Genomic DNA, 283,622 nt, shown 5'->3' on the forward strand with positions numbered 1-283,622 from the left:
TTGAAATTTTCACTGTTCCTCAGTTACAAGCGCTGTCGTACCTCCCAGCCTTGACATATGCCGCTCTAACCACACTGCATTTTCCACTGCTCCTCGGTCATAAGCTCTGGCCTACTTGCCTGCCTTGACATATGCCTCTGCTTTTGCTTTCCTTTTCACCTGATAGACCCCCATCCAGTGTTCAAAGTAACTCCACTGTGAAACCCTCCCTGACTCACCCACTAGGGACGCAATAGTGAATAAATAATTACACGGGAGTGCTGCAGTTCACTGACATGAATTCAGCCATATACTGTACTGGGTCCCAGGGTATCAAATAAGCAGTAACATGACCAAGCTTGAAACTGGGACTGGAGAAGTGGAAGGGGTGAATGTGTGGAGTGAAACACATTGTCCGGTAACCAGGCAAGAAGATACTAAGGACTTGGTCTAATACTTAAAGAAGACATTTAATTAAGAACCACAGAGCCTCAATGGGTATTGGAGAAGCAGAGAAATTGAGGCTTTCTCAATTTGATACGGGGGCTTCCCAGGTGGTGCAGTGATAAAGAATCTGCCTGCAAATGAAAGAGACACAAGAGACGTGGGTTTGATCCCTGGGTCGGGAAGATCCCCTGGAGGAGGAAATTGCAACCGTCTCCAGTATTGTTGCCTGGAAAGTCCCATGATAGAGGAGCCCAGCAGGCTACAGTCCATGGGGTCGCAAGGAGTCAGACATGACTGAGCGACTGAGCACAGGGATGATACACAGAGACGGGAGAACTGACACCTCGCTCCAGTTTGAACAAGGGAGAGGCAGGGTCAAAGTTCCCTGTGTCCAGGCAGCCCTCCCTGACCATTTTTAGATGGTTCCTCCTTGTTGCACAAGTATAGCAACAGCAACTTCCTGTTCAGTTCAGTGGAAAATTCTGAAAAAGTGCAATACCGGACCACGTGACCAGCCTCTTGAGAAACCTATATGCAGGTCAGGAAACAACAGTTAGAACTGGACATGGAACAACAGACTGGTTCCAAATAAGAAAAGGAGTACGTCAAGGCTGTATCTTGTCACCCTGCTTATTTAACTTATATGCAGAGTACATCATGAGAAACGCTGGGCTCAAAGAAGCACAAGCTGGAATCAAGACTGCTAGAAGAAATATCAATAACTTCCTGTTCAGTTCAGTTCAGTCTCTCAGTCATGTCCAACTCTTGGCGACCCCATGAATAACAGCACGCCAGGCCTCCCTGTCCATCACCAACTCCCGGAGTTCACTCAGATTCATGTCCATCGAGTCAGTGATGCCATCCAGCCATCTCATCCTCTGTCGTCCCCTTCTCCTCCTGCCCCCAGTCCCTCCCAGCATCAAAGTCTTTTCCAATGAGTCAACTCTTCGCATGAGGTGGCCAAAGTACTGGAATTTCAGCTTTAGCATCATTCCTTCCAAAGAAATCCCAGGGCTGATCTCCTTCAGAATGGACTGGTTGGATCTCCTTGCAGTCCAAGGGACTCTCAAGAGTCTTCTCCAACACCACAGTTCAAAAGCATCAATTCTTCGGCACTCAGCCTTCTTCACAGTCCAACTCTCACATCCATACATGACTACTAGAAAAACCATAGCCTTGACTAGACGGACCTTAGCCAGCAAAGTAATGTCTCTGCTTTGGAATATGCTATCTAGGATGGTCATAACTTTTCTTTTAAGGAGTAAGCGTCTTTTAATTTCATGGCTGCAGTCACCATCTGCAGTGATTTTGGAGCCCAAAACAATAAAGTCCAACACTGTTTCCACTGTTTCCCCATCTATTTCCTATGATCTGATGGGACCGAATGCCATGATCTTCGTTTTCTGAATGTTGAGCTTTAAGCCAACTTTTTCACTCTACTCTTTCACTTTCATCAAGAGGCGTTTTAGTTCCTCTTGACTTTCTGCCATGAGGGTGGTGTCATCTACATCTCTGAGGTTACTGTGTGCCTAACAGGAGGCAGTGGGCAGTAGAACTGGAGGTGGTGCTGTCAGTTCCTGCTGAAGCAATATGATCACGGCTTCTGGAAAATGAGAGCTTAGAAGGTGCGGAACCAATCTGAGGGGAGAGGTGAGAGTAGCAGAGAAAGATCCAGGAGGAAGGAGGAATTAGCCAGTTTGGAGAACAGGAGCTGGAAATGAGAGTTCAAGGCAGAAGGAACTTGTACAAAAGTTCAAGGCCAGGAAGGGAGCCACAAAGAGCTCAGGATGCAGAGCTTAAGGGGGAAATGCCAAGAGAGAAAGAGGGACCATACTGGAGAAGTTGGTAGGGGACAGATCATGAAAGGCTTCGCAAGCTCTGTTTGAACATCTCCTGAGGCCAACAGGTAGGCACTGAAGGCTTCCTTCCAGCAGAGGAGTGAGAGGACAGGCCTTGCTTATCAAACCCTGAGCTCTACTTCAAACCCAAAAGAGCAACAGAAGAGCAACGAGCTGCTAAGGCAAGGCCCAGGAGAGCCCTCCCACATTAGCCAGCTCTGAACCGGTGAAAACCATGGATGGCATCTCTGCCTGGGTGCCCACCCTCTTTTCCAGCTCCCTCCCTGCAGGTACTTTCCCCCCTGGACTGCCCACAAGCTGCCCAGGACTCCCATGGTACTACCTCACCTAGGATTCTGTTTCCTGAACTTGTAACAAGCTTCTAGCCCCTCACTCTACTCCCTACAACTCATTCACTCAACAGGGATTTAGTAAGTACCCACCAGTGTAAGGTGTGGGGCTTCCCAGGTGGTGCTAGTTGTAAAGAATCCATTTGCCAGTGCAGGAAACTGGATCCCTGGGTTGGGAAGATCCCCTGGAGGAGGGCATGGCAACCAATTCCAGTATTCTTGCCTGAAGAATCCCCATGAACAGAGCAGCCTGGTGGGCTATAGTCCATGGGGTCACAAAGAGTCAGACACAACTGAAGTGACTGAGCATTTGAGTCTAAGGTGCTGTACTAGGTCCTGTGGAGATAAAGAAGCAAATATCCAATGGTTTCTGCCCTATAAGATAGTGTCACTTTTTTTTTTTTTTAGCCAGATTCCTCAAGGCCCTGTTTGCTGCTAAGGAATGCTAACAAAGGGACAAGCCCAAACATTGGACTATCTTAGATACTTATCAGGCTTCTCTAGTAGCTCAGATGGTAAAGCATCTGCCTGCAATGCACGAGACCCGTGTTCGATACCTGGGTTGGGAAGATCTCCTGGAGAAGGAAATGGCAACCCACTCCAGTATTCTTGCCTGGAGAATTCCATGGACAGAGGAGCCTGGCAGGCTGTAGTCCATGGGGTTGCAAAGAGTTGGACACGACTGCAAGATATTTACCACACAAGCAAGATACTTACCACACAAGCAAGATACTTACCAGTAATCAGGCTTTGGTTCCATTACTTAACTTCCCTGGGCCTCAGTTTCTTCATACAAAAAGTAAAGGAGTTGGGCTAACTATTTTCCAGAAGGGGTTCCTTGAACTCTGGAGTCCTCAGATGCAGCACCCAAGAACCATTCTCAGTATTATGGTCTAATAGAAATCAGTCCATTTGAAAGTGGTATGGCTTCACACCATCACTCTGTAACAAAAGTATTTATGTTGATCTTTGTTAGCTTCTGACAGAAACTATTCAGTGTAATAACAGAGGTATTTCCTGCTAACAAGAAAATCCTAATTGGCAGCCATACATGGCTGATTATCAAGGGAAAATGAATCATTTTTTAAAAATCATGTTAGACAAAAATATTTGAAAACACGGGGGAGAGGGGGATGAAAAGATTACAACTAGGCTAGTAAATCAGTGAAAGTGAAAGTGAAGTCGCTCTGTTGTGTCCGACTCTTTGTGACCCTGTGGGCTGTAGCCCACCAATCACCTCTGTCCACGGAATTCTCCAGGCAAGAATACTGGAGTGGGTTGTCATTTCCTTCTCCAGGGTATCTTCCCGACCCAGGGATCGAACCCGCATCTCCTGCCTTGCAGGAAGATGCTTTATCCTCTGAGCCACCAGGGAAGCCCGTAAATAAAGTCATCTCCAATTCTAAAAATCCTGTGATTCTAAGCTGATAAATGAAATATCCTATTAATTTATTACACTTAACAGGTAGCATGAGCATTTTAAAGGGAGATGTCAGTAAGGATTTGGGAATAGACATACTGTTCCTCAACCTTCCACTTTAGATGTCTGTAATCTAACAATAAAACTAAAGGTGAAAATTCCTAAGGAAATTCGGAGACATCAGAATTTTAAGGCCAGCCTTCCAATTACATTGACGACCTCCTTAAAGTGTTACCTCAGTGACCTTCATCCGCTCAGCCTGGGCCCCTGAAGCCTCAGGAACACCCGTCACTGTTTGGAAGCTTAGCAAACAATACACTTTGGCACTGCCTTCACTGACAGGAAAGCAGTCAGCTCCCATCAAAGACTTGCCCTCAGAAGATTTCAGGGAGCCCAGCCCTTTGAGGACAGTCTTCTTACACACTTTCTTCAGTGACTGTAGCTCCCAACACTTCCTTTACACTGGTTTTAAATCTAACATCCTGGGGCCAAACCCAGACAAAGGCGTTTCTCTTAAGTCTCCCCCGAGTCTCTACTAGTCAGCTCCACCACTGGTATTAGCCATGTCCTACACCTCAGAGTTGGCTTGGCAGAGCTTTGCTGGGGCAAGAACAGCAATGCCATACCCTCCTGACAGGTGCACAAGCAAATGGCGTAAGACCAAGGTCTTAGCACAGTTAGCTTTGCGACACTGAGGGTGGGACTCTCAACTCTTGGTAAAGTGGGAAGGATGTGGGAAAGTATGTGTGCATTCGTGCTAAGTCTTCAGTCATGTCTGACTCTTTGAGATACTATGGACTGTAGCCTGCAAGAGTCCTCTGCCCATGGGATTCTCCAGGCAAGAATACTGAAGTGGGTTGCCATACCCTCCTCCAGGGGATTGTCCAGACCCAGGGATGGAACCAGGATCTCTTACATCTCCTACATTGGCAGGTGGGTTCTTTACCACTAGCACCACCTGGAAGCCCATTCCCAAATCCTTCAAATAAAGCTCTTGTTACCAGGGAAATTTTTGGATAACTTTGGCTCCACTCATCAACCAGAATACTTCACTGTAAAGGCCTGAATGTTATAAAATTAAAATATGATGAAATCTGTGTTCTAGAAATTTTCACATAGATGCAAGACATGAGTTCAATATCTTAAACTGCCTTCAAATCTCCTATTTTCCCCTTGGAAAAGTCTCTTCAAGTGTCTCTCTGAAAGACTTCAATCCCACTCCTCCTACCCCAAGATCTGAAGCATTGCAAAAGAGACAGTTTGGTGTACTCAATAATCAGATTAAGAAAGGTATCCTAACTCATGTAGGAGAGGAGGAATTTTGAATTGAAGTAATCTAGGGATTAAAACGTTTTGCCACTCTCTTGACTCAAGATGGAGAAAAGAGTAGAGGTTCAGAGAGAGGGTCCAGTCTTAGGACTTGTAAGTCTTAGAAGCTTGTAAGGTGGAAACTGGAATCTACTGGAGGCCCCAGCTTCCAAGCCAGTGATTATACTGACAGGCCTTGTCTTAGATATGCCCTTTAATACGAGGAGGAAACAGGCACTCATGTCTCTTCCATGGGACAATTAGAGCCCCTACAGAAGCAGGCAGGGCTGGAAAGAAAGCACTGCTGCTGCTGCTGCTAAGTCGCTTCAGTTGCATCCGACTCTGTGCGACCCCATAGATGGCAGCCCACCAGGCTCCCCAGTCCCTGGGATTCTCCAGGCAGGAACACTGGAGTGGGTTGCCATTTCCTTCTCTAATGCATGAAAGTGAAAGTGAAATCGCTCAGTCCTGTCCGACTCTTAGCGACCCCATGGACTGCAGCCTACCAGGCTTCTCTGTAGGGGATTTTCCAGGCAAGAGTACTGGAGCTGGGTGCCATTGAAAGAAAGCACAGCAGCAGCTAAAACCCGCTCAAGAGCGGGACTTAAACACACCCCAGGGGGCCCACGCCCACCCAACCGCGGACCCGCTTCCGCTACAGCCGCTTCCGGTCCAGAGGTGGGGCGTCCCCATGCTTCCGCCGCGCCTACGCAGGAAGGGCGGATAAGTGCGCCGGTGCAGTGCGGCGGTCACAGGCTGACTGCTGTGGGACGAACCTCACTTCCCTTAGTGTTGACCCGGGAGAAGGAACGATGGTGCTGGATCTGGATTTGTTTCGGGTGGATAAAGGGGGGGACCCAGCGCTCATCCGAGAGTCGCAGGAGAAGCGCTTCAAGGACCCGGCACTGGTGGACCAGCTGGTGAATGCAGACAGCGAGTGGCGACGATGTAAGTACCGGGACGTGCGGAGTAGCCCCGGACCCTATCCCCAACTCCATCTCTCGGATCTCCTGAACTTCCACCCTTCGTTAAGACTCTCTCCCAGGTTGCGATGGCTCCGAAGCGCTCTCTGTCCCCTCAAAACGCATCCGGCACCCTAAAGTCGGATTATTCCTCTTTCCCCCTCCGCCGGGCTGTGCCACCTCCCTTCTCGGTGGGCTGAGTGCCGATCGCTACTTCTAAGTCTAGGAAAGGAGCGTGGCGCAGGCGCATCAAGAGCTGTCAAGTCTTCCGGCTGCAAGGGTAGCCAGAGGAAAGCCTGGGTGGGAGGTTTGGAGAGTTCCCCTTTCCGAACACGTGTCTTTGGTCGCCTTCTGTCTTTTTCTCATCTTTAGCGAGGTCATAGTGATCTTTTTCTCTCTCGACAGAATCAAAGGTTTCAACCTGAGTCATATCTACAGCGCAGTAGATTCACTCCGTCCATATTGAAAGCATTTTGGGACTGAGGCGGCCGCTCCTGGCTAAAAACAGTGATCCCGGAGCCTTGGGGAACTGAGCCTCCCCCTGAACTGTGGGCAAACCTTTAAGAACCGAGAATAATCTTCCTTGGTAGATCAGACATGGGCATAGGGATGTGAAGCAAGGAAACGCTTTTAATTATTGAGGCTGTTTAGTTGTGATTTGTGGAAGTTTTCCGGGAAGGACATTGGTAGAGTTGGGCTAGAACCTGGAACTGGACCGGGCATCCTTCATGATGCTAAATAACACCGTAGAACCCTCTGCCTATCAATCTGCCTAGACTAGGCGGAGTAGTCACCAGTTGGCCGGATACTGTCAAACACGTGATTTACTCTGTCTGATGCAATAGGTCTGCAACCAGCTAGAGAGCCAGGTTTATGACAGCTCACTGCATAGGCGGTCGCTGTCCAAAAATATGTTGGATTTCTGTTAGGAAAGTTGATTTTCCTACATTTTAGTGTCACCCGTGTAGGGAAGGAGTTGAAGGAAGAGTTGGTAATATAAGGGTATTGGGTACCAGGAGAATATTAGTTTAGCTCAGGTATTCTACTGATTCTGGTGGTTTGTTTGACTGAAATCCCACCACCTGAATCCACATGTGAAGTTTTGAGTTGCAATTGAATTAAATGGGAGGGGGGAAAAAACTAGTTTGGACACTGTTTACTGAGTCAGATGTCAGAAGTATCAGATTTTATATCAGTCTAGCCATTGTAGCTCAGACTGTAAAGAATCTGCCTGCAGTGCAGGAGACCCAAGTTGGATCCCTGGAGAAGGGAATGGCAACCCACTCCAGCATTCTTGCCTGGAGAATCCCATGGACAGAGGACCCTGGCAGGCTACAGTCCATAGGGTCGCAAAGAGTTGAATGTGACTGAGCTACTAACACTACCACTAGCCATTGTCCAGTTGCGAATGACTTCAAATGTGTTACCTAATCTCTTGGGTATAATGTAGAAGTTCTGTCTTGTACCTGAGGAGTGGGTATGTGGTGAGGGGATGGATTCTTCAGGGACAAGGTTGTGTTTTGATCATCTGTGTGTCAGTACCCAGGATGTACGTAGACATGTGTGTGCTAAGTCACTTCTGTTGTGTCTGACCCTTTGGAACCTCATGAACTGTAGCCTGCCAGGCTCCTCTGTCCATGGGATTCTCCAGGCAAGAATACTGGAGTGAGTTGCCATGCCCTTCTCCGGAGGATCTTCCTGACCCAGGGATCCATCTGGGGTCTCTTGTGTCTCCCTCATTGGCAGGCAGGTTCTTTACCACTAGTGTCACCTGGGAAGCCCCTGCATATACATATAAGATATACATATACACAAGTGTACATATAATCCCAGTACCCCTCACTGTACCTGGTCCTTAGTAAGGACTTGACAAAGGTTTGTTGAAGTCTGTGTTCAGGGCACTTATCCATATGAAAAGTAGTTCACGTAGTTTATTTTCTACATATCTATTGATTTGATTCTTTTCTATTTGACATCCCTAGAAATATCACTAACCTCAGATATGCAGATGACACCACCCTTATGGCAGAAAGTGAAGAGGAGCTAAAAAGCCTCTTGATGAAAGTGAAAGAGGAGAGTGAAAAAGTTGGCTTAAAGCTCAACATTCAGAAAATGAAGATCATGGCATCTGGTCCCATCACTTCTTGGGAAATAGATGCAGAAACAGTGGAAACAGTGTCAGACTTTATTGTTTTGGGCTCCAAAATCACTGCAGATGGTGATTGCAGCCATGAAATTAAAAGACGCTTACTCCTTGGAAGGAAAATTATGACCAACCTAGATAGCATATTAAAAAGCAGAGACATTACTTTGCCAACAAAAGTCCATCTAGTCAAGGCTATGGTTTTTCCAGTGATCATGTATGGATGTGAGAGTTGGACTGTGAAGAAAGCTGAGCACCAAAAAATTGATGCTTTTGAACTGTGGTGTTGGAGAAGACTCTTGAGAGTCCCTTGGACTGCAAGGAGATCCAACCAGTCCATTCTACAGGAGATCAGTCCTGGGTGTTCTTTGGAAAGAATAACGCTAAAGCTGAAACTCCAGTACTTTGGCCACCTCATGTGAAGAGTTGACTCATTGGAAAAGACTCTGACGCTGGGAGGGATTGGGGGCAGGAGAAAAAGGGGACGACAGAGGATGAACTGGCTGGATGGCATCACCGACTCGATGGACTTGGGTTTGGGTGAACTCTGGGAGTTGGTGATGGACAGGGAGGCCTGGCGTGCTGCAATTCATGGGGTCACAGAGTCGGACACAACTGAGCAACTGAACTGAACTGAACCAATAGTCTCTATAGCTATGATTTTTCTCATTTCTGGCTGCTTGAGGTGGGCATTGAGGGATCTTGATTCAAGATTCTTTTACATCTGAACCTCTGATCAGAAATTAGGGTTCTATCATTAACTGCAACAAGGAGTTGCAACCCAGAGCCACATTAAGAACTCATATCATGTTCCCTGACTGAGGACACAGCAAGCTTCATTAGGCCCTCCATTACGACTGTATGTCTGCCTGAAGACCGCCGAGGTCGAGGGCTCTGTGTAGGACATAAAGCTGCTATGACTTTGAGTCAGAGCACCATATTGGAGTTTACTACATCTCTTCTAACTTCAAGGATTTGAACTGTGATTTCTGCCTTTATTTCAGAGTAATATAATGAGGACACATTTGAGCATATATAATAGGCATTTGTCTCAACTACTTCCAAAGTCACTAAATTTCCATGTATCTTGAAATTATCTGCCACTAACTGCAGGAATTATCAGTCGAAGTTGTATTTCTTCTTAACCCTGTTGCACTGCCTTAAACCAGGCCCTTACCACTGGAGTAACTTTCTGTTTCTCTTTCACCCCAGTCTCAGTTTGTTCAGGCCTGCACCTGGGACATGTGATCCATATACGATATTTCTGTTGTGGCATTTATGTTATTTTTTATATACAGCCTTTTAAAACTAGGAATGGAATTGCTAGGTTGTAGGGTAGGCACTGTACAATCTTGCCCTTGATATTGGCAGTCCTTTTAATTTTAGCCATTCTGGTGGATATATAATGGTATTTTGTGGTTTTAATTTACCTTTTCTTGATAACTAAAAATATTGAGCACCTTTTCATATAGTACATGTTAGCATTTGGACAGCCTGTTTTGGGAGGTATCTGTTCAAGCCAGTTGACTAGTTTTTATTTGAGTGTCTTTATTGTGTTCAGTTCAGTTCAGTTCAGTTCAGTCGCTCAGTCGTGTCCAACTCTTTGCAACCCCATGAATCGCAGCATGCCAGGCCTCCCTGTCCAATCACCATCTCCCAGAGTTCACTCAGACTCACGTCCATTGAGTCAGTGATGCCATCCAGCCATCTCATCCTCTGTCGTCCCCTTCTCCTCCTGCCTCCAATCCCTCCCAGCATCAGAGTCTTTTCCAATGAGTCAACTCTTCGCATGAGGTGACCAAAGTACTAGAGTTTCAGCTTTAGCATCATTTTTTTTTACTTTATTTATTTTTTTTATCATTTTTTACTTTATTGTGTAGGAATTTATTCTGTATACAAGACCTTGTAGATTACATACAATGCAGATATTGTCTCCCAATCTATGACTTGTCTTTTCACTTTCTTTTAATGAGTAGAAATTCTTGATTTTAATAATGTCTAATTTATTGATTTTTTTTCTTTTATAATTTGTGCTGCTTATGCTCTGTTTAGGAAATCTTTCCATATCCCAAAGTACTAAAAAGATTCTCCTTTTTTTTTTTTCTAGAAGTTTTATCACTTTACATTTCACATTTAGGTAGATTTATCTCATTGATTTTGGTATATAATGTGAGATAGGGATCAAAGCTCATTTTTTTATGTGGAAATCTAATTGCTCATAATAAAATGCAGCCAGGTAGGAAAAGAAGGGCACTTCCTTAATCTGATAGTAGATATTTATCAAAAATCCATAACATTATTCTTAATTATGAAGTATTGAATACTTTACTTCTGAGGTTGGGAACAAGATGAGGATGTCTGTTGTCCTCACTTTTCATCAACATCATGTTAGAGGTTCTGAACAGTATGAAATAAGGCAAGAAAAAGAAAGAAAAGATTGGAACAGAAGTAAAACTGCCATCTGTCCTTATTTGCAGATGACTTGTTTGTATATGCAAAACTTGAACTACTAATATTAAATAAATTTAGTGAGATCACTGTATACAATGTATAGAATGAATAATGCTGTTTATATATACAAGGAACAATTAAAAAGCATATGATACCTACAAGTATATTTAATTAATGACATTCAAGATCCCTATGCTGAAAACTACAGAACATTTCTAGGAGAGATTAAAGATAGTGAAGGAACATGCTATATTCATTGATTGAAACATTCTGTATTGTTACTGTTTTTTAATTGTCATATTTTTCTTTTATTTCCCAGCATCTCGTACAGTGTTTTCTTTTGTATTCCCAACACTTAGCACAGGGCCTTGCCAATAAATGGGATTAAATCATTAAAAAAAAATTATAAGTAGATATAGATTTACAGAAAGTTACAAAAATAGTTGAAGAAATCCTTCACCATTTGCCCCACTGTTAACATCTAATGTAACAGATACATTATCAAAACCAAGAACTTGACATTGCTAGCATCCATAGACCTTATTCAGATTTCACCAGTTTTACATGTACTTGTTTGTGTGTGCCTGTAGTTCTGTGTGAATTTATTGTATATATGTGTAGATATGTATAACCACTGACACACTCAAGATACACAACTGTTCCATCATCACAGAGATCCCTTTTGTTAGCATCCCTCTGTACTCCATTCCCTTCCCCTGCCCTGTCTAACCCGTGACAACCCTTAATCTGTTCTCCATCTCTGTAATCAGTGTGAATAAGTGGATGAGAAAGTAGTTATATAGTTTGTACTGAAGTTTAAATTTAGGTAAAGTTTGGCACAACTTTAAAAGAATAGCCATGTCTAGGTGCTGTCTCATCTCTTTGTTGTTCAGTCACTCAAGTCATGTCCGACTCTTTGCAACCCCATGGACTGCAGCACACCAGGCTTCCCTGTCCTTCACCATCTCCCGGAGCTTGCTCAAATTCATGTCCGTTGAATCAGAGATGCCATTCAACCATTGCATCCTCTGTCGTCCCCTTAAGTTGGCTCTTCACATCAGGTGGCCAAAGTATTGGAGCTTCAATTTCAGCATCGGTCCTTCTAATGAATATTCAGAATTGATTTCCTTTAGGATTGACTGGTGTGATCTTCTTGTAGTCCAAGGCACTCTAAAGGGTCTTCTCCAACACAGTTCAGAAGCATCAATTCTTCAGCGTTCAGCCTTGTTTATGGTCCAGCTTTTACAACCATACATGACTATTGGAAAAACCATAGCTTTGACTATACGGACCCTTGTCAGGAAAGTAATGTCTCTGCTTTTTAATATACTGTCTAGGTTGATTATAGCTTTTCTTCCAAGGGGCAGGCGTCTTTTAACTTCATGGCTGCAGTCACCATCTGAGGTGATTTTGAAGCCCAAGAAAATAGTCTGTCACTGTTTCCACTGTTTCCCCATCTGTTTCCCATGAAGTGGTGGGACCAGATGCCATAAGCTTTGTTTTTTGAATGTTGAGCTTTAAGCCAGCTTTTTCATTCTCTTTCACTTTCATCAAGAGGCTATTTAGTTCTTCTTCGCTTTCTGCCATAAGGGTGGTGTCATCTGCATATCTGAGGTTATTGATATTTCTCCTGGCAATATTGATTCCAGCTTGTGCTTCATCCAGCCCAGCATTTCACATGATGTACTCTGCATATAAGTTAAATAAGCAGGGTGACAATATACAACCTTGATGTACTTCTTTCCCAATTTGGAACCAGTCCATTGTCCCATGTCTGGTTCTAACTGTGGCTTCTTGACCTGCACACAGGTTCCTCAGGAGGCAGGTAATGTGGTCTGGTATTCCCATCTCTTTAAGAATTTTCCGGTTTGTTGTGATCCACAGAGTAAAAGGTTTTGGCATAGTCAATAAAGCAGAAGTAGATGTTTTTCTGGAACTCTCTTGCTTTTTTGATGGTCCAACAGTTGTTGGTAATTTGATCTCTAGTTCCTCTGCCTTTTCTAGATCCAGCTTGACCATCTGGGAGCTGTCGGTTCACATACTGTTGCAGCCTGGCTTGGAGAATTTTTAGCATTACTTTGTTAGCATGTGAGATGAGTGCAATTATGCGGTAGTTTGAATGTTCTTTGGCGTTGCTCTTCTTTGGGATTGGAATGAAAACTGACCTTTTCCAGTCCTGTGGCCACTGCTAAGTTTTCCAAATTTGCTGGCATATTGAATGCAGCACTTTAGCAGCAGCATCTTTAAGGATTTGAAATAGCTCAGCTGGAATTCCATCACCATCACTTTGTTCATAGTGATATATACTACGTTATACTACGTAGTGATGTATACTACTAAGGCCCGCTTGACTTTGCACTCCAACATGTCTGGCTCTAGGTGAGTGATCACACCATCATGATTATCTGGGTCATGAAGATCTTTTTTGTATAGTCTTCTGTGTATTCGTGCCACCTCTTCTTAATATCTCCTGCTTCTGTTAGGTCCATACCTTTATTGAGTCCATCTTTGCAAGAAATGTTCCCTTGATATCTCTAGTTTTCTTGAAGAGATCCCTAGTCTTTCCCATTCTATTGTTTTCCTCTATTTCTATGCATTGTTCACTTAGGAAGGCTTTCTTATTGCTGTTGTTGGAACGCTGCATTCAGATAGGTATATCTTTCCTTTTCTCCTTTCCCTTTCACTTCTCTTCTTGTCTCAGCTATGTGTAAGGCCTTCTCAGTCAGCCATTTTGCCTTTTTTTGCATTTCTTTTTCTAGGGGATGATCTTGATCACTGCCTCCTAAACAGTGTCACAAACCTCTGTCCGTAGTTCTTCAGGCACTCTTATCAGATCTAATTCCTTGACTCTATTTGTCACTTTCTCTGTATAATCGTAAAGGGTTTGATTTAGGTCATTCCTGAATGGTCTAGTGGTTTTCCGTACTGTCTTCAATTTAAGTCTGAATTTGGCAATAAGGAGTTCATGATCTCATCTCTGGCCATCATTTTACCTGTCCAAAGCTAAAGGACATATTGTTGCTAAAACTTAGATTCAGGAGGTCCAACTTCTGCTAATCAGAGTTAGACTGATGAATTGCAATACCATGATGTTAATTTGGGCCAGAGTACCTATGCAGGCTGATTAATGCACAAAAGAAAACAAAATGTAAGAAATTGAATTCTTCTCAAGGCTGCCAGATGAGCATCGCATCAAAGCTAGGGAAGTTAACCATTTTCGGCATAGAGATGTAGCATCCAAGTTTTTGAGAATAGAAACTTGACTGCCTTTTTTCTAGATCCTGGTGCATACCACATAGTTTTCCTTAAATGAATTTAAGATAATTGAACAGGTTATAGTTACATAAGTCATTTCCAGGTTTCTCAGATTTGTTACTTTGTTTACAGTGGTATCATCCAAGTTATGATACTTTTTAATTTTAGTCCCAGAATGGCCTTTTCATTCACCAAATGCTGGGGAATCCTATTGTAATCACAATATAAGCTGTCTATATTCGGGGCTCTAAAGCTCTAAGATTTCACAACTTCATGAGGCACATCATTTTGTTCTGCCTGCAATTTGACCTTGGGCTGAGATCAGTCCAAAGGAACCATAATTAGGAATGAGGTGTGTTAATTATGTGCCTGTCTTTAGTACATTCTTGGGTTCTTTATTCTTCAGGCAGATTTCGGGCAGACAACTTGAACAAGCTGAAGAACCTATGCAGCAAGACAATTGGAGAGAAAATGAAGGTAAGAGAACTCAGTAAGAGACTGGAGAAGAGGCATTTTCAAGAATCGGTGACTCCATCTTCTGTCTGCAAGTATGCTTTAGTCCGTTCTGGCTGCTGTAACAGAGTTCCACAGACTGGATGGCTTATAAACAACAGAAATTTATTTCTTACAGTTCTGGGGGCTGGAAATCCAAGATTAAGGCACCAGCGGATTGGCAAGGGCTCACTTCCGGGTTCACTGACAGTCTTCTTGCCATGTCCTCATAGCGGAAGGAGCAATGGAGCTCTCTGGAGCCTCTTTCATAAAGGCACTGATCCCATGACCTAATCACCTCTGAAGGACCCCACTTCCAAATACTGTCACATTAGGTATTGGGTTTCAACATGTGAATTTTGGAGGACACAGATATTCAGTCTTGTAAAACAAGATTCTTGCCACACAAGTCATTGTCTCTTCTGTTCTTAATAATGTGAATTCCGCCAGTAATCCCTCCCAGTTATTTCCTGAGCTCAACCTACACTGCCAGAAAGGTTTTCCTGTGGTAGATTTCAGAGTCTTTATCCCAGTGTCGTCATACTCTTTAAAAGAACACACTGATATTGAGTCCAAATCCTAGACTTTGGTTTATGTGACTTCAAGCATGTTAACTTCTGAGCCTCAGTGTTCTTGTCTGTGAAATGGCAGTTCTAACACTTAGCCTTTAGAATACAATTGTGAGAACTAAAACTTTTTAATACAGAAAACCTGGCACAGTGCCTAGACCATGGTAGTTATTTAGCAATTGAGAGTAGCAGTGGTTGGCAAGTAGTTACTGGCCTTCATCCAAGAAAAAATTCTTCCTGTCCTGAAGAATGTTACATTTCAGCTCAACTTTGTTTTGGCAACCAGATCAGTTCATGTTTTTAATCTTTCTTCAAAAATGCCCTGTTAGCTCTTTAATCATTTTTCAAAAAACATGTTAAATGTAAGCCACAATCTGTCTTGGTTTTAAGTTGTAAACCTCTAAAATAAACCAAAAAATTGTGAAATGTAGGAACCTGAACCAAGAAAGATCATAACAAAAAGATTCCCTTGGAATCCAACACCTTATCCTTCATGATATTCTGCAGCCTTCTCTTTAACACTGTTTTGTTACACTTTCAGCATGTGACAGGCTATAGAAATTGACATGGATGATAATGGTACAGTTTTCTTCCTGTGGTGAAACCCTTGACACTAAATCAGTTGCATGTCAGGGACACCATACTAATGTTAATTTTCATATATACTTCTGCCTGAATGTTTTTGGGGCATATATACAGACAGTGCCAGCCAAGTATTTTTCTTAGCAAGAAGATGGGAGTATTTTCATTTGCATTAACATTCTTAGATCCCTAGCTGCTGGTCCTACAAGGAGTGTTCTCTCTCGCTGTCCTTTGAAACAATACTAGCGGTGCTTTAATTTGTATAGCACCTGAAAGCAGTCAGAATCCTTTCACAAACATCTCATTTTGGTTTTGATCTTTGCTGTAAACCAGGAGTATAGGTAGTACATTTGTTAGCCCTATTGAAAGGGTAGGAAATACCTACCTAAGGTATTGAAAGGGTAGGAAATGCCCAAGACAGGTATTTCCTAAATAGGCTTAGGAAATATAGGAGCTTGTCTAAAATCATGCCGTAAGTTAGTTGCAGAGCCAGAACTTGAATTTGCTCCCCTGAGGGATTATCAGAGAGCAAGAGGGCCTCAGCTATCTTAGCTACCAAATGGAATATCTTGAATATCTTGAGGTTTAGGCCATTTTTTTTTTCTACCTTGGTAGTCTATGCTTGTTCTTATCAAGACTCATGTTCTGATACTGTCAGACTTTCCCAAATTTAAAGATGATTTTTCTTGAATCACTGAAGGGTGGTGAGTTGGGTTTTGATAGAATCTTGACTTCTTACTTCGGTGTATGGAATGTCTAATGAAAGTGAAAAGTAAAAACTGCTCAGTTCAGTTCAGTTCAGTTCAGTCGCTCAGTTGTGTCTGACTCTTTGCGACCCCGTGGACCCCTTGGACACCATGCTTCCCTGTCCATCACCAACTGCTGGAGCCTACTCAAACCATAGCCCATCAGGCTCCTCTTTCCATGTAATTCTCCAGGCAAGAATGGGTTGCCATTCCCTTCTCCAGGGGATATTTCTGACCCAGTAATCAAACCTGGGTCTCCTTTATTCTTTACTGTCTGAGCCACCACAGAACCCTAAATCTTTAGAAAAACATGATTTTGTATATTATTTTATTTTTACTTACAAAGCAGACCCTAATTCTTCTCAACTTATTTTTACATGTGTTTTCCTGAGGTCTTACAGGTCTTGTTATAGTGGGCTTTGATAATCTTTATCTCCGTTTAACTTAGGAAGAATTTGACTCTTCAAATTATCTTCTCCTTAGCTCTGGGTAAAGTTTAAAAATGATGATTTGATAGAATATTGTGAGGAAGGGTGAGGAGAGAAATCAGAAGGGAAAAATATCTAGTCATGGGTACACCCTTGCCATTTTGCTAAGGCACATTGATTAAACTTAGTTTTGAATTCTGTGGCTTTTTTCCTCAAAAATTGTGTTTCTTTGGCTTCCTAATACTTCATCATCCCATCCATTTTTATCCTGAGCCTCAGGCCTAAGGGCTGGGTTTGTTCTCAGCAGGTAGACGGGGATTCACAAATTGATACAGAGGCATCTGCCCACCGCTGGCTCCTGACCAGCACTGAGCATTTTCACATGATCCTGGAACCATAACATTCTGTGTCCACGTCAGACATTTTCTTTTTGAGTTCCTGATACTGTCAACACTCTGACCCCAATAGGTTAATCCATCTGTCCAGGATCAGAAAGCTAGGAAGTGGTGAGATGAGGACTTGAAATCTTGACTTCTTACTTCTAATTTACTGATGTTTCTCCCATCTGTTGCCTCTTTTAGAGACTCTAGGTTATGTAGAATTCTGTGATTAGTTTATATGATGCATGAGTGTGCTGTGCACTTTATAAAACTATGTCAGAAATGTTCTAATTAATTTTTTTCCTTTCCCATAGAAAAAAGAGCCAGTGGAAAATGATGAGTCCATTCCAGAAGATGTATTAAATCTCGATGATCTCACTGTAGACACTTTAACTGTAAGTTATTGTCCTTTCCTGGACTGGGATTGTGTTCTTTTATCTTGACCTTGTTCCTGGACGAGCAAGTCCTGACTATGCTTCATCCAGCATTGCTGCATTCTTGAATTTCTGCAGCTGGGATGTAGCCTCATCTACCTTGTTAACTTGATACTTGAGTATTAGAGATGAGACAGGTGGAGTGGAAAAGTCAAGATTAGGAAGATAAAAAAAAAAGAGTAGAAAGAAGAAAACAAGAGCTGAGTTATATTTGATTTATATAACTCCATTTCCACAGAGTCAGGAATTTTTCAATTTATCATAATTCAGTAAATATTCACTACACTGGGCCTAAAGCAGTAATTTTCAAGTTTTTAGTCACTGAACACAAAACCTGCAACGCAGAAGCGTGACAAGAGCATAAACACAAAAAAACAAGCCCTTTGCTGTGCTTAAAGGGCTCCTGCCCTACCTGCTAAGGGTCTCCCCAAGAAATCAGAGGACACTTTGAAACCCCTGCAGTAAGGAATACAAAATAAGTTTAAGAGAAGTTCTCTTGCTTCTAATAAATATATATTGCACTTTTTCTAGAGAGCAATTAAATGTGTAGTATGTTGGTTTAATCAGGACACTGAGAGGTGCCCTCAGAAAATGCATGGCTGCTTCTTGTTGTGTGGCAGAAACTAACAACGATATGAAGTAGTCATCCTCCAATTAAAAATAATAAAATTTAAAGAAAGAAAAAGGAAGGTACAAGTTAAGAGAAAGGCTCTTAAAGAGTTATGGTATTAACACTCCTGAGATACATGGGAATAAAAGGAGTGGCTGGAATTTATCCATCTCTGCCTTAGGCACCCTGAAAGAAAATGCCAGTGGATTTGCCAGGCAAGACTATATATATATCCCTGTGTGAAATGACTCTCAGTTCTTTGAAAGCCTCCAGTGTCAATTTTGAAAATGCTATCACAAGAGTTGTCACTAGAGTGCAACAGGGTTGAGGCAACAGAATTTGTTCCCCACCCGGTCCTTGACTTACTGTGGCCTGGGGCGGGCGTGGCCTTGTTCACCTACAGAACCTGAAAGTCTCACAGATCAAAAAAGTCCGCCTCCTCCTCGACGAAGCCATCCTGAAGTGTGATGCCGAGCGGATAAAACTGGAAGCTGAGCGGTTTGAGAACCTTCGCGAGATCGGGAACCTCCTGCACCCGTCGGTGCCCATCAGCAATGATGAGGTAGGTGTCAGCGCCACAGCTAGCGGCTGCCTTGTGTTGCCCCTCTCCGCTGGGAAAGGGGGCGGGGTGGGAGGGGGACGGTGAAAGCTGGCACTCTCGGTCTAAGAAAAGCAGGCTCTTTGTGTGTTTGCCCTGCCCACCAATTGAGAACTGTGAAAGAGTCAGATCCCCGCCTGATTGGGAAATGGCAGAGACAGCAGGTAGGTGGAGACTCCTGGCACAGAAACCGCTCCTAAATCGGGCTGCTGCCCCATCCACTGCGTGTTGCCCCTGGTAGCAGCTCGCCTTGTGGGAGGGATCTGCAGAATCAACCTCACCCCTCACCCACACCCTGCTGGGAAGCCGCAGGTTGAAGGGAAATCTGCATGATAAAAGTTTCCTGCTGAGTGGGAGCTTCCCCAGCACAAAGCGGCTCAGAGCCCAGCCTTTGTTCCCTGACACCCCAGCAGTGGCAGGGCCCATCTGTGCCTCTTTCATTCATTCCCTGGAGAACTGAACATTAAACTCATTGAGGGCTGGGGTGGCAGACTCAGGAGGTCAGGGCCCCGAGCCCGCCCTCATGTGGCCCCAGAACCAAGGAGAGCCTGGAAAAAAAGAACTCTACATTCTCCTCTGTACCCCAGGCAGTGAGGATTGTCCAGGAGAGGGTTTTCCCTGTAAAGGATTTTCCAGGGAAATCCCATGGATGGAGGAGCCTGGTAGGCTACAGTCCATGGGGCCGCTAAGAGTCGGACACGACTGAGCGACTTCACTTTCACTTTTCACTCTCATGCTTTGGAGAAGGAAATGGCAACCCACTCCAGTGTTCTTGCCTGGAGAATCCCAGGGACAGAGGAGCCTGGTGGGCTTCCATCTATGGGGTCGCACAGAGTCGGACATGACTGAAGCGACTTAGCAGCAGCAGCAGCAGCAGGAGTCATTTGAAAGGGTTAAAAAAAGAGAGCGAATACTGCAGATCTTTTGGAAAATCATGATTTCAGTTCCATGGCTAGAATTGCTTCTAGGAATTTATAAATTACTATTTTTCTGTTGAAGGCAAATTTTGTACCGAATTCCCTTCTCTAGTCCCTGTACACAAGGGCCAAAACCTAGTGTTTGAGTTAAGTGGAGACATCACAGATTGTTCTTGGAGATTAAGGTTTGGAAAAATGGAGGCTTGTAGACTTAAGAGCTCATGCATCTCTCTCTCCTGCTCTTACTTCCTTAGGATGCCGACAACAAAGTAGAGAGGATTTGGGGTGATTGTACGGTCAGGAAGAAGTACTCTCACGTGGACCTGGTGGTGATGGTAGATGGCTTTGAAGGCGAAAAGGGGGCCGTGGTGGCTGGGAGTCGAGGGTACTTCCTGAAGGTAAGAGTGCGAGGTTGGTTATAACCAGTGAGGTTGGTTATAAAGAAAGAACTGCAAAAAAGAAGTGCAGAGGACGTAACCCACTTAAAGAGGCCAAACATCTGCCTTTCTATCACAAACTTACTGGCAATTAGATGCAATTCTGTTTCTAAAGCAGGAGAGTGCTTATTGGGATTCCCTGGAACAAAAGCCACTAAGTGATCCTCCACAATGAATATATGTTTTGTTGACTGAATTAGAACAGTCTCTGCCTTTAAGGAGCTCAGTGTAATTGGACAGTCAGACAAGTAGCATAAGTGCTGTGGTGTGAGAAGCCCTGGGTGCGAATGGATGGGCAGAGGCAGCAAACCCAGATCGGCTGGGACAGAGGGAGGATGCCTTCAGGAAAGCCTTCCAAAAAGCACATGGTAAAGTCATTTGGAAAATACTGTCCTGATAGGTTTATTGTGCATTTACAAATAAGTCCAGTGTTTTAAGACTTCGCACAAGGAAACTCTCCCATGTGCCTTGGGTACATAATCCTTTTCCTTTGCTTTGTATCTTAAGAGGGAATGCTTTTCAGATGATAAGCTGAGCTCTGGCGTTAAGAAAGAGTCTAGAGTCCATTGTTGTTGGGTCTGCAGTCTTTGCGGCCTCCCGTGTGCCCCCAGCTGCCTCTGGGTGTAAACACCAGCAGATGAGCACGATGGTGGTGGCCCCCAGTCACACGGTGCTCTGTCTCTGCTCCTCAGGGGCCCCTGGTATTCCTGGAACAAGCACTCATCCAGTTTGCCCTTCGGACCTTGGAAAGTCGGGGCTACACTCCCATTTATACCCCCTTCTTCATGAGGAAGGAAGTCATGCAGGAAGTGGCACAGCTCAGCCAGTTTGATGAAGAACTTTATAAGGTGAGTAGCCTGTGGCAGTGTAGCAGAATCTCCTTAAGGTAAGAAGTTTAATTTCGAAGACACAGCACTGCTCTCCAGCAAGACTTCCTTGGAGGACGGAAATGTTATATACAGCGGCTGTTGAGCACTTCGGTGGCTAGTGCAACTGAGGAAGTAAAATTTTAATCTTAATGTAAATGACCACGTGTGACTAGTGGCTACCGTTTGGACAGTCCAGATGTAAAGCCTATTTTTTCTTTCCCTACATGGTTTATGTGATGCACTGAAATTGATCTTTAGCACCGTGAGCTTAGAAAAGAAGCTCGTAGATTATTATTAAGTTTGGACAGAAGGAAATTGCCAAAGTGGCTGATCATCCCACTCCTGACCCCAGACAGGAAGCTTCCTCGGAGGAGATATACTTTCCTTTGGATGGATGTAGCTTCCAGTTAATGGCACTTTTTCAACCATGAGGCATCTCAGGGTGAGCCAGAGGATTTGAGTTGAGGTACAGAAGGTCATTCTGAATCAGTCAGCTTTAACATCCGCCATCGCTCCCGTCTGTGCCAGAATTTCTGGTGTCTCTACTGACGGCTGCCCGTCACAGCTGAGTTCACTGCTCACTTGTCCCCCTCCTTCAACACCGTCCCATCAGGGGTGGAGGGTTGGGAGAGGGACTGTGTTCCTGTTGGCTGTTTCCTTCTTAAATTCATGTAGGAAGTAGTTAGACAAGTGCTCCTGGCCTCATCTGATTTATCTATTTAGAGAGATAAGTTTACTACCCAGAACCTTCTTCCCACTAGGTCCTGTTGGTGAGGTCAGAGTTATGTTTTCTTTCAAGATGCCGTGGGAAACAAAATGCTCTCTCCAAACATTAATACAACCTTGGGACCCTCCTCTTCTTCCTTTTAATGAGAGGAACATGTGTATTATCAGACGGGACCTCTTTTTATCTTTTCTCTTTTTTTTCTTTCCTCCCATCTCAACCCCCAAGATTGGATAAGTGATCACTGACAGAACTTTGGAAGTAGATGCCCTGTAGGTAACACCAGGGAGAAGCTTATATGAAGGATTATGAGAAACACTACGTAGCAGGTGCTCCCTGCGTTCCCTGCATTCTCTGTCTCTCATCCAGATGCTTCTTGGATCCATAGGCAGGGAGAATCACAGATCTCCATATAGAGGAATTTGGGCTGGCACTTCTTAGCTCATAACCTCAGTTCATTAATTCTCTAGAGCAGTGCTGTCCAACAGAACACTCTGTAGTAGTAGAAATGTTCTCCGTGTCTGTCCTATCCAGTGTGGCAGCCACCAGCCACAAGTGGCTGTTGAACACTTGAAATGGGGTTCATGCAAACCCAGGAATTAATTTTTAATTAAAATAGCCATATATGGCTACTGGCTGTACCATATTAGACCACAAGCTCTATTATTTTTATGTTGCCTATGAACAGCCTCACACGGGGCTAAGTTCCCACTGTTAGTTAGCAAGGTAGTTTCCCAGATTTCCAAACGCTGGCCCAGGAGAAGTTTGCTCTCCTTTTTAAAAAAATTTTAATTAAATACCACATGACAGAATTTGTAAGCAGTGGTGGGAAATCATCTTCTTTCCCATTACCTAATACAGTTGTCACTTTTAGTATTCTTTTGGTGCCTTTTTTCATACATATATTATTTTCTCATACTTCTAATCACACTGTATAGATTGTCTTTTTACTTCACACTGTTTCAGAAGCGTTTTTCAGTGTAACTGCATGGTCTTCATAGCCATCACTTCTTAATGGTTACATAATATTACCTGGCATGGATATAGGCTACCTGATTTCTTCCCCTGTTGAATATTTAGGGAGCTTCTGGGCTTCCCTGGTGGCTCAGTGGTAAAGAACCCTCCTGCCAATACAGGGGACAAGGGTTCAATGCTTGGGTTGGAAAGATCCCCTGGAGTAGGAAGTGCATATTTATGGGGCTTCCTTTTTTTGCTATCAGTAAGTTACAGTAAACTCTGTTCTGTATAGCTTTTTTTTCTCTTTTGCATTACTTTCTTCCACTAAGTACCAAAGTGATTCTTCAAGGATTATAACCCTAGATTAACCCACAAGTATCACGAGAGCAGAGACTATGTCCTTTTGCCAAGCATTGGCAAAAAGAATTTGGCTTTTACTAAATGCCTCACAAACATTTGTCAAGTGGATTAATTCATATTGCTACCAGCTCAGGTTTTATTGGATACCTGCCATCATTGGCCATTATACATCATTTGTAAGTGTTTCATTTATTAGGTAAAGTAAAAACAGTATCACAGGGAATTCCCTGGTGGCCCATTGATTAGGGCTGCCTGCTTCCACTGCAGGGGGGCATGGGTATGAACCCTGGTTGGGGACATGAGATTTCACATGTCACATGTTACACCCAAGAGAAAAAACATAGTGTCAGAATATTTTATCTTTTGCATTACTTGATCTCTAGTAGGGACTACACTTTGGACTGACCCATTCACTCCCTTATCTTTTTAGCATCTCCTGCTCACTCTCGGGCAGGGACTGAGGAAAATTCATCCTCCCATCACGCAGATCTCTGTGGCTTCTTGCTGGAGCTGAGGTTGTCCTCCCTGAGTCTTAACTAGTAAACATTACCCTCCTCCCACAGGTGATTGGTAAAGGCAGTGAAAGGTCTGATGATAACTCCTTTGAGGAGAAATATCTGATTGCTACCTCTGAACAACCCATTGCTGCTCTCCACCGGGACGAGTGGCTTCGGCCAGAGGACTTGCCAATCAAGTATGCCGGCCTGTCCACCTGCTTTCGCCAGGAGGTGGGCTCCCATGGCCGTGACACCCGCGGCATCTTTAGAGTCCATCAGTTTGAGAAGGTGAGTAGACAGGTCAGGGCGAGGAATGGGACTCTTCTGTCTGTCTCTCCAGGGTGGTTAGTGGGGAGACAAAATCTGTGCCGTTCAGCCCCGTCCCAGCTCCAGTCTTTCCTCTCGTTGCCCCCATCTGTGTTTGTAGGGAAGAGTGGAGAGGCTGGAGGACAGACTCAGGAAGCAGGCAGCCTGAGTCCAAAGGCCCACTCCACCACCTGCTGCTGCATAACCTTGAACTAGCTGCTTAAACTCTCAGTGCTGTATCCTCCTCTGTAAAAGGAAGACAGTAGTAGTTCCTGCCTCATTAGGCTACTGTGAGGATGAGACCAGTCATCACATGGCAAGTGCTCAGCACAGTACCCAGCACATTCGTGGCGCGCTGTTGACAGCAGCAGTCGTTGTTGCTGCGGCCCCATCCAGCCCAGTGCACCCCCTATCGCTCCCCAGGGGCCCCAGCCCTGCCTGACCCCCAGTGGAGCAGGAATAGGTCTTTGTTGCAAGGATAGCTCCCACCTCAGCATTCGGTTTATTCACCCTACCCCGTCGTCCCCGTCTGCTCGGGTCTGTCCTTGCAGATAGAGCAGTTTGTCTACTCCTCGCCACACGACAACAAGTCCTGGGAGATGTTTGAGGAGATGATCGCCACCGCGGAGGAGTTCTACCAATCTCTGGGGATCCCTTACCACATCGTGAATATCGTCTCAGGTATCCGCCTCCCTCTCCTGCATCCCACAGACACCACCCGGGCCAGTGGGGCTGCCCTACAAAGAAATAGCCCGCAATCCAGTTAATTGCCCACGTTAATTAAAATATCACACTCTTCTCCCTTGGGAGCTTTTGGTGATAAGAATATCTGGGCATGATTTTTCTTCTGAGGATAGGATGTGAATTAAAGAATTCTTCAGGCTTGCTAAAGGTTAGCCTTCTGAAATAGCAAACCTCCTTCATGAATTCTAGGGGTTTTTCCTTGCAGGTTCTTTGAATCATGCTGCCAGTAAGAAGCTTGACCTGGAGGCCTGGTTTCCGGGCTCGGGGGCCTTCCGTGAGTTAGTCTCCTGTTCTAACTGCACAGACTATCAGGCTCGCCGGCTTCGAATCCGATACGGGCAGACCAAGAAGATGATGGACAAGGTTAGACTGTCCCTGAGGAGGCAGGCGGCGGGGCCTTTTAGCACAGAGCGGAGCCACCTTATTTTGGCTTTTGGGGGACATCATGTCCCAGCATCATGGGGAAACCTGAGCTGCTCACTCTAGGCCAAAGAGGGAATCTGAAAATGACTTTCACTGAATCAGGACTGAGTCCTTCTAGATGGAAACCTGAACCTAGCTCTGTTCTACAAAATAATTCTATTTTTTTCTCCTCTTGGTTTTGTTCTCTGTAACTCCAGATAAAGAGATATCCCCATTTATCCACACAGAACAAGGTGGAGGCAAGGTCTTCCTTCTCGTGCAAGAAGGTCTGGGTTGTAGGCTTATCTTTCCAAACCCAGTTTGCAGGCCCTCATCTTTTCCAGGTCGGGCTTGAAAGGGGTTGAAAGAAGGAGGCCGTTGGGTAGTCTGTCCCTTCCCTCAGAGGGCCAGGAAGGGCTTGAGTATAACTGCTCCGTCTGGGGACCATCTCCTCGCAGGTGGAGTTTGTCCACATGCTCAATGCCACCATGTGCGCCACAACCCGCACCATCTGTGCCATCCTGGAGAACTACCAGACAGAGAAGGGCATCCTCGTGCCCGAGAAATTGAAGGAATTCATGCCGCCAGGTGAGGCTCCCTGCCTTCCTCCTCTCGTGCATCTTCCCACCCCACACCAAGTTTTCTTGTTGATTCACGGGCCCCCAAACTCTGCCTTGTCCTCTGGTGCCAGACACTGCAAGGGGCACGGTTGAAAGTAGCCAGTACAGGTATGTTAGTCTGTTTAAATGCAGCTAAAATTCAGGCTGCGAAAGGAAAGGAACAGAGGAAAGCGGTGCCCACCGTTGTCTTGTGGAACTTTTCCCAGAGGTCCCTGGGCTTTGACCCTTGAAGAATGGCAGGTTATCTGGTTGACGCTTCCCTTTCAGGTCTCCAAGAACTGATCCCCTTTGTGAAGGCTGCGCCCATCGACCAGGAGCCCTCCAAGAAGCAGAAGAAGCAGCATGAGGGCAGCAAGAAGAAAGGGGCAGAGAGAGATGTTGCCCTGGAGAGCCAGCTGCAGAACATGGAGGTCACCGACGCCTGAACATTCCTTTGTCCCCTCCACCGGGCTTCCGCTGCCATCTGCTGCAATCTCAGAGCCTGCCCACAGGCAGGGAAGCCTAGCACGCATGCCTCGCCCACCCCGTCTGACTGCATTACTCAAAGGGGAGCCATCTGCCACGCACAGTGTGACTTTCTCTTTTCTCATTTGGGCATAGGGTTCATCACCAGTGACTGATGAAACCAAGTAATAAAGCATCTCTGAGGGAGGCCAGGACTCTTCCTCAGTCTTCTGCCTGGGGCCTGAACCCTGTTTCTGACAGTTCTCCCTGGAACCATATTCATCCCTGCTTGTCCTGCTATATATAAGGTTGTCCATGTAGCAAAGAGAGCCTTTGAGGAGGTAGGGGAAGGCAGGAATAGCTTTCCTAAGGGCTCAAGGGGAAAGTGAAAGCTTTGAGTCTTATACACACAGGCTTGCAGGGCAAGGGCAGGATCCTCCTTTGTAAATGCGCTCCTGCTTTGTTAAAGCAGTTAGGTAGGACCAGCTTAGAGACCTGAGTTGATATGAAAAGCTGCATAGCACATCTGTTCCCTGGGAAGGGCTTCACAGAGAGGGAGGGAGGCGGCGAGACATCACAGTGGATGAGACTATATTTAATCTCAAAAAAGCCCTTAGATTCGAGACACACGGAACAGGGAGGGCCTTATTCACAGCTGCCTCTCTCCAGTCATCCCCAAATGGGAGACTAACTGCCTGGCAGCTTGTTGCTACAGCTCTAGAGAATCGATAGCGCCCACAGGATGGGGCTAGTGGGAATGATGTCTTCCTTTCTCTGGAGCTTCCACCGTTGGCCTAATGGCCAGTTCACCCTTTCCCTTGGGGAGGATGCTGTTTAGGCTCTTAATTTACCTGCTGCCTTTCATCTGCAATCTGCAAACACTTCACTTTAATAACACCTCTGTTAGTTTAGTGCTTCTCCCCTAGGAGCCTCAAATACCTCCTGTAGGTGATCTCTTTTATCTCTGTGGCAGTCCCAGACAGGAGGGCGGGGACATGATTATATCTTTCCCATCACAGGGAAGACAGTACAAGGTGGGGAGGGGTGACGAGAAAACACGGCCTCCTGGAAGCCAGGAGTCCTGACTCCTCAGCAGGGCTTGATGCTTGCTGTGTTTCTTCGGCAGGATGAGAACAGGACTCTGGCCTGCCACGTGGGAGCTTTATTTCATTTTCCCTAGTCCCTAAGCAGCAACTTCCCTGGGCCTGCTGGAGCTTGCTTAGCACCCAGGAAAGAGGCCATATGCTTGCGTTTCCACTGGGGGCTTGGGCTGATCCTGTGGATCTTGCTGCTGGGAAACCCCATCAAGCCTGGGGCACCTGAAAGGGTGACTGCAGTGGCCCTCTTACCACAGGCAGGCTCACAGCCTGCCTCTACTCTAACCAGTGCCCCCACTTGGACAGAGCCAGGGCAAGAGAACAAAAGAGCAAGCTAGTCCCATGTACTTGGAAGGATGAGGTATTCACATTCCTGTAGCCTCAACTATTTGATTTGAAGAAAGGCAGTTTACACAGTGAGCAGAAGGCCGGTTTTGGTCATCACCACACACCGCTCTTGCTTGTTTGAAAAGCTCATTGTACTTTGGGGTTAGAGGCTCCAGTGCTCCTGAACACCCCTGCCTGGCCTGAGAGGTCACTGTAGGTTCCTCCTCTTCTCCCCACTCCCACCTTCCTGGCTGCTGGTGCTGGAAACCTTCCACCAGGAGGCACCACTTTTCTCTGTGACCCTGAAAGCACTCTGGGAGGGCCGAAGCTGGGGCTCTGAGCCCCTGGGGGCCCAGGCCCAGCTCCTGCATCACACCCCCTGGCCCCTAGCTGACCTACTTCCTTACCTGACTAGTTTTTTGGACTTGGTTGCCCGTGGGGCCTAGACCCCCTGCCCAGCCTTCCCTACCTGCCCTGCGGCTGAGCAGTGTGTGGGCTGGCCTGGGAGCCTGCCTAGTGAGTGGAGGCCTGGAAAAACAGGTGCTGTGTGGACCAACTGCTCTGTTAGCTGAAAGTGTAAACCCTCTTCCTGAAGCCACAGGACAGAAATGTAGTCATTGTGAGGGAAAGGACGATCCCATGGTTGAGGTCCCTCCCCAAGGGGTCGAGTACACGCAGGAGACATACATCGGCACACACACCCAGGTACTGCCCTGTGCCAGGTGCAGTAAGGAGCAAGGGTTACGGAAAGAATGGGACACAGCCCTTGCTCTCAAGGAACTCCCAGTCCTTGGGAAAGGTGTGGCTTACCTTCCAGCAAGCTGAAGACCAAGCTCCTTCCCTCCCCGGAGCGGTGGGATGGGGCTGATGTAAGTCTTGTTTAGGACAGGCCAGCCAGCCTGCAAGCTGAGGGCTGGGAGTGGGCCCAGATAACCTCGACTCCACCCTGACTGTTGCCTCTGCAACCCACGGCTGATGCCCTCATCCCTGGCACCTTGACCTGCCCCATCTCCAACCTAAGCTACCCAGGTTACCTCAGCAAACCCCCACAGGCATAGGGGAGTGAGTCAGAGCTCTGGGTCTCTCATCAACCCTTGGTTCCCACACCCAGGGACCAAGATGCAGGTTGAGTGCTTCAGTTGAAAGAGGAGCCACCAGGCCTCTCTAGCAAGAGAAAGACAGCTAGAAGCCAGACCTCCAGAGAGAAATTTTCATCTAAAGAGTTAGGCAATTGTGAGGCCAACAGACCAGGCTGCTTGCCCTGAACTCAGTCTGCTGGGAAGGTCACTTTATCCGCCAAGCCAAACAGGGTCAGTGAAGAAACCGCTCCTGGGAACTGATACTTTCCTTGTGAAGGGTCCTGCTTTTCCTTTTCTGAAGCGGTTCGTTTACCCAGGGTCTTGAGAACGGCCCTCCCTGCCACCTCCCCATACTTCCCACTGGGGGCCTGGGGCGGCCCTGGCTGCACTCCCAGGGTGAGTCTGGCAGAGCTGGGACAGGCCCCAGAGAAATGTACTGCAAGTCAGAGCCTGTGCCAGGATGAGGGGGCCTGCCCACTCCCCCAGTCACCTCCCAGCAAGGGGTTCCCCCAAAGCTCCTCCCAGATATGCACAAAAGGGGCCGCTACCCTGTGTCTCCAGTGGGGGCCATCCTAGTGGTGCCGAGACGGCCGCCTCTGACGTTGCCCTTTTAAGAGCTCACCACCACCCCCCAACGAGGGCGGGGGTGCGGCAGGCAGGTTCCTGTTGCAGAACCCCAGCAAGTGCGGCTCCCCATCTGCGGAAAGGAGACGGAAAGCCAACCTTGCCAGTTCTCAATCTCTAAGTCCCCGGACCTGCGGGCAGAGGTAGGGGGTCCCAGCGACCTCTGATTCTGAGAAAACCCCGTTTTCTTCTAGAGGGGAAGTTCCTCATTTGCGCTGTTCTCATTGGTTGGCGGGTGAGCCCTGCATTTTGGAGAGCGATAGGGCCCCTCCACGACAGAACCAGGGCGTCCCTCCCCTGCACAAACCTGCTGTTAGAAATGGTCTGGAAAATTATTTTCAATGAGGTGTAAATTACTGATAAGGTGGTGTGACCCTTCTGGGAGACTTCTTTTTTTAACCCTAAAAAAGGGAAGAATTGAGCTGCCATTTAGAATGTCTTCTCTTCCTTCCATCTTGTCTTAGAGAGGGAAAAAAAAAGAATTTTTTCCTACTCCTCCAAAACCAGTGCTTGTGTACTTATGCCCCAGATTTGGCCCCTGTTCAGAATGCCTGAGCCCCTCTTCTACAGCCAGCTCTCTCTTCAACCTGCCTCTCCTGAGCCTCCCCTCCCCACCCATTCCCCTCAACCACCAACCTGCTCACACTTCCCATCCAGGCTTTGCTATTGAATTATGATCCCAGTCGGCTCCTTTCCCTCAAAGAAAAATAAGCCCTGGACACTTGTAGGATCTGTGACCTCATCAATCTCCTAGTACCCACCTCCTCAAAAGGAAGGTGGAATGTTCCATACAGTGGGAACAGCATAAGGGAGTAGGAGGAAGGCCTGAATAGTTGGAGTAGAGGGTGAGGAGGGTTGGGTTGGGGCTAGAGAAGTGGTCTGGATAAGGAGACAAGGCTGCCCCTAAAGGCTGGGTCCGTGGGGCTCTTGCCTCTCACCTGCATGCTCTCTCTGCGTGTGCTCTCCTGCTGTACATCCCAAATCTGTGATCTCTCACCACATAACTCTGGCTCTGACCCACCTACCCCTAATACACAGTGAGCATCTCCACCACGATCCAAACTGTTAGGTCTAACCCTCTATCCGATCCTCTGCCTCCACCCTCCTCTGGATAGTCAGGCACCCAAAACACATACCTGGAAGTCTCGCCCTGGACCACTCCCTCCTCTTCTCCAGCAGCCAGCTTCTCACAGTCCCACTCTCTTCATTACCCAGATCTGGCTGCTTGGCAGCCTGCTCCTCAGCTGCAGTGCAGACTCCCCTCCTCCTGGACTGTTAAAGCCACCTCCTGCCAGTCTGCTTGACCCCAGCCCCTTTTTCAGATACAGCCTTCCCACTGTGACAGATGGTGCAGACACTCCTGCTCCCACTCCACCCCCAACCCCGCCCAAACACTTCAGATGGCTCCCTCCACCTATGAAATAAAGTCCAGACTTCTCAGCCAGATCCAGATTCCTCAAACTGTGGCCACAGTTCAGAATAGCAGGCTTCTCTGCCCACTCCAGTACTCTTGCCTGGAAAATCCCATGGATGGAGGAGGCTTGTGGGCTGCCGTCTGTGGGGTCGCACAGAGTTGGACACGACTGAAACGACTTAGCAGCAGCAGCAGCTGCTCTTCTTTTCTCTTGCTCTAGCCCCAGGGAACTTCTCACCTCTCCCAGGACTGACATGCATTACACCCTCCTTATCTGCTCCTGCTGTTCCCACTGCCCCATGCCTTTCCTCTGGCCTGTCCCTGGAACTCTTCCTTCTCCTTCAGTTCAGTTCAGTTCAATCGCTCAGTCGTGTCCAACTCTTTGTGACCTCATGAATCGCAGCACGCCAGGCCTCCCTGTTCATCACCAACTCCTGGAGTCCACCCAAACTCATGTCCATTGAGTTGGTGATGCCATCCAGCCATCTCATCCTCTGTCGTCCCCTTCTCCTCCTGTCTTCAATATTTCCCAGCATCAGGGTCTTTTCCAATGAGTCAGCTCTTCGCATCAGGTGGCCATAGTACTGGAGTTTCAGCTTCAACATCAGTCCTTTCAATGAACACCCAGGACTGATCTCCTTTAGGATGGACTGGTTGGATCTCCTTGCAGTCCAAGGGACTCTCAAGAGTCTTCTCCAACACCACAGTTCAAAAGCATCAATTCTTCGGCACTCAGCTTTCTTTATAGTCCAACTCTCACATCCACACATGACCACTGAAAAAACCATGCCTTGAATACACAGACTTTTGTTGGCAAAGTAATGTCTCTGCTTTTTAATATGCTATCTAGGTTGGTCATAACTTTCCTTCCAAGGAGTAAGCATCTTTTAATTTCGTGGCTGCAATCACCATCTGCAGTGATTTTGGAGCCCAGAAAAATAAAGTCAGCCACTGTTTCCACTGTTTCCCCATCTCTTTGCCATGAAGTGCTGGGACTGGATGCCATGATCTCAAGTTTTCTGAATGTTGAGCTTTAAGCCAACTTTTTCACTCTCCTCTTTCACTTTCATCAAGAGGCTCTTTAGTTCTTCACTTTCTGCCATAAGGGTGGTGTCATCTGCATATCTGAGGTTATTGATATTTCTCCTGGCAATCTTGATTCCAGCTTGTGCTTCCTCCAGCCCAGCATATCTCATGATGTGCTCTGCCTATAAGTTAAATAAGTAGGGTGACAATATACAGCCTTGACGTCCTCCTTTTCCTATTTGGAACCAGTCTGTTGTTCCTTGTCCTTCCCTTTCAAGGTGGTTCAAGTGCTGCCTTCTCTACAAAGCCTTCCCTAACTTCTTGCACCCTCACACAGATATTAATGAATAGGGCACTTGTCTCTGTCTACATTGGACTGGTTGCTCCTTGGGGCCAGAGCTGGAGTCTTGTCCATCTGTGTACTTCTCAGACTTAGCCCAGTGCCTGGAGCATGGCTAGGGCTGGAGAGGGCTCTCTCTTCAGCCTACTCCAATTTATTAATAACTAAGTTATTGCAGATGTTGCTTTGGGACTTGCTGGGCACAGCTCAGCCCCAGGCTCCGTCTCTTCCCTTCTGTGCTCAGGAGCCAAACGTGATCTCAACTGGATCTTAGACAGACTATACATCTGTATGGAATCTGCAAACAGCACCAGCACTGTTGACTGAAGCTATCATGGGTTAAGGCATCCAGTGCCATCTTTTGAGTCCCCAAGAAAATCTATCTAACTTGTCTGGGACATCAGGCTTGCAGCTCCTGACTGCAGCTAGCATTGGGAATACATTTTTGTGATTAACGTGAATGGGTTCAGGGCTGTGCAAAAGGAAACCTAGAGACTCAACTGGCTTCCCAGATGATGGCTCCAGGAATGACACCTGGTCACCCCTCTGTTCCATTCACCAGTTCCTCCATCCACCCATCCATTCACTCATTTGACTACTATTTACTGAATGCCTGCTACATATCAGCTGACATGCTAGATCCTAACTAGGTGTTTAAGGCAAACATGTTCTCGTTGCTCCTGGAGCTCACAGCTAGTAGGTAAGACAGACGTTAACCAAGTAAATTAATAAATAAATACGTACTTGTACTACAAATTTCAATATGTGCCATAAAGGAGGGGACATTCAATACCACCATATTCAATAGCTAGAAGGAAGCCAGGGTGCCCAGAACAGAGTGAAGGGGAAGAAATAAGAAGAGCCTGGGGCATTCCATCCCAAGCTTTGTGGACCCCTGTGAAGCTGGGTTTTATTCAAGGCACAACCAAAAGGTCGTGCCAGGTGTTTAGGAAGGGAGCCACACGCTCAGATTCAGACTTTGCAGTGTTACTCTGAGAAGGACACCATGAGGAGTCCTTTCATCAGAACAGTCCAGAAAGTGGCACACTCAACAAGAAAACTAGCCTGAACTTTTCAGTCAATACCACAAAAAAAGAAGGAAGGAAGGAAGCTAGCGAGGACGGATAGAGAGAAGGAAGGAAACTAAGGCAAGGTGTGGCTAGACGTGATGCGTAAACTTCTGGTTTAAAAGCACAGCCATCAGAGTTCTGTGAGGGAGTCTGAATTGGACTGGACACGAGATGACACAGGCATCATCCTGTTCCTGGGCGTGGCAGCGGTCCCCGTCCCACAGGGCTCTGACTCAGGCACTGGAGGGTGGGAGTCCATGATGTCTCACTTTCACTTCGTTCTCCAAACACTGAGAGAAAGCACAGTGTCAATGATTATTGAAACTGAGTGGAGAGTGTCTAGGGGTATGTTGTACCATTTCAGCCATTTTTCTGAATGCTAGACATTTGCCAAGACAAAAAATTGGGGGAGATGTTTTTCAATCTAAAAAAACAATTGTATTAATTTAAAAAATTTAAAAGATTACTTAGGCAACTGAGTGGTGACTGGTTTGGAGGGGGAACAACCTCAGGAAGATTCCATACAACCTGAGCCGAGCGCCCCCTGAGTGCCAGGCATGCAGTGGGGATGCTCAGAAATAGCCCACCCTGGGGGGGCACAGTTCTTGAGGCGCTAGCCTACTGTGTTCCCTCTTTGCCTGGCAAAGAAATAAAGCCACTCTTTGCTTCTCCTCTTTAAAAAATATAAAGAGCCCACCCTCAAGGCACACATCCTCTAGTTTTGAAGAAAAGTGCAGGGCAGCCAGCTGGGCACACGGGCAAGTGTGGACCGGAGAACATGCAGATCCCAGCCCGCCGGAGGCTGCCGCCCGTGGTCCCTGAGCAGCAGTGTCCGGAGCTCCCTGAGGCCAGGCTCTCCCCTCCCCATTTCTGTGCACTTTGTAGAGCAACAGCCAGGGCTTCTCCCCACCTCTCTCCTGACAGTGCAACTGTCCTGCCCACCCACCTCTGCCATTGGCAGCCTCCCTCCCCACCACTCCTCCCAAGCAGGCCATTGCGCCCAGATTTAAGCCCATGAGTTCACCAGGTTCTTCCCAGTCTGGCCCTGTCTGCCCTAGTATGCTGGGCCACAACACCCACCCCGATCTTATTAAATTTTTTGGCCATACAGTGTGGCTAGCGGGTGGGATCATTGAACCCAGCCCAGTAGTGAAAGCACAGAATCCTAACCACAAGACCAGCAGGCAGTTCCCACACCCAGCCCAGTCTTGGCTTCAGCCAAGGTGACCCTCATTTCATTCATTCGTGGCTTATACTGCTTAATCTGGAGCCGTATTGCCTGGGTTCCAGTCCCAGGTCTGCCCAGGTCTAGCTGGGTCACCTCAGAGAAGACCCTTAACCTGTAGGTTAAAGGAAGTTGCTGATGAATTTCTCTGGCCAGGAATGCAATTACTGATTCTTTAAGAGGCAACCAAGTCCTACCTCCTCCAAGAGGCCGTCTGAGATTTCTTCAACCCTCCCTGCTCTCTCTTCTGAATTCCTTTAGCCTTCTTTGTCTCGTCTGCTCTTGGACCACTTCACCCATGCTACCTTGTTCAGTTGAGAACCACATCCTATGCACGTGTGTATTTTCCAGGCTCTCCCTGCAGGTCACTTTCCCTCCTGAAGGCTGGCCTAGATGAGCAGTAATTTCCCTTTGAACCGACTCCAAGATCTTGCTGCACCTTGGATTTCTCCCATGTGGGAGGGAGATCTAAAGGTTCCTTAAGCTGGAAAGTTCTATGAAATAGGCAGGCCTTCCCTTAGGGGTCAAGGAGGACACCACCAGGACAAGCCCTAGTTTGAGACTCCGTAATGCTTAGACAAGGTTTCCCAGGTGGCTCAGTGGTAAAGTACTTGCTTGCCAATGCAGGAGACATGAGTTCGATCCCTGGGTAAGGATGATCTCTGGAAGAGGAAATGGCTAACCCACTCCAGTATTCTTTCCTGGAGAATCCCATGGACAGAAAAGCCTGGTGGGCTGCAGTCCATGGGATCGCACAACCACAAGGCTGCACAGAAGACACTGAAGTTTCCTTCCTGCTTTGGGGAGGGGGAAGCTGCTGAGGGCGTAAGAGCAGGTTGGGGGGACAGCTCTGTCCTGTGTCCCTGGGAGCAGGGTGGGAAGACTATTTGCCAAACTTGCCTGGAGATGAAGGAAGGGGTTCCTCACATCCCCAACTGGTCTGTCCTTGGGCAGAAAGGCTGTTTGCAACGAAGAGGGCTTCCTAAGCCCATGTTGCCTCAGCTCTAGGCTCCAGAATCAAGTTCCTCAGCCAAGGCTGCCATGCTCTCCCATCCAGCAAGCTTATTTTAGTACAGAGGGAGAGAGATGAATGGAGGGCTGCAGTTTCTCCGCGTGTTGGCTTGGGCCTTCAGCAGAAATGAGTCTCATTACCCAACCCCAATTCAAGGGATAATTAACAGATGGTATAATTTACGAGCATTCTCCGCACCACATGGCTATTAGGTGAAGAGCAAGATGCCCACGCAGCCCCTAGATCCTCCCAAACCACAGAGTCAAAGGGAGCCTGGAGAGGCGGAGCCCCGCAGAGGCCACTTAAGCCACCTTTTCTCTCTGGAGCCTTCCTTGGACTTGTTCATCTTCCGTCAGAGAAGAGGGCACTTCCCTGAGCTGGGGGTTCCCCTGCCCACTTCCTTCTCCTCCTCCCATCCACCACCATGGCCAGGAGTGTAGGCTCACCCTGATGCCTCTTGCTGTCACCAAAGCTCATCGCCTTTCCTCTTCCCCAGGGAGAAAGAAGGAAGCTGATTTCTCATTCTTGGCATTACCCTGTGGTCACATGGAGGTTGCTTGGGCCTAGAGGCCCGGAGAGGCGATACCCGGGTCTCCTGCCGTGATGCACGGAGAGTGACACTGATGTGGGCAGAGTGCCTTGTTGGAAAAGAGCGAGCATCTGACCCAATGCTTTTCAACTGGGTTCCTCCAGACCCTCAAGCTCCACAGGGGGCTCAGTGGGGATGGGCAAGACCCTGACTCCTACTTCAACCCCACAGCATATATTTTTTTTCAGATTACTATTTTTGAAACTTATTCTTAGTTGGAGGATGATTGCTTTACAGTGTTGTGTTGCTGTACAACCATGTGAACCAGCTATATCCCCTCCTTCGTGACCCTCCTTCCCAGCCCTGCCAGTCCACCCTCTAGGTCATCACAGAGCGTGAAGATGAGCTCTGTGCTATGCATCTGTTCCCTGTGCTAGCTATCCATTTTACACATGGATATATGTGATATATGTCTATGCTGCTTTCTCCATTTTTCAGCACCCCCCTTCTCTTACTGTGTCCAGAAGTCTGTTCTCTATGTCTGAGTCTCTATCCTGGCTCTGGAAAAATGTTCACCAGTACCATCTTTCTAGAGTCCTTATGTATGTGTTAATATATGGTATTTGTTTTTCTCTTTCTGACTTACTTCACTCTGTATAACAGGCTCTAGGTTCATCTGCTTCACTAGAACTGACTCAAATGTGTTCCTTTTTACGGCTGAGTAATATTCCATTTTATATATGTACCACAACTTCTTTATCCGTTCGTCTGTCATCTAGGTTTTTTCCATGTCCTAGCTATTGTAAATAGTAGCAGGACTATTTTTATCTTGCTTATCATCTGGGCTTCACTTTATATTTCAGTTAAAAAGGGATTCTACTGTTAAATAAAAATTTGAAGTTATTGAGCTTATTCTAGCCCATCATCTTACAAAAGGGAATTGGCACAAGCATTTGACCAAAGTCACACAGCTAGATGGTGGTGAGTTGGACCTCCTCCCCAGGCCAACCTTCATACCACTGGCCCCAGCCCCTCGCTGCTCACACAGTTGGCCCTGGGCCTCTGGATGGGGTATGAGAGAGGGAAGTCTCTTTGGATCACCCTCCACCTCCCAGTGCCTGGACCTACTTCAAGGTCTGGCTTCCATGCCTGGCCAGGAGTCCCGGAATCTCCCACGCCCCTTCAAGTGGCAGATCCAGTCTAAAGTCTGCAAATGGAGAGGTTCCGGAGCCCTGTGCTCTGGGCAGGATTGTTTGCAGTCACAAAGCTGAGGGTGGAAGGAGGGGAGTGGCAGCTGGATGTGGATGGGGAAGTGGAGAGGGGGCAAGAGGTCATCTCTCTGGACAAGAGGCCCTATGGGGCAGTGAAAACCACTGGTCTAGGACCCAGGAAGCTTGAATTAAAACTTGGTCCCACCTGTCTCCAGCCTTGTGACCCTGTACAAGGTTCACCCTCTGTGAGGCTCAGAACCTGCTAATATTAGCATGTTTATACCCACTGGCTTTTGCTCTGACATTCCCAGCCTACCTCCCCCTGACAAGCCTGGGTGGCATCCAGGTGGAGGTTGGGGTCATTCTGCAGCGCATTCTGCAGCTGGACTCCAAGGGGCAGCCTGATTAGATCACAACTTTGCTGAGGGGCAAGAAGAGCTAAGAAAGCCTTCCTCAGCAATCAATGCAAAGAAACAGAGGAAAACAACAGAATGGGAAAGACTAGAGATCTCTTCAAGAAAATTAGAGATTCCAAGGGAACATTTCATGCAAAGAAATTTCTGTCCTCGATAAAGGACAGAAATGGTATGGACCTAACAGAAGCAGAAGATATTAAGAAGAGGTGACAAGAATACACAGAAGAACTGTACAAAAAAGAGCTTCACGACCCAGATAGTCATGATGGTGTGATCACTCACTTAGAGCCAGACATCCTGGAATGTGAAGTCAAGTGGGCCTTAGAAAGCATCACTATGAACAAAGCTAGTGGAGGTGATGGAATTCCAGTGGAGCTATTTCAAATCCTAAAAGATGATGCTGTGAAAGTGCTGCACTCAATATGCCAGCAAATTTGGAAAACTCAGCAGTGGCCACAGGACTAGAAAAGGTCAGTTTTCATTCCAATCCCAAAGAAAGGCAATGCCAAAGAATGCTCAAACTACTGCACAATTGCACTCATCTCACATGCTAGTAAAGTAATGCTCAAAATTCTCCAAGCCAGGCTTCAGCAATACGTGAACTGTGAACTTTCAGATGTTCAAGCCGGTTTTAGAGAAGGCAGATGAACCAGAGATCAAATTGCCAACATGCGCTGGATCATGGAAAAAGCAAGAGAGTTCCAGAAAAACATCTCTTTCTCCTTTATTGACTGTGCCAACGCCTTTGACTGTGTGGATCACAATAAACTGTGGAAAATTCTGAAAGAAATGGGAATACCAGACCACCTGACCTGCCTCTTGAGAAATCTGTATGCAGGTCAGGAAGCAACAGTTAGAACTGGACATGGAACAACAGACTGGTTCCAAATAGGAAAAGGAGTAAGTCAAGGCTGTATATTGTCACCTGCTTATTTAACTTATATGCAGAGTACATCATGAGAAATGCTGGGCTGGAAGAAGCACAAGCTGGAATCAAGATTGCCCAGAGAAATATCAATAACCTCAGATATGCAGATGACACCACCCTTATGGCAGAAAGTGAAGAGGAACTAAAGAGCCTCTTGATGAAAGTGAAAGAGGAGAGTGAAAAAGTTGGCTTAAAGCTAAGCATTCAGGAAAGTAAGATCATGGCATCCAGTCCCATCACTTCATGGGAAATAGATGGGGAAACAGGGGAAGACTTTATTTGGGGGGGGCTCCAAAATCACTGCAGATGGTGACTGCAGCCATAAAATTAAAAGACTTTTACTCCTTGGAAGGAAAGTCATGACCAACCTAGACAGCATATTGCAAAACAGAGACATTACTTTGCCAACAAAGGTCTGTCTAGTCAAGGCTATGGTTTTTCCAGTGATCATGTATGTATGCGAGAGTTGGACTGAAGAAAGCTGAGCACCAAAGGATTGATGCTTTTGAACTGTGGTGTTGGAGAAGACACTTGAGAGTCCCTTGGACTGCAAGGAGATCCAACCAGTCCATTCTGAAGGAGATCAGCCCTGGGATTTCTTTGGAAGGACTGATGCTGAGGCTGAAACTCCAATACTTTGGCCACCTCATGCGAGGAGCTGACTCATTGGAAAAGACTCTGATGCTGGGAGGGACTGGGGGCAGGAGGAGAAGGGGACGACAGAGGATGAGATGGCTGGATGGCATCACTGACTCGATGGACGTAAGTCTGAGTGAGCTCCGGGAGTTGGTGATGGGCAGGGAGGCCTGGCATGCTGCTATTCATGGGGTCGCCAAGAGCTGGACACGACTGAGCGACTGAGCTGAACTGAACTGAACGGGGGTGGGGGCTCAGGATGGTCACTGTGTGTTCCTGAGGAAGTGGAGTGTCTCTTTGGCACAAGGGGGAGGATTTATACTCTTGAGCAGGGCCATTTTAGCTCAGTCTGACCCAGACCAGTGGCGGGGAAGCAACAAGGACTCTTATCAGCATCCAGCCTTTTGGAGGGAGGTGCATCAGGGTGGGCACTTGTCCTCTGAAAGTCCTTCAAAAGGTTTTGGAAACCTCTAAACATACTTAGGATTTGCCACCATTATTATCATTTGCTGTCTGGCTTCTGATTATTAATTTCCTTTGTAGACTGTCGTGGGAATCTGGCCCAGGGGCAGGCCTGGCGTGGGATTGGGATGGGCGAAGAAGGTCAGTAATGCGCGAATTCTGTATCACTGGTGCGGAGGAGGGCGCTAGGTGGGGCCCACCTCCTTCGGTGCGGCTGGCGTCGCCACTTTAAGGCAGTGGCGGCGCGAGCAGGTCTATGGTAATGAGGCGCCGCCGCCGCCGCGGCCGCTCTGCAGAGCTCGCCCGCCCGCCAGGGAAGCGAGGGAGCGTGGGGCTGGGCTCGGGGCCGCGGCGATAGCAGCTGCGGCGGCGGGGACGCGGGGCACGAGCGGCCGGTGGGGGGGGGCCGTCGGAAGCTCCCGGGGCCGGGCCGTGGTCCGGGTGCTCAGCTCCGGGAGAGCAGGTGGGCTATCCCGCGGGGGCGAGGGGCACTCAGAGGATCTCGGCGCGGCAGGGCCAAGGGCGCGCGGGCCCCGCGGGCGCCGCGGGCGCAGGTGGCGAGAGCCGGGTGTGCCAGTGGAAGCGCGGCGCCAGCCCGTGGTGGTCTGGGTGACCTGGCGTGGGCCCGACTTAGGGATCGGTGGGAGCCGGGGCGCGTGGGAGCGGGCAGCGCCGGGCTCCGGTGAGGCATCAAGGAGCAGGCCCCTCGGGGCGCAAAAGTAGCCCCCGGGGACTGGCGCCCCAGCCCGGGCATGAGGCGCGGCGGGGTCCGCAAGAGCGGGAGGAGGAGCCGCGGCCGCCGTTGACCCGGCCGGCCGGGAAGGGGGAGAGATGCGGAGCCCGGCGGCCCGTGCCCCACTTCCAACACCGCTGCCGCCGCTGCTGCTACTGCTGCTGCTGCCGCCACTACTGGGAGACCAAGTGGGGCCCTGTCGCTCCCTGGGGCCCGGCGGACGCGGCTCCTCGGGGGCCTGCTCTCCCGTGGGCTGGCTCTGTCCAGCTTCATCCTCGAACCTCTGGCTCTACACCAGCCGCTGCAGGGATGCGGGGACGGAACTGACTGGTCACCTGGTCCCTCACCATGATGGTCTGAGGGTCTGGTGTCCAGAATCCGGGGCCCACATCCCCCTGCCACCAGCGCCAGAAGGCTGCCCCTGGAGCTGTCGTCTTCTGGGCATAGGAGGCCACCTTTCCCCGCAGGGCAAGCTCACCCTGCCCCATGAGCACCTGTGCTTAAAAGCCCCACGGCTGAGATGCCAGTCCTGTAAGCTGGTGCAGGCCCCAGGTTTCAGGGCAGGGGACAGCTTAGCAGAAGAGTCCATGGGTGGACGTCGGAAGAGGAACGTGAATACCGCCCCCCAGTTTCAGCCCCCCAGCTACCAGGCCACAGTGCCGGAGAACCAGCCAGCAGGTACTCCTGTGGCATCTCTGCGGGCCATCGACCCAGATGAGGGTGAGGCAGGTCGACTGGAGTACACTATGGATGCCCTCTTCGATAGCCGCTCCAACCACTTCTTCTCTCTGGACCCGATCACTGGTGCAGTCACCACAGCCGAGGAGCTGGATCGTGAGACCAAGAGCACGCACGTCTTCAGGGTCACGGCGCAGGACCACGGCATGCCCCGACGCAGTGCCCTGGCCACGCTCACCATCTTGGTGACTGACACCAATGATCACGACCCTGTGTTTGAGCAGCAGGAGTACAAGGAGAGCCTCAGGGAAAACCTGGAAGTCGGCTATGAGGTGCTTACCGTCAGAGCCACAGATGGTGACGCCCCTCCCAATGCCAATATTCTATACCGCCTGGTGGAAGGGTCTGGGGGCAGCCCCTCTGAAGTCTTTGAGATTGACCCTCGCTCTGGTGTCATCCGAACCCGAGGCCCCGTGGATCGGGAAGAGGTGGAATCCTACCAGTTGACGGTGGAAGCGAGTGACCAGGGTCGGGACCCTGGTCCACGGACTGCCACAGCTGCCATTTTCCTGTCGGTGGAGGATGATAATGACAATGCCCCCCAGTTTAGTGAGAAGCGCTACGTGGTCCAGGTGCGGGAGGATGTGGCCCCAGGAGCCCCGGTCCTCCGGGTCACAGCCTCAGATAGAGACAAGGGCAGCAATGCTCTGGTGCACTACAGCATCATGAGTGGCAACGCACGGGGACAGTTTTACTTAGATGCCCAGACTGGGGCTCTGGACGTGGTGAGCCCTCTTGACTATGAGACGACCAAGGAATATACCCTACGGGTTCGGGCACAGGATGGTGGCCGGCCCCCTCTCTCCAACGTCTCCGGCTTGGTGACAGTGCAGGTTTTGGATATCAATGACAATGCTCCCATCTTCGTCAGCACCCCCTTCCAGGCTACTGTCCTGGAGAGTGTCCCCTTAGGCTACCTGGTCCTCCATGTCCAGGCCATTGATGCTGATGCGGGTGACAATGCCCGCCTAGAATACCGCCTTGCAGGGGTTGGACACGACTTTCCCTTCACCATCAACAATGGCACAGGCTGGATCTCTGTGGCAGCTGAGCTGGACCGGGAAGAGGTTGATTTCTACAGCTTTGGAGTAGAAGCCCGCGACCATGGCACCCCAGCACTCACTGCCTCGGCCAGTGTCAGTGTGACCATCCTGGATGTCAACGACAACAACCCAACCTTCACCCAACCCGAGTACACGGTGCGGCTCAACGAGGATGCAGCTGTGGGCACCAGCGTGGTGACGGTGTCGGCCGTGGACCGAGATGCCCACAGTGTCATCACCTACCAGATCACCAGTGGCAATACCCGAAACCGCTTCTCCATCACCAGCCAGAGCGGTGGGGGGCTGGTGTCCCTCGCCCTGCCATTGGACTACAAACTTGAGCGGCAGTATGTGCTGGCTGTTACTGCCTCCGATGGCACGAGGCAGGACACGGCACAAGTGGTCGTGAACGTCACTGATGCCAATACCCACCGCCCTGTCTTTCAGAGCTCCCACTACACGGTGAATATTAATGAGGACCGGCCAGCAGGCACCACAGTGGTGCTCATCAGCGCCACAGATGAGGACACGGGTGAGAATGCCCGCATCACCTACTTTATGGAGGATAGCATCCCCCAGTTCCGCATTGATGCGGACACAGGGGCCGTCACCACCCAGGCTGAGCTGGACTATGAGGACCAGGTGTCCTACACCCTGGCCATCACTGCCCGGGACAATGGCATTCCCCAGAAGTCCGACACCACCTACCTGGAGATCCTGGTGAATGACGTGAATGACAATGCCCCTCAGTTTCTGCGGGACTCCTACCAGGGCAGTGTCTACGAGGACGTGCCCCCTTTCACCAGCGTTCTGCAGATCTCAGCCACTGATCGTGACTCCGGCCTTAACGGCAGGGTCTTCTACACCTTCCAAGGGGGCGATGATGGAGACGGGGACTTTATCGTAGAGTCCACATCAGGCATTGTGAGAACACTGCGGAGGCTGGATCGTGAGAATGTGGCCCAGTACGTCCTGCGGGCATACGCAGTGGACAAGGGGATGCCTCCAGCCCGCACGCCCATGGACGTGACAGTCACAGTGTTGGATGTAAATGATAACCCACCTGTGTTTGAGCAGGATGAGTTTGATGTGTTTGTGGAAGAGAACAGTCCCATTGGGCTGGCGGTGGCCCGGGTCACAGCCACTGACCCTGATGAAGGCACCAATGCTCAGATCATGTACCAGATCGTGGAGGGCAACATCCCTGAGGTCTTCCAACTGGACATCTTCTCCGGAGAGTTGACCGCTCTGGTGGACTTGGATTATGAGGACCGGCCTGAATATGTCCTGGTCATCCAGGCCACGTCAGCTCCACTGGTGAGCCGAGCTACAGTGCACGTCCGCCTGCTTGACCGCAACGACAACCCACCAGTGCTGGGCAACTTCGAGATCCTTTTCAACAACTATGTCACCAACCGATCAAGCAGCTTTCCAGGGGGTGCCATTGGCCGGGTGCCTGCCCACGACCCTGACATCTCAGACAGCCTGACTTACAGCTTTGAGCGGGGGAATGAACTCAGCCTGGTCCTCCTCAACGCGTCCACGGGCGAGCTGAGGCTGAGTCGGGCACTGGACAACAACCGACCTCTGGAGGCTGTCATGAGCGTGCTGGTGTCGGGTAAGGAAGGGCCCAGGCAACACTGGGATGGAGTTGGCCCTTGGGGGAGGGCCTGGGTGGCCTTCTGAGGAGGAACTGCTGACCCATCTCTACCTGGGACTGGCCTAGTGTTTGAGGGGTGCAAAGCAGCTGGGGACAGAGCCCGAGGAATCCTGGCAGCTGTGTGGGCCCTGCCTGCCACCTCAGGCTGGGCCGGGCTGCTTCAGTCAGCTGCCCTCTGCCTACCAGCCTGTGACGTGGTGGGGAAATGTCGTGAGGCTGTCTTCTCTGTGGCTGCTGAGAATTGTGGAACAAGGCTCTGGGGTCTAAGAGAGCTGGGGCGGGATGGAGGGGATTGTGGCCCAGAGCAGCGAGCCACCCCTTCACACCCGCCAGCCGCCCGCCCGCCGGCACGTCCCTGTGATCTCACACAGCCTCGGACAGAGCCGAGGCTGTCGGGGCACAGAGTTGCCCCCACGGGGTCAGGACCCTGCGGTTGGGCCCCTTCTGGTTCCCGGCTGAGCCACAGACCAGCTGAGGGGGACTTTGTCTAGGACATTCTTTTCCCTCCAGGCAGAAAGAGCCTGGCCTGGCTTCCCCCTTCAGAGCTCCCACAGGAAGTGAGGCCGGAGCTCATTGTCTCTGTCCAAACAGACCCCACTGTCAGAGGTGGTGGTTCGGGGTCCGGCTTGGGGGAGGGGCCGCAGCGGAGCCCGGGGCAGGCCACAGCACTCCTGGGCCCCCTGCCTCCCCGCGGCTGTTCTTAGACGCCAGGCCTTCCCACGGCCCATGAGAGCCTGGGCTCAGGGGATGGGCTGTGGGGACCATGATGAGCCAGGGCGCTAGTGGCCTCTGAAGGCAGAGCCCTCAGATCCAGCGGCAGGGGAACAGAATCCTGGGGCGTGGGAGCCTGGCCAGGACCCAGGCCGGGCATTCCAGCTGCTTGGCCAAGCGCTCAGCCTGCAGACTCCTGGACAGAAGGGCTGGGGGAGGAGAGTCGGGGGGTGGGGGGGAGGGTGGGCAGCATTCTGTCTCTTCTGTCAGGAGCAGGGAGTGGACAACAGCGGCAGCAAGGAGCCGAGCCCCTTCCCTGGGCCTGGGAACAGCTGCGGCCCTCGTGAGCACTAACTGTTAGCTGTGCCTGGGGATGGGTGGGTCAGGGCACCCTCACTTAGACACATCAGAGAGGGGAGAAGAGCCGCCTGGCGAGCCTCACTTCCACCCCAAGGAGTCCGGGGCAGGAGAGGAGTGAGGCGTGCAAGACACAGGGCGTGGCTTCAGCCCCCTCCTCATTCATAGTCCTTTTGGGACAGACAACCCCCCTCCCCAATCCTCAGGTGGCCATTGGAGCCAGGGCACGTGAGCTTTTAGAGGTCATGGACAGGCTCTGTGCCTCTGGAAGCTTCAGTTCCTCTCTAGGGGGAGGTGGTGGGGGCTGGAGCTCTGCTATCTCGTGTCCTTCTCTGTGCTGGGAAGCAGTGGGGAGGGCTGGAGGGGAAGGGCCTCTCCCTCCTGCCTCCCCCAGTCCACCCTAGGTGACCGAGGGACGTGGGCAGAGGAGGCCCCACCCAGCCTTCACGCTCCTACCCATGCAGAGCCCCAGACTTCGGCTCCCCTAGAATAGATGGGGAGGCCTTGGCTGGCCCTCCAGCCCAACCCCACCCTTTCCCCTCAGCCCTGACCCTTGGAGGCAGTCACCACGGCAACCCCAAAGTCCGGGGCGGCTGGGGCGAGGGGGATCAGCTCCTGCTGCCCTTTGTTTCCCTCTCTTGCTCTTTGTCTCTTCTTTCTTTCCCGTGTCTGCCCTTGGGGGCCTTTCTGCACTGTCTCCTCTGTGGTCCTCTCCCCATCTCCTGTGTGACTCTCCTCCTTCCCCACTTTCTCCACTGCTGGCTCTTTTCCTGGGCCTTTGTCTTCCCCTGTTTGGTCTCTGTGTTTTTGCCTCTCCGATTTCCCCCTCTCTTGTTCCCTGGGACTTCAGCTGCCTTAGCATGGGCCGGGGGGCTCTCCTGAGGCCCAAATTCTCCTAACTCTGCCTCTTCCGAACCCTGCCTGGACACACAGCAGTGCCCGCTCATGGCCCACGACTCCCACTAGTGCATCTGCCAGGGCAAGGGCGGCTTGGCCTCTAATTCTGCCCCAGTCTGGGACTTGGCACTTTCCTAGGTGTGGCAGGCGAGGTTCTTGTCACAGAGGGTGTTTCCTGGGGTCAGGGCCCATCCCCACCCTCTTCTGCCCAGGAGGATGGCTCAGGCTGTGCACCCCCCACCCCGGTTCCCACCGTTGCCTTTGCACCTGAAGGGTGACCCAGGTCAAGGCAGGAGAAAGGAACAAAGAGGAAGGAGAGAGCGGTCCATTGACTGCTGGGATGGGGACAATAGCAGAAGGGGCAGGTGGCCACAGATGGTGGGCCAGATGGGAAGCAGCGGACACCCTGGGTGAGGGGTGCAGGCGGGGCCTGGGCCGGCAGGGGGGCAACACCGGGAGGGGTGCGTGTTCCTAGGGCTGACGGTGGAGAGGTTTCTCTTGCTTGCTCCGCCCCTCCCTGGTCAGTTAGGAGGACTCTGTGGGCTCTGGGCTCCTTCCTGTCCAGAGGGACTCTCACACCAAGGAATCACTGGGCACCAGGTACACAAGGGCCCTGGGCTGGCTCCAGAACTAAGTGCAGGGGGCTCTGAAAGAGAGAGGAAAGTAGAGCCTGAGGTCATAAATCTGGGCAGGCTCCCTGGAAAAGGTGAGTTTAGGGCGGGCTAGGAAACTAGGAGGAGTGTGGGCTGGTGGCTGGATAGTCCAGGTAGGAAGGAACAGTTTGTTCAGCAGCAGTCAAGAAAAGGAGGAGCAGAGGTGAGTGATGACAACAGGCTTGCTGGTGAGAGCAGGCAGGCCTCACATTCTCAAGCAGTGAGGCTGGAGGGCAGGTGGGCAGGGGGCCGAGGACACGGCTCAGATGTATGTCTGGCTTCAGCCTTCCTAGTTGCTGGCGCAGTCAGCCACCTCAAGGTGCTATGACATAGAAGCAGAAGAATCTATTCCCAGATCCCTTTCGTACACCCAGGAGTGTGCGCGTGCGTGCTTAGTTGCTAATCATGTCCAAATCTTTTCGACCCTGTGGACTGTAGCCTGCCAGGCTCCTCTGTCCATGGGATTCTCCAGGCAAGAATCCTGGAGTGGGTTGACATGCTCTTCTCCAGAGGATCTTCCCAACCCAGGGATCAAACCCTCATTTTGTGCATTACAGGTGAATTCTTCACCAACTGAGCCACTATGGAAGCCCTGTCCTACCTCTGTCCCACCCGAGAAACACTACCTCCTGCCTCATTCCTGCTAGGATGTCCTTTTAAATAACTACTTGGGCCTCCCTGCAGTGTTTTAAAGACCATTTCTTCATTATGGAGATCAAATAGATTCTCATGACCATCTGACTGAACACTTACTATGCGCAGAACATTGTCGTAACTAAACAATAAGAATATCGCTTATAGCCCAGCCAGGCCATTTCCCTCACCGCTTGGCCTCCAGCTTTCATTTTGAGCTGAATACAATCCATTGCCATGTGTTTGTGCACTCAGGTGCGCCCAGTATTTCTGGGCTTAGTGTGTGTGGGTGGGGTGAGACACCAGAGTGTTAGTACTTAGCTGTTTATAAGTGAGTGTGTGGCCCGGGGGTGTGGCAGGCACTGGATTTAATGCCATGAGCCAAGTGGGTGATGAGTAGCTGGAGGTCTAGGCCAGGAGACGTCAGCTCAGTGGGGCTCTGTCTGGGGCTCAGGGTGGAGAGCTACCCAGGCCTTTCTATCTCTGGCCCCCAGAACCCCACAACATCAGGGCAGTGGGTGGTGCTGCCACTGGTAAGGTGGCTCAGCTAGATTTCCTGGGGTAGGGCCCCCCAGGCTACCCTCAGCAACTCAGAGAGTTGGGCGGGAAGAATGCTTTGTGTGGGACGTTGCCATGGGGATAGCAGGCCTGTGCCCAAGCAGCCATGGGGCTTAGTGGGAGGGGGACTGGGTGGCCCACTGACCCAGTTCACCCTCCATTCTCTACTGCAATGGGGGAGGGGGAACACAGCCAGAGTCAGGTTTGTAGAGGTGTTGAGATATAGAGGCTGAGGGGGCAGGAGGATTATATTTGTGGGTCTCTCATGGTGCTCTGGGCCCTCTACGGAGGTAAGAAAAAGGCAAAATAAGATTCTCGTGCCGGGAAGCACCTGGTCTGGTATTGATACAAGGGAGCAGACCCATCCGTGGCTTGGGGCAGGGAAAGATGCGCAAACATTAAAAGATGTGTCCATGCTTTCCAACGGGCTTCCCTGATGGCTCAGACCACCAAGAATCCACCTGCAATGCAGTAGTCCTGGGTTCAATCCCTGGGTGGGGAAGATCCTCTGGGGAAGATCCTCTGGAAAAAAGAAGGGCAACCCACTCCAGTATTCTTGCCTAGGAAATCCCACGGACAGGGGAGCCTGGTGGGCTACAGTCTATGGAGTTGCAAAGAGTTGACAGGACCCAGCAATTAATGCACACACACGCTTTGCAGCAGAAGGTTTCTGGAAAGTATGCAAACAGAACTTCTGGAAATCAATCCCCCTGAGTGCTGCTGGGGTCTGAGCCCTCCTGGAGTGACTCTCTCTCAGGTGAGGCACACAGTGTCCTAAGGGCTCTTTTATGCCAGTTAGAAAAGAGCCTTTCTTGGCAACTGGGCAGTGCAGGAGTGTGCGAGCAGGGTTCCAGCCCACACTCATGCCCTCCTCCGGGTGCTCATACCCGGAGCCAGATTTATGGCTTGGGATCCCTGCCTTCCTGGGTGCTGACCATCTGGCCTCCCCACAGACGGCGTGCACAGCGTGACCGCTCAGTGCTCCCTGCGCGTCACCATCATCACCGACGAGATGCTCACGCACAGCATCACGCTGCGACTGGAAGACATGTCGCCCGAGCGCTTCCTGTCGCCCCTACTGGGTCTCTTCATCCAGGCTGTGGCCGCCACGCTGGCCACACCCCCAGACCACGTGGTGATCTTCAACGTGCAGCGGGACACCGATACCCCTGGCAGCCACATCCTCAACGTGAGCCTGTCGGTGGGCCAGCCGCCGGGGCCCGGGGGCGGGCCACCCTTCCTACCCTCCGAGGACCTGCAGGAGCGCCTGTATCTCAACCGCAGCCTGCTCACTGCCATCTCGGCACAGCGCGTACTGCCCTTCGACGACAATATCTGCCTGCGTGAGCCCTGCGAGAACTACATGCGCTGCGTGTCCGTGCTCCGCTTTGACTCCTCCGCGCCCTTCATCGCTTCCTCCTCCGTGCTCTTCCGGCCCATCCACCCGGTGGGGGGACTGCGCTGCCGCTGCCCGCCTGGCTTCACCGGCGACTACTGCGAGACCGAGGTGGACCTCTGCTACTCACGGCCCTGCGGCCCCCACGGACGCTGCCGCAGCCGCGAGGGCGGCTACACCTGCCTCTGCCGCGACGGCTACACCGGTGAGCCCTCGCGGAGGGAGGAGAAGGCCTGAGGGCGGTCCTGGGGGTGGTGAAGCCTGCCGGGCCAGCACAATCAAGGGAGAACCGGGTAACCTCTTTCTCCTGAGGGAATGTACAGGGTGCAATGGCCATTCACAAGTCCCACTTGCTCTTTCACAATCACCTGTTGAGGAAGGAAGAGGGGACCCTTGTTTCTCAGTCCCCAACCCGCCCCCACCCCCAGATGGTGTAACTGAGGTCAGGGCTGGCACTGGGGCCAGTCGACTTGCATTTGTATCCCAGCTTTGTCAAGAGCGGCTGGGTGACCTTGGGCAAGTTACTTAACCGCTCTGTGGGGTAGAATTTTTAAATGGGTGATGAATCTACTCCCATGACAAGGTGGTTGTGAGGATTAATTAAATTTAATACGGGTAAGAGAGCTGGCCTGTGGGAAGTGCTGGCTGTGATTTAGGGAAATACTGAGTGAGATCAGGTGGCTTGCCCCAGGTCTCACCTGGATTAGAGGTGAGGCTGGGCCTAGTACATGCACTCTCCGAACTGATGAGTGAGTTGCCTTTCAGAGCCGCAGCGGGTGCTTTTCTCCCCAGGTGTTGAGGGGAGGCACAGAAGAGCTGGGGAGACTGGTGGGGTTCAGGTGTGGGGATGGGGACTTTCAGATCATCTGCGTGACGTGGAGTCCACCCTTGCTCAGGTGTGTAAAGCAGGGCCTGACCAAAAGTCCTGTTGGCCTATCTCCAGGGGTCTTTACACATCCTGTCCCCAGACTCTCCCTGGGATCTCGCTGCCTCTGCTTCGTGCTCCGGACCCCTCCCTGCAGCCTCCTGCTTTCCCTCAGGAAATCCCCTGCTCTCCATGCCTTTCCTTCCCAGGGGCCGTAGGCCTTGCTCCCTCTCCCCCAGAGCCATGCCCACGCTCTTCGCCAGCCGTGGTAGGCCAGCCTTGCTGCCTCCCCTGCTGCATCTTCCTGCCCAGAACTTGCCAGACTTGACTCCTCTCAGCTGCTGCTGTGGGTAGGGGGGAGCAGAGGGGTGGGCTTGGGGGAGGGGAGGGAAGTCTTTGTCCAAGAGGATGGGGTAGGGGGGTGCTTAGAGTAGGCGAACAACAGTTTCCATGGAAACTAGAGCCAGTCACTAGGCACTGGAGCTGAGAACCTATCTCTAGAATCTGGGAATGGGGAGGGAGAGAAAAGGGTGGATTTTGCCATCTGATGTTGGAATTTTCAGCTCCTCCGTTTCAGCTCCCAAGGCTCAGTTCCCTACTGTCTCAGCATCTCTCAAGTGCACAGAGGTCCTCAGTCTGAACACAAGGGCTTGGGGCGGGAGTCCCTTGGCCCATTTCTGGAGAGTCCCCAGCTTCCCACCCACACCATCCCATAACTCCGACAAATCCAAGTGGAAGCCTGGTCTCATCTCCAGGGAGGGAAGCTGATCTTGGTGCCTGTGAGGGACAAAAGTGCCAGTGTGGGGTGGGGGTTGGCACCACCCCTTGTGCTGTCCTGCAGGCCCTCTCCTCCACAGGCATGCCCCCTGATGGGGCCAGAACACCCCCATACTTGCTGGGTAACCCTCACACCAAAGGCCACTAGGACTTAGACCTTGTGATCAGGGACCTCACAGGCCTGTGCTCTTAAGGCCCAAACAGGGGCATGGAAGGGACTGGGAGCCTCTGGGAACTTGCAGGACAGCGATATATGGGACTGTGGTGAGGATGCCCAGTGCGCCAAGCAGGGCATCAGAGGAGCCAGGGTTTCACAGAGCTCAGAGGGATGAGCACGTGAGAGGAGGTGGGGATGCTGGAGGGATGCGGAGTGTCATAGCAGTCATGGGAGACCACAGAGGGATCACTGGGCGTGAAGGAGTCCCAGTTTCCCAGGCACCTGGTGCTCACCTGCCTGACTTCTTGTCCAGGTGAGCACTGCGAAGTGAGTGCCCGCTCGGGCCGCTGCACCCCAGGTGTCTGCAAGAACGGGGGCACCTGTGTCAACCTGCTGGTGGGCGGCTTCAAGTGCGACTGCCCCTCCGGAGACTTTGAGAAGCCCTTCTGCCAGGTGACCACGCGCAGCTTCCCTGCCCGCTCCTTCATCACCTTCCGGGGCCTGCGCCAGCGCTTCCACTTCACCCTGGCCCTCTCGTGAGTGCCTGGGCACTTGGAATAGGGGCCAGGGACAGCCTGGGGGGCCTCCTGTTCTGTGGACGAGGTGGGAAGTCAGGCGGTGATGCTGTGTGGCAGGGCGGGGGAGGGGGAGGGAGTTGTTGGCAGAGCCAGGCCTGTACTTTGAGTTGCCCTGTACCCTTGCCTGGCAGGCCCCTCACCCACCAGAGCCACCTACACTCCTCCCAACCCACCCTCAAGGGTGGGAGCCAGGATGCCAGGGTCGTGCCGCTAGTCCTGGTTTGTGCTCATCTTCCACGCTCTAGCCATGTGGCCCATAGCCTCCACCCAGGAGTCAGCCCTCAGGAGATTTCTGAGTAGGACCAGGGCTGGTTAGGTGGCTGGGGTGCTGGCATCCAGGTGGGTGCCCCATTCCCTGCCGCCTCCCTTACTCCCACTCAGGTTTGCCACCAAGGAGCGTGACGGGCTGCTGCTGTACAACGGGCGCTTCAATGAGAAGCATGACTTCGTGGCCCTCGAGGTGATCCAGGAGCAGGTCCAGCTCACCTTCTCTGCAGGTGATCCCGCGGCCCCGCATCCTCGCCCGTCTCCCGGAGTCCCTGTGCCTCTCCGTCCGTGACCCCGAGTCACACACTCTCCCAGCCAAACCTGGGTGCAGCCCAACAACGAGTGCCCTGTCCCCATTCCCAGCCCTCAGCTGGTGTCTCAGCTCACCTGGGTCCTTTCCTCAGGGGAGTCGACCACCACCGTGTCCCCCTTCGTGCCCGGAGGGGTCAGTGACGGCCAGTGGCACACGGTGCATCTGAAGTACTACAATAAGGTGGGTGTGGGAGGGGTCACGGGGGGAGAGGGTCCTGTCCTGGGCTCAGATGCTCTCCCAGACCTGGGTGGCACTGCCTTGCTGGGGGCTGGTCGTGGTATGTTTGGCTGAACAGGGAGGAAGGGAGGGGTGGAACTTGCTGCCTCGCTGGGCATTCCCATCCTGCTAGGTGGTACAGACACTTCCTATTCTGCTAGGTACAAATGCAAGTGGACACTGAGGAAGGTAAATGGTCATGTGAGCACACATCTGTGTGCATGTGTCCATGTGTATACCACACGTGTATGCGTGTATAGCAGTACACAAACGGAGTGTGTATGTGCTGGGGTTTTCCTGCCTGCTGGCCCATGAGTGGCCCTGGCCCACTCTTTCCGCTCTCTGCCCTTCCCTGTCCACAGCCACTCTTGGGTCAGACGGGGCTCCCGCAGGGCCCATCCGAGCAGAAGGTGGCTGTGGTGACCGTGGATGGCTGTGACACAGGAGTAGCCCTGCGCTTTGGAGCTATGCTGGGCAACTACTCCTGCGCTGCCCAGGGCACTCAGGGTGGCAGCAAGAAGTAAGGAGGGGAGAGGGCTGGGGGTGCAGCGAGGTGTGGAGCCACACAGGGAGGGAGGGCTGTAAGGGGGGACTTTGGGAGCCCTGAAATGGGAACCAATTCCTTTCCCTCATCTGGCTTCCCTTTGCCCCTGCTCAGCCTTCTGCACGGGGGCTGGGTGGGGGCAGAGCCGGCAAGTCTGGGGGATTCGAGCTAGCCTTGGGCAGCAGTCTGATAGAGCAGCTCCAGGGTGGGGCTTCCCTTCCCCTGGCTGCTCAGCAGGGCCCCTAGGAGAAGGAAGAGCTGGAAGCACCCCACTTACCCTCATGTCTTGGCTGTTTCCCCGCCCCCCCCCACCCCGCCTGCCAGGTCCCTGGACCTGACAGGGCCCCTGCTGCTGGGCGGGGTGCCTGACCTGCCCGAGAGCTTCCCTGTCCGCACCCGGCAGTTTGTGGGCTGCATGAAGGACCTGCAGGTGGACAGCCGCCACGTCGACATGGCTGACTTCATTGCCAACAACGGCACCATGCCTGGTATGGGAGGCGGGGCAGGCTGAATGCAGAGAGGTGGGGTGTGCCTGGTGTGGGGGCTCCTGGGAGTGGGGGGCTCAGAGCCCCCTCTAGCCACTGCCACAGGTCTTCTGTCGGGAGCCTCTGCCTGAGCACCCTTCTCTCCACTCTAGGGTGCCCTGCCAAGAAGAACGTGTGTGACAGCAACACTTGCCACAACGGGGGCACCTGTGTGAACCAGTGGGATGCGTTCAGCTGCGAGTGCCCTCTGGGCTTTGGGGGCAAGAGCTGTGCCCAGGGTAGGTATGGGGGCAGCTGTCAGAGGTTGGGGCCTGGGAGCTGTCAGCAGTGCTCGGAACCCCAGCAGGGTCGGGCCAGGCCCTGGGCGGGGCCCAGCTGAGCTTGGCTGTGGGTGGAAAAGCATGTCTGGGCAGCGCCCTGAGAGGGTTAGCACGGGAGACAAAGGGCCCAGTCACAGGCAGGCCTGGGCACAGAGTGGGGTGGACCCGGAGCAGGTAGATGCTCTGGAGGGCGGGGCAGCTGGGGAGCCTGGGCACTAGGAAGGGCAGTACCCTGCCTCCTACTGCGCTACCCCCGCTGAACATCATACCCCCTGGGGCACTCGGCCACTCGGCCACTCCGCCCCTCACAGTCTGCCTCTATCTGCCTGCCCAGAGATGGCCAACCCGCAGCGCTTCCTGGGCAGCAGCCTGCTGGCCTGGCATGGCCTCTCACTGCCCATCTCCCAGCCCTGGCACCTCAGCCTCATGTTTCGCACACGCCAGGCCGACGGCGTCCTGCTCCAGGCTGTCACCAGGGGGCGCAGCACCATCACTCTGCAGGTGATGCAGGGAAGGGTGGGGCCGGCGGGCCCTGGCATGGGTTATTGGTCAGAGCTGGCTGGGCGGGGTCTTTCCCAGGAGAGAAAAGGCAGCTGGGTTCCTTTGGTGGATCACTGCTGCCATCTCTCGGGCCCACAGGAAATAATGCCTTTTCCTCCCTGGCCTCAGCTGGGCAGCAGGATGGGTTTGGTGGTCCAGGAAGGACAGTGGGCTGGAAGATGAGTTGATCAAGGCAGTCTGCTGACCCTCTTTTCTTCTGGTGCCAGCTTCGGGAGGGCCGCTTGGTGCTGAGCGTGGAGGGCACAGGGCTCCAGGCCTCGTCTCTCCAGCTGGAGCCAGGCCGGGCCAATGATGGTGACTGGCACCATGCACAGCTGGCATTGGGAGCCAGTGGAGGCCCTGGCCACGCCATCCTGTCCTTTGACTATGGGCAGCAGTGGGCAGAGGGCAACCTGGGCCCCCGGCTGCACGGGCTACACCTGAGCAACATTACCGTCGGGGGTGTTCCAGGGCCGGCCAGTGGTGTGGCCCGAGGCTTCCGGGGCTGTTTGCAGGTAAGCCTCCTGCTCTGCTTTCTCACCGCCAACACTGAGAAGCCCATTCCACAAAGGGCCAACACCACTATCCTCTCCCTCCCAGGGTGTTCGGGTCAGTGAGACGCCTGAGGGCGTCAGCAGTCTGGATCCCAGCCGTGGGGAGAGCATCAACGTGGAGCCAGGCTGCAGCCTGCCAGACCCCTGTGACTCGAACCCATGTCCTGCCAATAGCTACTGCAGTGACGACTGGGACAGCTATTCCTGCAGCTGTGATCCAGGTAGGCCAGGGGTCCAGGGAAATGGGACAGGTCAGCAGGTGTGGAGCGGGGGCGGGGGCTCATTCTGGCTTTGCCATGTGACCTGGGGCTAGTCACCTCACCCCTCTGAGCCTCTCATCCTGCACTGCAGAGCCACAGCCAACTGGTATAGCTGCTCAGAACAGAAGGAGGCGAATGAAGGCAGCTTTGAAGAAAATGCCAGGGGAAGGTGGGGACTGAGCCTCTCTTGTCCTTCTGGTTGGTCCCAGGTTACTATGGTGACAACTGCACTAATGTGTGTGACCTGAACCCATGCGAGCATCAGTCCATGTGTACCCGGAAGCCTAGTGCTCCCCATGGCTATACCTGCGAGTGTCCCCCCAGTTACCTTGGGCCATACTGTGAAACCAGGTAATGTGGATCCGTGCAGGCAGCTGGGGCCACTGCCGATGCCCACTGTGTCCCTCAGAGCCCTGGGAGCCTGGCTGGGCCACGGCTGGGGTAGGAAGGGCCACACATGGCTACAGCGTGGCTGAAGGAGCTCATTCCTCCCTGGTCCCTTCTCTGCAGGATTGACCAACCTTGTCCCCGAGGCTGGTGGGGACACCCCACATGCGGCCCGTGCAACTGCGATGTCAGCAAAGGCTTCGATCCAGACTGCAACAAGACAAGTGGCGAGTGTCGCTGCAAGGTGACTGCCCCGACCCAAGCCTGCACAGCGCTGCCTCGGCTGCTGTTCTGTACTTCCTGGGCCCTTGGGAGGGTGGGCAGTGGAAGAAGCCTCCCCACAGAGCGCTGAGGGCTACGTGCCTTTGATCTACTGGGGCGGGCCAGTGGCTATTTGTCCTTGTGTGTCTTGGGGTGCGGAGGGGGCCAGGACTTAATCAGTGAGCTCCGGGCCAGCTGTACTGGTTGTTTGCAGCCCATTCTAATTGACTGGTGTCTCACAGGTGGGTTAAACTCCAAATCATGACCAGTTAATAAATACTTTGAATGTACCATTCTTTGGGGTCAGGGAACCTCTCTCCAGAGGGGCCAAAGTGAGAGGATCTGTGAGCACCCAGGGAAGAGAGCTTGAGCCAGCAACCCTGTGTCCCTTCTCCCTCTCAGGAGAACCACTACCGGCCCCCTGGCAGCCCCGCCTGCCTCCTATGTGACTGCTACCCCACGGGCTCTCTGTCCCGAGTCTGTGACCCTGAGGAGGGCCAGTGTCCATGCAAGCCAGGCGTCATTGGGCGCCAGTGTGATCGCTGTGACAACCCTTTTGCTGAGGTTACCACCAACGGCTGTGAAGGTAGGGCTCTTGAGATGGGTGGGTGGCCCTCCCCACTGTGTGCCAGGCCCCAGTGTCCCAGGGAGGCCAGGAGCCGGGACAGGTTGCAGACCTGAGGCTGCCTTGGGAGGGCTGGAGAGCTCGGCCATCGCTGTAGGGGGACAACTGCTCCTGAGTGATGGTGCGCTTCCTTGCAGTGAATTACGACAGCTGCCCGAGGGCCATCGAGGCTGGGATCTGGTGGCCCCGTACCCGCTTTGGGCTGCCTGCCGCTGCCCCCTGTCCCAAAGGCTCCTTCGGTAGGTGCTGGAGGCCCGGAACATGAAACAGAGAACTTGGCCTTTGTCAGTAGAGTGGGGTGGGGAGTCCCTGGCTGTAGATCCCGCGACCCCCAACTTCTGGCCTCCAGGTCTGGGGGATTCCATGTCCCATGCTTCCTTGGCTCAATGCTCCCGTGCTTCCAAGTTTGCCTAGATGAAAGGTGTCTACATTTTGGACTCGTAACAAAAGTGCTGAAAACCTGCAGCATGCCTGGCACAGGACTGGGTACTAGAGGTTCAGAGATGAGTCACACAGGTTGCTATCCTCAACTCACCACCTCGTACTGGAGTTATGCCGCCAGAGAGACGGCCTGGGGAGCAGGGCACATGGGCTGCTGTCCCAGGGGAGCTGCAGGATGCAGGCTGGCTCTGGCCCTTGGATTGACCATGAGCAGAGATCAGAAGCAGAGTGTGTGGCAGAAAGTTCAAGGTGGTGGCCGGAGTAGGGCAGCCGAGTCCGGGGGCTCAGGGAGGCCACATGCCCCGCACTCCTGTAGCCCTCCTGTGGGTTGATCTCGCAGAGGTTTTGGCTCTGGGGCTCCGCACACGCTGGGGCACCGGACAGCAGGGCCCTTGTCTGCTAGTCTCCTGTCTCTGGTTCACGGGGGCTGGCCCTGGCAGAACTCAGCAAGGTCTCTCCCTGAGGCCTGCCCTCCTGGCTGCCTTCCCCTAGGGACTGCTGTGCGCCACTGTGATGAGCACAGAGGGTGGCTTCCCCCAAACCTCTTCAACTGCACATCGGTCACCTTCTCAGAGCTGAAGGGATTTGTAAGTGAACCGTCTCCTCTCCATCTCCTTGCCCCTCACCCTGTCTTCACCCAGGATGACTTGCCCGCCTTTCCAGTTTTGAGAAAGGGGACTCCGACAACTCCAGCTCCTGCCTCCGGGGGCCCCTGCCCAGAGGCTGCCTTTCCCCTTCCCGAGTCCTTTTACTCTGGAGTTCCAGTTCTCCCCTCTGGGAACCTTGCTGTCCCCTTCCTGTGCTGACCCCCCTGCCTGTCTTGGTCCCAGGCTGAGCGGCTGCAGAGAAACGAGTCAGGCCTGGATTCCGGGCGCTCCCAGCGGCTGGCCCTGCTCCTGCGCAATGCTACCCAACACACGGCTGGCTACTTTGGCAGTGACGTCAAGGTGGCCTACCAGCTGGCCACGCGGCTGCTGGCCCACGAGAGTGCCCAGCGAGGCTTTGGGCTGTCCGCCACACAGGACGTGCACTTCACCGAGGTGGGGCTCAGAGTGGGCAGGGTAGGTGGGGTGGGAGGAGGTCATGGTGAGTGAGCCGGCTCCTGGCAACTTCGGGGCAGAGTCTGGGGCACTCCTCTCTCTGCTTTTAGGGAGCTCCCAGCCAGCATGAGGCCTCCGTGAGACCCCCTGAGGCATGGCCCAGCACATGGGTCATTTAGAGCACCTCTTCCTGACCCTTCTTAAAGCAGGGTACCCATAGAGAATAATGTTTGTGTGAGGACCCAGTCTGACCAGGCTCACCAGAGGAGGGGCCCTCCCCACTGGCCCAGGACAGGGAGGAACCCGCATCAAATAATCTGTGTGGGCATAGGCACAGGCCCTGGGAAGCTGTTAGAGACAGAGGAGGAAGGATTAGTGGGCAGGGCATGGTGGGGGGCGGGGGCAGGGCTGGTCTAGGATGGGCTGGTGGGGACGAGGAGTGAGGCTGTGGGCACAGCTCTGCTGTGAACGTGCCCACCCTAGAATCTGCTGCGCGTGGGCAGCGCCCTCCTGGATGCAGCCAACAAGCGGCACTGGGAGCTGATCCAGCAGACGGAGGGTGGCACCGCCTGGCTGCTGCAGCACTATGAGGCCTATGCCAGCGCTCTGGCCCAGAACATGCGGCACACCTACCTGAGCCCCTTCACCATCGTCACGCCCAACATCGGTGAGGCTGCCGGCGGGCCGGAGAGGGTGTGTGCAGGGCCGCGCCAGGGGCCTGCCCTCCTCACCTAGGGTCTGACCTGTGCCCTCTCCATAGTCATCTCTGTTGTTCGCTTGGACAAGGGGAGCTTCGCTGGGGCCAAGCTGCCCCGCTATGAGGCACTGCGGGGGGAGCGGCCCCCAGACCTGGAGACAACGGTCATCCTGCCTGAGTCTGTCTTCAGAGGTCAGTGGGGGCCAAGGGGTGGGTCAGGGGGCCAGGCTGGGGTGTCTGTGAAGGACCCAGCTGAGTAGACAATGTCCCGATCCCAGAAACACCCCCTGTGGTCAGACCCGCGGGCCCCGGAGAGCCCCAGGAGCTGGAGGAGCTGGCTCGGCGGCAGCGGCGGCACCCGGAGCTGAGCCAGGGTGAGGCGGTGGCCAGCGTCATCATCTACCGCACCCTGGCCGGGCTGCTGCCCCATAACTACGACCCAGACAAGCGCAGCCTGAGGTGAGCGGCCGGGGAGACGAGTGGGTGGGGGTGCCAGTCAGTGGGTGAGCCACAGAGAGGGACCAGGGCTGGCAGCATCTCAGAGAGATAAGAAGGGTCCTCCAGTCACACAGGGCTTCCCAGGTGGCACTAGTGGTAAAGAACCCACCTGCTGATGCAGGAGACATAAGAGATGCGGGTTCCATCCCTGGGTTGAGAAGGTCCCCTGGAGGAGGGCATGGCAACCCACTCCGGTAGTCTTGCCTGGAGAATCCCATGGACAGAGGAGCCTGGCAGGCTACAGAGTCGTACATAGTCGTACAGAGTCGGGCATGACTAAAGCGACTTAGTATGCGTGCATGCCACTCACGCTAATACCGTGGTGACTGTGTGCCTGCCTGGCCAGAGTTCCCAAACGCCCCGTCATCAACACACCCGTGGTGAGCATCAGCGTCCATGACGACGAGGAGCTCCTGCCCCGTGCTTTGGACAAGCCCGTCACGGTGCAGTTCCGGCTGCTGGAGACCGAGGAGCGCACCAAACCCATCTGTGTCTTCTGGAACCACTCGATCCTGTGAGCCTGCACTGCCCAGTGCCCCAGGCCCCAGAGCACCGCCCCCTCCTGTCTCCTGACCCTGCCTCCCTCACACAGGGTCAGTGGCACTGGTGGCTGGTCAGCCCGAGGCTGTGAAGTCGTCTTCCGCAACGAGAGCCACGTCAGCTGCCAGTGCAACCACATGACGAGCTTTGCCGTGCTCATGGATGTGTCTCGGCGCGAGGTTGGGCCCGCAGGGCTGGGGGTGGGAGCCCAGGGCTCTGGACTGGGTGCTCAGACCCTGCCCTTCCTAATCTCCCTGTTTCTCTGCCACCCGGCCCCCTACAGAATGGGGAGATCCTGCCACTGAAGACGTTGACATACGTGGCCCTCGGGGTCACCCTGGCCGCCCTCCTGCTCACTTTCCTCTTCCTTGCTGTCCTGCGCACGCTGCGCTCCAACCAGCATGGCATCCGGCGGAACCTGACAGCCGCCCTGGGCCTGGCTCAGCTGGTCTTCCTCCTGGGAATCAACCAGGCTGACCTCCCTGTAAGATGTTCCTCCTCACCAGAAACCCCCAGTGTCCCCCGCTCTCACGGCCCCATGTCAGTCCTCCCCGGCGTTCCCCTCAATCCCTGCTTCTGCAGCCCTGAGGGGTAAAGAGCTAGCCCGGGGCCTAGCGCATGGCTTGCGCCGCTCCAGCTCCCCCTGGTTCCCCGGCGCACCCTAGAGGTACCTTCCCATGGCCCAGACTCCCCGCTGAAGCAGCATCCAGCACCCAGGCCCTCCTCCCCAGTCTGGTGAGAGCAGAGCCCACAGCCTGGGTGTGGCCTGGGCACTGACCGGGCGCGGCCTGGGCCCTCAGTTTGCCTGCACAGTCATTGCCATCCTGCTGCACTTTCTGTACCTCTGCGCCTTCTCCTGGGCTCTGCTGGAGGCCTTGCACCTGTACCGGGCGCTCACCGAGGTGCGCGACGTCAACGCCGGCCCCATGCGATTCTACTACATGCTGGGCTGGGGTGTGCCTGCCTTCATCACAGGTACCCCCCACCCCCAGCCCGGGTCTTGAGGTCTACATCCCTAGGGCCTCGGTGCACCTTTATGCCACCTTCTCCCACGTACATCCCAGGCCCGGAGGCCCCACATCCCTATGCCCCGGGCCAAGTTCTCCACAAGCGTCCCTCTCATTTGACTCGGTGCCTGGGAGCCCCACCCAGGGAGAGGGTCCCCTAGGCTGGAGAGGATGGCATGGACAGAGGGTGGACAGAACCTTTCCTCCCCTGCACCTGGCCCTTGGAGCCCACTTGTCTGCTTGACTGACTCCCAAGTCCCTTGACCACCCCTCCCCGCCGCTGTCACCGCCCTCCCAGGTCTAGCTGTGGGCCTGGACCCGGAGGGCTATGGGAACCCCGACTTCTGCTGGCTTTCCATCTACGACACACTCATATGGAGTTTCACCGGCCCCGTGGCCTTTGCGGTCTCGGTAAATGCTAGAGAGTGCCTGGGGGTGGGGCGGAGCAGGCTGAGCGTGACCTCATGCTGCCCTTGAGGAATGGTGGAGGTGTCCCCGGGGGTGGGATGGAAGCCGTCTGTGTCCTGACGAGCCCCCCTCACACCCCCTCCTCCCCTGCCAGATGAGTGTCTTCCTGTACATCCTGGCGGCCCGGGCTTCCTGTGCTGCCCAGCGGCAGGGCTTTGAGAAGAAAGGCCCTGTGTGAGTATGGGCTGGGGGTGCCTGGGCGGTGGGTGGGCACCAGCGTGGGAGGCCCTGCAGCCAGACTCACAGCGCCCCCGTCCCCAGCTTGGGGCTGCGGCCCTCCTTCGCCGTCCTACTGCTGCTGAGCGCCACGTGGCTGCTGGCACTGCTGTCTGTCAACAGCGACACCCTCCTCTTCCACTACCTCTTCGCTGCCTCCAATTGTGTCCAGGTACCGGCCCGGGCCCTGCCCCGTGGGAGGCCGCTGGAGTTCTGTGTGGCGGGGAGCGTGACTAGGAGGTCCGTTAATCAGCACTTACAGTTGCTGCTTCCTGCCTGTCAGGGCCCCTTCATCTTCCTCTCCTACGTGGTGCTTAGCAAGGAGGTCCGGAGAGCACTCAAGTTTGCCTGTAGCCGCAAGCCCAGCCCTGACCCTGCTCTGACCACCAAGTCCACCCTGACCTCGGTGAGGGAGCCAGGGGTCCGGGATGTGGAGGGGTCGTGGGGAGTATGAGGCAGGGGAGAGGCAGGAGGCCCAAGGAGACCATTCTCTGTGCTTTTTGTCCACTTTTTCTCCATCCTTATATCCTTTCCTGAAAGGAAGAAGGGGTGATGAGATGGTATGTGTGGCCTGGGAGGAGGGAGCATGGTTGGGGGTGGGGGAGGGGGGTGCTGAGTTGAGAGAGATGGGAGTGGAGCATGGGAGAATGTGGCCAAGACAGGTAATCGGTCATAAATGCCCCACACCTGAGAGTCCCTTGTGTGTCTTGGTTAATCTGTGTCTCCCAGGATGCTCTCAGGAGGGCCGTCTTTTGCTACCAACCCCTATTAGACAGCCGAGTCCAGGGTATTTGGGAGACATAGAACTGCTTCAGCTACGGCAGAGCTGCAGCTGCCACCAGGCCCTGAAATGGGGGCAGCAGGGACGTGGTGCCCCTCTCTCCAGTCCTTGGCACACGGTGGGGAGAATTTAGGGCAAGCTCCCTCAGCCCTTCCACTTCCCAGCCTGGGGCCACCCTGTCCCACTCCCCAACATACTGACCTGTTTCCCACTTAGTCCTACAACTGCCCCAGCCCCTACGGGGATGGAAGGCTGTACCAGCCCTATGGAGACTCAGCCGGCTCCCTGCACAGTGCCAGCCGCTCGGGCAAGAGTCAGCCCAGCTACATCCCCTTCTTGCTGAGGTGAGGCCTGGCGAGGTGGGGTGGGGGGTGGCGGGCTGGGAAGCGAGGAAGGGCACCAGGCCTGCTGGACCCAGGCCAGGCGGCTAGGAGTTGGGTAGCACACACTGTGGCTGACACGGTGGCAGCTTGAACCTAGAAGTGGTGAGGGACATGGGACAGGAACGGGAAAACCCAGGACGGACAAGAGAATGAGACACAGGTGAGGACCAGGCAGATGCCGCCAGGGTGTCTTGTCTTCTTAGGGAGGAGTCCACGCTGAACCCCGGCCAAGGGCCCCCTGGCCTGGGGGACCCTGGTGGCCTGTTCCTGGAAGGTCAAAACCAGCAGCATGGTGAGGACGGAATCTCCTGATGGCCAGTGGTGGGTGGAGGCCCAGCCACCCGGCTTTTACTGAGGGTGGGTGGTGGCGGATGAGCTGTCGTGATCTCTCCCCCACCTGCTAGATCCAGACACAGATTCCGACAGTGACCTGTCCCTGGAGGATGACCAGAGCGGCTCCTATGCATCTACCCACTCATCAGACAGCGAGGAGGAGGAAGAGGAAGAGGAGAGGGAGGCAGCCTTCCCTGGAGAACCGGGCTGGGACAGCCTGCTGGGGCCTGGGGCCGAGAGACTGCCCCTGCACAGTACCCCTAAGGGTGGGCCAGTGCAGGGCTGTGGCCTCTGGGGGCAGTGGGAGGGCAGAGGGGCTGGGATTTCTGGGAGGTGAGACTAGGGTGGTGATTCTCCTGACTGCCTTCTCTGGGCCTTATCTACTTCCTCTGTCCACCAGATGGGGGCCTGGGGCCCGGGAAGGTCCCCTGGCCAGGAGACTTTGGGACCACAGCAAAGGAAGGCTGTGGCAACGGGGCCTCTGAGGAGCGGCCACGAGAGAATGGAGATGCCCTGACTTGGGAGGGCTCCCTGGGCCCGCTTCCAGGCCCTTCTGCCCAGCCTCACAAAGGTGAGTGGGGTGTGCGCAGCTGCATGCTCCCCATCAGCAGCCCCCCACCTCACACCAGCCTGTGGCCAGCGGGCGTGCTCCTTCCACCTGCCCTTCATGGAGCCCACCCTCTGGCCCACAGGCATCCTCAAGAAGAAGTGTCTGCCCACCATCAGTGAGAAGAGCAGTCTCCTCCGGCTACCCCCCGAGCAAGGCACCACGTCTTCCCGGGGCTCCTCAGCCAGCGAGGGCAGCCGGGGTGGGCCCCCTCCCCGCCCTCCCCCCCGGCAGAGTCTCCAGGAGCAGCTGAATGGGGTCATGCCCATTGCCATGAGCATCAAGGCGGGCACAGTGGATGAGGACTCCTCAGGCTCCGAGTGAGTGTGGCTGGGTGGGCGGATCAGGGTGCAGCCCCGCCGAGGCCCTGCCTCCAGACCTCCCCCAGGCCACCCTGGTTGGCAGCAGACTGTGGTCCGGGGCCCTTCGGGCCACGTGCCCACAGACATGGTGCCCCACGGGGTCGGCCCACCCGGCGTCGGGTAGAGTGGGGGAGGGCAGGGGGCTGGGGTTGCTTTTCTGCTTCCTCCTTTGGGGAAAGCTGCTCCCTGTCTCCTCTGCTCTGACTAACCCTCTGTCTGCCTTGTCTGTCACTTTGCCTTCCTGCCTCTCCAGATTTCTCTTCTTTAACTTCCTGCATTAACCCTGGGCCGTGGTTCCTACACCCTGAGGCTCCCTTACCTTCCCCAGCTGCACTCATGCCCCCACTCCTGTCTTGTGCTTTATCCTGCCCCTGCTCCCCCGCCTGCCTGCCTGCAGCAGCGACGAAACGTCCATCTGAGGAGCCTGGGCCTTGCCGGGAGGGGCACCCACCCCACCCCAGGCCATCTAGTGCCAACTCCCTTCCCCATCATCCCCCTCACTGCACTTTGGACCCCTGGGGCCAACATCTCCAAGACAAAGTTTTTCAGAAAAGAGGAAAAAAAAAAAAAGATTTAAAAAAGGATCTCCACTCTTCATGACTTCAGGGATTAATTTTTTTTATACGCTGGAAACTGACTCCCCTTTCCCTCCCCTAAGAGGCTAGGACCCCCCAGGATGCTCTCCCAGCCTCTCCTCAGTTTCCCATCTGCTGTGCCTCTGGGAGGAGAGGGACTCTTGGGGGGCCTGCCCCTCGTCTGCCATCACCAAAAGGAAAGGACGAAGCCACATGCACCCAGGGCATTGTGCCCTGTGGGCTGCACCGGGTGGGCCTCAGCGCGGCAAGGGTGGCAGGATGGAGGGCGCTCCTCACCCTGCCCGTGCTGCCACCTCCAGGAACTGCAAAAAGCCCTGTCCGGAGAGGGGGCAGAAGGACTCGGAGCCCCCGGACCCCCAAATGCTGCATGAACACATTCTGAGGGGAACCCGCGCCCCTGGGCGGCGGCCGGGCCACCCCTGCCCCTCTCCTTTTCCTGGACTCCAGCCGCGCGCTGCAGCCCGGGTGTTTGCTCAGTTCGCTGACCCAAAAGTGCTTCATTTCCCTGCCTGCCCCATGCTGGGGAAGGCCAGTCACATGTTAAGTTGCGCTTCTTTGCTATTGTGTGGGTGGGACAGGGAGGAGGAAGACTGATGGGAGTCGGGTTGCCCCTGTCCACTCTCCCTCCTCCGGGACCAGACAAATCCCACTGACCTGCTGTGGCCTCTGAGACATGTTCTATTTTTATCTCCTTCTTGGAATTGGCTCTCTTCTTCAAAAGACCAAGTCCTGTTCCTTTTTCTCCCCCTCACCACCCAGCTCCCTGCGAAGAGAGAGTTAATATATATTTTTAATTTATTTGCTTGTTGTGTTGGGATGGGTCCAGTCCCAGGGGGTCTGACATGGCCATCACAGGTTGGGTGTGTACCCAGCAGTCCTGGCAAGGGGGCCTAAGGCCCTTGCCCTTGCTCCAGGCTGTCATCTCCCCACCTCTCCTCTTCCTCCTTGGTTTTGCCAGCTGCTATTCACTGGAGTCACGATTTACACTAAACATGTATTCCAGACTTGTCACCAACTTTCCTCTGGAGCAGGTGGCTAGAAAAAGAGGCTCTGAATAGAGAAAATATTTCTATTTCTCATTTGTAAGGCTGGTTTCTGGTTTTTCTGCCATGGATTCTCCCCCTTGGCCTCTCCCCTCGGCAATTCCTGCAAAAGGTTAAAAACTTAACTGGTTTTTACTACTGATGACTTGACTTAAAAAAATACAAAGATGCTGGATGCTAACTTGATACTAACCATCTGATTGTACAGTTTGATTGTTACTGTAAATATGGTAGCATTTTGTGTTTTGTTTTTTCATTTCACCGTACTACTGAATAAACTAGTTCCGTGCGGGCTGAGCACCGTCACTGTGTCCTTCTGTGCATGGCCCTGTCCTTCCAGAAGGGATAGGCCTGGTCTCTGGAAAACAAGAGCAGGCAGGGCCCTGGGAGGGCCCAGGTCAGGGGACTCAGATATCCTCTACCGACACTTGTAGCAGCGGGCTGCCCCTGAGCAGCCTCATCAGTACTGAGCCCATGTCCTGGCATTTCCAAGGAAGATGCGACCGGTAGCAGGGCAAGTATGGTTTTCACCAGGACAGGAGGGACTTGTATGGCTGGAAAGGCTGCACAGAGCAGGCAGGATTCCAGCTGAGTCCTGTTCTGGGAGCAGAATTCAGGAGGTAGGGAGGGCTGAGTTAAGAGGCTGCTGGGAATTGAAAGGTGCTCAGTGACTAGGTACCTCCTGACTTCACTCCTCTGGGCCGTCTTGTGTTTCTCCACATCGGAAATAGAGCAACTATTCATACTCTAGCCAGCTGTATACTCTGCCACATCACTCGTGTTCCCAAGTTTTGTGTTTTTTCGATCTGTTCAACAAACTAGATAGGGAGTTCACATGGGGGCCACAGAGGGGAGCTGTTTAGAACACAAACACTGGAACCAGACTGAGTGACTTAATCTCTCTGAGCCTTAGTTTCCCTGCCTGCAAAATGAGGATAATGGCTTCTGCCTAATTGAGCTTTTATGAGAATTAAATGAGTTAACACATGTGAGTGCTTTGGACAGTTCACAGTGCATAGTAAGAGGCCAGCAAACCTTGGCTTCCCTCCTTGGTGCTACCGGGTTGGAGGTGGAGTGCAGAAAGAGAAAAGACAAAGCCTGACCAAAAGGGAAGGAAGGAAGCAGGTAGCAGGGGAGAAGGGCAGCTGCTGGGGGGCATGGGGGGGCTCCTCCCCAGCTGACGCTGCCTCCTTAACACTGCAGTGTTGCTTAAGCAGATTTGCAGTGGGATTGGAAGAGCCGTCGACCTTTAACCAAACCCCAGACTGACCTAAAGGGCAAAAGGAACGTGTCTTGTCCTCTTTGGCCACCAGGTGGCAACAACACACGGGTCTGCTGCTTATTTTGCCTCTGAGGATCCGCAGGACCTGGCCCACACCCAGGCCACGCAAACATGCCATCTGCTGGCCACACCTAAGTGTGTGCCTGGACTTGCTTCTGTCAGACACCAGTGCAGGACGCAGTTGGGATGCACACCTGACGTTTTCTGGCCTCTGCCAAATCACTCCAGAGCTGAATACTCAGTGTCTATCTCCACACCCTGCCCCTGAACTCAATGTTCAGAAGCCCAGAGGCTGCAGGAGTTGCTGCAAGAGGCTCAGGAAAGGTGACGTGTAGACAGCTATTATGGTGATACAGGTGAATGAACCTGACGATCAGCCATAAGAAGGAAGAAGCCATGGTGGGGGGCGGGTGGTGGCTGGCCCTGGGAACAAAGGGAAGGGCCTGTTAGTGCCTCAGAAGGGGGCCTATGGATGTGTAAACCTGGGGCAGGGCACCAGCTGGAACGCACTCCCTCTATCCAGCTGCCTGCAGGCTTCCTTAAGTCAGAGCCTGGCCTCCAAGGAGGAAAGTCCTCTCAAAGCTCACAAGGAATTGAGCTGCTTCCGGTTCCAAGAATCAACGTCTGTGAGAAAAGGGAGACCCGTAGTTTAATCTGTTAAACCTTTTGTCCTTCATTTAACAAATACCCTCATCTTGCACTCAATTATTTTTTCAATAAATGAATGAAATCCTCCACCATGTATAACTCACAACACGAGGCACAACACAAGTTTATAAACCCTGGTGCCAGCCGTCTAGTAGGGGAAAAAGGAGAACACCAACAATTCTAAAGATGTGAGGCACAACATGATGAGGTGATCAGTATCTTCTACCTGAGACAACCAGCAAACATGAACACCAGAGTACCCACCCACGGGCTCCCTCATCCTTGGAGTACAGTGACAAGATGCTCAACTCCTAGGCAGCTCTATTCTCTTACCAGGAAAAGACACCCACATTTAGGATATAAATAATTTACCAAGACCCTGGTTTGATAGCCTCACATACTGTGAATTAAACTATACTTAAGTCGATCTGGACCCACTAATAACATAAGAAGCCTGGAAATGCCTGGGAAGAGGCAGCCTGTTCCCACTGAATGTCAGCAAGGGGGCTACTCATTGCCTGATGAGCTGGAATCTCAAGGCCCTTGGGCCTATTCAGCCCCCAGCCTGGGAAACCCATCCCGGCTCCCTCATTGAAAGTACACAGGAGTTTACTCCAAATCTGTTAGAAACTGGAGGAGTATTTACTTCCACATGTACACAGAATATAAAAATATACGCATTTTATTTTAGAAAAAATGCAGACCGATGGAGTAAGCTTATTATAAACTGGCCCATTAGGGGTCACAGAATCCACAGGAAACAAGTTCTGGAGACCAGATGCCTGCCTCTGCCTCTCCAAACAGGCCTGAGTCCAGGAGAGGATGTGATTCTGGAGGCCTGCTCCTCAGAGAGTAGGGAGGTTGGCCACAGAGGCCATTCACATGTAAATGCCCAGTGAACCGAAGCCCGGGAAGAAAATCAAACTTTGGACCAGGATACAAGAGTGGGGGTGAATGAGGACAAACACTCTCCAGCATTTCTTATTTTCTCTGTGTGAACTTCACCACTGGGAGGCAAACTCTTTTCCCTATCTAGTTTCAACTCAGAGTTTGATTCCCCTCCAGCTCAACCCTAATCCACCCCATCTCCCACAGTCTCTAGTCCTGAAGCACCAGCTGGGGTGGCAGCTCTTTCTTCTATCCCTGGGCCAGATCTGCTAGAAGCAGGCCTGCCTCCAAGGAGAAGGCTTGGGAAACCAAACAGAGGTGACTCCAGGCAGTGGCTGTAGTGGTTTGCTACTGAATTCTTGCTTGCGGTCCTGATCTCTTTACCTAAGGAGACAGAAGGAGGAACTGCTTTAAATTGCCCTTCTTTCACAAGCCCATTTGTCACCAGCTGAATTCAAGTTCCTCAGAGTAGGAAGCAATGGGACTCTGTGCCCCTCGAGGCTCCCTCCTCCTGCCCATCTTGCCTCAAGGGATTTGGGGCTGATGGGCAAAACAGCTTGGAAGTCCAGATGATAAGGAAGAGACAGCATCTCAGTGTTTTACCTGGTAGGTCCTGGGACAGCAACTTTCCTGGGAGGCTGCAGATTGCTGCGACCAGCACCAGAGATGGGAAGATTTGGTCGTTGAGAAACAGGAACTTGATGGGAGTCAACAAAAGACATGAGTTAGCAGAGAGTTCAACTGACCTTCTCAAAAAGAAATAGTGCAGTCAAGGCAGAGTGACTCTGGGATAGTGCCTTTCTTCCCCAAGGTAAAAACATAAGGTATTCGAAAACCAAGGCTTGAACGCTTTGCTCAAGCCCACATCCTCTCCTTAACTCAGTCTCCCCATCTCCAGACATAGCTATAATGAGGGTGGAAGAGTTGCTGTCACCAACTGGGAGAGTGTGTGCATGCTGGGCAAGGCCAAATATTACTCGTCCTGATTTCTTATTCTTGTCTGTTCTTCCTTACCTCTGTGCCCTGCTGCACTTGGTCTTGGAAGTCCTTTCCGAGCTGGCAGGGAATCTGAAGGAGGGGCGCCTTTGCTGGATGGGACACTCCGGCTGGCGAGTGGCATCCTGTTGCCAGGCCTGGGAACGGCCGAGGGAACAGGCAGTCGACTGGAAGGTTTAGCAGCTGCTCCCTGGGGCCGAGACAGGCGCTGAGAGTTGCTGGCAGGAGGCTGTGGGGCCAAGACTGGTCTGACGGGGGTAGGTGGACCTGGTGAGAGGGGTGGAGGAATTTCAGGGTTTGCACCACATCCTTCCCACTCCCTACACCCCACCCACCCACAGCTTCACTGCCCAGGTCTTCTCACTTGCTGTCGCTCTCCCACTGGGCCCGGCTTTTGCCCGGACCGGAGGAGTTGATCGGGCAAGAGGGGAAGACGCTGGGCTTTTGGAGGCAGGGAACAGATTGCACGTGGGCGACTCCTGAAACACACAGAGGGAGAAAAAGGACTAAAGTGGAAAAAGAATCTGTTCTGCTGGCTGACTCAGGGACAGAGGTGGAGAGTTTCGTAGATCCCAGGAAGAAGGGCAGAAGTTAGCTGCCAACAACAGCAGCGTCACCACCAACGCCATTTATTGAGAGCTTATTACAGAGCTTATACACAGATGCTGTGGTACGTGCCTTGTTTAATTCCAACAATTCTACAAGGTAGAATTTGACTATCTCTATCTTACCAACAAGCAAAATGCCTGTACTGGGTCATGCACAGTGTCGGAGGCACACATCTAAGCCAAGCCCTCTCAACTCACCCTCTTCACGCTGGAGGGCTTCTTTCCAGATGTTGCTCGAAGAGCCCTGACGGACCCCTTCCTATCGCTGCTCCGGAGTCGGGGTGTCAGGCTGCTTGGAGAGGGGGTGCTCCGAGCCAAAGAGCTCACGGTGGGCAGCAGGTCTCGGACAGGACTGTCCTTGAGCACAAAGGTCTCCCGCCGAGGGCTGGGCTTCACCCTTCGAGGCCCTGAGCCCTCGCCTGTGTTCTCCCGCTCCTGCAGGGCACACTGCTCCAGCTGAGCTGCCAGCCGGTTGGCTTCATGGAGGATTTCTTCCAGCTTCTCTGGACTGAGGGGACCTAAGCTGAGCCTCAGACCCGGGGGTGTGGGGGCCACTGCATTTGGGTCACTTCGATGGGAGAGGCCTCGTCGGAGGGGTTTCTCCGGAGTCACCAACACTGCTACATCTTCTTCCTCTCGACTGAGACAGAAAACAAAGCAGGCATCACGCCCACAGGAGAAGACTGCAAGGGGGACTGGGCAAAACCCCCACAGCAGAGCCAAGAACACAAATGCAAACCCTGAAGCCCATACTGGCCGTGAGATCTAAGTGATGAAACATCTGGTTCTACGAGGCCTTCCATGCTTACTGACATTGGAAATTATGCCGGGGTGAAGATGCCACAAATCCACTTACCTTCTTCTTAACACCCTGAAATCTCATTCCAGCTTATCACTCACCCCATCCCCAGCAGTGTCACAGGGCCCTAGTCACCCAGCCACCCAGAAGCCCCAGTGCACCCAACCTTGCTAAATTACCAATCCAGACCTGAGGCCAATAATTCAGCAGTAAGGGGTTAGAAACAATCATTGTGAGAAAAAAGTAAACAGGATAGAGTCTACTACCTGTCTGATGGTGACAGCCCCCCAAAGTCCAAGGTCTCATCCGCTATAAACTTTACGTCTGTAGGGGAGGAAAGAAGGAATGCCAGCTTTGGGTCCCCAACATGGTCCCATTCTTCCCTCCAGCGTTTCCTTACCTTCTTCTAAATCTTCCATGTTCCAGACAGCAGGAAAGAGTCAGCTTAGACACCTGAGCTGGAGAGAAAACACCTTTCCTCACGTCTCCATCCTGCCCAAGGCCTCCCAGCTAGACTCCGGGTGCAAGCCAAGGGTTGGGAATAATCGTGAAGGTAAAGCAAGCGTCCCCGCAGTAGGACCTGCCCCTGTAAACTTCCTCTGCTACCACTAGGGCGTGTACGGGCAGACTGTCCCGCACTCCCATCTCCCTCCACACACTGGCCCCCGCCCCTCTGCGACCCAACCTCCTCTCGCTGGAGCGGTCTCTGCGCCCCATCTTCCTCCCCGCCACCATCCTCCGGGTTCTTTCTCTCCCCAAGCCACCTTTCTACTCCCCGCAGCACCGCATCCACACCACTTCTACAGGCCACCCTCAGTTTTCAGTTTCCGAGCCGCCTCACCTACCGTGGAAGGTGCTTTCCTTCCACAACCTAGTCCCGGGAATCAGCTCCGAGGGGGCGGGGCTCCTTTCGAATCTCTCTGGTCCCACCCACTCCCCCCACACGCGCTCAATGATTGGTGGAGGCCAGCATCCCCACGCCCTCCTGAGGCGGGGCGGCGGAGGGGCAGTCGGCCGGAAGTCTGCAGGTGGGGCAGAGAGGAAAGCCGTTCTGTGAGACTCCATCCGGAGGGCCAAGGCGGGGAGGCCGCGAGCGCGCGCTCGTGCCCGGGAAATTTTGCTTGGATTCCCTCCAGCAGTCTGGACCTCGCGGCGGCGCGCGAGGGAACTGTCCAATGAGCGAGGGCCTCGTGCCCTGCCGCACTCTCTTCTCCGCCCCCTCCTTCTCCATCGGCTCAGAGCTGAGCTTTTAAGCAGTGAAATTAATGCTCTGCTTGGGGAAATTCGTTTTCTTAGGCTCAGTCCTTTCGGAAGCGCCGTGTGAGCCGATCCCTCAGTTAACATTTTTCCAAATTTACGGAAGCAACTAAACATTTATATTTTAAGTATATTGAGGTTCTCTAAGAATTGCATCTCCACGGGCTTTTTGGGCAAAAACATTCGGATCCTGAGCCATTCACGGTGTGAAGACAACAACGAGCTTTTCAGACAGGGAGATTTGGGTTCAGATTCAACCGTGGCTCCCCTGTTAATAAGAATATTGAGTACATTTGACCTCTCTGAGCTTATATTTGACATCTCGCTTATCTAAGAGGATTGTGATCGTCACAGTACATGGTTGCTGCTGCTGCTGCTGCTGCTAAATCGCTTCAGTCGTGTCCGACTCTGTGCGACCCCACAGACGGCAGCCCATCAGGCTCCCCCGTCCCTGGGATTCTCCAGGCAACAACACTGGAGTAGGTTGCCATTTCCTTCTCCAATGAAAGAAAGGAACAGTTAAAGTGAAGTCGCTTTCAGTACATGGTTGCTGCTGCTGCCAAGTCACTTCAGTCGTGTCCGATTCTGTGCGACCCCATAGACGGCAGCCCACTGGGCTCCCCCGTCCCTGGAATTCTCCAGGCAAGAACACTGGAGTGGGTTGCCATTTCCTTCTCCAGTGCATGAAAGTGAAAAGTGAAAGTGGAGTCACTCAGTCATGTCCAACTCTTAGTGACCCCATGGACTGCAAGCCTACCAGGCTCCTCTGTCCGTGGGATTTGCCAGGCAAGAGTACTGGAGTGGGCTGCCATTGCAAGAATAATTATGAATATCGAGTTTTATACCGTGTGCCTTAAGCGCTTTTGAGGGTAATATTTGTAACTGGCTTCCTCTAAATTAAAAGCTGTGTTGTAAAAAGTTTAAGCCTACTTGTTAGGGATTTTCTTTGTTGCTTCCAAGGGTTGCCTGTGAATAGACTGGGCCATCCGTTAATAGAGCTTCTCAGAAATATTAAAAATTTTTGAAATTAAAAGTCCCCAAAAGATGGTTAAAGAGTTCTCCCATTAACAAAGAGCCTGAACGTCCAGTCTCCAGAGTTTATGACCACTATTTTGGCTACTTTTTGTTTACTTCTCAGAGTTTAGCTGTAAAGTTGAGGTGGTGAGGTTTGCAAGAGTGAGATGTTATTGTAATAAATGCCACAGGAAGGAAGGAGCCTTAGAGTTTAGTAGTGTGATAAAAGGAAAGGATGGGGAGACCCAGAACTTGCAAGTTTATGTGAGAAAGAGCTGAGACAAGAGGACTGCCTCTTTTGCCTTGGGTTCCTGGTGAAGGTGGAATTTTAGGTGCTTGCAGGGTTCAGACTCTTTGGAGGTAAGAAAACCAAAGCCAGTAGCTTCCTTCTCTCTAGGCAGGTTGTGGCAAAGTGGAGATCAGAGGGAAAGAAGCTGTTAATTAACTGCCTTTCTTCTTCCCCTAGGAGCAGCCTGAGTAAGGAAATTCTTCACCCATCTTCAGGTAAGTGAAGGAAGCAGTTTTAGAAAGTTGGGAGTTAATTCCTCCTAAGGAAACTCATCTCCAATTTTCTATCACCAAATTATGATTTTGAAAGCTGTTGTAGAGAAATAAGCAATGGATCTACTTTCTTTTCCATCAGAATGACAACGAAAGCAGAAAATGTAGATTCCAGGCACAAGAATTCTTCACTCAGCATAAAGGCCTCTAATCTGGGAAATATGTGACCCTCTCAGGTCAACCCCAAAATGATATGTATGAATAGGTATTAAAGATTTTGGATAAATAATGAAGAGGTCAATTAATGAAGAAATCATACTCCCTCCCAGGCACATGGTAAGCCTTAGTTCAGAAGTTACTTTGAGCATAGTGTTGAGTGCATAAATGAAAAATTTAGGATTCCAGTGCAGTTCTCCTTGGATGCAGGCAAGCCTCTTGGTCATTGTGTACATGACTGGCTGGCTTTGGACTCTGGCTCCTGCTCCTTAACGGTCCTCCCAAATTCTCAGCAAGTGCATTAGACCCTACATATGATTAGTGTGACTGTTTTCTCATTTGTCCCAAGGATGCTAGATAACTAGTGACATTCTGGATGCATAGGAAGAAGTTAATTTATCACATGCAAGGAATGCCTTGGGACATTGGAACTTAATTCTCATAGAACTGCAGTTGAAAAAGGCTGGAATAGATACTTGGTCTCAATGGAAAATAAGCGTTTAGTCTGAACAGAAAAGCTCTTCATACTTAGCCGAAATAGATCCCTTCCTTTTTCAAAACTTTGCCTTATATTTACTGTCTTCTAGGAATGTTTTCTTTCTTAAGCCCATGATTCCAACCCAGACCCAAACAGTGGGGGTCCCTGGGTGAAAGAGATGAAAAGAAATATGGAAAGCTTGAAGTCAAACAGACCTGGTTCAAATTCTAGAGCTTCTACTTTCCAGCTGCATAACTTAGAGCAATTTATAAGCTTCAACTCACTCATCTGTAAAATGATTAAAAGAGATAAAGCCTTCAGAGCTTCATGCATAGAAAGCTGTTTTAATCATGTATTAATGTGTATATTTAGTGGTTTGAAACAGCAGCAACTATTCTTCTGCTCATGTATTGCTGGACTGTTCAAGGACAGCCTGTCTTTACACCAGGAGTAAATTGGGTTTGTCTAGAGCTGCGGGCTCCAAGGTGGCCCCACATGTCTAGGGCGCTGGTGCTGGCTGTCAGCTGGGATTCTTGGCTGTCCTTCATAGGCCTCCCATAATTCATCAATCTATGATGAGATTCTTTAATTGGGAACATGACAATTCTTTAATTGTGCACATGACTGGCTGGGAAGCCAGTCAGTTATGTACATAATGACTTCCAAAAGCAAAAACAGAAACTAGTAGACCTCTCAACTGGCACAGCATCACCTCCACTATGTTTTTTTGGTCAAAACAGGTCACCTGGTAAGCCAGATTCAAGCGGGGAAGAAACAGACTCCAATTCTGGGTGGGAAGAGCACCATGCCCATACCAGGATGGGAGGAATTATCGCTATCTTCTGCAGATTCCATCACAGAATGCCTTCAGTATGTTATTTGTTATAGAAATGAAAACATGTAAGCAAGAGCACATCACCTTTATTCTTTCTCTAGGGCTTATTGAGACTCTGCTCCACTTTCTTCACTGTCTCCCAGCCCTCAGGTTTTAGAGCTCTGTCTTTAATTAGCTATGCGTGTACATGTATCCTGTTGTCTGTTTCTCTATGATAGAATTGCATCCAGTTTTCCAGCTTATACTGGAAAGCGCAGAGAGGAAGAGGGCAGGTCATCTTTAACATCCCTTTGAGCACCTGATACTGTATAGCTTTATCATGACTGTCTAGAGAAAAAGACAGTGTTAGGGGTCTCTGTGGAAGAGAACATGGCTATAGGAAGAGAAAGAGGAGGCTTGGGGGTCCAGAGAGTCCATAAGTCTGGCTAAAGGATTGCAATTTTCTCAGCGGTTTTCTATATAGAAAGCCTCAAACAGATGGACACTTTTGCACTGAGGATCCACACTTTTATTTAGATTAGTCCAAACAGACACTGTGCTGGAGCTTCTTAAGAACACAGTCTTGCCACAGGCTTCCTGGAGGCACAGAAAAGAGAGGGTATGTTGTGGCCGTAACAGCCAACAGCCAGAGTGCATCGAGGCTGCTGAGGCAACCCGTTCACATTCTCTGCAGGCTGTGCTCTGAATTCTCCATTTATCCTGCTTCGTTGCTGCCACTGACTGGGAGAGATGGGAAAGGGCAACTAACAGTAACAAGGATAACACCAACACAATGTCAGTAACCTCAACCTTAACGCAGAGAGGGAACTGAGGGATGGCAAGAGAACTGACTGTGCAAGCCAACTGGCAGAGAGAGCTCTCCTGAGAAGTTTGCATTTTAATGCATCCCTCAGGGTTTTCATTTGCAATAGAGCAGTGAGAGGCTTAAATAAATGGCTTCTGGGATGGAATTCACTCTTGGGTTTCATCAGCCAGGAGCTGCAAGTCAGAGGAGATGTTGGGAACCAGTTCTCTTTAATTTTCTCATGAGCTTCCTTTCCACCCCACTCATCAGCTTGTACACAACATTTCTACTGTGAATGATGTAGAGTCTTGAAGGAGCTGTCAAGTTCTACATGACAATCTAAGTTGCCCTTTGTCAATAATGTGCTGCTTGGGACCGCATAACCCACATGTTCAATTATTATTGACATATAAGGATAACAGTGGTTTTCTTCTCTTGGAAGGGAAGGAATCCCAAAGCTTCAAAGTAAAAAGCAAGCAAACTAATCTTTTTTTCATCATGCTTAACATACTGTGGTAGAAACACTTATTGACAGAAACATCTTCTTCTCTCTTTTTCTGCCGTATGGTGGCCATGACCTCCACCATCCTCCACTCCTGACTGTTTCCTTGATGCCTTTCCTTACAGCACCTGTTCACTCCTTCCCACAGACCCCCCTCCACCCCACCCTTACAATTAGGTAGATGCCATCACTCTTCTTCAGGAGACCATTAAGTTTAATTCCTAACATCAGCTTGAGGATTACAGATAGATGGAGACTGAGACAAAAGTAGACCTCATCTATAGTAAATTTCCTCCACATGGATGATAGTATTTATTCACTTACAAAAAAAGTGGTTAAAAGAATTGTGTACACAGTTGCAGCTGCTCCGCTATCTCTCTCAAATGTTAGCACTGCCTCTAGCTCAAAGAGCTCCAGCCAAGGAGAAGGGGGAATAATTAAGGAGGTCTCTTTATGGTGGCTCAAGACTGCCTTCAAATCCATGGCTGGTAAAGCAACTGGCTACAAAAGCTGCGCCCTCTACTGGAGGGGTAAAGAAACCTCATCGTTAACAGGACTGGTACTATTGGCACTTGGTGAAATTAGACGTCATTACTCCAGTACTCTTGCCTGGAAAATCCCATGGACGGAGGAGCCTGGTGGGCTGCAGTCCATGGGGTCGCTAAGAGTCGGACACGACTGAGCGACTTCACTTTCACTTTTCACTTTCATGCATTGGAGGAGGAAATGGCAACCCACTCCAGTGTTCTTGCCTGGAGAATCCCAGGGACGGGGGAGCCTGGTGGGCTGCCGTCTATGGGGTCGCACAGAGTCAGACACGACTGAAGCGACTTAGCAGCAGCAGAAGTCATTAGATGAGCAAACTTCCCTTTCTGCGTCTGGTACAGAAAATTGCCCAGGACCTCAAAACAGATCTGAGCCTCTAGAGTGCAGCTATTGGTGCTTCACAGAAGGCAAACCAGGCCTCTCTTGTCGGCCTTTTTGAAAATATCAACCTTTGTGTTATTCATGCCAAACGTGTAACAATTATACCAAAGATATACAGCTAGCACCGCAAACGTGGAGAACCTGCTTAATAATGCACTATGATGGATACATTTCATTCTTTAAAAAAAAAATTCTCTTCTTCCTGCTATTGGTAGTTCTGAACATTATTTTTTTCTATTGAGTCAAAAGGTACCTAAATATATGTTTGCAAGTGGAAAAATGGGGGACAGAAATCAGGTACTGTTAGCTTCTCCGTTTCCATTTCTGTGTGAATTTTTAACATAAATGTGGGACCATAAAACATGAATGCAAGTCAAAATGTTTCAGTAAACAAGATTCAGCGGTTCAACTTTATAACAATAATAAATAACCTATCACAGTGGAACTATATGTAACTTTGTTCTGTATTTTTCAAGTGTCCTGTAAATGTGTTATCATACTTCCATAATTCAAAAAATAAAAGTGAAAGAGAATAAATAAATAAACCAGTTAAATTTTTCTGGACAATGCCAGCATTTGGATTTTTTAAAACAAGAAAATTTCTTATTGACTTCAACTAAATGGCGTTTATAGCATTTTAATTATACAGTAGATTCCATCCATTCAGTATACTTTTCTGAGTTGTCCTACATGCAAGTACATGTTTTTAATGTTGTCTGTCTTCTGGCTATGTTTGCTATTAAAATACATTAAACTACTTTTTAAAAAGTGGTTGCCAGTGAGTGTGTGGTTGAAAGGTCAGGAATACATATCTGTCCCAGATTCAACAACACTAACCATAAACATAAAATACTCCACTCAGACCCCCTGTCCCTCTTTCCTTACCTTCCTCAGAGTTACCCATTTCCGCTTAGGATGCCTCAATTAGGAGCTGCAAGAATTCAGACATTTCTCATTGTTAACATCTCAGAAATCTCTGGGAAACCTTTGAGAACATCAAGAAGGGATATACTTTCAGGTGTGGGAGAAGTCTGTGGGGCTAATTAGGAATCTATGCAGAGGGAAGAACAGGACATGTAATGGCCCGTTCAGCCCTGATTCACGCTGCATGCACTTAGAAAGGGCCCACTGGGTGTCATAAACTGGGCTAAACACTGGGGGACAAAGGCAAATAAGATGGTCTCTTCCCTCAAAGTGCTCATAGATCAGTAAACAGATCAGTAAACAGATCATTATAAACAATATTCTAAATGCAATGATGGGGACTTCCTAGCAGTCCAATGGTTAAGCCTCCACACGGCCAATGCAGGCTGCTTGGTTTTGATCCCTGGTCAGGCAACTGGATCCCACATGCCACAACTAAAGATCTTGCTGGCACAGCCAAATAAATAAAAATAAATTTAAAAATAAATGTAATGATGGCAATCTGAGCAAGGTGACAGGAATGGATAAATAAGTGAATGCTTGAAAAGAGGTAGAGAGACTATGCAGTATTTCTGTTTCACAACTGGAGATGAAAGTCCTTTGGTTTATCTGAATGCCCAACAAAGAGCTGCAGCTCTCTGGGACTGAGTCAGAAGATTGTACAGTTGAATGAAAACAATCTGGGTGAGGTCCAGGAGACTTGGCCTCTTTCCGCCACAGTGCCAACTCCTCAACTAACCAACAGTGGGAATCCAGGGTAAACTGCTCAGTCACCTCCCTGTGCTTCAGGTCTCTCCTTTGCAAAGCAGAAACAGCGATTCTTCCAAAATTACAGAATCATGATGGAGAAAAATGAAAGAGTGGATACTAAAGACGGCTCCTCAGCTGCATCCTGATAACGACAGTGATGAGAAGGCCTGAAGGGGAAGCCACCCAAGCCCTTCTCCTTCTAGGCTTGTGTCCCTGCCGTCAGATTTTCCACCTAAGGAGAGAGGAGTTACCTAAGGTGACAGGTGTGCCCTTACCTTTCACATCCACCCGACAGTCCACGGACGCCTCCCCCAGGGGGTTAACTGCCTTGCAGGTGTAGATGCCTCCATCAAAGGGGCCAGGCTTGCGGATTTCCAGGGAGCAGATTCCCAGGTGAGTAAGGGCTCTGTACTTTGGGTTGCCCTGGATATCCATCTTGTTCTTCAGCCAGATGATCTTTGGCTGGAAGATAAAGGTGAAGGGGGAGAGTAAGAAGAAACCAACACAACTCCATCGCCCCTGCCAGAGAGACAGCTTGGAACCTTGTGCCCAGTTGCTAGCAGATCATTAAATGACCAGAGAAGGCAATGGCAACCCACTCTAGCACTCTTGCCTGGAAAATCCCATGGACGGAAGAGCCTGGTAGGCTGCAGTCCATGGGGCTGCACAGAGTCAGACATGACTGAAGCGACTTAGCAGCAGCAGCAGCAACATTAAGTGACATCTTCATGTATGAGGAACAAACACTAAAAGGCAAACCAGAAACATTATCCCCATCGGCCTGTCCTGAACCCCAGTGCCCTGAGTGTTCCTACCTAACGTGCTGTGAAGGTGACAGGAATAAATGTTTTGGTTAGAATGTTCCTCAACAAGCAGAAAATAACACAGCCCAGCCATGCACAGACCTCCCTGCTCACCTTGGGGGAGGCACGGACACAGCAGAAGAGCTGGGTGTCGTAGCCAATGACCGCAGTGCAGTCCGCCAGGGGCTGGGTAAACTTCGGGGCTTCAGAGAAATCTCGCTGGGCAAAGCCCTTGGTCTTGTAAACAGTAGCTGAGGGGACCAACAAATGTCTGAGGGCCCCATCCCTTGCCAACTCTTTCTCCTTAACTCCTCGCAGCTTTGAGTCCTGGTGGTGCCTTACCTGCTTTCTGGATGTGGGCCAGGTCGGCAGTGACGGGGGCGTTCTCGCTGAGCCCGCACTGGTTCTCAGCAAAGACTCGAAATGCGTAGGAGTTGCCGACAATGAGGTTGGGGACCGTGCAGCTGGCACGGCGACAGCGCTCCAGCACAGTGAACCACAGCTGCAGGTGCCCCACAACACGCTGGGAGTGAGACCCCTGTTCAGGGAATTCACTGATCCCCAGCCAACCGCATGGAGTCACCAGAGCCCCATTCCAGGATGTTCGTGTTCCTCCCTCCCTCTCTCCCAGCCAGGCCTCACCCCAGATTTGGTGTCAGCCTTCTGCACCGTGTATCCCAGGAGGGCCGCATTGCCCATGTCTTGGGGAGGAGTCCACTCCAGGGTAGCGCTGGAGCCCCAGACATCCACCAACCTGATGCTCTGAGGAGGGCCCGGCCTCTCTGGAAGGGCCAAGCATGACTGTGGGCGTGACACGCCTCTCTTGCCATGACATCACTCCAAGAGGGGCTTCTGCTATGCCAGCCCTCCCTCCACCTTCCCCTGCACCCCACAGTCCCGCTTCCCCAGCTCTCTGTGCGGATACCCATTCAGGCTAGAGTGGGAGCCCCGAGGACCACCCAGTCTCCCATTGTCCCCACAGTACCAATGACCAGGATGTCAATGGTGGCAGTGGCCTCCAGCCCGCCCAGCTGCACAGTGAGCTGGTAGCGACCCGAGTCAGCACGCTGGGCCTCTCTGATGAAGAGGATAGAGTCCCGCTCCCCATTCCGCACACTCACACGACTGGTGTCCAAGGCACAGCCATCACGCGTCCAGATGGCTTGAGGTTTGGGTTTTCCCTGAGAAATAGAGAGATGACTGTGAGTGACCCCGAGAGGCCCCTCGCCCCTCCCAGCTACAGTAAGGGTCAGATCCACCAGGTCCACATGGTGACTTGACTCACAGCTGCAAATTCTTTGAGTGAGAGTTTGATGAACTGTCCCAGGGGACTTGCATCTCTCGGCAACAGTCTCAGGATCATGGGAAAGGGCTTTGTATCTCCCACCCTCTGGGAGTCTAGGTCATGGACACTCAGAGCAGCTGGGACTAACAGTAGCTGCCCAGACTCTTGTCCGTGGATGTGTGCTTAGTCACTCAGTCATGTCTGACTCTTGTGACCCCATAGACTGCAGCCTGCCAGACTCCTCTGCCCACGAAATTTTCCAAGCAAGAATACTGGAGTGGGTTGCCATTTTCTCTTCCAGGGAATCTTCCTGATGCAGAGATCGAACCCATGTCTCCTGCATCTCCTGCATTGGCAGGTGGGTTCTTTACCACTGAGCCACCTGGGATGCCCGCCAGACTCCTGAGAGCCCCACAAGCTGAGAGCTCTCAGATCTCTGCTGACTGAAGGGTGTGGATTAGCCTCGCAGCATACCCTAGGCATGCCTGGCCTGACCTGACCTGATCCCAACTCCCCTGAGGATTGCTGATGAAAGGGCCACCTCAAACTTTGGGGAACATGCACCCTCCATTCAAGGCTAGGATAGCTGCCACTAGCAGAACTCTTGGTTTTTGTTTCCAAATCAAAACCCTGACCTGGCTCTAGTCATGGACTCAACGTGGGCTGGGTATGATTACCTGGAATGGGATTAAAAGGTTCACTGTATCTCCAACCTTCCTGATGTAGGTCTGTCTCAGGGCCCGAGGTAGCCAGATCTTGGGGTGCTCTGAATGATGGAAAGGGAGAGAAGAGGGGGGAGGTGAGCTTCCTGTAGGGGGAAGAGGAGAGTTTAGAGGATGTGGATGCTACATCGAGTTGTGTTCCATAGGCAGGTGTCCCAGGCAACACTCAGCTAACTCAGCCCTCCCTCAGGGAATGAGAAGACGGCACCCGTTGTCTCACTGAGATTTAGGGACAAGCAACCAGCTGAAGGATCTGAGAGAGTGTGTGTGTTAAAGTATAGGCAGAAAGAGCACTGAAGGGTGAGCCTGACTCCTACCTCTTTTAATCTGTAACTCTCCACCACCGACTTTTCGTCAACTGAGATATTTTGTTTGTGCAGGGACCAGTCTAGCCTGAGTGGTTTGTCTTTCCACTCCTTTTCTACATTTGTCCTCAACAACACTCCTTTATCAAGGCCAATTTCAGTGTCAATCCTGGCCCCCAAGTATCAGCCCCACTTCCCAGTTTGGGGCCAGACCCAGAGGAGGAAGCTTTACTTTCCGCAGGTAGTCAACACTCTGAACCCACCAGGACAGCACTGACGTCACTGCGGGGAGACCTGGCTCCTGGGTCCCTTCCTCTGCGAGGCCACCCTGATCAGGGGCCTGTGTAGTGTCTTCCAGTCTGTGGAAGATCACTTTGTACAATCAGAATCTGGGAAAGATTAGGTCCACTGCTCACCCCACCCCCTGGATCTTCCAGGCTGTTCCAGTGAAAGAGAGATTAAATTATGTTTATTGGCTTCCAGGAGGAAGACAGGAGATGCTCAGGAGTAAGGCTGGAGGTTGGGTTCCCTGGGGGTCCTGGCTGAAATCTACTCTATTTTCCAGGCTTCTGGAGCTCCCCTTTCTCCTCCTTTCTCCGGCAGATAGCAGCTTGATAGCAGATTCCAGCCTTTATGATAACACACACGTCCCTGTAAATACGTTCCTTAACATTCACCCCAATACATGTATATTTACTTACAAATAGAACTGTTTAAAATGTACATTACATAATGCAGAGTTGGAAGGGTGGAGTTGAAAATAAAACAAAGGTTCTACAAAGCTCTTCCTACCCCTCAGTTTGTAGGTCTTGCTTAGAGACCAGGAACTTCACTCCCACACTCCACCCCCATCACCATCACGAGGTTCCTTGGGCTTTGTAGATGAATATAGACAGAAATGTTCTGTGCACGCTGTCCATTTTATTTGCCTAGTTTCCTTTTTCACCGAGCGGCTTACGTTTCAACCTGGCTTGTGCCGTCTTCGGCTGCGCCTCACCCCTCTGCACCAACCGCACAGGGACTGAGTGGTGCGGCGAGGTTGGGGGCGGGGCCGTGCTCTGAGTGCTGGCCCGCCCACGTGGCTCAGGGCCTGAAGCCTCAGCCAGGAGCGGGCCGCTGAATGACCCGCTCCGCTCGGCTGCCCTCTGTTCGACTTTGGCGGTTTGGGTGGAGGAGGGGCACGAAGAACAGAAGAAGTGTTGTGTGACGTGCTCCTCTCCTGTGGCCATCTTGGCAAGCGACCAAGGAGTTGAGAACAGGCGGATATGACTTTAGGGTTTTCTGAAAAAAGAGGGTGGCAGTTGAAAAGGAGGCTCGAAACCTCATCTTGTTGGCCTTGCTTCCCCACTGCTGGGTGGGGAGTGAACCCCTCACGCTTGCTGGGCAGAGGGCGAGGGACAAGCGAGCTCTGATGTCCTTTGCACTGCTTATAGAATCTGAGTTAGGAGGGACCTTGGGAGTTTCCTGGTTAAGCGGTTAAGACATGTCACCTTCCAAAGCAGAGGGTGTAGGTTCGATCCTTGGTCAGGGAGCTAAGATCTCACATGCCTTGGGGCCCAAAATCCAAAACCCAAAACATAAAAAAGAAAACAAAAACCTAACCCAGAAGCAATATTGCAATCAATTCAATAAAGACTTTTAAAAATGGTCTGCATGAGAAAAAAAAAAAAAAAAAGAAATGGGATTCCCTGACAAGAGGATGGATCAAGAGGGGGCAAACTTAAGTGACAAGAATGTTCCAGGTCTGAGGACGAGCAGGCGAAGATTCTGCTCTCAGCAGTCTCCCAGCTCCAGTGGGAGGGAGGGCAGAAGATGGACTTAAGGCTAAAGCTGCTGACAAAGTGCAGGAGGTGGCGGAGGAGTGTGTGACAGCTCCAGGTGTCTGGGCTGCAGCAAGCCCTTCCCCAGTGCACCCCAGGATTTGGTTTGCCCAGCAAAAGAGAGCAATCTGACCCTTGCTAAGAATGTTAATAGCAGAGCTCATCTGGGGCCTCTCTTTTCACACATCCACAGTCAGGCAAGGTGTTAATTGTACTGACCTTGGAGAAACCTGGCTTTTCCTGCTACCCAAGGTCTTTCTCCTCCTCAGATGCCAGGAGGGATGTGCACCAAAGACTACCGCCCTGAAGCACAACCTTGGTTTCCTGAGACCAGTTCTGAGACAGTGGCAGTTTGGTTTTCTCCCTTCACGAGTCTTAGGAAAAAGGCATTTTGAAAAGTGCTGTGAGAGCCCTTGGCTTCTGAGCTGTGTTGCTCTCGGCACTGAATTTTTCTCAGACAGAATACTGTCTTATAATTTAGTGGAGAAAGGGGACTTCCCTGGTGGTCTAGTGGTTAAGAATCCGCCTTGCAATGCAGGGTACATGGGTTTGATCCCTGGTTGGGGAAGATCACACGTGCCAGAGAACAGTTGAGCCTAAGAGCCGCAACTAGAGGGTCTGTGTGCTGCAGCAAAAGATCCCTCGTGCCACAGCTGAGACCCGATACAGCCAAATTAAGTAATTAATTAGGAAAAAAAAAAACCCCAAATTAGTGGAGAAGGAAGCTACTTAAAGTCCAGAGATCTTGACTCCTCTTGAATAGAAAACCCCTTCTGACTTCCCTAGTGGTCCAGTGGCGAAGACTCCGTGCTTCTAATGCAGGGGGCATGAGTTTGATCCCTGGTCAGGGAACTAGGGTCCCACATGCCATGCAGTTCAGCCAAAAAAACAAAAAAGAAAGAAAAGAGAAAAAAGAGAATCCCTCCTAATTCTGTCGAATTTCATCCTGCTGAGGTTTCCTTCTCTGTTCATGGGAATTAACTGTCAATATCCTCACTTAATTTGGTTTCACATGGCTAAAGACTTTCCTTCAGTGATTCCCTAAGGACTGTGTAGTTCAGAATGATGGTGTTAATTATGGTCTGGAGAGTGCGGGAACAAGATGGACACATTGAAAGAGTGAAGTGTACATGAGCGTGAGTGTGTGTGAGTGCCAGACTGTGACGGTATGTGTGTGCACAGGCCTGTGTGAGTAAATCGTTACTGAAAGAGCAAATCCACAAGGCAAGCTACGGCTTCCAGTAACCCCAAAGATTTCCATGGATCCAAAAAGTATCAGCATTTCTTAGAGAAACATTAGCTGATCCACAGGATATAACATGCATCTTACACTCCTCTGAGGAGAAGACTCTGTCACCCTCTTCTCATGCTGATGACGGTAACACTGACTCAGTGTCACTCTCTCCAACACAGCTGAAGTCAAGATTCTTGGACAAGCCAACACCCAGCCTTCCAGTTCCTGCAGGGCCGCCTCACAGCCTTGCCTGCCACTCCTCCAAAGATTTCATCCTCCCCTGCTTCAGCCCTTGGTTCCTGTAGTCATTGTCTAGGCCAAAAGAATAGAGTCTAGCCACTCTAGAATCTGAATTTCAAGCAGCCCACTCTCTCGGCACCGCCTATCTATCCCGTCAACTCTCTCCCTCTAGTGTTTCACCAGCAGCGACCCTTCAGCCCACCAAGACCTCTGATCCATTTTCCTCCCACCCCTGCACTCTCCATCACCCCTCTCAGTGTTACCATTTTCTTTCTCACCCAGCTTAGACTCCACGGCTGTCATCAGATTCACTCCTTGCATACCCACTCAAATCCCTAATCCTTTCCATGTCCTAACAACACCCAGCCCCAGCTAACTACCACACCCTTGGTGCCTGCATCGGTACAGCCCAACATGGCTGGGGAAAATATTACAAAACCGTACTGACTTTAAATTGATGGCCAGGACTTCCCTGGTGGCCCAGTGGTTAAGAATCTGCCCACCAAAGCAGGGGACAATGGCTCGCTCCCTGATCCGGGAAGATTCCATATACTTCGGGGCAACTAAGGCTGCGAGCAGCAACTACCGAGCCCACCCGCCCCAACTACTGAGGCCGGCATGCCTAGAGCCATGCTCCCCAACCAGAGAAGCCGCCTCAATGAGAAGCCCTCACAACACAACTAGAGAAAGCCCATGGGTAGCAACAAAGACCCACTGCGGCCATAAAAAAAAAAGCAATTTAAATGGATGGCCACTACCTCTAAATAGACACTGGCATTTCTGCCAGACTTCCCTAATCCCTTCAATCTCCTATTCTCCCAGGTGACTGTTGCACATCCTCCTCTCCTAAAACTTCCATACCTTCTCCCAAATCTTCATTGTAATTGATGATCTTGCTTGTGTCTAAGGCTTGCCTGTAGCCTATCTGGGAGCTAGTGAAGGACAGGGAAGCCAGGTATGCTGCAGTCCATGGGGTCGCAAAGGACTGGACATGACTTAGCGACTGAACAACAACAACACAGCCTATTCTTAGCAGCCAGAAAAGTTTTAAAACCTACACCTAAAACCCTGTACTGGCTGCCCCTCTGTCTCATAGCTGAACCGGTATTCACAATGGTCCTGCTACCTTGTGGACTCCAAACCTGACATTCTCTCCCTCACTCAGCTTCTGCCACTGCAGCCCCAGTCCATAAGGCGCAGTGCTGCCTCAGGGCATTTGCACTTACTGTTCTCTCACCTTGGAAAACCTTCTCCTCAGTTATCTGCAGGCATTGCTCTTGTCTCAAGTTGCTGCTTAAATTACCTTATTAACAAGGCTTTCACTGAATATCCTGTTTAAAAACCACAAGTGGACTTTGGTGGCGCAGTGTATAAGAATCTGCCTAACAATGCAGGGGACACGAGCTCGATCCCAGGTCCAGAAAGATCCCACATGCCCCAAAGCAACTAAGCCTGTGTGCCACAACTACTGAGCCAGGACTCTAGAGCCCTCAAGCTGCAGCTACTGAGGCCCGGGTGCCCCAGGGCCCATGCTCTGCAACAAGAGAAGGCAGTGTAATGAGAAGCCTGAGCTCTGCAATGAAGAGTAGCCCCCACTCACTGTAATTAGAGAAAGCCCAAGGACGGCAATTAAGACCCACCACAGCCAAAATATAAAGAAATAGATCTTAAAAAAATAATGGAAAAAAAGACAAACTTATTAAAAACAAAAACAGCAAGCACTCTTCCCATACCAGCATTTTCTATCTTCTTTGTCTTATTTTTCAGCACAGCAGTTTATCACTATTTATACATTTTATTTGCTTATTTATTTATTATCTGTCCCTTACATAGAATGTAACCTCTACAAGGAAATTATTTTAGCCTATTTTGTGCATTTTTGTAACAGTGCCTGGCACATGATAGATATAAAATAAATATTTGTAGAAGGAAGAAAGAGGATAGGAAGGGAGAGTGGGAGGGAGGATGGTTGCTTCAAGGCTAGGCATGCAGCTTCCCAAGCGTGAAGACACAGCACGGTCCAGACTGAAAGAGGGCCCAGGGTCAGCAGGAAGCAATCGAGCTGAGATCTACAGATGGGCCCTCCCTCTGGGGCTCAGGGTCCCGTCTTCTCCATGTCAGGATACAGCCTGTCCCATGGCCTCTTATTATTAGTATTTAAAATTTTTTTTAATTTATTTATTTTTGGCCGTTCTGGGTCTTTGTTGTTGCAGTGACTTTTCTCTAGTTGCAGAGAGCAGGGACTACTCTGTAGTTGACAGTGCTTGGCCTTCTCATTGCGATGGCTTCTCTTGTTCTGGGCACAGGCTTTAGGGCGCGCGGGCTCATGAGCTCAGTAGTTGTAGCTCCCGGGGTTTTGGAGCACAGGCTCAATAGCTGTGGGGCATGGGCTTAGTTGCTCCAGGGCATGGGGGATCTTCCCCGGGATCAGACGGTGCCTCCTGCATTGGCAGGCAGGCAGATTCTTTGCCTCTGAGCCACCAGGGAAGCACGCCTCTCACTATCATGAACGCTCTCCTCTGGCCCCTACCCAGTGTGGCCTTCAGGACACAGTGCCTCCGTGTGTGCTGAGTGTGACAAAGGATGCTTTCCCAGTGCCAGCCTCCTATGTCCACTTACTTAGCCATGGAGAGCACTTTCTTGACTAAAAGCTCAGTGTTGGCCAGTTGCAGTTTATTTTGATGTTGCAAATATTTTGACACCTGTTCTATTTCACGTGTGCTCACATGCTCACTGCTGTGCCTCTCTAGGTCCCATAGAACTCTCCATGAGAAAGAGGAGGCATTAAGAGGAAGAAGTCCTTGGCGCTCATAGGGAACTTGGGGGCCATCTAGGCCAGCACCATGGCACCCCTTAAAGCCCTTCTTCAGTAATTCTGTGAACTCCCTGAGCTTTGTTGAGCATTTTTCTTGAAGCAAGAGCCCATAGCTTTCGTTAGGTTTTCCTAGGGATCCATATCCAGCAAAGGGTTCAGAATTCTGATTTAATTCTACCTCTCAATTGACAGGTTAGAGATGGAAGCCCAAAGGGGTGGATTAACTTGCCTAGAGTCACAGGACAGAGCTAGCATTTGAACTGTTTTTCCAAATGGGTAACAGATGCAAACACTTTGCACAGTGTCACCAGGAGGCTTTACTGTCAGGGGCCTCTGGGATGCCAGTGGGTGAGACCACACACAAGAATGTGGTCCTTCAGGCCTCACTTATGGGCTGGGGCTATCAGGAGCTGACAGCCCACAGCATCCACTCTGTGGCCAGAGGGTTAAGTATGGGGAGATGAGCACCCTCTCCCAGGGCTTTGTAGAGACCAGTGGTCAAGGAGTCAGAAGTCCTGGCTCTCGCCCTCCCTCACCCTGGCTTATTCCCTGGGTCTTTTGGGGGATGAAACTGGCTTTCTGCCTCAAGACCATTCCAACCTAACATGTTCCCAATAACTTCTGCTCTCTTCATCTGTTTTTCAGTGGGGGTAAACTCAGTTGGCTCTGGGCCATTGACATTCAAACAGCGTCTGAAGACTCATTGTTTTCCATCGGATGATAGAGGCTATGGACTTTCCCACTGCAACCCTGTTTGCAGGTAGAACTCAGCCTTTACTCCTGACTTGGAAATACATTATCTATTCACATCTTCATTTGGCCTCTTCAAAAGCATGTTGGATTATCTCAACAATCCTTCCAATTACCTTACCAGATAGATACTAATAATCACCATTTTATAGAGAGTAACTGAAGCCCTGAAGTCCATTGACTTCACCAAGGTCACGGAGCTGCTGGAGGCGGCCCTGGGAATTGAGTCTAGACCCTGTCTTTTCTTCTTCTCCCTGTCCTGGCATTCCACGCTGTCTCATTTGTGGTCTTTGCGTCCTCTGCACTTAAGGCTTCAAGGGGCCACAAGTGGGGACTTTGTACAGGGAACATGTTTCAGTGTTTCTTTGCAGGAGAGGGCAAAAACTACTCTCCCTTGGTTGGCTGAGCCAGGCACAATGGGAGCCACTCCAGCGAAGTCTCTTAGCTACAGAGGCCAGTTGTGGGGCCAGGGACAGATGTGGGGTGGGCAGCAGGGCTGCAGGGAACTTCAGGGCTGGTCAAGGCACCCACCACCTCTTAGATCAAAAATACCTCTTTGATGAGAGGCTCACAGAGACCACAGAAAAGGAGCCTTAGAATGCTTCTCCTTGAAGGCCTCTGCTTCCGTGGCGCTCGGGTTAGGAGAGGCTAGAGTTTCCCATGGGAGCCGGTGGGGGTATGGGGGTAGGTCTCGGACTCCTGGCCCTGTTGAGGGCCAGACAGAGTGTCACATTCGTTCAGCACTCAGCCTCCCCGTGGCTCCAAGCTTTTCATTTCCCTCTTCTCCGGGTCCAGATGGATACAATCTCACCCTTCATTCCCTCCCTGACTGATGTTAGTAATATATCAGGTCCTCCTAGTCCCTGTGACCGACACATTTTAAAGGTAAAAATATAAACCTATCAGTATTAGTTACTGTAGCGTACCACAAACACCGTTCACTGGCTTCTCAGGTAAAAAGCAAGAACCCAGCAGAGGCAGTTGAGCAGCAACAGTCCATCAAAGAGGGGGTGGGGGTTCCGGTGGATGCTCCTCCATCCTAAATCCTCATCCCATGAAAGCATTTAGCTCTGCAAAACCCACGAACAACATCCATTGCCCGGCCTACCCCCTCCCCACCAGTCACCTTCTATGGGGGGCAGGAGCTGGGGAAGGGGGCTGCCGGCCCCCCGCTGGGATGAAGTCTGAGGTCCGTCAGCATCTGGTGGGCTGGCTTCTTTCACCTTCAGTGTGGGTCCCAAGGCTGCCTCCTGAGCTGTGGCTGCCTCCATGCTGGGCCACCCAGAGGCTAAGCTCCAGGGGAAGATTTTCACTGTTGATGGTGAGGGAGGGACTGAGCACCTGCTCTCCAGCCTGGCCTCCCCAGGGTCATGTAACTGGGCTGTCCTGTTCCCACCCACTGACTCCCATGAGGGATGAAGCGGGGGCTAGAGGAAGAGGGGGAGCAGATTGCAGCCCGGAATAGCTGCAGGAGGAGGGCCCAGTGGCCCTGTTATCTTGGGAGAGAGACGACACCTCTCACACAGCACCAGGCAGGGAGAGGAGCGCTTGAGCTTCAAACAGCCCCTCCCTGCTCAGACCATTCACATGAGGACTCTGGCTTCTGGGGGGGAGGACTGGGTGACATCTCAGCTCCTGATCTCCATCCAGCTCATCCAAGGGTGTCTGGGTCCACAGGAAGGGGCCCCATCCTCTCATTTCCACCCCACCCACCTGTCCCATGGAAGTAGAAGGCAAAGTCTGCATCCTGGAGCCAGACCCCCAACTCCTGAAGCCAGACCCTCAACTCACTTTGGCTCCATCACCAATTGGCTGTGCCTTGTAACAACAGTCTCTCTTAGGTCTGTTTCCTCATCTGTGAAATGGAGATAAGTCTTAGGGCTGTTGTGAGCATTCAAAGAGGTAATCTGTGTAAAGTGCTTAGCGGTGTGTGGCCAACTAAGTGCTCGATAAATGTAAGCTATTTTTAGGTTGGGCCAGCACTTAGCCCTTTCAAAGCTCCCTTGCCTATGAGATAAAAGCGCAAGTAAACGAGAAGCAGCAGTTGTGAGAGGGGAGTCAGGGGCCTGGGGTCAGAGGACTTGAGTGTGACCCTGGCTCTGCTACTTATTCCGCTCCTAGGCGGCCCCGGGAAAATCATGGACTCTGAACCTTAGGTCCCTGGTCTATGAAATAAGGCATGGCGATGCCAAGATCGTGCTGAGGACAAAATGGTAGAAGTGTACGAAAGTGGCCAGAGCATAGTAGGTGTTAGTTACATACTAAAGGTCCTGTGTGGTTTCTAGTCTCACTAGGCCGTCACTTACACCTCCCATGCAGTACGGCCGATAGAGCAGATTTCCTATTGTACTCTCCCTTTCTCATTTCCAGAAGCTGGCATCTCCTCTGTGAATATATATATTTTATGTGTATATATATATATATATGTATATATATATATATTTTTTTAAGTAGACTTTAAAAGAGCAGTTTTAGGTTCATAGCAAAGCTGAGTAGAAAGTAGCAAGTTTCCACATCCCCCCTTTCCCCTCTTTAAAGGAAACCAATGAGCATGGTTGAAAGAATTAGCTCTTTACTCATTTTTCCCCTTTGGCCCTCAAACTGGGGGCAGCCAATAGCATCCTCGGAGTCTGTGTTACTACCTCGGGTCATGGGACAGAACCCCAGAACTCATCTTTGCAACTTGTATTGGGACTGAGGGCAGGACAACTTGTAGACCCACTTGGGATCCAGGAAACTGTTTTATCAGGAGCTAGGATGGCTGAGCGACTTCACTTTCACTTTTCACTTTCTGGCATTGGAGAAGGAAATGGCAACCCACTCCAGTGTTCTTGCCTGGAGAATTCCAGGGATGGGGGGAGCCTGGTGGGCTGCCGTTTCTGGGGTTGCACAGAGTTGGACACGACTGAAACGACTTAGCAGCAGCAGCAGCAGCAGCAGGATGGCTGAAGAGGGTGACTATGGAGCTTGACCGCTGGGGCTGGTGGTGAGAGGCTGTGCTATGTCAGGACTCTCAGGTGTAAAGGCCTTTCTGACTCATTTCTCTTATCTGAACCAGCCAGAGCCCTTACAGGTCCAGACAGTATACCAGGGTACTCCAAACACCCCTCTTATCCCCATGCTTTGATGAAGAGATTGGTTCAGGCTTTTGGTATTAGCTCCTTGTTGCAATTGAAGGTATGAAAGAATCAAATAGAAAAGGCCAACTCCTAGGGTCTTATCCACTGGAAAAGCTAATTTAGTAGGTCTGGGTGGGATATGCATTTAAAAAAGCAACTTACTGATTCTGTCGCAGGAAGTCTGAGAACACTATGTTAGAATTCTTGAAAATAAACCACCCTGGATAACCTCCCCAGGGGGACGACTCTTCCAGCAGACATGGGGTCCTCAGGAGCAAGGTCTCTGCCTGGTCATCTCCAGACCATGGCCCCAGAGTAAACACTACATGGAAAGACCCCCCACCCCCCACCCCCATCCAGGACAGCAGGCTAAGCAGTCACTGGCTTGGCTAAAGGCTAAATGTGGGTGGGCAGAAACCTCCACCGAAAGAAATTATTTTGGAGTCAAGATGCAACTCTTAGAAGGTCCTTAATGAAAGGGGTTAGGAAGGACTATGAGTAAGAGTAGCAGGAGAAACGTGAGAGGGGCAAGCGGGCAAGTGCTGAAGGTAAACACCTCAGTGTTGTTGCCCGTGGAACCTGCTAAAGGATCATGTAATTCAAGAGAGGAGTGACAGGCGGCTGCGTCCAGAAGGAAGAACGTAGCAATCAAAGCTGAGCAGCTGTACCAGGGTGGGTCGGCTATACTTCTGGGGAGGAAGAAAAAGAAATCTGGTCTTACAAACACCCATGGTGGGGGCTAGATCTTTGAGCGCATGAAGAAGAAAAAAGTGAGTAGTTTTTCCCATAAATTACCTAATACTCTTCATGTAGGACTTACAGACGCATAGTCCTGACTCATTAATCGACGTTCTCTGATTGCTGGGGTTCGATTTTTGAAGCTACGAAAGTGGAGAAACTTTCATATTAACAAACTGTAGCTTAGTCATTTTAGTAGGTCAGGTAATAAAAGTCCAGTCTGTTTTATTTCTAACCCAAATATTGCAAATATACAGAAAATTACCAGTACAAAGTTAAACACATCCAGATTTATTTACACAGTGCTAAAGAAATTTGAGTTTTATTTCCATTTTGTGGAATCTTATTTTGGGGTCTGGCTTTGTTGTGCAATTGACACAGGTCATTGAAACTTGATTATTCCACCTCACATGCAATTTTCTGTCCCAAGGGAACAGAAAACTTGGGTTTTTAGTGCACATGCAGTAATGATCTTAATACTGCTTTAGATTTGAGTAAGAAGGCTATCTGACAGCTTGGGGAGGAGGCAGAGAAGGTACAGAACCAAGAGGGACCACATGCTCAGACAGGGAACAGGAAACAAGAGAGGGATGGATACCAGGCACACATGGGGACCCTGAGCATATCTGTGCACGAGGATGAGGAAGGTACCATCAAAACCCTACCCTCCTCCCTAGACGTCCAAACACAGGAGGTGGGCAGAATCATCAGGAACGCTCAAGTCACGTGACCACAAACTGAGGGCATGCGGAGGATGAGAACTGCATTAAGAATTTGGGCATATCATTAACATGTACACTATACAGTTTATACATGTATATATGTACACACACACATATATATAGAAAGGTACAGATTAGTTTATGTTATTCTATATAAACAAGGATGCTTAAGAATGTACCGGTGTGAAAAAAAATGCACACAGTAAGTTGTTGAAGACAATTTCTAATTAGAGTTCTGATTCTTATTTGTTATAATGCAAAGTAACCAAGAAATCAACATATTCCTGCTATTTCAATCATCCTCCATGAGGGTGAGGCCTCAGCCCTCCTGGGGCAGGATGGTGTCCCTGGTGCAACCTGAGCTGGGCAAACTGGTGGCAGATAGAACAGTCTGGCCTCCCTATCACTATCATGTGGAAATCTTAAACTTTGGTTTTTGTTTGAGAGACATGTAAGTCCATGTTTATCTATCTGCTTGAGGGAAGGTAGGAGCAAAGTTGAAAAGCAGAAGCTCTTCCTATTTTAGCAGTTCCAAGTATCCAGGTTAATGTGGGACAAGGGGGCGGTACCAACAGTGAGCAGGGTGAGCTCCAAGCCACTGCATACAGAAGCAGAGCTCTTTAAAGCTCTCCTAAGAGGAAACAAGAAACTCTCTACTGCAATCATTTGCTTAGAAAACAAAAACTGCCTGCCACGTGGGGTGGATGTGGACGGCCCTGCACCCCTCTATCCTTGTCCCATGGTGAAGGCCACGGGAGAACCAGCTGTGGTAGACGGAGCCAGTGGTGGCCAGCACATTACTGATCTGCCAGGGATGAAAGGCCAGCTTCGGCATGCAGAGGCCCAGAGGTAAACCTAAGAATGAGACAGACACCCTGGAAAGCCTATTCAGAGGCAGATGACAAATTCTAAAGCTTTAGTTACAGCTAATCTATTAAATCTCCTGAGCCCAGCCTAGAACTGCCACAGTCCTCCAAACACTTTCACTCTTCTAAGTGGCGTTCCCATTTGATGATCAGCTTAGGCATATGCATCCCTGGTCTCAGGTCTCACTGAAAACCAAAAGCCCTCTTAAGTCCAAGACACCTGTCCACAGAGCATGAAAGATGGTTGAGTTCACCACCTGGATTTCAGAGCTCAGGTCACTCTGGACAGTCTGCTATGTCCAACCTACCTTATGATGACGCTAACTTCTATTACTGAAACAATCCCTTTTGCTATTAAGCCTGACACTACACTTTATTTTCAGAGATAATGCTCCAACCTGACATCAGTAGGACAAATCAGAAATATTTTTTTCTTAGGAGCTATCATGGATCTATTAGGCTGTTTTCATCTTGGGCCAGGGACATACACTTGTGAGATGAGGAAGGCTGGCCAGCCAGGCTTGCTAGCAGTCCTCAAACCGACTAAGCTCTCCAGCCAGTCATGGGTCGGGGACAGGGAAACGGAGAGGGTAACTCATCAGTGGAGACTCCATTCCCACACTCTTGAACCACCGTGACCAATGAGGTAAGGGGTGATTTCTAAACACATACTCAAGATTACCGTTACTTTTGCTTTCAGCCATGAAAAATTCCCTGTTTACTAAGGTGGCAAAAGAGCTCTCCATGCTGCTCTGAAAGAAAGGCCACTGACCTGTGCCCTGAAGAACTGCAAGACGTTTCTAAGAAAGCAGCCTGCTCCCACCTGGTAGCAAGAGCATCCATCAAAGTGCATGAGATCCGAAGACAATCACCATCACCACTCATGACTCACAGGGACCTGGACACCTTTACTCCATTTTTGTACCTCAGCTCCATCTCTAATGGGGATTACAAACCCTGTGTTGTTGTTTTTTTCAATCTCACAAGAATGCTGTGAGGTTCAAATGACACAATGCAAGTGAAAAAGTGCCATGAAAACTACCAAGTTCTACAGGAACCCCAGATATCACTGTCCCGAGTCTTACATGGTTAGAGAAGAGTATTAACTCTCTTACATGTGAAACTAATCAGAGAATTAGTCGGCACATCTATTCGATGGGTGTGTGTGGGGAGAAGAGTGCGTGGTCTAAGTAGGTCTTCTCTGGGTGCCAAATTCACATGGGGCAGGAGGTGAGGGTGAATGGGATGAAAGCTGAGACTTTTCAGTCATTTGTGAGCTGGTGTATCTTTGGAATTACTTTCAATTTAAAAACCTTACAAAAGGAATGAGATTTTCCTAAAAAACTAGTGCTCTCTGGCTCTAACAAATATGAACTCTCTTCACAAAAACTGCCTTAACTTTATAGTTCCCTGACTTCCGTTAATCTTACTGCAGTTTCAGTTTCTCCAAAATTCTCCATCCACTCCCTCCCCTGCTTTCCCTACTGCTGTTAATCCATTCTGGTGAGAAGACAATTCACCCATCTGCTCACACATTCTGACAAAAGTTCATTTGGCACATTTACTTTTTCCTGACTTTCTAGCCATAAAATGAACTAGCAGCAAAATGGCAGTTACCAAAGAATGTCCCCAGCCATAATTATTGGGAGAAACTGTGACCAGCACAGTAGGTGTGCGAAGACTGAAAACGTACTGCTATGTTCGAGTACAGCGAACAGTCAAGCTGCGCTAAATGATGACAGCTTTCCATCACTGTCTGGCCACCCAGAAATCCACCTTGCTACATTTTCTAATTTATGTCATTAAAAAAAAATGTCAAAGGGAACATTTTATTAAATTTAAGATATGAACTTAATGTATCACACAAAACATCAATCTGCACTAGAAGTGTGTTTTTCAGTTGGTTGGGCTCAAAGTTTCAAGCCAACAGATTACTTGGCAAAGCTGGGGAAGTGGAGGGGTAAGGAGGAGAACTTGGTAATAAAACTGAATTTTTTTTTAAAGCCTGAATCTGAACACATGTCTAGCCATGGCTCCACGTAGAGCAGCGACCTAAGAGGAAGCAAATAAGCAGCCACTCTAATGCTTCACGGATGAGTCGTCCTCAGAGGCTGTGCTGTGCATGTCACCAGCCGCTCCAGTGAAGAGGCTGCTCAGCCTGGGTACCTAGCTTTGAGCCCCATCCTTGAGCAAGCCCACTGGCACACACATAAGGCATGGCTTGAAAGATCTTGGAAGAAGCAAGAATTTCTCCTTTAATAGGTGCTAAATCTAGTCAGTTCTCTGCTTTTCCCTTCTTCCTGCCCCAAGTTAAAAATATTGCCCTTTAAGTTTTCCTGATTTAGTGTCTTGGAAGCACATGTAAGTTAGTTGCCAAAGGGCAATTAACAAGGGTACTGCCTAATTAAACAGGGGAAAAGAAAAATCACTGTGGCCTACCGCTCCTGAAAGAAATAACAAAAAGCAGTGAACTGTGTGAGGAGCTGGTGCACACTATTCTTGGAGTGGGGCTGGCCCCAGAGGGAGAGAGGCTGCCCAGGCTGTGCCAGTCATCGCAGCCTCTTTGCTCATCTCTGCAGCTGCTTCATGGTGCTGGCACTGTCCAGGGACGGCACAGCCCAGGGATGGCACCGAGGGCTTCACGAGAGTTGATGACAAAGCTGGCCGGTGCCCTGGGGTAGGCGCCACACAAAACATGCGACTGTGGGGTTAGTGAAAAGTTCCCTTCAATTCCATTTCATTTCCCTTAAAAACCAAAACCAAAAAGGGCCCATACCTTGCAAAAACACAGAACTCGTAAAGTTAAAGAATTAAAAATTTCCCCTCTCTTCTCCGAGCCAATTGGCAAGAGTGTTTCAGGTCCCCACCCCACTATTTCTTTAGTGTAGGTCCTTTTGGCTTTGATGGAAGCAGCAGAAACAGAGCTGGGTCCTTCGCAATGGGAAATTTATTTCCCTAAGTCGGAGCCACAGGGAGTGTAGGAGGTACTGCGGATCCATCATTCGTACTCAGTCCCAGCTCTTTTGAGGAGCTATTCCAGAAGGTCCTGAAAAAAAAGACATGGGCCATATTATTTACAGACCAAAAAAAATCCCTAATCCTTATTTTGAAAGCCATTATGTAGCTTCTGGGTTGGCCAAGTCTTAGTCATTAAGTTGCTGCTTCCAGCTTAAACCCTCTGTTGCTTCAAACATACCTTGGTCTTAAGTAAAAAAAGAATCGCTCTTTTTAAAACTTCTGCACCACCCCTCAAGAAGAAACAGTCTCACCTCATCTGAGTCATCATGATAACCGCTTTTGTGAGTGTGGGAGGCCGTATCCAAAGCATCCACACCATCCACACCATTAGCCTCTGCGTGCTGCTGGAGCACTGAGTATCGATGCACCAGGAACCTGGGGGTGGAAACTGCTGTCAACCCTCAGGTGGTGAGGAAGAATGCATTTCTTATAGGGCTGTGGACTTTCCAAGTTTTACACACTCATGGAATGAGTCACACATACAAGAAGCACAGCCTATAGTTGGCATATGAAAAATGGAAGGAAAGATTTGAGTCTGATGTTTCACTAACGTCACTTCAACTAGTCAGTTTTCGCCAGCAACAGGCTCTGCCCTTGGCTGACTTGTGGGTTTGACTGATTCTGGTTCCTTACCTTCCACCACAGACATATTTCTTCACAATGAGCACTCCTGCTATGACTGTGACCAGCATCAATCCCACAGTGGCCAGGATAATTGGAACAGAATTTGACTTGGAATTCTTGATAAATTAAAACACAAACACACAATCAATTTTGGGCGTGCATATTCCAGGACTGAATTCAAACAGGCTGCTCAATTTCTCATTTCTCTGTTCAACGATCTGCAGTCTCTAGGCACCTAATGATGAAATGTTCCCAAACCCCTCAAGATGACCATCTCAGTGCTACCAGGAGAATACCACAGCTGGCAGAGGGTAATCGAAACCTGAGCTGCCTTGAAGCTGTCAGAATAGTGCAAACTCAGGGGCTTCAATGTCAAAGTTACACTGGAAGCTATGGTAATCACCTAGATCAAATATAATTGTGGCTGTTCCCCATGACCACTGATTCTAAGTCTTGGCGCTTTTAAAGGTGAAGCAGAGAAGGAGACCGTGACAGTAAGTGGGTGAATTAATCTAGCATAGGGCCATCACCTGGGGAGGAGCTGTGCCAATGCTATGTCAGGCAGGCCCTCCCATGATACCAAGATTTGTCTTTTAAGTTTTCGTATGTTGTTATAAATAAGCTTTGTCATATCGTTGTTTGAGTGTGACCTACCTGCTTCTGGGTGGGAGATAGGGAGTGTGTGTTTTCAGTGTATCCCAGAGGAGGCGGAGCTGGATTCTGGGACAAGCTGTGTCCCTGTGGGCGGGAGTCCTGTGCAATCACACACACAAACACTCTGAGGACAGCCACCAGGAGTGCAGGGCAGTGATGCAGAGAAGCAGGAGCTTGCCCCCAACAAGTACACACACCCACACACTCTTCTCCCCCTGCCTTCTTCCACCCCGTCAGGCCCTCAGTCCTGAGAAGGTCAGACAGGAGGGACTGCAGACTGCCCATCTCTCAATTTCCAGATTAGGCACCTGGGGTCCACAGTCTTCTGTTCCCAGTCACACCGCTGGGCCAGTGCTTCTTTATCAAGAGGGTTCCTCTTACCAGATCCCCATATCCTGGCCAGACAGTTCAGTGCTACAGATCTGGAATCAGCCCCCAAACTTGCTTCTAAATCAAAACCAGCCACTTATTACCGCGGTGCAGGTTTTCCTTATGAACATACCTGACATACTCGGCAGAGAGATCCCCACTAATTAGGGTCTCATGCCCTTCCCTTCCACATGTGCAAAACCCCAGCCCTTGATGGCAGGACTTGTTGAGTCTTTTTTCTAAGTGACTCTGAGCCTCAGAATTTTTCTCAACCCTAAGCTTCTAAGACTTGGATAAATACTGAGCACCATTTTCCCTCCCCCAAAAAAGTTTTCAGTAGATGAGCTTACTGTTGGCTTAAGTGACCATCCTTCCATCCTAACAGTTTCCTGTGCAACGGGAAACCTGACATAAGTGGTCTGGCCACTTGTATTAGGTGATAAAGTTCTCGACACACTGTAACTCTGACCTTCCTGGCGGAACTCGAAACCCCACTTGTATCTACACTAGATCTACTTTAACACACCTGCTTTTCTGGACTCAAAAAGTTGCTTGTGCATTTCTTTTTCAAGTCTTTCACTTCTCGAACTGGATTCACGCCACCCTGGCATTTGTCTCCTGGGATTTTCCGGTACCTGAGGGGCAGAGAAAAGGTGTTGACAGAATACAAGGATGCACTTCTGGATTCTTGCTCACTTCCTGAAAACAAGATTTGAAAAGCTGCAGAAAAACTTCTGGTCCTTACACCGTCTTTCAGGGCTTGGGGGAGATCCACAGGTGTGTTGGGGGGATGTTCTGAGTAGTTTCGGTCCTTGGACAGACCACACATCCCTTGCCATGCTGCATGACATGCCGACTTTCTGCCCTATGAGACTGCCGGGGAAAGCCCGTCAGTATGCAGTATAGATACAGGGGAGGGGAGAGTCATCAGGGGAGTCGGCAGTCAGGCTCCTCTAGAATGGCACTCTCTGCTATGGTGACTATTTACTTTTAAATTAATCAAAATTACTTCAGTCCCTCACTCCAGTGTCAACAGCCACAGAGGGCTAGGGGCCACAGCAGGTCACAGAGCATTTACCCCATCACAGGAGGCTCTATCGGACAGTGATTTTCTACTCTCTCAAGTACTCGGAAGTGCGTGGAGGGCAATTTCTCCCTGCACAGGGGAAACGCAGGCCCGACACGGGAGGAGAAGCTGCCTCACCCGCTTGTCGTCAGGTGCTCTTCTCTTCCATACAAACAAAACTCGAGGTCGTGGCCCTTCAGTTCTGGCTGTTCCACACATTTGGAGTCATTTTCTGGACGGAAGTAGCCAAAATCACTGTAAGAATCAGCAAAGAATGTATCTTTCGAAGTTGCTGAAAGGAGGCAAATAGCAGTGAAGGCTTTATGTGGGGCAGAGGATGGTTAATATTCCAGGCGTGGGTTGCCAGAAAGCAGCTAAGGAAGTCTGTGACATATAAAGAGGTCTCTTTAGGAACAAAAGCACACAGACAGGGCTTAATTGGCACGGGGTGCGGGGGGGAATGGCATATAGATTGGGTCTGGTGGACTGAGGACTCAGTAGCTAGGAGTTCCACATAAGCAGCTCACGCTCAGGGAAGGGAAAGCGTGCAGTCTATAGGGGGTGGGGATACACGCAACTAAGACACAGAGAAACAGTGCGTCAGCCACAGACCTAAACGCATGGACACTTAGCAGTTCTTCCATCTCCAAATAACTCATTATGTCATACCCATGAGAGTGTATATCAAACCTTTCCTGCCTTCCCCACATCTGTGTCCCTCTCAGCTTCTTAGATGGTGCCTGACGCCAATGTGAATGCCCATCCCCGCCCTCCATCCCATCCCATCTCTCCATAGTGCTCTGCTTTCCCCAAAGAAGGACGTGCAGGGCCTTGGCACCTCGTGCCCCTAGGTGGGGGCTTGCTGCATGGACAGCGTGGAGGGGCCGCCAGTCCCCTCACCCTGCCGCTTGTCCTTAGCCTGCACCTGTCCTCTTCCTTCACCACCCTCTCCCTTATTGGCCAACTTTCTCTTCTACTTGTTCTGTTTTACTCAGTTACTTTTTATTCTCTGCATCTTGGCTTGAACCCCCTGCTGCAGCCTTGAAAATGAATGTCTGTGCCCCCGCAGGCCCACCAGTCACCCAGCCTTGGGGGCTTCTCTGTCTTGTCCACTTTGGCCCCTGGCACGCCGCTGTGCCACACCTGCTGCACCCCGAGAGCTGCACTCATCTGTTTCTCTGGCCACTGTTGGCTCTGCTCTCTTCCTAACACGCAGGTGCAGACGTTGTCCAAGATTCTATCATTCATTCTCTCACTCTGTATCTGCTCTCCTTTCGTGAGCTTAACTACTGGCTGCAACTAGACTTCCAGGTTTGGACTTCCCTGGTGGTGCAGTGGAGAGGAACCCACCTGCCAACGCAGGGGACATGGGTTTGATCCCTGTCTGGGAAGAGTCCACATGCCTTGGACCCACTAAGCCTGGGAGCCACAACTACTGAGCCTGTGCTCCACAACAACAGAAGCCACCTCAGTGAGAAGCCTGCAGACTGTAATGGAGAGTAGCCCCTGCTCATCACAGCTGGAGAGAGCCTGTGCACAGCAACTAAGACCCAGCTCAGCCAAAAATACAAATAAATAAAAATTTTAAAAAATTAATAAAACTTCCAGGTTCTACCTCTCTTGAGCTCTAATCCTACATTTCCAAATACTTGCTGAACACTGCCACATAAATCTGTTGACAGAACCTCAAAGAAACAAAAATGTTCAAAATGTATCATGTTTCCTCCTTTGTGCTGGCCTCTCCTGTCATTTCTTTACGTTTGTCCAGGGCGCTATCTTCCTGAGCACCCCCATCTGGACGCCCTCATTTCTTTCCTGTGATAGCCACGGCTTCCCCTCACAGCCTATCTTCCGGCATACTCTTTCTTTTTGAAAATTATTTATTTATTTTGGGCTGCCCCGGATCTTTGTTGCGGCAGGTGGGCTTTGTCTAGTCGCGGCAAACAGGGGCTCCTGTCTGTTGTAACGTACTGCTCCTCACTGCAGCGGCTTCTCTTGTGGAGCTTGGCTCTAGGCGCCAAGGGCTTCAGTGGCTGCAGCATGTGGGCTCAGCAGTTGTGGTGCACAGGCTTAGCTGCTCTGGGGCATGAGGGATCTTCCCAGACCAGGGATTGAACCCATGCCTCCTGCATTGGTAGGTGGATTCTTCTCCACTGAGCTATCAGGGAAGCCCAGCACAACCTTCCTGATCGTGCTGTCGGGGGCCTACGCTCACATCAGTCCACTGGCTTTAATGATCTGCTTCTTTCCAGATGCACAGATCAAATCTTACAGCTCATCGGGGCTCAGCTCAGATGCCACCACCTCTACAAAGCCTCTCTGATCCAACTCCTTTTAGGTCTGGATGGAAGAATCTCTCCCTTCTCTAAATCCATAAGGTACTTACCACTTTCTCTTTTCAAACATAATCATGTGACTCTTACCAGAAGAGTCTATAGTAAAATGTCTGTTCTCACTTTTGCATTACCCTGTGCATAACAAATATTCAAGGAATATTTGGTAAATATATAGATGCTGCTTGGACTTCAAGGTTTTCTGACAAATACTGAAGGGAGGGGGTAGGAAGAACAAGAGAAGACATCATGCCTCAAATAGCAAGGAGAAATTTCTGGCAAAAAATTTGTGTGTTCAATCCAAAATTCCAGGGACCACACCCTCCCCACTCACAAAGTATACATTCCTCAGGCACGTGGGGTGTGTGTTCAGGCTCTGGGGTAGAACTAACTGCCAGGTTCACATCCCAGCTCTATCACGTGACAGCAAGTTAGTCATGACCCCCTGTACCTTTGTTTCTCCCTTTGTGAAATGTAAATAAGCACAGCACCTATCTCAAGCGGCTGCTGAGGAGAGGTGTAAGTTGCTTAGAACAGTGCCTGGCACAGAGGCAATGTTTAAAAACGCGAGCTGCTGTCATTATGACTGTGATTATCAAATACAATATGTGCTCAGGGAGTCTAGATTTTAATGGTGGAATCTAATCTGTACCTAAGAATTAAAATATAGTGAGTGCTGTAAAAACATAGTGAGTGCAGTGGGAGCCTAGATGAGGAAAAACTGGGGAAGGCTTTAGGAGGCAACATCTGAGCTAAAGCATTAAAGGCCAAGGAGGAATTCACCAGGCTTGGGGGGTCAAGCAGCAAATGTGGAAAGACCTTCCAGGCAGGAGCAGCAGCATACACAGTGGCATGGAGCTCTGAAGCCACAGAGCAAGTTTGGAAAACAGAAGTAGTTCAGGTGACTGAGAGTCAGCCTGTGTGCCATTAAGGGTGAGAGAGCCCTTCAGAGTCTGACAGTATCCACAAACTCCAGCCCTATTATAATATCCAAGTGACCTGAGTGCCATTTTCCCTTGTAGAAATAGAGAAGGGAGGACCCCTGGCCATTCCACATACAGATGTGAACACCACAGGAGGAAACACACTGGGTCAGACTGGGTTTTATTCAGTCCCATACTCCTGTCACCTACAGTTTGGGGGAATACACTGTAGGAGCATAGGACTGCTATCTTCTTGTCTTCTTTTCCAAACCCACTTCTACCTCCCTGACAGCATCTTCTGCAGCTAACACGTTCCATAAGATTATTACCTGTGATGTGAAGCAGTTCCTCTTATTTGCCCTAAGCTAGGCTACCAAGGGACTCCCTTGCCCCTGTACAATCAACTAACCCTGTGCCAGCCACAAAACCAATCCTTAAGCCTGGATGGTTCTGAACTCTAGGGGTCCACCATGATGGCTCCTGAGCCTTGACGGGATATAGAGACCAAACATTCTGATGTCATCTCCTCTCTCAGGACAGAGCCACACTCTCTCTGCCTTCAGTCCTGCAGACAACCCCAAAGCTAGCCCTACCTGCTGAACCCAGGCAATCAGGCTGTTTGCTAAAGCCCAGTTTCCTCTAAGCTCTCAGCTCCTGCCCTCTTCGCTTGGTGCTTCTGTCCTATCGCCTTCTCTCTCTACCTTCTTACTCTCATCCTCATTCTACACTCCTCTCCTCCCTCACACAGGTAAGTTAGGATTTCAGGGGTTGTTGCTGGTCCTGCACAATGATTAATGGTCTGATACAATAATGTTATTTGTCCAATTACTAACAATTCTGCTTCCCTTCCTCTGTGCTTCAATTTCCTTGAGGAAAGAAGAAGCAACAGTTTTCCACTCTTGAGGAAAAAAGGGAAAAAAAGGACTGAAATAATTTTCAACTGTCTTTTGCCTCCTCCAGCACAGGAAGTGGCTGACAGGGATCTGAGGGGTGCGGATACCAGAGGAAGTCCTCCAGGGAGCAGGGACAGACGGACGGCTGCTTGGTCACAACATAGTTTCGACCATTCTGACAGACAGATGACTTGCGTAGCCGGAGGTATTGTTCTTTATAGCCTAAAATGCAGCCATCTCCATAATCTCCAGGGTCTGTAGAGTGAGCCAGCCAGATGGTATAGTCCTTCTCTTCACCTAAAAGAAAGACAGGCTCTTCAGGAAACTACTGAATCCACCCATGTGAGACAGCTGCCAGGCAACAGAAAGAAAGGAGAGGAAAAGTACAGATGTCTGACTTAACCTATTGTTTCGCTTTGGAATTGCAAAAGAAAGTTGCATTAGTGGGAGCCTACTAGCGATTGGCCTTTCCTCAAGCCAAGGGAGGAGTCTTTGCAGTTCATAGCCCATTTGAGTTTTAGGAAAAACCTTGTGCAGCAGGAAGGTGGATGGAGAACCTCTGAAGCTACTTCCAGACTGAGAGGCTGCTGTCTTTAAGTCTTGTACACTTGTGCTCTCGGTCAGGAGCTGTCAGAGATAAGCAACCAGATGTTTGCCTTTAGGGCAAGATGCCAATTAACCAAAAGTAAGGGTTTAGTTGTACTATGGGTGAGTATGCTTTGAAAGGAAGGGGAAACATTCTCTTTCTAGTATTTGTGCTGACGAAGCAAGCACAAACATTCTCCAGTCTTTTAACTCTTGTTGACTGGCTTTCAAATGAAGACTGCTGATGACAGTCAACCTGGCTCAGTGTGTCATATCATTCACTCCTGGAAAAATGACTCAAAGGCTGTGGCCTAAAGACTGTGGATTAGGCTTTTATCCTTTGGGATATGAAGACTAGCACCCAGCCTGTTAAAGAGCAGTGCTTAACCAATCTTTTAATGATGTTAAACTTCAGGGATAACTAGAAGCTGCCTGCATCTGCAGAGGGGAAAACTCATAAGCCAGCTCTTTTACAGTCTATTTAATGAATTTAGATTATAATGACTCTCTGGTTTTAAATCATTAAAACATCTTATAGAAAAGGTCCAAACCAAGTGCTTCTACTTCCTGCAGGAGTCACTAAATTAACATGCTAAGGAAATGGGCCCCTAACATAGTCTAAAAAAGTCAGGACCAAAATTTAACCCAAGCATCTTGAAACTTTATATCTTCTTTCATATTATGCCAAGTAATCATGGGTCACAGGTGGTCACTTTTTGTCCAGTTTTTCTTTTATCCTTCTTATTTTCAATACAGTGTCAGCATCTTTAGTACTAGGGGTCTGGGTTTGCTTGTGATTCTTTAGGAATACCGCAAAATGAATTTTTTAACTCCTTCTCTGAAGCCATTTTCTGGGTCTTTAACATGTCTTCCAGTTTGAAGTCACAGCATTCAGAAATGGTCAGTGTGGGCTTCTTGCCTGCTCAGGAGCCAGTCTAGAGTCTCAGTTGTGACTGACATTCAAGCCAAACTCTTTGCATGAAAACTTCCTTACTTCAACATTTTAATAAATGACATAATCAATTAGATGTAACACATTTTCCTCTAAAGTTTCCTCTTTATAGTTCTGCTGTAACCAGCAGTGAAAAACCCTGAAGTCTTATGAAATAATTTTAGACAAACATAAACATGCATTATCCTTACAAGCAGAAAAAAACTTTCAGAAAATGCTACAGAGATCTAAAGTGCAAAACTAAACTCTTCTAGATATCCACATGCGGCTGGTGTGAATTGAGATTTACAGTAAGGGTGAGTGTAAAATATGCATCAGATTTAGAGGACTCAGAAGAAAGAGAATATAACAGATGGCCAAAAAGCACATGAAAAGATGCTCAACATCATTATCAGAGAATCAAAACTACAATGAGGTATCACTTCACACCAGTCAGAATGGCCATCATCAAAAAAATCTACAAACAATAAATACTGGAGAGGGTGTTGAGAAAAGAAAACCCTCCTACACTGTTGGTGGGAATGTAAATTGGTGTAGCCACTATGGAGAATGGAATGGAGGTTCCTTAAAAGACTACAGATAGAACTACATGTGATTCTGCAATTTCATTCCTGGGCATATAACCAGAGAAAACCAGAATCTAAAAGGATACAGGTACCCCTATGCTCACAGGGGCATACTGCAGTTCATACTGCAGCACCATTTATAACAGCCAAGACATAAAATAAAAGCGTCAGCAGAGGAATGGATAGATGCTGCGGTACGTATGTACTGTGCTGTCCGCAGCATGTGTGTATGATACGGCACATCACACGTAAACGGAAGATGTGGTGCACATGAACTATGAAGTATTACTCAGCCACAAAAAAGACTGAAAGGATGCCATCTGCAGTGACATGGATGGGCCTAGAGATTGCCATACTGAGTGAAGTAAGTCAGACAAAGGTCAACATCTTATGATATCACTTATATGTGGAATCTAAAAAGAGGTACAATGAACTTATTTACAAATAGAAATATCCACAGATATAGAAAAGAAACTTATGGTTACAGGGAGAAACTGGGGAGAGTGATGAATTGGGAGACTGGGATTGACATATATACACTACCTATATATAAAATAGGTAACTAATAAGGACCTACTGTAGCACACAGAGAACTCTACTCAGTACTCAGCTTACATAGGAAGAGTCTAAAATCGAGTGGGTATCCGTATATGTATAACTGATTCACTATGTTGTATAGTGAAACTAATACAGCATTATAAATCAACTATACTCCAATATTTTTTAAAAAAATCTTTACAAAAAGAGTGTAAAGTATTTCACTAATTATAAAATATTGTTTTACATGTAAAATGATAATATTTTAGACATACTGAAATAACTATATTATTAAAATGAATTTTGCCTCTTACTTGTACAATGTAGCTAGCGGACAGAATAATTTAAATTATATACGTTGCTCTCATGATATTTCTCTTGGACAGTGCTAATCCAAACAGGGAAGTGCTTTTCTGGTAACATTTCACTGCCTGCTCACCCACGTGGAGCATCCTTCAATCCTCTTTCATATACATGATTTTCTTACTCCAGTTAGAAGAAACTGAACTGGATGGGTTATTTAGGAAAATGGGTTTACAAGTTTCTGATAGAAAAGGTCAAAGAAGACACTCACAGTTCCTTTCAAGGATGTCTTTAAAGTCGACGGTGTAGGAGACCCACTGGCGAGCCAGGAAGGACTCTGTGAAGCCCCAGATGCTGATGTTCATGGACCTGGCTCCGGGCTCTGAAGCCAGGCCCGTAAAGTAGATAGGCTCCCTGGTAAACGTGTAGGTTTGCCAGCACTGGCCCTCGTCTGTGGAGAACCTGAAACCACAGTTAGAGGGAGACCGTGACAAAGGACCAGCGTTGACCGGAGTATCAGGAAACCGCTCCAGCTGTTTCCATCCCCAATCAGAGAACTCTCATATTTAGGTGACAGCTTACCGACTGACAATTATATTAATTTCTAATGCCTGCAGTTCACAAGGAAATGGGATTCACTCAAACAGTATGGAAGAAAATGCATTTATAAAAATTCTTCCAAGGGCAAGAAAGAATAGTGACCCATATAAGAATGGGCTTCTGAATCAATAAACAGAAATTATACAATAAGAACTTGTACTTAAGGAGTCATTTCCCATCCAGAGTGCTTCAATGCATCCATAATATTCTTGTGGGAAGACAGAAGAACATATTTTTTTTTAAGTGATTAAAAATGTTAGCTAGCAGAGTCAGAGGAAGAACACAAAGCCATTTAATTTGAGTTGCTCTGAAGGCAACCCCTTCAAGCACCTCCCCTGCAGCTCTGCAGAATGCCTAAATCTGAATCAGGGTCTGGAACTTCCCCACAAACTGAAAAACATCCCGGGGTAGCCCTCTGGGCAGACAGTGTGGGTGGAGCTGAGCTCATGCATACTTAATCACATTGATCGGATGGCTGCTGTGCTCAATGGCTACGATGATGCCTCCAGAATCCAGGATGGTGTAATAGTGGGGTCCTTCCAGCATCTTCATCCAGGAGTAACCCCCGTCATCTGAGATGTACACATCTGGGACCATCACGGAGATGGCATCCCCCACGCTACCTACAACACAGCCCACCATCTCATCAGCACACATCAGCAGTGAAACAGAGAGGATTCACTGTCACAAGAAGAATTCTGAATGAGTTTATTCAGATTATTTCCCATCAGGCCTCTTGGAAGAAAAAAAATAGGCCACGACAGTTTGGTAAAGGAAGAGGTCATGCTGCTGCTCTCTGATAGGAGTCCATGAAAAACCCAAGAAATTCTTGGGTTTATCTTGCAAGAAATTCTGCAAAGGGTGGTAAAAGCCACGGATGGTGGTTTTCTTACAGGGTTCAATGCTATGACTGAGCTTCAATGTGCTCAACTAGTTCTTCCCACAGAAGTGAGCGAGGGCTGCTTACCATGGGCAATGACTATGCCAACTGCATTAGGCTCTGACAGTGGGGCCATTGGAACGTTTAGTTTCTGAGAGATGCTATAGGAAGCATGAATATGAAGGCTGCACTGTGGAAAGAAACCAAAGCTTACATTAAAACCAAAGGTGTAAATTTTTTTATTCATCTCACAGAGTCTTCTAATAATAAGGCTTTTTAACTTAATAACCCAGACTTCAGTGGGATACTCTTCTTTTTAAAATTGTGGTTAAAATAACATACCATAAAATTTACGTTTTAAAGGGTGCAGTTCAGTAGCGTTAAGGACATTCACACTGTTGTGCAGCCATCACCATAATTCATCTCTGAGACTTCCACGTCTTGCAAAACTGAAACTTCTGTGTCCATTAAACCATAACTGCCTATTCCCCCTTTCCCAGACCCTGGTATTCCCAGACCCTGACACCACTCTACTTTCTTTCTCTATAAATGTGATTATTAAATTATTATTAAATGCATTATGCATTTAAGAAGCAAGAATATCCCACTGAGCCTATAATTCAATAACAAAAAAACAAATAACCCACATTAAAAATGGGCAAAGGACTTGACAAGACATTTCTCTAAAGAAAATGAGAGGCTTCCCAACTTGATGACTGCCTGCTGTATTTCAGACACTGAACAAGATGTGGTGATTTGAAATAAGACCCAGTCCTGTCTTTAAGAAACATTTCTTAGAAATTAGTTGAGTTATAAAGCAGGATGGCAATCCTTTAAAGGATGCTTTAAAAGAGGTTCGGGAGACTTCCCCGGTGGTCCAGTGGTTAAGACCCTACCTTCCAATGCAGGGAGTAAGGGTTTGATCCCTGGTCAGGGAACTAAGGTATGGGAACTAAGGTCCCACATGCCACAGGGTGTTGCCAAAAAAATTACAAAAAATAAACAAGTAAACAGAGGTTCAAATTGGTTAAAATGTTAATTTTATGCCATGTGCAATTTTATTGCAGTAAAAAAAACTTCATGTAAACTGCTGATGAAATGAAGAGCAATGATTAGTTCTAACTAACCAGTCCATCCTAAAGGAGATCAGTCCTGAGTGTTCACTGGAAGGACTGATGTTGAAACTGAAACTCCAATACTTTGGCCACCTGATGAGAAGAGCTGGCTTATTTGAAAAGACCCTGATGCTGGGAAAGATTGAGGGCAGGAGAAAGGGACGACAGAGGATGAGATGGTTGGATGGCATCACCAACTCAATGGACATGAGTTTGGGTAAACTCTGGGAGTTGGTAATAGACAGGGAGGCCTGGGGTGCTGCAGTCCATGAGGTCATAAAGAGTTGGACACGACTGAGTAACTGAACTGAACTGAAGGACGGTCAGGATTTCCACTAACCCTAATGAACTGGGGGGAGGGGAGACAGGGACGCCCTCCCCAGGAATAACACGGGCTAGAGGCACATGCAGGGTGTTCAGGGAGCAGCAGAGTTACAACAAGGGGTGTGTCGGTGACAACGACAATGAAATGGGCAACAACAATGAAAAGGCAGAAGAGAACCTGCCAGGGGAGGAGAGGACCTTCATTCACCAGATCATGGGCAAAAGAGAGCCACGAAGAGTGCTAGGGAGAGAGAGGCACAGCAGCATGAGGGTGGCAAGGTAAATAAGGAGGCCACTGCGCCTGTGCCTGTGCCTGAGGTGGGAAGGGCAGGAGCAGGGCAAGGCTAGGGTGGAGGGGTGGGAAGGGGAGCAGGAGGGGAGAGACTCCACAATAGTCATGAAGAAACACAAGGGAGAGAGTGTGATGGGAATGGTGTGGGTACATTTATCTCCCACTGGTTGAGTCTCTTAAAACAGAAAGCCCAGTCAGGACAGCAGAGTACATACCAGCTGTAGGTAGGTACTCAGAAGAGAGCCTGGAATTACCAATGCTGTCACTTTTAAAGGAAACTCTCAGGGTTCTGCTAAGCTCCTCTCAAATTCTCTAAAAGAATCAGACACAAAGCTTGCTTTTTTTCTTTCCTGTCAAGACCTGTCACTCATGGAACCTGGATCTCCTGCAGCAATGCCTTTGAATCTCTAGTTTGTGGCCTTTCCTCAGAGGGCTAAGCTCTTGAATCCACATGTTAGACCAGGTCACCACCTACATCCACAGGCCATGTGGAGCCCTGGTGGAAGGGAAGAGAGGCCAAGTTCTCCTCCATTTGTTTCTGGCCAGTACAGCTTTGCACTGCTCATGAATGGCTGGTCAATGGCTTTCTGTAGAGTTGCTGAAGTCTCATAGCTGCCATCATGACTCCTAACTAATCACTGGCCCATCTGACCACTCTGTGTTCATTCAGCAATTTAGTATAACACAAACTGTTAGCACAAATTGCAGGTCAAGAGGCAACAGTTAGAACTGGACATGGAACAACAGACTGGTTCCAAACCAGTAAAGGAGTATGTCAAAACTGTATATTGTCACCCTGCTTATTAAACTTAAATGCAGAGTACATCATGCAAAATGCTGGGCTGGATGAAATACAAGCTGAAATCCAGATTGCTGGGAGAACTAGCAATAACCTCAGATATGCAGATGACACCACCTTTACGGCAGAAAGGGAAGAAAAACTAAAGAGCCTCTTGATGAAGGTGAAAGAAAGGAGTGAAAAAGCTGGCTTAAAACTCAACATTCAGAAAACTAAGATCACGGCATCCAGTCCCATCACTTCATGGCAAATAGATGGGGAAACAATGGAAACGGTGAGAGACTTCATTTGGGGGGGCTCTAAAATCACTGCAGATGGTGACTGCAATCATAAAGACGCTTGCTCCTTGGAAGAAAAGTTATGACCAACCTGGACAGCATGTTAAAAAGCAGAGACATTATTTTGCTAACAAAGGTCCGTCTAGTCAAAGCTATGGTTTTTCCAGTAGTCATGTATGGATCTGATTATGGATGTGAGAGTTGGATTGTAAAGAAAGCTTAGTGCCAAAGAACTGGTGCTTCTGAACTGTAGTGTTGGAGAAGACTCTTGAGAGTCCCTTGGACTGCAAGGAGATCCAACCAGTCAATCCTAAAGGAAATCAGTCCTGAATAGTCATCAGAAGGACTGATGCTGAAGTTCAAACTCTAGTAATTTAGCCACCTGATGCAAAGAACTGACTCACTGGAAAAGACCCTGATGCTGGGAAAGATTGAAGGTGACAGGAGAAGGGGACGACAGAGGATGAGATGGTTGGATGGCATCACCAACTTGATAGACATGAGTCTGAGTAAGCTCTGGGAGTTGTTGATGGACAGGGAAGCCTGGTATGCTGCAGTCCATGGGGTCACAAAGAGTTGGACATGACTGAACACCTGAACTAAACTGACTGAAATTGTTAGCCTTCAGTATTGGTTTTCTTTAAAGACAAATAAAGCGTAATATTTTAGTCTTTCTTCACAGTTCAAATTTCTTACATCCTAGTTAATTTCAACCTCTCATTTCCCAATTTTCCACTGTTAGCTGTGGACCCTCAGCAAGTACAAACTTCATTATTCAAAAGCCTGGCACTAATGAGAGCAGAATGGCTGCTTTGCTCCAAATACATATGACAGTAGGAGTAAGACATACCTCATTCTTATTTTTTGCAGTAGCATCGCATTCACTGTTCTCAGGCTTCCTCAGGTGCTTCCACCTTCCTCCTTGGTCAAAAGTGATCATAGTCTGGATAGAATTATCTGAATAGGAAAAGGATGACATCAATCTTGATATATTGATTAGGAAGCACCCTGATCAGTTCAGTTTATCATTGTATAACTCTCTAACAGAGATTATGTAATACCAATAGAACCCTGGAGTCCCACAAGATGTTGACATCCTGTGAAATGGGTCAATACTGGTGAGTATGATACTTGAAAGAGGCTTCCCACCTGAACAGGGATTCTACTGATTCCAGAAATCATCTAGACTGATACTCTTGAAAAAAGATCCCATTTATCTCCTTATCAGCACAATTCTATTCTTCCTTGCTTGCTTGCCCTGGAGGAAAATCTGCAATGGGAAGGCACTCTAATGTGGACTAAGGCCATGATACCAGGCTTATTTTAGGAAATCTCAGGATTTGAATGTATCTGCATTAAGTCTCAATGAATAATTCCCAGCTTTTGCCTCTTTACCGCGCCATATCCTATTTCTCTTAAACATTTTTTTTTCTTCATGTGTCTTCCCTATTCTCTGTTGCTAATGATACATAAACTGTTGCACATTTAAATTAAAAGAAATGCTTTGAGTTTTCTTAAGGAAAATTTTAAAAAGAAAGCTAGTAAAGTAAATTTTATTTACCGAATAAATGTTTTATTGCCTATCCACTATATGAAAATTGCTATAAGGCTTTGGGAATATATCTGTGAACAAATTAGAAAAAAAAAACAAAAACCTCTGTGGAATATATATTCTAGTAGGGTGAGACAGACAAACACTAGACACTGTAAATAGGTAAATTACATAGCGTGTTAGAAAATGCATGCTTTGGAAAAATCTTGTACAGATAACTGGGAAAGAGGGAGTGCATGTGTGGCAGGGAGGCAGACTGACATTTAAAACAGGATAGTCAGGGCAGGTCTCATCAGAAAGTAACATGACCAATGGCTGGGAGGAGGAAAGTGTTGGCCATGCAGATATCTGGGGAAAGAGGTCATTGCAGATCTCTCAGCCAAGTGTGTGAACCTGATGTGTTTAAGGACTGGCAGAGGACTGGAGTGACTGCAAGAGTAAGCAAAGGTGCAAGGAGCTGGAAGTGATGTCTGGGATGAACTAGGGGCCAGAATCACTTAGATCCTGTAGACAACTGCAAGGTGTTTACAAAATTAAAACAAACATCCCTCACCTCCTACCAAAAAAGTAAATACATAAATAAATAAAACCTTAAAAACCTTTGTACTTCAGAGTAATGTGTTTATTTGTTCAACTGGGCTCTGCAGAGCCATTGAAGAGAACACAGGAAAAATCTGGGCTGGCTATTGCTCCATCCTTGACAATCAGAAAAGCAGTAAGTGATTCAAACTCCTTCCCATAGGCCTGAACTTCCCAATACATAAGACTTTTTTCATAAACTAAATAACCTCAAATCTTTCTTTATGCCTGCTGTTGCTTTGTTCTTTCTTAGTTCTAATCACCGTAGCTTACTTAAAATAGAGAGCCAGAATTCACACAGACAGGCTTGCTGGCCAGCCAGGCACCACTGCTGAGGGGACAGGACCATTGGTTTCCCCCAACGCCTCCACTCTGGGCATATTCAGCTGAGGGACCCACCTTCTGAGAGCACACTTGTCATGTAGACCCCACGAAGGGAGGTCACATTGGTGAAGTCCGTCTCGCCACCCGTAGTGGTGTAGAGATGTCGGTCCAAGGATTTGGAATAGACAATGCCGCGATCATCCGAGGTAAATATGGTACCAAATCCAGTGTCTGGAATAGGCAAACAAACAAACAAACAAAAACCCACCAAGTCTTGGGAGGGAACAGGGAGAAAAACAACAGTCTAATCATACACAGGACACACACACACGCACACATCAGCCACCTGTCCCTCTTCACGATGCAGACGCAGACCTGGGAGTTAATCAGGGATTCACAGTTAAGAGCTTCGTGGCCATCTTTAATTCCAGTACCCAGCTTAGTGCCTGAATATAGCAGATGATGAATCTCTTTAATAAATTACTCAGATGTTACAGAAAAGCTCTTATATTTTAGTATAATCAGTTATATTTTGGTAGCAGAGGCATTGCATTCAGCTTCATATCTTACACATCTTTAAATCTTTTTACTCTAAACGGATGCTTCTCAAACTCTCTGTGATGATCAATTTTAATATTTTAATTATGTCACAAACTGATGCTTTTGTAAATATAATGAAAAACTTATCACTAGAAAAATGAAATACAAAAGAAAGAAAAAAATACAATCTTCAAATTTTTTTATTATTAGAGTCAACAGATACAAAATTTCTTTGTCACAGAGCTCTAAGAGTTTCTAAATGCTTGTTGCTGCTTTCTGCACTGATTTGTTAATGAAGAATTTGCAAATCAGTACTAGTTCTCTGACCATTCGTTGAGCAGCACTGCTCCAGAACACCTGGATGTACCTACAAACCACATTAGAGGGTCAAAGAAAGTGGCCTTTTTAACAGAGGCTACATATCATCTCTAAAACAAGTAGGCCACTAATAAATTCCCAGCGGTGAAAAGAAACAAAGAACCCGCCTGCCAATGCAGGAGACATAAGAGATGTGGGTTGGATCCCTCGGTTGGGAAGATTCCCTGGAGGAGGGCATGGCAACCCATTCCAGCATTCTTGCCTGGAGAATCCCATGAACAGAGGAGCCTGGCAGGCTATAGTCCACAGGGTTGAAAAGAGTCAAAAATGAGTCAGCATGCACACTAAGAAGGAAAGCTACTAAAACAGGGTTCGGAGTTTAAGTCTCTATGCAGTCAAGGGTGAACCATTTGCAAAGCTCTTACCTCCAGGTTCATCTACATGCATGAACACCATGTCGTCATTAGCTGCTAGAATAGAGTAGAACTGTTCTTGCCCCACAGATGGGAGCTGGGCCATGCTCCATGTGTCTCCTTGATCTGTTGACACATGAATCCTTCTTGTTGTATCCTGGAACAAATGCCGATACTTATCTTTTAAATATTCCACCAAGATGCCATATGCAGTGACATTAATAGGCACATTATTATTTAATAATTATACTCATTACCTATTTCCTCACTAGGTACATCTATTATAAATGAAAGGTCCTAGTACCAATTATCCAAGCTTTTTCTAACCTCTTACAAAGATCCAGGCACTGGAACAATCCATTCTATTGTAAGTAAGGTTATCCAGGCTTTCTCTTTGGCTTCTTCATTCTTGTGTGGCCCTCTAAGATACCAATATTATCCTCCTAAGGCTATGGTTTTTCCTGTGGTCATGTATGGATGTGAGAGTTGGACTGTGAGGAAGGCTGAGCACTGAAGAATTGATGCTTTTGAACTGTGGTGGTGTTGGAGAAGACTCTTGAGAGTCCCCTGGACTGCAAGGAGATCCAACCAGTCCATTCTGAAGGAGATCAGCCCTGGGATTTCTTTGGAAGGAATGATGCTAAAGCTGAAACTCCAGTACTTTGGCACCTGATGTGAAGAGCTGACTCACTGGAAAAGACTCTGATGCTGGGAGGGATTGGGGACAGGAGGAGAAGGGGACAACAGAGGATGAGATGGCTGGATGGCATCACGGACTCGATGGACCTGAGTCTGAGTAAACTCCGGGAGTTGGTGATGGACAGGGCGGCCTGGCGTGCTGCGATTCATGGGGTCGCAAAGAGTTGGACACGACTGAGTGACTGAACTGAAATGAACCTCTGACATGCCAATTTCCTTCACAGAGATAAGGGTTTGTTGGGACCATGATGAGCTTGGCTCTGCAGCCATTTGCATACATTTGCTCAGATAATTCTTAAAATGATGGCTGCTGCATAGAAGTTTGGTTCCTTTCAGATAGCTCTGGCATCATCGAAAGAATTAGGTAATGGGTCTGGAAAATGGAGATGAAACCCAGGTTTGGAAGATCATGAAGTAAATCATAATGTGACACGTCTCCTCTTTAAGGAAGGCTCTCAGAGCAGCCATGACGGAGGGAACGGGCCAGGCTGGAAAGAGGGCAAGCAGAGTCAGAAACTAACATGAGGAAGCTGATCAGGGAATGTCTAGCGGTCAAAAGGGGCCTCCCTCATGGCTCAACGGTAAAGAATCTGCTTGTAGTGCAGAAGACTCAGGTTTGATTCCTGGGTCAGGAAGATCCCCTGGAGAAGGGAATGGCAATCCACTCCAGTATCCTTGTCTGGAGAATCCTATGGACAGAGGAGCCTGGAGGCAACAGCCCACAGGGTCGAAAAGAGTTGGACACAACTGAAACAACTTAGTACAAATCCACAGGTTGAGGCAATTAACATGTACTATCTGATAAATAGTTTAAAATAGCTTCTAGATACAGTTCAGCCAGGGCACGAGAATTAGTCTTTTTAAAGTTCAGTGATGAGTCCATTTAACTTACTTTTCTAACTTACATCTTAGATGTTTACTTTGAATCTTATACTCGCTGTTATAGGTAAAAACTGGAGTTCAAAAGCACATAGTAGAATTTTAATTTTGTGGACACCAGCAGTGTACAGGCAGCTATCTCTGGAATTACACAGTCTGGTTTCCACCAGAGTTCCACCTAGACAAGTTACTCAATTTCCTAAACTGAGATAACAGTATGAACTATAGGGCTCTTGGGAGGATTATTACAAAACTGCTTGAGAGCGTGATGTGTAGTTACCTTGTCTACTTTTCTTATCTCTAATTCTCTCTGAACCCACTCCAATCAGTCTCTTAACCACAGTACTCCAAAGAAACTGCTTTCATCAAGGTCACCAGCAACCTATACTTTGCCAACTCCAGTGGATAATTCTCAGAACACATCTAACTCCACATCTCAGCTGAATTTAATGCAGCTGACCATTTCCTCCTCATTGAAACCTTTTTTTCACTTGGCTTTCAAGATATCACCATGTGCAGTGACATTAACAGGCACATTATTATTAATAATTACACATCTCATTATCCACTTCCTCACTGGGAACAACTGTTATGAAAGGTCCTATTCTCCCCCCTCACCAGCCCCTCCCTCTCAGTCGTCTCTGCTGGCTTGTTCAGTCTCTTCCCACCATTCCGAGAGGGGCACCAGGGCACCAAGTGCTCAGCCCTCCCACCTCTTCTCGACCTACTCATTCCCCTACCAGATACCATCTAGTCACACAGCTAGATGAGACCATCCATATAATTCTACTATATAATTTTGGGAGATTCATATACCCCAATGCTTACCTGACATTTTCACCTAGATATCTTACATACATCTCATATCCAAAACTGAATTCTTGATTTTCTTCCCACAGACTTGCTTCTCCTGCAGTCCTTTCCGTATCAGTAAATGGCACCACCATTCACGCAGTTGCTCAGGCCAAAGACTCTAAAATTATCCTCGATTCATCTTATTCTCTCACAATCTGCATCTAATCTACCAGCAAACACTATTGGTGATGCATTTAAAAACACATCCGTGATCTTACTACGTCTCCCCTCATCCACTGTTAACAGCCTGGTCCAACCTACTGTCTCTCTCACTGCTGCTGCTGCTGCTGCTTCCATTCCTGACCCTTAGGTGACACTATGCACACCTATTCCATCAAAACAAACAGCCAGTTAAACCATTCCCCTGCCTGCACCCCTTTCACAGCTTCCCAATGCACGAAGAATGGAAGCAAGGTCTTCCTCACAACCTACAGAGCCCCTGTGTGATCTGGCCACTGGCTGCCCATCTTGGGACCACCCTTTCCCGTGCTGCAGCCCTGCTGCCCTTCTCACTTTTCTTCAGCATTCCAAGCATGCTCCAGCCCGAGGCTCTTTGTGCTCACTGTTTCCTCAGCCTAGATATCGACGCAGCTACGCTCTCACTTCAGTCGGGTCTCAGAGAGCCCTTCCAAACCACCCTATCTGGAACAGCACTGCTCCAGTTCCTGCCACTTTTTATGCATTTATTCTGTTTTAGGTTTCTTCATAGTTTTAATCTTTACCTGATATTATATCATATTTGTCAGTTTAGTATCTATCTCCCTACTTGAATAGAAACTCTGAGAGCAAGACATTTATCTGTTTTGTCCACTGCTATATTCCTAGAACCCAGAACAGTACCTAGTATACAGTACGTACTCAAAAAATGTTACACGTTTCCATTATTTTCATTGGATAATGAGCAAGGAGATTGCTTTTTTCAGAATCCATGTGTGAGAAAAGCCCAAACACTGGGTCGATACATCCTAAACGGACACGAGAATTCAGCTGGTGACACAGGCCACAGTGAAGAGAAGTCCAGAAGAATCAATCAGCCCCGATAAACGGAAACACTTCCAGATCTAACAGTGACACTGAATACTACAAGAGGCAAGAAACTCCATCAGTACCTGCACGGAAGCTATCTGTTTGAGGCACATTTACAGAAACATCAGGACCCAAAGAAAAGAGGCAAACACCCACCTTATCAGCCATCACAGAGGCAAAAAGGAAACGTCCCCCAAGACCAAATGAGTAGATTTTCACACCAATGGTTTTGAAGCTTTTCCCCAAGTCTGAAGTTCTTCGTAATTCCAGTGCCCCAAGGTCAGCTTCTTAAACAAGACAAAATGTTAATTAAAATTTCACTTACTGGTGAGCCTCTAGTTCAAAACAATTGTTTTAGAACTACTCTTAGTTTTATAGCAACAGAATTTTCAATGCTATGCATGTTAATCAGGTAACAATATAAAATGATATAGGAATTGACACAGGAAATTCACACTTTGGTTTTACCTTTATACATGTGAAGTTTTATATTGGACAGGAAGAGAGAATTAATTTCAGTACAGTGTTGCATTAAAACACCACAGCATCCTGCTTTACTTTCTTCATGACACAGTTTGAAATTATCTTATTGTATTTTAAGTTGTATCATTTGAGTTTTGATTTTATGGCTGATCATCCAACATGTCTACATGAATTTAAGCTCCATGAGAGCAGGCCTCGGGTGTTTTGTTCTCACCATCCTGAGAAGAGTGTTAACATACCACTGCAGGTGTTCGAATGAATGAATACATGAAATGAATCTGTTGAACGAATAAATGGAAGATTATGCTTTCAGCTTTGCACCACTGACTGGAAAGCCAGTGGCTTCCACCAACACAAACACAGCCCATGCTCTTTGGCAGAAATCACTATGCATTTCATTTTGTTATTGGTTGTAGCCTAATATTTACTTTATGTACACTGCTAAAATTAAGTATACTGTCTCTGTGTATAGCCTGCATTTTTTATTTGATCAAGGCACAGCATAGTATTTGGTTGTTCGTGCTTCCAAGATTTTAAAAATCACTAACAGCTAGTTATCTTTAGCTATTAAAATTATAAGAGAATGGAAGGATCTTTGATGCTTCTACCTATTACAGCTCAGAATATTCTACCATGAATGGACACCAGGACACTTTTCTGGGACTAAAATATACTTACTGCAGGAGCCATTCACATAGGTGGTAAAGAAGATGATGTTTTCTGATCCCCTACAATGAGGCAAAGACAGGGAAAAGACACGGTTCAAGACTGCTAACAGACTGCGTTAACCTTAGTCACTCAGCTCCAGGCAGGTCTAATAAGCGTCACCCATGGGTACTAGCCAAAACAGCCTTCTCGGATGCTGTACACATGATTCTTCCACAGCATCATATCTAGGCGACCCCAGTCTGCTCCCAGGCATTCTCCACACTCCACTACTTCTTTATGTGAACTCTTCCAGCCAGTCAAACTGGTCTCCTTACACTCTCCAAGCCTGCCTCCTGCATTGGTTCAGACTGTTTCCTTCCTAAAATGTTTTTCTCTTACGTGACTAAATCTTACCCTCACAATATTTAAGCTCCAGGTTAAAATCTAGCTCTTCCATGAAGTTTCCTGTCACTCTAACTTGAAGACTTCTTTGCTGCAAACTTCTAGAGTGGTGGTTCTCAACCAGGGCCGACTTTGCTCCCCAGGGGACATTCTTGGCTGTCACCAGTGGGGCAGGGGAGATGTTACAACTCTTACGTGGGGAGAGACCAAGGATGCTGCTAAATATCCTGCACAGGCTTGTCCCCCACAACGAAGAACTATCCAGTCCAAACGCCATTAGTGCTTGGGTTAAGGAATGCTGCTCGAGAGCCCGTGCAGCTCTGTGTCAGCCACCTGGCCATTCCTTTGTCTCCTGTTTGGCTATTCTAATTGCATACTGTGTGCCTTGCCCCTCCTACTACATCACTGAATTCTTCACAGCAGGTACTAAGTTTTGTTGTTTCCCCTTAGAACCTAGTTCACTGCTTTGCATGAACTAAATAATTTAGTTCTTTCATCTGAAGTAGACATCTAGGTCAGAAGTTGAATTATTTAAACTCTAACTTGGAAAGGGAGTTCCAAGGAATTAGATTCAGACCTTGATAGGACTTATAGATTAGCACCAGCAAAAGGTGCTGGCTATCAGATATAGAGAATAATCTAGGGGTTTCCACTGGGGAGAGGCGAGAAAGGGGTGGGAGATTAAGAGGTGGAGACTACTATGTCTAAAATAAATAAGCTACAAGGATACATTGTACAGTGCAGAGAACAAAGCCAATGTTTTATAACTATAAATGGAGTATAACCTATAAAATTTTTGAATCACTATGTTATACACCTAAAATGATTATAATATTATAAATCAACTGTACGTCAATAAAACAAAAAAGGTGCTGGGTCTGAGTACGTTCTTTCAGAGCTTTAGACTGTAAATTTCTAGACACCAAAGATCTAAAGGGTGAGTAGACAGTCAGCAGCAGCCCAGACCTCATATTTAGACACTATTCAATGAAGCAAGGTAACAAGAGTAAAGATTCTTATATAAGATACAAAACAAAATACCATTTAAAAATAACTCTTTAGTTTTAAAGATGAGTTTTCTGTTGTTTCCTTTAGCTTTACTGAGGTATAACTGACAAAACTGTAAGACATCTAAAGTGTACATTGTGGTGATCTGATATATGGATGTAAAGATGAGCTTTAATGATTAAAATTATTATATTCTTATCTGAACACACACTACATATTTTAGGTCTATCAGGAGCAAAATAATTTGTTAACTTCGTTACTTTAAAAATTCCTTCCTGATGAGATCATATAAGATATAAAGACAATTAATTAAAATACATAAAACGAAAGCAGACACGCGATGCGTACCACAGTAGTGCTATAAAAACCTCATTTAACTAGCATTTCCTAAGAAAGGATGCTTGCTTAAGCATCATTTTTTAAATGTTTTGGTCAATTTCAATGGACATATTTGGCAATGTCTATATCACACATTTTCCTACCTCCCTAAGCAGAGAACAATAAATACCAAACTCTTCCTTGGGATTATGGATCACTGTCATGAACACCAACTGTATGAAACTGTAATGCAGTGTTCCCATTAGAAGTTTCTGAGGCTTCTGTGTTCTCCTGAAAGTGAAAGTGAAGTCACTCAGTCATGTCCGACTCTTTGCGACCCCAAGGACTGTAGCCTACCAGGCTCCTCCATCCATGGGATTTTCCAGGCAAGAGTACTGGAGTGGGTTGCCATTTCCTTCTCCAGGGGATCTTCCCAGCCCAGGGATCGAACCCGGGTCTCCCGCACTGTAAGCAGACGCTTAACCGTCTGAGCTCCTGACATAGCACTAAATCCCTCCATCCTGTCTGCTTCTCTGTCTTGTTCTCTGTCTCTGCATGTTCTTAGAGCTCTTCCTGCCTCCGTGTGGCTCCCAGGCAGCAGACTCTCAGGCTGGTCTGTGCTTGCTGTTTACACTCACATACCCCACTTCTGGCAGCAACCTGCTATCAACTGGGAAACTAGATCAATGAACTTGCTAAAATTAGTCAAAGTGAAAGAAGAAAGAGGCTCTAAACAAGAATCTGAGCCTAATCAGGATTTGGAGGTATGACCGCTCTTAATTCTTGCTCAACCATTCCCCAAACTCCCCAAATAAATCTCCTTTCATAGAAGGAACAAGCTAAATCCCAGAAAAGTCAAGCCACTGACTAGCAGCTGATCCAGGTTAGAACAAAGGTGACCTGACTCCCGAGTAAGAGCCTCCTCCACTGTATCCTCTGTAAGCAGATGGGGTGCGCAGTCAAGAGAAGTGAATGAGTTGCGATGCATGGATAGCGTGACTCTAGCAGCCAGGAAGCTTTCTGAGCTTTCTTCCTGATTCCTCACTACATTCCACCTAACTGGCATGGATCTCTAGATGAGGGAGCATAAATGTGCATGCAGAGAAGCATATAAGTCCCCCAATCAAAGCTGTATTTTATGCTATTGCAATTGATGTCAGCGTTTACACAGAATAAACCTTTTGCAGGCAGTACCTACTTGGTGACGTGCCTTGTTTTATATTTTAACATTTAGTGAGACAAGTCTTCTTTCCCAGCAGAATGAGAAGTTCCTCCAGGCCAAGGTCTATGCTGCACCCCTCTCTCATATCCCTTATGGCACCCTGAAGAGCACCTGGCACATATTAAGTGCTCAACACTGATTCGTGCGACTTCTGGCGGCATCGTCAGGGAAAGTTTAGGGCTCTGCACAGATGGACTCTTCTGTTACTCACCATTTGGCCAAACAGACTGCTTTGTGGATTTCTTCCCATTTTCCCCCAAAATTCTTGGACACCCACAGGCCATTCTGAAAGATTATAAATGACTTATCAAAATTCCAGCTTTATCATGTGCAGCTGCTTGTATGACCTTTTAATAATTCATATCCAATCATTCAGGGCAGTAAAAACACACACTGAAATTCCAGCCAAGCTGCCTGAGCTCACAGACACACACAGTTTATGGGGCCCTCTCTAGGGTCTTGGAACAAGTTCAGAATAACAAATGCTTATGAAGTGCCTACTATGTGCCAGGTATACCAGACACTGCACTGGGGATACAAAGATGAATAAGACATACTCCCTGCTCTCAAGGAGCTTACAGTTTAACAAGGGTACACAAAAGAAAGTTCAATACACATGGTAAGTGTTATGGAAACATGGTCTCTGGGGTAACAGCAGGGAGAGACAAAGCATTAGAGCTGACTTGTGAAGAAGACAGCCAAACGGAGTCTTAAATGATGAGCAGTGTAACCAAAAGAAGGCAAATGGAAGATGAGATGTCAATGCACGAAGAGATTAGTACAAGCAGAGACAGAGAGGTGGTGAAACATCTCAGTGTGTGCAGGGAGCTGAAGCCTTCAGACACAGATGGAGCAACATTTCAAGGGGAAGAGAGGAGCCAGTGCTGGGGAGGGGTGGCAGCTCGTGCAGAGGAATCTGGTCATTATTTTATATGGGATACTGGCAGGAGGGGAATGACACAACCAGTTTTACTTTTTTAAAGAGGAATACTTGGGTGACAGTGGGAAAGATGGATTTCAGAGGGTTCAAACTATTAATAGAAGCAGTGACTAATTGCTGCATTGAGTTAGTGAAGCCTGAAGCCACAGCTGTGAGGAAAAGGCTCAGAAATAATATAGACTCTAAATTCAGTAGAACTGGACACTTTCCTGTAGGGCAGGATGGAGTGCGTGCGTGCGTGCGTGCGTGCGTGCGTGTGTGTGTGTGTTTGTGTGAAAGTTGAACACTCTGGGATTCTTGGTGAGGGGAAAGCAGTGTTGTGGAATCTTTAGCCAGCATAAGGATGAAGGGAAGAACAATATGGCTGAGAAAGGTTAAGTTTGAAGGACCTGTGGGACATCTAGCTAGAGATACCCAGCAGACAGCAAGGAAGGCATCTGCAGCCCCAGGAAGAAGCCAGGAGCAGAGGTAGGCATTTGAGAATCTGACACATCACAGTGGTAGCAAAATGGTAAAGAGTGGGAGAGTAGAATGAGCATTTACTCAGAGCAACATGAGCAATAGGGATTTAAGGGGAGGTTGAAAGGAGTTTAAAAAAAGAGACTAAGAAGCAATGGTTAGAAGGTAGGAAAGAACGAACCAAAGGGACTGCCACAGAAGCCAAGCAAGTAGAATTCCCAAAAGGAGGTCAATACTTTCAAGTGCAGCAGAGACTTCATAACATAAAAACAGACAATTTCAGGGACATTGGCAATAGGAGTCTAGTGAGCCCAGACCCCCTGGCGGTGGGACTGAAATGTCCTGGAGCAGCTCAAATGAAACGGTGATGATTTAGGCAGAAATAACTTCAGCGGTCCTCCACTCTCACCCATCATTCTTCTTTAACTCTTCCTCCTCTAGTAACATTCACCTCCCAGCATTCCTAATTAACCTAATCCACTTAGAAATAGGGAACGGTCTGATATCACCTATTTACACTTTAGTACAAATTGGTCCATCTCTCCACCCTGATTATTTGTACTTCAAACTCACCCTTAATGGGAAGAAATTTCAGGTCTAAAGGCAGATTGTGCCTGCCTCTCCCTAAGATAGCTGTTTTAATAAACTTAAGGTACTTGGTAAGGGTGATGGGGTTTTCAAAGGCAGATCAATGGTTCTGTCCATTCCAACAGGGGTCTCTTAGTTCCCCTGAAGGGCCTACAGCTCAAGCTGCTGCTGCTAAGTCGCTTCAGTCGTGTCCGACTCAAGCTGCTGAAGGCCAATTCCCAGGAACTGTTGCTTTCAGATGTGATGCCTATCCGGTAGGCTAGTTTTCCTCCTCTGGCTGAGTTTAACTCTGACCTTCCTTGAGCCTCTCAGCCTGACCTCAGCTGAAAGTTCTGCCCCCAGAAGGCCCAGAACCCTAGACCTCTCTTCCAAGTGTCCTTCTCATCCTCCCTATGCCATCCTGTTGCTCAGCCCAACTTGTCTGTATTTGATAACCCTATTTCCATTCCCAGAACGGTCATCACAGCAGTGGCTCTCAGACTTTAGTGCGCAGGCTCATCTGGCGAGCTTGTTAAAAACACTAGCCACCTCACTGACACACTATATCCAGATCAGGGCCAAGCAATCTGCATCTTAAACCAGCTCCCAGGGATTTCTATCTGATCCTGCAGGTCAGCAAACCACACTCTAAGCAATACGATGAGAGAGAGCCATATAAACACAGAATGTAATTATGACTACTACCATAGTCTGGCAACTCAGCCACTCTGGGCCCTTAACATCTATGATAAAACAGACTGGTCCTCCAGGAATGGTAAAGTTGAGCTGCTCCTCAGGAAACGTTCAGAACAAAGGTGGGAGGGCCACCCATGGTTTCTGGGAAGAGTACAGGAATGGGGTAGGGGGTGCAGGGAATTAGGACTCTGGATATTTAATACATGGGCATCAAAGACAGACATCAACAGGTTTTTATACTAAGGACTGAACAAGGAAAAATTATAAAGGTGTAGTTTGGCCATAGGAAAGAAACAATAACAATCTTAAAAGTTTAACAATTTATGTCTGTCTCTTGCAGATCACGAATGATTAAACTGTTTCCTAGTTCATTACTCTAACAGTAAGTATCTGTTCATTTTTAAAAAAATTGTAATGATAACTAGACATACACCTATCTGGTATAGATAGCATATGAAAATTGTGTCCTTTACCATATAGGAAAACACACACACACACAAACCAAAAACCCACACTTCATACCATAAGAAGTCACTAGAAGACAGTCCAGCATAAAAAGCATCACCTGCACGGTCCTCTTAAGACAGTGTATTTTGAGACTATAAAAACACAAAAGGCAAGACAAGTTCTTCAACTAGACTTACTTCAGTGCTAAGAGCTAAAAGATAATCAGAATTTTGCGGGCTATACATCATCTGAGTCAGAGGATGAAAAGGGAGATTGGTCTGGACAAAGTTCTTTGCAAAATCTGATGATCTGAAGATTCTTCCTCCATGACTTCCTCCAGATACCTCTGCTGTTAAAATCACCTGGTCAGGGAGAAGGAAGTTCAGAACCAGGGTATAATACTATAAAAGTACACAAAGTCCCTCCACCATTTTCACCAGACATTTGTTCAAAAATTTTAGTTCCAAAAGTAGGAAGAGTTATAAAAATAGATTAGCTGATACACTCTCTTCCTGAAGTATTAGTCTTAAGAAAAAACTACTGTCCTGAGCCAGTGCACTGTATCTATGAAGATAAGCTTGATCAGTCTGAGATCAGCCAGTTTTCCCAAAGACTAGAAGGTTGTCTTTAGATGTATACCTTGTAACGCTAAACAACCACCACATAATTATGAAGAGTTTTGGTGCATCTTAGACAAGGTCCAAAAAAAGAACTTGTATGCAAAATGCCATTCTTTTGTAATGAGTATTGTCTCATTCTATTATATTGTAAATATTGTACCAGTAAACTAAATACATTGCTGTGTACCACTAGACCACTCACGTATCAACATCTGACAGCCCTGCCTACGGTATTATGCAGTTTTGTACACATATGAACGGTCTTACCTTCCCGGAGTTCTCAGGACCAATAGCCATGCCAAATTCAGTCCGAATGAATGTGTTATTGATGAGATTTGTGATATCCTTAAAGTTCTTTCCATAGTCCTCACTGAGAGGGGAAAAAAAGGACAAATTCAGAATGCAGAGGTCATGGGCACTGATGGGTTTGTACCTAGCTTCCCTCACCCTCCTGATTCTACCCCTACCCGCAGTGGTGGGCCTAATTAGTGGAACGAAGTTCCAATCCCTCATGGGTGACAGGGTCAGGAATGAGGAAAGGACCCAGACTGAGCCACTAAGAAAAAACTGGGAGAACTGGAGTCTATTAGGAAACACACTTAAGACAACCACTTAATGAAACGGTCTGTCTTCCTTAAGGATCAGTGGTTCTTAACCAAGGTATTTTTGCCCCAGGCCCCCACCCCACCAAGCAAACATTTGGTAAAGTCTGGAGACATTGTTCATTATCACAACTCAGGGTTGGGTGCTACTGGCACTGTACTGGCATCGTAGTAGGTAGAAGCCAGGGGTGCTGCTAAACATTCTACAATACATGGGACAGTCTCCCAAAAAAGAGAGGGCCACAAGCATCTGGAATCGAATGGTGCATCTGGCCCCAAATGTCAATGGCATCAACGCTGAGAAACTCCCATATTGTAGCATGTGAATGCAAAACAAAACAAAACAAAAAAATGCAACAGGCATTCTGATACAGTGAGAGCCCAACTTGAAGTAGACACCAACGTAAGCGGCCAGCACTGCTAAAATAGCTCTGGGAGTCCAGAGAGGCGGCCTGTGACCCTGCACTGAATCGACCCATCCTTCCTCTGTATTTAGTTATGAGCCATGAATTCCCTTATTTTTTTAAAATATTTTTTGATGTGGACCATTTTTAAAGTCATTATTGAATTTGTTACAATATGCTTCTGTTTTTTACTTTGGTTTTTCAGTCCTGAGGCATGTCGGATCTTAGCTCCCCTGCTGCTGCTGCTAAGTCGCTTCAGTCGTGTCCAACTCTGTGCGACTCCACAGACGGCAGCCCACCAGCCTCCTCCGTCCCTGGGACTCTCCAGGCAAGAACACTGGAGTGGGTTGCCATTTCCTTCTCCAATGCATGAAAAGTGAAAAGTGAAAGTGAAGTCGCTCAGTCATGTCCGAGCCTCAGCGACCCCATAGACTGCAGTCTTCCAGGCTCCTCCGTCCATGGGATTTTCCAGGCAAGAGTACTGGAGTGGGGTGCCATAAACCACACCCCCAGCATTGGAAGGTGAAGTCTAAACCACTGGACCGCCAGGGAAGTCCCAATTCCCTTATTACTTAAGCTATTATATTAAAAGTTTGAGTTGGGCTCTCTGCTAAATGTAGTCAAAGGCCTTCTAACTAATTTATCAATGCATTGTATTGTACTCATGATAAAGCTTGTAAGTTAAGTAGCAGGATCTTGAGTACCTCCTCCCCTAAAGTTACCACCCTTAGGCACAAATCTCTTAATGCATGCAGCACCCAGCTAAAGAAGACAGATAAACTTAATCTCAACTGCTAGGCTGTTTAAAGCTTTACCCAAAAGTTCATTTCAACAATACCTTTGAGAAGTATTAAAGTCAATTTTTAGATTTCAAAACGTAAGAGAAAAAAAAGTCAGGAGTATTTAATACTATGCATAGCTCTAACATGATATATAATGCTAGATCTTAATATTAATTAAATTTCAGTATCCATAAGTGATGATCACAGTGCACTGCAAGTCAGTTGCCCATGATAAATGCAACGTACAGTGGTCTTCACTGATAGAATATATGACTTGAGAGGCGGTACAGTTTTGCTATCAGCCTCAACAGGAAAAGAATCGCAGAACCACAGACCAGAGCGAGGCAAGGAACCAAAGAGAACATCTTGTCCAACTCCCTTATTTCACAGAGGAGGAGGTTCACGGGGAAGCAATTCATCAAAAGTCAACCAGTCAATTAAGGGCAAAACTGAAACTACAATCTAATTCTTTTAACGCTCAGCCCCTAACTTGAGACAACTTTTAATTATGTGTAAGGAATTCTTCCTTTGCAACCAGTGGTCCTGCTCTTTCTTGCCAGGGCTTGTGGCTTGTCAGGAAAGGTCCACTCAGAGGAAACTGGAGAGAGACAGGAGGGAAGTATCTCTGAGTGAACATACAGGTCCCTTCACTATGCTAACGCAAACTACATGGGACTTTTCAGTTGTCTTTCCATCTCTTAGAACACACACAGAGAGAACTATATAAAATAGGGATTAGAAACCACCCAACAGATTCCTGTTACCCTTCCTTTGACTTCTGAGTACAAGAAAAGTTCTTATCTTCTCCACAGCAGGCCAAGAGATATGCATATTCGAGTTCTAGTTCTACAGTGCATACATCAACAGCTCAGACCATGTCCTAAAGGGTTTGCAGCAGCTTGATTATCACCAGTTCACAAATCACCCCTCCTTCATGACATCCCAGGGAACCTCCACAAACCTGCTGGCAAGTGCGCTTGCTTTTCAAGAACTTGGCACACAAACACATCCCTGCCCTTCAGAAAAAGAAAGCAACACGAGGGAAACAAAAAATCATCTGCTACAACACTCTGGCACTTTAGCCAGATAAACAAATGGAGCATGATAGACCAGTGTCAACCTGCTGGGATTTAAGTAGTGTTTTGTCAAAGCTATGTTGGGGCCAGGAATATATTTTAATATGGCACTTTGCTTTAAAGTGGCTTTATTTTTATCAGCATATATACTGGCATACATCATATATCATGGAGAGGAAATCAATGAAATATATTGAAAAATAAATAACTTTTCAAATCCCATATGATAATTAAGAGTTATGAACAGGAAACATTAACAAAGCCCTGTGAAACCATCTGCTTTAGAAGTAAGTCTTTTTGATAACAATTCTATACATCAAACCTAACAAAACTCTTTCTGGTTAGCAAAAATAAATGATCACTTTTGCTATATCTGTGGTGTAAACATGTATAAGAATATGTACATTTGTAACTGTGGTGTTGGAGAAGATGCTTGAGAGTCCCTTGGACTGCAAGGAGATCCAACCAGTCCATTCTGAAGGAGATCAGTCCTGGGTGTTCATTGGAAGGACTGATGTTGAAGCTGAAACTCCAGTACTTTGGCTACCTCATGCAAAGAGTTGACTCATTGAAAAAGACTCTGATGCTGGGAGGGACTGGTGGCAGGAGGAGAAGGGGACGACAGGGGATGAGATGGCTGGATGGCATCACTGACTGGATGGACATGAGTTTGAGTGAACTCCGGGAGTTGGTGATGGACAAGGAGGCCTGGTGTGCTGCGATTCATGGGGTCGCAAGAGTCAGACATGACAGAGGGACTGAACTGAACAACAAAAAATAGTACTGGAGTACAAACGTTTTTGGGATAGAGCCTAATACCACCAAAGAACAGGAAAAATCTAGAGATTATTTAAATAAATGGAAAAAAAGTAATCATCACATGGAGTTCTGATAAGACATAGCATTAAAATTCCTCCTAAGATGAAGGACTCAGGAGGGTATTTTTCCAGAAGACTAACATGTTGACTGACATTCAACCCAAATGCCAATAACCAAGAATCACACCTCCAATTTTTACCACTTTTCATTTATAATACAGAGGAACTGTGACAATGGGCATTTGACCTGCAGACATTCAGTGAAAAGTAACAATAAAAGAATCCTACAATAAATATCTCAGAAAATCTTACATTTTACTTTTTTCAACAATCAAACAAGCATAAATATCCTTGCTTGGTTGACTTTCAGGCCTACCTACTTCTTTACTCCTTTAATTCATTTTTGCCGTGATTAAGTCACTATAAATTATTACATAAAAGCAAAAAGGAAGACAACAAACTCCAAAAAAGTTAGTTTTGTAGTTTTCACTAATTGAGAAAGCTTATACAGTTAATCCTCATTATTTACAGATTCCATATTTATAAATTTGCCTACTCAGATTTGTAACCCCAAATCAATACTCATGGCACTTTCCTAGTCACTGGCAGATATGCATAGGGCAGCAAAAATTGTTGGGGCTCATGTTCCCTTCTGAAGTCCAACAAGCGGCTGGCCTGCTTTCTTGTTTCAGCTCTTATTCTGTGCATGAGTATCTTCCTTACAGTCTGTTTACTGCTCTGCATTCTGCATTTTTGTGCCTTCTGTTAGTGCTTGCTATTTAAATAGTCCCCAAGCATAGTTATGAAGCGCTGCTTAGTGTTTCTGGAGAAAATATGTGAGTTAGATAAGCTTCTTTCTGCAACAGTTGGTTGTGAGCTCAATGAATCAATAATACACATAAGGTATCTTTAAACAGAAACACACATAAAACAAGGTTAAACAAGATCGACTGATGAAAATGAATACTGTGGCCAGAAGTTTGAAGGAACCTAATTCTGTATTTCCCTTAGAAGCAATGGCTCAGTATTCACTAATTCAGTAATTCACAGAGACTGGAGAACATAACTACTGTGAATGAGAACTAACTGGATTGAGATTTCCAGTTAAAAGATCAATAAGGAGAATGTAGCTTATTAAAATGTTCCAAAAGATTTACAGACCTGAAACCACTGCTGGGTGAGCTGGGCAGAATCTGAATCTACATTAAACCGAATTCCCAATACTTCAGTTTCTTTGTTTTAACCCCAACTGTCTGATGCTACCTTATGTGTTTTAATTTAATTGTCATTGTGTTTTATACTTATTTGAAAAGGATGCATGTTTTCTACAGAAATTTTGAAAATACAAGTAGGAAAATAAAGAGGGTGAAATATTATAAATAAAATCACACAACTTTTTATCAGAAGGAATGTGAGTATGTATCTGAGGTCCTTATTTTGCTCTGATTGATAATAAGACAATTCTAAGAACAGGATTTTCATTCCCATGAAAATCATGGGAATATTTAAGTGACAAAAACCACCTAGCTTCATGGTTTTTATATGCCCTAAGTTTGTAAAAAATGAAGGTGCAGTAACATGCCATTATCATACATTTCAATAAACTTTAAGAAACAAAAAGTAGAAAGATATATTCTGCAAACAGAATTTATGCTAACCTTGTAATCAGAATATCCAGTCATTGCTAATAATCTACTACGGTGAAAACTGAGCCAAGCATATCATTACAAAGGTTGTCATAACGAGATGCCTTGGAGAACCTGGTTTACTGAACTCTGCTTTAATATCTGCTGCATATCTTTATTGTTTATTTATTTATTGACCATGTGGGTTCTTAGTACCCTGACCAGGGATCAAACTTGCATTTCCTGTGGTGGACGCATGGAGTCTTAAACACTAAAATGTCAGAGAAGTTTCTGTTGCATATTTTAAAGTTATCCTTTTTATTAAACCTCAGGTAACTTCCTGAAAAACTTACATTGACTACAGTATAAACTTTAATGTGAAATCTCTTAGAGATTCCCTTACCAATTTCTAAAATTTGAACAACTTTCAATAGGAAATAGAAATCACAAGTAAAACAGTCCAGCAGTTTTCTGTTAACTTGGTATAGAATTTTGCTGTACATAATGTGCTTCACTAAGTTAATCTTACAATGAAAGGTTAGACTCAAAGGGCCATAAAACAAAAAGGCACACAACATTTGTTGCTGAAAATCAAATTATCATCTTAACTATAGCTAGTTATTTCCTTTTTAATTTCATATTTGCAAGTGAGAGGTAAATGAACTTTATAATCTGTTATATGAATTAATATTCTTGAAGAGGGAATCAAAATTTATACTATTCAAATATGATTCCCTTTAACTGAAGATATTAGTATGTTATTCAATTCTATCCAATCATTAATGCCCAGGGACTTTACTTCCCAAATCTTTTTTTTTTAATATAAATTTATTTATTTTAATTAGAGGTTAATTACTTTACAACATTGTATTGGTTTTGCCATCAACATGAATCTGCCACAGGTATACACGTGTTCCCAATCCTGAACCCCCCTCTCACCTCCCTCCCTGTAACAATCCTCTTTCTGAAGTGTGCTCCCTCTAACTCGGCACAGGTAACAGAGACAGCTAACTTCCTTCTCCTCATGCATACCTCCATATGGTACTGCTTATGGCAGGTGGCATCTGATTAGCTGCCTCCTATTTGAACCCCAAATGAACCTTTGACCACATAAGACTTGAGAGAGATAGACAATCCAATAAATAATACAATCATTAAAGCTGCAAAAAACAGAAGAGTCTTCAGAGCAGATTCAACAGGCTTTTAATTGATTTCTCAGTTGTGCAAGCTCAGCATATTCAGGACTCATTTTGCTCAAATTGCTCCCTCCCTTTCCCATTTCTGAAGCAACACGTGACTCTTGGCTGGTGTGTCCAACAACATGAGTCACTTTAGACTAGGCCAGGCCAGCCTAGCTGGAGAGGCAACAAGACATATTTACAGTGTCCACCCAAATTTTGGAAGAGTTTTCACTTCACAGCAGGGAGGAAGTAATTAATATTCAAAATGACCTTGCAAAACCAAACAAACCCAACAAACAAACCTGGTGTGCAAAATGAAGAAAAAGAACCTTACTAACATACTATACCAGAAACAACTTGCTTTACTCTCTAGTAAAGTATATATTAGTGGTTTCTCACAAGACTAGGCAAATACAGGATGGAAAAAGGCTGAGTCAGAGGGTGGTAGGTATTTAAGCAGTAACATAGTGATACTGTTTTGTTTGGGGTTGTCTCAAAGTAAGCACAACGCTGAAAATCAGCAAAAGGACAGGAAAAACAGTCGTGAAAACACTTCACTCCCCATTGGTATGACTCTGGTTTGTCAGGTCCAGTTCTAGCCACCTGATTGAAGAGCACTATAGAGGCTAACACGTGAATTGAGAAGGCAAGCAAAAAAGCAGCCGAAGCAACAGGTTTCGAACATAATTCAACCAAGAGAAGGAGTTTAGTAAAGGATTCAAAACATGCAGAGATCAGAGAGGAGGTTTTCATTTGCTACCATAATATAAACTGGAAATAGGCATCTTCTTAAGAGAAACCCAAGTAAGACGGTAGGTGTTGCAAGAGGGCATCAGAGGGCAGACACACTGAAACCATAATCACAGAAAACTAGTCAATCTGATCACACGGACCACAGCCTTGTCTGACTCAATGAAACTAAGCCATGCCGTGTGGGGCCACCCAAGACGGGCGGGTCATGGTGGAGAGGTCTGACAGAATGTAGTCCACTAGAGAAGGGAATGGCAAACCACTAGTATTCTTGCCTTGAGAACCCCATGAACAGTATGAAAAGGCGAAATGATAGGATACTGAAAGAGGAACTCCCCAGGTCGGTAGGTGCCCAACATGCTATTGGAGATCAGTGGAGAAATAACTCCAGAAAGAATGAAGGGATGGAGCCAAAGCAAAAACAATACCCAGTTGTGGATGTGACTGGTGATAGAAGCAAGATCCAATGGAAATCAGTCTTGGGTGTTCATTGGAAGGACTGATGCTGAAGCTGAAACTGCAATACTTTGGCCATCTCGTGCGAAGAGTTGACTCATTGGAAAAGACTCTGATGCTGGGAGGGATTGGAGGCAGGAGGAGAAGGGGACAGAGGATGAGATGGCTGGATGGTATCACCAACTCAATGGACATGAGTTTGAGTAAACTCCAGGAGTTGGTGATGGACAGGGAGGCCTGGCGTGCTGCAATTTATAGGGTCGCAAAGAATCGGACACGACTGAGTGACTGAACTGAACTGATGACATACATGTGTGATATTTATCACAGCAGCATTAACAGTAGTGAAAAAACTACAACTTAGGTGTCCAAGAGAATAATGACTAAGTAAATTCTTTCAATCTAACAAAAATTACAAGAATTTGACAAATATTATGGTAGGAGCAGTGACCAATCAGAATGGTTATAGTTCATAACATGAGGTGTTGGTAACACTTGCATGTTGGCTGGGGTAGGGGTGTACTTGTAGAAGCTATAGAGGCATCTGGGGGCAGGCAGGAAATCACCTTTTATCAACTGGTATGGAAGGGTTTCAACTCATTTAGAAAACTACTAACAGTACCGCAGTGCCAGTACATGCTGGTCACATGCCACACCTGGCCACTGGCCAGGCAGCAGCTAACAGTGCCAAGTTCTTATTCCATGACAGGTGCTGGGAAGCACAGCTCTCAGTGGCTCTAAGGCGGCTGTTATTATCATCTTTCTTTTACAGGTGACAGAAAGACTCAGGGAGGTTAAATGACTTACCCAAGTTCATTCTGCTCACAAATAACACTGAGATTCAACCCCAGGCCTATATGCCAAGAGGTAACTTTACACTGTACCATGTTGCTTCCTAAGGCTATAGAGTTATATGGTATAACATTAAAGGAGAAAAGTCAAGATAATAAACTGTAAATAAGATTACTTGACTTAAACGTGATTTTTTTTTCATTTAAAATTTCCAATGTTTTACAATATGATTGCATTGTCTTTTTAATGGAAGGTGAATAGGTAAGAAAAAGTGTATCACAAACACTTTTACAACAGCAAAGTTTCTTAAAAAATGGAAAGAGTTTACTAAGGTTACAAAAATGTTAATGCATTTTTTTCCTTCCTAAACAGGACACTTCATCTACCCGAAATGGTTCAACTAGTTTTCTAACTTATAAACAAAATCACCTATAAATTACAGTCCCTTCTAGAATTAGGATTCTGTAATACCTTGTCAATCCTTATCAAACAAATAAAAATACTATTAGCCTGAGAATTATTAAAGAAGGCAAGGCATTCATTCATTCAATTAATACGTACTGCCTGTCTGTTATGTGTCAGTCATTTAGTTAGTTGCTGGAGAACCCCAGGTCAGTCAAGAACCTGCCTTCATGCAGTGTACAACAATTTCAAGATGGCAATTCTTTCTTGACCTATTGTTAAATTAAAGTCTCTGTGTTGAAGGGCAGAAAGCACTGGCTCCAGACTCAGGAGCAGCAGTCAAGGGTCACCTATTGGGAAAGGGAGGCTGGACTGATATATATCAGAGTTTCAACATGGGTTCATTCCCACCTTGGCCAGCGTCAACAATCAAGCAAAGAACCCTGAGAAAGTATGGTAGCTTCTGGGAGATCCTTTGGCCCAGAGGGTAATTTCTATATTATCTGCTGAAATGTCAAATTTCTTTGGGTCTCTAGGCAGAAAATGGGATAGACACCCATGATGGAGAAGACAATCAGCAACTTCTGGGAGTTAGCTGGCTTTGAATCTTACAGGTAAGGAAAAGAATCCTACCCTTTAACCAAGGTGGACCTTTGAAAAGACAACTCTCAAACTTTGTGAATGTCACAGTATAGACTATAGTCCCAAAACATATATTACCATCATCATTACCAGGCACTTTGGTAGGTATGACCTGAGAACCTCCTTCGGACCTAAAAACAATCTGTTTGGGGCTCATAATGTTAGATGAAAAATATTATCTAATATTTTAGATATTAGATATCTAACTTCCCTGGCAGTCTAGTGTTTAGGACTCCACATTCTCACTGCCAGGGCTTCAGTTCAGTATCTTATCAGGAAACTAAGATCCCTCAAGCTCCATGGTGGGGCCAAAATAAAAAAAAATCACTTGGAAGGTACAGTAAGGATTGTTACTTCAGGAGTTTAAAACCATTTTGTCCTGATAATAAATAGAAAGGTGGCTAAACTCTATGCTGCTGCTGCTGCTGCTGCTGCTGCTAAGTCGCTTCAGTCGTGTCCGACTCCGTGTGACCCCACAGACGCCAGCCCACCAGGCTCCCCCGTCCCTGGGATTCTCCAGGCAAGACCACTGGAGTGGGTTGCCATTTCTACTCTATGCTACCTCCCCACAAATAAATACCCATTTAAATTAACATACACACATGCCTATAGACTCTTCATCTTCTTTTACTGTTCTGCCACTCAGTCAGGTCAACCTTATTTCCTTGGAACTAGATTCCTTTTCATGCTGCTTTAGGTTGCTAACTAGATAGATATTTAAAAATGTGCTGAGGGCGACAATCTAGTGAAAATTTAAGACGGCCAGAAGATCTTTAAAATCAACTGTTAGATCCCATCATGCCTAGAAAAGCAGAGAACTTACAGTCACAATATGTTACTCAATCAAATTCCCCAATCATATGCTAGGCATCTCACCTTCGATATAGCTTGGACTGTCCAAAAGTCATAATTACCAGTGGTACATGGAAGGTGGTTAAGACTAGAATGATCTGAAGAGACAAAAGCATGTGGTCAATAAGAAACATAATCCAATTACATGTTTGCAATATCTGAATATCAGAAATATTGCCAATAATTCTGCTTCACAGTAGCCTATATTGTAATACATCTGAAAACCAAGAAGGACCAAGTGATTACGGCTTACAATGATTCGAATTCTCAGCTTATTTTGTTGAGATGGTCTCACTGCCTACACCTGACGCAGCGTGAAACAGAGCTGATCAACTCCAAATAACAGTAAAGGAAGAATTTAACTATTTTGTATTCACATTATTCTGAGATATTCTCAGTTGAGAATCATCTCTCTTTCCGCTTACAAGGCTAGAACAGAGTGAATGCTCTAATAGAGGCTGCTGTGTCACATCTGTCCTTTTCTTCTTCTCCCTGCTATTAGTTCTCCATGAGATCAATTTTTAAAATAAGTATTTTTCTAGAGAAAACATACATGAAGATATGATTGTGATAAATTGGAATAAGAGGCTAGGGAGTCTCATACAGCCATATAACAAGAAATCTTGGAGATACCAACTATCTTAGATAAAGTGATAAATCATGGGAAATAGTGAACAACTCAAATTTTAGAAGCAAATGAGACAGGCTTAAAGAAATTCTACCAGCAATTTAAAAATTAATAACTTGCTCTTTAGTACAAAAATTCTATTTCTTTTGGCTTCTGATATAGCCTCACGTACCTCAGTGCTCTGATACATACATTACTGGAATACTGGAGGGCATGAGCTGTGGTCCCTGCCCTTGCTCAGGCAGGATAATAACTAACTGTCTCATTCCCCCGATGCTGGTAGTACCTACCTCCTTTGTGGTTGGGGAAAGGCCAACAGATGGAGCTGAACAGTGATAAGCCCATGGCTGCCACAGTCCTTTAAAACTAACTATGGGAAAGGATACCGGAACAAAACAGGTCGGAGGAAAAATGCCAACATGTGTAAGGTGCCACTTTCTGCTTCCACATAGAAGTTTTCCCAAGAATTGTACGGCTGCCTTTTCACACAGCACTCTCCTCTTTTCTTCTTCTTGCTCATCTTGATATCAAGCAGCCACCAAAGACTAAAAAGGTGTTTAGCTTTCTATTATGGAAGAAGGTGGTCACAAGATGTTCCTAGTTCTAAAAGCAAAACCAAACCAACCACAGCCTTCTGGAAGTCTGTCCTACAAACGCATTTCCTACAGCTGAAGTTGGAGACAGTTTCAGAAGGTAAAACATTTAGCACTTAAACTCCCCCAAATCTATACCATCTTCTTGCTAGGCTGAATCAACAAAGTCAGAGCATTACTTACCCCAGTGCTGTCTCCAACCCAGGACAAGGATACTGAGCCACTGAGATCATCGAATACATGCTATAAGGGGGAAAAAAAACCTCATTTAGAAATGACATCTCCTCTTCAATCTTCGACTTCTTTAAATAACACAGACCACTATTACTTTCGAAGTAATTATCTTTACAATTAAAAGGGGATATGGATTTCTGGAGCAAAATTTGGAAGAGACAGCATTTAACTACTTAACCTGAATCACACATAACTTGGAAATTTTAATTCTCTCTCACATAAAGTAAGCAAAGCAGATGAGTTCTCTTCACTGTACCAGATGGGGAGATGGGATAATCTATTTGCTTTCTCCAACAGAACTAAATATAAAGATATAGAAAGTATTCTTAGGATATTTTAAAACAAGAGATCACAGCCCACAATGACAGATATAATTGTAAACCAATCAGCATAATTTAAATTTTTCTAAGGAGCCTTCACAGTACAGCCAAATAGCTAATAGCTGGATTACTTTTGTTTCTAGGCTGATACATCCAAATGACAAGGGAAAGAAGCAAGAGTAAATGCCCTTGTTTCACCTTTTTATTTAATAATAATAACTACAACAGTAATAATATTAATAATAATAGAACCACCTTAATAAAGTTGTGGGGAAACTTTATTGCGGCTTATCGCTCTGGGGAAAGTGAGGAGACAAAAAAGGGAAAGCTGGTATACTGTATCCAAAATATGGTAATCACATTAAAATTTATTATAATTATTATTGTAGGTCCTTTTGAGTTTTGGTTTTCTAATACTTTCTTCTCTATTTATAAAATAATATATATCCATCATAAAAAAAGTAGATGATAATGTTGTTGTTTAGTCACTAAGTCCTGTTTGACTCTTTTGTGACCCCATGGACTGAAGCCTGTCAGGCTCCTCTGTTCATGGATTCTCCAGGCAAGAATACTGGAATGGGTTGCCATTTCCTTCTCCAGGGAATCTTCCCAAGTCAGGGATCGAACCCATGTCTCCTGCTTGGCAGGTGGATTCTTTACCACTGAGCCACTTGGGAAGCCCAGAAAATAACAGAGACACACAACAAAGAAAATATAAACCTTATCACACAGAGATACTCAAAGTTAACATGTGTATAATCTAGTCACTATCACTTTTTTAACCAATAAAGAAATAATACCAAAAGGCAACATTGGCACTTGGTAAAAACTTCTTACTACATATATTAATATTAGAAATGTATACAGTAAGAAGTGAAGATCCTTCCTCTTCCCCACCACAACCTCACCACAGCCCCACGACCCAGAGGAGTTAGTAGTTTGTTGATGACTATGCTTTTCTTTTCTGAAGACTTAAAAATATTACAAAGATGTTTAAAATCTTAAATATGCCTTGCCTTTCCAAATATGAGCAGTTCCTTAGGAGCCAAGGATATAATTTTTATAGTCGCAGTATGCCCTGTGCCTACCATGATACTTTGCATGCTCAATAAGCATTTGTTGAATTATACATCCTTCCCAAACCACAAAGTTGACTCAAAATACAGCATGTCTATAATTGGTGGGATTCCAGCTGCATGGTTACTCAGGCCACCAATCCCAACAGAGATGTCTGAAGAAACAGAACACACACATTAACTGTTTGGCTTATCTTCTAATTTTCTTCTGTGGTCCTACTAGACGGGTCGCTAAATTCACCTATGCTATTTTCCCCTGTACTGTAAGTAGCTTCGAGGTTGACAGAATCTCTTGTACAATCTCTGTAAATAGTACACTCAGTGCCACACAGATGGCTTGCTCAGTAAACGCTAGTTAGCTCTCAAATGCTCAGAGCTTCTCACAGCCACTGCAGGACAGAAAGGCTATTCATACATGTAAGCTGGCCAAGCATCTGAGAAAAAGTAGGTCTGCTGCTAGAGACATCTGGACCCATAAGCTTAAAAACGGATACAGCAGCACGTCTTCTAAGATACCACACAGAGCAAGACAGCATGTTCTCTTGAGTGAGGATACAGTGTCTGAAATTACATCAATGAGCTCCTTGAGGAGAAACAGGGATATCCAGAGTTTCCACAAATACCAGACAGACTGCACGGGCTAACAGTTATCTAAACAAAGGCTATCGTTCCAAGACAGGCTCTGGGCACAAAAGCTGATTAGGATAAAAGAAAAATTCCATCACTGGAGCTCTTGCTAGCTTGATCAAGCTTTCACTTTTCAGGCAATGTTCTCCACACCTGACTCAGTCAGCAGACACACTGGCATTACTCATATCTTCTATTGCTCAGCCACAGAAAGAGGAGGACTGTTAGATGACACTAGCAACCCTCAACTTAACCCAAACAAATCCAAGTATAGTTGACCTCATTCACCATCCAGAGTTCCTTTGGGAAAATGGAAGTGAAATTCATTAACTGTAATAGTGGCCTTCTGCTACCCTTAGTCTTCCCTTCCCAGCAACCAACTATATTTTACTTCTGAAAATGCATAAATTCACTGAGAAAACTCATCCACTTAGAGAAAATGCAATCAATTTTTTATATGTCAGTCTTTACCACTCTAACAGTGCTGTAAATAAAAGAAAAAAATGAAATTAGATCTAACAACAGACCAAAGCTCAGACAGAAAGAAAAGGTCATATGGAAAGGAAACAAATCCAGGAGAATTGGGGAACCAAGACCACAGATTCAATCCTACCCCTTTAACAGGAAGATTACAGATGTCCAGGAAAAGTGTGGACAATCTGATCATGATTAGAAGACAGAATTTACAAATGTCAGCAAAAGGCCATTAATTCTACTGCTTATTTGTGATGTTTGCAAAAGGTACATGTCATTCTACACTGTGGCAGCATCTTAGACATTTCAAATCATATATTACTTCTAATTATAGCAACAAGACTCATGCCTGCCTCCCTCATTAGATCTGAAGCCCATCTGGTGCAGGGACCAAGCCTATTCATTTTAGCAACTAATACACAGCATAGTGTGCTCAGCTGCTAAGTCGTGTCTGACTGTTTGCTACCCCACGGACTGTAGCCTACAGACTCCTTTGTTCATGGGATTTTCCAGGCAAGAATACTGGAATGGGTTGCCATTTCCTCCTCCAGGGAATCTTCCTGATTCAGGGATTGAACCCACGTCTTCTGCATTAGCAGGCAGATTCTTTATTGCCGGCACAGTGGTAAAGAATCCATCTGCTAATGCAGGAGACTCAGGAGATGTGGGTTTGATCCCTGAGTTGGGAAGATCCCCTGGAGGAGAGCATGGCAACCCACTCCAGTATTCCTGCCTGGAGAATTCCATGGACAGAGGAGTCTGACGGGCTAGAAAGAGTTGGACATAATGGAGCAACTGAGCGCAGCACAAACAGCATAGCACATGGAAGACAATGAAGATTAAATTCATTTCTTAGAAGGACTCAGAGCTCTGAAGGGAGGATAATGGAGTGAAAAGATAAGGCCAGATCCACTTAACTTCCTCAAGACAGAAATGAGTATGCAATGTCAAAGTTCTATTCTGAGAGGACTTCTGTTTCCAGCCAAGATGGAGTAACATGGATCAGATTTACCTTCCACCTGAAACAACTAAAAATAAAATAAAAACCAACACAGAATACATAAAACAGTAATTTTCAAGACACTGGACTTTCGGCAATGAAGGACAATGATCCCTGAAAGAGAAGCAGCAAATGATGGCCTACATCTGCCCTAGTGTACTGTCCTGAAATAATTTTCAGGCCATGGTACAGGGAAGGGGAGACAGGCAGAGTCCAGAGGTCTTTCTCCCTTGAAGAGATGAGCTGACAGTCTGGGGAGGCCAAAGAGGCTGGAGTTCACAGTGAAGTGTGTGACAGAGGAGAGGGCTGTACAGAATGAGAACAGTGGAGATCTGCAGATGAGGGCTCCCTAACCACCCTGCCAAGTTTTCATCTGAGTACTAATCATCACATGAATGCTAGGAATCTACCAGAGGCCAGGGTAAAAGCTGAAGGAAACAATATCAGGGCCTTACTCAGGACCAGAAACAATTCCTGTTTCCAGCAACCATACAGAAAACCTCATATTTCACAAGGAACTGGACAGAAAGAATACTCAGAAAAGTTTTACCTTGGTAATGAAGAAAAAATAACCCTAAACGCTATTCTAGTCTTGCCTAAAAAACTTAAAAACAAGACTGAAAAGGATCAAACTATTAAGTAACCTAACCATGACCCTGAACACAGTTTAAGGATATTTATAGGAATATTAAAATATATAGCACTCAAGCAGGTAAAATTCACCATGTCCAACAGTCAACAACAATAGAAAAATCCAGACATGCAAAGAAGAAAACAGGACCTATAATGAGGAGAAAAATCAACCAAATTGACCCAGAAATAACACAAATAATAACATTAAGGACATTAAAAGTTATAATACTACTCCAGATGTTCACTCAAGAAGTTAGAGAATAGACTGAGCAAAGATGAGCATTAAAAATATGGAAGAGTATTTTAAAAAATTCAAATTGCACTTCTAGAGATGAGAATTATACATCCTAGATGAAAATTACAATGAAAAGGATTAACAGGAAACAGACATTGTGGAAGAGAAGATTAATAAACTGGAAGCCATACCTAGTGGAAACTATCCAAAGAGAAACACAGCACACACACACACAAAAGGCCAAAAATATAAATATTAACAGAGAATCACTGAGCTAAAGAACTTCAAGCAACTATACATAAACGAATTAATACACACACACACACACACACACACACACATATAACTGAAGTCTAGAAGATATGGAGGGTGGGACAGAAAAAAACTGAAGAAATTATAACCAAAGTTTCCCCAAATTTAATGAAAAATATAAACCCAGAGATCCAAGAACCTCACAAACCCCAAGCTTAAGAAACACAGTGAAAACTATATCAGGGCAAATCATGTTCAAACTGTTTAAAACTGGTGATAGATAAAACTCTTACAAGTGTCCAGAAGAAAAAATGATATTACATACCGAGGAATAAAGAATCATAGAAGATCTCTCTTCAGAAACAATGCAAATCAGTGTATCAAAATCTTTAAAGAACTGGGGAAAAACTGTAAAGACAGAAATCTATACCCAGTGAGAATACCTTTTAAAAGGTCAGGTTTTAAAGAAGGGTTCTGTTCTGAACTTTTCCAATGCTCCTCAGCATTATATGGCAGGATTTTTTTTTTAAGTTTATTTTATTGAAGTATAGTTGATTTACAATGTTGAGTTTAATTTCTGCCGTACATCAAAGTGACTCAGTTAAACATGTATACATTCTTTTTCATAATGGTTTATCCACAGGATATTGAATACAGTTTCCTGTGCTATACAAAGCAGAATCTTGTTGCTATCCATTCTTCTACAATAGTTTGCATTTGCTAATCTCAAACTTCCAGTCTCTCTCCCCTGCAGTCCCTTGGCAACCACATGTCAGTTTTCTGTATCTGTGAGAGTGTTTTTGTTTTGTAGATATATTCATTTGTGTCCCATTTTAGATTTCACATGCAATTGATATCACGGTATTTGTCTTTCTCTTTCTGACTACCTCCTCTTAGTACGATAATCTCTAGATCCATCCATGTTGTTGCAAATGACATTACTTCATTCTTTTTAATGGTAAGTAATATTCCACTAGGGCCTCCTAGGTGCCACAGTGGTGAAGCATCTGCCTGCCAATCCCTCGGTCAGGAAGGTTCAATCCCTCGGTCAGGAAGATCCCTTGGAAGAGGAAATGGCAACACACTCCAGTATTCTTGCCTGGAATATCCCATGGACAGAGAAGTCTGGCAGGCTACAGTCCATGGGGTTGCAAAGAGCCAGACACAGCTGAGTGACTAAGCACACACATATACACAGTGTTCCACTGCACACAGGCGTTTTCTTTATCCATACATCTGCTGATGGGCATCTAGGCTGCTTTCATGCCTTGGCTATTGTAAATAGTGCTGCTTATGAACAGAGGGGTGCATGAATCTTTTCAAATCAGAGTTCTGTCTGGTATATGCCCAGGAGTGGGAATGCTGGATCATATGACAATTCCATTTTTAGTTTTCTGAGGAACCTCCACACTGTTTTCATAGTGGCTTCAGCCCATATTGTGGGTGTTTGTTTTTGACAGCCACAAGAGAGGGACTACACCAGTGCAAAAGATCTGAAAGACAGCTGAAACCCCATTTTTCCATGTAAAACCAACCATTCTAGTTCCTAGTTATCAGAGCTTGAATGATCTCTTCTTAGGTATTACTTTCCACAGTGCTTACGGATGCTGCTTGTACTGTAAATTGTACAGTACTCTCAAAGTACTGTTGCTTGTACTCTCAAATTATGCTGGGACTTCTTAGATGGTATATAGTATGATCTAGTATTACCCATCAGGCCTAGCACAAGATCTTACAAGATATTAAGAATTCCACGAATAACTCCATAAAAGTCTATTCACAAACCCTTGCTACCAAAATTGACCTGTGTGTAACCCCCGCCCCCTCTAATGTGGTTTCCACCATTTCGGTAAATAATGGCTAAGTAGGGTTTCTTCCCATGCCCTTACTGCAGCCAAAACATTATTAAACACTAGTGTGTATTCTTGAGTGTTCACATGTACAATAGTGATCTTATTCCTCTCCTTCCACTCTAGTTCCCATCAACTCCATATGGTCAAAAATTGGTGAAGTTCCCCCAAACATCAACGTGTTTAGCGGCAATGGCCAGGAGTTGACTATACAGAAGAGAAACTCAAATATTTGACTATGAAGAAATAAAAGTCTGTCCACTGAGATTTAAACAGGGCTTAAGGAGGTGGGAACAGATATAAATAATAGTGGATATGGCAGAGGGGGTTGTGCAGGCAGAACAAACACGAAGATATAGGCAAGTATTTTGAAAAAATTCAAAGGGTAACACTGATAAAACAAATTATATTAATTTCACCAACTAGTAAAGTTCTGAGTATACAGTATATCAAGTACTTGTTAAATAAGAACTTCAAGATCAGGATAAACACAGTTATGATGGGAAGAAGGATAATGAAAACATAGAAAATGAAATGTGTGTGAAAAGAAAATCACTTCTTGAAATACCCAAAGAAAACTGACACGACGCCACAGGATCACTTACTCACACAAGGAAGGTTTCCAACGGTATATACAGCAGAACATAATCAACTAGTAAGTTATGGTTCAACTGCTCTAATCAAGGCAAAGTAAGATGAATAAGAGAAATAAGAGCAGAGGACAAAGTTCTGTGGATAGAAAGAACCACAAGGCAGAATAAGCCCTTCAGGAGCAGAAAACCCCAAACCTCCGACACAGTATTTCCAATGAACTCCCTACAATATGCAAATAATAAATATCCAAAAACATGTAGGAGCTGAGGGGTCCAGCCAACAGCAGGTAGAGAATCTGCCTCAAGCATTGTTACAAAAAAAGATGGTATGTATTAGCTGTATGCATGACAACTGATATGGAAAAGGTGGCAGAGCTGAGGCCTGTTTTATTCCTGACAAACAATAGATGTGTTGCCCCAGTGTAGTATGCCTAAGAGGTAGATTATTTAGCAGAAAGACAACACGATCTGGCCACTACATATTGCTAAACAGCCAGCCAAATGTAGGCTCTAGAAGCAAGTCAGAATTAAGGGAAACCACGTAAACATGCTGTTTGTGTGATTAGTGATCCAAAACCAGCATCCAGAGGAACCACAGAGTAAATATAGTTCAGATTACATAATCATACCCTATCATAGAAAGCTCAGAAACCAAGAAATTTAAGACTAGTTATGTAAAATGTCAGCTTGATCCAATCAGGAGCAGATGAGCGTGAAACTTGGCCACATCCAGTGAGAGATCTGTTAATCCCATTGCACAGTTACTGGCACAGGAATAGACAAGACAGATCAGTAGAACAAAACAAAGGTCCAGACTAGACAAAGTTTCTTTTAATGTATGATAAAGCAGGCATTTCAAATCATTGGTAAAAGAGAGCTGGTAAAGCTAGCTATTTGGAAAAAATAAAAAGCTGGATTCCTAACTTCCTTCCTACCACTCCCCCACTCCAAACTAAATTCCACATAGACCAAAGATTGAAACACAAAAAGTTAAGCCACAAAAACCCTAGAAGTGTGAGTGAATATTTTTACAAACTTAGAATGAGAAGGCCATTTCAAAAATGATGCAAAAGCCAGAACCCTTAATATATCAATTACTTTGACTATATACAAAATTAATAGCAAAATATTGGACATAAAGTTGAAACAAAACTGGAAAAACTATCTGCAACACAACAAAGGGTTAATACACAAGTGTTCAGGTCAATAAGAAAAAGACAAAGGCCTCAACAGAAAATAGGTAAAAGACACAAGCACGCAATTCACAAACGGACACAGAAATGACCAATAACCTTTGAAAAGTTATTCAATCTCACCAGTAATCAAAGAAGAAGAATGCGATAACATTTTCCCCCTTTTGGAAAAGCTTGACAATAGGCATCCAGGGAGAGGTGGAGACCAGAGCGCCTGTGTATACTGTGGGTGGGAGTGGAGTATACAAACGGCTGTTAACTTTTCTGGAGAGCTATTTGGTGATGTGAATCAACTGAAAATGTCCCAACCACATGACTCAAGCAACCCCACTCAGGAATTTACCATCAGGGGCTAATTACACATCTTCACAGGGGACGTTACACACCTGCACGTTCACTACATCCTGCAGGCCATCTACTGTGTTCAACGCCTTACACACATTATCATTTAATCCACATAACAACCCCATATTACTTTATCTGTATATTCTAGATGAAGAACTGATGCTTTGTTAAGTAAGTTATCTCAGGCAATAAAACAATATACCAGGTGTCACTGAAAATGTTCAGGTATTTACCGACTTTGAAAGGTTCAAAACATGTTGAGTAAAAAGCAGATTTACAGAATAGGTAAAATTGTGTGTTTATGGTTAAAAACAAATTCTTCTAAATATTAACAGAAAGCACCTTTTATTGGTAGAATTTATGGTGATGTTTCTTCCTTATAGTTCTTGCCGAGTGACTGGATTACTCTCCACTTCATCATCTGTTGAAAGGACTGTGATGTTCAGTGTCCCGGGTGGCACTGATAGCCATATACTGACCCCAGCAGGGGAGCTCTGGGTAGAAGGGAGTCACTGATGGGCATTTACAACCAAGTTGGCTTCCAGGGACTCATTATGTTACAAAGTAGGTGACAGCCTTCTGAAATACATTCGCCTTGACATTGGATAATGCAAGACTCATCCAGACATTTAATGCCCACCATTTAAAAGCCTGAGGTTCACACACTTAAGAGACCATGAATGAACACAAATGTCCGTTTCCACGCTCATCTGGCTCATCCCTAGTTCCATCTTGGTCTTTCCTGGTGGCTCAGTGGTAAAGAATTCGCCTGCAATGCAGGAGATCTGGGTTCAATCCCTGGGTTGGGGAGATCCCCTGGAGGAGGGCATGGCAACCTATTCCAGTACTCTTGCCTGGAGAATCCCCATGGACAGAGGAGCCTGGCGGGCTACAGTCCATGGGATCGCAAAGAGTCGGACAAGACTGAGTGACTAAAATTTAAAAAACTTTTTTTTTTCAGTTTCATCTGGAAAAAAAGAAAGGCCACAAAACACAACATTCTTCACAGAAATAACTCTGTCTTCACATCTAATTAAACTAGAAGCCTAATTAAATTACTGTTGCTATGGCTAGGAGAACTCACAGTTGGTCCCAAGAGTCACTGTAGCTTGGGAAAAAAAATATTGGTAATGAGAAATCTCTGTCTATCTTTAGTTATATACCCGATCGAAAGTAAAATACTGAAAGAACTCACACCAACACAACTGAGCCTGGGTCGGTTTCACATGGGGGAATCTGGTTTAAAAGCCACTTGCAGATGACCCGACTGCCTGGCCATCAGGAACAGCCTCTCTGGCAAATAAACAGGGAGTGAATGATGTCACCCTTCACACACATGCCTTCTTTCCACAAAAAATCTGCTTGCCTACCACGTGCCAGACCCTCTTTGGGGCACTGGGGACACAGCAGTGATAAAACACATACTGTGCCCGTGAAGTTTGTACTCTGTGAACACACTTAACAGAAGTCTAAAAATGAAGACTGAACATGCAAGATATTCAACCTACAGAAGACAACCTGTCACTGAAGATAAAACTGCAAAAGAGTGTTAAAACCTGGTCTAGTAACTAGCTGGTTGGGAAAGTAGGCACAACTCATTTTCTCTCTCGGGAATCTATTATAATTCCTCAGGAATAAAACTGTATTATGCTCCTTCGCTCACTGGAATAATGAGAGTCAAATGAAGTAACAAGGCACTGGTGACTCCATAAAGGCTGAGAGTTGACGGTTCAGGCTTCCAAACCCAACCAGGAAACACAGGGATAGACAGGACACAGTGATGTGTAAGAGAGGTCTGGGACAAACCCAGGCAAAGCTCCTGCGGGCAGGAAGACAACCTTAACAGAATACAGTTCAATTAAACAAGGCACTGCTAGGATCACACAACATGAGCCAAAAATAAGATCACAAATGTTCCAGTTCTCCTGGAGACTATCCTTAGAAATAAAAGAGCTAAACATAAAACAGCATACAAGCTTGCAAACCTATTCAATTATTCAGTTTCCTGTGAGGCCGGATGATACAGAGAAAGCACTGACTTAATACCTGGTCAACTGGAATTTTATTTCTGGCTCTGCCAATACCTCTGTGAATCTGAGCAGTGCAACCTAACTTCACCACCAAGGTGACAAAGCTGGAACAACAACATTTCTAATTCTTGTAAGCATTAATATTATATGACTCATTGATAATTTCACAACTCAGTTTGCTTTTCCACTGCTCTGTCTTCGTTTGGAAAAAAAAATCAGCTCCTTGTTCCACAATAGTCTAATGTCAACAAGAAAGGGCAACAATAATCCCGTATCTAGAAAACTCAACAACCTGGGCACTCACTGAAAGGAAGCAAGGGAGAGAGATCTCTGACGCCACTGTCCATGCAATAATAACCTAAGGACTTGGCCACTAAGAGAAGTCTGCAGACCATCACACTAAATCAGCTTGCTAAACCTGTTATACTGTCTAAAATTGGTAATCTGTTTTCTTAGTTTACAGAAGTAAAATTAAGCTAAGTAAAAATTTTTAGTTTATAGAAGTTAAATTTGGGGGACAGTGTTTCTAGAGACAGGAACAGCAGTGAGAAGGAACAGGATCTTGAAAGGGGACTATCATTTTTATAGGAAAAAAAAGAGTAAACTTCAGCAAGGCAAACCATTTCACTAAGCTTATAACTCTGGGTCATTCGAAATGGGTGAAGATAGCCCCGCAAATCTCAACAGACCTTGAGGGTATTAATGCCACACCACGTTAAAATAATGTGAGTCGTGGTACAGCATAATTTAATCTCCTTAATGATCCAAGATCCTACTGTTGACTAAGGAGGCAGAGAAGTATTTTAGAAAGATATCCATTAAAAAACAAACAACAAAAACTTTGGCACTTAAAAGGGTAGGCATAGTTATTGAAAAATTCATTTTCATGGGATAATTCATTTCTATTCATGCCTAATAAAATCAGTTAAATTTCAAAACTCTTAGGATTTAATTACTACATCTTAGTCTGATTTCAAAGGAAAGAAAGTGATGAAAGGGTCTGCACCAGTTGCCAGCTAGCTGAATCATAGCTTACGGCTCCTGACAGGGTGTGGAGGCCAGCCCCTGACTCTCTCTGCGACAGTCACACGGGCCTTCCTCCAGACTTTTGGAGGCATTATGCTCTTTTTAGCCCCACATCTGTGAACATGTTGTTCTCTCTGCCTGGGACACTCCTACAGGAAAAATTCTATTCATCTTTAAGCACCAGCTTAAATAATTTCTCAGGAGCTCTATCAGTTGCTTTTTTCCTTCTTGGTACTTCCTGTATTTATAACTACATATTTGTTTAATGTCTATTTTGTCTGCTGGTCCATAAAGGCAGGGATCTTGTCTGTTGTGTTTTGTATCAGTTCCCAGGACCCAGTACAAGGCCTAACATGTGGTAGGTGCTCAATAAAAAGTGGTTGAATTAAAGAATAATAATAATATTGACCTTTATTGAGCATTCATGATCTATAAAGCATCACTGCTACTTTATAGATGAAGGAAGATCAGAGAGGCTAAGTAATTTGCCCAAAGTTACATACCTGACAAAGTTACATACCTGGATGAGCCAGATGAGCGTGGAAATGGACAGAGCAAGAATGCAAGCGTCTGTCTGACTCCAGACTAAGCATTTGCTGACTACTCTTTCTCTAGCACTGTGTGAGGCAAAGAGTTAAGGGGCATGCTTGTACTGTCTTTAAGAACTCTATAATCTGGAGAATACCATGGGATAAATGAAATTGAATGCTATAGTAAAGTGCTCGGTTACAAAGCGCTGTTAAGTGCCATAGGAGAGAACAGAAAACACCAAGCAGAGCTAGAAAGGCAGAGAGGAGGAACGCCGTGAGAACAAAGAAGCAACAGAGCACTCGGCAAGCTAAAGCGACTGGTGAGAAGGCAACTTCAACTAGAGCAGAGAGTTAATGTAGGCCAGGAAGTGGTGCAACGCTACTTTAAAGAGATCTGCACATAATAAAAAATCATTCAATACTATTTCTCTTCTCCTTCATTAAGCTTTAGGCTTTTAAAAGCATTTATTTTTGCTGTGTGGGTCTTCGTTGCTGTATGGGCTTGCTCTAGCGGCAGCAGGGACTACTCTGGTTGTGGTGCACGGCTTTTCAATGTGGTGGCTTCTCCTATTGCAGAGCGCAGCCTCTAGGGCACACGGGCTTCAGTAACTGTGACCCCTGGGCTCAGCAGTTGCGGCTCCCAGGCTCTAGAGGACAGGTTCAATAGCTGAGGCACACGGACCTAGCTGCTCTGAGGCATATGGGATCTTTCTGGACCAGAGACTGAACCCATGTTTCCTGCACTGGCAGGCAGGCAGGCAGGCAGATTTTTTACCACTGAGCCACCAGGGAAGCCCCAGGCTTTAGGTTTATTATGCAGTTTTACACCTATGGCTGACTCATGCTGGTGTATGGCAGAAGCCAAGACAACACTGTAAAGCAATTATCCTCCAATTAAAAATAAATAAAATTTTAAAAACAGACACTTTGGATAGATAGTCTCTCCCTCATCAGACCCAGTTTTTTTTTTTTAACTCCAAGTCCAAGAACATAAGTAGAACGTACTCCTTAATCCAGATTTGGTTCTTGTGAGTAACCATACTCATTCTCTTGGAATATTTCAGCTATGAAAAAAATTTTTAAGCGCATAGACAAATATCTGAGCATCTAACTAGTAATCCACTAGAAGCTGTGTGAGGATAATCATCACAAAATACCTTTAATAAAGGATGAATACACACCAAATCCTAATTAATCTTCACAAGAATCTTAAGAGGTAGGTATTTATTCTTCACAAGGACCTTAAGGAGGTAGGTATTAGTATATCCATTTTATAGATGAAAAAACTAAGGTTCATTAAGATTCATCTGTCCCTGGTCACCACTCAACTTTGAATCCAGGTCTAACCTGAGGTCACATTCCTTCCTAATCCTCCTAAAAGGGTTCAAATTAATATTACTTGTTAGTATCACTCATATTAACAAGTTAAATTTTGCTGTAATCATGAAGGTTAAAAAAAAAAAAGAACACATATGCTTCTTACACTTCTGCCAATCTTGACTCACTCTCATTCTTGCCACCCCCACCCAAGGCTGTCACTCAACCCTGCCAAGTGATGAAACCAAATACATTTTTGCAGCATCTGTCTCCTTTTATGCACATGTTCCTCGGGAGCTGGTATTTACCAGCATCATTTGGCTGACAATTGGGCTCTATGGACACAGAAACAGATTAACAGGCCTACTAAGAAATGACATAAATCCTACATATATGGTAGGATTCAAGGTTTTCAAAATGTTTTCTCTTCAAAGTCTTATGATAATACTCCTATTTTACGTGATGGGGACTTGAGGCTTAGAAAGGCTAACTGAGCTCTGTTGAGGGAACCATGACCTTAAGGAGCAGAGAGGAATTCACAACTACATGACTTACAGCTAGGGTCTATAATCTTGCCTTACCTCTAAAGCAAATGAACTGACTTAAAATACCTCTATGCAACCTTCCAATGCAGTGCCACAGGACGTACATGTTCTACACCCAGCTCTTGGCCTGTAAGCAAGTTATTTAGCTTTGTTGGTAAGAGAGTTGACCAGCTAATCAGCCTAACAATCTATGATTCAAACTGTTAAGCACATTATCAGCAAGAGTTCAATTTTATCCTTGTTGACAGATGTTCAGAAAAATCTGTTCACAGGCTTCATTGTCTTCTAGCTCCTGAACGTCTCATCCCTGGGCTCACTTCCCCCTTCAATAAGGTCCAGGAGTCCTGGAGTGTTCCTTGAAACCTTGAGCACTTCAAGGACAAAAGATGATCTGCCTTGCCCTCTGTCCTGCTCCGGGCTGGACATACTCTTCCAAGATCACAGAGAATGGTCGATCTCTGAAAGGATAACTCTTCTTGGCTCTCCATTTCCACCTCTGGTTTATCTAGCTCTAGCCTCCTGTCAACCACTAACTGTTAAAACACTTTACCCAGTAAGTACCATTAGCAGATTCCCTCCCCGTACTTCCTGTCTCTTTCCTTTCCCCTACAATGAGCTATCTTTTTAACTAGTTTTTTCTGGAAACCTTATTCATACTCATCAACTACTTCTTCCCAGCAGAAAGTCTCTGCTGATCATCCCTTGAGCATATCATGGACTTCCCTATCTCCAAGCCTTTACAGGTCTCCCTAAGAATTCCCTCCACACCTTGATTCTCTCTTTATCCATGAGGCCTTTCCAGACTACTGCATTGCAGTCATCATGCCTTCTTCTAAAATTCTTTCAGACTCTCAGCAAACCATCACCCAACAGTTAAATCCTTAAGATGACAACAATACAGATTTTTTTAATGTTTAACTCTTCTTTTGCACAGGCCAGAACTCCAAAAGTGTTTAAGTGAAGGATGCCTACACAACACTTTACTTTTAACAAATATTTTGATAAAACTTCTCATTTGACTCTCCAAATAATCCTGACTCTCTAGCAAAACGAACAAACAACAACAAAACTATAAAGGTCAGAGAAGTGATTATAATCATACAATACAGCTATGAAACAGCAGAGTCAGGATTCAAATCCAGTATTATGCTTAGTCACTTAGTCGTGTCTGACTGTGACCCCATGGACTGTAGCCTTCCAGGCTCCTCTGTCCATGGGGATTTATTCTCCAGGCAAGAATACTGGAGTGGGTTGCCATGCCCTCCTCCAGGGGATCTTCCCGACCCAGGGACTGAACCCAGGTCTCCCACATTGCAGGCGAATTCTTTACTGTCTGAGCCACGAGGGAAGTCTGGGTATTAAGATTTCTTTTTTGAATTTTGTATATAACATGCTTATGACAGGAATCCCTTTGACAAAGAGCAGGTACCAGATAAACATTTGATCTGAATTATCTGAGAAGTACTAAAGTCGGTTAAAAATTTCCTTCCCAGTTCAATTTCTCTTGGTACTTCAGGGTGATCTTACTGTTGAACTAGATTTGCAAATAGGTTCAACTATAACATTAGCACTTAGTTTTTTAGAACATTCAGGTAAAAAGAGCAAAACTCTTAACAAAAGCAAACATGAGAAATACATAAGCCCTAGAAGGAAAAAAATATACATTTTCTTCTAATGAAGAAGAAATCTAAATCTAAATCAAGACAATTAATCACATTAAGTTTCTAACTAGCACAGGGCCGAGTATATTTATGGGAGGCTGACCATCTCTTTTCAAACACACAAGCAGCCATGACAAAAAGAAAAAAAAAAAAAAAGCCTCATTTTTGGCAGAGTATTATAGGGAAGGAAAAGGAAAACAAATTTACTGTTAGGTATCTATTTGGTTTTCTTTTGGACTATCCAAGCTAGTAGCTTTGATTAACATTAGATTTTTTCCAATCAACAAGGAACAATAAAGTATTTTTGCCCAAATAAGAGTTAAATTTCTCATAAATATATGGACAAAAACATGCCCCTTATCTTTAAGAACACTCCTATTTCACTGAAGCAAGCTCTGGAAGTAGTAACAAATTACCCCAGATGTGAAATCCAGGCCATGTTCAAGTTCAACTGGGAAGCAGGATAGCCACAATTTGCTTCTAAACTTGGAATCAACCAATAAACATTTGTGATCACAACCTCTAGCCTCCTCTTCTTCTATATGAATCACAGAATTTATTAGACATTTTCAATCTAGTCCAAACCTTCTCATGTGAGAAGTTGAGGGCCAGATATTGAAATGCAAAACAGAAAATAAATTACATTCATAGAAAACTTTCTCAGCAAAACACCACGGGCTCTGAATGGAAGCTTCTGTCTTTGCTATGGTTTCCTGACACTGGGGTTGAGAACAGAGAAGGAAAAATAGCTCCAATCTTAAAAAAAAAAAAGAAAGAAAGAAAGAAAAAACAACCAAAACACCCTCATATGTCCAGCATTCACCTTCACCTAACAGCCTCTACAAGTATGAAGACTCTATCATGAAGATTCATCCAACCCAGCTAGCTCAAAGCCACATACTATTAACACAGCCTTGACTGTAGTCACCATTACAGTGTCAAGGAAAAAAAACACCAAAAAGACCTGCCTAGAACAGACTGAACTTGACCAATTTGTCCCTCAAGCCCCATTTCTCCTCGGAACCACCTACACACAGATCAGTGAGGCCACGAAGACAGCGGGAAGAACAAGCTTTTCACCAACTGTTTAAAAAGGAATATAAGATACAACAGAAACATTGGTTAGAAAAAGATAAAGAGATAATTAAAAAAAAATTTTTTTTTTAGAAATTTACAAATGCAGTATCTGTTTTATAATATTTTTTGAGCCACTGACACACAGCCTTTTGCTAAAACAGCTGTATTTTTAGTTACATGTCAAATCTGATATCTGGTCTACCTTAACTTCTGGTCTAACTTAGCTTCTAATTGTATAAAACATCTGTACTTCATTTCTCCAGTGTCAAGGCACAGTCCACTTTCTGAAGAGAGAACTTTGAGGAGTAGGAAGAGGAAATGTGCCTGCCCTGATCTGACCACTGCAACTCAGCATTAAGCACTGCCCTTTCTTTGAGGATCACAAGAGAGTAACAGGCCAACTAGGGAAAAGTCGTGGGGCACGGTCTCTGTAGCCACTCACTGAGAACCCAACATTTACTGGCGAGAGTTGATTTGAAATCAGCAGAGTGCAAAAGAGGCTGTTAACTGCTTCTGTGAACCTAACACAAAATATCAGATCCAAACAGCAGGATGAGGAGCCTATTATTATCACCACTACAAAAAGAAAATTGCCAGTAGAAACTGACCAGTGTTTTTAATTTTCTAATTAAAAATCACTATGAGCAAAGCCAAACATTTGAGTCAGCAGAGAACTTACCTAATTGTTACCCTGTATCCCCCTGGAGCCGTTTATTCTATGTGGCTAGCTCTCTACCCTCACCTTAATCAAACCTCAGATGATAACTAACTCCTCCCCAGATAAGTATACTTCATCAACTTGGCTGATACTGCTAATTGAAATCCCTGACACAGAAGTCATCTGAACATCTCCTAAGGGTTACAGGTCTCATGGATATACTATATGGATGCAGAGTCCTCAACAGGATTTTGCTCATTCTGCTCAATCAGGACCAGGAAGGAGAGCCTAGAGAATTCCTATTCCTTCACCTCAAAACGAATGGATGAAACAGGGCTCAAGAGAAGATTAACTAGAGGGTGAAGGTGGGAGTGCTGGGGGAGGTAGTATAAAGAGACGCTGGGTACTGCAATAAAAGAGGCAGTTAGAAAGTTTCAGGGCAGTTAAAGGCACTGACCTTCAGATTTCCGGGTGTGACAAAGATCCGCAACAGGCTACGAGCAGTCGCTCCGCAAAGCCTCCAACAGGCACATTCAGTCCTGTCAGCCTGGACTCAGTCCTGCCAGCACCAGCAAACAAACACACACATTCTTCTCAGAACTGACACCCCATACAACAGGGCCTCACTACAGGGCCTGTTTTATTTAAGAAACCAGACACTTTGATGTTGGGGTAGAAGTTGTGAAGTTACATGTAAAGAAACAGTTAATGACAGGAACAGAAGGACAGAGAATGAACCACAGTTCCTGGCTTTATTAATCCTAAGTGTTAAAAGTTTTAAAGAAACTGTCAAATGCTCTGAACTCAGGAATGAGAAGTAAGGAAATTATGTCAGCCACCGCCATAACTCTGGCCAAGGCATTTCATCTGTTTCTTTAAGACAGAGTTTCAGGCCTAACCTCCAAGGGGTGCTTATAGAAGGAATGTTTTGAAGCAATCCAACTTAGCAACCAACATTAATAAAATATTCTAGGCTTGCTCAACTTCTCTCTTGCACAAAGGTTATACATGTCATGAACACTCTAAGCATTTAAAGGAAAGAATCAGTTTAAAGTGTGTCATGAAAAGAGTTTGGGGTTAAAGGCAAAAGGAAGGTTATTTATTGAGTTTAAGAAGAAAAGCATTTATAAATACACACACACACTTAGTTGCTGGATTTCATGACTGAAGAGACCAAGTCTATATAGGTCATTACCGCACAAGGTCTTCTAAAAGTTGAAGAATATAAAAGCACTCTCATGCTTTAGTTCTACTTTGCTTTCTAAAGATTAAACCCCAGCATAGTCTCACAAAGCTAAATAGGCCACAGGAACAGGTCTAGGAGATATGCTAAAAACTTTGAGGCTTTTCATTCTCCAGTTTGAATTATCTCTTCTTTGTATCTTGGCACCTCCAATATCTAACACATCTTGGACAGTGGAAGATATTTACCTACATTGATTATATGAAGGAGGCTTGACATGAACAGAAGAACCACAAGAAGAGAACCAGGAACTTTTGATTCTTCTTAGGAACTGAACCCTGTTATCTTACGAAAAACTACTCTAAATGGCACTTTCCCAGTTGTACAAAGTATACAATATTTCTAATAGAAAGTTAGAAAGTTGTTCAGTCATGCTGATACATTTATTTCACACTGTCTCTAAAGGTTCTCACAACACTAGATCTCTTCAACAAACTTCAAGATGATTCATTATGACTTTTAAAACTATAGAATTGCAAAGCAGAAGAGACCACTACATAACAATTCTTGGTTAAGGTGGGTGCACAGCTAAGAACTGCTTTATTCAACTGTTTCTAGGTGATTATTATTAACAGTGGCTCCACTTACATATACATGCTATAAAAAAGATGGGCTCTCTGAAGAAACTGTAGACGATTAAGAAATGCACAAATAGTTCTCTTAAAGAAGGTCACTGAAAAGAAGACTTAAAAAGGAAATTTTTTTAAAACATCACTGGAAAGGGTAACTAAATAAAATGAAAGAAAGGGGGAATAAAATATATATATATATATACCTCAAAGAATGAGATTTCAGATCTGCTCTTGATAGATCTGGCCTAAGCACCTCCTGAGCCAGTTTTTTTCCAACCTCTTGCTTTAGAAACCAATATATTACAAATGACATATCAATTCAAACCAACCAGGGAAGACTCTGACTAAAGGAATAAATCCAGGAGCAGCAGCAGGTCCTAAAGGTAGGTCAATCAGCAAGAGAAGAATCCAAATATGGAGTAAGAATGCTGTGTCTGGAGTAAGAATGTTGTGTCTGGCTGGCTCAAGGAAGGAAGTGGTCCCGTTATAAATTAGGCATTGGTGTTGTAAAGCCTTTCTCCACTCCCCACTGTGAGATGGAAGTCTATAATATTTTTTCTTTTCCTTGTCAAACAGGAAGACTTCCCGGTTCTCATTCTGCCCTGTCCCACAGGTCAGCATTAGCTTGGCCACCTTTTTACAGCTGTTGTTTGGACTGTATTTAGCAAGTTTTCCCTGACTGCTTGTGCTTTGGTTGCAATTGCCCTGGGTCCCCAGAACAAAGAATTCTGCACAGATAACTAGTCCAGGCAGAGGAAGAAAGATCAAGGGGAGACTGAAGCTGGCCTGGTACAGAAAGTGGTTCTACAAAGACAAGTGCAGTCAGCCACTCACCTCTGTCCCCCCACTGCACCTCTCTGAAAGAGGAAGAGATATAACGGAGAAAATGCACTGAATTGAAAAGACACTATGCAACAAATAAATCGTTAGTTCTAGAAAAAACACGAGGAAGACGCCCAGGTTACACTAGGGCAAGTAGCCGGGACACTGACTACTGTCAATCCAGTAGTGTGCAAAGGTTGAGCTGCTTATCCCCAGAGACAGAACTGCCACAATTTCTAAAGTTTTCACCTAAGACCTGGCTCAAAGGAGAATCTCTGCAGTGTTTCTTCACCGTCGAAAACCGTTGTTACATTATCGAGACATCCTGGTTAGAGTCCAATACCAAGACAGAAGACCAAACTGAAAGCGTAAGACAGATCACACACTGTAATCCCACAGACAACCTTGTTCCTTTAGCTATTAAAACACACACAGGAACCTGATTACTGCTTTGGTACTTCTGAACACCAGCGACCGACCCTGGAAGTACTGACCCTACGAAGACACACCTTTGCTTCCGCGCAGCCCCAACTTCTCCAACCACTTAAGAGGTAATTAACTCCTGCAGCTTTCTCGTGGGGGATAGCGTTACTCGATCCTAATTATTCATACAGACGCAAAACAACAATGCTCGACAAATTTTGACAACTTAAATTAAAAAAAAAAGAATGCTGTGAAAGTCTAAGCCGGCCTTCCCTGTGACGAAACAGCCGCTTCCAGGGCGCGACAACCGAGGGTCGCTCGCTCGGCCCGACTCGGCCCTCCTGCCGCCGCAGTTTCGGGGCCGCGGCCCGGTGAGCACGGGCGCCGCGCGGCCGGGGTCTCTTCCTCAGGGACGCGAGGCGCGCGGACAGAGACAGAGCGGCCGGTTGCGCGGGCCTGGCGGGCAGGCCTCTGGGGGTACGAGGGTCGGCACCTCGCAGTCCGGGAGGTGGCCGGACCTGGCGCCCGCTCACCTGGTGTGTGTTGTTAGCCAGCCTGCTAACGAAGTCCTGGACCCCGCCGCAGTCTTCGTCCTCGCCGGGCGCGCTGCGGCGCCAACGGCCGCCGCGGGGAGCCGGGCCCCCGGGCGCGGCCGCGCGCAGCCCCCAGCTTACCCCGACGGGGCCGGACCAGCGCGACAGCGGCGCAGCGGGCGGCGGCGGCGCGTCCAGCCGGTCCTGGCCGAGGGTCGCCGGCGGCAGCAGCTGGAAGAGGAACAGGAGAAGGCCGAGGCCGTGGGGCCAGCGCGAGAGGTTGACCGCAGCTCCCCCGGGCCGCTCCATCGCCGCCGAATGCCTACGCCGCGGACACCTGCAGCCGGGCGCTCCCGCCCACCCCCGCAGGCGCCGGGCCACACCCCCGAGCCCGAGCCCGGCGCTCCTTGGATACGCCGAGCCGGGCCTCTCCGCCCCCATAGGCTGGCCGCTTGTCCTTCTTCCCCGGCCCTCTGCTCATTGGCTCGCGTCGCCTCCGGCTTCGGGGGTCCTGGATTCGGATGCCAAGATGCGGGACTGATTGGCTGGAACGTAGCAAGAGACGGTTGAGGTCATCCCCCGCTCGCCCCGCGTCTCCAAGGCCGGGCTTCCAGAGTTAAGAGGAGCTTCCTTCACAAGAATCACCCCCGCCCGCTCCGTGGCGCCCCTACCCCCCACTACTCTCTCTGGCACCCTCAAGTTGGGGCTGGGTTGGTCCCCTCTTCTCCCCCAGAGACACCCCTAAAATTCCTTTGGGTTGCGGCAGCGCCTGGAAAATTTTCTCAGGGAATCTCTGAGCTCGCTTATCTGGAAAAGGGGGCTCCTTCATGAACCGGTGCTTCTGGTTTTTAACCCCCGCACTTTGGAGCGCCCATTGTCTACTGCAGCAGCCGCCTTGCTGACAAAAGTGAATGCGAATTGTGTGGGCTGAGTCTTGTGAGGCACACAGACATCAGGACATCCGTGACTCACGCAAGCCTGGTGAAATCTCTTCTCACTCACCTTCCTTTTAGGCAGGGAGTTAGGCCAAAACAGGAATTGCTTATTGGTTTTCCCGGAGTTAGAAAGTAGCTTAGACGTTAGGGGCAGGTAAAAGGGTGCAATATAATTGCCCAGTGCCTACTTATTGCGTAAATGCACATTTATCTTTCTCAAAGTACTTTAACCCTGCAGTGAGTGCACGGCACAAGTTTGATTTTCAATATACGATATCCTCTAATTTAGCATCCTGCCTCCAATAAATAAAACAAAATCCCTAAGCTGTTGCCCTTATCGCACAGACTGCAAACATAACTTTACTCTGAAACACTCAGTGCAGGTAAAGCCAGTTCTGGGTTTTCTCCTTACTGACTCCATCCCTTCAGAATCCCAGAGGTTGTTCTGTAAAATAGGGAACAAATAGAAACAAAATATACAAAACATTATACCCAAATAAAGTCACTAAAAATTACTTTTAACAATTACTGCAGGTAAACCCAAATGATAATATATTTACTGTAGAGCAAAATGAATGGTGCAGTGCCCCCAAACCAACTGTTAAAGTCCTCTAGTCATGTTAATCTGCAAACAAAAATTTACTGTTTTAATGTTTACAAATTTACATTTTGCCGGAACAACCATAGTAAGGTGTGACAAATGAAAACATAATTTTGAAAGGTAAAATCACTGGAATAGACTTCCAAGTTCTCAGCTACTGAGCTAAGATAAAGCTCCATGAAAACTGGTGAACAATTTGTTCTTTTCCATTAACTACAATGTGTCAGATTTTTAAAATACAGATTATTTTTTAATCTATGCCAACTAGGGAGTAGATCACAAGGCAGTCAGTTCCAGTAGCATGTGATTAGCTGGAGAGAAAAGACAGGCTATACAGGAATATTTCTTTGTTTGGGCCAATACATGAATGGTCTATTGTCTTTCTGTCTGAAAAGAAAAAAGCCAACTCAACAGTGCCATCTCCTGGAGAAATCACTAAATACCCCACTAGTTAACATTCTATCACTGCAGTTACTTAATATATTGCTTTCAGTTTTCATTATATGCTTACAGAATATGTTGCCTTCTTCAAACTGTACTAGCTGCTGGGGACATGGTACCTGGCATATGGCACTCAGTGTTCGAGTGAATGAATTATTTCAGTATTTCACTTTCGTCTGACACAGGCACTAAATACAAAAGTTGCACTGTCAGATCTCCTTTGTGAAATACCACAGCTAAGATCTTACTTGCAAGACTAAAATATGTAAATTTATCCTATTACTAAAACCGTACTATTCTCCAAGATAAATCCTAAAGCAGAAAGATGAATTGAAAGCAGGTACACATCACACAACCATTGTTTTTGTTAATAAGATCATGTCTCTTCTATTTAAACAGACACAAAAAAAATTTTAAAATTCTGCAGAAAACTGCAGTCGATCTCTTCCAATAATTCTATAATTGGGATTACAGAGGGAATGAATTTTGTTTCACCAGTACAATGTAAGCTGAAGCTGAGAGCTACTTTATTCCTTAGTATTTTTTTCTTCCCTACATAATATATATGATTCCAAGACACAACTTCACCTCTCCCTAAAGCATGTTTAGTCCATTGCTGCATTAATCTACACTGAGTTAAAATAGGTATTTATTGTCTAGTTCTCCCTACTAGAAGCTTTACTGGAGCTCAGACCATACCTACACCACAGCTCTATCTCCAATGCCTAAAACCTTACTATATTTTTAGTACTCATATTTGCTAAATCTGAATAAATATTAGTTGAGATGATTTTTCAATGGTATTTCCTATTAGGATTTAAGAAGTGAATGTGAGAGAAACTAATCTCATGATTATGCTATATTTAATATATCACCAGAACTGTCTCCAGAACACTGGTGACAATATACCTCTAGTTCCCTATTTTCTTTACGTGTGTATGTCTCAAGCGAAGCTTTTTTCTCAAATGTTTCCCATCATTGCAGTTTCCAAATGTATGTAAGGACACGTTTTTTGCTGAAAAAAGGTATGAATTTAATATGAATTCAGCGTATTCAAATAATCAGAATTTTACGTCAATAGAGGAAAATTTCCCAGAAATATTAATGAAAATAATAGATAATCAATTATGTATTCACATATGGATTAGTCATGTTGTGGATAATATATTCTCAAATCTCACTGAGGTTTCCCTCTTACTCAGTAGGTATCTAGGCTTCTCATACCTGGCACTTTAAAAATTAAGAGCTGATGATTTAAAACCAGAAAAATCTGTGTTCAAGTCCCAAGAGCTTAGTTTTTTGTGTCTATGGTCACACATCTTTAGATTCTTCACCTGTTAAGTATGATGTTATAAGTAAAGATACCTACTTCACATGGCCATTTTTTAGGCTCCAACAGATTGATTCTTTAAATAATCTCAACCAGTCATATAATGGCAGCTCTAACAGGGAAAATTCATAGTATATTTCAAAGTCTAATGTAAACTACTTCTGAATTTAATCCACTTTTGATTGCCAGCGAAACCAAGATCATGAATTCATTTATAGTGATTGACTTCATAAAAAAAAAAAATCTCATTCCAAATTATCTATTAAGGCACAAGAACTAGTACAACATTGTAGCTGGCTTATTCCAAGCCATTAGTATTTTGGGGAGGACCTCAAAACATGTTCTTTTTGATGGTCAGTTAGTAGCATCTTCTTCATATAAGGAAAGCAGCAAAAATACCCATTTACTCAAGAAAAACTACAGAACTGAAATGGGTTCACAGTAGTATTAATATCTATTATACGTGAGAAGGAGTTGGACCAGCTGGAAGTTCATCTGTCAACACCAAGGAATTGATAATAAGTTGATTCTGTTGTAGAGAGCCACTAAAACAATTTTAGAATATTCTGGTAGGATAGGGCTGTTAATACCACCATCCTTTTTGCCCCTAATATAAGCATTTTATACACAAGACTGCATTAGAAGAGAATAGTCTATTAACAAATATTTTAAATTTTTCTTTATTTCAGAACTGCCTTTATGTACAGACATCATAAAAAAATGCACATACACTGGAGATTTCCCAAGGAACTGGAGCTGGAAATAAAAGTTAAGGGTAACTAGAAGAACTAAAATTGTCCCCAAGAAATTCTACGGATCACACTTCCTTAAATGTCCTTGATAACCTCTTCAAGTTCTTCCTTTGTGAACATGTGGAAATTCTGGCCAGGCTGCACTGTGGCTAGCTGGAAAGAAAACAGAGAAGGGTTAATAAACTGGGCTCGATTACCTGCTTTAGTCCTCTCATGGTCAGGAGCTGTTGGTGATGCAGCTGTTCATTAGGAACTAAGGGATCTGCTGTCCCAGGGATAGCCTTTCCAGCAGCAGGTCCCTAAAATAGCGCTCTGACTCCAAAATAAAAACTCTTATTGACCAAATTTTCTATTTTGAGGTTAACCAACCACATAATAGTTAACCAAATGCCTGGCGTCATTGTCACTTGTTGAGATTACTTCAACAAGGATCACAAAAGCAGCAGTAAATTGGGGTCAGAACATTTTTCTGTTGAAGATTTCTTTAGACAGGTTAGATTCTGAAATAGACAAGCATATTCACACACTTGCAAATTGAGCTTGTGTGTGACCCTGGGATACCTGGACACCCTGTGCCTCAATTTATATTGGGATAATGGAGATAATAATAAGAATAGCACCCAGCTCATACGATTGCTGCTGTTGTTCAGTTGCCAAGTCCTGTCTATGTGTCAATCCATGTAAAATGCTTAGAATAGTGCTTAAAACATTATAATAAGCACCACTTAACTATTATTGTTGGGTACTATTTTCTATAAAATTGTCTATATGCTAACTTAGTAAGAAAAAGGTTTGTTTTGTTTTTTGAAAGGACTGGCCATGAAAAGATCGCATTAACACGGACAATAGGAAATCAGCAGTGACTCAAGGTATTTGTAAAATCCAGCAGTCAAGGTTACAACATATTTAAGCAATATAAGACCAGGGACAGGAGATGGTTAGTTTCAAATTTAACCAAATCCCCAGGTTTCCCATCATCTCTACTGACAACACAGTCCCATGTTCTAGGGCAATACTGAGGAATAGGGGCAACTTCATTTTTGCTTTCAGCTTTTGTGTTTGAGATGTCATTCCCTTATATTTTATTTTTTAACTTTAAAATTAAACATAGTAGGGCATTTTTTTAGTAACATTCACTACTAGTATTTAGTATAATTTGAAAACTGCCAAAATCAGCCCATCCAGTTCCATGATATGAACATGAAACTCTGCCTCAACTACAGGTAAAATTTAGAAAAAGACTACGACTGCACGTCTCAAAACACCTGAAGATCTGGTCTAGGGACAAACTAAAAAAACCCTGCAGTCTCCACTAGATTCTCCTAAAAGATCTATCCAAGTACCTGAAATGTCAGAAGAGTCCCAAACACATTTGTAAAATATATGTCAAATAATTTATTGATGTCCATATAGACCATAAGTTCTATTTCAAGGAAATGAAAATATATAAACACTTCCCTTATGGACATGAGGACAGGGAGATACAAAGTCAATAAACCAGAGAAGAGTGAGGAGCTAGAGTTCTCTGTCAAGTCACCGATGGCACACAAGCTAGTCCTCCTAAACCATTACAAGGGCTAAAAACCAGAAACTGGGTAATCCTGAATTAGAATAGTCCCGTAAAACCAGGCTGCAAATCAATACTAATAGGACTTAAACCAAATACTGCTTTCAGAAAGGTACTCATCACTAGATGAGTAAAAATAACCCCCTGCATTTACATAATGATACATTTATTTACATAATGAATATGAAAGCTACTTTTCTATTCATCTCACTTTCAAAAAACCTCTGTGAGGTAGATAAAAGAGTTATTTTCTTTTAGTGATGTGATCGATAATTAACTGCTAAGCACCTGTGTATAAGTTACGGTTGTACAAGGCACTACAGATCCAAAGATAAAGTCTGTCACTAAGGGTTATAGAGGTCAAATGCTTTTAATGTCAGATAAGGGTTGTAACAGAGCCTGGCACACAGAGAAAGGGACAAAGGAGTAATCTAGAGAGTCCAGGAAGGCTTCAAGGACAGCAATCCGAAGTAGCAGAGGGCAGGCTGAATATGCAAATACATAAAAGCATGAAACAAGATGATGTATTTGCAAAACTGAACGTAATTCTGAATGGCTAGAGCAGAGGTTGCATATGAGATGCGACATAAGGGAGAGATACTAGGAGTGAGAGCTCACAGAGACACAGTATATTAAAGTGGTTAAAAGTACACATCCCCAAATAAGGCCCCCCAAATGACAAGTTTTAGAAGTGTCGAAAATCTGAGGTGTCTGCTTCAGAAAAAGTCATATAGTAAGTCTTAAAAATGACCATGAAAATCTGATAAGAGGAGTTATGTTAGCAAGGGACAGTCTCGAAAATAACAGAAACCAATGGCAGTGATTGAGGAATAAATGAGAGGTGAGGCAATTCAAACCTTGACCCCACCATTTACCAATGCTCTGGGCAAGGTCCTACCTTCTCAAAGACTCAGTTTCTTCCTCTGTAAAATGGAAATATGAACACCTATCCCACAGGGCTACTGTGAGGATTTAAAGATAACTGCATGTGAAATTGTTTTTTTTCTTTGCTTGTGCATGCGTGCTCAGTCATGTCTGACTCTTTGCAATCCCATGGGCTGCAGCCCACCAGCCTGCTCTGTCCATGGGATTATCCCAGCATGAAGAACGGAGTGGGTACCCATTTCCTCCTCCAGAGGATCTTCCTGACCCAGGGATCGAACCGCATCTCCTGCACTGGCATGCAGATTCTTTACCACTGAGCCCCCAGGGAAGCCCTGCTCCCAGCACACTTGCTACTGAAGCTTCCGATGTATGCTCAGTTGCATCGGATTCTTTGCGACCCCATGGACTGCAGCCTGCCAGGCTCCTCTCTGCATGGAAATTTCTAGGCAAGCATACTGGAGTGGGTTGCCATTCCCTTCTCCAGGGGATCTTCCTGACCCAGGGATTGAACCTGTGTCTCTTGCATCTCCTGCATGTAAGATTAGCAATTTTTAATTTCATGTAATGATAATTTCAGGTAAAATTAACCTAACAGGTTAAACATATGCCTTAAGAGGTGTGGATTATTGTGACAGGAAAAGAAGTTTGGAATTTATCTTGCAGACAATAAGAGTCACAAAAAGACTTTTTTAGCAGCTGGCTGCCCATATGTGTGTGCTGTGCTCAGTCATGTCCAGCTCTTTTGTGACCCTATGGACTGTAGCCCTCAGGCTCCATGAGATTTTTCAGGCAAGAATACTGGATTGAGTTGCCATTTTCTCCTCCAGGGTATCTTTCCAACCGAGGGATCAAACCAGTGTCTTCTGCATCTCCCACATTGGCAGATGGATTCTTTACCACTAAGCCACCTGGGAAGACCCCTAGAAAAGGCTTTTTTAAAGTGGAGAACAATCGAGGTTGGCTACGCAATTCAGAAAATCCACTTCGGTAGCACAATGAAGTAGCAGGGGAAATGGAATGAAAACAAGGAGGGCAAGACTAGAAGCAGGAAGACTAGTTAGGAAATCTCTGAGAATATACAAGGCAGCAGAAAAATGGAGAGACTGAACAAGAGAAGGCCCTGGGAGAAGGGATGAAGAGGCACTGATATGAGAGTTATTTAAGGAGGCAAGGCACAGATCAGTGAAGACAAAGGGAGGCCAATGTCTTCAAGGCTTCTGCTGTGAATGACAGGTACACTAAAGGTGTCCAGGATTAGAAATACGAGAAGGGGAAATGGTTTTCAGGAAAAACGACAGGTTTTAGAAGTGTTAAAAGTCTGAGGTGTCTGCTTCAGAAAAAGTCATATAGTAAGTCTTAAAAATGACCATGAAATCTGATAAGAGGAGTATGTTAGCAAGGGACAGTCTCGAAAATAACCGAAACCAATGGCAGTGACTAAGGAATGAATGAGAGGCGAGGCAGTGAGGACGATGGATACAGACGCATCGTCTAGCAACTAAAGGTTAAAGAAGACAGCTAATAGCAATAAAATGTAGCAGGCTCTTGAATCTCAAAATTATGAAGCTAAGTGAAAGCAGTGAGACACAGAAAGAATACACACTGTAGATCCACTTATAAGAAATTCTAGAAGATGCACAACAAACCTGTAGCGACAAAAAGCAGATCAGGAACTAAAAAGGGGCATAAGGGAACTTTTGGGGATGACAGAGATGTTCTGTATCTTGATTGTGGTGGTAGACACAAGGGTAATTCATTTGTCAAAATTCACTGAACTATAAACTTAAAATAGGTCCCCATTATAGCATGTACATTATACCTCAACAAAGTTGATCTTTCAAAAAGGATACTAAGTAGAGAGAGAGGCTGACAAAGGTAAAGTTTAATATTTTTATTTTTCTAAAGAAAGATTCATTGGAAAAGACCCTGGGAAAGATTGAGGGTAGGAGGAGAAGGGGTAACAGAGGATGAGATGGTTGGATAGCATCATCGTCTCAATGAACATGAGTTTGAGCAAACTCTGGAGATAGTGATGGACAGGGAAGCCTGGCGTGCTGCAGTCCACGAAGAGTTAGACATGGCTTAATGACTCAACAAGTTATAAACATAATTGAGAAACTGAGGACAAATACCTGTTCTAATAGGTTTGGTTGAAAATTGGTGATGGGAAGAGAAAGGAATAACCAAGATAATGTTTTCAAGGGGATGTCAATCCAAATTTAAGCTGGGAGAACTTTTATAAATTATTATTAACTGCATTATGCATTTCAGAATCAAGAATATCCCACTGAGCCTATAACTCAACAATAAAAAACCAAATAACCCACATTAAAAATGGGCAAAGGACTTGAACATTTCTCTAGAGAAAATAAGGGGCTTCCCAGGTGGCTCAGTGGTAAAGAATCCAAGCAAGCCAAATGCCCCCAACCCCCACATCCCAACTCGTCTCAGATCGTCCAACCTTTAGGCCAGCCCCTTGTCCTGGCATCGTTTTGCCCCTTTCCCTGCAGCCACAGAACCTGTCTCTACTGGTGACAGACTGATAACAATACTCTCCATTCTTCTGCCTATAACCCGTCAATCCTCCTTCAGGGGTTTAATTCAAATATACATTTTCTCAGTCCACGAAGAGTACAGCTGAAAAGTATCCTGGTTAAGTGCTGACTAGTTTAATTACTGATTTGTGATTCCAGCCTCAGTTGGCCTCTAAGTTTTTCTGAATTAAAACATACGTACACACCATGCCTCCAAGGGTAAGCACTATCCTGACTTTTTACAACAATTTGTGATTCCAGCCTTAGCTAGTATTTTAATGTGGTTCAGCAATCCTTTTACTCATCCCTGTCTTCTCTCTTCCCTATTGAAAACACTTTTCCAAATATTTCCCATTCTTCTTCATTTCACCATTGCATTCACCCACCCTCAGAAGGTGATCTCACAATCACCAGGGAAATATAATCCCTCTCTCCCAATTCATTTCCGAACTTACCTTACTTTATCGTGACTTCCTTTCTTCCTGTCTACTCTTAGGATGCTAAATTAGGGCTTTCCGGATCTAGTCCATGCCTCTCCAGTGTCATCTCTTATCATCCCCCCACCTTACACACATCTCACGTTCCAGCAATAAGGCAGAATCCTCAAGGTTCCCTGTGATGCCCGATGATGTTCCACATGTGCTGCTTCCTCTTCCAGAATTCCACTCTCTTCTCCCTTTTCCAAACATCACTTCTTCCAGTAGCCTTTCCTAATGTCCCAGTGTAAGTTATATGTTTCCGTGTCAATCCGTTCTTATCGCTATTACCGAAGTATCAACCCAAGCTGCAATTACCTGTATGTCCTCTATACCACACAGTATACTATTAACACTTAAATTGGAACTGGACTTTCTGTGTCTGTATCCCTGGCATCTACCGATACATAGTACCTGGCATGTAACAGGTATTTATATAATGCTGAATCAATTCTACTTTCCAAAATGAACTCCTTCATTTGTACCATGTCTTCTCTCTCGAGAAATTTCCCATCACTAACTTCTGCTTTAAATTCTTTTAACATTTTTTCTATTCTCTTGCTTCTTTTCAGACTATCAAAGTATTTTCTAGTCTTTCCGTATCCTTAAAAAGACAAAAATCCTTTTCCTTAATGCTGCCTGCTGTTGCTGACATCAATGTCTCCTTGAGAAGGCAGCATATTCTTGTTTTGTCCACTCCATCACTCCCTTTCTTTAGCTCATCGAACTTCGGCTTCTGCCATTACTACTTTACTAGAATTGCTTACTCAATGGAAACCAATAATTTCTTAAGAACTGAGCATAAAAAAATGTGACTGTCTTGACCTATTTAACCTTTAGCAATGAGAGCTATGATATCTGAATAAAAATCAGTAAAACAGAAAAGTACCTCTATGTTAGTTGCATTCAGCTTCTCCTCCATTACTTGTTTGAGGATTATGAGTGAAGACTTGATGGCTTCTTTCAGTGTCATAGACTTGAAACAAAGAGGGTAAGAGTAGCCATTAATCGTATATAACTCCTCTTTCCTACACAGATCCCCCTTGTAACTCTCATCTTTCTGAAAAAAATGATTCAGCAAATATTAATAAATCAAACATCTTAGTAAGTATAGTACATTATCTGTAGAATTCAAGTAAGTGGTATATTTGCCACTTACTTGTAGAGTACATTTATTCAGAGGGGAAAAAGAGCCTTATTTTGAACCAGAATAAAGTCCTCAACTTTAATACAGTAAGTGATCTCTGAAGGAGAAAGAGTTAAACTTCTCCAGTCCTTGTCTTTTAATTTAAAAACAAGAAAATAATGGTGATATCCTATGAATAATTCCCAAATGATCTAGAAGGTAGCCCAATGGTTTAGAAAATCTGCTCTTTTCTTACCCCACTTTATACTTAATTTCCTGCACATGTAAAAGCAATGCTATGAAGGGTTGTTATAAGCAGACATCCCTGTATGAACCACCTGAATGACAAGTATAGCAGTCTTCAGCCACTACAATGAGTCACCCAAAACCAAATCTTCCATCCTACAAAGGTAAAAAGCCCATTTGCTTGAAGAGCCAGACTAGTCAATATAAAATGCTAAGTAAAGCTATGAAGATAAAGGATAAGCAAATTGTGGTATTATTTATACCATGGTGTATCACTCATCGATAAAAAGAAACTATTGAAATGTTCAAAAACATGAACATATCTCAAAAAGAGTATGTTGAACAAAACGCAGACACAAAAATACAAAGTATATGGCTGTATTTATAAAAAGGCCAGACAAAACTAATCTACAAATGTGGCTGAAAGGGAGGGAGAGACTGACTGCAAAGGAGGCAAGCATTTCGGGATGGGATGATGAAAGTGTTCTATTTTTTAAGTGGTGATTACCAGTGTATATACAATCATCAAAATTCATAGAACTGAACTCTTAGGTCTGTACATTTTATTGTATGAAAATTCTACTCTGATTTTCAAAATAATAATAAAGGCATGGGAATACTTAATTACCTTGTGGTAAACTTCTTGCAAGGAGCTCTGGGCACCCTCTGAAGCAGAGCCAATTGCTCGAGCATCACACTGTACAAAGGTTCCAGATGGGTCCATGTGAAACCTGCAAAACCACCAGAAAGAAGAGGATTAAAATGCTTAAGATATGGTGATATTTTTCATTACAAACATCTCTCTAAAAAATATAAATGCTTGGCCCTGCAGCCAGGAAATACCAAGGCATATATCCAAGACATCCCATGGCTGGAGAAATCAGATCTTTAAAAAAGTGTTTAAGAAAACAATAATTTCCTCTGGGATTTAGAGAATTACATATAAATATACTCTATACATACAGTATATATAAATATGACACTTATGTATGACTATCCAAATACCATTTGAGGATAAGGATCAAATAAATATTCGAGAACAAGGCTCTAAAACATATCTTGACTATAGTAACAAAGTTACTTCTCCTTTCCAGAAGTAGCACTGGTTCCAATAGGGGTGCTCTTCATAAAATCCCCAAATTTGTCTTTGTGTAAATAGACCAGAATCACTCAACTTTATAGAATTAGAAGCCCTTCATTTTTACAACTCTATAATAATCTTTCTCAGTTGATAAACAACCTATCCCATCCCAAATTATAAAAAAGTCTCCCGAAAAGGAATCAGGAGGAAAATGGCAAAACGGTACTTACAGTTGGGGTCCTTTTTCATCAACTCCTCCAAATAACAGGGCTACTCCAAAGGGACGGGACTAGAACCACAAATCAGAAGATATTAAGGTGAACAGCAGTGAACTAAGAGGGCAAGAAGACCAGGGAAAGACATGCTCCGAGGACAGACATGCTAAGTCCCACAGGACAGCAAGACAGCTTGGCGCAATCACCACACTCACCATGGCACCTGGGTCTGCGTCTTCTTCTCCAAACTGGAGCGCCAGATTCGACACGGCCTGAGTCACACTCTCCACAGTCATGGTCTCATTGTAGGTGAACCAATGGTTCTAAAAGAAGAGCAATGCATGGTTTACTTTTCACAAGACGGGCGTTAAAAGTAGCCTACCATCTAACTACACACATCCCTTTGAACTGTGGTTAAAAACTGAAGGCTCAAGCTTGGGTGTGTTTTCCTTAACACTAAACTCAAATGTTTGGGACTGCATGAGAGGAAGAGGAATAGCTCTGGAAATAAAGGTATACCAAAAGGACTCTGGGCAATGATGGCTAGAGGATCGCTCCCTTGAAAAACAGCTAACCCCTCAAAGAACCAAATTTAGTCTCTTTACAAAATGAAAGTTAATAGCTGAGTGCCACTTTCCCTCAAAGATTCTATTTTATTATTCTGCTGGTTTAAACTGAATTACTTATTCTTACATAAGTACTGACAGCAAACTTGCAAATAAGCACCAAGAATTTTTACCAATCAGGTTTTTTTTTTTCCCCTGACCAGTCTACTCTACAGGTAGCAAGAGCTCAGTTTAAAAAAAAAAAATAAAAAATCAGTATTCCTAAGCAGCATTTATCACCTGGTACATATAATTACTCACCACAGGAGGGTTGTCATTGCAAGCCTAGCAGCAAAGGGCAGGTGGGGCAAAACTCCTTTAGCTACCTCTACCTCCTGCTATAGTGCTCCCACAGAAAGTCAATTAGGGAACAGAATGCAGTGCACTGCCTACTTTACATAAGGCAAATCAAGAAAAAGCAAGAGACTGTCAGCACTATTTACCAGGGCTTCCTTAGAGCCGCAATGGTTGGATGGCTAGACTCCCGGCCTCAGAAAGTTACAACCAGCGGTTCTGCTCAAAATCACTCCCAAGAGCGACATCAGATATTAACACAGATAGCTACAGTACAGCCCAGGCAGTTGTATCATCACTAAACAAGGAACCCAAGCATCATGGTGAAAAGGAGAGTTGATGCTGATTTTACCTGTGTCTCCACTCTGGCTTTATCAATTAAAGTCTTAGCATCAGCAATTAGCCCACTCATGGCACAACCTGCAATGTAAAAGCAACAGTGACCCAGTAAGCCAAATCCTTGTACAACTTTCACCCACTCAGGAAATAACTGAAATTTTGGAGTGAAACCATGGCAGCCAACCAGCAATCCCATAGCACTATACCCACAAGATTAAATGAGCAAGTATCTGCACTGAACACAAGTATAATTATATCACCAACAAAAACCATCCACAGTGACACAGAAGTCCAGCTATTAAGAGAGGAGACAGAGGAGGACAGGTAATCAAACATGAATTGTCATATTTACATACTCAAACATTCCTTTAGCACTCTTTGTAGCCCATGCAAGCACTAACACTCCAACAGGAAAAATAAGGGGAAAAAAATTTAAAATAACTACCTCACTATGAGCTACAGTGGAATACCCTAAAGTAAAATAAAAAATCTCACATCCTGGCCAAACACCAACTAGTTATAGTAGAGATGGCCCAGGAAGCTGAGATTATGGCTATTACTTAACATGTCATGACTCAAATCCAAATTTCCAGCCTAGGTCTCACTCCCACTGTTCAGACCTATAAAGCCAAATGTCTCCCTTAATATATCTGCATGGAGAGACCACAGATTCAACTCATTTCCCTTCTTGACTTCATCTTCTTCCCTGGCCCTCATAACCAATCAAAAATCCCAAATTCTATCGATCACTGTCTGATTAGCCTGTCTGGTATTAATCCTTACCTCGCCGATGTCCAGCCACTTCCTTGGCTAAAGCCCTCCTCATCTTTGTATTTAGATTCTGACCTGGTCTCCATGCCTTCAGTTTCAGTACTGTTCACTCTACCTTCAACACTACTGTCAGAATGGTTTTTCTAAAATCCTAATCTGATCATATCACCTCAATGCATACAATCTTTGATGTCAATGCAAAAGGATCAAGTTTAAGCTCTTTTGTATGGTAAAAAGGACTTTCACTCTTTGATCCTAGACTCATTTCTTATCACGTTATATCTCCCATTCATCCCAAATTGCCGGTGCCAGCATTTTATATTTTGCACCATCACAGGTTTGCTCTTTTCTATACCCTCTCATCACAAAGCTCTCCCCTGCTATACCCAGACACTTACTCGCTTGGTAAACACCTCCTTATCCTTTAGAATTCAGCTCTGCTCAAGCATCACCTTTATGGAATTATGTTCTGAAAGCCTCACTACCACAGGCCCCAGGAAAAACTAAGTATTTCCCCAGTTATACTCCTATTGAGCATATGCCACAGTCTTTCTTAATATCTGCTGCTGCTGCTAAGTCGCTTCAGTTGTGTCCGACTCTGTGCGACCCCAGAGACGGCAGCCCACCAAGCTCCCCTGTCCCTGGGATTCTCCAGGCAAGAACACTGGAGTGGGTTGCCATTTCCTTCTCCAATGCATGAAAGTGAAAAATGAAAGTCAAGACGCTCAGTCGTGTCCAAATCTTAGCAACCCCATGGACTGCAGCCTACCAGGCTCCTCCATCCATGGGATATTCCAGGTAAGAGTACTGGAGTGGGGTGCCATTGCCTTCTACATCACTTAATTGCATTGACTTATTTACATGTTTATCTCCGTGATTAAACTGCATGCTCCTAGAATACAAAGGACTATGTCTATGTCTCTTTTCTGTGTCCCGGGTGTTTAGCACAAAGTCTGGCACACAGTAGATTGTCAGTTTGTTGAATGAAGTGACCCTGACCTACCTCCAAAAGGTAGATGAGATGGCTTGAGATAGACACAATGTTCTAATCCTTAAAGACTAAATCTTAGTTTCTGTATCTACGAAAGAGATAGTGTCAAGCTTCCTTCATCACCATGGCATTTGGTTCTGATGTCTTCAAGCAATTAATTATTTTATCAATGTTTCATTAATTAGATGAATAGATAGGTGAAGAAAATGTGGGCAGTCAACTAAAATGCCATGCTATAAAGAAGCAGAACTACTCCTTATGTTACAGTGATGCCAGAAGCTACAGGAGGGGGATTTATCAGAGACCTAAGAGGGGAGGAAGGGAAGGCAGGGGGAGATAGAATACAATGATAAATCTGAAAATGGAGGAAGAGTAGCGATCTGAAAGTCTATTATCTTTATACTCTCTGCACCTTAGTCACTCCGAAGATCTTTAAGAATTTCTCTTTTCTCAGTGGACACCCCTAGCTGCCCACATGATAATTCTGCTCCAGGTGGCCTCCTAATGTTATACATCCATGAAGACCCAGCCATCATAGGGAACTGGCCTACGATTCAACTTTTATATGCTTCAATAACCATCACATTTGCCAAGTCTAAACTTGAGGGAGAAAGGAACTTCTGGGAGTAGGTGAATCCTACAACTGCTTCCTACTACCAATATTATGCACAATGGCCTGGAAAGCAACAGCTAACAAGGGAATCAGATGTTCACCTAATGAACCTCCCTTGGAACATCAAGGAAGACTGATGAACTCAGCAAAATCCTACAGAACAATCTTCCCCTACTTCTTACCTATGTGAGCATCAATCTCTACAATTTTCTCAATGCTGCTGGGCTCCATGAGTGGAGAGGTAATTCTCTTCTCCACAGCTAGGCATACACCCTCTGATGTCTGGATCCCGATGGCTGTGGAACCAAGCTACAGAAAAACAGGTTATGTTATCATGGAGAAGTCAAAGAATAGTCTCACCTACTCACCAGAAATCTCTCTGTATATCTTCACAGGATTGAAGCTTCAATCAGCCATATCTAGTACACAGAGAGAACAGGAGTCCCCTAATAAATAATGTACTATTCCTGTCAGTGACAAGACCATTGATTTACAGAATTCTGTGCTTGTAAAGGGGAAGTTTTATTATAAGGTATTCAAAATGTCTGGAAAACAATCAACTCTAGCGCCAATTTTTTGGAGATGGGCAGGTTCTAAAGTCCTAAACATAGTGGATGAGAAATAATACAACTGTAATGTTGCTTTTGGACTTGGTATCTTTTTATCTCTGCTACCTTGAATTATCCCAAAAGATGATATCCCTCAAATGTATGTGACCGCCAGAAAAAAAATTTTACTTAAAAAAATTTTTTTAAAAAGTAAAGAAAGAAAAAGAAACATCACCAACAACATAAAAATCTCTCTCAAGGTCACTAGCAGTCTACAATATAGCTTGATTTCATCCCTCCAGCTGCACAACACCATCCTAGTCACCCACCCTTCATCTCACATCTGCAAAATGGGGGTAATAATATCTATTCATCAAGAAGGGTAAACACACTAATACATAAAATACTTAAAATGGCAACTTGCACATAAGGAACAAGCAACAGATGTTAGCTGTTTTATGTGCCAAGATGACTTCAACAGCCTCCTACTTAGTCTCCCCATCTTTAATCTCCCTCCCAATGCATTGTTCATGGACAGCCTAACTGATACAATAATATGCTATTTTCATTATACTTCTTCTGTGAAGAACCAATGTCTCCCTATACTGCCTATACATAAAACCCAAGCAAGCTTCCAGAGTTCTCAAAACCTAACCATACTTTTCTCTTCCAACTTTATTACGCATTATCCTCTAACCAGATCCCCCTGTTGCAGCCAAATCCATTTTCTCATGCCATGTCATCCCCTGCATCTGCACCTCTGCCATGCCGTCACCCCTGGAATATACTCTTCCCTTTTCCAATCCAAATCCCACCCCATCATTCGTAACGTCTCCCAGGACTATATGTGCTCGCTTCTCTAAATAGTCATTTTTTTCACTTAGTTCTACAAAGCAATGACTGTCAGTGTGAGCATCAGGTTCCTGGAGTCTGTTATCGCAAAGTATTTGAACGAATTTCATGAATCATTGTGCACAACATGCTTTCAACACATATGCAGACTGAATGATCATAGCTCATACATATCTGTATTCCTTTTCAAATGTACAAAGTTATGACCTTATTTTTTGTTGTTGTTGAGTCACTAAGTTGTGTCCGACTTTTTGTGACCCCATGGATGCATGCCAGGCTCCATGGGGCTGTCCAGGCAAGAATACTGGAGTGGGTTGCCATTACATTATTTAGAAGTGTTACTAAATGTATATACCTGCTTTTCATTGTATATTTTATTAATCCACAGTACATGCATAACTGCAGGAAATGAACTGCCAAAGAATTTTATGTAAAAAATGAATGCTCTTACTTCTGAGTAAAGGTGTAGACTGAATATGTACATTAGCTCCACTCCTTCCCCAAGCCTGAGGATAGGAGATTAAAGGGCTTAAGCATGGGTAGGATAAACACACTAGGACAAAGAGAAAGGCAAAGCCACAGAAACAACAAAATTTTCAAAAAAGAAGGTGGAGAAGTGATAATTTACTTAGCAGACACAAGAAACCGAAATCCTCAGCTAAGTAAAGAAAGTACAAAAGCAACCTGATTTATATCACAGGACCACCCCACTACTGGTGCTCAAAAAGGGAATGATGGCAACAAGGACCTCTGGGAATAGAAGTGGAACAGCTAAAAATTACAAGATTAGTTCAGTGTGTGCTTAAGAAACAGATTTCTAGATCCCTTACCCCACACTATAAAGCTAGAGTATGCCCCCCACTCCCACTCTTGCAGACGACTCTGGAAAGCATAAAATGAGGGTGCGTCTACATTGGAGGACACCAAGCACGTTCAAAGGTAGGAGTACTACTGTCAAAACAAGGGGATTAAGTAAAAATTGACAAGCTTAATGTTACAAATCCCAGCCTTCTTCCCCTACACTGCTCTCCGAAGTGACTAGCCAAAAATACCCTTCAGGCATGATATGAGAAGAGGCAGTTTTCTCTACAGCAGGAGTTTTCAAATTTTCTGATCCAAATCTACATTAAGAAATACATTCTACATCAAGGACCATAATGTACAAATAGATACAAAGAAACAAATATAATAGAAACAAAGTTTCATGAAAATAAGAAAAGAAATCACCAACACTCTGGGCAAGGCATCCTGAAATCCATGGCTCCATTCCACTTAAAAAGAGAGATGCTCCTACAACCTGCTAAATTGACCCAATGCCCACTAATTCAAGATCTGCAGTTCAAAAAAAAGTATCTAAAGAATCTAGCTAGTTTAAGAGTAAAAAAAAAATCTAAAGAAAAAAAATTTTTTTAATCCTTGGAAGAATTAAAGGATTCTTAATTCTTTAAGAAAGCAGACATGAGAAATCCAAATCCTAAGCTAAGCAAAGAAAGTCCAGAAGCAACCTGATTTATATCATATCATTTTAAGGATAAAATGATAAAACAATGCAAGAGGGAGTTAAAGGAAGATGACAATGGAAGATCCTAAATGCACAGCCATGCCACAGGCCCAGAGAATCAGCCAGGCTGGAGCAGGTCAGAGGCTCAAAGATTTCTTAAGAATCTTTTAACGGGATACTTAATGTGCCTGGGTGTTTTGAAAGGATATACATAACTTGGAGAACCTGGGGATGAATTACTGATATTTACATACCAAATCAGGCAAATTTTTAAAGAAGAATTATTAACTCTCAGGAAAACAATATTGTGAAGAAACAGAAAAACAGCTCAGGTAGCTGGTCCATCATTTTCTGCCCACTGTCTATTACAATGCTTCCACCTTCACTTCTACACCTTCAACTAAGAATCTGCTTTGCCTTTTTCCAGACTGTCATACAACCATTTTCCCCAATATACACTTTTTAGAAAAGGTAATTTAGAGGGAAACACAACAGTTCTCTTCAAATATGTGGGCAATTGTCTTACGGAAGAGGTTTAAACATCTTGTATGGTTCAAGGGTAAAACTAGGGCCAATTGAAGAAAATTTCATGAAGCTAGACTCAATTCAATACAGGATAAATTTCTAAACCATTATGACCTATTTTCAAACAGAATGAGCTATCTAGTGAGAAAATATTCTGTCACTAGAACTACAAAAACAACCTGTTTGGGGATGTAAAGGTGATTGAAACAGTGAAGAGCTGGACTAGATCAGTAATTCTCAACCCTTGCTAGACACTAGAATCACCAAGGGAGTCCTTAAAATATTGATGCCTGGACCTCATTCTCCTCGACCTAACTTAGATTTAAATCAGAATTCAGACTATCCACAATCCAACAAAGAGAAGATCCCACATAACTAAATTTCAGTATACAGTTTACTTTCTAACTTTTTGAAAACTGGTTTGAACTATTCAATTTTGTTGTTAGATTACAGAACACATCTCTTATTCAGTCCCAAAAATATCTAGTACAAATTGACAAATTTACCAACAAGAATACAGGCGATCAGTTAAATAATTTGTTCAAGATGACAAAATACCTCGCAGGTGCTAACTCAGGAATTCTATACCCCTCTCTTTATAGTTAAGAACATTACAAACACAAACATGTCCTTCCAACCCTACTAAGAAAAAGCTACTTACATAACTGTGAAGAAGTAATTTGTTTAAAAAGCTTTCAAATAGCTGGGACTCAATCTGTTATAAAAAAGTTTAATTGTGCCCAACACTGTAAATCAACTATACTTCAATTAAAATATTTTTATAGTTAACTGTGATTGATTAAAGGGAGATAAAGAACATTTTCTAAAGAAATTATTTAAATACATTTACTCCAAATGCTCTGCCAGCAAAGCACTAAACATGTAATTTCAAAAACTATCCCACTTGATACTACTTGATACTATACCTTGATAGCCTCAATGGCATATTCGACTTGAAATAATCTTCCTTCAGGAGAAAAAGTATTCACACCCCTATAATTTAAAGAAAAAAAAGGTATTAAAATTTTCAGAGAAAAGAAAAAAAAAAACCACACAAAAAAAACCCACACAGAGACATTAAACTCAAGTTCCCTGACATCTAGCTCAGATGTGCATATTGTCATTATTCTCTTTTAACCACAACAATCTTCTATTTTTTGGGTACATTAACAGTTTTTCAAGAGAATGGAACCTATGTACAGAACACTTCTGTCCCACTATCAGAGTATCTTCAAACTGACCAAATTAGAGTAGGCGACTTTCTGCCTCAAGCCTGAATCAATTTGGAATCCCTTTGGTAAATTCATGCCCCCAAACTATCAGGTAATTCTTAAGAAAATGTGCATTTATCCTTATCCTCTTTCCATTATGTGCATTTGACATTTCTTTTTAGTAGAAATCAGCCACAGGGACATTTCTCTGTTTATTCGTATGAATTAGTATTGTTATCGGAACAACAGACAGATCTGTGTGGTTCCTAAAACCTAACCTGATTAATTCACTCAGTATATTATCTAATTATATGCCAGAATGCTCTTCTCCCTTAAACAATTCCCAACCTTTCCTTGCTCCGGTCTGTTAGAAATTCCTTTGGAGAAGAGGCAGCACAGTATTAGCTATACAAGCTTTCAGCACGTGATGGACACTAAGAATATTTGAACAAGTAAAAGCAAATGGTTGTGTTCCTTGGTTTATGGAATCTGGAGTTTATAACATGCAACTATCATGATAAAGAGCAGTGTTTTCAAATTTATCAAAAACTTTCTTCCCCTAAAAGAAATGTGTGTGTGTGTAACTCCCAAACATAAAACAGATAATAAAGGCTGATGTTTACTGCATGTCTACTATATGCCTAGCACTGTTATAATCCTAGAAATGACAGCACACTTAATCCTCAATCCCATGAAGTAAACTAAAGCAGATACTATTTTAGAGAAGAGGAAATTGAGACACAAAGAGGTGGAGTAATTTGCCCAAAGTCACTCAGCATATAAGAATCAGAGCTGGAATGAGAATTTAGGCAATCCGACTACAGAGACGAAGCTTCTAACTATCAGGACTCAAAGGAGAATCTCACCATTCCAGCCTCTCATTTTCCCCAGAGGTGCTTTCCTTAAGGTCATTTAAAAGGAAATTTATGACTCTAAAGAACAGTTTTTTAAAAATCACTGAGAAGGAAGTCAGGGCAGAAGATCTGGGATTAAATTCTAGTTGTGTCACCTACTAACTTTCCTTCTCTCAAATGCAAAAAAAAAAACCACCCCACCTATCCTGCTTCTGTCACAATACAATTGGTATTGAATGGCACAGATTATGAAAGTGAAAGTTTAGTCGCTCAGTCGTGTCCAACTCTTTGCGACCCCATGGACTGTAGCCTACCAGGTTCCTCCGTCCACGGGATTTTCCAGGCAAGAGTACTGGAGTGGGGTGCCATTTCCTTCTCCAGAGGATCTTCCTAACCCAGGGATCGAATCTGGATTTCCCACATGGTAGGCAGACGCTTTACGGTCTGAGCCACCAAATTACTCTGTGAATATGAATACAGTATTTTCGCTCTAATTCAGGAACTTCATCCTAGTGAAGTATTCCCATATCTTCTCTAATATGGGCTCTGCTCTTGGCCCTCTTTTCAAACCTTCCCTGGGTTATTTCATCTATACTAAGCACTAACTACTTCCAAATCTCTATTGCCAGTTTGACCTCTTTCCTCGTTAATCTGAATGTCTTCTGAGTGTTTCCACATGGATATCCCATTAATACCAAACACTTAACACTTTCCAATCTGATAAATCTTAAATCCAGTCATCCTTTCGAAATTGACTCCACCTGCTGCCATTCCTACTTCATTGTTTACTTTGAAACACCTCCCTGCTCCCAGTTTCCCAAGAGAGAAAGTTCTGAATGACCTGACTCAGTGCTTCCCTTCTCCCGTATTAGTGCACAAGTGCCCAGTCTCTTCAGTCGTGCTGGACTCTGCAACCCCACCAACTGGAGTCCAGCAGGCTCCTCTCTGTGGGATTTTCCAGGCAAGAATACTGGAGTGGGTTGCCATTTCCTCCTCCAGGGGATCTTCCCAACCAAAGGATAAACCTCCAGCTCCTGCATGGGCAGGCAGATTCTTTACCTCTGAGCCACCTGGAAAGACCTTTCCCATATTAACCATATGCCAAGTCATATTAATTTAAATCAGTTCCTCCCCCACAGTAACTCAATTCTCCCTTCCATTCTCAATGCCCTCATTACCTTTCACCTAACTATAACAGCCATCTAACCGGTATTGACTCTTTCCTCTAATTCAGTCAATTAGTTTCTATAAATACAATTATGACTATGTAACTTAAAATGACAATTAATGGCACAAAATAAGACCCAAACCCTTCAACTTCAAATTAAAAGCCACCCAATACCTAGCACCAGTGTTTTTCTCTGAACTCCCCCTATTCCCATATGCGCATTGTATGTGCCAGAAGCCTAGAATTTTCTCAAACATGAACTGTGTTTTCTCATGGCCCCTCCCCTGTTCATCTTATATTCTCTGCCTCAAAACTATTGACTCTTACTGTGCATATTTATTAAATTCTTACTCCTGAACTCATTTTAAATATCAACTCCTTCTAAAGTTTTCCATAATCCCCTTATAATATCAAATGCAACCTCTGTCATTAAAACTCCCATAGTGTTGATTTCAGCTTCTCTAATGACATGAACACATTTCTGACTTATACTGTAGTTACTTTTGTAAACAGCGGTTTTTTTTTTTTTTTTTTTTTGGCCATACCTCATAGCTTATAGGATCTGTTCCCCAACGAGGGATCCTCAGCAGTGAAAGCCCAGAATTCTAACCACTGGACCACCAGAGAATTTTCCTGTTAAGTAGTTTTTAAAGGACAGTCTCCCATATGAGAACAGGGATCTTGATTTTTGTTCACTGCTGTATGATCAGCAACTTAAACAGTGCCTTGTACACAGCAAGCATTTAAGTATATTAGCCAAGCAGACTATATTTTAGGCATTCTTATGAAGATACAATGAAGGAGGAAATGGCAACCCACTCCAGTATCCTTGTCTGGAGAATCCCCTGGACAGAAGAGCCTGGTGGGCTACAGTCCACGCAGTCGCAAAGAGTCAGACACGAGTAAAGCAACTCAACACAAACGCAGGAAGATACAAAAATGAGTAACACGAAGCAGTTAATAAAGCTGTTAAGTAAATGATCACAAAAACCTTAATAAAGGTTTTCTGATAAGGACAATTTCCATCATACACACCCTTACTCAAAACTGTATCACACAAAGACGATTCTCTTCAATGTTTTAGAAAATACCGACCAACAAAGTCATTTTATACGACAGTAGGAAAAAAGTCAGTTTTAAAGCCTCACATACATCTTCTGAGTCAGTAAAAATTTTTTTTAGAAGTAGCAGTTCTAAGTGATAAGACTTTCAACAAGATCAACATATACTTGAGAAGAAATGCAGCTTCTCAAAGCCATCTAATAAAGAGAAAACACCTGCCTTTCCTGGCCTCAAAATTTTTAAGCAACTTAATAGCTAGCTATGTGAATCATAACTGATCAAAACAGAAACTGAAAGTAAAAATGTCTACAGCATAAGTAGAACAACTTAATATTAACATCCCCAAGCTCTCAAAGTTTTTTTCTTTTAAATAGATACAACAATCTCACAGCTCTGATTTCAAAAACAGGTTTGGTTTTCGACACACTTAAAGCAACTTCCCTTAAACTTTTTAAAAACTCAAAAAGGCTATTTGAATCAGCATGATGACAAAACTCTTGAGAATCACTCTAAATTTCAGTTCCCACAAAATCTGACTCCAGACACTGTGTCTTGGCAAAGCTGAGACTTCCTTCGCTCCTCTGCAGAAACTAAACATCCCAGGACACCCTACTACAACTCAATCAAAGGAATAGCAGCTTTATTCCCACAACTAAGAAACGGAAAAGGAGGCTGTCCTCCTAGAAAGAAAAGGGAGCTGAAATCATCAAACCCAATAAGTGATCCCTAATTGCTTTTTCTTCCAGGTAGCGCGTTTACATCTTTTAAAAGGCAGTCACACTCAGCACAAAAAGAAGGGGAGAGAGGGTGACTCCTGGCCTTCCCCGGGTTAAAGGTCAGAGTTCCGGCCCCATCAGCCTTCTTTTCCGAGGCACAAAGCGGAGCTTCACGCTTCCGCACCGACTTGGGACCCAGCAGTGACTCAGCGGTAGGACAACTGAGGCCGATGGGCGCAAATCTAGCCTTGGAGAACACAGCGGACGCCTGGGGAAGGGAGGAAACCCCCTGGCTGGGCCAGAATTCGGGTTTGTGGGGTGCCCCGATGACACGGCAGAACCCAGGCCCAGACCGGGCCCCGCGTCCGCCCACCCGTTACCTGACCCCCTCTCCCCTCCCCCCCAGCCATACAGACCTGTCGTACTCAGACCGGGTGAGAAACATGGTAAGGGCAGGAGAAAGCGGCAGTGGCTACTCCGGGATTCTTAGAGCCAACACGAGTCCACCTGCAACCAACTCACCCACACCGCCACACTGCCAGGGCCACTCTCCCAGCTGCGCGTGCGCTCGCCACCCTTTCAGCCCGCCCTCCCGTACCTGTCTCTTATTGGTTGACCGGAGTTCCCGCCGAGGTGATTGGGCCAACGAGCTAACCCGCCGGGCCTCCGGTGGCCCAGGGTGGGCGGGACAAAGGTCGTTCTTCCGTTTTAAATCGCTAGTGGTTGCCAGGGGCGCTCGGAACTGAAGGCGTGTGGTCAACCTGTCCCAAGATTGTCGACTGGGTAATTTTATGGCGAGCCAGACTGTCTGAACCCTGGTTTGATGGGTCCCTATCAGAGAGCGTTTGTCCCAGGCTCTCCTCGCTGTCCACCCGCCCGGCTGTTAGCTGTATTCCCCGCTCTTCCGGCTCTGGCGCAGACTTCCCTCCAGGTGCTGTGACTGCCTGCAGGACTGAACTTGGGAAATGGCTTGCGTCTGCACCGGTGCTGTGAGCGAGTCCATTCACTTCAGCTCACCCTTCCCATGGCTCGTTTGTTGAGGAAAGTTGGTGAGTTTTAGTTGGTAGGAAGGTCTTGAAGTTTCCCCATGGCCAGGGTAATTTTACAGGAAGTCTCCTACATAGGAAATTTCAAAGTTGAAAGTTGCAAACTTTCAAAGGTGGAAAGTGCCTTCGCCTGTCCAGTTACCTAAGATAGTTCACATGTCTGGCATACATTGTCACATGTGTGCGTCCTTTACAAGTGGTTTTGCTTTTGTGTTCTTTACAGTAGTATATAGAGTACAGTAGTATAGTATCTTTATTTCAAAGCCAAGATATCCTGAAGTGAGCTAAAGCAGTGGTGATGTAGCTGGTACTACTGCACTTTCCAAGGTACTGTACCATAAGATTAAAAGTGTTTTCTTTGTTTTTTTGTGTGTTTTTTTTTAATATATTAGTGTGAAAAGTATTTAGAAACCTATTACAGTACATTACTATATAGCCGATTGTGTTAGTTGGATGCTTAGGCTAACTTTGTTGGACTTACTAACACGCTCTTGGAAGGGAACTCATTCATGTGTAGGGGACTTCCATTCTTGCCCCCCAGCCACTAGTACTACAGGCTTTCAACCTAGTGACCCAGAGCTCTGGATCTGGGGTTCAAATTGTTCACTGCTTTTTCTATTATCCATGAATTAAGTGGCAGCAATGTCTTGTTTGTTTTTCTAACTTACCTTCCCTAAGGGTAGGAGAGCACACTCACAGCTTCATAGAAAGCTGTAAATGATACGTTCAAGAAAGATAGCCAGTTAGGAAGTCATTTAGTGCGTGGTGTATGACTGAAAGAGAAACGCCAGCGTTCCATTTTTGGTTAATAATATACCACTGGTCAAGGCCTCAACCTCTCCAGGCCTGTTTCTCTCAAGTTCCTGACTTGGCCTCAGATTAGGTTTGTAAATGATCAAGGCAATTCAGTGTTAAGGGAAATATAGAAACAAGCCTTCTGAGTATTGGTATCTGTTTTCCCCATCCTTTATGTCCTTCCCTCATGAGTTCAACTGGAATTTTGTTTTGTGTCCTCCAGCCAATAAGAAGTTTGACACTGATAAAACTGAGGAGAAATTCCAGGAGCAATCCTCAGACGTCTTTTAGACTTATCCCTCAGCTTTCTGGTCAGCTTAATATGGCCTTTCTATTACAAAGGCCATAGTTAAGCTGCATTATGCTTAGTTAAGTTCATTATGCTTTCTCTCCTGAAGTTCTTTTGAAATACGCCGTGAGTCTGAGTGAACTCCGGGAGTTGGTGATGGACAGGGAGGCCTGGCATGTGTGATTCATGGGGTCACAAAGAGTCAGACACGACTGAGCGACTGAACTGAACTGAACTATTTATACATACCTACATAAATATTACCTATGTATCTAAATAGGTTGTTGTTGTTTTTCAATCACTAGGTCCTGTCTGACTCTTGTGACGCCATGGACTACAGCTACAGCCCACTAAGCTCCTCTGTCCATGGGATTTCCCAGGCAAGAATACTGCAGTGGATTGCCATTTCCTTCTCCAGGGGATCTTCCAGACCCAGGGATCAAACTACATTGCAGGCGGGTTCTTTACCGCTGAGCCACCAGGGAAGCTCACTTCAAGCATAATAATATATCCTGAACATCCAGGTATGCAGGGTGCTCTGCAGCCCTTATTAATATCAGATATTATGGTGAATGTCTCAAAAAATTATTTGAATGTAGAATTCTCAGGGTAAATGTGCTTGTGCCCTATATATCATAAGAAAGGAAGCTGCAGGTAGCTCTGATTGTGGATAAGAAGGGAAATCTTGTTTTCTCCCAAGAAAGTAGACCATTTGGGCATAAAAACCCAGCACCTACTGTAGTTTATTGCCCGTAATCAATCCCGTTCAATAAATGTTTCATCGAAAGTTGAACTGGATATCCCTCTGAAAAAAAATAATAAGGAAGCCATAGACAGAAAGGAAAGGAATGAAGTAAACAGAGAATGAGCTGGACTCAAAAAATAGAAAGACATATAAACACCTTGGAGAGCTAGGCACATGGGTCCTGGAGCAAAATAAAGTGTGGCAGAACAGCCAGAGTGGACTGGAAACACGACGCAAAGAAACCAGTAAGAAGTGGTCCCCAAACGGAATTTTTTATGTGCCCGTAGTTGTCTGACTTATAAATGACTGCACATGGCTGCTCATGTGGTTCATTGCTGTAACATTTGGGACTCCTCTGATGGGCAGTTTTGACTGGAGGCCCCATCAGCCTATCTTAGAATTTCTTCAGTTTGTGCTGCAGTCTGAGACCTGCCTACTCAATCCTTTCCTTTTTCTCTGCATAGATGTCAGGTGTGTGACTTCACAGTCACAGTTTGCAGACTCTCCCACCTTCCCTTCTCCTTTCCCTTTTATCTTTGAGATATAGCTCCCCTAATAAACATCTTGCATCTTGTTATGGGTTGAATTGTGATTTCCCCAAGATCCATATGTTGAAGGATCCATATGTTGAAGCCCTAAACACACAGTACCTCAGAATGTGACTGTATTTGGAGATGAGTCTTTGAAAGACACAAGTTAAAATGAACCTGTTAAGGTGAACCCTAACCCAGTTTGGCTGATTGCTTAAAAGCAGAGGAAATTTGGACACGTAAGGAGACACTTGGGGTATGTGTGCAGAGGAAGGGTCATGCTGCAAAAGTGGCCATCTGCAAGCCAAGGATGGAGGCCCCAAAAGAAACCAAACCTGTTTACATCTTGATCTTGGACCTCTAGCCTCCAAAAGAGTGAGAAATAAGTTTCTATTGTTTAAGCCACCCAGCCCTAGCTGATGTACATGTCAAATCACACTTTGGCAACTGCCTCTTAGAGGGCCCAAACTAGCACAGGTGGTACCAGGAGAGGTCCAAGAAAACATAGAAAGTGGAGAAAGTGTGACTGGCACACTCACTACCTTGTAAACAAAGATGATGCTGTCCTGAGTAGTGTAAGGGCATGGGTAGTTACTAACACAGTTGGTGATCCAGTTGCTAAAGGTTTAATCATTAGTAACCTGGCTTCCCTGCTAACTCAGACGGTAAAGAATCCGCCTGCAATGTGGGAGACCAGGATTTGATCCCTGGGTTGGGAAGATCCCCTGAAGGAGGACATGGCAACCCACTCCAGTATTCTTGTCTGGAGAATCCCCATGGACAGAGGAGCTTGGTGAGCTACAGTCCATGGGGTCGCAAAGAGTCGGACATGACCGAGCAACTAAGAACAACCTGGGAACACATCCTAGTGGAGGAGAAAGCCCTTGCAGGTACAATTTCAGGCATGTGAAATACATGGTGGTTGGGGGAGAAACATGCCTATAAGGGCAGTTACTGGTTACTGCAGTTGTAGTGACACTCTGGAAAGGAATAAGGAGAAAGCAAGGGTTCTCCCCTGGATAATGGTTAAGAATGAGAGACAGTGGGCCTCTTTAGTAGCTTTCAAAGAGGCTTTTATCTCCTATAATGGAAGAGCTGACAGTTAAGCCACTGACTCGAGACATCAAAGAGACAACAGGTCAGGGCCCTAGTTGAGAAAACCTGAAACAAGAGATAGTGCGTCTGAATGGACGTCTGTAAGGATGTTAGTTCTGCAAGCCCCGCATGAACTCTCAAAATTTGCAGAGGTGGTTTGCCTCTTCTTATTACTCCCTTCATGCTGAAAGACACTGCAGAGCCACTGCCCCACAAGGCAACATAGAAGTCTCTACCTCCTCCTCTACTGGCTGCCAGGGCAGTAGTAGTAGTCGCTCAGTCGTGTCCGACTTTTTGCGACCCCATGGACTGTAGCCCGCCAGGCTCCTCTGTCCATGGGATTCTCTAGGCAAAAATACTGGAGTGGGTTGCCGTTTCCTCCTCCAGTAACTAGAGTTAAATCCTACCGAAGCCCAGCTGAGAACATACTTGGCCTGATACAGAAGGAAAGAGATTATATACAAAGAGCTGTAAGAATTAGCATATACAGACAGAAGCCAGGAGAGTATCCTGCAGTTGAATTTTGAGGTTGCTTGATCAAAGGGGCTGGACTATAAGACTATAATCAGGAATTCATTGAATTAGGAGCACTTTCTGGAGGCACAGGATTTAACACCGTAGCAAAAACCCTTGGGGATGAAACAAACTGCAGGGGGGATTTTAGGAACCTAGAGAAAGTGATGACCAATGCTGAGTAAAGTAGAAATGTCTCAGTTGCCCTGGCATGTGATAGAAGAATGAATAAAAAGACAGGGAAGTGGGCGTTCAGGAATAGGTGTGAGGCCAGAGGACCCATCAGAGGATTATGTTCCACAGGAAGGCCCAGGAAACACACCATTCACTACGGCCGTCAGAAATCCTCTGGTGAGGGGCAAGAGCATCACCAAGAAGTTCTGTGCAGTCTGGGCTGACATAGAAACAGTCTGGGGTTGGAACAGAGCTGGGATTGATTAATAACTATGGGAATGATATCCCCCTTCCACCAAGTAATATAGGCCAGATGGTGGCACTTAATCACTGGGAGGCCACAAATATTAAAAAGATTAGCAACATCTGACAAGATTGTCAGCCAAGGGCCTTGACCCACAGGGAATTATGGAGACGGATATAGAGCATCTCTAGAGGTAAAGTTAACATCTACAACCAAAAACAGGCCAAGATAGAAAATAGGAGACTGAAGATGGTCCCCCTCACCCCCAACCCTAGCCAAAAAGTCATTATCCCTTGTTCAGTGTCTGGATTTGGGCCACTTTTCAGATCTGAAATCCATTGACTAAGAGATGGCAGATCCTGCAGCACTTCAGCAAGTTATACATGTAATAATTCTCCAGTCCTTCCCCCAAAGAGACCTGTGGCCATTTACTATAGTGACTGCACAATGTGGAAGAGGGATAACCAGAAAATTGACTCAAAAAATGGATATCAGTACCCTGAGACCCAGGCATTGTCATGGCCCCCTGTTAGACTGGAAGCTTATGAGGGCCTTGTGGTAAATGGGGTCCTTGCTAAAGTCAGTAACAGTGGGTCCATGGTGTCTGTTGGCCCACCCAATGATCATTTCTTCAATTCCTGTGTATGTAATTGGAATTGATCTATTTGACAGTTAGGTGCAAAAGCACCTGAATCTTAAATCTTTGTAACTAGGCTCAAACATCTTTATTAATCAAAACAGGAACCATTACAGTCAATACATTTTTGCCAACAAGAAATAAATTTATTTATCCCTGTCATATAAAAATCCATGCTTCAGGATTAGGCAAACTCTTGGAAAGCATTTTCTGCATCCTGCTGCTTGTGGGAACATTTTCCCTGCAAAAAGTTGTCAGGATGCTTGAAGAGGTGGTAGTCGGTTGGCAAGAGGTCAGGTGAATATGGTGGATGAGGCAAAACTTTGTAGCCCAATTCATCCAACTTTTGAAGCATCGGTTATGCGATGTGTGGTCGGGCGTTGTCATGGAGAAGAATTGGGCCCTTTCTGTTGACCAATGCTAGCTGCAAGCGTTGCAGTTTTCAGTGCATCTCATCAATTGGCTGAGCATGCTTCCCAGGTGTAATGGTTTTGCTGGGATTCAGAAAGCTGTAGTGGGTCAGACCACCAGCAGACCATCAAACAGTGACCCTGACCCTTTATTTTTTTGGTACAAGTTTGGCTTTGGAAAGTGCTTTGGAGCTTCTCGGTCCAACCACTAAGCTGATCATCACCAGTTGTCACATAAAATCCACTTTTCATTGCATGTTACAGTCTGATTGAGAAATGGTTCATTGCTGTTGCACAGAATAAGAGAAGATGACACTTCAAAATGACAGTTCTTTTTGATTTGCAGTCAGCTTATAAGGCACCCACTTATTGAACTTTTTCACTTTTCCAATTTGCTTCAAATGCCTAATGACCATAGAATGGTCAGTGTAGAGCTCTTGGGCAACTTCCCATATAGTTGTAAGAGGATCAGCTTTGATGGTTCAATTGGTCATTGTCAACTTTAGATGGCATGCCACCGCACTCCTCATATTCAAGGCTCCTGTCTCCTTTGCAAAACTTCTTGAACCACCACTGCACTGTATATTAGCACTTCTTGGGAGAAATGTATTGTTGACCTTGCAAGTTGTGCTGCTTTATGACCCATTTTGAACTTGAGTAAGCAAATCACTTGTATTTGCTTTTTTTGTCTAACATGATTTCCATAGTTTAAAATATATATAAAATATATAGCAAGTAATAATTCATTAGCAAAAAAACAGAGCAAGAAATGTACATTAAAATGATGAATAACATAACCACATTTAAGAATATATTCTGATATCAAATGGCAAATTTCAACAGTGCAAAACCACAGTTACTTTGGCACCAACCTTGTAATTTGTTGCTGCTGTTGTTGTTTAGTCTCTAAGTCGTGTCCAACTTTTTCATGAACCCATGGACTGTAGTCTGCCAGGCTCCTCTGTCCATGGACTTTTCCAAGAATACTAGAGTGGGTTGGTTATCATTTCCTCCTCCAGGGGATCTTCCTGAACCAGGGATCAAACCCGCATCTCTGTGTCTTCTGCATGGGCAGGCAGATTCTTTACCACTAGCACCACCTGGGAAACCCAGTCCCTGTCATGTGTCCATTTAATTAGCCAGTCTGGCCCCTGCAGAAACTAACTGGGTGGATCCTGAAGAATGACTGTAGACTATTGCAGGCTTTAGCAAGTAACAGCTCTAATCACACCTGCTGTGCTGGGCATAATATTGTTGCTAGAGCAGATTAATAAGGCATCAAGATACGGTGTATGGCCAGTGATTTGTTGAATGAATTATTTTCCATTCTAATTAGAGAAGATATCAGAAAAGGTTCACATACATGTGGGGTAAATAATAATACTTAGGTACAGGTTTGCCTCAAGGATAAGCTAACTCTGTCCTCTGTCATAATATAGTCAAAAGACATCTGGACCACCTGGACAATTCATAGAATATCACATTGACCCATTACATAGATGATATTATGCTAGGCAGACAAGTGCAAGCAAGAGGTGACTAGTATGCTGGAGGCATTGGAAAGACCCATGCTGCAGAGAGTAGAAAAATGCTGCAAAGATTCAAGGATTTGTCACTTCAGTGAAGTTTTTAAGGGTCCATCCTTCCACGTAAAAAATAAATTGTTGCATCTTGTATCCCCTCCCACAAAGAATGCACAGGGCTTGGTATCTCTCTTCATCTTCTGGGGCAGTATATTCCATACCTGGGAATACTTCTCCAGCTTATATACTAGGTAACAGAAGATTTCCAGCTTTGAGACCCAGAACAGAAGGGCTCTTCAGATGGTCCGGTCTCCTATACAAGTATCTCTGTCACTTTGGCCATATATTCCAGCAGACTCTTGTATTAGAGGGGTCAAGAGTGGGAAAAGATGCAATTTGGAGCTTGTGATGGTTAATTTTGTGTCAACTTGGCTGGGCCATGGAGTACCCAAATAATTTGGTCAAACATCTGGGTGTGTCTGGGGTGGGGTGGGGGTTTGTTTCTGGATGAGATTAACATAGGATTGGTAGAATGAGTAAAGCAGATTGCCCTGAGTAAAGCAGATTGTCTAATGTGGGTGGGCCACATCCTATCAATTTAAGACCTGAATAGAACCCAAAAAAAACTGAGTAAAAGGGAATTACAACTGCCCGACTGTATAGCTAGGACACTGGTCTTTTCTAGCCTTCAGATTTGGACAGAAACCTTGTCTCTTCTTGGATCTTGAGCTTGCCAGCTTTCAGACTGGAACTTACACCATAGGTGTTCTGGTTCTCAAGCCTTTGAACTCAGACTGGACATGAACGTTGGCTTTCCTAGGTCATCAGCTTGCTGACTGCAGATCTTGGGACTTCTCAGCCTCTGTAATCACGTGAGCCAGTTCCTTATAATAAATTTACATCTATATCTAACTCCTATTCTGTTTCTCTGGAGGACCCTGCCTAATACAGATATGAGCAGTGGAGTACAGCTGTAATAAGTAAAATGCAGAAGCAGCTTTGGAACTGGATAAGGGGTAAAGGCTGGAATAATTTTAAGTTACATGCTAGAAATATGGACATTAAGGGAAAATCTAGTGAGATCTCAGATGGAAATGAGGAATATGTTACTGGAACCTGAAGGAAAGGTGATTCCTGTTATAAAATGGTAAAGAAATTGCCTGAATTGTGTCCTAGTGTTTGCGGAAGGTAGAATTTGAGTGATAAAATGGAATATTCAGCTGAAGAGATTTCTAAGCCAAGTACTGAAGGAAGGGCTTGGTCTCACCTTATTACTTAGAGTAAAACATGAAAGGAGAAAGGTGAATTAGAAAGCAAAGAGAAACTAGAACTTGATGACTTAGAAGACTCTTGGCCTACCCATATTGCAAAAAATGAGAAAACGTGTTTGAATGAAAAAACCAACAGTGTTACTAGGTTATTACTTAAAATGGAGTATAGGGATTACATGAGCAGAAACACTGCCAATTTGAACTAAAGAGGACAGAGATGGGAAAAAATAAAGGATGGCTGTTGGATTTATTGAATTGGACAGGACAGAATCATAGATGGTCGTCAGGGCTACTGTGTCAGTTTTGACAGGCAGGTGGCTTCTTCCTGAAGCCTTGGGAATGGGACTAGACAGCAAAGCCTTGGGAGTGATGCTGCCACCCTGTAAGACCTGGACAGCAGAGCACTGAGCCAGAGAATTGCTCTCAAACCTCAAGATCTAATGGAATTTTTCTCACTAAATTCTGAACTTTCTTAGGACCCATCACTCCTTCCTTCTTTCCTGTTTCTTTCTTTTAGAATGGGAATGCCTATCCTATATGCCTGCCCCTCCCCTCACATTGTATTTTGGAAGCACATAACTTGTCTGATTTTACGGATTCACAGCTGGAGAGGAATTTTGCCGCAGCATGAATCATACCTTGAGTCTTACTATATCTGATTTAGATAATATTTAGAGGAGGCTTTTTGGTTGATGCTAGAATGAGTTAAGACTTTGGGGGCTGTTGGGATGGACTGAATATGTTTTGCATGCAAGAATGACATGAATTTTAGGGGGCCAGGGGTGGAATGTTATGGACTGAATTTGTCCCCATCCCCATTCATATGTTGAAGCCTTAACTCCCAACGTGATGGTGAAGAAGAGACACCAGATAGCTCTCCCTGGCTGCCCCCACCCACCACGAGGGCAGAGTGAGAACGAGAAGGTGACTGTCTCCAAATCAGGAAGAGGGATCACATCAGAACCTGAACATGCTGGCACCATGATCTCAGACTTCCAGCCTCCAAAACTGTCAAAAAACAAATTTCTGTGGTTTAAACCACCCAGTCTATGGTATTTCATTATAACAGCCCAAACTGAATTAAGACAGAACTTATGGTAAGCCTCAGTGGAAAAATCAAAGTGCAGTCCCTGGGATTTGAGCAGGGCCAAAGGCAATGGCATCCCACTCCAGTACTCTTGCCTGGAAAATCCCATGGATGGAGGAGCCTGGTAGGCTTCAGTCCATGGGGTCGCGAAGAGTCGGGACACGACTGAGTGACTTCACTTTCCCTTTTCACTTTCATGCGTTGGAGAAGGAAATGGTGACCCACTCCAATGTTCTTTCTTGCCTGGAGAATCCCAGGGACAGTGGAGCCTGGTGGGCCGTCTGTGGGGTCACACAGAGTCGGACACGACTGAAGTGACTTAGCAGTAGCAGCATTCTATCTGTAGCAGAAAATTTCCTAAGTTTTAAGAAACAACTCCTAGCGTGATACTGCACATTGGTAGAAACCAAACACTTAACCATGGGACTCCAAGTGACTCTGTGCCCAGAATTGCCCGTTATGGTCTGGGTTCTTTTGGTGTTCAGATGGACCCAGTAGCATTTATTATAAGATGGAAATAGTACATCTGAAATGGACCTCAAGCACAATTGAGATACTTGTAAGCTGCAGGACCAAGTAATCCAGACTCCCATGTCACCCACCATAGCTGCACCAACAGCTGACCAGCTGAAGGAGGAGGGATAAAGGCTGAGTTTGGTTTATGGATGAGTCAGCTTAGTATGTGGGTGTAAGCCAAAATTAGATAGTGGCTCCTTTATAGCCACATACTTGATAAGCTTTGAAAAATAGAGAAGAGGAAAAATCTTCCTAATGGGTAGAGTTACAAGCATTGTCCCTGGTCATTTGGTTTGTCTATTAGGAGAAGCAGTCTGAAGTAAATATATATAGATGCTTGGGCATATGTCAACGGCCTGGCTCGCTGGTAGGGGGCTGGGAAGAAAAAGGCCTGAAAGATCAAAGACAAGAAGGTCTAGAGTAGAGTCTTATGGGTGGATATACAGGAGTGGGCATGAATTGTGAAGATTTTTGTAACACATTTTGCACTTGCCAGGGAAAAGGTACTAAACAATGAAGTAGAATAACTCATCCAATTGTCATTACCAACCTTAATCATTGGCTACCTTGGAACCAGTCTGATGGGAACTATTGTGGGTTATAGTGTATCCTCCACCCCAATTTTTTTTTGAACCATCACACCATAATTTTATTTAGAAACACTGAGCAAGTTTTTACTCAAATGGGTGTGGAAACTCAGGGAATATTTATGTCTTAATTGTACCAAAAATAAAACACTTAAAAACAACCATTTGAACGTCAAGTTCTCTCTGCATACGGGTCTGCCACCGTGAGTACCTTCACCTGCCTGTGCCCCAGCCTGCAGTGCTGGAGAGGGGGCTGGGGTGGCCCACCTGACATCAGCTGCTGAGTCGTGGACGCGCCGCCCTGGGCAGGGCCCACACACGATCACCTCCCAGCAGGAGCAGACAGCATAGTCATCTACCTTAAGGATCCTCGTTCTGAGACGGCTCCACGATACTCAAGCAGCAGTCCTCAAACTCCACAAACGAGTTCCTGCATGCAGGCCCGCATAAGCTTGGCCTTGTCATCTGCCTGATTGAGGTCAACCATCAACTGTCTGAGGTGCGGGTTGAGCAGTAAGCTCCTCAGCACTGCAGACTCCCCTAAATTCTTTAAATTCTGCAAAGACTCTCTGTCCTCTTCCTCATCACTACTGAGAAAATCAGCCACAGAGTCGTCATCATCTTCATTTTCCACAGACTTCTTAGTTTTTGCAGTGAGAGCTGATCTTATTTTTTTCTCAACAAGACCAGTTTCAGGCTTGCATTTCTCTTTGTGCTTCCAGAAGCCGGGCAAGGAGCAATAGGGCACACAGCAGGCAAGGCAGCGGTATTTGGGCTTCTCCAAACAGATAACGCAGACAGTGGTACCACAGCTGAGCGATGCCATGGTTTCTCCTGGGACACGCTCCATGCCTGCCTCCTCCCCCCAATTTATATGTTAAAGTTCTAATCCCTAATACCTCAAAATGTGACATCTGTAAATAGGGTTCTCACAGATGTAATTAGTTAAAATGACATCATAACTGCAGTAGGATGGGCCCTAATTCAATGTGACTAGTATCCTTATAAGGAGAAGGCAATGGCACCCCGCTCCAGTACTCTTGTCTGGAACATCCCATGGACGGAGGAGTCTGGTGGGCTGCAGTCCATGGGGTCGCACAGAGTCAGACACGACTGAAGCGACTTAGCAGCAGCAGCAGCAGTATCCTTATAAGCAGAAGGCCATATGAAGACAGACACAGAGAGGAAATGCCACGTGAAGATAAAAACAGAGATAAGGGTGATGCAGTAAAAACCAAGGAATGCCAAAGATTGCCAGCAAACCACTAGAAGCTAGGGAAGAAAACATGGAACAGGTTTTCTCTCACAACCCTTAGAAGGACTCAAGCCTTCTGACACCTTGATCTCAGACGTCTAGCCTCCGGAATGTAAGAATGTATTTCTGTTGTTTAGGACTTCCCTGGTGGTACAGTGGATAAGAATCCACCTGCCAATGCAGGGAACACGGATTTAATCCATCCCTGATCCAGGAAGATTCCACATGCCCTGGAGCAACTAAGTGCATCACCACAACTGCTGAAGACCCAGTGCAGCCAAAAATAAATAAATGAATAAATAAATTATTTCAAAAGTTGTTTAAAAATACATTTCTGTTGTTTAAATCACTTTGGTATGCATTAGAGCTGCATGCTCTAAGAAACTAATGCAGACACACAAATGGTGTGCCCACAGTGGTAGAGACAGAAGCTAGCTCCTGAAGTGGGTTGCCATTTCCTTCTCCAGGGGATCTTCCCGACCCAGGTATTGAACCTGGGTCACCCACATTGCAGGCAGACTCTTTACCAAGTGAGCCACCATGGAAGACAGAAGCTAGCTGTGGGCCCATGAAGCTTGGACTCCAAGTTTTTAAGGCCACCCTAGCTGCTGATGCCTAAATGCCCAACATATCAGCAATAGAGACCAATGCTGAGCCCCCATTTTGGATCTGTTACTCAGGGAGACAGTTGGTTACTTGGTGACAAGTTGACAACATTGGGTTCCTTCCATTCTGGAGGGGCCAATAGTTCATTTTCATGATAACTGTGGGTTACCATGGGGTTTGTGGGATGTCCAATCCACAGGCACAGAATCCTGCATAATGTAGCATCCAAACAGGGCAACTGTTTCATGGTAAAAAAAGAAAAGAAAGTGCGAGAGTGGACCTATGACCTCATCAGTACCACACCAATCAGAAAAAACTGACCTGATAAAGAGTTAGAATGACATTTCTAAAGGTTTCAGTGAAATGCCAGTCAGTGGCAACTCTGAAAAAGCAAGATGCTATCATCCAGGATATGTTATACACATTAAATCCTGGCCTTTATGAACCTGGTAGGAAAAATACATGGGTCCACTAACCAAGGAGTGGATGCAGAAATAGCTCCACTTACCTTTACTACCAGTGACCCACTAGAGGGTTTTTTGTTTCCAATACCCACAAATCTGGAATATGTAGGGTTGGAAGTATTGGTCCCCAAAGGGATTACACTCCCATCAAGGGTCATAACAAAGGTTCTGTTGAACTATGGGCTATGATTGCACCAGGGCACTTTGAATTCATTATTCAAGGGACCCGTAGATGAAAAGAGAAGTCACCATCCTGACAAGGAAAACTGACCCAGATCAGTAGAAGGTATCACTGCTTTCTACAGATTCCATGTGATCCGCTTGGGCATCTCCTGATACTCCCTTGCCTCACTGTAACTGTGAACACATGCAGCAACTCTGGCCTAAGAAGGATGTGGTTACTAAGAGCTCAGTCTCCACAGAAATAAAAGTTTGAACCACACCACCACATAAGCCATCAAGACCTGCTAAGTTGGTAACTGCAGGTGAGAAGAATTTAGAGTAGGTAGTGGAAAAGGGAGAGAATGAGTATCAATCGTGGCCTCCAGACCAGTTTCTGTAGTTCATTCCACTAACCCTCTTCCAAGTTTCTCTTCAGAAGGAGAGATCCATGGAAGAGCTTTTCCCCAAACCAGCAAGAAGTAGATCTGTGGGGAAAGGAGTGGATTGTGGTGTTTCTGAAAATGGGCCACTGGATTTCCTGCTGTGGTACACAGTTAATTGATGACCTCAGATATTGATGTAGATCCGCCAATGTGTTCACAACTGAGGCCACACTTCCCACAACCTGCTCCTAGCTAATGACTGAGCATGGTGGAGTAATAATGCAAGCCCACTCCTTCCAGACTTGAGACTTCTCCAGTGGGCCACTTTAGTTAGTGAACTACTGTCAGAATTCAGAGCGTGGATGGAAATTTAGAAAAAGGCAATTTATGCAAAGACAGTTTAAAAAGGAAATAAAGATAAAATCAGAAATAGAAAGCAAAAAAACGACAGAAAATCAACAAGGCAAAACTTACTAATCTTCAAAAAGACTAAAAAAGTTAATCAACTCTAGAAAGACTAATCAAAGAAGAATTTAAGAGAATACATTATCAATATCAACAATAAAAAAGGGGCATCACCACAGGTCCTATAGACATTAAAAATGTAAGAGAATACAACTTTATACCAATAAATTTGGCAATTCAGATGAAGTGGAAATTTTTATTGAAAAATAAAACTTATCAAAACTGAGATAATAATGAAGAGAAAATTCTATATTTTCTATTTTAAGGGAATTGAATTCATAATTCAAAACCTTTCTACAAAAAATATGCCAGATGGCTTCTCTGGTGAATTCTTTCCAACATGTCTATTTCTTTCAGAAAGACATAAAAGGCATATTCACACTTTCTTATGCTTATATATCACACACTCTATTTGTGGATTAACTTCCCCCTGCTCCATGCCTCATTCATTTAGCACCTTCTATGCATTATGTTAAGAGTTGTAGATAAGACGATGAATAAAGTTTTTGGCAGAGGGAGCTTTCAGGTTGGTGGAAGAAGCAGACATATAATGTAAATGCAGTGAAATAAGTGCTAATGAAGATTTTTATAAAGTACTATGAAAGATGGGCATGAATCCAGGGAAGGAAATGCTTTACAGGCATGAGAAGTGAAACAATATGCCATGGGCTGTGAGCATAAAAATAGCTGGAAAATAGGGGATATTCTTTCTCAGTCTTCCTTACTGGATCTACTTCCCTTATTTCCTCTAATTTTTGATACCTGTGGCTATTCCCTGGCTTCTGCTTTTCATTCGTCCCAATTTCTTTTAGTTTCATGTTTGCCCCTTTCATATATAGTTTAATCATTCCAAAATCTGTATCTCTAGCCTTAACCTCTCTCTTGAGCTCCAGGCCTGTATATTCAAATATCCAGAGAACTCACCTACTTGAGAACTTTACTTCTTCACCTATGCTCCTCTTTCTTCTGCATCACCAGTCTTTCCTCCCTTCTTGAAGAAACCCTCCTTAAACGGCATATGTCTCTTCAGCTGCTGCACTACTTTTCTGCTCCTCTTGATGTACAGAATCTTCTCACTTTCTTTTTATGTACTGTATATTAACTTCTTATGATACTTAAAACCTTTTATCCCTGTTACTTCTCTGAGACTTCTCTTATCAAGGTCACCAATAACCTTCATGTGGCCAAATCCAGTTCTCAAACTACGTGACCTAATAGCAACATTTAAGCAGTTGATTACTTCCTCTTTCTTGAAAGACTACCTTTACCTGGCTTCTATCCTTTACTGATTTTCTTCTTACCTGACTGGACACTCCTTCTCAGTCTCTTTGTTGGATCTTCCTTCTTTTCTCAACCTTTAAGCCTTATTCTACTGTTCCATCCTTGGACTACTTCTCAGCTTTTGCTTATACTCATTTTAACCAGTTCTATCATCTTAAATATCATTTATATGCCAATATATCCAAAACTATATATCTTAACCTTTCTCCTGAACTCCAGATTCATATCTCCAATAGCTACTCTACTTGGGAGTCTAATAGTATTCCAAACTAAACATGTCTAAAAATCAAATTCTTGACTTCCTGTCTATCAGTCTTTTCCATCTCAGTAAATGGCTCAGTGATTCAGCCTGTTGTTCATGCCAAAAACATTGGGGTCGTTGTTGACTCCTTTCTTTTTCTGCTACCCTCATTTAATCCATCAACACGTTGCATCAGCTCTGCCTTCAAAATATAAACCAAACTGATCAGTTATCACCAACTTGATCACTATTTTTCTAGTCCAAACTGCCATCATCTCTCACCCAGATCCCTTCCTTCTAACTGGCTACCCAGCTTCCATACTTGTCCCACTGTAGTCTTCTGGGTGTGATTTTTTTACAGTATAAGTTAGGATATGCCACTCCCTATTCCAAAACCCTCCAGTGATTCACATCACACTTAAAACCCAAGGTTTTTTCCATGATCTATGTGCTTCTTGCTATATTCTGACCTTATCTTCTTCCATTCTCCCTTTCCATTTTTTTTTTTTTTTGTACTTCAATCACACTAGTCTCCTTGTTTTTCCTCAGACATATGACAAGAACATTCTCATCTCTGGACCTTTGTACTTGCTGTTCACTCTACCTAAAATACTCTTTCCCCAGATATTCACATGGCTCATTTTTCTGTTCAGGTGTCACCCCCTCACAGGGACCACTTCATCTAAAATAACTCTCTCCTTCATTTGCTGGGATTTTACTCATCTCTATTTTCTTTCATAGCTTCTAGCATGACAGGGATTGTGTCATGTATGTATTTGTTTATTGGATGTATTATCTGCCTGCTATAGTAGAATGCAAACTCCATAAAGGCAAGAATTCATGTTTTGTTCAGTCCTCAAGTCCTATCAAATCCTCCCCCTTAAAAATATCTTCTGCCCATCTCCTTTTCCATTTTCACTACCTTTGCCTTAATTCAGTTGCCATCCCCACTTGCCAAGACTATCATAGCATTCTCCTACTTGACTTCCTGCCTTCACCTTCTTCTATTGAGGCCCTTCTCTCTCAACACTACCAGTTTGATAGCACTGTAGTTGATATGTGTTCATATTTTTCTACGTAGAATCTTTTATAGAGGACACCCTCTTTGTGTACTGGATAAAACCATCAACACAGCATCCAAGTCATCTCCCACAACCCCCTTGCCTTTACTCTCCAACAATGCCAAGCTGCTTATATCACCTCAAGTCCTTGCCTCTGTCCTTGGGGACATCTGGTTCTTCTATTTAAATGTTCTTTCCTGACTTTTAGAGATAGATAAATATTTCTTCCTTTGGCCATACTTCTATTGCATTTATATACTGCAGTGGAATTTTTGTTTATTTATTTATTTTGCTTACATGTAGGTCTCTTATTGGACTTCCCTGGTAGCTCAGCTGGTAAAGAATCAACCTGCAATGCAGGAGACTCTGGTTCAATTCCTGGGTCAGGAAGATCCCCTGAGGAAGGGATAGGCTATGCACTCCAGTATTCTTGGGCTTCCCCGGTGGCTCAGATGGTAAAGAATCAGCCTGCAATGAAGGAGACCTGGGTTTGATCCCTGTTTTGGGATGATCCCCTGGAAGAGGGAATGGCGACCAATTCCAGTATTCTTGCCTGGAGAATCCCCATAGACAGAGGAGCCTGGCAGGCTGCAGTCTATGGAGTCACAAAGAATTGGACACGACTGAGCAACTAAGCACAGCACAGCACAAATCTCTTATTAAACCAAGAGCTCTTAAGGAAAGAGAGTTGTATTTTATTTAGTTGTGTCTTCTGTCACATTCTAAGGGGTAGATGGAGATGGGAGTAGGGTGTTGAGAATGTTCAAAGTAGCTGGGACTGTATGTATAAACTCTCTGAGGCGTGAGGGAGCTTGGTATCTTCAGAAAAGAGCAAGGCCTATGTGACAGGCCCAGTGAACAGAGGGGAGAGTGGCAGGAGGCAAGCCAGAAAGACTGAGGGAACCAGATCATGCAAGGCCCTTGTTGAACATGCAAAAGATCTTGAACAACATCCTCCGAGGAAACAGAAAGCCTCTAAAATATTTTACAGAGGAGAATAAAGACAAAATGTGTACATTAAAAAAAAAAAAACCCAACAACTTACATACATGTTCTCTACGTAGAGAATGGGTTGAAAGAATACAAGAACAAACAGAGGCCTGATGGACACTCCTACAATCGTCCAGGCAAAAAGGGATGATACATTGGCTTGGGTTGGCAGCACTGGGGATGTTGAGAAGTAAACAGATTCAGGACATATCTTGGAGGTAAAATGAATAGGACTTGATAGAATAAATGAAGGGATGAGAAAGGTAGATTGCACAATTGAATGGCTGATGGTATCATTTGCTGAAATGTAGCAGATTTGCCTAAGGAAGTTCAAAGAAGCAATATATAAGTTTTGAGAAGTTGAGTTTGAGATGTCTGAGTGTGAGTCATGTAAGGGATATGCTAAACAGGCAGCTGAATATGGAGGTATGAATTTCAGAAGAGAAGCCTGAACTGGAAGAGTAACTAGGAGTAATGAGTACACAGACTGTGTCTAAAGCCATAAGAATTAATAAGAGGGTCTAAGGAGACACGGCAGCATGACAACAGAAGAGAACTGTGGATGACATGGAGTTAAGAAGAAATTCATTGGATTGGAGATAATGGGAACAGGAAGCTGAGAGGCAACATGGACTTTATAATTGCCCAGGAAAGGAACAGGAAAGCCATGAGCCAGGTGAGGAAAATGGCCAAGCATCTGGAAGATCATTGCATTCAGAAGGGATAAAAGATGAATGGATGGATGACATGGACCTCAAAAAGACAGATTTGACAAGAAGATGAGAAAATAGTGAGAAACATCCTAAATTTCCCATTAATTATATTCTCTGTTTCAGGTAACAAGGATCTTTAAGATTGTCTTTGGACTTTGGAGGTTAACTAGGGATGAAGAACTCCCACCTGTACTATTCCAGACTAAGCCTATCTCCTGGGCTTCATCAAGACAGAGAAACTGCTAGAATAAGGAGGCCCAACCAGTGGGAAACTGACATGGAATAAGAATGGGAACCAAGAAGCTATACTAAGGGTTCAGGTGAGAAGTGGTGAGGGATTGAATTCATGCACAGGCAGGGGGGACAGCAAGGAGGGGGAACCTGAGCAAACATCTCTAACACAGCTGAAGATTGAGTCGAATCATGTGGCTAATGACCCAATGCATCAGGCCTCCCTAATGAAATCCCAATAACGTTTCTGGATGCTGAGGCTCAGAGGAATTCCTGGTTGGTAAATACATGTGTTCTGGGAAGGTGACACGTCTTGGCTCCCCAGGCAGAAATATGGGAGCTTCGTGTTCATAACCCTCCCAGGTCTCACCCTGCCCTTCATTTGGCTGGCCCTGGTTGTATCCTTTAAATAAAACTGTAATTGTAAAGTGCAGTGCATTCCTGCACTTAATTCTTCAAGAGATGGGAAACTCTTCAAGAGACGGGAATACCAGACCACCTGACCTGCCTCCTTAGAAATCTGTATGCAGGTCAAGAAGCAACAGTTAGAAATGGGCATGGAACAACAGACTGGTTCCCAATCGGAAATGGAGTACATCAAGGCTGTATATTGTCACTCTGCTTATTTAACTTATATGCAGAGTACATCGTGTGAAACGCTGGGCTAGAGGAAGCACAAGCTGGAATCAAGATTGCTGGGAGAAATATCAATAACCTCAGATATGCAGATGACACCACCCTTAAGGCAGAAAACGAAGAGGAACTAAAGAGCCTCTTGATGAAAGTGAAAAAAAGAGAGTAAAAAAGCTGGCTTAAAACTTAACATTCAAAAACCGAAGATCACGGCATCCGGTCCCATCACTTCATGGCAAATAGATAGGGAAACAATGAAAACAGTGAGAGACTGTATTTCAGGAATCCAAAATCACTGCAGATGGTGATTGCAGCCATGAAATTAAAAGATGCTTGCTCCTTGAAAGAAAAGCTATATCCAACCTAGACAGCATGTTAAAAACCAGAGACATTACTTTGCCAACAGAGGTCCATCTAGTCAAAGCTATGGTTTTTCCAGTGGTCATGTATGGATGTGACAGTTGAACTATAAAGCAAGCTGAGTGCTGAAGAATTGATGCTTTTGAACTGTGGTGTTGAAGAAGACTCTTGAGAGTCCCTTGAACTGCAAGGAGATCCAACCAGTCCATCCTAAAGGAAATCAGTCCTGAATATTCATTGGAAGGACTGATGAAACTCCAATACTCTGGCCACCTGATGCGAAGAACTGACTCATTTGAAAAGACCCTGATGCTGGGGAAGATTGAAGGTGGGAGGAGAAGGGGACAATAGAGTATGAGATGGTTGGATGGCATCACTGACTCGATGGACATGAGTTTGAGTAAGCTCTGGGAGTTGATGAAGGACAGGGAAGCCTGGCGTGCTGCAGTCTACGGGATCGAAAAGAGTCAGGCACAAATGAACTGACTAAATTGTGCATTCCTGAGTCATTAAGTTCTGTGAGTTATTCTTGTGACTTACTGAACCTGAGGGGATCATGGGAATCCCTGAATTTTTGCCAGTTGTCAGAATTGTGGGTGACCTGGGGACCCTCAGAGTGTGGCGGGCATCTGATGTAAGGGCAGTCTTGCTGAGAACTGTGCCCTTAAACTTGTGTAGTCTTGCACCAACTGCAGGTGGTTAGCATCAGAATTGTATTCAGTTGGGGTCTGTGTTAGAATAACAAGTAACACACAAAGAATCCTACTCAAACTGACTTTGAAAAGTAAAGGGAATTTATTAGTGCACATTACCAAAATGTCCTCAAGTATATGGCTTCAGGTGTGGCTTGATCCAACAACTCAAAAAATGTGACCAGGACCTGGTTTTTCTCTTCTAGTTTTTCTTGAGACTGTCTTCATCCTCAGCAAGCTCTCCCTTCCTGGTTCAGGATAGCTGCCTGAATCTAGGTGTATATGGATTTGTATGCGATTAAGAGAGATTCTTATTCACTCAAATAGATGTTTAAGAATTGAATGTAACTGGCCTAAATTGGGTCATATTCCCATCCTTGAATGAATTATTATGACCAGAAATATTGCCATAAGTCTATCAGAACCTACTTCTAAATCCAGAGGTATCATTTATATTACCTAAGCCATGTGGCCATAAATGGTGTGCCTTCAGCAAAATCTGGGTACCACTTTTGGGGAAATGAATGCAGTGGAAGCAATCAGTAACAGAACAGTGTTCAATTGATATTTATTTAATTGACTCCTCATTTTGAAAATTAGCTGTATTCTGCAAGGCAATCCCAGATTCCTTTAGCTCTTAAATTCTGCACTTAATAGTTATTGTCTGTACTCCAGGTGGCTTAAATATCCTGTGAGGTTCTCTTTGCAACCTAATGATTTGCTGGTGCAATCCTGGAAGAGTGAAATACCCCTTGTTAGACTATGGTACAACTCATCTTCTAGAGATAATTTATGTGACAACTCAGTTATTCAGAGAATAAAACCCTAAGAGATGCCCACACTTAAAGAGTTTACTGAAGATGATTCTGCAGAGGAACATCTCTATGCCCTCAGCTCTGAAAAACCACCTGGAGCTACCAAAATAGAGGTCATGAAGTTTATATATCCGAGTTCATGGACTTCATTTATGGGAAATGTTCTTCAATTCTCACTGAGAGCCAACTGGCCTTAATTCTAGGTGCACTTCTAACAGATTTGTTAGATATAGTGATATAATGATCACCTTTTGTTTTTGCTTGTTTACTATTATTATTTTTTTAGACAAGTTTATTGAGGCGAGAAGGGCTTCCCAGGTGGCTCAGTGGTAAAGAATCACCTACCAATGCAGGAAACGTGGGTTCTATCCCTGGGGTCCAGAAGATCCCCTGGAGAAGGAAATGACAACCCACTCCAGTATTCTTGCCTGGGAAATTCCATTGACAGAGGAGACTGGTGGGCTACAGTCTACGGGGTCACAAAGAATCAGACACAACTCAGCAACTAAACAACAACAATATGAATTAGCAGCAGTTTCACTAATTTTCAAAAGAAAAATGCTATGAATTCTGAACACATGATGAAATAAAATCCAATATTTTGGTACTTGGTGTGGATACCAAAGGAAAGCAAAGGAAAACTACAAAATTCTCTCTTCACTGTCTCTCTTTAGTTTAAAAAAGAGTGAAAGAAAAAGAAAGAAAACAGTTTGGGATCCATATCATGACATCATATTTTATAGTACAGGACAATGTTTGATAATCCTGCTTTGACATTCCCTATTTTTATACCTGTCCTCAATGGTTTTTCACACTTAAAACTATCTTTGATTCCTCTCTTAGTGAGTAGTTACAATACTAGGACAAAATTATGTTATTAATGTTTCTGTTTTGATTTCCTGCAAAGTTAAAATATTGAATTTTTTACATGTTTAGAATTTACAAAGTTTAAAAAATATTAATGTAACTAAGTATTATTTAATATATTTTTTAAAATGACAAAATATCCTTCTAGCCACTACTGGCTCTGCTGCTTTTTGCAGCTTTACTGCTGTCCCATCTACACCCCCACACACATCCACACACATACATCATCTCTGTTGTAGCTGGTCTGGAAGAGCTTCTAAACTTTCCTGCCCAATTTACAACCCGTAGAGTTTTCAGGGCTACTTCCTCTGATTGTAAATGACTTATCTCCTGTGAGCTCTAGCTGAATCTGACTCTTCTTCATCTCCTGTGGGGAAATTTCCTACTTCAGAGGCTCCTCCTATCTCATCCACACTCAGTATTTTTGCTGAGAGAGCGTAGTGGAGGATGAAGAAGTTAGCAGAGGTAGGGAGTTACTGGAACTGGGTGGTAAGGAGGGGATGGGAGAGTTTATGGTGGTAGTGATGAGGAGGGGGTTAGAGCAGAAGGAAAGAGGGTTTGAAGAGGACCTAAAGAGAGTAAATAAAGTTGTCAACAAATGTCTAGGATAATGGTATTACACCAACAAAAATACTTGAATTTCAGTGCTTAAAAATAGAACAGTGTACGGGAACACTGGAGTATAGAAAACAGTAATGCAGTCATGACTCCCTCTCCCCTGACCTTCAGAGTAGCCTCTAAATCTTGGTAATTCAATTGCAGAGACATGCCATTCCACCGAGAGAGTCAACTTTCTGAAATATTCTTGGCACAGACTTTGGAAGGCTCTGGTTCTGTTTTAAGAAGGAAAGCCATGTACTTATATCGTTTATACACACTGCTGCCAGATTAATATTCCTGAAGCACAGCTCTTATCAGGTAGTCACTAATATTTACAGAATATCTGCTATGTGGCAGGCACCAGGCTCTCTCTCTATCATCTTATTTAATCTTCATAACAACCCCTCAAAGTAGGTACCATCATTAACCCCATTCTGTAGATAGAAAAATGGAAGCTTAGGAAAAATAAGTCTCTTGGAAAGGAAATATAACTACTAAATGGCAGAACTAGGTTTGGAACTCAGATCTCTCTCACTTGACTTGGGTTCTTAACCACTATTCTTTATCACCTCTTCCGTTCAGAATCTGAGTGAGCAGTCAGTGTAAGGGCTTATCACTTAAGACCCTTACTCTCAACTGCCATTCCAATTTTATTTCCTACTATGCCCCTTCATACATCTGATTTTCAGGGCAAATGGAAGCATTTGCTGAACACCAGGAGGAGAAGGGGATGACAGGATGAGATGGCTGGATGGTATCACTGACTCGATGGACGTGAGTCTGAGTGAACTCCGGGAGATGGTGATGGACAGGGAGGCCTGGCGTGCTGCGATTCATGGGGTCGCAAAGAGTTGGACACAACTGAGTAACTGAACTGAACTGAACTGAACTGAACATCCCTCGGCAATTCACACTTCCATTCCTTTGTTTATGTAAGAATGTTTTATCTGTGTCACTGGTTCCAGAAAAAAATAGAAATATTTAAATCATTGTTTCACACAATAATTGTCATGGTTTTTATTTTTACATATATACAAATTGATTTTTACATGTATACAAATATATACAAACCTGTATATTTCTTCCCTTAAAATGAACTATTCTGAAGTATGTACAAATATTAAGTGGTTTTGAAATGTATTAGGCCTTTATAAATTGTTTAAAAATCCAAGTCAAACAGAATTAGGATTCCAAATAGTAGAAGTCATTTTACCAAAAGTCCAACAAGTCTTTAGGGTCTCCCCTAAAGATTATCTACAATTTAGATAATCCAAGATTGTCTAAAATTATGAAACAAAAAACTATTCAAGACAGAAATTTGGCAGTAATCAATCTCCTTTTGTAGGGTGCTTTCCTCCCAACCGGCATAATTTTTTTAAAAATGAAATATCTGCTGTAGAATAATTTCATGGATTAAAAAATGCTGAGAGAGTAATTTTACCTTAAATGGTCATTTGATTTGGCTACAATACAGCTTCAGGTTTTTAAAAAGCTCTCCAGAAAACATAAAGAGAAAGTAACATTTTCTAACTCATTTTAGGAGGCTACCATTACCTTGATAACAAAACCAAAGAAAAGGAGTCCAAAAAAGAAAACTACAAACCAATACTCCTCATGAACATAGGTGAAAAAAATCCCCAGCTGGGGGATTCCTGGTGGTTCAGTGGTAGGACTCCACACTTCTGCTGCACAGGGATTGATCCCTGGTCAGGGAACTAGGATTTTGCCTGCCAAGCAGTGGCGCAATCAAAAAAAAAAAAAAAAAACTCAACAAATATTTAAAAATTGAATTCAATAGTACATAATATATGCATATATAATAGAAAACATATAAAGAATAACACATCATGATAAAAAAAAAAGAACAAGAGAATTCCAGAAAAATTTCTGCTTCATTCACTATGCTAAAGCCTTTGATTACGTGTATCACAACAAACTGTGGAAAATTCTTCAAGAGATGGGAATACCAGACCACTTTACCCACCTCCTGAGAAACCTGTATGCAGGTCAAGAAGCAACAGTTAGAACCAGACATGAAACAATTGACTGGTTCCAAATTGGGAAAGGAGTACATCAAGGCTGTATATTGTCACCCTGCTTATTTAACTTATATGCAGAGTAAATCACGTGAAATGCTGGGCTGGATGAAGCACAAGCTGGAATCAAGATTGCTGGGAGAAATATCAATAACCTCAGATATGCAGATGACACCACCGATAAAATAAGGCAGAAAGTGAAGAGGAACTAAAGAGCCTCTTGATGAAAGTGAAAGAGGAGAATTAAAAAGCTGGCTTAAAACTCAACATTCAGAAAACTAAGATCATGGCATCTGGTCCTATCACTTCATGGCAAATAGATGGGGAAACAGTGGAAACAGTGACAGACTTTATTTTTGGGGGCTCCAAAATCACTGCAGATGGTCACTGCAGCCATGAAATTAAAAGACGCTTGTTCCTTGGAAGAAAAGCTATGACCAACCTAGACAGCATATTAAAAAGCAGAGACATTACTTTGTCAACAAAGGTCCATCTAGTCAAAGCTATGGTTTTTCCAGTAGTCACATATGGATGTGACAGTTGGACTATAAAGAAAGCTGAGCGCCGAAGAATTGATGTTTTTGAACTGTGGTGTTGAAGAAGACTCTTGAGGGTCCCTTGGACTGCAAGGAGATCCAACCAGTCCATCCTAAAGGAACTCAGTCCTGAAGATTCACTGTAAGGACTGATGCTGAAGCTGAAGTTCCAATACTTTGGCCACCTGATGTGAAGAACTGACTCATTTGAAAAGACCCTGATGCTGGGAAAGATTGAAGTCAGGAGGAGAAAGGGATGATAGAGGATGAGATAGTTGGATGCCATCACCGACTCAATGGACGTGGACATTGAGCAAGCTCCGGGAGTTGGTGATGGACAGGGAAGCCTGGCGTGCTGCAGTCCATAGAGTTGCAAAGATTTGGACATAACTGAGCAACTGAGCTGAAACGAAAACATATTACTCAGTGAAAGGAGTCAATCTGTGAAGGCTACGTACTGAATGATTCCAACTGTGTGATATTCTGGATAAAACAAAAGTAGGGAGGTAGGAAGATAAGTAGTTGGTTGCCAGGGGGTGGTGGGAAGGCGGGGATGAACACGTAAAGCTTGGGATATTTTTAGGGTGGTGAAATTATTCTGCATAACATTATAAGAGTGAATACATGTCATTATACATTTGTCAAAATCCATAGACTATATAATATACAAAGAGTAAACCCTAATGTAAACTAGGGACTTTGGTTGATAACGATGTGTCAATGTTGGCTCATTGATTGTGACAAATAAATGTACCATACTGATTCGGGTTGTTGATGATCAGAGAGCCTGTGTTCAGGGACAGGGTAGGGAGGTGGGAATTCTGTGCACATTTTGCCAAATTTTACTCTGAATCTAAAACTTCTCTAAAAATAAAATGTATGTATGTATGTGTATATATATATATATACACACACACATATATATGTATGTGTGTAAACATGTATTAATGCTTTATCAGTTCAGTTCAGTTCAGTCGCTCAGTCTTGTACGATTCTTTGTGACCCCATGATACGCAGCACGCCAGGCCTCCTTGTCCATCACCAACTCCCGGAGTTCACTCAGACTCATGTCCATCGAGTCAGTGATGCCATCCAGCCATCTCATCCTCTCTCATCCCCTTCTCCTCCTGCCCCCAATCCCTCCCAGCATCAGAGTCTTTTCCAATGAGTCAACTCTTCACGTGAGGTGGCCAAAGTACTGGAGTTTCAGCTTCAGCATCATTCCTTCCAAAGAAATCCCAGGGCTGATCTCCTTCAGAATGGACTGGTTGGATCCCCTTGCAGTCCAAGGGACTCTCAAGAGTCTTCTCCAACACCACAGTTCAAAAGCATCAATTCTTCGGCGCTCAGCTTTCTTCACAGTCCAACTCTCACATCCACACATGACCACTGGAAAAACCATAGCCTGATATATATATTTCTATATAATTTTATATAGACATATATTTACATATCCTTTTAAAATTCTAAAAAGTAGGACTTCCCTGGTGGTCCAGTGATTAAGAATCTGCTTTCTAATGCGGGAGACATAGGTTCTATCCCTAGTCTGGGAAGATTCCATGTGCCACAGGGCAACTAAGCCTCCATGCTGCAACTACTGAACCCATGCTTTAGAGCCCATGAGCTGCAGGTACCAAGCCCGCATGCCCCTACTGAAGCCTGCACACCCTAGAGCCTGTGCTCTGCCACAAGAGAAGCCACCACAATGAGAAGCCCGTGCACTGAGACTAGAGACGAGCCCTGGCTTGTCACAACTAGAGAAAGGCTGTGTGCAGCTACAAAGACCCAGTGTAGCCAAAAAAGAATTCTAAAGATTTATCAGTGTAATCTACCATACTTGTCATAATTGTCCAAAGAAGAAAAAATATATGATCATTATCAATTGATACAGAAAAAGCACGTGACAAAATTCAACATCCATCCATAATTAAAAACTCTCAGCAAACTCGAAATAGAAAAGAGACTGACAGAAGCTGATAAGGGCATTAATAAAAAACATAGAGTTAACATCACATGAAATGGTGAAAAGCTGGATACTTTGTCTGATGGCCAGGAACAAGGCAACGATGTCCATTGTCACCAGTCCTATTCGACATCATACTGAAAGTCCTAGCCAGTGCAATAGGACAAGGAAAATAAATAAAAGGCATACAGTTTATAAAGGAAGAAATAAAACTTTCTCTATTTGCAGACGATATTATTGTTTACATAGAAAATCCCAAGGAACCTACAAAAAACTCGTGGAACTACAACGTGACTTTAGGAAAGTCATAGGATACAATGTCAACAGAAACAACACCAGTCATGTTTCTATATGCTAACAATTGTCAAAAGGAAACTTAAGTTTAAAATTATATTTAAAAAATAATATAATTTATAGTGGCTCCTCTCACAAATTAAATAGTTGAGAATAAATCTGCCAAAACATGTGCTTGATCTGTATGCTAAAAACTGCAAATGCTGATGAAAGCAACTGAAGCCCTAAATAAATGGAGAAGCACGTCATGTTTATAGATTGAAAAATGCAACATAAAATTCATGTCAATTTTGCCTAAATTGATCTAGGCAGGTAGATTTAATGTAATTTTAATAAAAATCCTAGCAGAATTTTTTGAAGATATGGACAAGCTGATCCTAACACTTATTTTGAAAGGCAAAGGAACTAGAATAGCTAAATAATTTTGAAGAAGACCACTAAAGTTGGAGGAATTGTATCACTCTATTTTAAGATTTACTTTAAAGCTACAGTATCCAACACAGTGTGGTACTGGCAAGGGCATAGAGACGCAGATTAGACAGACAGTCCAGAAATAGACTCACACAAATATGACCAACTGATTTTTTTTCACAAAAGCACAGAAGCAATTAAATGGAGAAAGAATAGTCTTTTCAAAAAATGATGTTAGAACGACTGAATATCTACATGCTTAGAAAGGGTGGACGGAGAGAAGGAGAAAGGAAAGAAGGAATAAAGAAAGAACCTTGATCTAACTTACATAACTTATATATATAAAAAAAAGAAAGCTCAAAAATATCCAAGTGGAAAGCATATAACTATAAACATTTAGAATAAAACATAGGAGAAAATATATGTGACCTGCTGCTGCTGCTGCTAAGTCGCTTCAGTCGTGTCAGACTCTGTGCAACCCCATGGACGGCAGCCCACCAGGCTCCCCCATCCCTGGGATTCTCCAGGCAAGAACACTGGAGTGGGTTGCCATTTCCTTCTCCAGTGCATGAAAGTGAAAAGTAAAAGTGAAGTCGCTCAGTCAGGTCCGACTAGTAGCGACCCCAGGGACTGCAGCCCACCAGGCTCCTCTGTCCATGGGATTTTCCAGGCAAGAGTACTGGAGTGGGGTGCCGTTGCCTTCTCCATTTGTGACCTAGGGTTAGGCAAATGCAAAGCAAATTTATAATGACAAAGCAGATCAGCAGTTGACTGGGGATTGACAGCAAAATGGCAGGAAGAACCACTTGGGAATGATGGAAGCTTTTGTTATCTGGATCATGGTCGTAGTTACATGGGTATAAACATTTATCAAAACTCAGAGTTGCAGTGTTCACATCTCACGACCCAGCTAGCTCACTTTTAGGTATAGAGTAATGTTTCTCAAACTGCTGGTAGAGATCCATCATTATAAATGAATCATTAAGTTAATTTAGTGTGTCTACTCAGAGGGACCCTAAAACTAATGAAGCTTAAGCTTCAGGACCTCTCACTTGCAAAGCTTCTTCCAATACCTGGCTAATATATTTTTATTCATAATTTTCTATTCTTTTTCTAAAGAGAGTGCCCAAATTGTATAAACTTTAGTCCCCACAAAATCTGGATCTGCTTCTGGATCATCAGACTTTTTTAAAAAATGAAATGGAATAGAAAATATGAAAGCTTTTTGTGAAACTTTTGTTTCCATTTACATCATGGATCATGACATAAAAATGTATTTCTTACCAGCATTTGTATTAAAAAAGATAAGTTTGGAAATGTCTTGCTGTGAAGTAACCTAGGCACAGATGCAGAAGGACATATGTAGACAGGCGATGCAGGACTGTTTGTGAGAATAGATGTTTGGAAATAACCTCAATGTCCATCAATATGAGAATAAGTGAATACATATGGTATATGTATGTAGTGGAATTCCTTATAGCTAAAAAGAATGAACTAAAGGTACGTGCATCAGGCTAGATAACTCTTACAAACACAACATTATGTTTTAAAAAAAAAGCAGAGGAAGGATACCTAACGTATGATATTGTTTACATAACATTTAAAACAATCCAAAAAATAATGGTGAATGTGTATAATTTCTAGATACAGTCATACAGTCATGTATATAGTTATATATATATAGAAAAAGCACTAAAATGTACATGAGGCTAACTAAAAACAAATGCAGGATGGGATAGTTGTTACTTAAAGCAAGGAAAAAGGGAGAGAATGATATGAGGGTACACCCAGGGGTTCAATTTTACATGCAATTTTAATTTTGTTTTTAAAGAATAGATTTGAGAAAAATGAAGAAGAGTGTTAAAATTTCACATGGCTGATTGGTGGGTATGTGGATTTTTGCTATGTTATTCTGGTTCTTCTCTGATTGCATTGTATTCCACATGCATATTGTTGTTGACATTGCTAACGAGTGTATTATTTCATGTGTGTAGTGTGGGTATTTACATACCTTATACCACTTAAGCTGCTGATCACTTTATGAAATAAGGACAGAAATTATTATCCCTATTCCATAGAAAAGGAATCTCTGAGACTGCAGGACAATTTATTAACAACTGGATTGGGGGCGGGGCTTCCCAGGTGGCACTGTGGTGAAGAATCTACCTGCTAGTGCAGGAGATGCAAGAGATACAGGTTCAATTCCGGGGTCTGCAAGACCCCCTGGAGAAGGAAATGGCAACCCACTCCAGTATTCTTGCCTGAGATACTCCATGGACAGAAGAGCCTGGCGGGCTACAGTCCATAGGGCCACAGAGTCGGTCACAACTGAGCATGTAGGCACTCGTGGATTGGGGACTCAGCAGTTCCTTGCTTAGCCTAGATTTGCATGGAAGTCCACTGGAGAAATTCCCTTCAAGCCCAGGTGACTTGACCCCCCTCATTGACCACCTCCAAGCTTGCAAGGCACTTACGTGGGGGACAAATCACATTAATAATAGCTAAATGTTCCCTCAAAAGTCATTCTGAAGTACCAGAAGGGACTTCCAGGAATGATACTCAGGCGATGGATACACATTTACAGCCAATTTTTGGAAGGTGAAGGCAGTTTCTTTGACTATGCCCCACCCCCATCCCCACTGGCTCGCTCAGTGACTTTGGACAAATCACTTAACCTCTCAGTACTTAACATTTACACTCCTGTAAACCGAACGTGTAATATGCATCATTACTCATTCCGGCTCGTGCAGAACCCAGTTGGAAAATTAGGGACCGGTTTATGGTAGATCCTAAGTAACAACGTCAAGTTTTCAACACAAAGTACATCTTCTGAGCCCCTTCCATTCCTCAGACTATTTTTCACTCTCATTTAAACGGCAGTGGCTATTTTAAACTTTTCAATGATCCGTAACTTTTAAATCACTAAGGTAAGAATGGTTTTTGCTGTTAAAAAATTAAAGCAACCCCTACTGCTGCTGCTAAGTCGCTTCAGCCTTTTCCGACTCTGTGCGACCCCATAGACGGCAACGCCTAACTAGACAAACTGGGTATCTTCTATTGCCCTTTTCGTCTGTTCTGGCTTTGAAGATTTTGGGAGAAAGCAGTTTGCTAACCAGAAGTTTTAGAACTTAATTTCAGTACTGATAAAATGCTTTGATGAGAATGTTTTAGGTTCTACATGTTGAGGAAGAGGAAAGGCACTGAGCAGCTCCAAATCCAGGAAATTTGGGAAAGATAAACATGGGAGCCGGTGACTGCCAGCGCGCCGGGCCAGTTCCCCACTTGGGTTGTGGGTCGGGTGGCCGCGGTGTCTCGCTGACCCCTGGAGGCTCTGGCAAAGAACCGGAGCCCCCTCGAGGCCGAACTGCCCGCAGAGGCCACAGGTCCCTTTAAGGCGTCCCGCGGGCAGGGACCCGGGAGCTAAGGGGGCGGGAGGAGGGCTTGAGAGCGGGCGCCACGTGACTCGGCTGCCAAGTTGGTTCGTGAGTTTGACAGAAGTTTGAATTGGACTCGGGGGCTTTCTGCAGCCGGCCGGGCAGAGCGGCGGCCGCGGCCTCGGAGAGCGCGAGCAGCAGCGCCCCCCGCGACCCACCCAGCCAGCCTGGATCCCGGGCGGCCGACGGCCGCTCCAGCTCCGGTACCGCCCGCTTCCCGCGCCGCGGGTCAGCAGCCCTCAGCCCCACCACAGTCCCCGCAGCCCCCGCAGCCCCCGCGCCGCGCCCCGGCCCCGCTGCGCCAGCATGTCCTCGACGGAGAGCTCCAGCCGCACCGCGGACAAGTCGCCTCGCCAGCAGGTACTCCCCTCACGCCCCTGAGGCTCCCTCTCGTCTCTCCTCCTCTACCGGGGTGTCGGGCCGACCCTTATTCCGCCCCTTCTCCCGCATGTGAGTGGGAGAAAGAGGGCAGCGCCCTCCCTGGTCCCACCGCCCTGACCCCGGGCGGGCTGTGTCTCTGCAGGTGGACCGCCTGCTCGTGGGGCTGCACTGGCGGCGGCTGGAGGAGCCGCTGGGCTTCATCAAAGTTCTCCAGTGGGTGAGTCGCAACCCAGCCGAGGGCTATTTCGGGAGTCTGGGCTGTGACGCTGACCCTAAGCAATGTGGCCGGAGTTGGGGGGGTGGGGTGGGGAGGTGCTGCGGCTGGCCGGGCGGAAGGGTGGGGGGCGGCGACAGGTGGGCGGGGGAGGGGTGGGCTGGGGAGGGGTGGGCTGGAGTTGCTTCTCCAGCACTTGGTGGCAGGAGGGTGAGGAACGAGGCATGCGGAGTCCCGGATTCAGTCCTTCTATGTGCAAGGAGCTTTTGCCCAGGGCGCTCACATTTCACCCGGGCGAGAGGACCCGGGTGTAACCTTTCCAGAACTCTGATCCTGCACATACCACTCCAGGGTGGCGGGAGGGGGGAGGAGGACAAGGGGGACGAGGAAAGCTGCGGAGGGCAGAGGAGGGAAGGAGGCAGGCGACGGGTACCATCCTGTCCCCAGACCTGCCAGGGCCTGACTGATCCTGAAGGTGGACTCAAGGGACAGGGTCCTGGCCCGCAGGCCTGCTCTGTTGCGATCACTAATCTGCGTTGCTGTAACTGCGGGAGCAAGTGGGTGAATGAATGAATGGATTTCATGGCTCTGGGATGAAATAAAGAAAAGAAAAATAAGACAATAAAAGTCAGCCAAAACGTGCCTTGTAGACTAAGATATGGAGAAGGCAATGGCAACCCACTCCAGTACTCTTGCCTGGAGAATCCCAGGGATGGCAGAGCCTGGTGGGCTGCCGTCTGTGGGGTCGCACAGAGTCGGATAGGACTAAAGTGTCTTAGCAGCAGTAGCAGCAACAGACTAAGATAGAACATTGAGCTGGAAAGCTGGGGCCTTAGGTTGCAGACCTGGACCTGCCTTTTCTACGTACTTGACCTTGGCAGAAATCTCTTCTTTGGGCTTCAGTTTCCAATATTAATCAAATGTTGATCAGACCGTCCCTAGGGTCCCTTTCTGCTCTAAATGGATTGGCATGCTAGAACATTACCCTTGATTAGACTTATTCTGTGACCTTGAAGAAATCATTTGCCCAGGGCCTCAGTTTCCCTGTAGTGGTATAGGGGAAACACCATCTTCTCCTACCTGACTGGTACTTTGAGACCTTAGCATATTCTCTGTCCTTCCCAGTGTATAAATTAGGAACCTGGACAGGTGCAGTCACTCTTTCAAATTATAAAGACCTGTCGGGAGCATTTAGTGCACTATCACAGAAGAGATTTGTTAGACAATCCGCGCACCAAATGGTGTGTGAATAACTTAATTAATGTGCTTTCAGCACAAAATTCAGCTGGGGAATAAGTTACCATTAATACTGAGGAGGATTGAGTTCTAAAGGGCTTTTAACTCGCTGGAGACAGGAGTTAACACTGTGTAACTGATTCATAAGTCATCCTTTGGATGAGAATCATCAGATCTGGAATTCAGGAGCAATAGCGCATTTGGGGTTATCATCCCATATCCGAGACCCTGACTGGGGCTACAGGCCAGCCTGGGGAGCTCCTGAGTGCAAACTCTGGGACCTAGTGGGGACTTTCCACTTTCCCTACTGCCTCGAGAGCATTTGGAATGATTGCTGACTGAGCTCTTTCACCTCTCCTCACTTCCCTGCTCTGACGCACCCCTTGAGTATCTGAGGGGTCCATGGAAGAGTGATCTTAAGGCTCCATGTGTCTGCTTTCCGGAGCTGGAAAGCCATTATGAGCAATCCAGAGGAACAGGACCGGAAATAAAACAGTATGGTTTTATCATTAAACTAGACAATTGGATCTAAGGGAAATTTGAGAAAGACTATCAAGGGATGAGGAAAACAATGAGGTTATTAGACCACGGAATCATCCTCCATGGGGGGGATTCTGAAAGGCTTCTTTCTTCAACCTTTCTGTCCTTTTCCCAACCCACCCCCAGCCAATACCCATAACATTTCTCTAAGGCTGCACAAAGCAATGCCTGGTCCCGTCCACAGTCAGCTCTGATCCCTAAGAGTTAAAACCGGTTTGACTTTTAAGATCCTCAGTTTCTTAGAGAGGAAGTTATGCTTTTCTCTCATAATACTCAATCCAGGAGTCCATGGCTAGGCTCTGAACTCAGCTTTCATTCACAGGGTAGCCTCATAAAGAGATATGCTTTGCTTTTACTGCCATCCTGGTAACCTGAATCCAAAGTGAGTTTCACTTGCCCTGAGTCTCTCCAGGTGAACACAGGCACTGGCCCCAGGAACCAGCACCAAAATGACAGTGAAAATATCATTTGGGACTTTTTGCATATTTCCTGCTTGGAGGGATCGAATACTCCTGTCTGGACAAGGGGAAAAAAACCACCACACACAAAGCTTGCAGTTATTGTAATGATAACTAAAAACTCTGTTGTCACTATTACCAAAAAAGCAAAGCTTTTACTGGAATTCTGGTGAGTTAAAGTAATGTTATTCTTCTATTAGCGTATCCTTTTAAAATTTTAACATGAACTAATCTCACCTCTATTTCAGTTCTGGAGTCTCACTGAGTCTACACTAAGCTAGGCAAAGAACATGGGCATATACCAATTATTGGGGAACTAGTTTTTCTCAGCTTTCTAGCTATGGAAGCTTGGATAAGTGATGAAATCTTCGTGGGTCTCAGTTTCTTATCTGTAAATGAGGGTAAGATACATCTCATGAGCTCTCTGGAAAGATTACAGAAAGTAATATCTGTAAAGCATTGGAGCATCTGAGAAGACCATGGTGAGCCTGGCAATCCAAGAGGTATTCAGTAAGTGTTGGTTCCCAAACCTCTCATTCTCCCTAACTTTCCCCCTTATGCAGACTGTCAGCTAGACCTGTCCTTTGGTAAGATCATTTAGATGTTACTGCCAAATCCCTACTCTGTTCTTGTTCATTTGCTAAGTTGTGTCCAACTCTTTACGATCCCATAGACTGTAGCAAGCCAGGCTTCCCTGTCCTTCACCATCTCCTGGAGTTTGCTCAAACTCATGTCCGTTGAATCGGTGATGCCATCCAACCATCTCATCCTCTGTTGCCCCCTTTTCCTCCTTACCCTTCTTCTTATCTTCCTCCTTATCCTCCCTCTCCCCTTTACCCCACTCTGAGGGTAAGGTATGAATCACTTGGATTATTCAGTCACTGTTCCGATGAAAGTGAAAGTGAAAGTCGCTCAGTCTTGTCCAACTCTTGGCAACCCCATGGGTACAGTCCATGGAATTCTCTAGGCCAGAATACTGGAGTGGGTAACCTTTCCCTTCTCCAGGGGATCTTCCCAACCCAGGGATTGAACCAAGGTCTCCTGCATTGCAAGCTGATTCTGACAAGGGAAGCCCACTGTTCTGATAATGTCATATTATTTTTAACTGGGCATGCCCTTGATCAGTAACTCACTTTTGAGGTACTAAAGTCACTTATTTGGCTCTGGGGTCTTGGTAGTGAAAATAAGGTATTTCAATAAATATGGAAAATTCAAAAGCACACCATCAGAGTCTGTAACAACCAATGAGATGATTGTGTGAGAACAGGCTTTCGGGGAGAACTTGTCTTCCTTGTGCTCTGCTCTAGGTGGAAATGTTAGTGTTCTCAGGACTGACAAAGGTTATCACCAAAAAAGCAAGTCAGCACCAAAGTGGAGCCTCATCCTTAAACTAGCAAGGTTATTCTTACATCTTTCCAACAGAGATGCAGAGGCAGGAGGAAGAGGAAAAGGAGGAGGAGGAGGAGGAGGAGGAGAGTATGGCCACTGCTGTTCCCAGCAATGCAGGTCCATGTGGAGGAAGGCTAGTTGGCGTGAGAGCCCCGGAGGTGCCCCTTGTCTCAGGGTCTCCATCTTTCCTTGGCTTCTGTTCTTTATGACCAGCTTGGTGCCTAGTAACAGAGGTGATTACTGGCCTTCTGCACTCTTCCCTGTGGCTCAGTCCCCTGACACAGTTCAGGAAAAAGGTGCAGAAAGGTGGAAGGAGCTGGGAAAGCATCTTTCTCTGATCCTGCATCCCAAGGTGCACAGCTACTTCCTCCCTCTTTGCAATCCTCCCTGCACAGAGTGGAGATCTCTTTCTTCAGCCTTAATAATTCTGTGATCCTGGGTTATGTTTTGGCTTTTATTTGAGCATGACTCCTTTCTGGATGCAGACTCTTGACAGCAGGTACTGGTCTCATTCATCTTGGATTCTGCAGTGTCTGGCACAAACTAGTGCTTGATAACTGTTGATTAATGGATGGATGACATAGAAAGAGCAGTGAACCAGCAATCAGGAGTTGTGAATTCTAAGTCTGGCTCTCACATTGGCTAAATGTGACCTTGGGAAAGTCACTTAATCTTTTGGGACTTTAGTTTCCACCTCTATGAAATGAGACTGTTGCGCTTGATAATCTCTGAGATCCTTTTTGCTCTGCTGTTCTGTGAACCTGAGAGATTTCCCCGAGATTCTACTATCCGTTCACTTAATAGCAAACTGTCATCTGTTGTCTGACACCTTCTGACTGTGTTGTTCTGATTTAACCATATATTCTGGTTAATAAAATTATGTAAGTTGTTTAGAGACTCTTGACTTTCAAAGAATCAGAACAGAAGAGAATACAGTTAATACTAAAGTTACTATGGGTATATTTTGCCCATGGAGGAATCATAAAGCAGGGTTCAGGATTTTTAGAACCTCAAGCCTGTCTTCTGGACATAGCAGAACTTTCCGCAATGATGGAAAAGTTCTATAATCTGTGTGGTTCAGTATGGAAGCTGCTAGTCACATGTGGCTAGTGAGCACTTGAAACGTGGATAGTGTGACCGAGCCACTGAATCTTAAATGTTATTTAATTTTAATTAATTTAAATGTAAATAACCACATTTGGCTAATTGCTACCATAGTGGATAGTGAAGCTCTAGGGTACAAGATCCATGAAGACAGAGATTTTGTTTTTCTCTTTTGTTCACTAATAAGTCATATCGCCTAGAACAATGCCTGGGACATAGTAGATGCTCAATAGATGACATCTTTCTGTAGCTGGTCAGGAGTGTCAGTCAAGAGAGTGCTGGTAAAACAGAAGCTCCATAATTAACTGTTCATTGCCCTAGGTGAGAAGTACCAACTTTTAGGGGGCACCTGTACAGAGCCACTCACTAACTGCCAACAGTAAAAATATATCCAACTGTCTGCCCTTCTAGAATAGTGCGTCCTAATGGTGTCCAGTTCTGGACGCCAGAAGCTAAGAGGAACAAAGACACTTCCATGAGGACTCAGAGAACCACAGAGCTGACAAAAGATTAGAGAATCCTTATGAGGATGAGCTAGAGGAGTGCCACAGTTATGCCAGGGAGGCAACCTGGAGTATGTAAAAGTGATGAGGCAGAGGTTCTGAGTGACTTCTCTCCAGTTCTGTCAAGAAGATGAGCAACAGGGTTCCACTGTGGCCTCTGTAGCTTAAGTCAGATCAGGAATATTCAGGCACTGGAGAGAGATTACACTATCTCCTTTCCTGGAGGAGTGTTAAGATGGAGACAATTCTTGTTTGTCCGAATTAAACCTCCTAGAAACAGAGAGGTACCCATCATGACCTTTAGAGAGGGGTCAGTGGCTCCAGCCTGGAGAAGATCTGCCAGGCCAGGCAATGCAAGGTGGGGCAGTGGCACCGGACACCACCCAGGACCAGAGCGCAGCTGCTGGCAAACCCAGCCAAGAGCACATGGAGAGAGCCACCCTCAGAGTGAGAGAACCGCAGAGCTGGAAAAGGCCTTGGGATGGCCTGCTCCAAACCTCTCATTTTACAGATGAGGAAACTGAGATGCAGAGAACAGAATGGCTTGTTAGAAGTTGCTGGCTCATTAGTGACAGGACCAGGACTAGGACCCAGATTTCCAGACTCCTAACCCAGGTCTCTTTTCCTTCCACAACACTATCGTGCATTAGCAAGATACCATGCACACAACTCTGTTCTATCAACTCTGGATGCAGGGTTGGGATGTGAATTAGCTGTCTTCCAGGTAATTCATGTCTGAGATACTGAATCACAAAGAAACATACAAAACATGAACAATTAACAGAATAAGCTCACTGCTTAACACAAAGGATTATATCATGCACAAGCCAATGGTAAGAACACAGGAAATGGGGCCTCAATAGATGATGTGGGAGAATAAGAAATTCCAATTTCTCACCTCCTTTTCTAACCAAAGTGTGTGTCCCCAGGAAGAAATTAGAAAGTTGTAGGATGAGGAAATTCCATTTCACTCAAGATAGGAGGTTTAGTAACGTGATGAAAGGTGAAGAGGAAAACAATTCAAGTAATCTGAAATGCCTCTGGTTCTCAACACCAAGAAATGGCAGCATCAACAGATTATAGAGCGAAACACCACTGGGGAAATAGCAAAGGCTGATAAGGCAAGTGGAGGATACTTTTCTCTGGGTTTGAGCCAGGACTGACGGCATCAACCCAGCCAGCACTGTTGCTGAAGGAAAGGTGCCTTTAGGGGAATAGAAGTTAGCTGGTGGTACCATGGGATAGCAGCCCGGCCCCTGCCCACTTTGCCCCTCTGAAGGCTTGGCAGAAGTGGTCCCCTCCAGCTATATCTCCACTGAGGCACGAAGTTACTGTAAGTTAGCAAGAAGGTAATGACAAGATTGAATGATGCCTTCAAAGGAGAAATGGAAAGAATTCCATGCATGCCTGATCTCGGTTGGCACAGGGGAATTTCTAGGATGCCTCTCCCTTGGGGAGGAAATTCAAGTGCGCTATTGAGATAGAAGTTTCCAAAGCCTAAATTGCTTTGTGTTAGTCATCATCTTAAGGAGGCTATCTGTGGTCTCCAATGTCACATCCAGTGGGGAGACCTAGAAACTGCCCATTTCTCCCTCTTCATTTCCCTCTCAGGTACCAGTCAGAGTCAACCCTATGCATTTGGCTATTTGGTCCAGCATCCTGTGTAGTGAACAGAGCACCCTGAGGCTGGGAGACCAACAGAAGCCATGGGTCCCTGGCCAGAAGGGACTTGATTAAAGGGACTCCTGGGAATGGCTACCCACTCCAGTATTCTTGCCTGGAGATTCCACAGACAGAGGAGCCTAGTGGACTACAGTCTGTGGGGTCGCAAAGAGTCAGACATGACTGAGCGACTTTCATTTTCACTTTCACTTGGCCCCATCCCATATCTGCACCTGCTAGGAGTGAGAGGGTGGTTCAGAGGGATAGATCTTGGACAGTTGAGACCTTCTGACTCTCAAACGGGCTTCACTCTCCCTCAGCTCTTTGCTATTTTCGCCTTCGGGTCCTGCGGCTCCTACAGCGGGGAGACAGGAGCAACGGTTCGCTGCAACAACGAAGCCAAGGATGTGAGCGCCATCATTGTTTCATTCGGCTATCCCTTCAGGTGAGCATGAGCTGATTCTGACCCAGCACATCCTCTCTCATTGGATCAGCAGGACCTGAGTGGTCTCCTCCTCCTCCAGAAACCTAAAGACCTTTTGTTGTGTGCCACTCCAGTTTCAAATAGAATTACAAGGCACAGAACCTTCCTGCCCTTTAGGAATTTCAGACAGGAGAAGGCAATGGCACCCCACTCCAGTACTCTTGCCTGGAAAATCCCATGGATGGAGGAGCCTGGTAGGCTGCAGTCTGTGGGGCTGCTATGAGTTGGACACGACTGAGCGACTTCACTTTCACTTTTCACTTTCATGCATTGGAGAAGGAAATGGCAACCCACTCCAGTGTTCTTGCCTGGAGAATCCCAGGGACAGAGAAGCCTGGTGGGCTGCCGTCTATGGGGTCGCACAGAGTCGGACATGACTGAAGCAACTTAGCAGCAGCAGCAGCAGCCAGAGAAAAATATAAGGGAAACTCAGATAAACTCTTGTTTTAATAATGTTCCAGTCCATGAATAACCAATAGCAGGTAATGACAGCTCCTACAGAAAGAACCCCACTGTGTGGGGTGGAGACTTACAGGAGTCGGGGCTAGCTGGGCAAGTCTCTTCTACCCTCCACAGCCTCCTCCCTGCCTTGAAGGTAAGGAAGCTTGTCGGTACTCAGATCCTAAAGAGGTGAAGGGAAACACTCACCTGTACCACCAGAATACAAGGAGGCACACCTTGACCAGGAGGTAGAAGGGAATACTCTTTCCTGGGTATCTAGGAGCTTAGAGAAGGGGGAGCCCAAGTGTTCAGAGGGGAATAGGGACAGGGCTCACCTCTTCAGAAATTTCTAGGAGCAGCATCCAAGTTAGATCAGCTGTCTCTTGCACATAATAGTGTGTTTGTTCTCCTTTCTTGATTTGGTCTAATGTGGTCTCACTAGGGGACTTAAAGTCTGAGAACGGGTAATTCCAATCTTAACTTGGGCACAGTGCTTTCCCAGGGGCAGAATGAAGCTGATTCCCCTGATGGTTTGGCTGACAGAAATAGATGAACTATATATATTGTGGTTATGACCTAAAGGGTCCTGGAGATACTTGGGAATACAGGGTCACTGTGTCTGGACAGCACGGACGAATGTGGGGTGGTGGCCGAGCAGGAGGTAGACTTTGGCCAGAATTCCAGGGAAATTCCTGTCTTGACTCCAAGGTTCCCTCCATAAACTTTCCTCCCTACATGCCCCCCTCTTGGCTCTGCAAGAGTCCCTGAGCGAGAACTGGAGCAGGACTGCCCCTGGGGCAGGGAGGGCCTGCTGCTTGCCCGGGGAGAGGATTGCCCTGAGCTCAGGGTTGGCTTCATGCCACCTGCAGGTTGAACCGGGTCCAGTATGAGATGCCCCTCTGTGATGATGAATCCACCTCCAAGACCATGCACCTCATGGGAGACTTCTCTGCCCCCGCCGAGTTCTTCGTGACCCTGGGCATCTTTTCCTTCTTCTACACCATAGCTGCGCTCGTCATCTACCTGCGTTTCCACAAACTCTATACGGAAAACAGGCGCTTCCCACTGGTGGTGAGTGGGCACAGCCAGGAGGGATGGGGTGGGGAGGAGATACTGAGGAGGTGTACGTCCTGGGCTGAGGACAAGCATGGCAGCTTTCCTGGGTCCCTGACCCTTGCAGGTGAACATCCTCAATCTCCCTGCCAGCTCTTTGCTGTTGGTCCCTTTGGGTGCTGGGGCTGCCAGGTCCTTGGGCCTGTAGAAGGCCCATGTCTCAGGGCTCTGTGTCTACCAACTTCCCATCACTTGCTCTGCTCACAGGAGGCACAACAGCTTCAAGAAGCAGGCTCTAGAGTCAGATTTGCTTGGGTTCAAACCCCAGCACTGTCCCTTACTAGCCATATGCTCTTGACAAGTTGTTTAACCTCTTTAAATGTCAGTTTCCTCGACTAGAAAATGGAAAGATAACAATAACTATCTCACTGTTTTGGAAGGATAAAATATCTGGTATAAAAATATATAGTATATAGTTAGCCTCCATAAGTGCTAGCGATTATTAATGCTATTTCCCCTTTGCTTTCTCCTTATCCTAGGCATGCAAGGTGGAAAGGGTGCCTTAGGGGATCCCCACTTATCTCCTGCAGTCTGCCCTAACTCTGCCACCAGGTGTAACTGAGCAATGGTGATCAAAGCAAAGGCTGGGGCAAGGGAGCGTGGTGCGTTTAGGCTGCTTGGGTTTGGGGATGACACTGACCAATAGATGACTTGTTCCCTGACCTCAGTTCTGAGGGCATGGGCAGGGTTAGCCCTGGCTGGCAGGATTCTCTTGATGGCAGATTCCCCAGAATGATCTAGGCTCCCTGAGCCTCCAGGTGTCGGGTAGGATGGGAAGAGGCAGCTGTCCTGGGACCCCAGGATCACAGTGGATTAGGGCAAGAGGAAAAGAAGTGCAGAATCATGGAGTCCTTTCTGACTGTATTTCCTGTCCCTCTGCTCCTCCCAGGACTTCTGTGTGACTGTCTCCTTCACCTTTTTTTGGCTGGTAGCTGCAGCTGCCTGGGGCAAGGGCCTGACTGATGTCAAGGGGGCCACACGGCCATCCAGCCTGACTGCCGCCATGTCTGTGTGCCATGGAGAGGAAGCGGTGTGCAGTGCCGGGGCCACACCCTCCATGGGACTGGCCAACATCTCTGTGGTGAGAGTTGTGGCCACTGATGGGGTCTGGGGGAGGCAGCACTGTCCCTGATGCCCAGGCCAGTCACAGCAGTAGGGGCTGAGAAGAACACAGAGGGTGTCCTCATAGCTGGTATCCCCAGCACCTGCAGCCAGCACATCCCCTCTGCTTCATGCTGGCTGCTGGCCTCTGGCTGACCCCAAGGGACATTTGGGAAGGGCCACTCAACCTCCTGTTTCTTCCCCCTCCTGCCCTCTGCCTCCCATTTCCCTCTGTTCTCCCCACCTCTTGGCATGCTCGCTGTGACCACCTCCCACTCCTCCTGTCTCTTTATGTGTATGTGCGTGCATGCACACAAGTGCATGAAGAGGGCGCCTAGGGCCGTGGTGGGGCTCAAAGCTGGGAGCTGACCCAGAGTGCATGAGAAGGAGCTCCAGGCTGGAAAAGAGTTTTGGGCAGTGGTGGGTCCAGCTGGTATGCATGTATTGGCCACCTTACTTGTTAGAACAACAAAATATCCCTATATCAGTTGGTAAATAGCTGAGGCCTCGAGTTTTGCAAATGTACCCCTGTCATCCCAGCCACTTCAGCCCTGCCCTGGAAAGCTTTGGCTTAAACATCCCCAGAGAGAGACCTGGGTTCGATCCCTGGGTTGGAAAGATCCCCTGGAGAAGGGAAAGGCTACCTACTCCAGTATTCTGGCCTGGAGAATTCCATGGACTGTATAGTCCATGGGGTTGCAGAGTTGGACTGAGAGAATTTTACTTAGGGAAATCTCTCCCTGAAAATGGTCAAAACATCCCCAAGGCCCAGTAACTGAAAGGTTTAATGGCTGGTACACCAGGGAGCTTTCTAGACCTTGCTGGAATTTTGATGATAGGTTCCACCTCCCCGCCACTCCCCCCCTCCCAAGACTGTACTGTAAAAATGTTCACATACAGTGAAGTTGAAAGAATTTTTACAATGAACACCCACACACTAATCAACTAGACTGTACCATTAACATTTTACTAGACTTGGTTTATCACATATCTATCTGCCTCTGTTCATCTATCAATCCATCTTATTGTTAATGCATTTCAAAGTTAATTGCAGACATCCGTACACCTCCCCTAAACACTTCCTGCTGATCGTTTTTAAAGTATTTTGAATAAATATTTGGATAGAGCCAGCTGGGTGGCTGCCCTAGGAAAGGAGCACCTTGGACAGCTCTGGCCCCGCCCATCCCAGGAGGCCCCAAGGATGCTGAGCGAGGCACCATGAGAGCACTTGCTCTTTGCTCTGCTTTGCATGGTACTCTACTCTAGGAATCACATTCTTCCAGCGACCAAGCCACAATTTGGGTGCATGCTGCAGACAGAGTTAGATACCTTCATCAGAGAGCTCCTTAATGGGTGATGGCCCTACACCATGCTTCTACAGCCAGTCCTCTGTCTTTCAGGCTTTCTAACCCTCTATGCCTCCCTCCCCCAACCTCACACAGGAATCCCCCTTCCCTGTTCCCACAATGCCTTCCTTCCTATTCTCACGACCTCCCTCCTCCCCCCACCATGTCTTTGCAGCTCTTCGGCTTTATCAACTTCTTCCTGTGGGCCGGGAACTGTTGGTTTGTGTTCAAGGAGACCCCGTGGCATGGGCAGGGCCAGGACCAGGGTCAGGGCGCCAGCCCGGAGAGCGCAGCTGAGCAGGGAGCGGTGGAGAAGCAGTAAGCAGCCCCCAGCTACTCCCGAACAGGACAGCACCTCTTCAATCACCTCCGGCTTCCAGGACCTCCCTCTTCCTTCTCCTCCAACTTCCCTCCCCCATCATTCTGGGCTTTGAGACGTCTTCACTGATGGGCAGGCACCAGCTGTCGGAAACCTGGGCAGCCCTCCCAGTGCCTTCCTATCCCTCCTCTTCCTGGAGTCCCAGATGGCAGGAGCTCAGAGCTTCTTGTCTACTGCCTGGACCCAGGCATCTTCCTTGGGGTCTTACACGTACCCTCGCAGCCTCTGAGAACCAGCCTCTGCTGCAGGCAAGGGCTGGGGTCAGGAGACCTGAGACTGGTTCCTTGCTGCCACGTCTATCAATCTGTCCAGCTTCAATAAAAGTGGGGGGAGGGAAAATTGGTTGGCAGCCTTCTCCCTGCTCTCTTGCATGGAGGGCCCACCAGTGGTTTAGTGACCTCTCTTCAGTGGCTGTCATCAAGGCCCCATGTCTGCACTGACCTGACATTAGTCTGAGCTCAGTATGTTCCCCACTCCCTCCTCTGTGGGCCCCTGTTTGCCCACAGAGTCCATCATGTTTGAACCCAGGAGGCTGACTTGCCTAGAAAGCAGCCTTCCAGAGGGTCCCAATTGCAACTGAATTGCAACTTTAAGAAACAGTAGCCAGGAAACTTGCTGGGGAATCAGTTTTCTCTGTTCCCTTGGTTCTCCCACCCCTCCCTGCTGGGGCACTTTCCACCAACACTCTGAACTCCTACTTGCCCTAGAAATTCTCTACCTTTCTCCCTGTCCTCCTTCTTGGGCTTGTCTTACACTTGGGACACAAGATGAGGGGGCGAGGAGGCTCTCTGTTTCAGCCCTCCCCACCTCCTGCCTCTCTGTCCAGCCCCCTTCCCCAGCCTCTTAGATCTGAAGCATTCAAGGTCCCTTTCTGAGTCTGTTCAGGCCTTCCTTTCATTCCTGTGGGGCCAGCTAGGGGCGTTGGAAGGAGGAAAAAGGACCATCATGCGTCTAAGCTGCCCCAGAGCCCCAGGACATGGATGGATGGGCCCACCTCCCCTTCACTCTCTTCTCCTTTTTTTTCTCCTCCCTGCTCCTTCTCTGGACGCTGGTTCACACTTCCCCTTCTCACCTTTATGAAAGAATATGCCCTCTCACTTTGTCCTCCATTCCTCCTCTGTCTCATTTTTTCCAGGCTCTATCCCCCCAGCCCTCACCCCCACCTCAGTCCAGGGCAGGCCGATGCTATTGGTGCTTCTTCACTTCGGGACCCAGTTCCATATTTGTCCTTGGTGTGTCTCCTCTTCCTGATACCTCCTTCAGTCCCTCTCTGGACCCCAGGGCCCAAGAGTCACTGCTGACTGGATAAGGGCCACCTGCCTCCCATGCCACTCAAAACATGCCAGTCTGCCCTGCCCTGGTCGTAGAGCTGTCCAGGGAAGAATGGCAAGGGCAGAATCCAGCCACTTTCCAAACCAGTGCCAGTTAGCCCATTTGTCATCCCAAAGGTGGATGTGTCCTGTGCCAGTTCCTCCTCAGGACTGAGTCAACCCCTCCAACCTCCTCGCCTTCCCCAGCACCCTCCGCAGTAACGTGCGCATTACTGGGGAATCCGGGTTGGCAGGACCTTTGACTTTGGGCCAGTCTTTTGGGTCAGAGTTTCCCCGCTTGATAGGGGAGTGTGAGATTTATATCTTCAAATGCCCCAGAGTCCTTCAGTGAAAAACTAGGTATTTTGTATTTTTTAGCTTTTGGGGAAAGGATTTGAGGAGGAAAGCTGGGAGATGGGGATGAGGGTGTTTCTAAGTCTGAACCCCTCTCTGTCCTGAGCTGTCCCCGTGATTACTCAAGGACAAGGTGGGACAGCTGTGCCTGCAGCTCCAGAGCCACAGAGAACAAAGGGGTTCCTTCATGTTTTTTCAGGCTAGCCCCTGTGAGGGTCTGTGCGCAGCTTCTACTGGAACTATGTTTCATTCTGTGTACGTATTTATAATTCATCTGAAATGTGATGGATAAAGTGTTCTCATTTGGGGGGCCTAAGTTACTAATTGGCCCTTCAGCTAGGGAAAGGGGGTGGGTAGGTATACACTCCTGCCAAGGACTCCTAGCCCAGAACTCTCCCTTAGGCCAAGAAGGCTCTTTTATCCTCTTCAAGTGGCAGGCTTGTTCTCAGCCAGAAGAGCCTTGATCTAGGCTATGGCCTCTCTCTTCATGGCCATCCTAAAAGAAAAGGCTGCTTCACCTCATTACCTTCAGAGGGCTGGACTGTCCTCAGAGGACTCATGTTCCCTCCAACCAGGGCTGGCATCGCCACTTTGCCTAGTGGAGCCTGAGGTAGGAGAAGGTGTCTGGTTTCTCCAGCTGCCGGGAGGAGGCCAGCTGGTGGGGCACTTGCCTTTGCCCTAGTAAATTCTGGCCCTGCCAGGATGCCCACCTTGGACCTTTTCTGAACATGAGTTCCCTCCACTATCATGGTCGTAGATGTCCTTCTTCTGGGATTGCAGATCAGGGGTGGGGGGAGAATGTTGCATGTTGTTTTCTGGTGCTTGTCATTATACATATGAATAAACAGTGCTTCAAGCATTTGGCATGAAGGAGCCAAGAATGTAGCCCTTATGGGGATTTTTTTTCCTCCTCCCCTTGCTTTAAGTTCTTGGACAAATGTCAGCATTTTCAACCAAAACATCATTCTACTCCTCTCCACTCTGCACTCCCAGCGATAAGAGTCTGAAGGCTGAGTTGTTCCCGGCAGACCCCAGCCTGGTGACATCTCCTCAGTCCAAAGTAACTGAGACTCATTAATAAATTTAGAGCAAACTCAAAAGGCAGGAGATAGTGGCTTCCATAATGCTGTTTCCATATGCTCTCCTACCATTTGTGACCTAATCTAGCTTCCTGTCAGGAGTTGAGGGCCTTATGTGTTACCCTCTCAACCTTACAAACTTGCACCTCTATGCCCCTTCTGACAGATAGTCACAGGCTTCATTTATATTCCCTTGGAAAATACACTTGTGCACAATATTACACTCAATGTCACCAGGTTCACCAACCTCCTAGGAATCATCTATGGTTTTCAGGTTAAGAAGCTCTGCCATCAGAGATCATCCTTGAAGTACTTTAACATTCCTTGGGTGAAAGTGAGAAGATGCTCAGAGGTCTTGAAGTCAGACCTTGACTTATTTGCCTCCAGTTTGGTTTCCCCTGAGATGAAAGAATGAATACGGGGTGAGGTGTAAGGGAAAAGAGAATTAGTATCTCTTTTCCGATGTGATGGGGTAGGGGATAGGCTTTTGTCTGTTGAGTGTATGAAGGTGAGAAAGAATGTTATCAGCTGAGGAGAAAGATGTGGGTGATTAAGGTATCAATATTTTCTAGGCCTTAGCAAGGAAAATAACAGATCTGATGAGAAATCACCCTATGACGAAGCTCTGGTAGCAGCCCTGCCAGCACAGAAAATATTCGTTAGAAAAAGAAGCCAAAGTGATGGATGAAGTCCGGGTCCAACCAGGGTTTGGGAAGAGGCGATACAGGGTATCGATCATCGATCGCAGTTATCTGAAGAGGAGAGACGGATCAGCAGAGACGCTGCAAACACCAGCAGCCTCGGGGCTACCCCTGTTCCGGGGCTGGCTCTGGCTCACAGATAGCCTTCTGTCATCCTGACAGGTGATCTTGGTCAGCTCAGCTAGGTCCTACCAAATCCAGAAAACGCTACTCCAACCCTCTGCTCTGCATCAGGGCAGCGTGGGTTTCCCACAAAGGCACAACACCAGAGTTGAGGATCCTCCCCCACTCCAACCCCTGTGTCCTTCAGCACATCCTACAGACCCCCTCCCTTTGCCCTTCTGATTCACAGCGCCCACCTCCCTGCACCTACCCTATTCGATCTACAGGGAAGCGAAGTCGCTCGTGGCCGCCAGCCGGGGAAGGGGAGCCAGTCAGCTGGCGGAGGCACGGCTTAAAGGGGCATCTTGGGCGGAGAGGTTTGGAACTGGGGTCTGTGTGCAGCGAGTTTAAGAGAGGGGCTGGTAGCAGAAAGAATGTGTTCACAAGGGTTAGTAGAGGAGGTCCTGAGGCTTTGGTCTCTTTCTACCCCCGCAATCATGCATTTTGGAGGGGCTCTCGCGGCAAGTTCAGTAGGCAACAGCACCACCTAGCTGACTACATTTCCCAGAAGGCTATGTGGGCGAGACTCTGAGAGCCAGACGAACAGTGATGCACTTGCGCAAGAGAGCTGGAAAGGTGGGAGGGAGAGGGGAGGCGTGCCCGCGGCGGGGATGAGGGGAGGGGGCCGCGCGGCGGCGGCGCCGGGGCGGGCGCGCGTCCGCGGCGGTGATGGCGGTGCGTGAACGCGCGGCGGCAGCAATGGCCGCTCTGGAGCGGCGGGTGCCGAGTCTCGATGACTTCGCGGGACAGAGCTGGAGCTCGTGGGTGGAGCGGGCCGATCTGCCCGCAGCCGACGGTGAGTGAAGCTCCCCTAGAGTCTGAAGACCCCATCCCTGTCTCCCCTCCCCCCCTTCGGGCCCCCGCCAGCAGAGGGGAGCTGCCGACGGGAGCCGCCGTCCGGCTCCCCGGCCCCCCAAACAAAGGACCCGCCGGGTCCTAGTGCCCGCCTTCTCCACCACCTTCGCGCCTCCGGGTCCTAGCGCCGGCTCTCCGCCAGCAGCCCACCCTGCCCACCTCTGTCTCTGCCGTCGCCCAATACCTGCCCCTACATCTGCTTTCCTTTATGTTTCTTCTTGCCTGCTGTCCTCCAGCTTCCGCCCCTCCTGCACCTGCCTCGGGCTTTCCCCATCCGCAACAGTCCTCTCCACGTGTTTCCCACGCACCCCACTTCTGTGCCCCCCTCCCAACCCCCCTTGTTCCATCGCCTTCTGCCCCACACCTTCTGCTCCTTTTCGGCTTTGCCTGTCGACTGCAGTGCCACTGGACCCCCGCCTCCTCCGCATTAGTTCATCGGTCCATCCATCTATCCATCCTCCCTTCCTCCCTCCTTCTGTCCATCCATCCATGCCTCCAACCCCCCGTCCTTTCCCGGGCCTCTTGCCTTACCTCCCGGGCTCTCTCCCCTGACACCCACCTTCTCTAGGCCCCTGAGTGCTTTTGGTGGAGCGGGCTGACAGCCCCTTTCCTGATCTTTGTCTCCTGGGCCCCAGGGGGCATCTGGCCTCGTGGCCTTTGGGGTGACAGCAGGCATCACGCCCCTGAAGAAGTTTGCAAGTGAGAAGAGGTGGAGGAGGAGACCACATGGAGCCGTCTCTGATGACACTTGTTCTCCTCTGAGACATCCAACTCCCAGCTCAGTTCTGTCCATCACTGCATTTTAACGGACTTCAGAGTGGGGGCTGCCCCTTGTCTCTTGCATACCTAACCCACCCCCCCCTCCACATCTGGAGATTATATAAGACTGTCAGTATTCTCATTCTAGAAAGGCGCAAGTCTGTTAGTAGGTGTCAGAAGCAGACCTAAGTGGGAGCCTCAGGCCACCCTAGAACTGCCCCATGCTGGGTGGGCAAGGATGGGGCCATTGTCAGGGTCTGGGTGCATTGAGAACCGGAAATGGAATCAGACGGGTTTGGTGACTCAGAATTGATTTTTTTTTTCCAAGGGACAGGGAGGGGGCGTAGAGGAGGGAGGGGAGAGCAGTAAGGTAGGGGGATGGGGAAAGAGCTGCTTTGCATAGCTAAGATGTTTTTGTCATCAACCCAGAAACTGAGGTACAAGGGCAACCCTTGCCCAAACCCCCTTAAGAGGAAGAGGGTTTGCGTAGCTGACCAAGGGGACTTTGAAGATGCTGAAGGGCCCCAAGATAGCAGTTTCTCTGCTCTACGGCCATCCTGTCAGTGCAGGACCTGAGCAACTGGGTGTAACTTTCACAATGCCATGGCAACCCAAGTGAAACAAAATTGAGGTTGGGGACCTGGGAGAGTATCTGTTTGGGATACCACAGAAAAGCAGGAAGAACACATCTGAGAAATCTCAAGAAGGGCCTCAGGGATCTGAAGGAAAATAAGTGAAGGACTGTTCCCCATTTACATGGGGAAGCAGGCCCAGAAAAGAGACAAGTACCCACAGTCACCCAACTAGTCAGCGATGGCATCCTGAACTGCACCTTGGAGTAAAGGAGCCATACGAAAGGATCCTCCTGATGAAGCCAGCTTATTCCAGAGGTAGCAGGTGAAGAAAGAATGACCACTTGAGAAAGATCCACTGAGTGGTTCTCTGGGTGGTCCTGAGCACCAGGTGCTTGTCAAGAGGCAGAGGCTTCCTCCTGCTTGGCCACAGCACCTGGTCGGGTTGGAGATGGGCGTCTGGGATGGGAGTGGTCCTTCTGAGCTGTGTTTCTCCTTCAGGGACTGAGTTGGAGGAGAGTAACAAAAACCCGAAGAAGTTGGATGCCATGACCCTCATTAAAGAAGGTGGGAGTCAGCACACATTAGGGCTGGGGCCCAGGGCAGACAGGACCACCTTTCCTTCTTCCACCACCACCCAGGAGGTGGCTGCAGCTGGTGAAGCAGCCAGTCTGGCCATTCTCACTTTGATAGGTCTGAGTCAGCCTCTTCCTCTGGTTCCTGTGACTTACTGAGGGAGATCCTAATCATTGGTGTTTGGTGCTCTCACCTGAAAACCTCGGAGAAGGCAATGGCACCCCATTCCATGGGGAAAATCCCATGGACGGAGGAGCCTAGTGGGCTGCAGTCCATGGGGTTCCTAAGAGTCGGACACGATTGAGTGACTTCACTTTCACTTTTCACTTCCATGCATTGGAGAAGGAAATGGCAACCCACTCCAGTGTTCTTGCCTGGAGAATCCCAGGGACAGGGGAGCCTGGTGGGCTGCCGTCTACGGGGTCGCAGAGTCGGACACAAGTGAAGCGACTTAGCAGCAGCAGCACCTGAAAGCCTGCATTCTTAGGGATTGGTTAGATTGAACTCTGGAAGCATCCATCATAAAGCCTGTTATATCAGCTGGGAGGGGAAGTGTCATCTGAGTGGTGGGTGGGTCTGTTCTCTGATCTTACCGGGAAACCCTGGTATCCCCAGCCCCAGTGATAAGGGCTTCTGTCGTTGCAGACATGTCCATCTTCGGGCACTGCCCTGCCCATGACGACTTCTATTTGGTTGTATGTAACCATTGCAGCCAAGTGGTGAAGCCTCAAGCTTTCCAGAAGCACTGCGGTGAGGGGAGCCCTAGGGAGGAGATAGAGGGAACAGGGGAAGGTGGAACTTGGAACTCGGAGGACAGGGCTAGTTGGGAGGTCACGTGGGTAATGGAGGGAGGCTTTGTGAATAGGAAGGTGGGGTGGGGTGGAGCTTCAGACATTGTGGTTGGTTGGGATTATTGTTTAAGCAAACTTCTAGCATCTGGTGGAGTAAAGTTTCTAGCATCTGGGAAGAGCTAAGAGGTTCAGGAAGCAGAGTCCTAGAATTTTCAGTCTTGAAGGTGCAGATTCAAAGGGGAAGGAGGCAAATCTAAAACCTAACATTCGGAAACTGCAGATTCTCTATCATAAATCTGTGAGCAGGGTTAGGAGGATGGGGCAGGAGGCAGTTAACAGCACTCACCTCGATTGCTCTCTCCACCTCCTGCCACAGAAAGAAGACATGGGCCCCTCAGCAAGCTCTACACCCGGGCCCCACCTCCACCTCCAGCCCCTGCCAGCTCTCAGAAATGCCATGTAGTGAATGGGCAGGGCCCTGCTTGTAGGGCCCCAGGTTCTACCAAAACCTCCTCCAGGGAGAAGGGCCAGGGGTCTCGCAGCCGTGGCCACCAGCCTCCTGAGAAGACCCAGAAGGACAACCTCTGGTAAGGAAAGGCTGGAGACTCCCTGAAGCAAGCCCTGACCACACAGCCCAAGGAGGGGTTGACACAAGTGGAAGCAGCCATGGGGCGATGGGCACTGCTCGTGGTGGGAGGGAGCCAGCTCTCTCTGCAGCTCCCTTCCCCTTGCTCCAGGGAACATGGGATTCCTTTGTCTTGAGTTCTGCACCCCTGCAGGAGCCCACCCAAATTCTGGGAAAGGAGATGGTCCTGGGCTAGAATCCGGGGCCCAGACCCAGCCTCCCTACCTCCCAGCCCACACCATCTCTCCACGTATAGCCTTTTCGTGCCTGTGGTGAATCTGGAGAAGATGTCCAGTCTTCCGAAGCCCGATGGACATGGAATCAGGGTGGCCCCGCCCTCTGCTTTCCTCAGCCAGCCAGGTGGCCTCACCAAGGACTCCCCTGGAAAAAATCCCATGGCATCCCCTTCTAAAGAACTTCCTGGCAGAGAGAGCATCGAGATAGCCCCCAGCGAGGGCCCCAGTCACCGGACTGAAGGCAGCCCTTCTGAAAAGGAGCCTGGTGGGGCCAAGCTGCCCCCTAAAACCCACCGGAAGATGGCTCGTGAGTAGTCATGGTCTTGAGGGTCAGGAAAGTAGAGTGGGGACTCCTTTGGACAGCTTTGTCCTTGGGTCTGATGGAGAGGGGGTCAGTGGAGAGGGGGCTTGGCCATCACAGATTGCTGGGGTACAGCGACCCCTGGTCATCCCTTGACGTGGGCACTCACTTGACCTGCTTGCTCTCTTGGAAGATTCTCTTCAGTCCAGCTGTCTTGATTAAGGCTATGGGAGTCTGTGCCCAAGTAGGTGAAGGTACTGTTCCTCACACTGGGCTATGGACCTTTATCTTTTTTCTCACCTAGATCCAGGGCACCAGAAACCTCCCATAGCTGGTTTCCCTGGCATTCCAGATGCCTGTGGCTGCTCCTCTTTCTTGGTATATGTTGCTCTTTTAGGGGCTTGGAGGCCCCCAAAGGATTCTTGGGCTGGTAATGGGGACGGGATGGTTCTTACACCCAGCAGAGAGCTGCTGATGCCCAGAGGAGTTTGTCTGGAAGGCTACAGCCGCAGACTTGAGAGCCAGAGGCTTTCCTGCTTAGGCCCAGCTCTTCCCAGGCCTTTGGCATGGAGATGCCAGACCTTCCCCTGGGCCTCCTCTAAGTGGCTGTGGGGTTCATGGGACCTGCTTTCCCCACAGGGAAGGAGTGCGACCTCAACAGGCAGTGTGGGGTAATAAATCCAGAGACCAAAAAGATCTGTACCCGCCTTCTCACTTGCAAGGTAAGCTCTACTCCCTCTGCCTGGTGAGGGAGAACGCGGGCCCTGGGAAGGGAGAGGAAGTGCGATCTTATCCAAGGTCCAACTCAAGGGATAGGGATTAAGCCCAGACCAGGGATGGGGAGAAGGGGCTGCCCCAGTGGGCCCAAGGTAAGGACAGCAGGCAGGGGGGTGGCTCCCAGATCCCCCCCAGTCTCTCTGCTTGCCTAAGCCGGAGCACACTGCTGCCCCTTCCCTTGCTCAGCTCACACCCCCTCCCCACCCTCCACCCTGCTGCGTCCTAGATCCACTCGGTACACCAGCGCCGGGAGGTCCAGGGCCGAGCCAAGGACTTTGACGTGCTGGTGGCGGAGTTGAAGGCCAACTCCCGCAAAGGGGAGTCTCCCAAGGAGAAGAGCCCAGGGCGCAAGGAGGCAGCTCTAGAGCGCCCCTCCCAGGAGCCCCCCGCCTCAGTCCAACTTGTGGCAGCAGCGGCTGCTCCCAGCGGCGCCTTCTCTGCTCGTGCCAAGCCGACCTACCCCTACTGTGCACTGCCCAGGTAGGTCCCGGAGCCAGCACCCATCTGACCTGGGGACGCTTGGCCCCAAACCGTCAGGGACCCCTGGAGACAGGCCCGGGGGTGTCCTGGAAGATGCTGCTCACTCCACCCTGACGTGGTGGGGGGAGCCCTGGCAGTGGTGGGGAAGCAGGTGATTCCCCCACTGCTATCCTGGCAACTGCAATGCCCCTGCCTCTCCGTAGCGATCCAACACCCAGGATAAAAACACTCTCCCAGCTGCTCCCACCAGGCGAAAAGTCACTGGGGAGCCAGAAGGGTCAGGGTCCTGGGTGAGGCAGTTCTTCTGTGTATTTATTCACTGGCCCCTTCGTGTGCAGAGGCTGCGCTGGACCTGGGGGAGAGCCTGCCTTGCCGAAGGAGACACACACCCATCTCTGCCTGTAACACGAGGGGCAGACACCAAACACAGGCTCAGCTCACAGACAGGCTCACAGGAATATGTGATGCAAGAAAGGGGTTGAGAAAATTGACTGGGTTGACCCGAGCTGAGTGCAGTTACACTCAGAAGATTTTCTGGAGGAGGCGAATCTGGAGCAGATTTTCCCCCTCAGGAGGCAGGGCCTGGGAAGTGAAGGGGCAGGGCAGAGAATCCCTTGGGAGCTGTGGCCCCTGATCTTTCCGGCTCTTAACTCTGTGAGCTCTGTTGTCCCCTCCCTCCCTGGCCCCCTTCCTCTTTGTCTGATGGCCCACAGGGTGTCTGCCCTGGCTTTTTGAGCTTGGTGGGTTCAGGTACAACCCACCCCCGCCCCCGCCCCACTTCCGTCACGTTGCCCTCACATCCCCTTTGGCCCTTCCAGGTCCCGGGCTTCCTCTGAGAGTGAGCTGGATGATGAAGGCCCTTGTGGTGGTGATGGGGATCCAGGCCTGTTCCCCTTCCCCCTGCCCCGGGGTGGGGCCCAGGCCTCCAGCGAGGAGAGTGAGGAGGAAGGGACATCTGATGAACTCCACCTCCCCACTGACTGCCATTATGCAAACCGGCCCCCTCGGCCGCAGGCGGTAAGGACCCAGGGGGGTGGGGGTGAGGGGGCAGCCCTCCTGGCCCAGAGTGTGGGAAGGAGGTCCAATTCTGTGTGAAGGTACTCTCCCTGTATTTCAGGCACCGGTAACCATGTACCTTCCTTCTGCCTCCAGTTCTGCACCTTTGGGAGCCGGCTGGTGAGTCCAGGATGCTACGTGTTTAGCCGCCGGCTGGACCGGTTCTGCTCGGCCCTGAGCTCCATGCTGGAACGGCACCTCAGCTCCCACATGTGGAAGTGAGTCTCTCGGCCCCAGAACTTCCCTCCCTGGGTCCCAGGCACTCATGGGCTTCAGAAGCCCTGATTCTTCACACACCTAGAGACGTGGCTTGGCTATTGGCCAGGAAACCCCCAAGTAGGATGAAGGGCAAGTGGGGAAACTTGGCAGCCTAGAGCTAGGCTAAGATCGGGCATGAATGGGTCGTCTAGGGGTGGATCTTAACTCTTACCTGTCACTTCCAGTACCTTTTAGGTAAGTAGGGATAGGGGATGGCTAACCTGAGATTTACAGTGAGATTCTTAAAGCATCTATATATTAGTTCCATCTCTGTCCCTGGGCCTTCTTCGTGTTCCTCAGTTCCAGCGTCTCCCAGCAGATGGCAGCACTGCCAGGGTTTCTGGGCCATTTCTCCGTGGGGCGGAAAGGCTGTTGTATATTGGTGGGGATGCCCTCTGGTTTGCTTGACATCACAGTGGGGCTCTCTTTTTGCCGCAGGAAGATCCCACCGGCGGCTGAGCCTCCATCCCACCTTGTCAGCTCCCTCCCATCTGCTCCCCTGAGTCCATCCCCTATGGGCAGCAGCCCTCGCCTTCCAGGCCCACCCCCCAGACCCGCCTGCCCCGCCTCTACGCCCCCCACCAAGGACAGCCTTGTCCCCAGCTACCCTGCAGGTTCCCCCAACGTGGCAGCTGCCTGTAGTCAGGCGGAGTGCACGGGCGGGAGCCAGGCCATCACCTCACCACTGCCTGCCAACACGCCGTCCCCATCCTTCAGCAAGCTCCCACCTTCCAAGGCCAGCAAGTCGTCCAAAGGCAAGGACAGGCTTGAGGTGGAGGCTCCTTCTCGAAAGCGAAAGTTATCACCTGGCCCCACCACTTTCAAACGGACTTGCATCCTGGAGCCCACTGGAAAAGGCAAGCCCTCTGGATGCCGGGGCCTCACAGCCAAGACTAAACCTGCTCTGGGCCTGGGGCTTAATGGGACGGTGGGGCCAAGAGTGAAGAGGGCAGGGCCTCTGGATTGTCGGGGTTCCCCTCATCAGCCCCCCACGCCAGTCAAGGCCTCTCAGCTGGACAGCCAGGGGGCGGCTGGACACGCGGCCAAGGCCCTGCCAACCAGCTGCCTCTCTGAGGAGGAGGTAGCCAAGAAGCGGAAAAACCTGGCCACTTACTGCCGGCCAGTGAAGGCCAAGCACTGCCAGGCCGGTGCCCCTGCCGACGCGGCCTGCTCTGTGCGCCGCAAGAAGCCAGGTCCGGCCCTGGCCTTTGAGGAGAAGTGTTCTACACTGCAGGTACCAGCCCGGCTCCCTGAAGAGCGGGGGCAGGGAAGGGTCAGGATGGATGAGGTTGGCATGCCCAGCAGGAACCTGACAGAAAGAGGTGCCTAAGTAAAACATTTGTGCAGGGAGGGGAAGACTGGGGAAGTTGAGAGTTCCTGGCCATCTTCTCTAGGGAGAGGTGACCCCAGCTCTGGCTTGGTGGGCCTTCCCCTGTCCCCAGCCCTCTCTCTTGGGCTAAGGAGATGTTGCCTCTGCCTCTCCCCCTTCCCCCACTTTTGTTTTAATTAAAGGGCCACTTTCTGAATTGGCTGTGGCCCTCACTCCAGGAACTGGAGCCACCTCTGTTCCCTGAAGGAAAGGAAGTTGGACTCCATGAGCTCTGATAAGAAAGGTTTGGGCAGTGGGGTTGAGCTGGGGTCCCAGAGCTGTGGCCTAACACGCTGGGCACAGGGTGGGTGGGCTGGTCTTGTTTGTTGGTTTTGTGTCCGGGCATTAGGCCCTGAAAGGGCAGGGACACCACCCAAGATCCCCATATGCATGACTGCCCACCTTGCATATGTATCCACTGCCAGGTTTTCAGGTGTCAGGCAAACTCTTCAGGGTTTCCAGTAAAGCCAGCAGCCAGATTTATTTGCCTCTTTTGATGGGAGCCCTGGAGTAGCATTCTCTGAGCTATACATACGATCTTAGCCAGGAGGGATGAGTTGGGTGGGAAGGGGGGACGCCCTCCTGGTTTAGGCACTGACCAGATGCATCCCAACACATTTGGCACCCATATGAGAGTAATAATAAGTTGACAGTTGCCCAGGGTTTGAGTGTGTTTGTGTCCCCCGCTTGCATGGGTGATCTCCAGACTGCCTCTGCTGGGCAGGCATTTATCCTCCCCCGTGCCTAGCTTTACTCAACAGACCAGTAGGAGGACATGGAACCTTAGCTTTTATGGCCCACATAGTTCACTAGATAGAAGGACAGGTAGACCCCCTAGCCTGATCCTGTCTCTTGCCTCTTGTCTTCCTGCAGTCAAAAGCCCATTAACGAGAAAGTGCCTGCCCACTGCAATGGAGCCGCCAGCACCTCCTCCCCTCCAGATCCGGGCCCCAGGCTGCTGCCGCTTTTTATAACTTTATATTATTTTTTTTAAGAAAAAAAAAAAAAAAACCTCTTTAAAATACCTCAAGACTGTCTTCCTGTTCTGTTGCTGCTAAGAAAATATAAAAACAGAAACATAGGAAGGAAAGAAGTGTAATAAAATGAGTGTCCTTACTGTCCCCAGCTACACCCCGGGAGGCTGACCTGTTAGGCAGCCAGCCTCCAGCTCCTATCACTTGCCTGCAAAAGAATCTCTTATGCTCATATGCTTTTGTACTTTTAGTCTCTGGAAATGGCTAGGGGTTGTGTCACTGGGGGAGTATTAGGATGAGGAGGCATGTGGCTCCTAGTGAGCAAGGGGACTACTGTCATATTGGGGAAGGAAACTTGATGGGGAGGGGAGCCACACCCCTGGGTCTACTCTTGGATCTTCGCCTTGAAGGTCTAGGAGAATCAGCCTGTGGCCCTATTCTGGTCTTCCAGCAACCTGGTGCCTGCATCCTGTCTGAATTACTGCCTCAGTTTCTTCAGCTCCTCCTGCCTCCTACTAGTAGCCTCATTTTCTCAACCACTGGAGCTGAAGTGGAGTTGGTAATTGCTCTCAGGATGTTCCTGATTCCTGTGGGACTGCCTGTTTTGGTCTCTCGCCCCATGGCCTGTGGGTTTACCCTTAAGGAAGGGGTACAGCCTCTCCCAGGTAGGCCTCCTTAAGTGGAAGCACACCTTTTCTGGAGGCAGAAAGGGAAAAGGTAAGACCACTTACAGAATTCCCCTTGGTGTGGGAGGCAGCCAGTGTGTGGGAGGTTCTAGTCCCTCAGGATCACCTGGCTCCCCAGGGCTGAGCAGATGGTGTGCAGGCGGCAAGGGCTGGGAGTGCCCTAGATTTTCCATTTGTCTCACTGGGGACAACAGCTACTGTGCAGATTGGGGGCACGACTGTTGGGTGTCCCTCTTTTGGTCCTCAAACCCTAATTCACGAGGCACGGGGCACTAGTTTTTAGCTTTATCCGTTCGTTTTCAGTCTCCTTGCTTGTAGGCAGAAGGGACTCTAACTCCCTTAACAAGACGGAAGGAGGGGTGGTGGGAGAGAGTAGGCAATCAGGAAAATCCAGTATTTTTGGAAAACTGCTCAAAACTGGTTTCACACTCTTGGTTCTGTGTACCAGATTTGTGACTTGGGTGAAATCAGTTGTCATGAAAGTAATTTTCACAGGCTATTTGAGACATAAGCCCCATAAGCCCGTGTAGACATAAAGATACCAATGAGGTTGGCTGAAGAAACAAGGTCGGCCCGGAGCTGTCCACTCGCTTCCTGCCCTCGGGGCTCTCCAGGACCGAGGCTCTTTCCCCGACTCTGCAGAGGGCGCTGTGGGCGAGCCGCCGCATTGCCGGCGGCGTCCCGGGGAGGAGCCTCTCCCGCATCCGCGGCCGCCTCCGCGATCGCAAACCCGGAAGACTTGCCCTGGCAGCTGGGAGTGTGCGGCTGCCGGGCGCCGCCATGCAGTCTCTGGAGGTAGGTCTGGTTCTCGCTCCGCCGAGGGAGCCGAGACTGACCCGCTGGCTGCGGAGAGGCAGTGGGATCTTGGCGCATCTGGTCGCCGTGGGCTTCACCATCTTCCTGACTGTGCTGTCCCGGCCAGGAACCAGTGAGTGTGCAGGGAGGGGCGGAGCCAGGAAAGGGGGCGGAGCCGAAATGTTTGAGGGGCTGCGCTTGGATTGTTAAGAGGCGTGGAGTGGGGACTCACAGTGGATGGGCGACTGTCGAGGGGTGGTAAGGGCGTGGTGGGGCGTGGTCCTGGGGGTGGGTCTTGGAAGGGTGGGGCTCTGGGTGCTGGGAGGAGAGGAGAAGCCTGAAGCGAACTAACTGAACTCGCTAGTTCGTCACCAGCAGAGCCCCTGATGGATGCAACAAGTAAAGGAGGGAGGCCCAGGTCTATTTTAGGACTGGGCTTGTAGCTGCGAAGTGCTGAATGGGGAATCCAGGCCAAACTGGTATGTTTGCCCTCTTGGTTGCTCAGCCTAAGGCCGTTTGGCTGCACCACTTTGTCTGGAGGTCCTGATTACTGATTAGGGTTGAAGACACTACACTGACCTTTCCCCTCCAGCCAGATTCTTTGGGCTCCAGCCAGCCACAGGGGCAGAACCAATAGTGCCCCGCCGTCAGTCTGTTCTCTTTGATTCTTAGGTCTTTTCTCCTGGCACCCTGTATTCATGGCCTTGGCGGTGAGTTTGGGTGATTGGTTTGGATATGCCCCTAAGGAAGCATCTAGCCTTTAGAAGGCTTAACCTTTCTTTGGCTCAGAGAGGTGGGGGGAAATACCCAGGGCCCTGTCTTTCCTTGCAACCACTGAGATCAGGAAACATGGAGGGCTGGGCTATAGGTAATCAGGTGGTATAATGGGGTGGGAGGACATGGAAGATACCATTATTTTCTCCACTCTGGGCCTGAAAAGAGGAAGTGGAAGGGGCGTTATCCAGTTGCTCCCCACCCCGAGAGTTCAGGAGAAGGTTTAAATTTTGCTGTTCCCATTGGTCAAGAAATGAGAGTCCTTGCTGTTGAGGATGTGGGGCGGGTGGTAGGGCATGGATGTCAACCTGAATGATGACACTTCCACTCAAGCGAGGATTCCCAATTCTGCCCACAAATGCCTACCTGTGAGGCAGGTGGTTCTGGTGGGAGTTTTTTTTAGCCCCAACCCTCTGTCTTCCTTGTTTGGAAGTATGAGGGCACCTCCCCTTTTGCAGGCCTCTGAGCTGGGCCTGAGGCTCACTGGCCCTCTCCTGTGTTCACAGTTCTGCCTCTGCATGGCTGAGGCCATCCTGCTCTTCTCGCCCGAGCACTCCCTGTTCTTCTTCTGCTCCCGAAAGGCCCGGATCCGACTCCACTGGGCAGGGCAGACCCTAGCCATCCTCTGTGCAGCCCTGGGCTTGGGCTTCATCATCTCCAGCAGGACCCGCAGTGAGCTGCCCCACCTGGCGTCCTGGCACAGCTGGGTAGGGGCTCTGACGTTGCTGGCCACTATCGGCCAGGCACTGTGTGGACTTTGCCTCCTGTGTCCCCGGGCAGCCAGGGTCTCGAGGGTGGCTCGTCTCAAGCTCTATCATCTGACATGTGGACTGGTGGTCTACCTGATGGCTACAGTAACAGTGCTTCTGGGCATGCACTCTGTGTGGTTCCAGGCTCAGATCAAAGGTGCAGCCTGGTACCTGTGCCTGGTGCTGCCCCTCTATCCAGCCCTGGTAATAATGCATCAGATCTCCAGCTCCTACTTGCCAAGGAAGAAAATGGAAATGTGAGTTCCTCCAAACTCTGAATCGAAATGGGACACTTGACTTGGACTTCACTGGCTCCTTTAGTGACCTTCAGGGATCCACTTCAGAAGGGGTAGGGTTTTCGTATGTCTTAGCTGGGGTGGAGGCTGCAGAAATCCAAGCTGCCATTGCTGACAGATGACTCAGTGGGCCAGAACGGGGAAGTGGATGGGGCACAAGTGACAGGTGATTGAGAGCTTGATCCTGAAGCCTCCACTCTTGATGGGAGGGAAGTGTTGGGTGGTGCTGGCAGTCATTTCTTGCTTGCATGCCTAATGAAAAATTGGATTCTTGTAACTTATGAGTGGCAGCAGCTCTTTGGGTCACTTTGAGAAATCAGTGTAGTGGAGAGAGCCAATGTACTTTTTTTATGGGTATGGTCCTTATAGGCTCTGTTGTGCAACCTTATGTGAGTCCAGTGTCTCAGGGACTCAGTTTCCTCATCTGTGTAATGGGTGATTGTTTCTAAACAATCTCTCCTAGCATTCATTGTCTGTCAAGTTGATGTCACAGAGCATCTTCCCAGCTCTGAACCATGGCTGGACCACTCATCAGACTCAGGGTGTAATTCTTACATTCATTGTCTCCTTACCCCTCTAGAGGGACCAATGTAGTCTCCTGGCTTTCCAAGAACCTGTGCTGATTTGGCCCCTGCACCAGGGGACAAAGCATCAGGGGCTGTGGAGAGAAGGGGCCCAGGGAAAGTCTCCAGAATACCAAGACAGTAAGGGCACTAAAGCCACCTTAAACTTTTGGAGGAGCAGAAAGGCATTGGCTTAACCAGGCCTTGGCTCCTGGCTGGGTGTCTAAGCCCAGCTAAGAACTTCCTTCAGCTAATCTTGGGATCTGGGCTTGGGACTGCAAGACGTCCATTCTCAAGTGGCAGAGCAGTCCTGAGCATCTCGTGTTTTGCCCTTCTTAGGGCTTGGGTCCTTGCCTTAGCACATAGCTTCCTGGAGCTATTCCAAAGCTTTTAGAACAAAGTAAGAGCCAAGGAAATGGGGCAGGGCACTTCTGATCTAGAGAAAACAGTCTCCCTGGTTCTCCTTCTCTCCTCATCAGCTAAGTTTCCCTTCAGTGTCATCTCTTGCCAGCTCTTTGGCCCAAGAGGTGGCTGAATTTGGTGCCAGCTGGCAAATGAGGGCTGGGCTTTCTTCCCTGCAGAGACCCCTCTCGTTCCAGACTGAAAGTAGTTCCTCAGACTGCCCTCATCCCTCGTTGGTGACAGCTGGATGTTACATTGGTTAACTGTGGTCTGGCTCATTCAGGGAGTTGGGACCTCCATTGTGGTGGTTGGTGGTGGTTTAGTTGCTAAGTTGTGTCTGACTCTTGCGATCCCATGGACTGTATGCTGCCAGGCTCCTCTGTCCATTGGATTGGGACCTCCATAGATCATGGCAAAAACTGAGAATGGCCGAGCCTGGAAAGCAGCATTGAGGCAGGTAGAGAGAGCTCAGTGGGGACTCTGGGAGACCTGTGGAGTAGGACCTAGAATTTGAGGTCCCAGGAGCAGGGGGAGGTGTTCCCAGATAGCAATAGTTTGTCTATCCCAGGCCTTTAGAAGATTCCAGACCTCCTCCCTGGGTGACTCAGCAGCAGGGAGGTCGGTATGATTCGACAGGACAGGCATGAGAATGGCAGGGGCAGAAGGGTCCTCAGAGCAGACTGTGCTGGGTCAGATGGCATCTCCTAGAAGCACCCCAGACCCTGAGCATCTCAAGGGGACCCCTGCTGGTTACTCCTGTCTCTTTCATTGCCCTTTTCCCGCTTTCCAGCTCTCCACTATGGTTGACCTTGGGAGAGATGGCTACTGGGGCTGCATGGAGGAGATTGTCACCTCGGGTCATTCTGGCCAGGGAGTCCCTCTCTGCTGGCCTGTACAGTCAGTGCTGGGGGTCTCGTTCTGTCTCCAGCAGGGTAGGAAGGCCGGGTGAGCTTGCTCGGGGAGCCAAGCAGGCAACACCAGAGAGCCCGAGCCTGCCTGAGGTGTTGCCTCCTCCCAGGTGGTGCGGGGGATGGTGGGCGGGCAGGCGGGCTGACAGCCGGCAGTTTGCGTGGGCAGTGCCAGCTGATGTCTATTCCCAGCCCTGAGAGGAAGGGGGAAGTCATTTATATTCTGCAGGAGGAAGGGGTCCCAGCTGTCACTTCTCTGACCGGTAGGCCCCAGCTGGGGGTGGGCAGGGGCACAGGGCAGAGACGGGGGCACAGGTGGTCTCCGCTTGCTTAGCCAGTCTGATTGCAGTATTGGGAGGAGGTCACCAGGAGGAGTCCTTCTTCCCAGCTGGCCAGATTGTGGAGGGACTTCCCTCCCCTCTGCTCCTTGCTCCTTCCATCACCACCTGCCCTCCCATCCCAGGGCAGCAGCTGGACAGCCATTAGACCTCAGTGCCAGGGCACTCTTCCTCCAGCTGGTATCTCAGTAGCTGGTGGCTGCATATGCCTCCTGCTTGTGTTTCCTCCCCCTGCACCCTCTGTCCCCCCGCCACCATCCAGTGTCTCCCCATCTGGGGTATTATCTGGGCTCCTCAGAAATGAAGCAGAAGTCTTGAAGGAGAAACAAACGGCTGCCCTTTTGCCCTTGTCTGACTAAGCAAAGCTGCTAGTAGCCAGCCTCTTTTGCCTTTAAAAATAAAAGCCAGGGTGCTCGAGACTTTTTTAAATTTCCGTGTCATTTGCACAAATTTGCATATCAGGCTCACTGAGTCCTGATTCCAAATATGATTACATTCAAACTCAACCTTGAGGACATTAGAAATATAGATGGTTTTTGTATCCAAATCCAGAATGGTAATAAGATTACCATTCTGGATTCAGATGCCACACCCAAGCCCCCATCTTTCCCTTGGCCACCCTTCCCCTCCATACTCCACTCCCCCACCCCCACTGGGGGTGGTGTTGAATGGCAGGAGCTCTGTGTGGGGAAGTCTCCCAGCCTCACCTTCTGGGCTTTTCAGCTGCATTAACGGTATCTCTTGCCAGCCTGTGCCACCTCCTGGCCCCACCCTCTCACAGGGCAGACTACCCCTCCCCACTCTGTGACACTAGCCTGTCCTCCCCCCCGACCCCCACCACACCAGGCACGGCTGCCATGGGTCTTGCTTTTAAAACCTCACTGTCACTGATCCGGGCATTCTCCCAGAGCCAGCTGGCTACTATGCCAAGGCCTGCTCAGAGTTAATAATAATCATTAGCTGAACAGGGCTGGGGCCTTTCAGCTCCAGATCTCCAAGCACTTGCAGACTGAGTCAGCCAGCCCTCACCTTCCCCCTCTTCCTGGGCTGCAGAGGGAGGAGGGGTCAGAAGCCTTACCTCCCAGCCATGCTTTGAGCCTGCCTTCCTCCTGGAAGCATCCCTGGGCATCGTCTGAGTAAACCAGTCAGGTCTTTTCACCTGACAAAAGGACACAGTGCATGCTTCGCTGACTCTGGGAGTGGCATTGATGGTCATTAGCCTTGAATCTCTAGTACTCCTGCCTAGCCTTCTGTTGACCTGTCTCAGCCTCCAGAGGACACCTCTGACTCCCTCAGCATTTCTGAGGACTCTCTGCAGGCTTAGGGAGCAGGGAGGCTCCTGGTTTAGTGCTCGCGCTGCCCCTGCCTTGGTTGGCATAAAAAGCCTATGTATCATGAAGTGAAAAGCACATCGATCCGGGAGCTAGGAACCTTGCAGTCTGGGTTTACCCAGCCCCTGACACTGGTGTGGCCACAGGCAAATCACTTACCACATGACCTGTCTCACAGGGATGTTGTGAACGCTAGATGACAGAATGCATTGTAACAGGCATTGGGATGTTCAAAGTAGTAAACACATGTAAACAGGCGGCTTATGATGTTCCTGTCCTTATCTCTTCTCAGCCTGGCTTGGGTTTTATACTTCTTTTAGGGAGATAATAAATAGTTATGGATAATGATGCTTAGGGGATCCAAGTCTCAGAGAGGTTGTGTTGCTGGCCACCATCAGAGAACACAGACATTTCCTCCTGGATGCAAGGTCAGGAGTGCTATGGAAGCTATGACTCTAGTGAAGCTTGTCCTAAGTTGCTGCCAGCTGATGTGTTCAAGTCATGGGGCTGATTGCAGATCTGGAGTCATTCCAGTTATGCCCCAGGTCCAGCCTGGAGCTCCTGGTTGCAAGTCTACCTAAGTTTCTCCTGGCTGATCCTGCTCTTCCCAGGGAAAGGTGGAGCAGACAGGCCAGGAAGGGAGGAGCAGCAGCGGACCCACACTGCCACACCAGCTCTCTGGTTTCCCCCGGAGCCACAGGCTGCCTCAGGCCCTCACCCAGGGTGGAGGTGGGAAGCTGCGAGGCACAGCCCCTGGCTTGTTCACAGCTTTGTTTCTCCTTCCTTGTTTCAGGCTCTTGGAGTAGGATCACTGTCCTTTCCTCCTCAAAGGACATTATTGGAATTAACACACACACAAGCACATGCACCATGAAAGCAGTTATGTTTAACTTGAGGATATTTTCCATTCCATTGGTTTGAGAACAGTCAGCAGTCTTCCTAGAGTGGACCCAGAGAGGCAGGCACCATAGTAGCATGGAAAGTGAAAGTGAAGTCGCTCAGTTGTGTCTGACTCTTTGCGACCCTATGGACTGTAGCCTACCAGGCTCCTCTGTCCATGGGATTTTCCAGGCAATAGTACTGGAGTGGATTGCCAGTAGCATGGAGGCTTCAGTATTTTTTAATCTTGGGTGTTTTTCCTCCCCTATCCTGGGATCCAGGAATGAAACACTGATCAGGCATTGTGGTCACGGCCTCAACAACTGTCACCAGTGTAGACACAGGGAAGACACAACTGAAAGGCAGGACAGTGCCCCAGAACTGCTCCGGAGGGTGATTTAACGTAGATGGTCTCCAGCTCAGCTTAAAGCAGGCAGATTCCTTCCAGTAAGACAGCCTTCTCCCTACCCACCCACTCACCCAGAAGCCTTGACTAACTCACCAGTGTGCAGGGAATAAGTCCCAGTTTTAAACCTACCTGCTTCTATCAGAGTTTCCTAGATTTTGTAAAACCTCTTTTGAAAGCATTTTAAGTAGCTACTTCAGGTGATTCTATCCTCTGGTATCAGAGGATTCAACTCTGTCTCACTGAGTATTCATGAGGCCCCCCGGCACCCTTGTCTTTCAGGCAGATCCCCCTTTATCTCTCAGTGCTTTCTAAGGATTCCCAGGACTGGGCTAGACTTTTCTGCTGAGGTCCACACCTAAAGCAAACTATGGCCAAGGGAAGGAGCAGTGGGAGGTGAAGGAAAAGCAGGATGAAGTTCTATCCAGCTGCGGCGCTCCGTGTGTGTTTGCAGACACATATGCATACAAGCCTCCAACTCTGGGGTCAGTGACTCTTACTTTAAGTATGCTAGTGCTGTAGGGCACCTAGAAGTCCTTGCAGGGTCCTATCTGTGTCCTAAAGGTTGGTTCTCTCCACACCCGCTGTGATTCTGGGACTGTAACCAGGCTGATGTCAACTGGAAGGCCTCAGAGCAGGTCTAAGTATCTTCACCACTTGATGTTTTCCACACAACAGGCTATATGCCTGATGATGGGGCCTGATGTGGCAGCTGCTTTAGCTTTCCTCTCTCAGCCCTGGGGAGAGGAAGCATCCAGCGTAGGCTCCCTGTAGCCAGACCAAACAAGCTGACCATACCACTGAATGGTCCTGAGTCTTTTCTGCAGTGTGGGTGGGGCAAGTGAAGCTCCTCCAGTGATTGCTTCAGGGACAAGATAAGGGGTCCAAGAGTTACAACTGCAGAAAGGGAAGGAGTTGAGAGATCAGATGGGAGAGACACCAGGCTGGGCAATCCACCGAACTCTCATTTTCTGTTCTAAAAGATAACCATCGAATTTACCTTTTCTATTCTCCCGCAGTGCCACCTAAGAGGAGCTAGGGGAAGAGCCGCAAGACATGACAGACCATCTTGGCCAGAATTTATGGAACTTCTTGGGGACTGGCAGGGGGATGGGGAGGGTTGAAGAGATGTAGCCTTGGGATGATGGAGAAAGGAGTATCAAAACTCCCTAGGCGCAGAGACAGGGCTTGACACAGGCCAAAACAGAGGGGAGAATTTTCAGTGGTCTTCTTCCCGAGACCTGTTCTCTTTACCAGCTCGTCCTCTTGGCTAAACTCAGCCATAGCAAAAACTGCTTTGAAAAAATTTAAAAAATACCAAATATGTGTAGACTTGGGGTGGGGGGGCGGGCAGCCTGGCGTCAACATCTGTCATTTCATCGACTGCCAGGGTTGATATGTCCTGTGTGACTGGCTGTGAGGTGTCTCCATCCCTCACTCTTTAGTTGTTCCCTCATGAAAAGAAAAAGTCAACTTTCCAGACAGAAGAGGACCACCTTTCAGTCAAGATTTTAGCAGTTGTAATAAATGAGGTAATTATTCAAGTTCTGATTCTTTATTTTTTTCAGCTGCACTGCACGGCTTGCGGGATCTTAGTTTCCCACCCAGGGACTGAACCCAGGCAGGCCCTGGGCAGTGAAAATGCCAAGTCCTAACCACTGGACAGCCAAGGAATTCCCCCAATTTTGATTCTTTTCATTTCTTTTTTTGTTATACCATTTCCCCTCCCTTTGGGGAATCTACCATGACAGTCCCCTTCCAGAAGTACCAAGAGAGTAGCCAAAGAAACTGCCTATTCTTAGTTCAGTAGAATCTGGGCCAATTTCTGATAGGCTGTCTTCCGTACCAAGAAAGCGGGGACTGCATTTCTCTGTTCAGTGCAATGCTAGGACACATTACATTGTCAATGAATACCACCTGCCCATTAGATTAATATACTCTAAGCCAAACTAAGATGGTTACCACTCACAACACGAACATATATTGGTAATAATCAAAATACTGTGGACCCAAGCTGCTCACCATCATTTCTTTTAACCCAGTTCAAATATTTTCCACGGTACAGTTTGTAGGCTTGATCCAGACTTTCAAGAGGGCTCTTCAGGGAGACAACCCTCCTCCCCAGGGATCCAGAAAGCCTTCATTATCTACAGGCTCTAGCCCCAAGTCATGGAATTTCTAGACTCCTGCTAACGTGTCAATGACATTTCTTTTGAGAACATTGGGTTGGCAAATTTGTCCGCAGGCCAAAACCAACTTGCTGCCTGGTTTTTTGTGGTATGTGAGCCAGTAAGAGTTTTTGCATTTATATATGGTTGGAAAAAACTCTCAAATACGTGTTACAATGATATGAAAATCACATTTCAATGTCCATAAATAAAGTTTACTGGAACAGAGCCGCCGTCTGTCTGTGCACTTTCTATACCTTTCTGCCACAACGGCATCACTGAGGAGCTGTAACAGAGGCTATACGGGCTGCAAAGTCTAACATGTTTCCTGTCTGGCCCCTCACAGAAAAGGCTGGCTGACCCCTGGTCTATCTTCACGCCTCGATGTGGACTCTACCCATGCTCTCACAACAGCATTTAACTACTCTTCCCCTAGACAGGTTGCACCCTTCTGAGGTGCTGTGAACCCTCCCCACAGGCTGAAAAGATAAACCAGTCACAGACTACGCCAGAACAGAGACTCAAGCCAGGTTTTAATGATCATTGTCTAGTTTTCAGAGCCCAGAGGCTCCAAGGTTTGCCAGCCTGGGAGCACACAAGTGGAAGGACTAGGATCTTGGACATGGGGAGGCCTGCTCACTTCGCCAGCAGGGCTACAAGGAAGTACAGAGGTAAGGACACATGGAGAACTGGAATCAGTCGCCTTCACTCTCCCCAGCTGGGGTCTCCCCACTCCTGGCTCCCTCTTAGGAGCCTCATAAATACAGGGAAAGAAAGAAGATCACAATCACACAGACAGATTGCACAGCCCTGACATCCTCTTGTCTCCAGGGACTCCTGCTTCCTGGGAGACATGTCTGGCTGACTGATGGGGGTGGGGGTGATCGCTCGACCTTGTCTTATAACCAGACCTGGCAGTTTCCTACATAGGGTTCCAGTGAGCTTACATCTGCTGAGTACCCAATCCCTCAAGTAGAAAGCTACCTTTGGGTTCTAGTCACTGAAACCATGGGAAGAGGCCAATCAGTTCAGTCTCTTGGTGGGGAAGCCAGGAACACCTACCAGGCTCTCAAACTGGTAGGTCCTGGCTAACCTAGTGGATACAGTGGGGAGACTAAGAGCCTCATGCCCTAAACTGGGTAGGACTTAGGAGGAAAACGGCCTTCCTAGTCCTTGGGAACTCAGGATGTCCAGAGGACCTACTTCATCTGACATCCACTTGAAAGATTTTCAGAGCCCTAGATGATGGGAGGGGAAGATGCTGCCTGGAGGTGAGATTTTCTCTGATAAGTCTGAGGAGGGGATCCTGGTTCCTATAGCTTCAGTGTCAGAATCTTTAGAAGTCTCTGGAATATGACCACACAATTTTTCCCTCCTGCGTCTAGCTTACTAGGGCAGTTAACATAGGAAGAGCAACTTACAGCTGCTTGGTCCCCTGCCAGTGTTCTTCTGGATCTGTCACTGACCTAGTTTTACATTTATTTCTGACATACCATTACTCTAAGGAAGGTTTCTGAGGAGTCTGAAGAGCCAGCTTGCTCCTCATCAACCCTTCTCTCAAGGTCTTCAACCTGCAGCTCTCCTAACTCTGGGCTTTACAGAGTGCCACAGAGATGTGGGGTGAAGATTTAGGCAATTCAGAAATCGAAAGTACAAAAGTTTGTATCTGCAGAGCCTGGCATGGTCACAGTCTCCTACAGGGCAAGAAAATCATGTGCATGAAGTGCACGTAAGTAGAAACCACTCCGGAAGTGGACATTAGTGGGGACTGAAGAATCATCCTGATGGAAGTCAAGGTGCTGGGGTGCATGCAGACCTATAAGCATGCATCCTTATGAGCATGCAAGTACTTGAGGGAAACGCTGCACCTCTCTCGACAAAGCTAGGTTACTAATAAAGGATGGACAGCGGTCTGGACATCCCAGCAACAGACAAGGGGAAGATGTTGAGTTCCAGTCCCCACCTCGGATCTTAACAGGCAGTGGGAGTTAGGACCTCCTAGCAAGCAGCCTTCACCCACAGGTAAATGACACTTCTTGGAACCTAAATAGCAGATTGGAAAACTGGAAGAGCTGGAGAACTTCCAAGGACAGGGGACTTGGTGGGAGAGAGGGGACAGACTGAAAAGACCAACGTCGGAGAACATTTTTACCTTTGCCCTTCATGTCCCCTTGCCAAAGCTCAGAGCCACCAACCCCCAGGGCCTGCAGTAGAGTCAAAGGAAGTGGCCACCTCTATGCTCAAAGTATTCCGCCACTTTGATGGAATGGAATGTTGGGCCTGTTCTTAAGTTCCTCTGGTCTGACAACTGTGCACACCTCTGGCTGAGAGGGTCTCCTGAAAGTTTAGTGCCACTGACTGTCTCTGTTACAAGACTGTATGGAACCTTGCGGAGAGGGAAGAACTCTAAGTCACCCTCCGAACCGCCATTCCTCTGTGGCAGGGACCACTTGATTCCAGCCCCGCAGATGAATCCCATGCTCCAGCTCTGCAGCAGGGGTGAGATCTCTAAGAGAGAAGCAAGGCGGCTTTGTCAGCACAAAGGAGATGTCTGCCTGGTCCCCTCCACCCCTGAGCCCAAGCTAAGCCAGCTGGGGCCAGACTTCTTGGACTCCTTCTTTTGCAGAGCAGCATATTAGGGAACACTCAGAATTCTACCTGAGCCTATCAGGAGAGCAAATGAAGGGATGGCATACACAGAAAATCAGGTAGAGTCCGCTGGATGCTACGTAACAGTGGCTGGTTTACTGTCCACCTCCTCGTGCAGAGAGGCCCTCATCCCATGTCTGTGGCAGGCATCCACAGACACTCTGCTTCCAGCACCCCACACCCTGACCCGGCACATGGGTGCTGGGAATCAGATGCTAACCAAGAGTTTCACCAACTGATTCCAATCTGGAGTTTATCCCCCATCTACAGGTTTTGTGCTGGCATCTATACTGTCACAGGGACCCCTTGGTTCAATGCTGTACCCCTCTGCGCCATTGGTCACAGGACAAGACAGATACAGCATCTCACATTGTTGCCATATCTGACAGGCAACAGGCCAAGCTCCTGCAAAGACCCATGCACCCAGTGCTTCTCTGGAAAGAGGAAGGTGTTCCTGGGAAGTCTTACAACAGCTTTGGGGAATGTTATTGAGGTCCCAGCCTTTTCCTGACTTCTTTTCCCAAAGGTTTCCCATCTCCCCAGCTGTGACGCGTGGCTTCCTGGCCAAGGAGGACAATCTAGCTCTTCCCTAATGTGGCTCCTGTGGAAGCTCCCCCCGGTACACACAACAGCACAGGTGTGGGTGGGCAGAGAAAGGAAAAAAGTGACTTTTTCCCAAATGATTTTCTCTGAAGGAGCTAGGGATGACTTCAAGAAAGTTTAGGGGATCTGCTCTTTCACCCCTTTCCTCATTCCCACCAGCAGACACCCTCTTCTTCCACCACCTTGAGAACTGTCAGGGCTCTGGGAAGGGGTGTCGTATTTGCCTGAGGATTAGTATATCCACGTTTGAAAATCATGGCAGCCACACCCTGCTTGGGGTCTTGCCTGCTGTTGTACCTGTGGCCAATTCCCTTGAGTTCGAGGGGAACCCACTCCCTTGGGCAGCTAGCCCTCTCTTCCACCCCCTCACATCCTTCACGGGCGCATTACCTCTCCTGGGGCAGAATCTCCCCACCAACCCATTCTGCTCACACCACAATGGGCGTATCAGAGAAGACCGAGCTGACCGATTCCGGATCCGACATCCTCCGCTGGCCCTTGCCTGTCGCCTCAGGCACTGGCAGGGTGTTGCCCGGCTTGAGCTTGCCGTTTTGACCCTGCGCAGGTCCAGCAGGTTCCAGGAAGGCCACCCGCCGGTCAAAACCATCATCCTTGTCCCCGCCAGCCATAGGGTCGTGGTTGGGTGTGGTACTAAGCATGGAAGAACTGAGGCTGTCTGCCTGATGGCTGGAAGGTTTCTCAACACCCCGGCACCAGCAACGGCACGGGGTGAGGTACAGGTATATGAGGACCAGGACTACACTGAGGATACAGCCCACAAGAGTGGTATAGGCTGTGTTGAGGGTGTCGTGGTGTCCGTGCAAGGTGAAATTGTACACTTTCAACTCCACAGACAGGGTCTCATTGAAAGCCTCCCCCATGGCATAGCAGGTATACACACCCCCATGCTCAATCTGCACCCGGTGGAAATGAAGACTGCCATCTTTGTACACGGTCACCGTGCTGTTGGCCACCTCATCCAGCACTCGCTCATTGCTGGGTGTCACCCACACCTTGGTCATCCCCTGCAGCTTGGTGTCACACTTGATGGTCAAGGAGTCACCCAGGTGGGCCTCCCAGGCATGCTCCTTGTACTCGCTGCAATTGAGGAAACTCAGGTTGAAGACATTGTGCAGTTTCTTGGAGCTCATGCAGTACAGGTCCTCCTGAAAGTCCATCACAGAGCTCAGCTGCCGATACTGCCAGTGGGAAAAGAGCTGGTAGAGCTCGCAGTCGCAGTGCAGGGGGTTGTTGTGTAGGTACAGCCCATTCTTGATCCAGGCGGGCAGCTTCTGCAGGTCAGGCAATGGTAAGTTCTTCAGCTTGTTGGAGGAAAGGTCCAGGAGCGTTAGTTTGGGGAGCTTGGCTCCTTCCTTGACCAGTTCCAGAGGGAAGCGGGAGATCTGGTTCTGACTCAAGTAGAGTTTCTGCAGCTGGGTCATGTCGTCGAAGGCGCAGCGGTCCACTGCCATAATGTGGTTATTGTAGAGCAGCAGCACCTCCAGGACCTGCAGTTCGCTGAACAGGAACTCATCCAGCGTCCGCAGCTGGTTGGAGGAGAGGTCCAGGTAGCGCAGGTTGGGAACCGGGGAAAAGGCCTCAGAGGAGATGAAATTCAGGTGGTTGTGGCTCAGCAGCAGGGAGTGCAGGTGGGTCAGGCGCGTGGGGGTCCACTCGGCCCGCAGACGGCTCAGGTTGTTGTGGCTGAGGTCCAGGAGGGCCGTGTAGCTGGGCAGGGAGTGGGGCACGTTGGGCAGCTGCTGCTTGGAGCAGCTGAGGATGTTGCTGGCGCACAGGCAGGCGGCAGGACAGCTCGCCACTGGCCGGCCAGCTCTGGCCACCTCAAAGACGAGCAGGAGCAGGGACAGCAGCAGGAGCCAGGGGCCTCGCAGGTCTCCTTGGGGTTGCATAGTGTCACTGCGGAGGGCGAGGAAGGCCGCAAGGAAGACCTGGTAGGAAATCACCCGGGCATGTTCTGGTGGGGTAAGGAAGGGTCACTTTCACTACAGGCTTAAGAGAGAGTATAGGTTTGTGGTCACCAGGATCTCTGGAGGGAAGGACCCAGTCTCCCTCCTTCTGCTCTCCTCCCCCCTACCCACCCCTCACCACCCCTCGTAGGGCTAGAAGAGAAAGGAAGCGACGCTGAGTTGTTCCCAGGTACCTTGGGGGCTCAAAATACTGGGACCGAGGAGGAGGTGAGCACAAGGGCCTACCAGGCTGGGGTAACAGGAGTGGAAGCCCGGGATCTCCCGGGATGTCAGGGGCTGCTGGGGTCACAGGGGTTGCAAGGCCCAGGTCTGGAGGCGGAGTCAGCAGAGCCTTTGGGGAGGAGCTGAAGGAAGGTCGACCCCGCACAGGCTGGGCAGGGGGAGTCCTAACCTGGCTGAAGGGGCCTGTTGAGGGGGCCTCCCCACCGCTACCCCGGGACCTCTGATCACTGCACCTGCTCGGCGAGGACGTGTCTCAGCCCATGGCGGGTCCGGGAGCTCCGTCGCGGCCTCCCCCAGCAGCGCCTCACCGGCTGGCCTGCCGCGGCGCCCGCCTTACGCAGGGGCCCGCTCCCGGTCACATCGCCTCCCAGGGACGCGCCGGGCTCCGCTCCGCTCCCCCAGCGCGGCGCCGTCGGAGCCCCCAGATCAAGGCCGCCGTCTCCGGATCCGCGGGGCAGGCGCGCAGCGGTGCGGGGAGCTGGAGACGCAGCGATCAGAACGCAGGGAGCGGCGTGGGGGCAGCGAGCACCGCGCGCGCGCCCGTCGCAACCGCCGAGCTCCGGGGCGCGTGCGCGCGGCGGGGGCGGGGCGCACGTGCGTGTGTTTGTGTCGGAGCTGGATGGGCGGCCGCGCGCTGCTCGTTCAGTCTTAGAACAGGTGCCGACCTGGAGAAGGAAACTGTCTGGCCCCTTAGTTTTCCTGTTACTTCTTCCACCTTTTTCCATCCTCTTCATCCCCCCAACCCCCACCCTTCTACTTACCAAACCGCTCTCACGAAAAGTAGGTCTAACTGAAGTGAATTCGCTGCAGTTGACTCCAGGACGAGACGCGTCACATGTCTTCTAATATTACAAATTAGAAAAATCTGGCTCAGCTCCCAGCTGTCAATGTTGGCAGGAAATTCATTAGTCACGTTCCCCAGGTACTCCCTCCACTCTCGCTAGGGTTGTGAAGTTCCAGTGTTGTAGTCACGCGTTCCAGGAAACAAACTCACTCAGAAGGACAATGCAGATAGTGGAGTGCAGTTTATTACACCAATGGGCCCAAGGCAGAGTCTCCTCTTAGCTAAGGACCCCGACCAGCATTTGTGAAAATCTTTTATACCCTATGTGTACGTGTCGGAACCCACCACCCCAAATTCCTTGAGACTTACATAAAGCAAGGAAAATACAATCCCAATAACCCATCATTCACATGCTATGTGCTCATGTGCTCAAACAGTCAAACAATTAGCCAATAATCGATAAACCTGAGGTTACACTCGGATAGATACAGAAAAATTTATGGCCTGTCTGGAGGAAGGGGTGATTAGTGTATGTTTTCTCTTGGGCGATGTCTAACCTAGATACGATCTTCAAGGTTCTCCTGTCTGGAGGGGGTCTTATCCTTCTGTTGTTGTTTTCATAGGCACTAAAGTTCAGAGTTCAGGCACTAAAGTTCAGGCACAGAGGTTCAGAGTCCATTGGAAAGGTGGCCGAGCACAATCAGCATGAACAGGCCTAAGATGGAGTCTAGGCCCTATAAATTCCTCTTCACCAACATTTTGGGGAAAGATTTGGAGAAGGGCCTTTTTCTTAAGACTTGATGCCATGACCCATGGGGTACCCCTTAAAGGGTACAGCTCTACAACCTACAAGCTGGTTGGGCAGGAGTAGGGGTACACCCTGTGAAGCAATCTTTCACTCTCTGTCACACACACACACACACACACGCACGCACACTCACGTACACATACACAACCCGATTTTGTACAAGCCAGGGACAAGTTTCCATTTCTGGAAGCTCAAACATCTTTCCCAGCCTGGGGGAACTCATTCCTCCCTTAGGGCTGGCCACTTGCCGTCTTCCTAAACCAGTATAATTTCTTTCCACTTCCTTCATGGGGCAATTCCAGCATAGTTTCTCTGTTACCTAATCCTCAAAATGAAGGGGGTGAGAGGCTTGTCATCTTTAGGGTAATCCCTGAAACACCAAGAAGCTGTTAACCAGTGTGGGTTTTAGGGTTGGGCATGGGAAGAAGGGCATATAAGCAGAGTCTAGATCTTATAATTAAAACTTTAGCTGTTCTTCAGATGCTAGAACCTAAGGGAGAATTTACCTTTCTGTTCTTTCTAGTTTCTTACAACAGCAAGAGCAAGACTGAAATTAATGTCTCAATACATTAGCCTGCTAAGAGTTTTAAAAAGAAAGAATTTATATCTGTCACATATTTTATCATAAATTTAAGGGAATGTATTATCTCTTCAAGGGGTTATGTTGTTGTTGTTAAGTTGCAAAGTTGTGTCCAACTCTTTGTGATCCCATGGACTGCAGCACACGAGGCTCCTCTGTCCTCCACTGTCTCCCAGAGTTTACTCAAATTCATGTCTGTTGAGTTGATGATGCTATCTAACCAGCTAATCCTCTGCCGTTCCCTTCTCCTTTTGCTTTCAATCTTTCCCAATATCAGGCTTTTTTCCAGTGATTGGGCTCTTTGCGTCAAAGTATTGGACTTCAGTTTCAGCATCAGTCCTTCCAATGGATACTCAGAGCTGATTTCCTTTAGTGTTGACTGGTTTGATTTCCTTACAATCCAAGGGACTCTGAAGAGTCTTCTCCAGTGCCACGATTTGAAAGCATCAATTTCTCGGCTCCCAGCCTTCAAGGGGTATTAGCATGTTAACCCTATGCGCAGTGTGAAAAGGTCTTTCCTATTTATTTCAGGCATCAGTGATAAGACAGGGAAGGTATTGAGGGGGTGGGAAATTTTGAAGTCATATTGTATTAGTTCTTTATTACAGCATAAAAATTACCCCAAAACTTACTGTTTTAATAGAAGAATATACATTTATTGCCTTTCACAATTTCTGTTGGTCAGAGATTCAGGAGTGGCTTGAAAGGCAGTTCTGACTTGGTAGTTGCAGTCAAATGGAGCTACAGTCAATGGGAGGTTTGACTGGGGCTGGAGAATCAACTTCTGCAGAGGCTCAGTTCCATGGCTCACTTGTGTGATGGGCTGGCTCTTGGCCAGAGGCCTTGACTCCCGTCCATAAAGTCTTCTCCATGAAACTGAGTTTCCTCACAGCACGGTAGCTAATTTCCCTGATAGCAAGAGATCCAAGAGAGAACAAGGCAGAAGTCACCAGGACTTAGCTTCCTGAGGCCACACCTGTCACCTCCACTTTGGTCACAAGGATCAGTCCCAATTCATTTTTGCAGGAGACTACACAAAGTATGAATACAGGAAGAGATGATCCTTGGAGGCTGAATATCACATTCATCACCTCTAAAAATCACGTCTATTTTTCAATTTTGAAAAATTTCAAACATACACCAAAGAAAATAGTCCTATGAATGCCCATATACCCATCATCCAGGTTTAATAATCATCAAGGAAATTTCATCATTTTATTTTGTGGAGGTATCCCTGAAAAACTCTTGCTCTTTCCATCCCATTCCCATATCCTGTATGAACTTTCCTAAGACCCAGAATACCAGGCTTTCTCCTTTTCCTGTTCACTATGTTTATGGATGGATGAGAGACAGATACAAAGAAGGTCTTTTATGCTGGACACTGGCCTCAGATGTGGGTGTCTACAGGTTGAAGAGGTCACCATAGATATGGTGGTCAATCCCTTAAAAATTTTTTTTAGGTCATTCAGAAGTAACCTTGCCATTTTCAAATTTTAATGTGCATACAGATCACCTGGGGATATTGTTAAAATGCAGATTCTGAATCCTAGGTTGGGGGTGGGGCCTGAGATTCTGCATTTCTAAAAAGCTAATGACTTTTTGTGATGCAGACACTGCTGATCCACAGGGCACATTTTGAGTACCAAGGATCTGGAGCTATGACGTCCAAGACAGTAGCCACTAGCTACACATGGCTATTTAAATTAATTAAAATTAAATAACATTATAAATAATTTCCTTAGTTGCTCCTTATTAAGTACTTAATGGCCACATTTGGCTAGCTACCCTTCTGAGCATAGTCATGGAAAGTTCCACTGGATGACACTGGTATAAAAATTGACTCATGATAGGTCTGCCACAGGTGCTTTCTAGACCAGAACAAGGGTCTATTAATTCACAACAAAAAGAGGACTTTGGCAGGATAAATAGCAACAGGTTATTTATAGTGGGTGTTTATTTCCTCTTGCCGGAATGCGTCAACCCAATGTTCCTAAGTAAAATTTGAAAGGTTGTTTGGTCAGCTCAGCGTTTGAGCAAAAAAGGTTGGATATGTCTACCAGGTTATGAAACTGGATGAATTGCTTTTCTGCATACTAGAAGTGGTTGGTTTTGTTTTTTTTTTTCTTTTTCAATAACTAGTACTGGGCACTTCAGTCAGAGCTGGTGAAAGACACCTTGTTAAGAAGCTACCTTTTGACTTCTTTCTAGACTCCAGGCAGCTGGCCACTCTTGTTTTAGGACAACACAGTCTAATTTTCTGGGCACACTTAGATGTTTTCTTATATATATATGTCCTTATGGGATTCCCAGGTGTAGTGGATAAAGAACCCACATGCCAATGCAGGAGATGTAAGAGACATGGGTTTGATCCCTGGGTGGGGAAGATCTCCTGGAGGAGGGCATGGCAACCCACTCCAGGATTCTTGCCTGGAGAATCCCATGGGCAGAGGAGCCTGGCAGGCTGCAATCCATAGGATCACAGACTTGAACATGACTGAAGCCACTTAGCGAGCACACATACATATATTCTTATAAAACTTTTAATTTACAATTCTATTTACATATTTGCTTTCCCATTAGACTGTAAGCTCCTTGGGAGCAGGGATTTACCCTTGGTCTGGCTCCTAATAGGCATTAAAACATGTTTGTTGAATTAATTCATTAATTAATAATTGCATTAAATTAGCACATTCATTACATGTTAGTCTCAATGCCTAGTGTAGGGCTGTTGGGCTGCAAGCCTTGTTATTGCCCAGCCTTGAGAGTGAAGAAAGAACCCAGAGACACAGACATCAATGGTTTATTAGATAGGGGAGTCTTACACACCTGAAACAAAATATCTTGGAGCTACACCCGCACTGTGTACGCAGGTGGCAGGCAGGACATGGCATCTATCTTCACTACTCAGGGTAGGCTGCTCAGGAAGCTACCATTTATAGGGGGACTTGACATCAGGGTGGCTTATCAGTTACCAAGGAAATTACCGGCTGGGTCAGGGGCAAACACATAGGCAGTTACCGTTTAAGTGCTATAATTAAGAGTGGCTAGTCATGTGAGTAAAGCAGGGACTGGTTTATATAAAGAGAGCAAGAGAACAGCCACTTTGGGAAACTTCCCCATGGTCCAGTGGCTAAAAATTCACCTTCTCAATACAGGGAACTTGGGTTCAATCCTTGGTCAGGGAACTAAGATCCCACAATTCGTAGGGCAATGAAGACCCAGCACAGCCATAAATAAAGGAAAGAAGAACCCCACACTCGTGTTGAATGGCCTGACCATACAATAGGTAATGGTGAAGCATAACGTTTGGTCTTGGAGAAGTCAGCTGTATACTGGCTCTGTGACCTTCGGTATTTCAGTTTATTTTTACTGAATCTCATTCCATTATCTATAACATGGGAACAATAATAGCACCTGAACTTATTTCATAGGATTATTTGGGAGATCAAATGAGCTAATAGTCGTGAATGTGTTTTATTATTATAAGTATTATCTTTTTAAAAACCTAATTTTCTCCATGAGAGTTAGGAGATCTCCTGGTCTTGATGTCAACATATGTACAGATCAAAACATCAAAGATCAATAAATAAACAAAAGTAAGAAACCCAACCCCCTCCCCACAAAATGTGCAGATCACCTTGCACACCTGTCTGCCCTGTCCCCACGTTCTAGGGTTTTGCCTGTTCAGAGCTTTCACTCATATTTTTAAGCTTTCACTCTCTGGGCAATTTTTTCAATTTAAAAATATTTACAAATTTAAATTTAAAAATTTAGTTTTGAAAATATTCATTTTGTGGAGAACCTCAGCGGTATTGCTGCTGTCAACATGAGCTTTGTCATTCTTAGAGTATCTCCAAAGCGAGGGGGCACCGGGATGAAGCCATTTCTGGGAGGGTTAGCAATAGAGATGAGTGCTTGGCTGAGTATTGCTTAAAGGGTTGAAATTTAAGCCCTTCCCACTTGAGTTGAGCCATTTCATATCTAGCAATTGACCAATGTTTCCGTTTCCAGTTTGTCCCCGAAGGCACTCAATCTGGAGGATTCCTGTTCCTCCCATCTTCAGTCCTAAACTGGCATTCATTTCTCTGATTCTTTTAACTTGCCTTTTAGCATGCTCACCCATTGTTTACTGTCTTTTTATTTAATGTCTTTTTGGACATCTGATATCCAGCTCCCTTTTTGCTGCTCCTTACTCTTTTCCGCCTCCACCCTGTACACCTTCTGGAAACTCTGCTTGGTCTGCAGGGAGTGCAAGGATGTGAATACCCACCAGGGGCAGAAGAGGAATCACTGGTGTGGGTAGAAGGGTGCCATAGACATCTTTCAGTGTCTTGATATCTTCAGTTTTGTCAAAGAATTCTTTTTTATTAAACTTTTTATTTTGTATTGGAGTGTAGCCAACTAGTAATGTGATAGTTTCAGGTGGAGACAAAGGGACTCAGCCATCCATATACATGTATCCATTCTCCCCCAAACTCCCCTCCCATCCTGGCTGCCACATAACATTGAACAGAGTTCCCTGTGCTACACAGTAGGACCTTGTTGGTTATCCATTTAAAATACATCCGTGGATAAAATATATCCGTGGATACATGTCCATCCCAAACTCCCTAACTATCCTTTCCCCTGCATTCTCCCTCCAATTCCCTGCAACCATAAGTTCATTCTTTAAGTCTGTGAGTCTGTTTCTGTTAAGTAAATAAGTTCATCTGTATCATGTCTTTTTAGATTCCATATATAAGGGATGTCATATGCTGTTTCAGCATCTCTGTCTGGCTTACTTCACTCAGTATGACAATCTCTAGGTCCATCCATGTTGCTGCAAATGGCATTATTTCATTCTTTGTGATGACTGAGTAATATTCCACTGTACACATATATTGTCTAATAATTCTAAAGTCATCTTGTTCAATCTGTAGCACTTGCTCTTGGTCAGGGTTATTCTGCTTCCATAGAGGTAATCATTCCTGATGGCTAAATCATAAACACTTTCTTGACTTTTGACATCCACATATGGACATCTCAAAATAGTTCTGCAACAGGTCATCAGATAGATGTGTCTTTGAAATATTGCTGACAAATAAATTCATGGTTCAGAATGTTATTTTAGCCTTTAGCAGTGGGGTTCTCCTACCTCAGTCAGCCTGCAGCTGACCATATATCTCAGAAATGAAAGACATTTGTTCCAAGGCATTATGACAAATAAGACTACTCTGGAGCTCCTCCCTGGAAGTCTGGATAACCAGCTGCTGCTGCTAAGTCGCTTCAGTCGTGTCCGACTCTGTGCGACCCCATAGATGGCAGCCCACCAGGCTGCCCCATCCCTGGGTTTCTCTAGGCAAGAATACTGGAGTGGATTGCCATTTCCTTCTCCAATGCATGAAAGTGAAAAGCGAAAGTCAAGTCGCTTAGTCATGTCCGACTCTTAGCGACCCTATGGACTACAGCCCACCAGGCTCCTCCGTCCATGGGATTTTCCAGGCAAGAGTACTGGAGTGGGGTGTCACAAGAAGGTCCTCCAAAAGGTATTTGATGTTTTTTTTCATTAAGAAGTTTTGTCAAAGTCTGAAAATATTTTCTTTTCATGCACATGCAACACTCTCTTTTGATTTAGAAAGGCTTTACATTTAAAATTAAAATTTAACTAACATGAGACTTCTAAGCTAGTTCACATTGTATGAATTAGTTTTTATTATATGAGGAGTTAATATTCCAGTGTAGGAAGTTGGTATTTTTATGATTTTGTAAAGAATTATAGTTAAACTAAATGATAAACTTGTAGTTAAAGATTTTTTTCCTCTTATCTAAGGCCATTGGGCTAACTCTTTGAATTAATGAAGTGTTTCCCTATAATCATACTTTTTGAGTCTTTACCTATTCATTTGTGTCTGAGTTTTCTACTCTGACCACTTACATTCTACTGTTCTTAGCCTGTTCTCAGGCTAATCACACTGCACCTGGGCTGGTACTAATTTATGAGATGAGAGAAGTTTAGACTACCAGTGCTGGAAGATGCCTTAGCAGTCAAGTTCACAAGCTGGGTCAAGGCAGAACTGAGTTAACCTTGAAAGGGAGTATAACTTTGTCATTAAGACCATAGTGTTTGGAGCGAGGCTCCTCAGGATCAAATCTTGGCTCTGCCACTCACTGGATGACCTGAACCAATTACTTAACCTGTAAAAAGGGCATAAAGTATCTACCTAATGGTGTTGTGTATTTAATAAGCTCATGTGCCTAATAGACGGCTTCCTAGGTGGTGCTAGTGGTAAAGAGCACGCCTGCCAATGCAGGAGATGTAAGAGATGTGGTTTTGATCCCTGGGTTGGGAAGATTCCCTGGAGAAGGGCCGGGCAACCCACTCCAGTATTCTTGCCTGGAGAATCCCATGAACAGAGGAGCCTGGCAGGCTACAGTCCATAGGGGTCACACAGAGTCAGACACGACTGAAGTAATTTGGCATGCATGCTCCTATGGAGTATGTAATGTGTGGTATGCATTCTGTAAATGTGGGGAGGTAAGAATGGTCTGGTGCCCATTATCCTTGTTTAGGGTTCTTTTCAGCGCAGGGTTCTTTAGGGTTCTTTTCTAGGAGTAGTGCAAAGAACTACTGGGGAAAAGCTGTCAAGGTTATGGGTATAGCAGAGTTCCAAGTGTTGATGAATGGGAAGATAGAATTAGGAAGCCACAGTGGAGGCTGAAGGAGGGAGAGGCCCAGGGCCAGTAATAGAGCTGTCAGCTCCTCTTGGTTTCATGAAGGCACACCCCAGATTGGCAGGAAGGGCAAAGTCCTGTTCCCCAGAACAGACAGGAGTTCCTATAAAAACAGGGGCAAAGGAGATCCTGCCATCCTCAGTTTGGGTCAGACCATCACTCGTGTATCAAGCTCAGTTCTGGGCAGCTCATTTACAATCTGGAGCACAGCCAGAGGTAGCTGATAGAGCAGCACAGAGTCCAGTAATCATACAATATCGCATTCTCTCACAAACATCTGTTGAGCCCCTAGGGCAGACCACTTATTATGTGCCTTGGGGTGAGGCTGGGTGGAACAAGATGCAAATATGCTTTATAGAAATAGTTTCTTCCCTCTAGAGCCTGCATGGATTCTATTTAACGAACCTCTATCAATTGCCTATTATGTCCAGGCCTCTGTACAGGTGGTGTGGCCTTTGTGACCCAGTAGAAAGAGCATGGGACTATGTCAAGAGAGCTGGATTCTAATCTCACCCCTGTTGTCAACTATCTATATGACTGTGGATAAGTTACTCTGGGGCTCAGATTTCTCACCAATAAAATGGATATTATGCTTGGTGCATGCTCGGTTGTGTCCAATTATCTGCAACCCCATGGAACTGTGGCTCACCAGGGTCCTCTGTCCATGGAATTTTCCAGGCAAGAATACTGGAGTGGGTTGCCATTTCCTTCTCTAGGGGATCCTCCTGACCCAGGGATTGAACCTGTGTCTCTTGGGTCTCTTGCATCGGCAATTCCAGAGCCCCTTATCCACTAAATCAGAACTTCTATGGGCAGAGTCTGAGAGGCATTTTGATCATCAAGGCAGTTGGGAAAAACTCCCAGGGCAGTGTTCTTCTTGTGAGGGATTTAGACTACCAACATCAGAATCTCCAAGTAACTTGCTTAAAAAATGAATTTCAAGGTCCACCCCAGACTTGCTTAGAAGTTGTGGAGATGGGGGCTTGGGAATCTGTATTTAAGGTAGAGTCAGGTGGTTCTTTGTACCCTACCCAAGTTGAGAATGACTGCTGCTGAGCTGCTTCAGTCATGTCCGACTCTGTGTGACCCCATAGACGGTAGCCCACCAGGCTCCCCCGTCCCTGGGAGTCTCCAGGCAAGAACACTGGAGTGGGTTGCCATTGCCTTCTCCAGAGAATGACTACTATAGGATTTTATAAGGATTTAATGAGAATGTGTGTGAATACTTATTTTGGTAGCTCATATATGAAAGATAGCTTAGCAATGAGGATCTTATACTTTAGAAGGAAGTCGTAATAGTCACTTGTGAAAACAGGAGGGTTGTGTATTAGTCAGAATCTTTGCAACTGCAAAGAAGAGTCACACCTAATAGGTTTCAGGAAGACAGGTTTATTGCAGGACCCCACAGAGGTTTATTGTAACTGGGGAGTTGTCTTATTAGCTGTAGTCACTATGAGCCCAGTGCTTCCAAGGCTTGGAGAATTGAAAAAGTGATTTGAATTGGCAAGAAGAGGCTGGCAACTCCAAAGTCACCCACTTTCTGAGTATCACCAAAGATATTTATTTCCCATGAAGAGCCTCTGAATGAGTCAAATTGCTGCCATCCAACATGGTGCGCCCTTTTGATCACAATTCCTATCAAACTCTTTCCTTCAGCTTCCTGTGTGCCCCACCTATTCATGGTTAACTTCAGTATGTGAATTAATCCCTGTCTAATCATCCGTGGTTAGAGTAGCAGGGCTAGTTTTGCTCAAGATACATAACAACCTGGCAGTCTGCTTTCTTTGGAAAAGTAGGAGGGAAAAAATATTAAAAAGTAGACATATTTGAGAACTCTTGATTTGTCTAGTATACATGTCATGGGGGAGTAAACAAATGAAGCATGGCTCTAAAATTTGGAAATACAGGGATTTCCCAGGGGATCCAGTGGCTTAAGACTCCGTGTTCCCAGGGAACATGCCACACAACTAAAGATTCCTGCATGCTACAACAAAGACCAGGTGCAGCCAAATAAATAAATAAATATTTAAAATAAATAAATAAAATGTGGCAATAGGACTCCTTTGTGGAGCCATGGATCCCCTACCCCTAAGTACACAGGCAGACACACACAGAATTTTACACGTATTTCCTGGGGGCAGTGATCTCATAAGACCTAGACTGAGGACCTCTGTGTTTCTGGGCCTCTAAAGGGAAGAACTGTTCTATAGAAGTGTCATAAGAGCAGATTTACATTCCATGTCCAGAAACAACTTCTGATATTTCAACTGTCCCGTAATGGATCTTTTCCATCTTGAAGTAATGAACTCCTCATCACAGGAAGTGTTAAAGCAGGGGCTGGATGACTGTTTTGCTCAGATGTCCCTTCATTTGTTTGTTCATTCATTCTATTACACATACCCTGATTCACATATAGCAAGAACTCCTGTGAGTGTTTAGGAATAGAAAAGTGAAATACGGAGGTGAAGGCACAAGAAGCCTTGTCTGTTCTCAGGTATCATTGTTTGGTAAAGGAAACTGAGACATCGACGTTCACAATGCATGGGGACAGGTGCTGTAAAATAAAAGCCTGTGTGTAAAGGGCTTATGAGGTCAGAGAAGAGAAGGGAGAAGACTTACGGTGGGTCCTGTGTAGGACCCAAGCTCCTACAGATGACTCCTGAGTTCTCTTCCAATTCTGGGATCCTATGTACTATTTAGGACTAGAGAGTTCCTTGGACTGCAAGGAGATCAAACCAGTCCATCCTAAAGGAAATCAGTCCTGAATATTCATTGGAAGGACCAATGCTGAAGCTGAAGCTCCAATACTTTGGCCACCTGATGTGAAGAACTAACTTATTGGAAAAGATCCTGAAGCTGGGAAAGATTGAAGGCAGGAGGAGAAGGGGACAACAGAGGATGAGATGGTTGGATGGCATCACCAATTCAAAGGACATGAGTTTCAGCAAGCTCCAGGAGTTGGTTGAGGGACAGGGAAGCCTGGCATGCTGCAGTCCATGGGGTCACAAAGAATCGGACATGACTGAGCAACTGAAAAACAACAACAAAAAATGTAGCACTGGGGCCAGTAAATGGTTGGGGAGGGCTTTATGCATGCCCTCCATGCCCTCCATGCCCTGCAGAGGTATGACATACGTAGGAAAAAAAAAAACAAAAAACAATGTATTTGCTATGGAAAGTACAAGTTTTCTGGTTCCCTCACTTCCTGCTGCTCCAATCAAATAGCAGCCTCATAGCCTGCCCGATGCAGAAATTCTGAAACTGCTACTGATTCTAAGCTTGTGTATCTTGCAGTTATCAAGTCATAGGCCTGACCCCTTTCCAGAGGTGGTTGTTTGATGGAGCATCCTCAGTCTACTATTGGGCCCGGAAAAGCAGGGATTGCCTGTGAGAATGAGTTACTGAGGATGAGGAAGGGGCCAGGAGGGAGGGTGGCTGAGCACATCCTCCAACCCTGAGTCATCTCTGTGTTTGTTCCAACAACTCTGAGGCTGAAAGCATTTCCTTCCCTCTAGGTTTTCCTCATTTTCTTTGCCTGCTTCCACAGACAGTACACCCACCCCCCTCCCTCCCACCAAGGTCACCACTCAGCAGGCTTTGATAAATGTCATCTTTTTTTTCTGAAAGTCGCCTTGGAAAAAGGCAATTTGACTGCAGTGAGGCAGAACAGGGAGCTGAACGCCAGCCGCCCTTTATCGACCAGAGCCCAACTCCAGGAACAAAATGAAGTGGAGTGTAGCGCTGCCCGGGGCTCCTGGTGATTCCCAGCTGCCTCTCCCCAGGGGTTTGTTTGCTGTGCAGAGCCCAGCAGCGCCTGGGTCCTGTGGTCAAGGCTCTCCCTCCCTCTTTTCGTCTCCCCAGGCTTTTGTCTTCTGCCACTTGTTTCCTGGCTGGTAACGAAAGGTCCCCGAGAACCCCCACTGCTCTGGGGTGGGAGCCCTCTCTACTGTGCAAGCAGTGGGCTGCTGATTAGAGCAGGGAATAAATAACAGCAAGCTAATTATCTCCTGATTGCGGCTTGCCTCACTAACAAGGCCGGGCTGGAGTGGTGATGCAGTGGTGCTATTCCAAACACGCTTCTGGGTTCAGGGAAATTTCCATGCCTTTCCAGTCTGGAGACTCTTTCCCTTCCTAGATGCTCTGGAGTTTTAACTGGAGATGTTCCCACTCCTGCTTCACCTTGGAATTGAGCGACTCACCCCAGACATGTTTGTGTCAGACCCTGGTGGGTCATGGGTGCTGGCTTCTCATATAAGCAGGGAAAGGCTTTCAGAGAGGCTTGGGGGGTGGCCAAGGTCATGGAGAGATGTGTCCTCAGGGACCACACTCTCCAGCACTTAGTATCCTAATTACATCTGCTGCTCCAACTGCTTGAACTGAGTGGCTCCCATCAGACCTGCAAGCAAAGCAGAAAAGTGCTGAGAGCACTGTTCTGGGCTCTAGTCCTAGCCTTGACTATCTCTGTGACGTTAAACATGCTGCTTAATCACTCAGGTCATCAACTCCCTCTCTATGAAGTGACAGTTAGGCTTTTCTCTATGAAATGAAGGCTAGGCAAACCTTGGAGTTTTGCCCAACTCTGGAAATATGAGTTTGTGAATTACTATAAAATTTAGACTGTGATACTGAGAAAACTCCCAAGGTCTTTCATGTCCACATCTGCAGTCAGAGGTTTCCTTTCCCCTGTATTATCGCATTGTTTCCCACCCACTTGACCTGATCTCTTAGCTCTCTTAGTCTCTAAAACTTGTCTGGAGGGAGAAAGGTGAGGAACATCCTGTTCAAGAAGATACATGTTTTTAGCAGCCTGGACTGTGCTGACACACTGAACCAGTAGCTATCAGCCTATGAATAAGCCAGGATGTAGAAGTGACCAGGAACTGCTGCTGACCTCCTGTGTCAGAGGAGGAAATCAACTTGTCCCCCAGGCCCTTTGGACCATCCCATCGTTGGGCTCTGTTACCACTGCCACACCAACCACAGAGTCTGCTTGCAGGAAAGGGCGGTCACCTTTCATCAGAGACCTCTACAGGGTGAGTAAGTCTCCTGCCAGAGGTCAGGTGTTAGGCAAGCGAGGTGCTTTCATTTGGTGAAGATGAATCCACGGAACAGCAAGTGTGGGCCATGGTTCCCTTGGGAAAGGGGAAGGGCTAAAAGGGGGTCTAGTGTCATGCTTGGGCTAAAAGGAAAATGTTACTTTTCACTTGGTCTGATTGATAGGAAGGGGCTTCCCAGGTGGCTCAGTGGTAAAGAATCCACCTGCCAGTGCAGGAGATGCAGGAAACTTGTGTCTGACCCCTGGGTCAGGAAGATCCCCTGGAGGAAGAAATGGCAACCCACTCCAGTATTCTTGCCTGAAAAACTCCAGAGGAGCCTGGTGGGCTACAGTCCATGGGGTCGCAAAGAGTATGTGAGCACACACACCCACACAGACATACACACACACATGCATAATCTGATAGAAGGAACCCTCAAGCAGGGATCAGAAGGTCACATTCCACATGATACTTTACCACTTCTAAAGGGTAAACATGGGCAATTTGTTTACTTTCTGTATTAGTTAGGGTGAGCTAACTGACCTGACTAATAACCCTGAAGTCTCAGTGGCTTATCACAATACAAATAGACATCAGATTCACATAAGGGTTGAATGCAGATGTTCACTTGATGGCCTCCCACAGGGTGATTCAGGAACCTAGAATTATCCACCTTGTGGCTCTGCTAACTGTTTTAGGCTTTGGAATCCTCTGCTGAATCCTCTGTATTCAGTCAGCAGATGGAGTAGAGGCTGAGAGCCTGCAGAACTGTGTGGAAGGTTTGATGGGTCTAGAAGTGGCTTTCATTCTTCTGCCCACATTCCACTGGCTAGAACTCAGTCATATGACCACACCTGATTGTAAGCAAGACTGAGAAATGTAGCCCAGCTTGCACCCAGGAGGCAAAAGAAATGGTTGGGTAAACAACTAATCTCTAACATACCTTTTTAAAAAGTTTGTTCCTGAACTTACCAGTAGAAGATTCTCTTCTTGGTCATCTTTACAAAGTTAGAATCAATATAAAACAAGAAAACAGATTATGAGAGTTTTAAAAATATAGAATGAAGAATACATACATATTATAATCTGTTTTCAGATTCATCTAGAAATAATTTCCTAAATACCAGCTCCATTAGAAACATTAAAGGTGCTCTGTTATTGGAAGAAATATCTTTAGGTTATGTGATGTGTCTGAATGACTGTAACTGATTTCACTATGTGATGAGGACAAACTTCGATAAATCCAATCCTTAAAAAAAATGACAAGTGCTCTTCCTCTCCTATTTCCCTTTGATATAGATGGAGGATTCAGCCAGCACAGCTGATGTGGTCAGTGAGACTAGGGTCAAAATTTGGCCAGTGCAACCAGAATGTTTGGTGAGGCTGGGGCAGAGAATATGGCCTGTATGGTTAGGAGACTGTTTCCAAGTAGAGGACTTGAGAAAATAATATGTTGAGGATAATGGGAGCCATATTTCTCACGGCTTCTTAGTGAAAGGAGTTATATTTATAGAAAGGAAATAAGCCATCAGAATGGGCATAATTAGTTTGAACCCATGTTTTAAACATAGACACATAGATGTAGGTGTGTGCGTGTGTGTGTACATACATATCTCTGTTTCTGTCTGCTGAGAGGTCCTATAAGCAATGATACCCCAATAGCAGTGAACATACCAATCACTCAGCGCTTTATTTCTAAAGACCATTTTCCACTAAAAAGAACCAAGACTGATCAGCCTAAAAAATTATAGTTGAACCTAGAGCATCTCCTAGTGCTAAGAAAGTATGGAAGTGCTCAAAGAATGATGGAAACAAAAGGATACATAATCTAGATTGAAAGGATACATGCAGCCAAGTCTGGGACAATTTAGGCAACAAAGTTACTAATTTTAGTATTAGTATTCAGTATGGTATCACCTACTCGATGGATATGAGTTTAAGTGAACTCTGGGTGATGGTGATGGACAGGGAGGCTTGGCGTGCTGTGATTCATGGGGTCGCAAAGACTGAGCGACTGAACTGAACTGAACTGATAGTAACCCACCGATTAAAACAGGAATGGATGAGTTAATACAGATACAAATAAATACATGGTGAGAAGGGAAGGCACTAACTTACACTGGAATGCCAATTGATAAAGACAGAAAAGAGAGGAAATTAGAAAATCACCCTTTGGTCATCATCATAGTAATATAGGTAAGAATATGGCTGCTGAAACCTGTGGGTGAAAATTTGATGAGGAACCTGATATTTACATAGTTTCAGCATATCTCCCCACAGATGCTTATTAATCTATAACCACAGTACTTATAACTGTATTTACAGTGGAGAAATTTGGCTGACATGATCCTCACCAACTGATAAAAGTTAGCATGCCTGGGGACTTCCCTGGCCACGGGAACCAAGGTCCAGTGGTTTGGAATCTGCCTTCCAATGCAGGGGACGTGGGTTTGATCCCTGATTGGGGAACTAAGGCCCCAAATGCCATGGGGCAACTAAGCCCGTGCACACTGTAACTAGAGAAGCATGTGGGTCGCAACAAGAGAAGCCCGTAGGCACCTCAACTAGAGAAAAGCTAGTGTGCAGCCAAAAAAAAATAAAAAATAAAAAAAAAGTTAGCATGACTGACACAGAACAAATCAACATTTGCGTCTCTTTGGAGATGAATTGAGAATACAGCATCATTGCTGTAGCATCCCTGATAAAAATGCTTAACCTGAATTCACTCAGGCAGCATCAGCCAAACCCAAACTGAGGGACATTCTACAAAATAATTGGACGGTAGTGTTTGAAAATATCAAGGTCATGAAATATGAAGACAAGGAAAATCCCTTCAACTCTCGGAGACTCAGATAATAGTATGCCTCTCCTAAGAGTGCCATGTGGCTTAAATAGCAATGTATGTGACACTCTTTTTTAAGTCATAAAATATGATACCAAATATAAATCACTAGTAGTATCTTTTCCCCAGAAAACCAAAACTAATAAATGCAAAATTATCCCTTCAGTCCTGACATTTCTCTTAATTCTTCAACCAGTTACCATCACAACATGTTATACCCGGAGAGACTGATCCTTTAATGGACTGTGAGCTGAGAAGGCCCAGCACCTAGGAAGGAAGGACAATTGATGGCAGAGCCATGATTGCTGTGTCCCTGTGTGTGCATGTGTGTGCACGCACTCCCATCCTGGCTGCTTCAATTTTAGGCCTCATCTCTGTGAGCAGATGGACCCTGGGGGGACTGATGAATGCTGTTGTAGATTCATACACATCTGCTGGTGGGGCCGGGGTAGTCCCTTCTAGGAGGAAAGGCCCTTTGCTTCTGTCCCTCCTGACCAAAGTCCTTGTGTACACAATGTTGTGATACAAACCACTGCTGGCAACTTGGGCATCAGGGTCCTAGCGCCACACACCATACAGGCACTGACAGCCGGCAGTGTAGGGTAATGAAAATCATCATTCCTGTGTTCTGAAGCCTCTCACAGACACTCCCCCCACCCCACCCCGTGAGCCTTAAAGCTGCAGCAACCTGTGAGGCAAATGCTCTCTGCATCTTGTCACAGATCAGGAAAATCTGACGCTCAGAGAGACCAAGTCTTGCCCCAGTCCACAGGGCTAATAAATGGCACCCGTGGGATGCCCAGCCAGGACAAGGGCTCTCCTCATCATGGATATTCTGACAGACACTCTGATGGGAGATGGTTCAGCGCTGGTGCCTTTCTGTCCCTTTCCAGGCTCAGGGGGGCTGATTCCTGTGCCCCTGGCTTCTCAGAGCTCTTTTGCCATAAGATCCCCATCTGAGGCACCCTATGCTAGGGTTCCCTCACTAGGCTGTCCGACCACCCCTGTCCCCCTACGTTCTGACTGGAACCATGGGGTTCAGCATCTCAGCTGCTGCTGCTTACGGCCGTCACTCTTCCTTCTGGAGTCAAAGGAGAAGCCGACGAGGACGAGGCCATCCTGCTGATGGCCCCGGGGGGCTGGCCTCTGGAGCTCACTCCTGCGCTCTTCCTGATTCTGACGCCAGTTGCTGTATCATCTTCAAGCCCACATAGACATTTCTTTCCTCACGATGCCAGCAGAAGGAGCAATACTTAACTTCTTCCAGTTCGCTCTATCTCTGTGAATCAGGCAGGAGGAAGTTTGGCAAGGCCAGGCTGCCACCAGACTCCCTCTGCTCTCGGCACCTCCTGCACCCAGACAGACAGATGGATGAACATCAGACACCGCAGTGCCCAGCTGGTCTCTGCTCCATCAGCTCCCTTGGTAGCAGCTGCTCCTGACTGGATAGAGGCTCCAGGAGAAGAAGCTGTTTCTGGCAGCAGTGGTGACCAGCCTGCATTCTGCTTGGTTCTCAGAGGCCTGAGGAAGAGGGTGCACTCTGGGCTTGTTAGGAACCAATTTGTTGGATTTGTCAGGACGTGCTGGATCAGTCAGGGCCTTCCCCGATGGCTCAAGCAGTAAGGAATCCACCTGCAATGTAAGAGATGTAGGAAACATGAGTTCTAGCCCTGTGTGGGGAAGATCCCTTGGTGGAGGAAATGACAACTACTTCAGTATTCTTGGAGAAGGAAATGGCAACCCACTCCAGTATTCTTGCCTGGAGAATCCCATGGACGGAGGAGCTTGGTGGGCTAGTCCATGGGTGGCAAAGAGTCAGACACGACTGAGCAACTTCACTTTCCAGTGTTCTTGCCTGGAGAATTCCATGGAGAGAGGAGCCTGGACCCATGGACAGAGTTACAGCCCGTGGGGTCACAAAAAGCTGGACATGACTGAACAACTGAACACACAGGCGCATTGGATGGGTCAAGCGTGGCCCACTAGGCTTCGGTCTGTGGCTTTGGGAACTTAGAGCCAAGGGTTTGTGGTGGGACAGAACCAACGCTGACCAGCTGGGAGCTGGCAAACTCAGCCTCAGATCTGCCCTAATCAGCTGGGCAAACGGCTTCTGCTCACTGGAATACAGGTTCCTCATCCATAACACGAGGAATGGATAAGGGTCCTCTGTCCTCTGTGCTCATCTAGTCAAACCAGTCCACCAGCTCTGCATGACTGGAGCTGAGCCTAGCAGGAACTCAAGTCTGGAGTTCATGCCTTCTGACTCCCAGGCTCAATTCACTGCTGATTCTGGAAACAGGGCTAGGTTGGGATGTCTGGGGAGCAGAGGGCGTGGCACATCCTGGCCTCTGTTCATGGGATAGGGGAACTGCCCAGGAAGCAGCAACTGGACCCAGGGTGGTGCTCAGCATGGGGGGGGGGGTTGGGGGGGTGGAGGCAGGATGGAGGGAAACCTGGTGGTTCCCACAGTTCTACTGGTAGCCTAAGGACACGTGACTGAAAGTCCCCAGGGCTCTATTAGAACTCGTATACAAGCAGTAGGAAAGGACAGAGAGAACGAAAGCTGAGAGCAGTTGGCCAGGCATAGAGAGCCTAAGGCACGTTAAGCAATTGCTTGGGCTTCCCAGGTGGCGCTAGTGGTAAAGAACCTGCCTGCCAATACAGGAGACTTAAGAGACAAGGGTTCATTCCCTGGGTCAGGAAGATCCCCTGAAGGAGGGCATGGCAACCCACTCCAGTATTCTTGCCTGGAGAATTGCATAGACAGAGGAGCCTGGGGGCGTCCAGCCCATAGCGTCACAAAGAGTCGGACACGACTGAGGCGACTTAGCAGCAGCAGAGTTTGCTTTCTCTCTCTGTAAACTGAGACGTATCGTTTGGGGGATTTTAGAGGTCTTGACACCTTCTAACTCTGTAAGTAAAAAGCCAGTTCACTGAATAAAGCTGAACTCCCCTCTGACAGCGGGCCTCCTCGGGCTCAGGGCGTGTGGGCAGTTTGCCTCCTGTCTTGGGTCCCGCTCAGCTGACCTGCTTGCCTCCCTCCTCCCACCCCAAGGTTTGGAGCATCCCCTCGTATCTCCACCACCCCCCCGCCCCTTCCCCTGCCCCCTGGAAACCAAACCTGGCTCAGCCCGGGGGCAAAGAGAGGTGGGCCCTGGGCCAGCAGAAACAGTTGCCATAGGTGTCATCTTGCCTAGGGGGTGGAGAGAAGCTGGACTTTAAAGGTCCCTTCTGAGCCCAGCGTGGGTAACCTGAAACTCTTTCCTGCCCTTCTCATCCCCAGAAAGAGAATACTCAGGGGGTCCCCGTGGATCAGATCAGGGTCAGGTCAGAGTCTGTCTCTCCTGCCTCCAGGCTGGAAGGAGCTGAGCCTGGTGTGTGAATTTCAAGGAGCTCAGCACACAGACAGGCCACTCCACAGAGAAGAAGCCCGGCCCTGAGTGCAGAAGGAGGCAGCCACGAGGCGCTTCCCCCGCAGACAGACAGGGTATTGATCCTGCTCACACGCCCCCTCTCTCTCTCCACTTCATGGCGCAGCTAATGGCCTGGAAAAAACTGGCCAGCTGTTCCCCAGCTGTGACATAATGAGCTCAGGGACGATCAATGCCTGTTCCGGTCTCTAATTAGGCCAGGGAGCTGGCTGGGGTGAGACTGTGGCCTGTTTCCTGAGGCCACGACTTCCACTCTAGTCCCCAGCTGCTGTCTGCTGGCTGCCACCTGGGCCCATGCATCTGTGTCCAGGAGGAGGTAGCAAGGCCTTTGAGCGGCCCCGGGGAGTCTTCTGACCCAGAGCTCCTTCTCCAGCAGCGAAGAAGGAACTCTGTAACCATGTTAGTGCAGGTGGATAAGCTGGTGGGGAGGACCCAAAGATCCACACCCACAGATTCCTGTCACATCCTCTCTCTGCCTGGGTCTGCCACCCTGTACAGTGGCTTTCAATCCCAATCCTCTAACTCTCTGCCCTGGACCCTTCCCAGCACTGGTCCCGAATGCCCAAGCCTGGGGCTGCAAGGAAGAGGCTGGTAGCAAGTCTGGCTCCTAGCCCAGCCTCCCTCTGCTATTTATACCTTCAGTCCAGGGAGGAATGGATCCGATTCCCAATGTACTCACTGCAGAGGAGGAAGTGAGGGAGGAGAGAGAGAGAAAGGAAAGGTGTACGCTGAGGCAAAGAAACAGAGACGGGGGAGCAGAGGCCCAGGGCAAAGAGGCTCTGAGACTTAGAGAGTTCTGAGAACAGGCTAGGGAGGGCAGAGGAGAGAGGTCGAAGGAGGGAAGCCAAATAAGAGACAAGACTGAGAAATGAGGCCAGCAGGGAAGAAAGAGAAGATGGGACGCAAGAAGCAGGACACACCCTGTACTGGGTAAGGTCAGGCCCCAGGTGTCGGATCAGATGGCCACCAGGGAAGCCAAGGTGCTGGGCAGAGTGTGTCCAGGGGCCTGGTGTGAAATGACTGGAGTCAGAAGACACTGTCTGGGGACAAAGAGGCACAGGGGACAGAGCTGGTCTGGAGGGATGCCGGACGGGCTGCCCACAGAGATGGGTCGGTCAGGCAGGGACCCTCCCCTAGAATCGAGGCTGTGAACTCTGCTTTCTGGGGATGAGGGTGTGGGCTGGAAGCAGGGCAGGGGTCAGAGCAATGTGGGGAGAAGTGGACAAGGCGACTGTCAGGGGATTTGGAGAGCAAAGGCCAAGGGAAGGGGTCTAGGCTTCCTGTAGCCTCCATTTTGGGTCTGTCGAATCTGGCCCTGTGGCTTTCTGGGTAGCCTGGGCCTGGGAGGGGACACTGCTCAGCCAGCGCCAGCCCTCCTACCATTCACACCATCACACACAAACCAATCCAATGGAACCCTTTAGAGGAGTCTTCCTGGGGCCTGGCTGATGCCATTCATCCCCTCCTGGGTCCCTTCCCAGTCTTGGGACTGAATCTTTTTCTGGCTGTAATTCCCAGAGGAATGACCTGGTTGGTGGAGAGTAGAAGTGCCCACTGCTATTTCCTGCATCCACTCCCTTACTCCCAGGCCCTGATTCTCTCAAGCTGCCAGGGCCCTGGAGAAAGAAGCCACTTGACAACAGCAACTAAGACTCAGACTCAAAATCTAGAGCTGCAAAGGACCTTAGAGAGCACCTACAGGTCTAGTCCAACCCTCGTTTGGAGCTGGGGCTCAGAGAAGTGGGGAGAGTAGCCCAAAGTTCACTGCTCACTCATGCGGGTGCAGCCTTTGGACTCTGAAACCAGTGCTCCTTCCAGGATGCTAGCCTGCTACCTCTTCCTACCCACCTCCTAGGAGTAGGAGAGATTTTTCTCTTGGGATCCTTGGCCCGCTTACCTGGCCCTCCATGCATATATTATGGGAGTCTAAAAGGTGAATACTGGGGCCCACAAGACAGCAAGTCCCTCAGGAAGGATGCAGCTGAGGAGGGTTTGGAAGTGAGGCGCCTCTATCTGGAAACAGCAGTTGACTGCAGCTCTGTGATCAACACTGCCCTCTTGTGGCTACTTACTGTCAGGGCAGCCTAGAGGCCCAGAAATGTCGCAAGCAGTTGGTGTCTTCCTTCAGGCCCTTACTTATTCAGGATCGATCCCGCGTTCCTGGGGCTGATTTAGACCCTCCGGAGCTACCCTTCCAGGCTAGGCCATCTGAGAGAACAAGCTTTCACACGTCATTCTCCAATAGGGTCCTCACGTGGGTGGGCCAGGGCTGACAATCCGTCCCCCGCCACCTTGCTCAGAGGGACTACGCACAGGCTGTCTGTCCATCCCTAAGGAGCTCTGGCTCTAGAAGTCTGGCCCTTCCTCGGACGTAAGGGTATGAGAGTTGAATGGGAATGGGGATCATGTTTTTAGTGGGTCAGAAACGGAGCGAGAGGCCTTTGGAGGAAAGAAAAGTGGGAAAGAAGCCTAGAGCTCGTATCCCTGTGCCCAGCTGTGCCCAGCTGTGCCCAGTCTGGAGAAGGAAGGGTCAGGTTACCCTACTTCTCAGTTTGTCCCCAAGGGCTGAGTACGCGTCATTTAGGGGGCACTGTCCCAAAGATGGAGAGCAGGGATGCCCCCTACAGTCCGAGACCAGGCACTGCTGAGAGTACTCTGTGGAACCCAAGCTGGGAAACCCAGCTCAGCTCTTCGTTCTTAAGCCAGAGCCCAAGACCTGGCAGTGAGTGGGCAGCTGGGCAACCTGCCCTGGAATGAACAGCTGGGTGGTCCAGGATGCCCTGTCCCTGCGGATCAGGCTGGGCAGCATCTTACGACACGTAAATCTAGAAGGGAGAGTTTCCAGGCATTTGAGTTACCACTCAGCTCTTCACCTCCCCCACGGAATAGATATGCAGGTCACCTGTGAGAGCCCCACCTGGGAGGCAGGGGCATCATCTGGTCTCTCCAACACTTCATGGCTGATGGCCCCTTCCCTTTGAGTTCACGCTGTCATACGTTCACAGACACTGTCTCCATGATGATCTACGTGTGTTTTTGCACCTCTCTCTAGGCCGGAATGATAAGCAAAACTTCCAGCCTTGAGTTCAACCCCTCACTCTGGAACTTGTGGGTTCAGTAAATACTTCTCAGCTGACTCACTGAAAGCCCGGAGGTGGGGCACATTTGTGGCCCTGTGCTTCCCTGCTCAAAACACTTTCCAGTGCTGCCTTTCCAGTCTGGCTTACCAGGCCTTCACAGTCTAGCCAGTCTACTTCTCTGTTCTCACTTCTTCTCTACACATGGACTATTTTCAAACCGGACAACTTCTCTTGCCTTGGTATTCCATAGCCCTGCCTGTCTGCATGTTTCCCAAGACCTGCTCCTTCCAGCTGAACTACTCTCCTCTCCTCTTTCAGTTGTGTCACTCAGTCATGTCTGGCTCTTTGCGACATCATGGACTGCAGCATGCCAGGCTTCCCTCTCCTTCACTGTCTCCTGGAGTTTGCTCAAACTCATGCCCATTGAGTCAAGGATGCCATCCAACCATCTCATCCTCTGTCGCCTCCTTCTCCTCCTGTCCTCAATCGTTTCCAGCATCAGGATCTTCTCCAATGAGTCAGCTCTTCACATCACGTGGCTAAAATATTGGAGCTTTAGCATCAGTCCTCCCAATGAATACTGAGGGTTGATTTCCTTTAGGATTGACTGATTTGATCTCCTTGCTGTCCAAGGGACTCTCAAGAGTCTTCTCTCAGCACTGCTGTTCAACAGCATCAATTCTTCGATTTACTTGGAGTTTAAATCCTACTCCTCCTTTAAGACCCCTGCCACTTCCTTCAGGAAGCCTTCCCAGATTTCCTGAGTGAGTGGGTTCACTTTTTCCTTTGAACCTCCACAGCATTTTGATTCTCCTTTGAAGGTGATAACCTGCTTCATCTCCATTCTGGATTGTATGCACCAAGAGGGCGATGTTTGTATTTGTTTCACCTTTGTACCCTCTCTCTTACCTCCTAAACAGAGCTTTGCATATAGAAGGTGATCAAGAAATATTTCATGAATTGAGTAACATGAAGCCTGTAGTTCTGGCTGCTGGGAGTTGCAAGAGGTGAGAATGGGATTCTCCAAGGCTTTAGGTGATGATAGGGGTGTCATCAGAATGGGCAGGCAAGACATGTATAAGCAGCTGAGTGGGAAGTCTGGGCCTCCTTAGACCCTTGCTTGGGGAGGAGCACTTTCCTGAAGAGAACTGGCAGGTGGGAGGGCCTTGGAGATGCGGCAGGTCAAGGAAGGGAACCTGGTATTGGGGGAACTTTGGGTTTGCCCTAGTGCCAAGTATGACAGACCCCCAATTGTCCTTAGTGACAGGCACAAAAAAAGGGGATAGGAATCCAGAGGCTTAGATTCTGGTCATTTCTCCTTTGCCCTCTAGCTCTGTACCCTTGCGCAAGTTACTTTGTGTCTCTGGGCCTATTCATCTGTAAAATTGCTATCTGACCTCCTATGACGCTGTCTTCCCGGCCCAGGAATCACACTGGGGTCTCCTGCATTGCAGGTGGATTCTTTACCAACTGAGCTATCAGGCAAGCCCCCATGACCCTCAAGTGTGTGTTAGTTGCTCAGTCGTGTCCGACTCTTTGTAACTGCGTGGGCTGTAGTCCGCCAGGCTCCTCTGTCCATGGAATTTTCCAGGCAAGAAGCTGGAGTAGGTAGCCATTTCCTTCTCCAGGGGCTCTTCCTGACCCAGGGATTGAACCCAGTCTCCAGCATTGCAGGCAGATTCTTTACTGTCTGAGCCACCAGGGGCTTTCCAGGTGGCACTAGTGGTAAAGAACCTGCCTGCCAGTGAAGGAGACGCAAGAGACATGGATTTGACCCCTGGGTCAGGAAGAGCCCCCGGAGAAGGGCATGGCAACCCTCTCTAGTATTCTTGCCTGGAAAATTCCATGGACAGAGGAGCCTGGCGGGCTATAGTTCATGGGTCGCAGAGAGTTGGACACAGCTGAGCATGCACCCATGATGACCCTCAAAGCTCTGCTATTCTGACTGCAGAAGGCTCTGAAGTAGAAGGGTGATGATTACTGGGGATTTGTACATGACTCTCCTCAGGCCTGAGCATGAGGAATGACCCCATCTAGGTCCTGGACCAGAGAAGGTGACAAGGCCCAAAGCCATAAAGAAGGAGGCAGGTGGCCTGGGTCAGCTGTGGCTGGTCTCAGGATGTGGAAGTGAGTAGCAGAGAGAGACAGCATTCCCAACTCAGAGTAAAGTGTCCAGCTATCATGCTCCAGGGAAGGGATTTCAGGGACCCCTACTTCTCTTCCCTGTCCTTTACCTTGTCCCATCTCCAGACTCAGTAAATAGAGATCTGAGATTTCTAGCTGCTTAGCTGTGTGGCTCTGAGAAAGTCACTTAACCTCTCTGAGCCTCAGTTTCCACATGTGTAAATGGAATTTTTGAAACTAACTCAAAAGATTGTTGTGACATTTCTCCTGTCAAAGTGCCTAGCTCTGGGGTGACCGCTAGATCTCCCTCCCTCCCAGAGTCTGGAAAAAGGTAACTGGCACAGTTCGGCCCTCTGGCCACAGGGCAAATGATTAATGGTGCTTTGCCGGTACACTGGGATGCGGCGGGGCATGTGAGGGGGCAGGCTGGATGGGAAGAAGAGGCAGAGGGGTATCGCCCAACCAGCCCCTGATACTAGTGAGGAAGGGCCACTCTGCCTGGATACCTATTTATTGTGCAATTAGCAAGGGTCCAGCAGCTCTCTGGGAATTTTTCTTTGGAGGTCCAGCTTTGAGCCCCAGCTGATAGATGGGGGTTGGGTAGGCAGCAAGGGAAAGGTTCTGCGGTCTCATAGCAGGCCTGGCCTGCACAGGCACTGTGGGTGTTCCTGCCACTCTTGTGAGTCTGGTTCATCCAAGGCCCTCAGTTTCTAATCTGGTTGGGAAGGATTTATTTTTGGGTCCCTGTAACCTAGCAATGGGCTCACATGACCAGTGGCAGCTGCAGGCTGAATATACTGTCGGATCTTGGCTCCTGGCAGGGGGTGTAGGCCAGACTGTGGGGGAATAAAGGGAATGGAAAGGCTTTCACCTCTGCTTTCCTCTGACTCCCTCTTCAGGCCCTCAGCTTGGCCACAGATGGTGGGCAGGGGGCTGGCTGCCTGGGGAGCAGGTGCGGCTGGTGCTGGCACAGGGGGCTTTTGGACAGCCAGGAGCTGAGCTGCGGTGGGGAGGTCCCAGCTGTGAGCCTGCTCTCCACATGGGGAGGCTTGCACGTCCATGTGGGTGTGGTGGGGGCTGGGAGGGCGCCATGTCGGCATCCTGGGGGGCAACACCAGTCTTTGCTGTGGGATCTCGGGGACACCTCTTGTCGATGACGGAAGCCCAACATCCGGCTTCTTCTTTGTTCCCTGTTAAACTGTTAATATTCCTGGGAGAGAGAACGCATTAAGCTGCTATCAGTGTGAGTGGATTTATCAGCCTCTTTCCGGAGAGCAGGTTTTGACAGATCCAGAGAGAGGAGAGGAGGAGGGCAGTGGGTGCCACTAAGCAGACGAAGGGCCAGGGGAAGGGGGCTGTGGGAACACATGGAACATTCCAGAGACTTCTGAACACGTGGGTGGATGAATGAAAGATAAGCTTGGTCCATTTCAAGGCCTCATCTTGCGGAGGCAGGAGAGAGTGGGAGGGGTGGATGTAACCCCATCAAAGGGTGCTGGTGGGGAACTGCCCCGTGATTGAGTAGTTAGGACTCAACACTTTCACTGCTGGGGTCTGGGTTCAGTCCCCGGTCGGGGAATTGAGATCCCACAAGCCATGCGGCATGGCCAAAAATAAAAAAAGAGATGATGGTGGGCAAGGGTAAGGCAGGGCAAGGAGCAAGCCTGGGATGAAATCA

At 47.0% G+C, this 283,622-nt stretch overlaps 10 protein-coding genes and 1 pseudogene across 24 annotated transcripts; 5 read left to right on the forward strand and 6 right to left on the reverse strand.

Annotated features, from left to right (window-relative positions):
• Positions 6,041 to 26,515, forward strand: SARS (seryl-tRNA synthetase). The gene is made up of 11 exons (XM_005677960.3): positions 6,041 to 6,290; positions 14,560 to 14,630; positions 17,665 to 17,745; positions 18,798 to 18,956; positions 20,164 to 20,307; positions 21,039 to 21,194; positions 23,820 to 24,041; positions 24,611 to 24,740; positions 25,009 to 25,166; positions 25,664 to 25,793; positions 26,093 to 26,515. Exons 1-11 carry the CDS (start codon positions 6,155 to 6,157, stop codon positions 26,248 to 26,250), a joined length of 1,545 nt encoding a protein of 514 aa, XP_005678017.1. The 5' UTR covers positions 6,041 to 6,154; the 3' UTR covers positions 26,251 to 26,515.
• Positions 39,823 to 65,502, forward strand: CELSR2 (cadherin EGF LAG seven-pass G-type receptor 2). Its single transcript, XM_018045851.1, has 34 exons — positions 39,823 to 43,797; positions 48,602 to 49,249; positions 51,157 to 51,379; positions 51,803 to 51,918; positions 52,093 to 52,181; positions 52,580 to 52,737; positions 53,086 to 53,249; positions 53,399 to 53,524; positions 53,901 to 54,067; positions 54,334 to 54,621; positions 54,707 to 54,881; positions 55,130 to 55,271; positions 55,431 to 55,551; positions 55,971 to 56,154; positions 56,331 to 56,432; positions 57,127 to 57,221; positions 57,465 to 57,674; positions 58,158 to 58,341; positions 58,435 to 58,563; positions 58,650 to 58,830; positions 59,216 to 59,383; positions 59,462 to 59,588; positions 59,693 to 59,893; positions 60,210 to 60,384; positions 60,715 to 60,827; positions 60,979 to 61,058; positions 61,146 to 61,272; positions 61,384 to 61,506; positions 62,098 to 62,225; positions 62,468 to 62,556; positions 62,669 to 62,863; positions 62,998 to 63,168; positions 63,290 to 63,524; positions 63,820 to 65,502. The coding sequence occupies exons 1-34, from the start codon at positions 40,497 to 40,499 to the stop codon at positions 63,845 to 63,847; spliced, it is 8,763 nt and encodes a 2,920-aa protein (XP_017901340.1). The 5' UTR covers positions 39,823 to 40,496; the 3' UTR covers positions 63,848 to 65,502.
• On the reverse strand, positions 67,757 to 71,500 carry PSRC1 (proline and serine rich coiled-coil 1). Of its 3 annotated transcripts, none has more exons than XM_013962568.2 (8): positions 71,272 to 71,344; positions 70,827 to 70,879; positions 70,693 to 70,750; positions 69,826 to 70,267; positions 69,384 to 69,498; positions 69,038 to 69,286; positions 68,627 to 68,720; positions 67,757 to 68,407 (listed from the first exon to the last, which is right to left on the reverse strand). In XM_013962568.2, exons 2-8 carry the CDS (start codon positions 70,843 to 70,845, stop codon positions 68,404 to 68,406), a joined length of 981 nt encoding a protein of 326 aa, XP_013818022.1. In that variant the 5' UTR covers positions 70,846 to 70,879; positions 71,272 to 71,344; the 3' UTR covers positions 67,757 to 68,403. The 3 variants fall into 3 exon arrangements, with proteins under 3 accessions (XP_013818022.1, XP_005678016.1, XP_017901341.1); XM_005677959.3 differs by having other exon boundaries at positions 70,827 to 70,884; positions 71,272 to 71,331; XM_018045852.1 differs by lacking the exon at positions 70,693 to 70,750 and having other exon boundaries at positions 67,802 to 68,407; positions 70,827 to 70,884; positions 71,272 to 71,500.
• On the reverse strand, positions 75,210 to 89,969 carry MYBPHL (myosin binding protein H like). Its single transcript, XM_005677958.2, has 9 exons — positions 89,715 to 89,969; positions 81,380 to 81,468; positions 80,403 to 80,598; positions 80,060 to 80,199; positions 79,760 to 79,919; positions 79,532 to 79,668; positions 78,890 to 79,076; positions 77,826 to 77,871; positions 75,210 to 75,303 (listed from the first exon to the last, which is right to left on the reverse strand). Exons 1-8 carry the CDS (start codon positions 89,857 to 89,859, stop codon positions 77,861 to 77,863), a joined length of 1,065 nt encoding a protein of 354 aa, XP_005678015.2. The 5' UTR covers positions 89,860 to 89,969; the 3' UTR covers positions 75,210 to 75,303; positions 77,826 to 77,860.
• SORT1 (sortilin 1) lies at positions 92,646 to 159,366 on the reverse strand. 4 transcript variants are annotated; one of them, XM_018045855.1, is made up of 21 exons: positions 159,012 to 159,366; positions 137,926 to 137,985; positions 136,546 to 136,619; positions 126,407 to 126,509; positions 125,717 to 125,881; positions 122,622 to 122,695; positions 119,491 to 119,540; positions 118,486 to 118,613; positions 114,883 to 115,027; positions 113,675 to 113,830; positions 111,995 to 112,101; positions 108,424 to 108,526; positions 107,911 to 108,079; positions 107,128 to 107,318; positions 104,021 to 104,210; positions 99,903 to 100,019; positions 99,225 to 99,333; positions 98,330 to 98,428; positions 97,685 to 97,791; positions 97,303 to 97,426; positions 92,646 to 97,079 (listed from the first exon to the last, which is right to left on the reverse strand). In XM_018045855.1, exons 1-21 carry the CDS (start codon positions 159,318 to 159,320, stop codon positions 97,065 to 97,067), a joined length of 2,595 nt encoding a protein of 864 aa, XP_017901344.1. In that variant the 5' UTR covers positions 159,321 to 159,366; the 3' UTR covers positions 92,646 to 97,064. The 4 variants fall into 4 exon arrangements, with proteins under 4 accessions (XP_017901344.1, XP_017901343.1, XP_017901346.1 ...); XM_018045854.1 differs by having other exon boundaries at positions 118,486 to 118,616; XM_018045857.1 differs by lacking the exon at positions 98,330 to 98,428 and having other exon boundaries at positions 159,012 to 159,365.
• On the reverse strand, positions 162,983 to 183,816 carry PSMA5 (proteasome subunit alpha 5). The gene is made up of 9 exons (XM_018045858.1): positions 183,667 to 183,816; positions 179,166 to 179,232; positions 174,996 to 175,122; positions 172,452 to 172,519; positions 171,416 to 171,523; positions 171,216 to 171,274; positions 170,533 to 170,635; positions 169,422 to 169,508; positions 162,983 to 163,223 (listed from the first exon to the last, which is right to left on the reverse strand). The coding sequence occupies exons 1-9, from the start codon at positions 183,693 to 183,695 to the stop codon at positions 163,146 to 163,148; spliced, it is 726 nt and encodes a 241-aa protein (XP_017901347.1). The 5' UTR covers positions 183,696 to 183,816; the 3' UTR covers positions 162,983 to 163,145.
• Positions 194,773 to 195,783, reverse strand: LOC102169721 (annotated as a pseudogene).
• On the forward strand, positions 215,235 to 230,093 carry SYPL2 (synaptophysin like 2). The gene is made up of 6 exons (XM_018045859.1): positions 215,235 to 215,565; positions 215,729 to 215,803; positions 223,013 to 223,137; positions 224,487 to 224,688; positions 225,620 to 225,811; positions 227,353 to 230,093. The coding sequence occupies exons 1-6, from the start codon at positions 215,512 to 215,514 to the stop codon at positions 227,497 to 227,499; spliced, it is 795 nt and encodes a 264-aa protein (XP_017901348.1). The 5' UTR covers positions 215,235 to 215,511; the 3' UTR covers positions 227,500 to 230,093.
• ATXN7L2 (ataxin 7 like 2) lies at positions 231,804 to 242,118 on the forward strand. Of its 7 annotated transcripts, none has more exons than XM_018045864.1 (12): positions 231,804 to 231,958; positions 233,850 to 233,915; positions 234,570 to 234,674; positions 235,092 to 235,302; positions 235,597 to 235,883; positions 236,517 to 236,599; positions 236,881 to 237,134; positions 237,953 to 238,151; positions 238,287 to 238,408; positions 238,887 to 239,682; positions 239,997 to 240,061; positions 240,691 to 241,236. In XM_018045864.1, exons 1-11 carry the CDS (start codon positions 231,832 to 231,834, stop codon positions 240,051 to 240,053), a joined length of 2,307 nt encoding a protein of 768 aa, XP_017901353.1. In that variant the 5' UTR covers positions 231,804 to 231,831; the 3' UTR covers positions 240,054 to 240,061; positions 240,691 to 241,236. The 7 variants fall into 7 exon arrangements, with proteins under 7 accessions (XP_017901353.1, XP_017901352.1, XP_017901350.1 ...); XM_018045863.1 differs by having other exon boundaries at positions 239,961 to 240,061; positions 240,691 to 240,835; XM_018045861.1 differs by lacking the exons at positions 239,997 to 240,061; positions 240,691 to 241,236 and adding an exon at positions 241,243 to 242,118 and having other exon boundaries at positions 235,693 to 235,883.
• On the forward strand, positions 242,162 to 253,766 carry LOC102191753 (cytochrome b561 domain-containing protein 1). 3 transcript variants are annotated; one of them, XM_005677949.3, is made up of 4 exons: positions 242,162 to 242,405; positions 242,945 to 242,982; positions 243,553 to 244,052; positions 249,938 to 251,314. In XM_005677949.3, the coding sequence occupies exons 1-4, from the start codon at positions 242,258 to 242,260 to the stop codon at positions 249,945 to 249,947; spliced, it is 696 nt and encodes a 231-aa protein (XP_005678006.2). In that variant the 5' UTR covers positions 242,162 to 242,257; the 3' UTR covers positions 249,948 to 251,314. The 3 variants fall into 3 exon arrangements, with proteins under 3 accessions (XP_005678006.2, XP_005678007.2, XP_017901357.1); XM_018045868.1 differs by lacking the exon at positions 242,162 to 242,405 and adding an exon at positions 242,413 to 242,751 and having other exon boundaries at positions 249,938 to 253,766; XM_005677950.3 differs by lacking the exon at positions 249,938 to 251,314 and having other exon boundaries at positions 243,553 to 246,859.
• Positions 251,598 to 257,085, reverse strand: AMIGO1 (adhesion molecule with Ig like domain 1). Of its 2 annotated transcripts, none has more exons than XM_005677953.3 (2): positions 256,782 to 257,085; positions 251,598 to 256,287 (listed from the first exon to the last, which is right to left on the reverse strand). In XM_005677953.3, exon 2 carries the CDS (start codon positions 256,246 to 256,248, stop codon positions 254,767 to 254,769), a length of 1,482 nt encoding a protein of 493 aa, XP_005678010.1. In that variant the 5' UTR covers positions 256,249 to 256,287; positions 256,782 to 257,085; the 3' UTR covers positions 251,598 to 254,766. The 2 variants fall into 2 exon arrangements, with proteins under 2 accessions (XP_005678010.1, XP_017901356.1); XM_018045867.1 differs by having other exon boundaries at positions 251,598 to 256,313.

The sequence above is a fragment of the Capra hircus genome, chromosome 3 (genome assembly GCF_001704415.2).
Source record: "Capra hircus breed San Clemente chromosome 3, ASM170441v1, whole genome shotgun sequence".
NCBI classification, from domain to species: domain Eukaryota; kingdom Metazoa; phylum Chordata; class Mammalia; order Artiodactyla; family Bovidae; genus Capra; species Capra hircus.

What these genes read in the sequence shown, in the direction of transcription:
- SARS (XM_005677960.3), top strand. Translation starts at nt 6,155, where the DNA reads ATGGTGCTGGATCTGGATTTGTTTCGGGTGGATAAAGGGGGGGACCCA. An exon ending in TCACTGTAGACACTTTAACT is followed by an intron (nt 17,746 to 18,797) that starts GTAAGTTATTGT and finishes GTTCACCTACAG; the next exon opens with AACCTGAAAGTCTCACAGAT. An exon ending in CCAAGAAGATGATGGACAAG is followed by an intron (nt 25,167 to 25,663) that starts GTTAGACTGTCC and finishes ATCTCCTCGCAG; the next exon opens with GTGGAGTTTGTCCACATGCT.
- CELSR2 (XM_018045851.1), top strand. Translation starts at nt 40,497, where the DNA reads ATGCGGAGCCCGGCGGCCCGTGCCCCACTTCCAACACCGCTGCCGCCG. An exon ending in CACTTCACCCTGGCCCTCTC is followed by an intron (nt 51,380 to 51,802) that starts GTGAGTGCCTGG and finishes ACTCCCACTCAG; the next exon opens with GTTTGCCACCAAGGAGCGTG. An exon ending in TCTCAGAGCTGAAGGGATTT is followed by an intron (nt 57,222 to 57,464) that starts GTAAGTGAACCG and finishes TCTTGGTCCCAG; the next exon opens with GCTGAGCGGCTGCAGAGAAA.
- PSRC1 (XM_018045852.1), bottom strand. Translation starts at nt 71,491, where the DNA reads ATGGAGTCTCACAGAACGGCTTTCCTCTCTGCCCCACCTGCAGACTTC. An exon ending in CAGTGGGAGAGCGACAGCAA is followed by an intron (nt 69,287 to 69,383) that starts GTGAGAAGACCT and finishes CCCTCTCACCAG; the next exon opens with GTCCACCTACCCCCGTCAGA. An exon ending in AAGTGCAGCAGGGCACAGAG is followed by an intron (nt 68,721 to 69,037) that starts GTAAGGAAGAAC and finishes ACTCCCATCAAG; the next exon opens with TTCCTGTTTCTCAACGACCA.
- MYBPHL (XM_005677958.2), bottom strand. Translation starts at nt 89,859, where the DNA reads ATGGAGGCAGCCACAGCTCAGGAGGCAGCCTTGGGACCCACACTGAAG. An exon ending in ACCTTTTAATCCCATTCCAG is followed by an intron (nt 80,599 to 81,379) that starts GTAATCATACCC and finishes TCTATTTCTCAG; the next exon opens with GGAAAACCCAAACCTCAAGC. An exon ending in GGCCCACATCCAGAAAGCAG is followed by an intron (nt 79,669 to 79,759) that starts GTAAGGCACCAC and finishes TGGTCCCCTCAG; the next exon opens with CTACTGTTTACAAGACCAAG.
- SORT1 (XM_018045854.1), bottom strand. Translation starts at nt 159,320, where the DNA reads ATGGAGCGGCCCGGGGGAGCTGCGGTCAACCTCTCGCGCTGGCCCCAC. An exon ending in TGGCTAACAACACACACCAG is followed by an intron (nt 137,986 to 159,011) that starts GTGAGCGGGCGC and finishes TCCCCCTTATAG; the next exon opens with CATGTATTCGATGATCTCAG. An exon ending in GCAGTCTGTTTGGCCAAATG is followed by an intron (nt 119,541 to 122,621) that starts GTGAGTAACAGA and finishes GCCTCATTGTAG; the next exon opens with GGGATCAGAAAACATCATCT.
- PSMA5 (XM_018045858.1), bottom strand. Translation starts at nt 183,695, where the DNA reads ATGTTTCTCACCCGGTCTGAGTACGACAG. An exon ending in ACCCGGTCTGAGTACGACAG is followed by an intron (nt 179,233 to 183,666) that starts GTCTGTATGGCT and finishes TTTAAATTATAG; the next exon opens with GGGTGTGAATACTTTTTCTC. An exon ending in GATGAAAAAGGACCCCAACT is followed by an intron (nt 170,636 to 171,215) that starts GTAAGTACCGTT and finishes GTGGTTTTGCAG; the next exon opens with GTTTCACATGGACCCATCTG.
- SYPL2 (XM_018045859.1), top strand. Translation starts at nt 215,512, where the DNA reads ATGTCCTCGACGGAGAGCTCCAGCCGCACCGCGGACAAGTCGCCTCGC. An exon ending in ACAAGTCGCCTCGCCAGCAG is followed by an intron (nt 215,566 to 215,728) that starts GTACTCCCCTCA and finishes GTGTCTCTGCAG; the next exon opens with GTGGACCGCCTGCTCGTGGG. An exon ending in TCATCAAAGTTCTCCAGTGG is followed by an intron (nt 215,804 to 223,012) that starts GTGAGTCGCAAC and finishes ACTCTCCCTCAG; the next exon opens with CTCTTTGCTATTTTCGCCTT.
- ATXN7L2 (XM_018045860.1), top strand. Translation starts at nt 231,832, where the DNA reads ATGGCGGTGCGTGAACGCGCGGCGGCAGCAATGGCCGCTCTGGAGCGG. An exon ending in ACCCAGAAGGACAACCTCTG is followed by an intron (nt 235,303 to 235,596) that starts GTAAGGAAAGGC and finishes CTCCACGTATAG; the next exon opens with CCTTTTCGTGCCTGTGGTGA. An exon ending in AACCCACCGGAAGATGGCTC is followed by an intron (nt 235,884 to 236,516) that starts GTGAGTAGTCAT and finishes CTTTCCCCACAG; the next exon opens with GGAAGGAGTGCGACCTCAAC.
- LOC102191753 (XM_005677949.3), top strand. Translation starts at nt 242,258, where the DNA reads ATGCAGTCTCTGGAGGTAGGTCTGGTTCTCGCTCCGCCGAGGGAGCCG. An exon ending in GCTGTCCCGGCCAGGAACCA is followed by an intron (nt 242,406 to 242,944) that starts GTGAGTGTGCAG and finishes TTTGATTCTTAG; the next exon opens with GTCTTTTCTCCTGGCACCCT. An exon ending in CTGTATTCATGGCCTTGGCG is followed by an intron (nt 242,983 to 243,552) that starts GTGAGTTTGGGT and finishes CTGTGTTCACAG; the next exon opens with TTCTGCCTCTGCATGGCTGA.
- AMIGO1 (XM_005677953.3), bottom strand. Translation starts at nt 256,248, where the DNA reads ATGCAACCCCAAGGAGACCTGCGAGGCCCCTGGCTCCTGCTGCTGTCC.